The following is a 288,358-nucleotide window of genomic DNA, read 5'->3' as shown; positions in this document are numbered from 1 at the left end:
GAAAAGAGAGTTTTGTACAAACAGAGTCATAATGATGAGTAAAATAAAGGTCCAATATCAATTTAAGATGCACTTAAATCAACATATAAGTTGCTCTGTAGAGGTAAAAATAACTGTATACAATATAATGGTTATAAAAGTCTGCTATCATCAATAAAACAGCAATAATCGGACTGATTGAGAGGTTTTTACGTTCATCCAGTAGACAAGGTTATGCTGTAGAACACTCAAACGATCTAAAAATGTTTTACTGTTTCCATCTTTCAACCTTTTACGGCTGCAGATGCAGTATTTAAAGCTGTGACAGAGAGTATTAAAGCTAATAAACCGCTCTTTCCCTCACTTGCCCTTTACTCTCCCCGTTACAGCATGTGCTGTGTATGTTAACAAAATGTGGTCATGAAACCTGACAGGGCACTCCGGGGGGCACAAACTAGTGCCGTGTCCATCCACTGCACTCTCTCTAACGATACACCACAAGCTGACAAGGTCCCGCTACCTCCTTCTGCGTAATTTAACACAACTTTTCCCAGGCTCCCTAGACGAGGGAAGCCCGGACATACGACAACACATTTAACACCGCTTGTATGTCTCGTTGTGTCAATTCCTCTGCCTGACCCTTCGCAGAAGGTCGAGTAGCCATTATTACAACTTTTAACCAAGGCAAAACTGAACCCCTAAACCACAGAGGGCTCATTTTATATAACTTTAAAACAGCATAAAGCACATAACTAAGTCAATTTGATAACTTTTTCTTCATTGGCTGACCGTGAAAAAGAATGGACCTCAACAGACAACCAAACTAGGAAATAGCAGCAGTCGGAAGTTGTATTTGTGAATAAAAAAAACATTCAGAACCTCTCTAGAATTAGATGGAACTCCATAATACTACCATGATTATAATCCTCTGTTCCTTGTCCTGAATATTTATTGGAATTAATTGATTTTGTTGGTGTTAATGTTGAATATGAGATAATTCTGTTTATGAGAAGTTGATCATATAGCAGTGATAAATGAATGATCATTTTACTTTTATTGTTAAAACTCACTGTCAACCTCATTGGTTCTCTGGTCACACTTTATCTCTCTCTCCTCTCCTCCCCTACCTTTGACAGTTCCCTGTAAAACCGCCCTGATCCCCGGTCTAAGCTCTCAGTCTCTGCCGCTTCCCTGCCTAGACAGCATCTCCAAGCTCTTTCTCCCCATGGCTCTCTCATCTCGTTGCCCTGCTTGACAGCTTCATCTGATCCCCTTGACTTTCCGCCCGAATATCTGCCAGTCTGCTCTACCCACAGGACTCCAAATCCCACAGTTCATCCTCTCAGGGTTACCTGACTTTCACTGTCTCCGTCCCACAGCTTCTCGATGTGTGGTGAGAGTTGTCATTTAACTTCTGACTGGAGCGCAGGTAGGACTTGTCGAGTTAGCCTGGGGTACAAGGAGGAGGGAAATATGTTCATATAAATGCATGTAAGAGGACCACATGGAAACAGAATCACATTACATTTTTTTTATGTTGTTACAGAATCATGGGGGTCCCTCAACCTTTCTTTTTTTTCAATAAGAATAAATAGTAGCGGGTGAAGACGACCAGTTGAGCAAAAGTCATCCCTCTGTTCGCATGAATGTTGATAGTTCAGGGTAATCAGTTACTTTTTAAAGTTATAAACAAAAATGTAAGGGAAGCAACTGGTGCCCTGTGGATGAACTTCCTCCAAAAAGACGCTTAAAGACATCCTCCGTACTGCTCATTTGTAACATCCATCTTGTATTAAAGCCTTGGCGAGAACAACTGTTCCAGAAAAAAATAAACAATAAACAAGTCTATATCTTACGCTCGTTTAAGGGCAGATTTTTAAAGAATAACAGGCAATATAAACTGAAAGTACTGAAGTACTATGATATCTGTAATATACTGTTACATCGCAAAAGCTTCCACTCTATCCGCCGTAGAAGCGCTAGCGACATTACCCGGTCCAGTACTTCCAATCTTGCAAACTATTTTCATATCGGAACTTGCCTGGTAAAGCCCCTTATGCACACAGAGTTTAGCCCCCAAAACATTACTGACGCTGTAGGTACCATTTCGGTTTGCCCCTGTATTTCAAGCTGAGCACTTCCTCCGTGATGACGTTACACGTCTTAATAGCCAATGTGTTTTTTAAAACCCTGTTTTTCATGAGTAAACAAAACTTCAACTAAGCAATTAAACGACACGTTGGAACAAATATAAAACATTTATTATTTATTATTTAAACAAAGACGGATGTGACTTTCACCCCAACGTGTCCGAACTACAAGTGACGATGCCTTTGATTGGCTGAAGCGGGTCCCCTGACACCTTTTAAGTAATAAATACATTTACAGTTATTTGTTGTATAATTAGAACACATCTTTATTTGGTAATCCTTGTAGCCGGCACACATTCTGTTGGGGTGAAAGTGTGTCGTCAGACCAGGAAGTGGCACATGGACGGATGCTTGGAAAATGATCAGATGGACAAATATATATATATTTTTGTTAATATTAATGTTTAATGTGGGGTAGAAAGTGTTCCTTTAATCACTCAGTTCAAGTTCTAATTATTTAAAAAAAAAAAAAAGCTTTCAGGATAACTTTCACGTTCGGCTACATCACATAAGAACTGCCTGGACCTGGATAGTAGGGCGAACAGAAATAGCACTTACAATGGAACTTAAACTTAACTTTAACACATTTTTACATAAGTTTTTCTTTGATACTTTAAGCACCATTTAAACCACCAGCAATGCTTCAACAGTACCAGTCACAGCTAAAACGTATTATTCCCATCCATGAGGATCATCTGCAAAGTGAATTGTTTGTGCTTGAGTTAGGTTACACATCACAAAATGCAAATATATTTTCCACTCATTTATTAAACATTTTAGTATGTTGAAATCCTAAAGTTATTTAGCAAGATCATTTCAATTAAAATTTAAAATAACACAAGCAGTTTGTTTCATGTAAACAGGGATCTTATCGCTTACATCTGACTAATAATGTATTATACAACATGTATTATTTTGTCATTGTTTAGCAGACAAATGATTTGATATAACGTGGGCAGGTCACTTCTCACCAAGTGTTCACATAGACGTACCCCCTCCCTGTGTTTTATACGCAGACACACGCCCTCTGTGTCTCTGATGCACACATGCAATCGCGGCGACACCCCCTCCCTTGAATACAGCCAGACACAGAGGGTCTACACTGCCCCTAAGCCTCTGTTAAAACCACTCCTCACCTCCCATGTCACGGGGCCATGTCTGTCATTTTAAATCCACCCATCCTTTCCCGCTCTCGCACCGAGGGGCCAAGAGGTTAATAGGGACCGAAACAATGGTCCGGCGCAGACACAACAAACAATGACGGTGGGAGCAGTTTGCCCATAGGCTGCTCCCGACTCCCACCAGTCGTCCTTTCTCCCCCATCCCTCGCTTTTCCCTCCCCTTGTCTCTTACACCGACAGTCCCTGTCAGTCTCCTGGACGGTCGTTTATACCCATTTGCTCAGTTAATTACCATTTCATCGGCCGCCATTTATATCATATATCGCCTTGTTATGAGACTCGTAAAGTGACTGTGTGAAGGTAATTACTTCAGTTAACAGTCAGGTGCAGCAGTGAGGCAGGTTTTAGCGCCACGGTGGAGTGTAATTGTTTTTCTCTGCTGGTGTGAGGAGCGAGACTGTTGTGTGTATATATTGTTGCATAAAACAAAGAGGGAAGATCAGCGATCATGACGCAACACATGATCAACATCACTGTTTCTTTTCATTAACATATGATGAATTTGAAAACAATTCCACCAAAATTCATTTTCATATTTGATTTAACCCTTGTGTTATCTCGGGGTCAAGGTGACCCAAAGGTGTCCACTGCATATGTATTTCTGGAAGCCAGGGAGGTGGTTCACCTTGACCATGAGACAACACAAGGGATACAACAAACACATTTTTTTTTAGAGCCTGTTGGTCACCTTGACCCTGAGACAAGGGTAAAAAAAAAGGTGAACCTAAGTGACATTTTTGTCCAGACCTCCATCAAAACAGTCCGCCAAAATTCATTTTCATATTTGATTTAACCCTTGTGTTATCTCGGGGTCAAGGTGACCCAAAGGTGTCCACTGCATATGTATTTCTGGAAGCCAAGGAGGTGGTTTGACTTTGACCCACAGACAACACAAGGGATACCACAAAGGCATTTGTTTTGGAGCCTTCGGGTCACCTTGACCCAGAGACAACACAAGCGATACCACAATCGCGGTTGTTTTGGAGCCTTTGGGTCACCTTGACCCTGAGCTAACACAAGGGTTAAAAAAGGTGAACCTAAGTGACTTTTTTTTTTTTTTTAAACTAGAAAAGAGATAAAAGTCCAGACCTCCATCAAGACAGCCAGGTTGAGAAAACAACTTCCAATCTTCCAATTCACCTGTCGTCCTTTCTCCCCATCCCTCCCTTTCCCAGAGACAACACAAGGGATACCACAAACGCATTTGTTTTGGAGCCTTCGGGTCACCTTGATCCACAGACAACACATGGGATACCAAAAAGGCATTTGTTTTGGAGCCTTCGGGTAACCTTGGCCCTTAGATAACACAAGGGTTAAAAAAGGTGAACCTAAATGTCATTTTTTATTATTATTTTAAACTAGAAAACAGATAGAAGTCCAGACCATGAATTTGATTGTGTTAACCACAATTATTTGAAAGACCTGCCCCTTGCAGATCCCCAACCAATAAACTACCATGAAAACATTCTTGTATCAAGAATACTGATCGCAACACTCAAAAAAAAAAGTCAAAGTAAAAATTGTCATTCACTTTTTTGTTACATGCTGTTTGCAATCCAGCAAACACAGGCCAAAATATGACCACCTTGGCTGAGGTTATTAATCAAAAATAAAATCCTTTCGACATTTCTGAATACGTATTAGGACAAGACAGACGGAGACCAGACAGTGTGGGAACAGCTGACATCGGAGGAAGGGGAGAGGTGAGAGCCAGAAGATGGACAAGAATACAATGAAGTGGCTTAGCAGGCCGAGGTTTCCCAAATCCTTCCGTGTGCTCATATGGCGAGCGACCGCGTATGAAAAAAGTAAAACCTTTTGCCTTCTGTTTACTCAGCAACCTAACACGGCAGGGGTGGGAAGAAAAAAAAAAGGGGTGATAGTGTCAGTGGCAGCTACGGTACAATAAGGTCATGTTGTTGAATTTATTCAATATTTTTTACCCCCTCGCTTTTTCTATCAGGAGCACCCCACAGTTGTCTTTGACACGATTTTACTGCTCAGACTGACAGACACTCATGAAGAACCCCCAAGAGAGAAATGATCAGGGGGGTGTCCTCACAAAAAATGTCTCCCCCTTTTTCTTAACACTGCTCTCCCACTGCATTTTGTCCGTGTCAGCAACAAAATGGTCAGACAAGTAAAAAAAAAAAAAAGGTGGGGATGAAAAAAAAAAGGGGAGGGAAGGGTATCGATTAGCCTTCAGAGCTCCACGTGGGCCACTTTCATCGATTAGGAACGAGAGAGCAGCAAAACACCGGCCATGTACCCACTCCCGTCTCCCTCCCTCCCTCCCTCCCTCCCTCCCCCCTGTGTCTCCGGGGTCCTTTGTCCGAGAAGAGAGCGATATAATGGCCCTTTGAGAAGGCGTGAAGGGGGGAGACGGGAGACGGGGAGGATAGGCAGGGGACAAGATGGAAGCGGGAGAAGAAGAAGGAGGTAGAGATGAGGACAAGGGGGTTGATGGTTGTGGTGTCTTGAGCGGGACAGAAAAAAGTCTAGGCCGGGGCCCTTGCAGCGTGGGGGGAAGTGTACAGAAAGGACGGTGGGAGGGTGAAAGAGGTAAAGAAAGACACCAAAGCGCGAAGAGAAAGTCTCAATGACAAAAGGTCGGGGCAGCTGGGCTTAGGGCGACAGGGACCAAAGGGAGCAGCGGGATAATCTGCTAAAGCCCAGAAAGGAGAGATTCAGCATGCGCGCCACCCTCGTAGGGCCTAAGAGCAAATTTGCACATAAATAAGGAGCCAACTTTGCTTTGAACGGGAGGTCGAGAGAGAACGCATCAGAAAGAAGGAGAGAGAGATGTTGAAACACAGCAAAGTAGCGGAGTCTCAGCTGCACTGCTGTCCGGGAGCGACCGGACGTAGACAAAGTTCAGAACATTTCAAGCATCACAAGGGAGAGCTTTTATCGTGTTTGAAAGAGTAAGCAGAGATATTTATCAGTTATTCCAACCCATCAGTCTGAGCGAAGTTTTTTTTTCCGGGGCCCACGGCTTCCCCTTATTTCAAAGCCTTCTCTCTATCTTCAGTGCTGTGTTGTGGCTTTCTTGTATTTATGAGTGGCGTCGTGAATAGCCAGAGCCTGGAACAAGAATGATTGAGAGTGTATTCTGTTAAAAAAAAGGAAAACATTATAGCGAAACATTAGCATTTAGCTTTATGACTTGAATAAGTCATGTGACCTTTAGCCAAGAATAGTCAAACCAGAGTTGTGTTGTTTTTTCTCAGTGGAAATAATGACACAACATTGTCATCAACCAAACGTACATTTTGTTTTGCAACGCGGACCCGTTTAATGTTGGCATTATATTCACGGAGGGACCTTGAGAGAAAAACAGTAAAAATAAATTAGCATAAGAGCGTGACACGTACATTTCAGCGTAACGCTGAATCAGCAGATCCCTAAGCTGTTTCTTCTGCAACAAGATGTTTGCGTTTTATTAATTTGTATTAGTTTACGGGCTAATCTTTTTATTAGCATTGAGTGAGAAAAGCGAGCTGTTAAGAGTCACAGGTTAATGTTATTCCGAGGAAAAAAAACCTTCCAGATAGTAATAATCAATCCAACAGAATTCTTATATATTATATAGTTTAAATGAGACATGACACAACCTCAATGCACAGCCCAAACAGACATATTTCGGCAACTTCTTTCACGCTCACAGTGTCTGGGAATATTCATTGGGAGTAGATGAAGAAATTGACATCTGGACATCACATTGAAATGGACCAAATGTATATATTTTGGGAAAAAATGGAGATTTAAGACCACACTTAAAATATAAACTTTCAACACTGGAATACTGTGGCCACCTGTCTACAGGTGCCAGGTTAAGCCAGATTTAAGAATTAGGGCTCAGGTGAGCTGCATTATGATTGGCTGATGAAACACCTTTTAATTGTGGCCAATAGTGAAACTAATGTATAAGACAAAAGGCATATTTCTAACCTTTTTTTCATGCTTTTAGTCTTTTTTTTTTGGCTGGGAATGTATGCAACTCTTTTTTGTATGTGTTCACGTTTTTAAACCGCTTATTGTCCTTCAGCATTGGATTAGATTTTTACTTTATTAGTCCCACCAGGGGATATTTTAGTTACAGCAGCATCAGGGGAAAACAAGAATACAATAAGCAAAGCAACACACTTGCAAACGTAATGCATTCAACAAAGTAAGACTGGCAAATCTGCATTGAACAAGCAAATGAAGGACCATATTCATACGGATATTAACATTTCATCCATGAGACGTCCGGGATCAAACCTGTCTCAAGGGTTTGTGGGAAAAATGGCGATTTCGTTGGAAAATCCCCATCCAATCATTTTAAACGGACCCTTGCAATGAATGGACAATGTTTTTACATTACTGTACATTTCCGTTTGTTTGTTGAAACATTGAATTAATTGGCAGATATTGATACATAAAGAAGGTTTTAGTTAAATGTTTCAGGGAAGAAAAAACATCACCTACCAATCCTTAATGTTGCTGTGTTGTCTCTGGCTCAAGGTGACCCTGAGGTGCAAAACTAGGCGTCCACCACTGCATATGTATTTCCGGAAGCCAGGGAGGACATTCATATTGACACAGAGAAGACACAAGGGATACCTCAAACACATTTTGGCACCACTTGGTCACCTTGACCCAAAGATAACACAAGTTTAATTTGTGCAAAATCTATAAGATAGCCATAAAAGAACTGTACAATAATCTTTTGTGGAATTATGAAACAGGATTTAAGAAGATGTAATCAACATGACTAGGTCCATGTCATATATTAATCCAATAGATTCATATAAAAAATATAAAAACAGTCACATTACATGACCAAAATAAGAATTTAATGGTATTTCTCTCTCAATACTGGACTGATTATAATTATTAAGAATAATGACAGGGTTTTTCTGTGTTGTTGAGGAACATATTCAGGAAAAAAGAAAAATAGCCACAGCGGGTACTTATTGATCAACCTTGGAAGTTATGACATGGTGTCTTTTCCCCTTTCATTAGCTGTTCAATGTGTATCGACTACAGATGTGTGCAGGTATGCTGGGTCTTAAGGACGGGTCTTGAGATGAGACAGGAGAGCACTCGCAGAGGGCAGCATACAGGCCCTTGACATGCATGACATGCACCCTTATTGAACGCATACAGATGGACGGACAAAGGCTCGACTTAGACAATGAATTCACACACCCATGCGCCCTTACAATATTTTATGTAAGCAGTGACATGGATACACTCGACTCCAGTAAAGAGACCTAGATGGGTATATATATGGGACTAAAGGGCCACGCGGAAGCGAGGAGATCACAATGGAGGAACATAAAGTCACGCTGAGAAAATACCGGGAAGGAAATAAAGATTGTCGTATGGAGGCTAAGGGCTAGTGTGTGGGGGTGGACCGAGCAGCACCATGGGACGCTGGGGGATTTATGAAAGTGGCGTGCGGCCTCGACACTTCGTGCATCACCTCTAATCGTCCATGTGTGCCGCCAGTGGACATTGACAGGCATGCGTCGCCTACCGGGCTCTATACAGATCACAGACGTCCTACAAGGCACAGATGAAGGGAGGGCTTTGGGTCTTCTTAATCCCGGCTCATCCATGTTCCATGTTCCGCAGCTCCCAACTCTGCTTAGCAGAATTTCACACCAGAGTCTTTAGGCAAAACCTAAAACCAGCATGCCACGCTAAAGGGATAAGGCCAGAGTGGCAATAGGATGAGGAACCTTTTCTTTACTCGGCAACAGCAATGTCAGCTTTCACCGTATTTGGTCCCTTTGTTATCTTTTTTTTTATCTGATATGTGGCTGTTGTGAGGGTGTTTTTACTCTGCCAAGGTTTTTCGCATACTAACTGAAAAGGTTATTACATATTTCATTTTTGATGAAGGGAAAAGGAACATAAAATGTTTTTCTTGGTCTGAAATCCACCGGGATTTAACAAGGTTTTTTAAATTACTATTTATTATTTGCAGTGTATTTATATCTGTTTATGATGAGTGTGTAGAACATATCTCTGGTGTCCTGGTGCAGAGGACAGGTTGTTAATAGCTTTCCTTTAGTTTTTTAATATTTTGGTTTATTCTGTATGAGGTAGGTTAAAGTGTACTGAAAATGTGTTTTCATTTGTATCTGAAGAAGGAGAATAATAAAAAAAAAATGATATCATTATGTGTTGATTTCCACATGCAATTAATATTGTCTTAGTTTTAAATGAAACCCCTTTTTCGACTGATTCTTTCAATGGTAAAGGCAGGGAAATGTACTGGAAAACAGCCCCACCTAGAATCGTTTTCATCACTGCTATGTACTGGCAATACAGGTTTCTGATTCAGATTAACAGCTACTGCTTGTGATTCCGGCTACACTGTTTATTTTCAAACTCCTTTTGTCTTTTAAATTGGTTTACAATTTATCTGTGACTAATATACAGAATCTTACACGTCTTACCCTTTACTACATACACAATTTTGTATTTGCATACATTATTCACAAACAATATTTAGAAAACTGTCAAAAAATAAACAATAGAGTGAAAAACAGTTCTTATTATGTCTCCCCATGACTACATTTGGTATTTGCTAGAGAATAAAATTAAATCAACAACTTTTTTATTCTTTTTTTAAGGAAAACGCATGATATTATAAAACAGAGGAAAATAAAGATGAATGTATGGACACATGAGCATGTTGAATATTAGTTTAAATAAAAAATAATCATGCAATGAAATATCTCAAATAAATCAACTTTCATTTAGCTATTTTTTAGGGGGGATGCAGCATAGCTAACGTCACTAGTGGCGCAGTGTTCTGCACGTCTTATTGCAGAGGATTTCGAGTGATGGGACCATTCATTTTTTGGCAAGTTGATAATATCATGTAATTGCATGATCTTTTTTCATGTGTAAAATATGAAGTATGTGCAGTCGTAGTGTTTTCTTAGTTTTATTTCATGCTACAGTCTTGTCCAAGTCGCACACACAGCAGCATGCAAACACACAAGAGCATGATCGTGCTGAATAGAATCAAAGATATCAAATGGAAGATTAAATAGAAGCGGGTGGGTAGTTATCTACCACCTCCAGCAATCGATTTCCGCTAAATAGAAACGCCCACAGAAAAGAAACCACGATTTCAACGCTGCCATTCGATGCCAGCTGATGCCATCCTTCTCCCAAGGACACTCACACATCGCTGCGGGTGCAAAAGGGAGCAAATCCACTTTGGATTTGAGTCTTCCTGAAGAATAGTCAAGGCAAGGAAACAAAACTAAGCATGTTAGTTTCACCTCCATAAAATTCGCACGTGTGTTGGCAGGAGAATGAAAGATGAGTGGCCCTTTGGAAAACCTAGACAATCGCAGCAGAGCATTACTCTTGTGTGCCGCACGAATAACGCCTCCCCAGGAATCACCAGTGATGGGAAGCAAATGTGATGGCTGCCGTTGGATTTGTTTTGTGATCTACCAGAGAATGCCAGTATTTACTGCACGTTATCTCAAAACCCAAACACATTAGGGTTGAATCTTCCCGCTCATTCATCCTGGGCTTTTTTCATCATTCTGCATGTCTTAAGGGCATTTCATCCTCTTCAGATTGGTTTTTGATTCAACGCACGCAGACGTAAATCTGCATGATGAAATAATTCTTTAGTGGAAATTGATGTTGAAATGCACCATTAGTTAAAAATCCTGGACAATGTTAGATTTTGAACATGCGGCAGCATGTGTAGCAAGTGTTCAGAAAGTTGACAATTATTATAATTAAAAAAATATATATATTTAAATTAAGAGTAAAATACATTATAGCCAAAACAAATATTTATACATTATGACAAGATGTACTCCTTCAATATTATTCAATGCACATTTTAAGAGAAATACATACTTTAGATTAAATAACTTTTTTATTTATTAGCTTTAAAAAACACTTTTATTAAAACTTATTTATGGTCTGGTTAAGCTTCATGAAGCAGTGTCATTATTTTCAGAGTCCACTAGATGGCGGCCTATGGACTATTTTCCTTTGTTTTTAACAACTGTTCTAATGAAACATCACATCATTTGATGAACTGATGGCGCCACCCACTGACCTCTAAACAACATGACACTGCTTCATGAAGCTTCATCGGCCCATCACTAATGTAACCTTACTGCCAAAGTTCTGCGAGATTATATATATATTAACCATGCGAGGAAATAGAATACATTTTTTATGTAACTATATCTTAATTCTCTATATTATTTTCACATACATTTTCAAACCTTTCTTTAACTCTGCATCTGCTCATACATCTGTACTTAAAGTGATGGTTCACCAAAAATAAAACATTAACCCTTTACTACTCACCCTCATGTTAAGTAAAGTTTGGTATAATTCTAAGAGAGTTTTAGGCAAAATGTATGTCGATATGACGCTGTTAAAGGACATGCCAAAAATCACACCTGGACATGAGAAGAAAATAAATAAGTCTCTAGCAGAAGCTAAAGAGCTAACATGCTAGACATACAGGAAACGAGGGGAAATACCACAAAACACTTCCTATAACTCCAGAAAGATATAGATTACTATGAAAACGTTCCCATTGCTTATTCAACATGAGGGTGAGTAGAAAAGGAGTGACATTTGAATTTTGGGTGAACTATCCCTTTAATAATTTTGCTTTCTATTTGCTTCTAAACATTTTGATTGTCAGATTTATAAGCATGTCTTCAGGACGGACCATCTCTTCTGCAGCACCTAGCTGAGAAGAAAAGTCCAGGTTTTATAACCACACCATCTACAGCAGGACCTAACAGCGTGCATGACCAAGGGTATGCGAGCACTGGCCTTCCATATGCATCACTCCGCCGCATCACAAATCTCATGCAGCATTACCATGAGCCCGGCAGAGCGGGGTAAGCAACACCACACTGCTGATGTTTGGTCACGTAGCATCACAGTAGATGGGATTTTTTCAAATGTATTTGTGTGTCATTCTTGTATATGTCTGCGCACGGACGGAATGAGAGCCTTTTTTAGGGGGTTTGTAATTTGCCAGATCGTGTGAACCGCCGACGTCTGAGTCTGAAGGAAGGGCTGCACCTGCCCATGTGCACGCATCCTTTTGTGTGTTGAATATCATTATGTGCATGTGTGTTTGTAGCCGACCGCGGTGCACGTGGGAGGCGATATGTTTACTGCCTCCTCAGCGGCGAGACTACAAGACAGCCTTCGACGTCCGGGTGGTTCGAAACATAGAAGGAGAAATAGCGGCAGACTTGTGGAGCAGGTTAGTTGTATGCTAATTGAGGGGGCTTACACCCAAAGTCTATTGACAGTTAACATGCCCTTCAGGGTGTTCTTTGTGGTTCAGCACTTCTGTCAAGACAGAGGCAGTCATTTCGCTTCACCTTTATTTTTATGCTTGACTACTCAGAACATTATTGAGCACCACAGAGCCCAGTAATAGATGAGGTGGGGGGTACGGAACAGGGGTAGATGACCCCGCCAGGTGTCTGGGTTCTCTGCAAGTCATCCAATTAGTCGCCGTCCTTCTAAAGTTAGAAATCCTTTTTTCTATTTTTTTCAACCTCATTTATCCAGTTACCAGGAGCAAGCATTAGTTACACTTTGTCTTTTCATTTAACCTTTTGACGACAAAAACGACTGGTGATGGTCTGATGAAGCTTAATGAAGCAGTGTCATTATTCAGAGTCCACTAGATGGCGGCCACTGTACTATTTTACTTTGAACTATTATAATGAAAAATCACATCATTTTTAAACAGATGGCCTCTAAACAACATGACACTGCTTCTTGATGCTTCATCAGCTTATCACTAGGATATATGTAGAATATTAAATATCAGTATTATCTTTTCCACTGTAGCCCAAGTATCAATTTTATCTGCACCACTGGGTAACAAGTAAGACTTACTTCATATAAAATTATTAAGTAAAGGTTTCCTTAATGATTAACAATAAGATAATGATTTTCATTCTAAGCTTCAGTATGTACAGATAGAAAAGTATTGCGTGTGGGTAAATTCAAGCAACAAAAAATACAATTATTTTAAAATGTATTGTACTTTGCATTAAAGTTAAAAAAGGAGAATAGAAAAACTTAATTTTAACACACTCGATGGAGTGTTTAGCTTAACAAATAGTATACATTGTATGCCAATAGTGAGCTAATAATAATACAAAAAATGAAAATAAAGAAGAATTATGACTTTCCAGAATTGGAGAAGATGTCAATGTTATTTATAAAATGAGTGAACATGAATAAACAGTTTTTCAAGTGCTCATGGACTCGACCAGACACAAATGACATCTGCTGGAATATCAAGTTATTTGACGAAAAGTTTCCAAGCCTAAATTTTGAGCTGGGTCACTCTGATCTAGAATCAGAAGGACATGTTTTTGCCAAAGAGCCTGTTATTCAAGGTCTCTGAGAAATGGGGCCAGGTGTCTTTTTTCGGTATTCTGGTTCTCCAAGAGGCCAGTCACCTGTTTCCATGTGATTTAAAATATCCCTTAATTTCCAGGAAATCATTTAACACCTTCTAGAGACATCTGAGGATTCTGAGGAGCTGATGTTTCTTCGCCTAATAAACGCTTTAATAATTCATCCTGTTGATGCTGTTGTCTAGCTGGGCTGATGAAGCTTCATGAAACAGTGTCATGTTGTTTAGAGGTCAGTAGGTGGCGTCATCAGTTTAAAAATGATATGATGTTTCATTAGAACAGTTGTTCAAAACAAAGGAAAATAGTGCAGAGATCGCCATCTAGTGAGCTCTGAAAATAATGACCTCTTTGGCCAATCCTTCTTTAACACAAAAGTCCATCGATGCAGCCATAAACTCATATTTTCCTAAAGTTTGTACTCCGGCTAAGAATTTGAAAATAAATGTTTTTGGGAAACTATATAATATAAAACTGGTAATTTCATAAAAATAATACATAATAACATAACTAACTAAGAAGACTTAGCAATGTGATCTATAGTATATATGCTAGTCAGTGGATACGATGTAGCCTCAATTGCCCCCATATTAACCAACTGAATGTCAAACTTGCAGCATATTAGAAAAGAGTTTTGCATGTAACTGTCTGCAGTGTTCAATAAAAGATGCAAAGATCATTGACATTCATGAACATACTTGCCAACTGTTTTGATAAGTGAAGTGCGGGTGTCATTGTCTTTTCATGTCTAATTGGTCGGGCGTCTCAAGACAGGCCCGGACAAGGTTTCCCTCAAATGGATCGGAGAGTTCAAATACCAGCCCAGTCTTCCATCACACGACCAAGGTCACCTGTCACTTAGCACCCTTCGACCACTACGCATTTTTGATTTGGTTGACACATTAACAGACAACTGTGACATTTACTTGTGAATGCAAAAACGACTATGCCCTTTAAACCCTGCAACCCTGAAATTCTGCCGGAGTCACGACATGGCATGTTTTGAAAGTGTAATAGCTAATTAGGAAGTGCTTAAAAATGCATTGAAATCAATTAGTGTTTAACATAAGGTGAAGTAAACGACATGCCTCTCTGGCTCTTTTGATGCACTTAGACCTTGATACTCTGAAACTCATTATACATGCGCTGAACTGCTGCCTGCAGTTTTTAAAACAAATTGACTTGATAGTATTTGAAGAAATGATGTCTATTCAAATAAACAAACTTTAGGACAAAATGATATAAAATGTAATTTATAAAAAATGTCTATCTAATACAAACTTGTTTTTTATTCAATGGGTGAACCAACAAAGCCAACAAGTTTTAGTAGGAGCAGAAGTAGTATTTACTGATGGGCTTTATGAAACAGTGTCATCTGTTTTAAAGCTCAGTTAAACTTTGCAATACTTTGCTCATTGATTTAATGGGAACCATAGAAGTCGTAGCAATGTGAATGACTGGTGATGGTCTGATAAAGCTTCATGAAGCAGTGCCATTATTTTCAGAGTCCACTAGATGGCGGTCCCTGCACTATTTTCCTTTGTTTTGAACATCTGTTGTGATGAAACATCACTTTTAAACTGTTGGCGCCACCTACTGACCTCTGAACAACATGACACTGCTTCATGAAGCTTCATCAGCACATCACTACGCATGAACAATTCACTGGGTGAAAATCCAAGGTGGGTCAAAACAGGAAGGGAAATGGCAAAAAAAACAAAAAACGAATATAACACAAACTTTACCAAATACTGTGATCGTTAGGTGGTATTTATCATACACTTCAAAAAAATGGAGAAATTTATAGAAAATTCGATTACTAAATAACTTTAAGACTCTGCACAAAACACACACAAATCAACAAGACATTTAGTAATAAAAGTGTATAAATTAACTTAGTCAATTATAGTGGACAAGTATCATAGCCCACCAAGTGGGAAGTATTTACGGATGACGTGGTGAAATAACAGCACTGGGAAAAAAAACTGTTCTTGAGTTGTGTAGTGTTTTTTTTTAATGTTCTATAACCAATTTTTCTGAAGGCAGTTGTTTAGAGCGGTACTTTTTTATGAAAAGAATGAAGTCAAAGCAATATATTAAACAACCACCATGTTCCTCACCAGTTAACCTCTAAAATCCTCTGGTTTTGTTGTGAAACCAATCCCCCAAAATAATTAGCAGGCCTTGATTCAAGATGGCTAACATTTGTTGCTGGAATCCCCAAAGACTGGGTCACCTGATCTGGGAGGAAATATGTCTAATTTCTTGTAAACAAATATTCACTAAGTAGCTACATATCTAAAGAACTGTTACAGATACACAGCAGTTATGACTGTTATAAAGAAAGATGCAAATTAAACTTACCTATGGATCGCTACTTTAATCACTGAGTCTCTACAGTCTATTTGGCGTCCGTCTCTGTGCCCGGGTTAAGTTGGCGAATCAATGACACGGAGGTCAGGATGTGTGCGAGTGACCCTAAAAGGGAGTGACCACACAGCAAACATACTCTTCAATGGCCCATGAGCACGTGAATAAACCTGCGAGTGGTGCAATAAACATGATTTAGCTGCAAGTCTACCTTCCCACCACCAGTCTTTGGTTTGCGTGCCTTTTGATTAATCATGGGCCGAGAGGGATTTATTCTATAGGGGATATTTGCCTCAGCGATTTAATAATGGTGAAGAGAGAACACTATTAATCAGGCAGGGTCTGCACAAACCTCATTTCTGTAAAAATAAAAAAATAAAAAAGGAAAATTAATGAGTATGAATATGCATATTTGTTTCTGAAACTCCACGTATATCTGTGTTTTATACACATTGTGCTTTTTATTTGTTACCCATAATTCATTATTGATTACAGTGGTGGGCTCGCTTTTGTTGGGAATACACTTCAAAATAAGAGAAAGACAAATTCAAGAATCAGTGATTCAACACCAAATTTCCACGGCTTACTGTCGACATTAGACTTTTATTCTCATTAATAGTCACAAAAGAATAAAATATTATGCAACTTATTAAACAACATTATATGACAAATGTGTACAATTTATAATTTCAATTAATTCATAATATAATAATATATTAGACTGAATTATTTTATGTCTTTGACAAACTGTGCGACATCTTAAGAATGGATCAAACTATACAAATATATTTGTCCCTCTCTTTGTTACAGACATCTTTGTTGTGCTTCCCAAGTCTGCGCAGGTATCGGACCCTTCCCTCCCACTTTCATAATCATGTACGAGCCGCTGAGCACTATAGAAAAATAATGATGCGCTGTCCTGTTGGCTCATTTATCAGCATGTTTTACAACAGGCGGCGGGTGGAAGTAATTAAACTCTGCCATCATTACAATGAGCCAGACCCCCCTCTTAATAGACAAGCAATGAGACACTAGAGGCCTCTGTTGTAATTGTTGCTCCCAACTATCTCTATCTGTTTAATTGTGTGTGTGTGTGTTTGTGTGTGTCCACTTGAATGTGTGATTTAACCTCCTTGTTTTACGCTTTAATTGGAGAACAATGAAACGTAAGATACAAACAATACAAAACAAATAACATTTATTTTATATCCATTAGACCAGGTATATATACATATATGTTTATAATTGATTATTATTATATTAACTTATATTTCTATTTGAGCTTTTAGTAAACAAAGACATTTTTATACTGATTTATTTTTGCTTATATAGCACTATAAATAATAAGTAGTATCTTCTATTCGTCCATGGACTTGTATTTAGTGTTTATTTTTCTAGGAAATGTTGTTAATGGGGGGAAAAAATGTGATTATTTTTTTCTTGTTTTAAAGAACAATTTGGATCTGTGAACATTTTGAAGGATTCATGACCAGAGCTTCTGCAATTTTATTGCTTGATCTTTGTTGTGATTGCGATTTCAGATCCACTACTGCCACCTACCGTCTAAGCTCATTTAAAATGAATGTGCGCCACCTACCGAGCTCCTAAAATAGGACACTGCTTCATGAATGAGTCCCTGAGTCTATAAGTGTTGCATCTGGTGAGGAGCATTTGTGCTCCATCTTCTTATCTGCTCACTGATGACAGCATTCAGAGGATGACTGTGATCATCCATGATGGACAGTGATCTCCTCTCAGCAACTGTCACCAGTGAGTCCAGCTTCATGCCAACCACAGAGCCAGTCCTCCTGATCAACCTGTCCAACCTGTTGACTGTTGAATGGATAACATGAATTTAATTCATAAAGAAGCCCATAAGACCAACAACTTTTAAAAGCAGACTTCATGGAATACAAATATTTTTACATTTAAATGCAAGTTTACAAAGTTAGAAATGTTGGTTTGGGAATCTCCACAAGAACACATCTATGTACTAGATGGTTGAGTAGATTGTAATTATAACATTTTACGATTTTCTTCTTTTATTTGTCAGTATCAACAAGATCAAAAGTCTCACAATTTCTCTATAATAGTCTCAGTATTGTCCACAAGATCAACACAATCTGAGAAGCATAGGGAGGATGAGCCAAGAGGACAACGGAGAGAAAGGTTATGACCTCAGTCTATAAAGAAATAACTACATTCATAGCATGTCTGGCACTTACAAGATTTCCGTTGGAATCTAATAAAGGTTCACATTGAGCTTCTCCCGGGATGCAAGGAATCTGGATAATACACAATTTACATTACAGCCACAGCTTTTATTTAATAAACTGTCCCTAAACATAAAACCCTCTCTAAAGAAATGTAACAAACAATTATTAATAGAAGATGTGCTCAAAGTCAGCCCTAAATTCAATGACAGGGATCATTTTTGTTGGTCCGACTCAGATAAACCAAGCCCATTCCTCATCTTAAATCAATGATTGGTTCCTCTTTCAAGGATATATCGGCTATTAGGGAACCTGATTGGAGATTTGCGTGAGATCACTTGCTGGTTCAATATACATCGCAGTTTCTTTACCATACCTGTACCATTTAGTATCACTTACAGCTCTAATGGCACAATTACCCTTCAGCACCAGCAATAATGGTTCTCTAAGAGAACCTTTTGACGTAGGAATGCTATTATGACCCCCATACAAACCTCTTCAAAGCCCTACGTAGCTTCAAGTCCAATGTCTGCTCTCCAAAGCCCCTTGCTTCTCTGATATTGATTCGGCCAACATCCCCAAATGCTCCCCCACCCTCTCCATAGCGCCGATCCACTCGTTACTTATCTAACTCTTTGCCTTTCGCTTGCTGTCTGCTCCCACCTTAATCCCATGATAATCAAATGGGCTCAGACTGGCCTTTCAGGGCTGTACCAATTAGCCAGTAGCGGGTCTGGGGCTTGTGATAGCGGCGTTAGCAGAGGTGGCGGCAAACACAGTAGTATCCAGGGAGGCTGTAAACATCCATTAGTGGTTAACCGTCCCTACTCATTTTTTCCTCCCCAAAGCGCTCTCATTAGCGCAGTGAGCCCTGACAGGTAAACAGCACTAATGGGAATGGCCTATCAATAAACAGCTTGTGTGTTAACAGGAAGTTGGGACCATAGCTACCGACTCAAAGTAAGGTGGGGGGGGGGGGAGAAGAACAGGTATGTTTGCTGATGTAAACAGGGAGAAGGATTGTAGTTCATTAGGGATCAAGATGAAGTGGTTTCGAGGGGGCAGTGTTAAAAAGAAATGGAATTTTGACCTCAGGTTTTTCTCTCTTCATTTAAAGGGATAGTTCACTCAAAATGTTAACTTCGCTCATTTTCTAGTCACCCTCATGTCGACTAAGGGTTGGGATGATTCAGTGTGGACACGCTATGGAAGCGCTTGCGATATTTACCCCGAGTACTTCCTGTCTATATGGCTTTTTATTCTTTAAACTTTTGCTACAAACAGGCTTAAAATTCCCAAAAAATTCCTCCTATTGAGGCTTTAATACAAGACATTGTATGTTTTAATATTTTCAAGATAGAGGATCACCATGTCTGTTATGGTACTTGGATGTTTTTAAGTGGGTCTTTTAGGATGAAGATTAAGAAAGAGACACCTGAGCCTCAGAAGCTACGTATAAATGGACTTACATTTTTGACTGTAACTCTAAAAAGGAACAGATTACTAGGAAAATGATCTGAACCTTTAGTTGACATGAGGGAAATTAGAAAAATAGCAAAGTTTACTGTCAAAGTCTAGTACAGGGGTCTACAAACTTTTTTAAAGGAATTGCTGACGTGAAAACAATCAGAGGCCAAATATAAATCAAAAGATCTAACTAAGAGTTATCTCACTCATGAATTAAAAAAAAAAAAGTAAGTTCCTTTATCATCAACCCCTTCAACAAATCAATTTTAACTAAGAAACAATAACATAGGAAATAACATCGAAACATTTTTTAAATGTCTTTGGTTGAATAATACAGTTTGAAATAATCCTCTCGGGCCAAATAAAATCTTCTCAAGGGCCACAAATGGCCAACGGGGCTGACTTTAGAAATGCCTGGTCAAGTATATATAACGACTCAAATCAGAAAAACGTAAAGACCAAAGAATCCACAAGGTTGGACTGTCCGTCAACCCTTTTTTACTTTATATTTTTTTCTCTCCTCTTGACAATTTTTTTGGTTTGGCATTGAACATCTGAATTATGTGAGCTTTTATTAAAAAAGACAGAGAAAGCTTTGTGGAGGCGCCTTAGTCTTGCCCTTCTGAGACCTTGAGCCTGTGTCACCCTGCTGGTTGTGTGGAACTGTTCTTTTGTTATCATATCAAGCGTGGGGAAGAAAATGTGCAAAAAAGTCTGTTCGAACTTTCACAACGACATTTAAATCAAGTCAGTGAAGCATAAAATGCAGATTATTTTTTAGATTTAATTTATATTGAAAGAGATTCGAGATTTAAGGTTGTTTAACAACAGTGGGAATCATCTAAATATTATTTAAAATCAGTATAGTTTTATTGGAATTCAAAAGAAAAAAGTTAGGTTACGATTTCTGATTGTGTAATTGCCTAATTATTTGTTTTATTAAAAAAGAAAGTTCAGGAAAAGAGAATTTTTTTGGGATCGTTTGACGGTTTTGTTGAATATTATATGAGATAAAATAATCTGATGTTAGGTGTGGTGCATGACATTTTTTAACATAGACCTTAAATAATGGTTAAGGGAATCTTTAAGAATCTAAATCGACCAAAAGAATGCAAACAAAGAAACAAACACATCGTTTAATCCCAAACCCTCCTTTCAAGACGAACAATTCAACACAATATTCCATTTGTTATTATTGACTTAACTAAAATTGATGCTTTTAAAATAGGCAAATCAAAATGAATATAAAACTCTGGATAAGGTGAAAATCACCTGAATACATTGTTGTACTTGGTGACTGTTTTGTTAACAACAAACTCCTAAACACAAGGCATTGACAGAACTTGCCATGTAAAAACAACCCGCTGGGTCCCCGAGACTAGAAACGTGTTTTCTTAGAGATCAGTATCCCCAACAGGAAAAGACACATGGTCCATGTTTAAAAGAAATAAAGCAAGCGAGTGAGGCTAAAAAGAAGAGCTGAGGGAACGATGAGAGGGAGATGTTATTTATGTTTGTGGCAGGTTCATTTTGAGTTCACCTTACCACGAGACGTCCCCGGGCGGTGACAACCATACAGTTGTTGATGTGTGTGTCTGTCAGCGTAGGGTGTGCGAGTTCATGGGACTGTGCGAGCCTATTGAGTTCATCCATTCTTTCTTTTTTTTTTTGTAATGTCTTTGGGTACAAATGGCGAGAAGGAAACTGTGGGCATTTACATGCTTAGACTGATGTTCAATGAGGGAACTTTTTTGAGGTGACAACTGCAGAAGGATTCTTGTGTTTTTTGTGTGTGTGTGTGTGGGTCTGTGTCACCGGCCTATTATTAAGGCTATGAAGCACTAAATCAGCAACACGACTGCAGAGGATAAAGCCAATGATACACGGATTACAGCCACCCTCAGTCATTCCTTCCTGCATTTATCCACTGCAGCACAGATAAAGAGACGGCAAGTGTATGTTTGTGTGTCTTCAGATGTGTGTGACACCGCATACTATGAATAAAGATTGAGGCATGCTTTGATTTTGGGGAGTTAATTATCTTCACTAACTACTTTACCTTATAAAATGGGACTACCATAGACAGATTGATGGACACAGATAAAGCACATCCGTCTCTTGTCAGGAGCCCTGAGGTTGTATGGACTTAAATCCTCCGTCAGTCCGTTCAAATAAACAGATCCCAGTGAGCCCGAGTCTATCCCTTTAAGTCCCTTAAAAGAAAACCTAAAGGCGAAATGAATTTCTATGTATCGCAAGAAGAATTAAGCATCTTTCCAATGACAGGAATGCAATCCAACTACAGACGGATTTACAAAAAAGACACAGTTTGGATTATTGCAACAGAAAAAAAACACTTCCTTTAAACACATCTCACATTTTGGATTGGCCAAGTCCGCGAGGAAACTATTGACTGTTATCCTGCTTTCATAAATGTTAGTTCATTCTGGTGGAAAGAAAATAAATAAATGTTTTTTTTTATAAGATTAAACTTTAGATATGCCATTAAAATAGTATTAAAAATGCGTTTATCTCTGCCAACATTTGAGGCATTGATCCTCCAACATTCAGCTACGATTGAGCAGAAGCTTTTATTCTATACAGAGGAGTTCATTCTGAAGTGAGCAGTGGACACGTTGTAAAGAAGCCACTGAGGTTGACATGATTAGTTTTATCTCAAATTTAAACATTTACTTATACATTTATTTTAAGTATTTACCGTGAGTTATTACCTATACAAAGCAACAAACTAAAAGATATACGTAGTTGTGAAATTAATAATTCCTCTTATTAATAGTTAAATTAATAACTTTAAACCTTAATATTACATTATTTTCATTGTTATGAACCTCTAATGTAAAGACCTCCATGAAAACAAAACAAAAAAAACATTTTGTTCCAGGTTGAAAAGCCATCAGATATATTAATATTGTAAATAAAGAACTTTAGTTTTTACCTTACGTTCCATAAACTAGCAAATGTTGTGCTCAGCCAGAGTAATGATATTTTTTAAATGAAAACTAGCTCTTTGTTATGTTATGAGGTTTGTGAAAATAATAGATAAAACCAGAGCCAACATCTAATGCTGTATCAAGCAAAGGTGCAACAGAGATGTAACGCTGCATTGCAGTTACAAAGTTCTTACATGGGGGGCGCCAGAAACAAATCTGTTCAATCCAATGTATTGCTGGTTATCATAAAAAATACTTGTTATTACACACATACATTATTATTATTTTTTTATCCTGAAGAAAGTGTATCACTCAGAGACTAAGCTCACATCTCAGAGCCCAGAATGTCTGTATCTTAGTTCACCAACCTCATCACCAGTCCTGCATTAGACCTCCACCGGTCTAATTACATGGGCTGACCTCCCACAGGTCACCTGAGTAAAGGCCCCCCACACGGATCAATATTCATTCTTTAAGATCTGTCATCCTCTTTTGACACTATCGACCATGTTCACTCCCCATCCCCATGTTGTTCTTTATTCATCCTCCTCCTCCCAGACACCATATCAGTACTGATTTGGATCAGCTTCTATCAACCATTATCTTAAGTTTCGTTCTTACTCATATCCAATTCAAAATGGTTAACAGAGAAATGCTATTGACTGAGGCCTATTCAATTAGTAAAACTAGAAATGCAGTCAAAGAGCTCAGACCTTTGCCCTGATGCTTGTATTTTTGACCCGATATGAGAAAAACAAATGCCGTACATTAAGTTGATCAATATATACTTTGATGATTTTTTTTTTGAATTTGAAATATACTTAAAATCATTGAGCTCAATGGACCAGTAGGTGGCTGTAGCTTTCTCGAACTTGCTCACACACAAAAACTAAACAACACACTTTCATGTCCATATCCTACATTCATTCCAATTTTGTTTTATTTTTGTCCATTGAAAATGAAATACGCATACTTAAATATAATAGTTGAATTATTAGGGATTCAATTAAATTAAAGGTTTCTGTGCAAATGTATATTTTTTAATAATTCATTAAAAATAGTTAAGATATTTGAATGTCCACCAAACTGCTGGACAGCAAGGACAGTATTGTCTTATGGCTGAAGTACGGTACATTTTTTAACGTAATACATTAAGATAAAACAAAAAAATGGACAAAACATGAACATTTATCAACATATTGCAGTTACACCGTTCTGACAGTGGGGGGAGCCAGAAAAAGCTCTGTTCAATCTCTTCGCTTTGCTGGTTTTAATAACAAGGATAAATATATTATCGTGAATAAATATAAAAATAATAGAACTGTTGAACATGTATTACCGTCCCCTACGCTGTGTCCCCATTCGTTCAGCATCATGCTAACTAGTGATGGTCTGATGTAGGTTCATGAAGCAGTGTCATTATTTTCAGAGTCCACTAGATGGCGGTCTCTGCACTATTTTCCTTTGTTTTGAACAACTGTTCTAATTAAAGGTCACATCATTTTTAAATTGATGGCGCCACCTACTGACCTCTTAACAAGGTGCTTCATGACACTTCATTAGCCCGTCGCTAATGCTAATTCTATTTTGTTTGTTTTTTCTCTACAACTTTGACCTTTATGCCATATTTAGGGACAGTCCATTAGATTGCAGTGACTTCTGAGTCTCAGCAAATGACTTCTACAGCACCTTACAAACAAAATAAAATAAAGTATCTAGTTTTTTATAGTATAAAATATTATACAGAGTACTTATGAAGATAATAATGGTAGTAATCATAGAAAACTATTAACATCGTGCAATTCGTATAAATTGTTATTGGTGGTTTGTGTATGTTTTGCTGTTTGGCCAACATTAAATAGAAAAGATACTTGTGGCTCCGACTCCAGGCTGGACCTCTTCCTCATATGTACCACTGAAACATTACTGTAGGGATAAGAAGTGATGACAAAACAAAGAACTCAGTGAAGGTCTTCATTTAAAAACCTTCATTTGGCAAAATCATTCAATGAATCTTCTGTCTTTACACTCTCCGACTTTTAGTGCCTAACGTTCACCCCTTCATCGTGATGCTTTTTTGAAAGGCCTTTAAAGGTCTTGGCAATTATCCCTCACAGGATGTGCTTAGAGAAGGATGCTGTCCATCCAGGGTCTGCTGATGATGGGGAAACATGATTTAACACAATCAGAGATGCAAAGCGGGGGCAGTGTAAGGGGTGCCGTCGTGACCGGGTGCCAAGGCCGGCCAAGGTGAGGTTCATCTGCATGATTAAGGGAGATGGATTCTACCCTGACCTGTAGGTCATGCCCAAAGGCAGTGCAGCGGCATCTGCGTGTGACAACTTGCTCCTCACCCTGGTTGTGTAAACATCGCCGTTTATTGATGTAAAGAAGTATAACAATGTTTTCTTAGTGAAGTGCTTCAGGTACCGCGACCCCAGATTCCCTAAATTAGATCAAGCTAATGGAGGACTGGTCTCACTGCTCTCTACTGTCCCCCTCTGGAAGTAGCAGGTAGTTGTTATCAACATACTGACATATTTGCAACTATCTTTCATAACATTTTCTTTAGTTCAGTATAAACAATTATCAATCTTCTATTGATACAACAATCTTAAAATGTCAAATTCTTAAAGACTACACTCTCTCTTTGCACTTGATGGATCTACTGACTCCTTTAAGAAACATCTTAAGACGTTTTTATTTGTTCAGACTTTTCCTTGATTTTCTGGAACTCCTGTTGTGTTATCAGTTTTATCTTGATCTTTAAAATATATACTTTTAATTCATTGAATATTGTTTTGATTATTTAAGCGCTTTGTGACCCTGGTCTGGAAAAGCGCTATACAAATAAAAATTACTTACTTACTTACTTACTTACATATGTTGATGAAAGTGTTGTATATATTCTGATACTGTTTAAAAATGACAAAAAACTGTTTAAATGCAGTAAAATATTTATCTCAAATGGTCAGGATTGCTGTCATAGAAAAAAAAATCCTTTAAAAGGATTGCATGACAAAACTCTGGGAAATACACAAACTCTCTACTGCTCGCTGCACCTTTACGAGAACAGTGAGAGAGAAATATTCCACTAAAAAAAGTAAAAACCAACACTAACTTCTGTACACCTCCTTTTCTTCCCGAAACAATCCATTCCCGCAACAATAGCGAGCAGCCAGGCAACTCGCCTAAGTCATTTTTTTTCTCTCATGACCATACGCCACTGTATATTTTTCACACCGTGCTATTTAAATCCGCCAGCTTTATTGCCCCTCAAATAATGAACGGTGAGTAGCGAGCGGCGGCTCTCTGCTGAAAGCATTCATTTAAGGGATAAATTTGCGTCCGCAATCAGGGGAGGTTGACAATGCCATTAGGAGAACGGTTCCGTGTGAAGTATGGTAAATAAAGTAGTCGCTGCTTCGTGGAATATGCCAGGTGAAACTTAAACGCTGAACGATTTGTGGCGCTATTTTTACCCTGAAAGTCAGTTTCCTTAGTGCTTGTTTCTAAAGATGTCCAGTTCCATCACAAAGACACACGTACACACATTGCAACACACAGCCCTATGAATACTAATGGATATGCAACTGGGGTCAGGGAAAGTAGGGAAGAAAGAAAAGGAAAAAGAACGAGCAAAATAGAGGACTGCGGAAGGGGAAGGAGGAATCCCCCTGAGATTCCATCAGCGAAAAGACTCGTGCACACAAACACATAAGACCCCGAATCGCCCTCCCTGCCCTATACTCGACATTAACGAGATGTGGTGATCATTTTGTGCCGGAATCCAGAGTCACCTGCTGAATATAAATCTTGCCCAAAGAGTTAAAAATATATAAAGCACATTTTATTTTCTTCTAAAAAAAAAAGCCCCTTCCATGATTTAAACTAATAAGAGAAGGTTGTGTTATAAAAAACATATATATCTTAAAGTATTCTCCCATTGAAAAACCTCTAGCATCTTATTACTGTAACTGAGTAATTGATTTTGAATCTGTTAAACAATTAAAAAACATCTCTTCAATTTTATGTGTAACTGTTGTTTTCGTGAGGAACATTAGATCCACTCATTTCAGCTTTTATTAGGGACTTCTCCAAATCAAAAAGATTAAACCTGGTACAGACAGAAAATATCATGAATAAATATAACAAATTAAAATGTATTCATCAAAATAAATTGAGTTTGTAGCTGTACATACAAACAAAAAAATAAAAATAATAATTAAGTTTTAATAAAGCCATATCTTAAACTATGTGTACTAAATAAAAGGGACACGCCCAACATTTATTAATTTGTTTTCAAATTGATGAGAGAATTTAATACTTATCTAATGTCTGTTGTATTGGTTATTAATCTCTGAATTATGTTTAATTAAGAACAGGTTTTCACCAAAGTAATGTTTTTTGTAAATTATTGTTTCATTTGAAGGCCAGTCTTTGAATATAGTAGTTATAATGGATAATAACTGGCTACTATGCTGCTAATGCATACACTAATACATAAGTTATTAATAAAATTAGTAATATAAGTTTATTTTTGTAACCCAAAGAAATACCAATAAAACATATGTCCGATCAGACTCAAGAACTTCATGAAAATCTTGAGACAATTCCCCTTAGAAGGACTGGATTTTGGTTATTTGATGTTTTGTCTCAATAGTAGTTCATGTTTCTTTACTCCCTGAATATGTATAACATCTTTTAAAAGTTAAAATATAAAAGTTTTCTTCACCAAGTTAGGAGAGAAGGTGAGACTGGAGGAGTAAAGAAGGTGGGGGTGGGGGGTTGGAGGCAGGAGGTGGAGGGGGCAGCGACTGGACAGCGATGAAAAATCGATGAACAAACAAGTCGGACGGTGCTTGCAAAAAGGAAGCCAAAGGGGGGAAAATTAGGCATTTAAAGAAATTCTGCTTTGGTGGTTGTGGAGGACGACGAGAAAAGGCGGGCAGAGGAAGAGGGGGGCGCGATGATGGGGTGGGGGCGGGCGGTTGCGAGCACAAAAGCGCCTCGGGGTCGAGGATGAGTGTGGCAGAGACGGACGGACCACAATGCCCTGCAGCTCGATAGGGTTGAGTGACCACATCAAGTCGAGAAGCGAGCGGTGAGACATGGGCAAAACCTGATGGCTTTAAGTCAAGAGGATTAGATTCACAGTCGCTCTTTCTCTGTTTCTTTAACCCCTATTTCCCTTGGACACCCCCAGAACACTCCACCCTACCGCCCCACCACTACTCCCTCCCCCCAACACACATCACCCTGTGTTGCTGCCCAAGTGCAGGTTGTCCAATCAGTAAAAAGGAGGACCAAAGTATTACTAATAGTCTGCTTTTAATGTTGCGAGTGGTAAACTGGCGAGCCGGCCCCGTGTAGACGGCAACAAGGTAAACAGGTCAATAGTATTGATCCCGATTCTCACTCTCTCTCACACACACACACACACACACACGCACACAACTCGGAAACATGGAATACATTACAACATTTCTGCATCGCACTGAAGTTGAGGATGGGGAGTTGACACGTGCATAGAGATGGAGAGACACACACCTTTTTTTTTCTTTTTTTTTGTCAATACCGGAATCAATACCAAGAGAACCCTTATCTCCCAATCGAAGAAAGTAAAGTATAAACTATGGTTTGAAGGAATACAGAAGAAAAACACAAGGGCAAGAGCAAGTCATTTGAATAAAGATTCCTATTGTCCTTCTAATGTCAATAAACCTCAGCAGTGCAAAGGAACTTGCATGGTCAGCAACATTATCAGACTAATTAGAATTTTCTTCTTTCTTCTGCTGGTTGATCTGTTTAAAGAAGCCTGGGGGGTCCGCTGTACTTACTGTAATTAAAGCAAAAGGAGTGCATATTGCTTTAGAGAAGCCACACATAAAAGCTTCCGTGGGGATGGAAAAAAAAAAGTGCACAGGCAAGAATCCAAATGTGGGTTTTTACACCGAGAAATACAAGAGGCTATACAATGAGGTTTTTTTTTTTTGTTTTGGTTATTTCTTTGTAACACGTTATATGTTAAAAAGGTTTGCCCAAATGAACCTTCTTTTTTTTTTTTTTGAGCCCGAGGAACACTTCAAGCCCCAAAATTACTGCTGAATTTGCATCCTCCTTTGCCAATAAAGAATTTCAAATATGATTAAGGAAGGAGCTGAGACAAGCACATTGTCAATCGTGGAGAGGAAGATGATTTTAATGTCGCGCTGCTCAATATTTCATTAGACATGTTAAAGAAATGAGTACTTTCAGGATTCTTAGAGGAGCTTACGGAAGCTCTGTCATTGAGACACCTGGCATTGAAAACACTAGAGTATTTATTGGAAGGACAAGACTGAGGATAGTTTCTGCGATCGCCACACAGAAATACAGATGCCGGTTCGCTTCGAGGTCGGAGGGGAGGCAACTTGTGACCTTTCTGTGTGTGGAGTTTGTATGTTCGCCCCGTGTTGCATGGGTTTACACTCTGCACTCTGCACTTGCACTCTGGTTTCCTCCCACAGTCCAAAAACATACAGAGGTTGTTTGGAAACTTGAAATTGTCAATAGGTAAGAGTGTGTGTGTGTCTGTAAATGGTTGTGTGTCTTTGTGTGGTCTGCGACAGACTGGCATCCTGTCCAGGGTGTCCCCCACCTCTCGCACGAAGAAACTGGGATAGGCTCCAGCCACCTGCAACCCCCATGAGGGGTAAAGCAGTACAGAAAATGAATGAATACATATGAAACCAAATTACCTAAAAACAAAGAGAAAAAAGATGAGTGAAGAGAGTAAGTTAAAAGTAGATAATGAAACAAATAAAAAGCACTGAAATTCTGCAAAATTTCCCACTACTTAGTATATGATACATATGGTTTGAACCTCATAAAAATTAGGCATATTTGAATTTTCACGGGGGTCTTCTGCCCCTACTTTCCCTTGAAACTAAAACCTTCACTGAGAAGTCAGTATGCTAATTTGAAGTCATTGTTAAGTGAGACACAACGTTTCCTATGTCTGATCGTCAACCATGAAACAATATGCCCTTTCTGATCCCAATTTCGATTTGATACGAGCGACCCTCATGTATTTGTCTCTAACATCAGTCCTTAAAGACATCCTTCATATCAAGCATGTATCTGTTCTAGAACGCAGAATATTAATCTTGTTTTCCATCCCTCCTTATAAAAGGGGTTGGCATCATACTTAACACAATTATTTCTGTCATATTTTTAAAGTGCATTTTTTTTCCTCACTGTACATTTAGCAAAACATTGATTGGGGAGTTTTTTTTACATAACAACTGAGTCTTTCGTTTTGAAAGTGTGAAGTGGTGAGTGTATTTGTCATTTTTTGGTGATGGTGACCATTAATAATGTATACAACCTACAGAAAACAAAACACAGCTTTAGTTTGGATTAGATTGGAAGTTCAATTTCATGATAGATTAGAATGAAGCACAAAAGCAGATTCCAGAACGCATTTGCACAGCATATATTATAGACAAGGAAGATCTTACTTCAGTCCTTTCCCCCAAAAAAAGATCTGGAAAACAACCAACCTCAACCTATTAATCTGTTACCTGTCGCATTATCAACAATTGCCGATAATTTCATTGAAATCTGTTTACCATTTTTAATTAATTGGCAAACAGACCGACAGGTAAATGTTAAATAATGACACTCTTAGATTGTATTTTTTTTATTTGATGTGTCACATTGTCTTTATACTTTGTGTAATTTCAGGGTCAAGGTGACCTAAAGTCCTGAAATGTTACCTCGAACCAGAAGCAACACAAAGGACAAAACAATTATATTTGTTTCCAGCCTTTGGGTCACCTTGACCCTGAGATAACACAACTCAAACATCTAACCTGGATCTGATTTAGGTCATATGAGGTTGTTAAAATTGGATAACACACAGTTATTCCACATGCTTTCTGATTTGATCAGTAAGTTAACACATAAAACCACTTGTGTGTGTCCATTTAAAGACAATTGAATAAGACAGTATATATAAGTGATCTAAGTTTTTCTATAATCCCTATACATGTTGACCTTACATCCTAAATAGTTATCCCTGTCAACTGTTATTACAAGGGCAGTAGATTTATTGTTCATTTTTATAACGTTTTGAATTCCAATGCTTGGGTTTTTCCTGTTTTTTTTTTATTATAGCAGTATTTTGTCCCTTGTGAAATTCTCCCTGATAAGGATGGTTTCGCTAACAGGTAGAAAATTATAGGTTGTCACGGCTTTGACGGAGCTGCTGTTGAAACAAGAACTACAGGAAACAACATTTGTTGAAGATTGACACAAGCATTTGTGATACGTGAATAATGACTGATATAACGTTGTAATTATGAGATAGAAAGACAACCACGTGGAAACAAACTCTGCCCACTGACAGCTCACAGTCAAGTTGACTTGATGATAATGCATATTGGCAAAGCATTAGTACATATAACCTTTTATAGACATATTGTAGATTATAAATGTAGTTGAAATTGAATTTTAAAATGTTGTTTGTACCAAAAAATGAGAATAAAAATCTGCTTACAGAATGTCATCTACTCAAAATAAATCCAATCTTTACTATGTATATATATTGACTCATATTTGTTCATAAAGGCAACATTTAGGTGAAAATGTTGTCTTTATTTACAAAAGCAATGGCTGTTCTGTGTGCAGTTATATATCCGTTGCATGGTGAAACTTCCTCTAAAGTTGCATGTGACAAAAAGTCATCCTGGCAGATCAAGACTGGTCATTCGTGCCACCGAATCACAGCAGAAATGCCCAGTTGTTGTACGCTTCCTCTCCTCGCCTCCACCCTTCTATCATACAAACCTTCCATCTTGCCGTGACGCTACAGTCTGGAACAAGCAGCCGTACGTATAATCCAGAAAAATAATTGGAACTGCAACCAAAGGCCTGGTCCTCCTTCCGTTCAACTGGGTCGTCTCAGTAGTAGTCAGTTCCCATTAGGGAGACTGGTCGGTCCCTCTGCAAGCTTTAACAATGTCACTCACTGATCCCGAATATTCTTGATTTCTTTGTCAAATAAGGATAATTTAAGAATAAGCAGTTGTTATTAAACTATAATTTTTTATTCTTCTTCTATTGACTAGTTTTGCTTTGGACAAAATAAATTATCCTAATTGTGAAGCCCATAAATATACTGTGTAAACAACATAGTATGTTTAGATTCATATCTTCCCTGAAAGGTAACTGCCAAGAAAATAGGGTATTTGAGGAAGATCTGCTGCCTGGGAGAAGCTGTTGGGAAACATGTGAAAAACACAATCCTAGAAGGTACTATAATTAGTGATGTGTAGATGAAGCTTCATAAAGCAGTGTCATTGTTTTCAGTTCACTAGATGGCGGTCTTGGCAGTATTTTCCTTTGTTTTTAACTGATCTTATGAAACATCACATCATTTTTAAAGTGATGGCGCCACCTACTGACCTCTAAACAACACGACACTGCTTCATGAAGCTTCATTAGCATATCACCAACTGTAATGTAAGGCTCCCCTACCTTTTTTTGCATTGCGGACCGGATTTATGTCAGGAGTTTATTCACTGTCCAACATTTGAAAATAGAACAGTAAAAAATAAATCATATTAAGCTCTTTTTTTCAATAGTTAGTAGTCAACTAGTCTACATGATCTCCTACATGACTAGTCTTTATATTTTGACTGAAATTATTGTCTTCAAGAGTCACAATCCAAGCTTACTTCAGAAAAAGACAAAAAACATTTTCAAACCAAAACACCTTTAAGACAGTCATTTTGTTTAGAGGTCAGTAGGTGGCGCCATCAGTTTAAGAAATCATGTAATTTTGTGTAAAAACAAAGGAAGCAAGTTTTACAACAAAAAATAACTATTTTTCCCACCAGACTACCAACAAAGTGTATCTTCTCTTTACAAGTATCACTAAGAACAGGCTGTGAGAGGAAACAGGTTTTCGCCATAAAAAGGGTCAGCAGATGGACAAGCGGTGTGTGGTGCAGGTGTTCTGCACCGCATCAATACTATGTCACTGTCATGTCACAAGACCATCTGAGCGTCTCATGTGGTCGAGCTTGGCGAGCGGGAAGGAAGAGGAAACAAGATGCGGGGCCTGTGGGAGTTGATCTTGGTGCTGTTGGAGATATGTAGTGGCATGTGTGTGTTGTGTATTTTTGTGTGCTTTAACACTGAGGAGCCATGACAGGGACAGTGGTTCTCCTGTCATTTGAGGTGCCTCGCCTATGCTGACGGGTCAGGATGTTTAATGTCTACAAAAAAAAAGGGTGTGTGTCTAGGGTTCTTATATTTGTCCCAAAATACAGGCCAAACACCTCAGTATCATTTTTTATTATTATTATTTTCAAAGTCATCTAGTCCTTTACATCAACTTCAGTAAGTTTTTCAATGGTGCACATCAAATCATACACTTTTCTCTTCATATATGTATGTTTGTATGCACATACATTCCTTACAACTATAACTAAACATTTTCAATTGTAGTCAACTAAGTAATGAACCCAAATCTAACAATTTCCAATTGTAATCAAATCAAAAGATGTTTTGAGATTGAAAAGGAGCGGAGAGAGAAACAGTTCTTAATGTGTATTTATGGATTTAGCACTAAAACTAGCGTGATGCTAACGAAAGAAGTTTCTGTCATTATAGTGTAGTATTTTACTATTCATGTTTGGAATAGGTCGGATTAAATTATCATTGATGTAAATTGGAATGCAAAGGAAATGCATTTTATTTGATGCATTGAAAATAAATGCCAAAATGTTTCATAAATCACTTTTTATTTATTTTATTTGGAGAAATGAAATTGAAGTATGATTGATAAAACTTTACGGATCTCTAAATGTGTTCATTATTTATCAGGGTTTAGGAATAAAAATATACAAATATAAATTTTACCGGTATAATACTTAAAACTAAACTGATAAACACAAGGTAAAGCATTTTATATACAGCATTGAGCTTATATGGAGGAATGCCTACTCAAAAAGGTGATGGTATTTTTACAATAAAAAGCCAAAACTGGCATTACTGCATGTTTTCAAATGCTTTACTATTCAGAATCAAAGTACCCCTTAAAATTGCAATCTATCATTATTTTTTTTAGCTTGTATGCCCTTTACTTCTTTCATTAAAGACATTTCAAGCTTTACAACCAACTCTGTATTGGTTGCAATAATACTTCCTATTGTAAATACAGAGGGACACTGTTATAAAAAATTAGACCCAATATGAAAAAGTCATTTTAGGCGAGATACCCATGTGTGACTGACTGCACATGACTTTATCTCCTCATAAAGCCTTTAGGCATTGTGACCTCTATGACCCTCTATTTATACATTTTAACACACAACCACTCAACGATGTCCTATAGGACTCCGTAGATGGTCATCTAGAGTGTCAAAATGGACCCTACACAGTTGACTCTCGCATAAGTGAGGGCAGTTACTAAACCTCTGACCCATTTTAGAATACATTACACACCTTACTCCCACGCGCCTATCTCCACAACACCCCTTTACCATTTTGCCCTTGAGCCACTCTCTACCCAAGCTTTCCCCATCTCGGGTCCAGCTAGCCACAACTGCCTCCCACAATGCAGGAGGTGACATTGAGCCCCCCCAAGTCTCGAAAGATTTGGCGTATACATCCGGGTGCCAGTGCACAAATAAATAATGCAATGGCCGGCTAATGCAGTGGGTCCTGACGCAGTGGCTGACGTTGCCTGCAGCTACCTTTGGGCTGGAAAATAATTACCATGCAAAAGAGGGAGGGAAAGGCCCCCATACACAGCGTAATGGGCTAAAATGGGCCGATACAATGCAGCTGCCCTCCACGCTTCGGTGCTTCTTACTCTCGTTCGCTCCTTCTTTTTCTCCATGTCTGTCATTTCTTAACTCTCTTTTCTCAGCTGTAGCCACTGACTAGTCAACCAGCGGTACCCCCTCCTCTGGGAAGCACCAAACTGAGAGGCTGTTAGCAGCACAAGCTATGTATATATTCATGGATCCTGGATTTATTGACACTCCATTTTATTTCATTCTCCGCAGGAGACGGATTGGTTTAAATGACGTTGGTCAATACTCGAACAATGACATCATTTGTTGCCAAATGACATACGATAATGTCTAATCCTCATTGCAACGCTTAATATTTAAAAAAAATACCGATGCAAGACAAAAGAATTCCGGCAACTTACGACTTGTGCCGAGTGCATTAGAACGAGACCTTGACAATGACAGTGGATACCGTTTACAGTGAAGCAAACAGATGGGTCGGTTTGTTGACTAATCCACTGCAGCAGAGACGTGCTGATCATAAATAGAGGCTGATCAATGTACTTCTGTTTGCACGAGTCTAACAGTGTTTACCGAGACACATTTAAACATCGCCCTCCTGCTCCCATCCATCAGCTCCGGTAAAGCAACAAGAGCAACCGTGTCATTTATCTTGTTCAACCCTTAACAGACATTTGCTATCAAGTATTTAAAACTAGCCGCACAATCACATGTTCACTTATTTGTGTCAGTTACTAGGTTTAGAAGCAAGGTATAGTCGGACTATTGCAATGGCTACGTTAAAGTGATAGTCCTCTGAATTTTCAATTTCAATTTCAACCTCATGTTGACTCAGGGTTGGGATTCTTTTCAGAGAAATTTGTCTCTTTTTTGAAGTGACAGGCGAAAATGTGACGGTTGCAACCCTTTCTCACTTGTCTTAGTCCTCCTCGTCTAAAATATAACCAACAAAAAAACATTCAAATACCTCCATACTCAGTAGTATTATTTTGTATTGAAGTCCCAACATGTGAAATGGTTCATAAAAAAAGTGAAACAAGTCATTATTTTAAGTTTAGTATGTTCCCAAGATGGATGTCACAGACAAGCACTATGGAGGTATTTGGATGGTTTTTTTTGTTGTTGTTTTTATGGATGATTTTAAACGTGAGTTTTTTGGTTTATTTCATGTCTGCAAGACTCATTATTGCATTTGCTTTTTTGGATTTAGAACAGATCATTCAGGGAGAAAGGCTGTTTCTCCCTCTTTTCTTCTTAACATTATTTTAAAATTGTGTGAAGGTGGTCAGAGCTAAAATATACACAGCTACGGATCGACATATATATATAGAAGAGAAGAGAAGAGGTTTGTGTCATAAACAGACAAAGTCCAGATGACACATGATTTCTGTACTGTTTAAAGAAGTTATTAGATTTTCTTTCAGTCCGTCACAGAAGCAAACAAAGGTGCAGATCACTCTGTCTGATCCCAATTCAGCTAATAGCTAAATGCTGGCCTAAACAAGCTGTAGTTGACGGTGTTATCCAGGTATTTTACTTTAGTCGTAGGTGAATTTTCAAAGCTGTTAAAGGTTCTCAACACAATAAACTTTCCTAAGTTAGTCATCCAGAGAGGTAGGCCATTCAAATCACAAAAACAATGCAGTAAATTGTATTAGAAACACAATGCAATCAGTTTAAGTTTAAATTTAAAGGCTCCTTCAAACTGAAGCTTCTATTTTCAATAAACAATGCAAGTGCAGAACTGGGGCTCTGTTAGTCATTTGCTACCTTTTTTTAATTTAAAGATTTAAATAAGCAGCATTATTGTAACAATAAGAATAAGTGGTACAATCTATATCCATTATAGTTCTGATACTTCCCTGGTGCTAGAAATTCAGGATTTAATGGGGAAAAAATAGACAAGAAGAAATACATTCTATATCAGAACAGGGAAAAGTCTACAAGCCAAATAATGCCCTTTGACTGTATTTATGTTCCTCTTGTGATTGAACACTATAAATGTTTTGACAATTTATTTCAATTTAAATTGATATTTATTTTTGCCCTTCCTTTGAATGTTTTTGTTTTGTGAGTAATTATTTAAGGAAATCAAAAATCAAGTCAATTTATATCATATGTGCATGTTCTTTTATTGTTTTCATGATTTGGATTTAAATAAGATATATATAAATGTAAACAATATACAAATAAGGAACATGTTTTGCTTTTCTTACAGTATGTCATGGCTTTATTACACGCCCTCCTCACACCATTTTAATATACCTTAGAGGCTATAAAATGTGGATAATTTTGAAACTTCATTGCCCACTCAAGTTCTCGAAACCTAAGTTAGGTCTGCTACCATGAGAGTAATCGAGTCCAAAAGGTTGTTTGTCCTTCTGAGATTGAATATGTTGCATCTTTACTCTGATCTCTAAGAGTCTTGGGTTACCTCAGGCATTGCTGTAACGGCAGGGAAAACATATGGGAACCATTGGTGAAACCCCTGTGAGTCTGTAAAGGCTAAATGGATAAGATTAGCGATGATTTATTGACCGCACTCATTCAAATGGTGCTAATTGTTTGGTCAATCTAGCGGCTAACGTAATAACCCACTGCACCTAAATTGTGTTTAATGAACTGGGCTCAAGGCTTCATCGGGACTCTAAAAAGAAAACTGTTGAGTGTCTCTCCTTTATCTTTGTCCCTCCTGACTTTTCTTTAAGCCTCAGACTTAATATTCAGCAGCCTTGGGCTTCAGCTATCTCTCTCCCCCATTTTCAATTAATTCTGTTAGAGGTGTGACACATAATATTCTCAGATACACTTTCTTATATTGACTCAAATTGAAAGTGCGCACATAATACAAGCGTTGTCAAATAGACATTAATAGTTTAAATGATGGACTCTTTCATATTTAGAGGAGCAAACTTGAAATCATGGAGTACTAATACTCAGCTAGAATGAAGCCACTTGAGTCACAATATTTGAGTCTTTACAAGCCCAAAAAGATTTAATAATAGTTTAACTTCATATGTCGTTACTAGTACACTTGACGTGCACATATTGCATTTCTCTTGCAACATTTTCTCTTAACTGGCAGGGTATTTTCACCAAATGGCATGTGACAATAAATGAGTAATGCTAGTTGAACAAGGGAACCAAATACGCTCAAGTTTTCTTTCTTTTTTTTTCACTGACAATTGAACCAAGGGAACCTTTGGGATTCACCCGCTTGTCTGTCTCAGGGCTTAAGAGCTACTCTCTCATGACGTCTTACCATTTTAAACCTTATTTGGTTTGCAAAAGTGAAACTAAGCTCTTTCTTTGCCTCACTTTTTCACCAAGTTCAGTTTTTTTTTTGGATGGCATAGCTTGAGACCAAGATAAGCTGGCACGTGGATAACTTTTTCTTTTTTCTTTTTTTTTTAGGAGAGTGGACAGCAGATTTGAAGGGGAGGCGAGGGGTCACTGAGGGAGGAGAGGAAGGAACGCGGGGAGAGGATATACAGAGGGTGATGGGGGCGGAGGTGTGGAGGCGAGCGGCAGTGGCGAGTAGGTGGAGGGGGGATGAGGTTGGGACTGCGATATACTCCAGAGACTTGACAGAGCTTCAAAGGGAAGTTTTTTTCCCCCTCCTTTGACTGACAGGCCCCTAGAGTGATGGGGACCTAAAGGCAGGCGACCAGGCTCGATCCCAAGATGCCCGGCGGTCTCCATGGCGCTCACCCCAACCCGCCATATTCATCAGAAAGTGGGCCCGAAATGATGGGGGGGTCACAATGTGAGAAATGGCTGCCGTAGAACATTGGCTGGCTTATTTTTTTCATGATATGCTGCCCTTGAACCGATGATGTGAAGGACCTTTGAGTACGACAGAGAAACAGGAACTCAAGAGTGAACGCATTAATAGTTAAACGGCGTTATTGTGAAAAGGAATAGGTGATGAAAAAGAACATTTACTTGAAAGTTCTGTAGAGCTTGATTCATTGCTATCTTAACTCTCACCAACACTGTGATGTTAGACGTGACAGCGTTTGAGTTTTTGTTTAAGCTAAACATGATATGTTGAATTTTTCTAGATAATGTCTTTGTGAGAAGTTGCATCAGATGTGAAAATAAATGATCAACATACTGAATATTCCATACAAGCTAACAATGCAATTCCCTTCAACACTGCAAAACTCAGAAATTCCCTGAGTATAATTATTCAAATTTCTACTCAAAATCTAATATAAGAGTCACCCACCATGAGAGTAACATTTTGGTGAGATAAAGCAGTGGTCCTCAACCAACGGGTCAGAAAAATAAACAAAAATATATTTTTTTGTTGATTCTGTGTTAGCGCTATATAAATAAATATTACTTACTTACTTACTTACTTACTATTTTGGAAAAAATGAAGAAAGACAGTCTTGACATGTTAAGACACTTGGTCAGGTTTACTAAAAAATAAGTAAGTTGTGAAAAAAATTGAGGGTGAGATGTATTTTTATTCTCTTACTGTGGCTTTTTGCAGGTCTTGCCATTTTATTTTTGATGTTTTGATCTGTAGGTCAGTCCACAATAATAATGCAGTCGTTTAACCAGTCCGTGTTGGGCACCCCTGAGATGAAGGGAACTATTTCACATTTCTTAGATATCTTGAATTTTCACTTGATTGGCAGGTTCATTTTTAAGCATAAACTTGTTTTATTATTTCTTCCAGTTAACACCTTAGGAAACGCGTCAAAGTCAAGGCCTAATGTCCAAGTCTGTATATTATTTAATACATTACCTCCAATGCATTTTAACAGTGATGTGCTGATGAAGCTTCATGAAGCAGTGTTTTGTTGTTTAGAGGTCAGTAGGTGGCGCCATCACTTTAAAAATGATGTGATGTTTTATTATAAAAGTTGTTGAAAACCAAGTAAAATAGTGCAGAGACCGCCATCTAGTGGATTCTGAAAATAATGACACTGCTTCATGAAGCTTCATTACCCATCACTACAGCTTAACAATGTCATCAACGAATACAAGTGAGTTCTTTAACTAGTCGTTTTCATGCAACTGAGTTCACAAAAGTTGATCTTAAACTTGAATTAAATATACATTACATCCAGTTTGAAGGGAATAGGATGAAATTCTTATTTACAATAAAATAGAAAGAAAAACATTGTCTCAGGTGTTCTAAGAATGCAGATTCTCAAGTTAGCAACAGAGAACTTAGACCTCGACTACTTTATTATTCTCTTCATCTTCTTAATTTATGTTCAAGAAATATAAAAATGTTTCAGGCCACTGCTATGATCAACTTACTGTTTAGATGTAGACTTCTGTGTGGTGTATGATAATGTTGTTTTTTTAAAACACACGTTTTAGGTTATCTATTATTAGTCACGTGTTGCACCTGGTTAAGATTCCGGTTTTCTGTCCTCGTAAATCATTTAGATCTGTGTAGACGTATGAACTGAACCGGACACTCTCCACCACATATGATCGACCCCTGCCCCACCAACTACCCCACTCTAGAGAAAATGGCAAGCATACATCAGGCCAACTTCTTCTGCAGGGAACTCATTGCAAGCCATTGCACATTTGACCCCCAGAGTCCATTTCCCTGCCTGGAATTCCATCTTCCCCGCGAGATGATGCTGGCGGTGTTGTGCCGTCATTGCCTGCAACGTGGACCCGTCGGACCGCCTCACGGCCACGGGGCCCTCTCCTTTGAATAACTGCAGGTTGAGACATAATCATCTTCAGCGGGAAGATTCACTCTGACCTCATCACCTCCCTCTTCTCATTCACAACCCCGGCGAGAGATGAAGGAAGAGACAAAGAGAGAGGAAGAGAAGGAAGGAAAAGAGAGAGCAAATTACAGAGTTGAACCCGGAGGCCAGAAGAGACAGAGGGAGTGATTGAGGGTGAGGATAGTTAGTTCTCGCCTTTGATATTTAACTCTGGTCGCCGGTGGAAGACTCGCAGAGCTGTGATGAGAGCGAGGGAGAGAAGAAGTCTCGCTGGGTTGCTGTACTACAAACCCAAGGCTGCACAATCACTCTGGGATGCTAATGGGCTGCCATTTGGCTCCTAAATCAACCGAGGGCACGGGACTGAAGTGAGCCGAGACTTTGGTAGTTCATTGTAGGGAGATAGTGGACATTAAAAGATGACATCTGTACAACTTTATGATAAAGAGGCATTTGCCGACACATTCTCACATCCCTAATGTGCACAAAAAAAAAAAAAAATCGTGAGCACTCATATTCATTGGAAAAGCATACGGAGCCTGAGAACAGCTGTAACTTATGAAGGTAGGGACCCCTCTTTTAAATCTTCCTCTGGTCCACTAACCCAGTTTAAAAAGACGCTGCCAGACCTCTGTTTGTCTGGGATACTAGACAGCCATGTTTGTTAAGCTTGTAATGAATATAGATTAAAGCTGAGTGTCTGTGTGTGTGTAGGTGTGTGTATGTGCGTGTGTCCATGGTGGGACATTAAAATATATTGACTGATTAAATCTGTACAAAGTTATAGAAATTCCTGACTTTATCTTCTTCATATTTTCATTACATTTTAATTCAAATGGAGGAATATGAGGGGAAGAGGGAACATTATTTATTTTCTGATGTATATCTTAATAAAGGGTGATCATTATTATTATTACGTAAAAACAACATATACTTAAAATATTGAGCTTTATCAATGTATTTTTTTTTCTTCATATTATAATTTACTTTTTATTAATAATTTAGTTATAATTGATAGTTTGAATATCAATAAAAAATGTTAATAGCTTGATTACTTTACATAATAAAACAAAACAAATGAATTAAAAAGGCGTTCATAGACCTATGTTTTCCAAGGAGCCAATTTCACATAACTTTATTTGAAAATAGCAACCATATGTTTTTTGTAGGCTCAAGGAATTGAACCCGGACTACAGCAAAGGGCTAAGTCTTAAGCACTCCATGTTCCACGCTGAACGAGCTACAGTTGTAGCAGTTTTGTTAAAACGTTTTCGAAAAATACGAACTGAGATCACTTTCAAGAAACTCATCTGAGCACCACGACTGCAGGAGGACACAAATAATGCCCGACATGGACATCATTGAACATCACTGTCGTTATGCTGTGGGGGTCACATTGACTTCATCACGTTACTTAGAACATTATCCCTGTTCCGGGGACCGTCATCAGTCTGCAAGGCATTTGATACCTGCTGCACGGAATGAAAATGTTTTTGTATCATTTATTTTATTTATTACTGTCTGAAAGTTTTTTGTTTTGAAGTAAAATATGTATTTTGGTTACACTTTAGAATGGAGAACATATACTAACATTGATGAGCTGCTAAATCGAATGTGTATTAACAGCAAATTGGCCACTTATTAACCATTATAAAGTACTAACTCACACCTTGTTCATTGTGACGATAGTACTCTAAACAACAACTTAATTACTTAATATTAAAAGGAAATAAATAATTAATTAATGATGTATTTTGGTACAAATTATTTTCACTCTATGTACTCCTTATCTGGTGGAAGTACCATGAAAAAAAGAAATTGTCTATTAATAACACTTTCTCTTGAAGGTAAAAAGCAAAAATATACTAGTATAATGGTTATATATTTATAATGGTTAATAAGTAACTCTCTTTTCTATGAATACATGTATAAATAAGTAACTTATGAATACTTAATATTTGTTTCCCATTCAAAAGTGTTAGCAAAAGAAGCCGTGTAAACTAGTGAAAACGAGTGAAACACCAATTCTATATGATCTATTTTAATGTATTTCTTGAAGATAATTCCATCATTAAACCTGGCCATGGTGGGAAAAAAATGTTTAAAGCGATCAGATAAAGAGTTCATCTTACGTGTGGACTATTTTATAACAACACAACTCTTTATGAAGCAATCTTGGTAATTATTTTGGTGTTACACAGGTGTAAAACATCATCAAAACTTTAGATACAGACCTAAAACTGTCATCGTTTTTTGCTTATTTGGATGCAGATGATAACTGTTTGAATTGCAAATTGCAAGACTGAATAATTTTCTGCAAAATGTCTAAAAAAAAAAGAAAGTTCGTATCAAACCTATTTGGATTTCAAGTGACTCCATTGTCTTAATTGTTAAAGAGGCTCAGGTTAATTTTAGCCAAAACAATGCGGCGTGTGTGATCGCGCATGTGGTTTCACAACACAACACGGTCACGGTCAGATGCTGATGAGGGACAATTTTTTAACGTAATTGATTTTTATCCTCTCGTTAATTCCCCCTGCCTTCCGTCCCCTTCTCCCTTTTCTCCGGCTCTGGTTTCATCAGCGGTGCTGTCAATGGGCTTCCTCGCCACGCTCGATCTTATTGTCACAGAAACGCCTCAATCAAATCCTAATCAGTCACTCATACCACCCATCAGCATCCAGATCACACACACACGCACCGAGGGTGAGGCGCACGCATGATAGATGAGTAATGTAAATACGAAGCATATACACACAAACCATGGGCTTAATCTGCAGACCCAGTGATCACAAATTAAACAATTCTTGATTAATTATTCAAATCAATTTTGTTGCGATAGAATAAAATGAACCGACAATTATAAAAAGTGTCTTTAACAGACTTTAAAAGCTCAGTAAAAATAAATAACTCCCATTGAGTATTGTTTATTTATGTAAATTTTAGTAAGGTTTACAAAGCATATTTTTTTTCCACTAATCCTTTCTTATGGGTTGATGATCCCATAATGAAAAAACATTTTATTTAACAGGTCAATTATTGCGTTTAATTCTAAATGAGCATATAGACCAGGGGGATTACATTTACTAAGGGGTCACATTATATACTGTTACTGTTGTTAGGGGCCGCCAATCTCCAAAGAACCAACATATGTTTAAAAAACGTAAAAAATATCAATATATATATATATATATATATTTTTAAATACAAGAAAAAAGCATTTAAAAAGCATCAAATTAACCTTACTATGCCAAATACTAATACATATTTTTACAAACACGTCTTAACCCTTGTGTTTTCTCAGGGTCAATGTTACCCGAAGGCCTGAATACAAATGTGTTTGTGGTATCCCTTGTGTTGTCTCTGGGTCAAGGTAAACGATCTCCACCACTGCATATGTACTCATGGATACCATTGACCTTAACCCAGAGACAACACAAGGGATACCTAAAACACATTTGTTTTCGGGCCTTCGGGTCAACTTGACCCTTGGAAAAAAAACAAGGGTTAAAAAAACTTTTTTATGTATATTTTAAGATGTATATTCACCAAAAGGAAAAAGGGGAACTAAAATTTTTTATTAAAAATACAAATAAAAACTGTCATATAACAGTTTCTACATGTACAATGATCAGTTCTACTCGTATGGAAAAAAATATATAGCTATATTCGTCTAAATCTCTTAATTTCATGATTTCTATAGATAGTTACACTTGTTGATTTTGGATACGACTTTCGGAATCTTTTCAATCAATACAATATAAATACATGTTTATATATTGATTAATTTCCAACCGGAATACGATTTGAAAGAGGCTTTGATAGAATCAGAGAACTGAATAAGCGTACGTTGTAAGAACAAGAGCCCACCCTCTCCCTCGCTCCTCTATCCCCTCCCTCACCGTAGACACGTATCCGGTAAGTTCTCCGGCGGCGGCTCCACCCATGTCCACTCACAGTCCCAGCCGGAGAACACCGGCCCTGTTTTGTCATCATTAAACCTCCCCGGCTCAACCTGCTTTTCCCCGGAATATATGTCACCTGCAGGGGGGTTTTGCCATGTCCGGCACCGGAGGGGTTAACTCCTGTTTTTTGTTCCGTGCACGTGTGTCTGTGCAGCTCACGTCCACGCCGGCCCTGTTTGCTCGCTTGTGTTTGTGTGACCACGCAGGACCGTGGTCGGCTCGATACGTGCACGAGCGCGAGTGTGTGTGTGTGTGTGTGTATGTAAAGGAGAAATTTGCCTGTCCTTGCCTAAGTGAATGGCTAGGATTAAGCTGACAGCCCACCTTAGTGATGGCGAAATAATTGGTTGTTCAGCTCTGTCCTTGTCAGAGCGCTGACAGTTCTGCAGATGTCCTGTGCGGTTCTCCAAAGGTTAGGCTCAGCTGGGGCCGCCATTCATTAATCATTCGGCTCTGACAGTGCACCGAGCAGCCTGCAGCTGCCACCCCGTCCCCCTCAATTTCTGTCACCACCACCAATACCCCACACTCCACCCCCTCCACCCCCCCATCACCCAGGCCTCCCTCCACTCACAATTGTGTGTGTACTTGTTTGTGTTATCCGTGGAACACACAAATAAGTATGCTTAAACACAAATGTCCGTGAAAAAGTCAAGGCTTGTATACAAGCGGCAACATTGGACGATACATGAGACGTGCCAACCGGACGAGTGGCGGCGCGGAAAAAAATAAGGTGGTCAAAAATTAATGAGGTTTGGTAAGCTATAAACATTATGCTTAAATATCAATGGTAATGAGTATTTTCTAGTTTTTAAACAAACCTAAAATAAATTTGACAATTTATCCTACACGAGCAGAAATATTGACATGATACGTAAAGATGACATGGAACTAGGTTTTCATTTTGCATCTATGCAAGTAGCATTAGCAAGCTAGCATTAGCAAGCAGTGTGCAAGAGATGCTGAGACAAAGACAAATGACCCCCAAAAATGAGACAAGACCACAACCAGAGACCGCCAACAACGATACGAGACCACAACAATAGACTTCTGAATTCTAGATAAGACCACAACCATAGACCAATGACATCGAGACAAGACCACAACCACAGACCGCCAACATAGAGGCGAGACCACAACAATAGACCGCTGACATCAAGACAAAACCACAACCATAGATGGATGACATCGAGACGAGACCAGTACCATAGACCGCCAACACCAAGACAAGACCACAACAATAGACCTCTGACACTGAAACGAGACCACAATAACAGATTGCTGACATCAAGACAAGACTACAACCATAGATCACCTACACAGAGACGAGTCCACAACCATAGACCGCCAACATCGAAATGAGACTATAACAATAGACCGCTGACATCAAGACAAGACCACAACAATAGACCATAGACACTAGAAAAAAAAACACAACCAAAGACTGCCTACAACGCAACAAGACCAAAAGCGTAGACCTCTGACAAAAAGACCATACCACTACCATAGACCACCAACTCAGAGAGAAGACCAAATCCATTAAAAAGTAATCATCTCAACGACAAGCTTAATGACTATCACTTTAAAAACTTACTACTCGCCTTTCTTTAACTCCCATCAGCACTTGTAACCATTCAGAATATATAAAAAAACAACATAACAGTTATGTTTAGTGTCTTAATAAACACCTAGGTAATTATACAGGATGTAAAACATTCATTATGGCAAGATAAATAATATTTTTTAGAAGTTGTTGTCTTGTTGTTATTAATGAATAACTATAACTAAGTTTTTATTTAAAATACTTTTGACTTTATGACTATTAAGTACTTCAGTAATCAGGGTCAACCTCTATGAGCCATTGTTTATTACTAGTACTGTTTCTCCATTTTAACCAAAATGCATTATACAAGAGGATGTAGCATCTTTGTGCTTCATAAAATATAAATAAGGAATATATGTTTTTGTTTTTGTTTTTTTTAAATGGCAAGGCTTTCTATTTCAACAGTGGCAGCTGAAAATTGCTATTATGATATGTGCGAGGTCAGACACACGCTCGAAAATTACCTCTCATGTGCGCTAACAGTTCTGACCATGTCAGCAACATTGCTCTGACCCCTCTCCCTTGTTCGCCATCTAACGACCCTCTCAACCTAGTTTGTCCCTCATTCCAGACCATTCTCCTCAGCCTCCACAACTCTCTCAGGAGTGGGGTTTCCATCACGGCAGCATGTAGGGGTGGAGTGTCTGGCGAGGCGAGGGGGGGAAGGGGGGGTGGACTGTAAGGAGGTACAGAAAGGAGGTGATCTGGTGGAGGTGTCCATTGGGCACTAAGTGGTGTGAAATAAATCTCCCATTATGGTCTACCTGTTCCTCACCATTGATTAACAGTTAGTGGGAGACATTGAGGAGTGGCCGAAGCAGTTCTGCCCACACATCAACACACACATGGACACACACATTGTCGCAAAACACAGGCTAAATAGTTGTAGCTACCAGCAAAAATTGCAAAACGAAATCTATGTATGAAATAGTCCAGAAAACAAATAAGTGTTTATATGTTGAGGTTAATTTACCCTTAATCGTTGCTGAAATACTGAAATATTATGTTGAGTATTAGATTTTCTTTTTCTAAAGTAAAGTGGCATTAGGTAAGTTTTTTTGTGTCCAAATAAATGAGTAGCTAAGGCAGAATTTCCAATCTATGAAATTTTTTTAAAAATACAAATGGGGTTTCTAATAGAGTTTTTAAATATAGTTCTAATCATCTGACTGTAAAGTGTGTGTACATTTTGCACTTTTTAAAAGTGTGTGCTACAAGCAATATCCAAGAAAAATAATTGTTGTCCATCAATAGTATATGATTTTTGTAATAACATAAAGTTATTTTGTTTTTAATCAATTTGCATTTTATCTACTATCAGCAAGAAAACCGGGTTAAATATCACAAACACTTTTGGTCGTTCAGCCAGAATGTGTTACCGGTAAGTTCCCCCTGATTTAATTCTTAGGCTAATTTTTAGCACATTAGTACATGTGAGTGAAAAAAACCAATTGAAACATGAAACAGAGAAGGCTCTACTTGTCTAACAAGGGGTGAAAATAAGATTGAGTTATTAAGCCAATCTGTAAAATTCCTCATTTCTTGTTCAATACAAGATGGATGTTAGGATGTTATATTATGTTGGAGGTATATATTGTTTTTAAGTGTGTCTTGTTGGAAGAAGATGAGTGCAAATTTAACTTTGTGTAAATTATCCCTTTAAGTATTCAGGCTTAAATGTTATTCACAATCAACCCAGAGATTCATACAAACGAGACAATATTAATATTTATATATTATGACCATGCCAAAGGGCAATATTAAGGCAGCGCTATGAACCGACATAGTTGACGTAGCGGCTTTAAAAAATGAATGTCTACAACCTACATTCTTTCAGGATCCACTGAGGTACAATGACCAAAAGGCAAGGACATGTAAAACTGGAAGACATATCACCACTCGCCATAATGGGCATGCAAAAATGACAGATTCTCCACAAATTCAAAGGGAAATATAGTGGGGAGTATCTCTGATTTGCCCCTCGGAGATTACCTATGTATCGTAAGTGTATGTAGATCATCCGCACCACCACGCCTCCCTCTCCCTCTCCCCCCTGTGACCAGAGTCTTAGAGCAGCAGTGCAAAAGGGGAGGCACATACAGTAGATGACGAGCTTCAGTCACATGGTAAAGCCCACGGAGGATCTCATCAGCCTCTATGTAGATGTGTATGCTGAGTGAGTGATTGCCCATGGCTGGAAATTGGTGTAGAGGGGCTTCACGGGGGAATTGGAGGGCCGAGGTTTTCTCTCTCAATCCCTCCCTCACCTCACTCTGTCACGCCGGCTCGCAGTGAGGTGAGAACACATATATAGAGACACACCGATATTCACACTTATTGGAAAACACCCATGCACCCCCAAGACGTGCATGCACGAGCACTCACGACTGCCTCAAACACAAATATGCCTATATGCACATGTGCACTGAGCCAGGATGATTAAGGTCCTAGGGAGACGAGATTTTGGAGCTGTAGCATACGCCACCCGCCTGTTTTCCCAGCTGAATACAAGCCACAAGCTCTGTATTCTCCAACGGCGAAGAAAAACCCGCCGTCACAAATGCAAGATCAGGGGTAATTTCATTGTAATATGCCATATGAAATATGCTCTTTGTAGCAGGAATGGGATTCCCTTTGCTTCAACTTTAGGAGTGATATATTCCATCCTGTTGGAGTGCTATTCTTATTGCAATGTATTTTTTTTTGTAAGTTTCGGGTGAATGTTTTACCTCTAAAAACTTTATGTGGCCGTCGTCCGACGGATCAATCCCGCTACAATACTGATCAATGATTCTGATCGGGTGTGATTATAGGCATCGCGGAGATATCAATGCAATGATGGATGATTGATGATACTTCCAGAGTGATCGATCAGCGGGATATTGCTGATAAGACTCCCTTAGCGCTGCTCTGTGATTTGCATTTACCACAGCGGTCTCGCTGTCTGAATACTGTTTACCCATTTTTTTAATCGTGAGAGAGGATAGACAGGGAGAGGAAAAAAAAATACTCTGCAGTTTCTAATGCAAACCCTGTGGATACATTACAGACAGCTTTTCCTCTTCAGATTTGTCTTTTCACAAATCCATGACGAACGCATTTTTTGATTTGTGAAACTCAGCTACCTCTGGAGCCACATATTGTGACCACTGGCCCATCAAGTCGCCCCCTCGGCGGATTAGGGCAGGGAGGGTGATTTGTTACCCTTTTGGGAAGCTGCCTTGGACGTTCATTTCCCCCTGCTGCATATTCTGCCCCTCAGCCGCCATCCCCCCACGCCACGCCGCCACGCCGTTCCCCATTTTGATGAATAGCCGGCTGCATAAAGGCGAGCAGCCGATCTCACCACCAAGGTTACCGTAACCTGGGCCCTGCATCTGGGGGCTACCTGCCTCCAATTAGCACAACCCGAGACAGAGAGAGAGAGAGAGAGAGAGAGAGGAAGGCGGTGTAGAGTCGTAATAGAATAGTCCAAGGATTCCTTTTTAATACTACCTAAATCTTCATAGTAATTCCTGCACTCCAGCCCCTGCATGGGACTTTGATTACTCCTCCTCCACTGCCAATATCATCCTCCCGGTTCCAACCCAACTTTCCTGGAGCAGGTTATCGTCTCCCAGCCGAAGCCAGGGTGTCAATGATCACCTGGCCCTTTACACACTGATTACCAGATGAGACGCATTATGGATTGCTCCGAGAGACAGAAGAGACTTCGCCCGATGAATCTTGCTCAGGCAAAGGGGAATATGGATGAGTTTTTCCATCTGTTGATTGAACGGAGAGCAGATTGGTTTATCGGCACATTCTGAAGAGTGTCTGTCAGCACTTTGAGGAACATGAAGGAGTGAATGAGGCAATTACTCCAAATGAAGTGTATATGCGGAGAAATGTCATTCATAATGGAACTACTTAGGTTAAGAATGTATGGGAATATGTTATTATAGCAAAATCAAGAAGTGATTAAACTTTAAATACACTGCTAATAAGGGTGGTAGATTACATCGTTTCATGAATGAAAATTAAATATATCTCTAGACCTGGGTGAAGTTTGACCCTTGCTTTTAAGTATTTGGCCCTCGCAGGGTCCATCTTAAAATAAGTACAAATATTTTTGAAAACAAAAAAAGGTCCTTTTATGTTGATTTATAACATGTTTTTACCTCTATGTTAGCTATAGCATCAAAAGCCCTTTGACAATGACAAAGATTGTTAAAATCTGATGATTTCATTATTAATTTCTCGAAAAGTCAACTTTTACATTGAGGATATTTAGGAGGATAGTAGTCTACGTCCTCTAGAAGAGATCGGAGGCGTCCATTGATCGTAACTTACTTGTGATAATTATTGATTTAGAGAATCGTAAACATGTCATGTTTTACGACGCATCATAGTAAAAAACATTATGTGTTAGTGATGACACATTTAATTTGTTTTCATTTTCATTTTCTGGGATAATACTCCTCATCTTCTAGAAGATTTTTATGGCGGTAAATGATTGTAACTCATGAAAAGTATTGATTTATTATATCTTAACCTTAACATTTTAGATGGTTTGAAACATATTTACTGTGTGACAATGTAAATTTGTTGCACCAAATAATACATACAGTAAATAAAATAAATGATAAATTAATTAATAAACAAAAGATTAATTAATTAATAACAAATGACAACAAAATAATTCAGTATTAAATGGGTGATGATAACCGTGACAAATTTTAAGTGTGGCTTGTGAATGGGTCAAATTGCGTAACTGTCAACTCTGGTTTCCTCCCACAGAGCAAAAACATACGGAGGTATTATTAGAGCAGCATGTCCTTAGGTGTTTGTGTCAACACTGATGGCGTTTTGTCTCTGTGGGTGCCCTGCGATGGCCTGGCACCAAGTCCAGGGTGTCAAATGTTTCTGGCCCTGAAGCAGCTGGGATAGGCTCCAGACCCTCCGTGACCCTTTTTTTCCATGTATTTCTCTCCGCAAAAAGGGGGAATAAGCTGTAGAAAATTAATGAAAACGGTTGTTTCCATTGCAAAATAAAACAGTTATACCAATATGTTATTTTTGACTAACTATTTAGACTTTCTAAAGCCATTTAAATTAATTATTTGTAGAAATTATTTTCTATTTTTGTTTCTATTTGTTTAATCAAATGTAGATGATTCATTATTATTATTTTTTAAACATTTTCTTTATTTGTTATCCCTCATTTATATTCAGTTATATTAAAAAAAAACATACTTTTAATGTGCTCCATTTACTACTTTGATCAAAATACAATTAATTATATTTCTAAAAAATATATATAACACCATTATCATCTGCAGTATTTAATATCTAATTACTAATATTTTTTCTATTTTTTGTTACTGTCATATATATAAAATAGATAATTATCAAGAAATCATCTTTGGTACACATTCTTAGAACCAAACCTCACCACACTATAGTACTGTATTTGTTGTAGCCCATCCTTGTCCTACTAGGGAAACTTGAAAAATAGTTATTAAAATAGGATAATAACTATAATAATAAGGTTTTCTTATCATCACACTTAATGTGTACCCACATACATAATACATACTAATGAATTGATATGATAAGAAAATACTAGAAAAAAGTGGTGTCTCTAACAATTAATTGTATAAGTATAAGTATTTTTTTTCATCTTCATAAAGTTTTTATACTCATCTTGCCACTTTTTTTCAAATTAAAACATTTTAAAAGTGGAAAGAAGGTGATGGAATGAAAAAAATTCTTTAACTGGTTATTTTCTCATGCCCTCATCACCGTCCATCCTCTACAAAGAAATAACCTCTCACACCTTTCTTACAACACGCTTTCATGTACAGATACTCTGCAGAGTTAACAAGTGGCCGGCAAATAAAAACCCAATGAAAATATAATCCATATCTAGAGCGAGAGGGCGAACCTCACACTATCTCAGACTCTTGGTTTTGTGCGCTTTTATATTTGCGCACAAAGCCTGAGAGCAGCACATTTCTTTTCTCCTTTGAGGAGACGTTGGGTTTTTTCGAACCACTAGAGAACATGGTCTCTGTCAGTGATTAGAGAGAGAGGAACAAAAGGTACTTCACCTCTTAGATTAGGACCACACAAAGGCAAGGGTATTGGTATTGTAGGAGGAATACCTTTGGAAAGGATAACTGGAGCCAAAATGTTCTTACTGGAGAGTGGACTGGAGTGACTGGTCTGGAGATTAATGGCTCTCCAACTAACTACTATTTGTCCACAGATTGCCGACGATTTACCCGTTATAGTCGGCGGTGTTTCAGCGACTCTGTCCAGTAACTCGCATACACCACTACACCTTTGTTACTCTAGACTTGTGTCGCAGATTCCCTCAGCCCAAAGGGGTCAAGGCCTCTCTGAGAGTGGAGGTGAAGGCAACCTGACCCGCCTCTACCTATTCTTTTCCCTCACCCCAGCCCAAGCCAATTGCTCAGACCTGTCCCATTCTCTCTCTGCGGTGTTTACAAATGTGTGCTCCGTGGTGCCCGATTTCTTTATTGTACTCACATCTTTTTGCTTTCTCAGTCAACAGGCCTTTGGCTGCCCACCATTGGTTGCTAATTGCCGCTGACATTGTTTGGCCTCTTGCTGCTTCGTTTAGGACAAACCCCTCATTCATGTGTTGCGGACGGCTCGTTAGGGCCGACCCCCACCTCCTACATCTCTCTATTTCGCTCCCTTTTTCCCTGACCTCCTTAATTAACTGGTAAGGCGCTGCTGGGAAATTTGCACACAAAAGCTTCGGTGTCTAGCCTGTTAGCCTGCCGCTACCCAAACACCCCTTTTTTTCCGCCGCCTCCTCCTCCTCTTCTTCCCCATCCTTTTGCCTGCTACTGTCTTCCTCCGGCTTCCAAAGAGGTCATTGTACAGTTGTAGGAAAAAAAACAAAGATTCCGTGCACGCATGGTATTCACCCACATTCAAACCATCTTTCAATGCTTGGAACTCTTGCCTGCCTTTTTCCCACCGACTTATCCTTCGCCTCAACATCAGCACCACAACTCAAATGGTTTATTTCAGCGTACACTCCCATACAGTTTATTTTGTGTATTTATTTCTATTACCGAAGCGGAATTTTGGTCAATGCTCACTTTCTCAGACGAGCGACCAGCTGGTTGTTTTGAACAAGGACCCTCGAAAGGGGCCTGCACAAGAATTCCTGGGGCAAAATGTGCTAACATGTGAAGACTCTCCATTATTTGAGCCCCGTTTTAAGCTCGCACAAAGACCCCTTCTTACCTTCTCACCTGTCTCACTCCATGTGTAATCTTCGTGATTTTCCCAACTCACACAACCATCTAACAAAATATGCTTAACCCATTCTTTAACCTGCTTGTTTGCTTAGAAGGTTCTCTGGAACACTTGCCTCTAACTTGTGCCTACTTTTTTGGGAGGGTTGTGGGGGGGTCCTTGACAGGAAATTGACCCCAGGTTGCTAAGGTGAAAGCTTCACCATCCTTGCGGCATTCTGGCAATAGTGTCTAGCATCTCAAAATATGTTGATTTCTATGATCCATATCAGTCAATAGAGTACATGTCAGTTATTTTATTTCAGTACTTGTCTGCTGTTGTCTGCTTTGTTTTGCTAGTTCCAAACAGAGAACCAGTGGAATATGTGACACGATTGAACGATAGATTCTTCAAAACCATCCTGGACCCAGATGTAACTCTTGATCAACACTAATGCTTAGTTATTTTGTCACTGTGCCGATACAATAAAAAAAAATCCATATTAATACTTTACACACAACCATACAAATCTTGGACAACCAATGAATATCAAACAGGTATGAAGAAAATCAGAAGTGGCCAAACTTTCAAGAGGACTAGAAGAGGTGATGGTAATAATGTCTCTAATGGAAACTCAACTGATTCTATGCAATCACCATAAATTGCCAAAAACCGCTTAAAAGAGAAACCAGTTCTTGTTCAACCTAGTTTATCTCCAATATCTTCTTCCAGACTTTCTCCTCAGCTACATCACCAGCTCTTTTATGGGAACCACAAGGTTGTCCCCAGGCCAGTATTTCCTGGGTCTCCTCCATGGTCTCCTACTAGTGGGACATGCCAGGAACACATCACGAGGGAGACCTAAAGGCATCTCACTGATGCACAAACCGCGACTCTTCCCAACACAGACAAGCAACGGCTTTACTCCAAGCCTCTCCCGGATGGCCATGGTTTTCACCACTTTTACCCGGAATCTTGTTGTTATCTGACTTTTTTTTTAAATATCCCAAACTTTAGAAACTGACTACTAAAATTCTCTTGTTGAAGGAATGTTGGGAGGTCAAGGTGAAGTGGTGACCATCCTCAAAAGCAGGATTTACTTCAAAAACACAAGAGACATTTTGCCCCCACATAGTCTAACCATCTTATTACCATGTGTGCTGCAGTTCTGATCAAAGTGGACAAAAGTGGACAAACACATGCACAACTTTTCCTCCATCACCTGCCCGGTGATGGAATCCTCCGCGGCAGGGTTGACACTAAAGAAGGGAAAAGGAGAAACTAACTTCTGTTCGCCTGGGGAATACTCTGTAGCCCATCTGTTGAAATTGCTCCACATATTGTGACCTAGATAGAGATAAAAAAAAAAAAAAAGGAAACTTCACTCTTGTAGGTTGCGCTGCCTTCATCTGTGCTTGACACTTGTCTATTCATTTTACTGGTCTAGTTGTCTAGAAATAGAAGGGCTTTGCATAATTTTCACCTCTACACCGCTACGTTTCATAAATTGTGGACTTAACAATGAGTATGTGTGGGAACTAAATCAAAAAGAAACAAAAACATGTGTTGGAAGTCCAATTTTTAACAAGCCCAAAAAAAAGTTCCTTCATTTTCTATGCAATAGTAAAATAACCATTTCATTGTCCTGCTTCTTTTTCCAAGTTTTTTAATCTTTTATTTTACTTTTTTGTTTCCAAGGACTTCTGCCAACCAAAGGTTTTTCAGGGTTTTGTAAAAGAAAGGAATATGTAGGCGCAGAGAAAATGACATATCTTTTGCCTGAATGATAGTAATATTGACTGAAAAATTGTCTTTCCGAAGAAAAGAATTGACCCTGAACAAGTACCAGGACAAGGGCTTTTCTTTGTTGTATGATGTAAGAATGCAAGGTCAAGCGGGACCATAATGGTCACACTCACACACACCTGCACACACACACACGCACAAACGCTGTCAATGTACGGAGAAGACTGATGAGAGGCGGCTATTGTGTTCGTCTTCAGAAAATATTATGTTTGGGCATGAAAAACATTAATTTGCCTTCTTTGAGGGGAAGTGCACTTCTCAGCCATCTTTAGCCCACTCGAGCGGGAACTCAAGTGGAGGAACACCCTCTCCCCTTCAACTCTACTGGCCACCACCCACCGACCTATTGTCCTGCTCCCCCCAATAAGAGCCTTCAATGCTTGTGAACCTTTACCTGGCCTGTTTCAATTCATATGATTCATGCAACAGGTGCTGTGCATTTGTTGGATGTACAGCAATTACAATTATCGCACACAGACTTTATTCTGGCCAGAAAATCTAGTTCAAGTTGTTTGTTCCAAAAAAAAAAAGCTTATCTGCAAATATGAGATCATGTAAAATGACCAAAATGTGCAGTATGATGATGATCTAAACTAGAAACGCACTCACCGATCAAAGAAATCCAAAAAACTTTCCCATTTCCACCCATATATTTTTATTTTTCACTAAATACTGCTGTCCCACATTAAGTTGATAGGATTATAAACGTCCATTACACAAAATTCACTGTGGAACTCTTAGTGACATATGAATATATATATATATTTTATTTTCTTTGAATGGAAATCCCAGACACCGCCAGAAACCAATATCTATTTCTCACATAGAGTTTGGAATGACACAAAACACTTCCTAGAGTTGTAGAGAATAGACTTTCGAGCAGAAATACAACAGCAGATGAGAGGAGAAGAAGTTTAGTTTTATTGCAGTTGAATTGTATTTCTATAGATTCTTTTGATTTTTTGAGTGTGAACAAAGACGCCCGTCAACGAGATGCTTCACGATAAGTAGGACCGGCTTTCTGAGTAGAGAGATCCCCGAACATACTCTCGGCACCGACAAACAGGTACGAGCAGACCTCGTGAACTTCTTGGAGCTAATTAAAAGAATTATAGCGACAAAGGCCTTCCCCCTTGTGTTGAAACACAGATCACCACCAGGGGCCATGTCAAGAAGTCACCTCAAAGCAGGAGGTACAAAAGATGCCGCAATAATCTGGGGTGCCCGACCCTGCCTTCTCTTTGTCAGTCTCCGCGTACCAACATTAAATTTTAAGTGTGAATGTGATTATCTCGTGGCATTCATTTTTAATGGGCTTTGCCTCCGTTTGTTTTAGCATGCGGCAAGGCCTGGCAAGTGGCTGACTCAGACCCTTTCCTGCTGATGGTGCATATATTTCGCATATAAACACGCACTGCTTCTCATTGAGGGCTCCTGTCTTGATTCTACTCCAGCTACATGCTTTATAATTCCAATCGGTGAAGGCGAGGAGGAGGGAGTGCCCCGGGAGGTTGACTCTGATCAGTAATTAACACAACAAACAAGTGGACATTTGTATGTCGGATCGTTCAGGCCGTTCTGAGTGAAGGCATTTTTTTTTCCATTCATTTGTTTACTAAATAAACTTGTATAGACCAAATTTAAGTTAAACTTAAGAAGCGTCCTACATATTCTACTAAGTGTGTAAAGCATTTTTAAAATTTCACCACAGCAATTAAGATCTTAACAAAAATCATGATACAGAAATTCATTACTTGGGAAAAGAATTTAACTAAGCCAAAAAATACAATGAAGGAAAATGAAATGAAATCCTCCCACAGTCAAAAAATATACAGAGGTTGATTGAAAACTTGTCCATAGGTATGAGAGTGTGTGTGTGAATGGTTGTCTGTCTTTGTGTGCCCTTCGACAGACTGGCGTCCTGTCCAGGGTGTCCCCTGCCTCTCGCCCAATGAAACTGGGATAGGCTCCAGTCTCTCCGCGACCCGCATAAGGGATAAAGCGGTAGAAAATTAATGAATGAATGAATTAATTAAATGAAATGAGGGGTCTCATCGAAGCATTTCTCCGACCTTGTGATTGCCACACAAATACCAACAGAGGAACCCGTGCTGGCCCCTCAGTCACGCTTTGCCCTGAACTGCTTTGTGCAATAATTTAAATTGGAAAATTGGAATCATTAAAAATATTTTATTAACTAGTGATGATCTGATGAAGCTTCATGAAGCAGTTATGTTGTTTAGAGGTCAGTAGGTGGCGCCATCACTTTAAAATTGGTGTGATGAGTCATTAGAACAGTTGTTTCAAATGAAGGAAAATAGTGCAGAGGCCGCCATCTAGTGGACTCTGAAAATAATGACACTGCTTCATGAAGCTTCATCAGACCATCAGTAGTATTAACGGTTTAACTGAAGATAAAATATCTTGCGGTTTGCAATACATATAGTGTTAATCTAATTCAATAGATTGAATAGGACACTTAAAAATGATTTTATTGTAATTCTTTGATGACTCAAAACAAGACATTTATTTATAAAAGAAAATAAATCAATGTAACATAAATATATACCATGCAGGTCTGTTTTAATGTCGGTTACACTCCATTTCACAATCATTGCAGAATTATACAGCTGAAAACGAAATGCTCCTTTTTTCAACATTGTTAACATATACTGTTATGTGCTATAATTCCTTAATTTTTAACTATATTTAAAAAATATATATATATATTTAATTGTAAGTGTATAAAAAATACCTGAGCTCTACTTTTCTGGACAGTAGGGGCCTTGGTGACTGGATGACGGGGCCACAAGCCAAGAGTGTGTAAGATATTCTGTGAACATATTTACATTAAAAAGAGTATCCTTGTCCAGGATAAAGGATCAGTGTCTGTAATAATCACCTCGACTTCATAAAACAATCTAGTATTGATAGTGCCAGGAGGAGAAGAAAAAAGTAAAGGTTGACAGGAATCATAGTGGAAGTGATATCACCTTGAAATTAAACAGGAATATACCCAGTCCAGAATGGAAATCAATAAGACATTATTAAGCGAGAGGCCAGCGAGAGAGAGAGACAGGTGAGTCCTAAATGCATATATCTTCATAATAATAATAATATTGAGATATATTATAAATAAAGGGAAACGGAGAGTAAATACCAAGCCGGCTTTTATTAGCTGCCAGTCTGGCTGCCAATATGAGCCGTGACTCCGCTGTCCAAAACGGTAACAGTCCAACGCCGGATCAAATTAGAAAGACTGACAGGCAATAAGAAATTGGTGAAGTTAAACGTTATTCCCGCAGCAGCGCACCCGGAGCCCTTTAAATATTGGAGCTGGGGTGTCATGGGGGTAAAGTAGGGGGGTGTCGGGCTGGCGTGAAGAAGCTGCCGCTGAGGGAACTCCTGATAAAGTTTTATTAAAGCTCTGCCTATTTTAGTCACCCCATCCCCCCCACAACCCCCTGCTCATTCTTTGGTCCCAGATTCTGATAAGCATTGACAATGACTTTGGCATCCCAAGGACATACAAACAGCTCAGTGTCACTCTGTTTCCCAGTGTCTGATGTGTCCACGAATGATGGAGTTACTCACCTACATGGATTTCCAATTAATTCAATATAATCATTCATATACCGTATATATATATATATATATATATATATATATATATATATATATATATATATATATATATATATATATATATATATATATATATATATATTTTCTCATAGTAGTGATAGTCTGGTGAAGCTTCATCAGGCAGTGTCTTTTGATGGCGGTCTCCGCCCTATTTTCCTTTGTTTGAAACATCACATCGTTCTTCAAAGTGATGGCGCCACCTACTGACCTCCAAATAACATGACACTGCTTCATGAAGCTTCATCAGCCCATCAATAATCTGTAGTTTGAAATCTTTGACACAAGCAACAGTGCACTGACTTATCAAAGCCATAATTTTTGAGGTTATTTACAGATATTTAATACAACAAAAGGAAGACAAACAAAAACAAAAACAAAAATAACGTGAACTCGTCTAGCTCTTTTGATTGATCTGATTTACCAGGGACTCAACCCAAAATGTTTTTCTTATACTTCTACATTTGATTAAAATACTGCCCTTTTCATCTGCCATTTTGACTCGCCATTGAAATACAACACGCTCCCAGCGACTTTACCCAATTTTGATCTGCGACTAAAACATCAAGGAGTAGTACTGTCCTCAGGAACGACCGTTCAGTCAAGTGGATATTCTTGTCAAAGTAGCTTTTGGTGTGATCATCAGTTGGAAGTAACTTAAGTCATACCTGTGTCTGTCAGGCTTAAAAGACTCATGTAAAAAAAAGCGATTACGTATTGACAAGTCATTGAGGCAACATCAATGAGCCAATCAGAAGTCAGGATACTGAGCATTCTGTTGAATCTCAGGAAATGCATTGTTGCAAGCAGCAGAATATTAACCAATGAAATCACAAAACACTTGGTAAATAGGTCCTTTGTACCTTAAAAGGGAAGTAAGCAGTTGAATAAATAGTTTTTCCGAATAGTCTATAAAGATTTTTCGGACCATGCATAGGAAAAATAATAATACACATAATTCTGATAATGGTTAATAACTTTTTTAGTAACTTTTAGTATATTTTAATTGTATTAAATAATTCCAGGGTCAACATAATTATTTTATCGCAGGTTTTTCTCAACAGGCCAGAATATTTCCTAACAAATAAGATAATTGGCAAGTTTTATTGCTGTTTGTTTAATCTAGGAAGGCGCGATCGCCTCAATTCAAACCTGACTTGTTGCACAGGCCCACACATGGAGCTCAGCTCGACCTTTCTTTTCACGGCATCAACACAAAATCCACTCTGCACCACGATGCAGTTTGACATCGTCTCCCTTGCTCTGCACAGTTTCCTTTCAAATGAATAGCGGAGAAAACTCCAGTCTCTTGCCAAGCACATAACCCCCCCCTCCTTCCTTCTCCTCCACCACCATGACGACTATACTTCCCAGCAGGTCCATCCTTCTTGCTCTTTCTGCATTTCTGACTGGCTCTTTGAACCAAGCATGGGGCCCGAGCCTTACTCCTTCCCAAGTTTTGTCTGTGTTTGTCAGTCCCATTGATAGATCCTCGATCTTTTTTTTCTTTTTTTATTGTACAGCTCCTTTGTAGCCTCTGGAAACTCTCTTTCCTCTTTGTCTCGTCCCCGTCGGAAAAAGACAGGAAGTGCACGCAGATGTTGAAACCAAGCTCAGTATTTTTTGGCTTGTGTTCTCAGCACACACACACACACAACAACAACAACTTCCCATGCTCACACTGTCTGCACAAACCCCCATAGGTGGAGCAGTTGCTGCATCACTCACCGAACACATTGACTTAGTGAACCTCACAGTAGATGCTGTCCATCATAATAGCAACAAGCTTGTGTTGTCGTCTGTTTCTCTTGCTTTGCCGTCGACCACCTGCACGCGAGCAGGAAAGTTAACAAGCCGCTCTAAATAAGATATGACTCTAATGGACAGGAGAATGTTTTAACATTTCAAATGCATGTTTTAAAAAGGTAGTTTATTTCATGAAAATGAAGTATAACAATTTCATATGATTGTCAGGAAATAATATCTGTTGTAATTTTAAGTTTCTTTAACAGCAAGAATTCTGACCCGCTCTAGTAGAAGAACTCACATTTCTCCGAAACTTAAATCTCTTCACTGGCTTCCAGTTTCTTTCAGGATCAATTTTAAAATTCTGGTTCTTACTTTCAGATCTATTCATGGTCAGGCTCCTCCTTACATCAGTGATCTGATCCAGACTTACACCCCAGCTCGGGCTCTGAGGTCTGTGGATCAGAATCTACTGATGGTTCCTGAACACGCATCCGGACCAGAGGAGAGAAATCCTTCCAGGCTGTTGCTCCTAAGCTTTGGAACGATCTTCCTCTCTCTTTACGCTTGATGGATCTACTGACTCCTTCAAGAAACATCTTAAGACATTTTTATTTGTGTAGGCTTTTCCTGGATTTTCTAGGATTTTCTGTGTTTGTCTTATGTCTCTTGGCCTCTTATAGTATATAAAAATAAGGGTCAAATATATCTCAATATATGGAAAACCACTTTACCTTAAAGTTTAATAACAAAAGCGCAGGTAAATAGAAAACCACAGAAGGTGTGTTTTCTATTTCAGAAAAAAACTTCAATAACTTGTAACTGATCACTTCTTATTTTGATTCACGTTTCTATAATCGTATCAGTCTTTTGATGATTTGGTGATGTTTTTTCTTCAGTTGTGTCCATCGATGGTCTGATGAAGCTTCATGAAGCAGTGTCATTATTTTAAGAGCCCACTAGATGGCGGTCTCTGCACTATTTCCCTTTGTTTTGAATGCATGTTCTAAAAAACATCACTCAATTTTAACTGATGGCGCCACCTACTGACCACTAAACAACATGACACTGCTTCATGAAGCTTCATCAGACCATCACTAGTTCTGTCTACACCTTTGAAATGTTTATTTATATTTAATTTTTCTTTTTTGATGGAGCATTTTTATACAATCAGTAAAGTAAAGCAATGAGAAAAACTCATTCTCCATCTTTAATTGAAGCTTTTGACACCATGACGAGGTTTCCTGCTGCCTCATAGACAATCATTTGGTTTATTTTTGGAAGTACCTGCCGGGTTTGGCACCATTTTGCGAAGAGAGTGGACCATTGCCCAACATTGGTGAGGGCCCGGAGCAGACCCGTGACGGGTGTCTGGCTCCATGTCTTTGTGCCCTTTGACCAGGAAAGAGCACGGAGGAGGGAGGTTGGCAAACAGCAACGTTGGCACACTCAAAGTTGTATCTCGCCAGTGTTCCTTTCAAACAGGTTATTTTGGCACCGCCGTCGTTCTGCCACTGCTGTCTTCACAAGTGGCATAACTCAAGTAAATTGAAATTGAGAATTTTGGACTTTTTTGTAGCCCAGAGATTATAGTATATACTGGTCAGGAGTGGGTTTTTTTCCTCACCATAGAAAAATCTGGATTGATTCAGATTAATAGCAGAAAAAAAAAAGATTGATAGAAGTTGACGTCTATTGCTCATCATGCATTTCCATCAATCAAAACACCTGAGCTTTCCCATCATGCACTTCTCCCCCGTTCAAAAGCTGTAGCTGTCAAGTGTGAAAAATAAATAAAGGCGATGGACAGCGAGATGGGGTGGTGACGGTGGGTTGCATGATTGTGTGTGAGGAAAGCGAGGGAGAGAAAAAGGGTGTATACAACACTGTGTGTACAGAAATGTTACGTGTGTGTGTATGTGTGTGTTTGTGTGTGTGTATAACGGGAAGGAGATGGATCACTAGCTCCTGTATCTTCTCCACGGCCATGCCGAGCAACATATCAGCAGCAGCCTCCATTTACATTAGGGAGATTTAAGCTGTCTCAGGCAATGGTGACAAGTCAAGGTGTTTCACTTTAATTACACCGGGCAAGGTCACCCCCTGGCTGGCTTATCCTCACACAGGGTAGAAGGAGGAGGAGGTACTACTCTGGAGAGGAGGTGCTGCTTGGGTGTGAGCTCACCATGTATTTACATTCTCATTTTCACCCCCCCTACCTTTCCACCCTCTCGTGCCGCGATGACACATCATGCAAAAAAAAAATGCACGTGCCGTACACACACCCCGAAGAAAAGAAAAAAGGTAAAATATCCAATAATGAACTTGAGGGCATCCATAGAGAGTAAACAAACCATTTTTTTAAGAGCTCACTACGTGTTCCCCCCTATCAGCCCGTTTGTTCCGAATAATCCCTAGTGACAAAATAAACGCCAGTGTATATGAGGTTATAGCCTTAATGGGCCACACGCCATTGAGGTGACATAGTGTATTACACACCCTTAATATGACACCTATTGCCTGTGAGTGCGCTTTTAGGCCGATCTCTGCCTTTTTTCTCCGTACCTCTCTACAGCAAGTTGTCTGTCCCGGGGCCACGGTGTTACACAGTGGAACTGACAGATTGTAAGTTCACACAGCGCCTCAATAGTGTGAGCGTATCCGGTCCTCTGAGGCCCTCACTGCAAAGAAAGAAGAAAAAAAGAAATTTCCTGTCTTTTATTTGTTTTTTTTTAAACACCTGTTTGTGACATTTAAAAGACATGCAGACATGCAGACAACATCTCTGCACTGGATCTACATGCATTTAGAATAAATCATAGCCTAGAACTATAAGTTCATTTAACAAGCGGAATCATAGAGCTATTTTCAATTTTAAAGGCTGTACATTTTAAAGAAACAAGTGAATGCTTTTGTCTTTTTTTCAAGATAAATTAGACGTGTGGCAATTATTGAACATCTCTACATTTATGACTGTAAAAAAAAGATATTGAATGAACAAATCATTTCAAATAGACACAAACAAAGCTGGGTTTTTCAAACGAATAAGCTCCTTCAAATTATTTTGGCAAATGTAGCAGGTTTTACAATATTTCTGAACTTTTATTAAAACATCTTTTTGCCATTGATGAGTGTGCTGTTCATTTTATCAAGTTTCACTCAAAACAATTCCTATGCCTTCAATTTGTGATTTAGAGCTGGACTGTCACTAAAATATATGAAACATTACTGAATAAACTAGCCTTCATCAGTAAAATAAATCACTTTGCAACACAGTTTCTAACTCAATGAACATTATACAACTCAAAATCTCTTCTATACATTATCGCTCAATAATTGATGTATGTTTTCTCTTTGTATGGAAGGTCCATAATGACAGTTTTAAATACACATTAAGGCCAGATTATTTTGTTAAACATAAGGATGTTAACCAATCAGAATCTGTTGTCTCTATTCCACTTCATCAGACCTTCATAAATCGGAGTGATAAAGGGTGAGATTTAAATGACACTGAAGTTTTTGCTAGCAACTTTTTCAAAAAACTACAATTGATTGTTAAAGCAACTCCTGAATTTGATTCAAAAGAAATGTCAAAGACATTGAGTATCTTATTTTGATATCTAAAGTTTTGTAGATCTTCCATTGTAGAACGTTTAAAATGGCAACAATAAATACTGAAAAAATACATAATAATAATAATACATTAAATATATAAAAATCAGACAACTTCAAGAACAACAGGGGGATGTTCAATTCATGAAGATCCTTTGCCAAAACACAGTCCCAGCTCTTTTATTGGTTCTATTCAGAAGTGTGATTTCATTTTCTAAAAACAAGAATGGGGACTCGTGAAATGTCACTGTTGAATGTGGAACCGCAAACATATATATATATATATATATATATACTGTATATATACTATATTTAATAGACACAATGGGAAAATGCTGTGATGTCTGATATCATCGTTTTATTTTTTCTCTACAAAAAAGTCCAGACACGTGGATGCGTTTTCTGCGAATTTCCTAGATAGAGATTTGAACTGGAACATATTTTTCTTATATTTAATTATTTTATTTTTAAGTGAAGGACTGTTGGAGAAAATGAGCCAAAATAAACTGTTTGAAAAAAGAAGAGGCGAGGGGTGCAGGGGAGGAATTGCCTTCAGGGGAAGTTATTGAAGAAGGTGCAAGCTGGCTGGCTTGGCAGCAGTTCAAAAGGGGTGGGTTCTATTTCCTCTATGCACCCAAATGGCAGTTGCTGGCACCACCACTAAACACACAATGCCTTGTGGCAAAAACTGTGTCTTTCATTGACAGATGAGTGGGGAGAAGCAGGGAGGTTAGGGAAGAACCGGAAAATGGTTGCGCCCCCTCTACGTTTTTTAAGGGGTGAAGAAAAAGACTTAACCTGAAAGAGGTGTTAACCCCCTAACTGGCGGGATCATTGAAGGCAGACACACACATGCACAGACAAAAACAATCCTCATGGGAGCAAAAATAATCAGAGGTGAAAAATGTAACATTGAGTATTATATAATTTACACTTTCATTTCTATAGTGGAGGGATGTGTGAAGACAGATGGATAAAAGCACTACAAGAGAACACAGTTTACACTTCGATTCTCACCTGTGAAGAAGTACATGTGAGTTCAGCAATTAAAAGAAAATATCAACAAGAAAAAAACAGCCTATGCAGTTCATTAAGTGTCCACTTGAGGCTGCCTGCAGCAAGCCTGAGACCCAGCGAAACAAAAAAACATTTTAACAACATAGAAAAAAAGATATTTCCAGCCAGGTTTAAAATGTGCTTCAATCTTAAGGGGCAACAGATGTTTTTATTTAAGTGTATCTTGAATATATATTGTAACTCTATAGTACTCATCTGTATGTGTCTGTTTGTACAAAACTCTCTTTTCATTGAATGTTCACATTAGAAAATAAAATTAAGCCCCGTCCACTGAAAACACTGTTTTTCTGGAAATAAAATCGTGTTGACAATAACCACGCCCACTCTGCTGTGATTAGTCAAACATTGATCCACTTCCAAGGGATTCTTTGTATAATCAAAGCAGAGCGTGATTACAGGAGGAGGAGTTGCAGCATTATAATTAAAAAAAAACGTTATTTAAATTTGCCAGGAGTCTGGTTTAGCAGAGAGACTGCATATTCAAAATGGCCGGATCAGCCACAAAACTGTCAGTAATAGCAAGCGGATGTAACAGATACTACATTCATTTATATCAGTGTATGGCTGCAAGATTATTCCATTGTTTCATAACTCAGATAACACTTGAATTCATGTGTTTTGAATTAAATTATATCTGGACTAGATGGTTTGAAATATGTTCACACCAGACTTGTGTAGGCTCAGGTTCGACACAGCAACGAGCCAGTATTTATGTCAGCATCTATGCATACATGTATAATCAGAAGGCCATAACCCTGACCCCGCAGGTCTGGATGAAGGCCAGAGATGTGCATCCGAGCAGTGCTAACTCAAATAAAGCGTCATTAATGAGCCGTGACATCAAACACAGCAACAACCCAGATCAAAGAGACGAGACGGAATACAGCGTGAAAACATGGGGAAAAACATGAATAATGACGTAAACAAAAAATAACATTTGAAAAAAAAAAAACATGCTCATCAGTGAAGAGAGTAACATAAAACAATAACTATAACATCGGCTTACCATGAAGACACTATCTTGTTTGGTGATTACATTAAAACTATGATTGAATGTAAACCACACCTTTGTGAAAACTTACTAAAAGATATTGAAATTAATACACTTCTAAATGTTTAAATCTTCACAGTATTAAAACGGGGGCCTGAAACATGTAGCCATTTTCGGCCTGTGAGATGATATTCTCTGGCCCTCCATTTGATGTCTTATTGGGCAATGGACTCCATCATTGTAGAGTGTGAGATAGTTAAATAATAAAGTTCTTAACATTTAATTCATTTTTTCATATTAAAGCTTTAATTATATAGTTCAGTTAGAAGGAGAAAACAATCCAGAAATCACTGTAATTCCACACAAAAAATCAACAAAACATCAAATGACAAAATATGAAATAAATTATTACTATTTAGTTTGAGACCCCAAAACGAAACAAATAATATTGCGTATATTCAGTAGACTATTTTTCAACTTAAATCTGGTATTATAATATTAAAATGATTAGTCATTTAAACCTAAAAGTTGAAATTGTATCTTTTATGTATTGAAAGAAAACTACACTTGTCAATGCAGTTCATCCAGTTACACCACAGGTCTCAGCAACGGTTCTTTTTCGAGAAACCCTCATCGTTGGGGCGACCGTCTCGTACTGAGTGTACATGTGGGTGCGTGTGTTTGGAACAGACACAGTTGTCAAGCTGTGGTGAAGTCAGTCACGCTGCTACTGAGCTCAGAACAATGACCTGAATGTAATGACAGATGACACGTAGGTTGTGTATATGTCGCTGAGTGCTGAACCCAAACTCCATCTGTTACTGCTGCACTACTATAACATTTAATTTACCATTCATTGCCATCATGATTTCAATTTTATGAAAACATGTTTTATTTAGGAAGCATTGACAAATCACTGTAATGAAGGGTAACTATTAATATGTAGTAATCATTGGATGAATTAAAAATATATTTTTCAGAAAAATATACTTCATAGGTGAAATTGAGGGAATTTAATCGGATGTAAAAAATATAGATAATAATAATATTATCTGGACCATCAACAGGCAATTTTATTTTCTTTTTTAATTATGACTTTCACATTTTTCCTTCTTTTTTTATTCAATTAAAGCTGCTTTTAATACGCAGCTCTCTGATAATTACATAATGGCGAGTGGAATGTCATAGAGTGGTGTAATGTACCTAAGTTGTTCGGCAAAAATTGTGATGCTTTCATAATTTGAGCCCACTCTAGTACATCCTGGCAGAGAAAGCAACCGTGAAACTATTCGCAGAGAAGTCGCAGTAGAAATAATAACCAGCCTTGGCACTAATGCAAGGCTCTTTGTAAAACGAACGGGGCGCACGAAACATGTTGTTAATTGAGTCCCCCCTCCCTAAAAAAAAAGAAAAAAAAAAGACATTTAAAACTCATCATTTGATTTTACAGTCCTTTTTGAAGCACATTGTGTCTGGAAAAAGAGTAGGTGAAACACTCACGCTGTTTAGCATCCATTTGGAGGTTAATGGTCAAGTTTTCGGCTTTTTAAATGTGGTAAAAACTTCACTGAAAGGATTTACTCTAATTAATTGCAAAGTGTGTTTCCCCCCCCCTCACTTCAGTACTTGCGAGCCATTTAAAACATAGCTACAGAAAATACAGTGTTTGTGTTCCTAGTATCCTGTGAAAGATTCAGGGTTTTATTTTCAACACTATTTAACAGATGTTTGATGCAAACATTCCTGCACATTAGGAATTCTTGCATTGATTAAAAGTGTAAATAGAAAAAAAAGAGTGGGAAGAGAGTGTAGAAAGCATGTCTGCACCTACAAGCCATAACATAAACAACCATGTCTGGACCACACTGGCTCTGATTTGTGAGTCCACCCCGACTATATACATTAACTTCCACTACAATGACCTGAAGCTCTGTCCAAACACCTTAATGACTCATGGTTAGAAAAAAAAAAAAGAAAACTTCAGCCATCTGGATCGGGCGGCCTCCACACAAACATTAATAACCTTGCTTCTGGGTTCTCTTGAATCAATGTCAGCGGATAAAAACATCTCCTCCATCTTTAAAACCACACCCTGAGGGATGAGGAAAGCACCTGCACAACCTCTTATCTATCAAAAGATAATGGCCGAAGTCAAATCAGTCTTTCTGCGAGAGCACTCAGCTGTTGCACAGCAGCAGCACCAAGCCAGTCTTACAAATTAGCCAAAGTGCCAGATCTTCTAGATAAACTATTGTCCTCAAAGAGTAATAAATAATATTGTCCTCACGCGGTAATACATCTTGTTTGCAGGAAAGCCAGTCTGGGTCTCTGCCTCGAGAAAAAGTCCAAGAAAAATAATTAGCAGGTGCTAAAGGTAAAGCTTCGTCCACAACATTTGGATTATGTTGCCGCTTAAACCTGAAGAAAGGTACACAAATACAGTTACTTTAAATGTGGATTATATATAATTTCTCAAGATGTGTAAAAGACAAACTTGGCAACAAAAACATTATGTATAATTCATAAATGTATTGCTTATTTATTGCAAAAGTTTTTTGTTTCATTCTCTACCAAATAAACTTTTTTTTTACTTGTCTTTAGGGTCATTTGCCGACTGCCATGCATTTATTTTATAGTTAAATACATCTATTTTTTGATGTGTATAGAAATATTACTAATAATACAAGTAATTACTGTTTTAATCTTCAAATATAAGTAATAAGTGCAGCAGATAATATTGTATGAATATTGTAAAATTTAAGTTTTACAAGTGACATGTTGATGAAGTTTCATGAAGCAGTATTTTATTTTCAGAGGCCACTAGATGGCAGTCTCTGACTGATGGCGCCACCGTTTGAGCACTGATCAAATATGACAGCTTTATGAAGCTTCATAGGCAATAGTTCTTACCAACAAAAATTGAATTAAAGTTTCTCCAAATATTGGAAATGGTACAAGTAAAGGAAGAATACATTGTGGTGGTATTCAGCAGTACCATCTGGATCCAGGAATCTGTTAAAGTATTTGTCACTGACTTGACTTAAATACATAATCCATAACTATAATCATGTTTTTGATCATTCAGATTTCATGGCTAAAGTTTTAAAATGTTGTGAAAATATGTTTTTATTTAATTAATGGAAAATTGGAATGTATTTAAATGTCTGAGAGCAGTTTTTTTTTTAGTAGCCATTTCTGGTCAGAGCTGAGACAAACTGGACACACACCGGAGTGATCAGAGTTTTGACAGATGAGTCTGATGGCCCTGAGAATGGCACAGGATCCGTCCAGCTGGTATTTAGACCCCGACGCCAACTGCCCATCTAGGTTGGCAGCTTGCTCTTACATGCCAGTCGAGACCTGCGAGGGCTCAGCTCACGACCAGTACAGCGCCAGAGGGCATCAGCTGCCAAACCCTCAGTCGACGTTCAGATGGAGCGAGTGAGGCGTGAAATCCAATAAGAAGGAAATTAATTTGAGGTTAAATTCAGAGTAACAAACATGGTCATCAAGCTAAAAAGGTCATTAAAAATGAGAATCTTGATTTTATTTTTTTGCCCTTGATTTCTGAGTCATCAGTAAGTTTATTTTCAGCTTCGAAAACCAACCGAAGATTCATCACAGCCACGTATTCAGAGCTGCATGAAGGACAAGCGGATCAAGAATACGGACTGCGGAAAAAAAAAGAAGATAAATAGAGACATAGGAGGGAAGAAAAGGAGACTCAGAGAGTTGTCAGTTACGGCAATAAACTTTGACAAGCAAACTCTGTGGATAATGTTTGTGTCACTGAGCGTTGTAATCACGCTGTTCTCAGTCAAAAGCAATCGTCTCGCAGCAGAGCGCCGAGATGTTTACAGCAAATAGCTACAAGAAATACAAGACACGAGTTACAAGGTGCGTTTACCTCATCACCTATTTAAAATTGTTGGCGCTGACGGAAGAGAAATGAAGGATGACGACATGAAATTGAAGAGAAAGCTGCGTCAACAGTTGAACTGTATTTTTATTTATGTTTAAGATTTGATTTAATGTTTAATGTTGAACAAATATACTGAAGCAAATTTCTATTCCTCTCTCTTTGCGCTTGATGGATCTACTGACTCCTTTTAGAAACATCTTAAGACGTTTTTATTTGTTCAGGCTTTTCCTTGATTTTCTGGAACTCCTGTTGTGTTTTATCTTGCCCTTTAAAACTTTATTGAATATTGTTTTGATTGTTTAAGCGCTTTGTGACCCTGGTCTGGAAAAGCGCTATACAAATAAAAATGACTTACTTACTTACTTATAATAGCAATAAAATTAATTATAATTCTGATTCTAAAGACGAGAAGAAAAAGGTGATAAGATAAAAATGATGTTACTTTATTAGGCAAATAAACAGTTTTCTTATTGAGTTTTTACAAAACAAATAATAAAAATAACTGTCATAATTAAATGTCTTCCTCATTAAGGAATTCACTTCAGTTTTAGGAAGATTCCTATGTCATTTTAATCCCCAATTTTCCCATTAAACACCCTCATAACTGAGGTCAAGAGTCCTGGTAATATGGAATAATACACAATTGCACATCATATTTCAGGCGTCTAATTGGGTCACTTTTGATATCACTGCACCAGCAGGTGCCAGTGTATTGACGGAGTGAAGTGTCCGGGTGCCAAGAGCCTGCGAGGCCTCGCTGGCGAAGAATCAAAGCAGGCGAGAACGCTGCCCGCAGACAATCTGGCAAAGCCCTCGCACACGGAGTACATCCAAAAACACGGCCCCATAGCGCCCGTCTGTACCACCGGGTGTAATTGGTACATGGGCATTTGAGAGTGTTTTCAAAGGGGTAACATAATCCACATGTGTACTATGAAATTGGCTATTTTGTACCGAGCCGTCCCCCTTCCTTCTTTCGCCAACCTTCCTTCGGCTCGCAAACCGTTTTAGCAAATCCAGATCCATCTCATTGCTCACTCAGTCCTTCCGTCATCCGTCAACTCTTTCTCTCCTAAAAATCGCCCCCAGGTTGACCATGACGTCTTTGGCTGTGAAGGCGGACAAGGATGCCTAATCTTTACTCTGCGCTCCGCTTGACAAGATTTCACTTGTTTGTCGGAGGATGCTGCACATGTTCGTCCTGTAAAAAAGAGGCGCGCAAAGCCTCGAACCAATTGAATGTCTTCGTCACGTGCTCTAAAGCTGTAAAGTTTTAGGGTGTGGGATGAGGATTCATGCTAACGGTGCGACGAGCCAAGGGGAAACACTTCCCTCTTTTCTTGGACCCAGGAATGTTTACTTAGACTTGAAGGTTTCTCGGGTTCTTTACATTCCTTCACTAAAGAACACCGTCGCTGACGCTTTGTGCGGTGAAGTATGCCTCGCAGTCAGCTGGCACCGACTGGCACACGGAGGAAACTGACTCCAGCTGCTTTCTGACCGAGGGGAACTTGTTTAATTAACCACGCTCTGGTTCAAATGAAAGGGTTGCTTTTGGCCTCCAGCTGTTGACCAGTCTGCGCCATTCCCGGGGCCTCCCGACGGGACTGGCATATCACCCATGGTCCGGTCCGATACACGTTTTGCCCAAACAAAGATGGACGCTGCCTGTCATGCCAGGATGTATCACGCCTGAGCCTTTCATGAATTAAACATGAGATCTGGAGGAGTTCTTTTAAAAAAGGAAAAAGACCCAGAGGATGTTTCTCTGCTCAGATTCACCCACGCTTTTTTTTCCTTTCTTTTTTCTCTACTATGACTCGGACTCACTCAAACGTAGGGAAAAAAAAGCGTGGAATGGAGAAAAGGTATAAACAGGTGCAGAGGTGAATTAGAAAACAGTACCCTCAAAGACTTTTTCAAGTGTGTGTCTGTCTGTGTGGGTAGTCAATGATGGCCGGGAAGAGCTCTTCAAAAAGCCTTCAGATGCCCATCTGGAACTTAACGTGTGCTACGAGGGACATATGTTGGAAATGAACATGGATTTAAGAAGTTACTCACCTGCTGTCCCAGGATTTGTTGATGAAAAAAACTTTACCTTCAAATTTAGCTGGTAATGTTTTTAATACAACAACTGAAAACATGTTATTTCTGTAATGCAGACTTTCAAGGGAAAAGAGAAAGTTATTTGTTTGTTCCTTTTTGAAACAAAATTGTTTTTGTTTTTTTAATTAAAAACAGAAAAATAAGTTCTGTTGCCACAACATGGATAGACAAAAGCAAACACTGTTTTAAACCCTCTTACACTACCAAAACCAAGTTGTGTGCATGTATTTGTACACAACTTGTATTTGTATTTTTCTTTATTGGCAGTAAAGCATCCCTTGAATGAATATATTCTGCTTTTTCCCACGTTTAGCACAGAAATAAACAACTTTAGGAATTAATCAAACAAACACTCTGATATGTAGAACAAGGTTAGACATGTTCATGTGGTTACGAGGGGTATATTAGAAAACGTGTACTTCCTTTTGTTGACGTTATATTGTACACTTTAAATGTTTTACTGGATAAAATTGCCACATTGACACAATATGCTATTTAATATAAATAGTCTTAAGCAATAAATGATTCATTTTTTTCAAATGTGAAAAAGGATACAGATATATTCTAGTTATTTTGTGTTATTTTATTTATTTTATTCTCTACTACCACCACAAACGAAAAAAAATCGACATTTTGTGTTTACAACAGTGGCAATAAAAGTGTCTGGTTTCTGAAATTTTCAAGATTTTGAAAAAGCTTCAATGGTGAGATACGTGCACTGACTGTTGTCTTATCAACCATAACAATTAAAGTCTGCCACCACTTATATTTTAACGTGCTAACGTTTATCATTAGATAAACAAAAATGTGTCTATATACGCACCTATTTATTTTAGTACTTCACATTTACAGGTAGATATATTTAAAAATGGTGGTCAACCATGACTAAGCAAAGTAAGTGACGATTAGTAACTCTATTTTTAATGGATTAAGCGATATTGGGTGGCAAAATAAAAAAGGCTGTACTGTGCCACTGTTTTAATTACATGAGCCATGGCCAGACTGCATTCTTCTTCCTCCACTCCTCACTGTAGCCTATAACTATCATGCCCTATCTGCCTGCCTTGTCATTTTTTTTCCCCGGGAAGGTCCGATGGCAGAGTCCACGGGAGCCCCATTTGCCATGACATATGGTGAACAAGGCAGGCTCTGCAAGCGAGTGGCCCTGTCTGGAGCTGTGACTTAGTGTCGTCCCTCAGTGCCTCTGGCAGCACAGGGACAGAGGGATGAAGGGGATGGAGAAAAGTGCAAGAGGAGATGCAAAGACAAAGAAAGAAAAAGGTGGGAGTCGCAGCAGAGGAGGGAGTTTTTTCCTCTTTGTGAACTGAGATTCATACACTGAGATTCATAGGTGTTGAACTGGACCACAAAAACTGTTCATTGGCTAATCTGACATGTGAAACCTTTTGATTCTCCTTGTTTAATGTGAACTTGTACAATAAAACAAAATGAACTCAGCATGCAGTGTTGTTTTTTTCAGGATAAGTTATAGTTCTCCCCACAAAATCAAATTTCCCTCACTTTCTACTCACCCTCATGACTAAAGGTTGGGATTATTTTCGGAGTAATCCATTCATTTTTAAAGTTATAGGCAAAAATCCATTTAAATGTAGCAACTGGAGCTCAGTCGTCTTCTTCTTTATCTTCGTCCAAAAAGACACTTAACTTCATGGAGTTTATCTTAAACTTCCATCATGTATTGAAGCCTCGATATGAGGAATTGGTTCCGGACAACTGGGCTTCAGTCGCTACATTAAAATGAACATACATTTTTGTCTATAACTCTAAAAACGAACGGGTTACTCTGAAAATAATCCCAACCCTTAGTTGACATGAGGGTGAGTAGAAAATGAGTGAAGTTTGAATTTTGCATGAACTATCACTTTAAGTACAAGCTCAAAATTGTCTTCAAATATTTGTAAATACAATCTGTTAAACTAAATAATTATCTCATGCATACCCCTGTTGTTTTCTGCTATTAACACTATTTTTCTTTAAATTGTTATTTGCAAATTTATGTTCATATTTTGTGTAATTGCACAGACATTTGTAAAAAACAAGAACATCACACATAAATCCCTGTGTTGAAGCCAAGAGTTCAAGACGTCCAAAACTAGCCCCGGAATTGAACTTCAAACCCTCTCTCTAATGGACACTTACCCCCACACTCTGCCATCCCTCCCTGAGCAACGGTTGACGCCTAATGAGGCGGGGAAGGCAGCAGATCGGTGGAATTACTCCGCGTCACCTCCACTCATTACCATCAATGTATCCTCATCTAGCGAATGCACTCACATCAATTAGCCTTCTCCGAGCCTAACACGGAGTCAAGCCGAAGAAAGGGATGTAATATAACGCAATAATGAGAGTAGCGCTAAAGGTGTAAAGACGAGAGATAAAAAATAAAAAGGATGGAAACATCCTCGTGAGGCCTTTTATAGATAAATGAAATAATTAGAGCCGACTCCCCAGTGGCACCTACTGTTTTACTTTATTTCAGGGGGAAATAATTAGAGAATTCCTTTCGTTTGAAAACCTTTAGTATTTTAGTCGTCTTTAATCTTTAATCAGTGAGGAGCGCTACCCTTTGGGCAAGGAGGTGCTTTATCTGACGACGCGATGTTGTAACGAAAGGGGCTTAGAACCGCCGCCATGAAGGCGCCGTGTATCACGTAATGTAAAGGCGACTGTATTAGACGCAATTAAGTCTTTGACAAAGAGGAGAGAGTGTGTTGTGAAGGTAGGTTTTAATTGAACAGAAGTTCTGAACCGAGTCCAATTTGTGGTCCAGTACTAACTTAATTACGTGAACATGAATAGCTATCAATATTACAAGACACCACCAGAAAGAAAATAACATTCATTTATCCCACTAGAGAGAAAGTTAATTCTACAAAAGTAGTTTATTTTTGTTTCCAGTCCACGTCATGATCCCCTGAATGTTAAAAGTAGTATGTGAAATAAGTTAAGTTTAGTCTTAGTTTAGGGAGAACATAGATAATTATTATTATTTGTCTGAAAAGTCACGACAAACAATATTAATAACAAGCCAAATGATATGAATTAAATTGTAAAAAATTAAATGTTTATCTGCTGTCCAGGATGTTTCTACATGATTTGTATTATTTGATTCTAAATCATTAAAATGATGTTTTAAGTTTAAATAGAAAGTTCAATTTATTTCAAAACTATTTATTTGATATTATACCATATGCTGCTGTTTTGATTTTCATCTGGCCAATTATCAATGTTTAACCCTTGTGTTAGGGTCAAGGTGACCCAAATGACCGAAAACAAATGTGTTTGTGGTATTCCTTGTGTTGTCTCTGGGTCAAGATGAATGACTTCTGTTACTTACAGATATACATATGCAGTGGTGAAGGCTGTTCACCTTAAACAAAAGGTAACAATAGGAACAACACAAACAAATTTGCTTCTGGGCCATCGGGTCACCTTGACCCTGAGATAACACAAGGGATAACCCTCACACAATTTTTACAGTTGTAATTTAAGATGCCATTTTACACAAAAAAATGTTTAAGCTAAGTTGGCCACAACTGTGCTAGCTGCTGTTTTAAGGGCTGAAATCCTTAACTCTGTAACACATAATATATAGTTGTGCATCATGTATTAAACACAAAACGTGTTTTTGAATCTGCTCTATTGAAAATGACAGGGTTATTAAAATAGATCACGTTCAAACAGATGTGTTAAAAAAATGTTTGTAGTTCATACCATATGTGTCTTCTATAGTGACTAGTCCAAGATCATTTTGTTTAAAAATGCAAAGTGAACATTGCAGAAGATAGAAACCATAGCATAAGATGTTGCCTAAGGTGAAATCATGGCTTCCTATATAGACACCAGAGTGGTTCTGACGAGGTCACAAAACAGCCAGAACAGCGCAGACTAGTGAAGGAAAGGGAGTAATCTTCAGAGTGTAGTGCGCTCCAGTTGTGGTCCAGAACATCCGAGGCGAGCGGTTCGGCTCATCCGTGATCCACGCTTGCAGGCATTTGCATTAATTGAGCCTGTAATTGAATAGTTGTCTTCATTAGTTCCACCTCCACGCTTGTGTGTCTCTGTAACCAATTACTGGGGAAATGTTTATGCTATGGTCTTTTTACAGGGAATCTATCGGGGCAACTTCTAAAAGCATTCACTCCGAGCTCTGTCTTTATGTCACTGATGGGGAATAAAAACGAAACGTCACTCTAGAGCTGACCGGTGACACAATGTGGGTTCCCGTAGCAACCGTGGCTTTTCAAGATGCCAAAGAGATACAAAACATCCACAAGCAGACGGCGCGTTCAAAAGGAAACAATCAAGGAAATCCATTAATATTCTCGTGGAGGCGCTCGCCGCTGCACACAAAGGATTTACCTGGAAGGAAGGCTGTTATGGTGAATGCACTCAACTTGAATCATCAAATATAGAGATTAATTGTTAAAGTTGTATTGATCTGTTCTATTTTGCCGACGCGGCGAAATATAAAAAAGTGATCCGCTGGTGATTTCGCTTTCGGCTGGGGATGAGGAAGGGGAGGCACAAATAAACAGCGTGGATGAAGCCGGGCAGGACGTGAGCACCGAGATGTGCTTGAGGTCGTGCAGCTTGGTGGGGAAGATAAAGGGAAATTAAAGGAGAGGTCCTTGACCTCCTCCGATAGCTCTAAATGCCTTGCAATTTTCCACGGGAGAGGAAAATCCACCTACACAAATGAAGGGCTGAGCCTGACCTCTTCCCAGAGCAGGAAGTTTAAAAGAGGTTGACAAAAAATAAAAAAAGACTCAAAGAGAGGCAAAATGGTAATTTTGACTTGCCAATAGACAACTCCATCCCCTTTAAGGTGTATTTTAATAAAGCGTTAAGCAATTTGCATCTCGGCGTGCCCGGCCAATTATTGTGGCATGCGTCAGATTGAGGCAACATCTATGGAGACTCTGACAGTGTCAAACTGGCAAATAAAATGATGTGTAAAAAAAATGGGAGGCATCGGTGAAAGCAGGCCAGGCTGGAACACAAAGACTTTAAGGACAGTTGTTCCCTCATTAGAGCATCATTTGGAAGTAATTATCTTAAGTGCTCCGAAACAATCTGGAAAGGTGAAACAAACTGTGAAGTGCTCCTCGAAAAAAAAACTGACAGCAGTGGAAAAGAAGACAAAAAAACAAAAAAACAAAAGTGGTGATGGGACATTGTTTGAAAAAAAAAAACACTCAGTACTAGCAGGCTAAATCAAACAAAATCCACACTATAAAACAATTATAGAAAGAGGGAAACAAAGTTGACAAAAACCACAGTTACAACTTTTAATCTTGATTTTCTGCTCGTACACGGAGAAACGTTTGGGACGGAGACGAGTTGGACGAAGAATGCTAATAATGGAGATACCAGGGAAGACGAAGTCGAGAAAGACAAACAATGCGGATCACAAATGACGTAAAGCACAACATAAAAATGATTGACGTGACGAGGACCCGTGATCGAGACAGATTATGGTGAAGGCTGACTTCTGATGATGAATGCTGAAAGACAAGAGATGAATTATTCCGTCCGAAGAATGCTAAAAGTGTTGGCAACAATGAATAGGCATATTATCCTGGAAAAGAGGGAAAAAAACATGTCACATTTAGGGACCGTTTGGACTTGGCAAACTCTGTATAGTTGTTTGTAGACTTCAGCCCTTCATATATTATTTGTTAACGAGATAATAAAACACAGAATCGAGACCTCAAAACTAGTGATGAGCTGAAGAAGCTTCATGAAGCAGTGTCATGTTGTTTAGAGGTCAGTAGATGGCGCCATCACTTTAAAAATTATGTAGAGTTTCTAAGAAACACAGTCAAGTTCACTCTCCTTTGGACCTCTTGGATAAGCATGACCTGGATGAATGAGAACCTTCACGGACCGAAATTTAAAATGATGTGATGTTTCATTAGAACAGTTGTTCAAAACAAGGTAAATAGTGCAGAGACCGCCATCTAGTGGACTCTGAAAACAATGACACTGCTTCATGAAGCTTTATGAGACCACCACTACTCAAAACTTGTCGGTACATACTGTACATTTTCTCAGTTTCTTTGGAAATTTATCTTCAGGTCTATATATTCTCCATACTGTATAAACTAAAAAGACCAATAAGGCAGAATAAGGCAAAGTAGATCTGGTAAAAAAAAATGGTAATTGTTTGAAACAAACCAAAACAACTGCTAATGTAAGTATATCAATGTAATAAACACCTAACGACATGTTACAAATTACCTATTTCCTGATAACTAATAACTTCACACATAGAAAGGGGCTGCCACGGAAAAAAAAACAACCGCCGATAGCATCAAAAATTGATCCTATATGAATATTCAACAAGGCAGAAACTGAGTTCCTCATTTTCACCTTCTTGCTATTTCCACCATTGTAGCTTTTTTTCTTTAGCTGCATAATTAATGTGTGAACTCCACAGTATGCATCTCTTCATGTTGCAAAATAATGAATTGTGAGCAATTATAAAAAGAAGGTTTTTTTTCTGCATGTAAGATAAGACTAGGTATAAAAAAAACCTTACAATCCAGAAGTTTGTTTTTTTCTACTTAGTCCAATAGTTCCAATTTGAAATTATACATAATTTTGTTTGAATACTAAAATTATGCTTTTGGTTCATATTGTCTCATCCTCCATGTAACCTATACTGATTATCAATGTTATCTTTTATAAGTAAAAAAGGTATTTTACAATAAAAAAATGTCATTGTGAATCTTTCTATCCGATTATGTTAATTGGACAATGAGAGAGTAAACAAAAAATATGTTCATTAACATACAAGGGCAAAGAATAAAAAAGGACCCAAATTAAAAAAAAATCGATCCCTGAAATGAAGTGACCATATTTCACCATGTTTATCAAACCTTCTACTTATGTAACAGCACATGATATAATTATAACTGTTTCTGGTGACTATTTGTTGAAGATAAACTGAAGAATAAAATTTTAAAAAAGGGTTAATTAAAATTATGATGCATGATATTTAGAGATGGGTGCAAATACTGCTAGTACTGATGGGCTTCATGAAGCAGTGTTATGTTGTTTAGAGGTCAGTAGGTGGCACCATCACTTTAAAAATGAAGCGCTGTTCCATTTGAAGCTTCTTCTCTCTATTTTGGTTTGGGTTATCCTTCCTGTTGTAATGTTGTTGTTTTTTTCAAAAATAAAGAAATGTAACATGTATGATATGTTAAAATATAATATACCCAGTTATTTCCTTCATTTTCAATCAGTGTTGGAAACTGCCTGTCAAAGTTTTAACTCAAAATTATATTAACAAAACATAAGAGTGTTTTACTATGAAAATAAGTTATTTCCTTATTTAGAAGTATAGAAAAGAGTTTTTATAGTTGTCGCCAAGATGCCTTAAGATTGAACTAATGTCTTTCCACATTTTTGGTAGTGATGGTCTGATGAAGCTTCATGAAGCAGTGTCATGTTGTTTAGAAGTCAGTAGGTGGTGCCATCAGTTTAAAAATGATGTGATGTTTCATTAAAAAAAGGTTCAAAATAGTGCAGAGACCGCCATCTAGTGGACTCTGAAAATAATGACACTGCTTCATGAAGCTTCATCAGACCATCACTATTTTTTCGTACGTTTAACCAGGTAGGAATGACCTGCATCTGTGAATGTTTCTTGCTGTGAATCGCTGGAAAAGCGGTATCAAAATGTGTGAATAACAAGAACCGTCCGTAAACACAATGGAATGTAAATCATAAATCAGTAGTGCCGATAAAAAAAAAAAAAAAGAATTCCTCGACATAAACATCACCTCCACAACATATTTGCCGAGGCTCTGCACGTTTGTGGCGGCGTAGGCCCTGGAAGACACACACACACACACTATGTCCACCCACCAACATTTTCTCTTCTACTTGTTTACAGGGACAGCTCACGCAAACACCCCGGCACACAAGTTAAAAAATATCCACATTTACGCATATTTGTTCCCCTCGACATCAATCGTTGATGCTGTAATTTCTCAGACCTCTCAGGAGTTTCGCCCCACTCATTGATATGCTTTTAAAATGCGTGTGTGTCTCTGCCTCTGAGTGCATGCACATGAAACAGAGTGTAAGAAGAAAAAAAAAAAAGAAACAACTGGTAGTGGCAAGTTATTTTTATTCCTTCTGAATTATATTGCCAATGATTTCCTCGCTTGGAATCTGCTGTCAACATTTGATATATTCAGAGGTTTTTTTCAGAGATTAATCTGGACAAATTAATGTGTTTTGTAAGAGATCCCATATAAGTAAAAATAAATATATATATATATATATATATATATGTGTGTGTGTGTGTGTGTGTGAAAAGAGGACAGTGCTGGGAGCATGAGGGAGTTAGTATGCTGAGGGGAAGCCGGTGGGCTGGCAGGTAAGTAGGAGACGGAGCGGAGTAATCACGCTGCCCAAAGCCCAGTGGCACAGACATCACACAGGCACAAACACACACATTCGCACCAGCAATCGTTCATTTTCCTAATGATCCGTGGAGCTGCAGGAGACAGGGAGGCAGGTTGACTCATGGACCTCGGCTTTAACCCTCGGTGAGAGCAGAATCAGTGATATTGTCATAGTTCTACTTTCTCTGTCATATACTTTTTTTTATTATTTAAATGACAAGCCACAGTTGGGTGATACTGGCTTCACTCAGAAGAATCATTTATTTGTTCTGTTGATTACATTACGCAACAGATGTGTCTTCAATATCTGGAAGAACACCCTCAACAAGTAAAAAGTGCATGATCGAATGTCATTAGAAGGCATCCACTTGGACACACTACTTGCACAATAAAGAAAAGCTTTTCTAAAGTAAGTAATTTATATGTAAAGAGCGTTTTTTTTTGGACCAGGGTCACAAAGCAACGATCAAATAAATAAATAAATACTCAAAAAATTCATACTAAAGAGGTCAAAATAACACCGGGAAAAACACAGGTGTCCCAGAAAATCAGGGAAAAGCCTAAGTAAGTAAGTCATTTATATTTATAGAGAGCTTTTCCAGACCAGGGTCACAAAGCGCTTAAACAATCAAAACAATACTCAATCAAATATATACTTAAAAGGTCAAGATAACACCGAGAAAAACACAGGAGTTCCAGAAAATCAAGGAAAAGCCTGAACGAATAAAAATGTCTTAAGGTGTTTTATTTTTTAAAAAAAATCCATCTAATTTAATAATGCATGAATGTTTATTTTTCTACATTTTCAAGCACTTGTGATGGGCTGATGAAGCTTCATGAAGCAGTGTCATGTTGTTTAAAGGTCAGTAGGTGGCGCCATCACTTTAAAAATGATGCGATGTTTCATTAAACAAAGGAAAAAAGTGCCATCTAGTGGGCTTTGAAAATAATGACACTGCTTCATGGAGATTCATCAGACCATCACACAACCAAAAATAACAAGCATTGACATCCGATATTTAAAATACTATTTATTAAAAATGTTTGTAAAAGTATTATTTAAAATACGTGAAACAAATAAAATACAGAATTCTCACCTCTAGGCTGTTATGTGCAAAAGCGCAAAATTCCAGGTTGATAAAAAATTGTAAGTTTGACATTCATAAAAAGATCAGTTTAAAAGTTTCTTTTAAAACGAGGCACTCGTCATCCCGCTGTTAGTTCCCACTACATATCTCTAAAAGGAGAATGTTAAAAAAGTGATTTCACCCACGCAGGCAGGCAAATATCAGGATGGCCACAGAGGCGTGGTGGCCCTGGGTGACCATTAGGATGCAGCGAGTGGCGTCTCCATGCAGACACCATCAACGCGTGGAAAGGTCACCCTTCCTCCCTACTCGGGTAAATACACAGACGTATACAAATGCGCTAACGTGTGGAAATGGTTCACCTTAAGAAGGCATTAGGCTTCTTTTCTCCATTGAACTTTACATCTGTGTCGTCCATTAACTTTTTCTTCGACATTTCAACCCCGTTCACATCTGACAAAAATAAAGCAGCCCAAGTAGAGGTCGCATTTTATGATTATTTCTCCAGTGGAGACACTTTTAGTTTATGGGATTATTGTTGTATTTTTATGTATAGTCTATCAAATATTTTTGTCTATAGAAAGAAACATCCAAACCGATTTTTTTTTTAATTAGACTAGTGATGTGAGTCTGTGCTTTTCTGTTCACAAAACAAGACATAAACAAACCCAGAGCACCTGACCTGTCTAGCAAGCCCCACAAGCCTGTACGCTGTCAAGTCGCATCCAGCCAGAAGAATAACGCAAACTGTCAGTGCCCTGCGTCCAGACGCCGGACACCTGAGCTAGGGCCCGCCCGGTGTTCTTGCTTCAAGCTGAGCCTGAGAAGAAATCAACAGGGGCATGAGGATGAGGTCATACTACACTGGTGAACTCTCCAGAGATGAGAATGAGGGATGGATGCATTTTATTTCATTTCATTCATTTCAAGGTAATTCAGCAATTTAAAGTGGCCATTAAACACTTTAAATAAATATAGTTTGATCAATATGCTCAAAGACTTTCTCTCAAAGATGCCGTAAGTCTCTCATCATGACGATGTTTTGAACTTATTACTTTATAAAGTTCTCCTTCGTCTGAAATCGCGTCGAACGAGAGGTTATGAAAGCAGTCTATTATGACGCAATAATAGGCCTTATTTCTCGTCCAGCAACTGTGATCACGGCCTGCTTTGTTTATACAATGAGTCCATGGCAGATAGACACTTCCGGGATTGATGACGTGCTGTGACAAACTTTGATGCTTGAAAAATCACAGCAGAGTGGGTGTGGTTAAGGGTGAACAAGATTTAATCTCCAGAAAAATGATGTATTAGCGGCCAGAGCTTAAGCTCATTTAAGCTAATGTGAATATTTAAATGAAAAGAGAGTTTTGTACAAACAGACACATACTGATGAGTAAAATAGAGGAAGATCTATTTTATTCAACACTTTGATTTTGACATTTTTTTGTTTAACCTATGACTTGGACTGTTTCAAATATAATGATGCTTATTGTTTTAGAAAAAATACAATTCTCTTCACGTCCCTTTTATAAATTTCCATCAAGATGGCTTTTGGTGTCAAGAAAAAATTCAACATGACTATGCAATGTGATTGTTACAGATTATTAGTAGATAACTATCTCATCAGTCTTACATATATATTGTTCTTTCGTAAGACAACAATGAACAAACTACATAAAGTTATAAAATTGTAAACGTAAGTATGATATTTACATAAAAACTACTTCTATTTTGTTGATGAAAATCTTTTTCAATTCACCTACTTCACTGCCCCTCCCATATTTCGTCTTCTCATTGCACATTACATCTTTACCCAGCATTCTTTATAGTCTCGCGGGATAGCCCTTGTTCCTCTGGAGCCGAGTCCCAGCGGTAAACAAAGCTAATGCTGCGCTAGCAGGTCTGCGGTCGGCTTCACGTGCATTACTGAGCCTTGTTCTCGTCGTAGACTCTCCCAAAGGGAATTCCCACTAGGAACAATGGGCAGCTTACCAGGGTAAACAACAGCCGTCTCTGTGCCAGCCATACAAAGGCACCGACGGAGAATACGGAGAAGTATAATTGCAGTACAATACTACCCGGTAGCAGGAAAACATTGACTACAACACAACACAAAGTCAGATCCATCACTCTCAATGCTTCAGACGCCTTTAATCAATGCCAACACAATCGGCCTTGCAATACTCAATTGTGGTTTCTTCTGTCTCTTTGGTTTCAATCAATGCTTTATTCCGTAGGAATAATTTAGAAGAAAACAAAGGAGAAGAAAAAAGGTTGCATTACAGGAAAGAGCATTACATTAAACCAGAGTTGAAACCCACAAAAATTGCCAGTCTAATGCCACAGTTGTGAAGTATTTGTGGGGGGATTTGATATAAAAGGATAGGTTGGTCCTCAAATTCATATCCACTTACTGCCAGGGGCCTGTGTACCTCTTCAAGTAATGGCTGTTTACAAGATAAAAGAAGAGGAAAAATAGCCACTTTTCCCTGCTCTCACACGAAATCCTCTTATGAAATTAGGCTTATAAAAAGGCCTTGTGACATCAGGAAAACCTTGCCGGTGAGCGTTATTAATGGCATCCCTGCGACACGTCATTTTTCTACATCACCAGCATACTCCTAAGAACAAGAGCATTAGCACACCAGGCTCGGGCGTTTTGTCAGAGCAACAGTGACGCAGCCCGGCAGCCTTGTCAGGTTACATGATGCTGCCGAGACCAAGTAGTCACAAAACTACACTTTGCTGTCCCAGGGTTAATTCTTGTTGGTTGCTTCCAAAGCTGGCAGTATGTGGGGGGAAGAAAAATGAAGCCAAGCTAAAAAACAAATAGCGGCATCAGGAGAGACGTGTGGCCTTCGCTTAAACAGAGTGATAAATCAGATGAGTGACAAGGAGAAAGCACGAGTGTGAGGATGGAAGACGCCATGAGTGGGGTACCAAGAGAACGCTGCCAGGATTCACTTTCCAAACAGAACCATACAGACCTGGATAATAAGTCCTTGGTAATAGATTTTAACTTTCTGCGTCTTTGCGTTGATTCTTGAAATAGAAAAACATGACACGTAGTTTCATCAGCTTTGTGATCTCCGTTTTCCATGTTCTAACCAATGTTTATTCATTTTCCAACACTTACCAAACAGCCATTCATGCAAACACCGCTAAACTACCTACAATTCCAAGTTCTCAGTTTACACAAGTGTTTTTTTAGACAGTTGGAGGAAACAAGAGTGCCTGGAGTAAACCCACACAAGCACAGGGAGAACATATTCACACAGAAAGCTGCAGGTTGCTAAACACTGGAAGCAAACCTGCAACCTTTTTTTGCTGTCAGACAGTTGTACAGACGCCTATTTGTGCCTGCAATTAAATATTCTGGATTCAATATCGACAAAAAAGGCGATATCAAAACTCTGCAGCGAGAATTTTAACCAGCTGTAGTAGAAGAACTTACATTTCTCTGATCCTTTAAAATGCTAGTTTCTTTCAAGATAAATTTCAAAATTATTCATGGTCAGGCTCCACTTTACTTCAGTGATCTGATCCAGCCTTACACCCCAGCTCGGGCTCTGAGGTCTGTGGATCAGAATCTACTTATGGTTCCACGCACACGGTTCAGGACCAGAGGGGAGAAATCCTTCCAGGCTGTTGCTCCTAAGCTTTGGAACGATCTTCCTCTCTCTCTGTGCTTGATGGATCTACTGACTCCTTCAAGAAACATCTCAAGACATTTTTATTTGTGCTGGCTTTTCCAGGATTTTCTGGGACTCCTCTGTTTGTCTTATTTGTCTTGGCCTTTTAAAGCACATCACGCTATCTCCGCTACACTACAGTGAGGAACTTTAGAAAAAGCAGTCAGTTTGGCAACTGAGATCTAGAGCTCAGATATGAGTCCAGTGTCTTTACTCAGTCGGACAGTTTATTAGAGCTCAGTTTTTCTTTGCAGTGAGCCATCCCGCAGGCTATCAAGTTTTATCATGGCGGAGAATATTTAAAGTAAAACAGAGTCCCTTATATACCCTCTATGTTGTATTTAGAATTGCGTTTCTGGCACCCCCTTGTGTCGGAATAATGGCGTTTTTACTTAAATTCTAACTTTTCTCCGTGTATATGTTTACAAAAAGGAAGAAAGGGCATTTTTTGGGTCTGTATCTAGTTTTATCTTTCTAGTAACTAAAAGAAAAAGGTTTTCTGTCCTTCATATACAACTGCTGTCTCTGTATTCAAAAATTGGGATTATTCCAGCCATTATAATTTACGATAATAATGAGGAAATAACGCTGGTGTCAGTATTGGACATGAAAAGGTATTATGGAGTCCTTGTTGTAGCCTATCCCTATTTGGAAGCAGGGGTTTTACCGCTGACGTTTAAATATGTTTTAGCATCAATAGACAAGAAGTGTGCACCATACATGAAGCCTTAGTTCTTTGCAAACCATCTAAATACCTCGTTCACGAGGACGAAGACTCTTGGGAATGTCGTATGCACAGCTTTGCATTTTCCAGACCCACGTTGTGTCACTCATTCCGTCTCGACATGTGAGGGATTACCACAGTGTGGGCAAGTGCTGAGGTTTGCGAAAGAGAAAATTATAAGAAAAGAGGGACCAGGCGGAGTGTTATTTTTTTAAGCGGAGCTGGAATAAACGTGAAGCCTTGCATTAGAGTTCCTCCAGGTGCAGTGATATCACAGATCTATCTGAAGGTAAAGCCTGGAAATATCAACGGCAGGAATGCTGCGTAAAACCTAATAGAACAGTTTCCACACCACAAAGGGAAGGCGAGAATGAGATTTGGGAGTTTTGTCCACTACACAAAAGCGAGCAATTGCCTTTCTGGTTTTCCAGAGTTTAGGCGCAAAGTATGTGCAAATGATTTCATTCACCTGACACCAAAGAACAGCAGTCGCCACTTCCAGGGAAAATTAAATTAAGCGCTTGGAAAATGTTTGAGAAACTTGGAGGATATGGAATGGATTTGCGGCTCTAAATCTGATGGAGCTTGTTACTAATGCCGTATAAATCCTTTGCCTTTCATTATAGTATTATATGAAATGCATTGGAATGGAGCAGTGAATCCTATTTGACATTCCGTTACCGGAGCAGTTGTGCGAAGCTTCACACTTAAGCCCTTTAAAGCTAATACATAAATGTAATATTACATACAGCCGCGGTGCTCAACATCCTTTTTTTTTTTTTCTTTTTTTTTTATATCCATCACGCAATCATCAGACACGAGCAGATTCTCCTAAATGCTTTAATTACTTTGACAAATTCAAGACTGTAATGATGTTTTGGCTCCATGATGGCAACAATGCTGCTAATCGGCTCAGATGTTGTTTTGACAATGAAAGTGAATCATAAGATGCTTGTTATTTATTTTTTTCTACAGTCGGAGACATTCAGCTGTAAAGTAGAGTCAGTCTCCTGGCAAATTCTGCAAACAAGCAATGAATAGTTCTCAACTATCATGCAGGTATTTTACAATAATGCTATATGTCATTATTGTAGGTGTATTGTAGAAGTGTGTGTGTGTCTGTAGTGCTTGCTCGAGGGAAAAGGGACTGGCACAAAGAAACCATGAAAACTCAACTATGTTGGGTTGAGTTTTTAAGCCATATTTAATACATACTGAGTAATGGATTCCAGATAATATTACCAGAATTTCAGCCCATTTTGTTTATTGTAAAGGGGCTGAACACCATCTCACCCTGCAAGTTCAAGTTGGGAAACACTGGGTATTTCAGCGACTCAAGATTGATTTTTACTTTTTTCTCTGAATGTATTTGTTTGTATTAGTTTATCGATGAACTTGATGAGATTGTATTTCTCATTTGGAAATGGAGCAAAGTTACACCCTAGAGGCCCTAGAAGGAAGGACTGACTTATAACCATCTAGAATTTAAGACCATCATAAAATCTCGCGTAAATAGTTTTTAATGCTTTTTTTGCTACAATTGACATTGTAGTTTGGTCTCTTTTACTGACTAATAGTTGTTGTTTTTCCAGGAACTTTTCAGGCTGTGATTTGAAAAAAATGTGTCTATCTTCTTCGACTTTCCTAGACAAGATACCTCCTAGTTTTGTTTTACAAGTCGCACAAAAAGGAGGCCCTGGAAAAGTCCCAGAATATACAAGACATACAGTATCTAGCTATTACAAAAAAACAAACATATATCTATTCATTAATATATTGAGAATTCTACATATGTTACGTGAATGTTGACGAACCCCCAGGAGTCACAAACACAATTAACCATGTACATGTCACCTGACCTTAAACTGATAATTTACACTGAATTAATCATTTGGCTCATTTGGTTTCGATGCGATCAAACTATTTTATTAGTTTAATCCATTTTCCAAACACCGAATCATCTGTTTTAATTGACAGCTGGCGAATTAAATTGAATCCTTCACTCGGCTGATGGATCTTATGAGCAAGAAAATGGCCCTTTAGTTCATTTTCAAAATATTTGCGGCCTCATGTGAAAATGGACTTTGGCAAATGTGGTTGTGTTATTAAAGGTTGGGCATTAATGTAAAAAAAAAAAAGTCAGTTGTCATCTGATTGGCTGCCCCTGAATATCAATCCAGTGACAAAATGGAAGTTTCGGCTGACGTTGATATGTTGTGTGACCCTGCCTTTTTTATCATCTGGAAGATCGTGATCAATGTATAGAACTACCCGGCTTTATATTTCTCAGACACATATTTTAGCTACAGTTAAAAGTTACATTTGCTCTCTTGTCCTTTTTTTATCGTTTCATTTTAATTTTCAATCATATTTTTTTCATAGAGTTACCAAATTGAAGCGCAATAACTTTTTGAAGACGCAATATAAAAGTTTTGTTCTGTCATACATTCTCTCGATTTGTCACCGGGCGGCGAAGCAAGTTCGGGCCTTCTCCGGTCAGACTGTCCTGCAGGTGGCAGGTGCTAAATGAGGTCCATTTTATCTCCAGTCATTAGATGTTGGGCGGACAGTGCAGATGCATTGTGCCCTATGGCGTGGCTGCCACGGCACGTATCGGCTCCATTGTGCAGCGATTATGTAGGACGAGCACGCCGCCTGTTAATCCGCCTGTGGGAGGGTGCAAGCCTGTGAATTATTGCACTTTGGGAAAGAAAAAAAAAAAAAAGAACAGAGAGGGAGATGAGGAGCACAAGAAAAAGAGGAGGAGGAGGAGTGAGGCAGAGAACGAGAGAGAGAGAGAGAGAGAGAGAAGCCCCCTTGGCTGTGATTATGAAATGGTCTGTCACAGATTAAGGCTACAGGGATGCAGGCAGAGATGAGCCAGAGCCTCCCACAGACAAACTGGCTAGTCAGGCTGCTTCATTGAGCTTACCTGAGGTTATACACGCCTCGCATCCACCGATGGATGTGCGGAGCGTGCACACGCGCACACACCCACTAGCGGAGGCGAAAAAATAAAAATAAATAAATAAAAAAAAGATAGAGGAGGAGAAGTCAAGAAAAAAATAAGAGGGAGGGAGAGATTGAGAACGAGAGGCGAAAGCGTGAAAACAAACATGCTCCAAATAGGCTTGCAATTGAGAGAGAAGGGAAGAAAGAGAGGGAAAGGGAATTGTGCCCAAGGAAAAACACAAGCAAATAAAATAGGAGAAAAGAAAGAGGGAGCTTGAGAAGGTTGGCAGCTACAAAATACAGTGACTAAAATAAGACCTGTGTGGCTATTGTCTGTTTCCAGGAGGGCTTTGGTGATAAAAAAAAAAAAAAAAAAAAACCCACGCTATTTGTCTCCTGGCCTCCTCGAGAGCACCTGGAGATGTTTTTCCAACAGCAGATCGACTACATCGGCACGGAACTCACTTTACTGTACACAGAGAAGGACTCCCACAGGTTTGTACAATTAAATGTACTGCTTTCACACTTTTCGTCGAGCACTGTCACAGACCAGCAGGTCCGGAGTGGAAGAGGTTACTGGAAGAACACACAAGTCTTCCTTGATTGATTGACAAGTACAGGCTGCACAGTTCTGTCCAATCACACGCTCGACTGTCAGGTTTATTCATTGCTCGGCTTCAGGTGGGAAGAAAAGGCTGTTTGACTGGCAGGCTGGACTTCTTTCTGGACGGACAGAGACAATCTGTTTAATTAGGTTTGTGTTTTTTTTTTCATGTTTTTTATCTATAAGGCTGCTAGGATTTTAGTCATTATTTTGTTAATTGCTAGTTGTAGAAACAGCAAAACGAACCAGTTAAAAGAAGTAATAAAATATCTTTAAATAATTATTTTTGAAAAGAAAATTTTCAATTTGTTTGTTTTTAAATTAGTATTATTGTTGTTTGATCATTTCATAGAAGAATTTTCGGCAAAGTTAATACAAGAAAACCAACAACTTCAGTCGTTCCCCTTTAAGCGGGATACTTTTTATACAAACTAAATTTTTGACATGGATCGGATCATTTCATATTTTGTATGGTTTAGGAAACAAGATGTAGAGGAAATCCAAGCTGTCATTTTCTTAAAAGTTAAGACGCTGGTTAACTTCTGCTATTGATGACCAGATGATTATTGTCTTATTGTTAAGAGCTCAGTAGAAAGAATTATATGTATTTCAATACAAATACAATAGAATAAACAGAAGAGAAGTCTTCATGAAGCTCCATCAATGTTTTGTTTTTTTCAACTGCTGCTTGTGTTTCCCGCTTTGAACAGAACTCGCGGAAGGATTAAGGAGAAACCTGGGATCCTGAAAACATATTATCAAATTACTTAGATAAACTTTAATGTAACCATTGACAAAAACACATTTTAGGGTTGCCGGGCCAGGAACGCAGCTATACTAACATCACACATGGTAAAGTGGTTATAAGACATTATTAGAATTGAACATACTTCATAAATAAAAGTCTTCCAAACACTGAATAATAAACCACTAAATAAAGAACAATTTATTGTCACACACTTATAGATGGGAAAGTGATGAGCTAAAGTATCATATTTACCTGCCTCACAAAATATTATTCTCTCACTGATTGTATTTCTTATCACTGCTGTTCTTCTTTCTCACATGTTTACAATTTAAACGTGTGACTTTAAACCAGATCTGATTCCTATTATTTGTTTAAGTAAGTAAAATTATTTACTCAGATCCCTGACCTGACACTTTTTTACCTTGTTTTTATTCTTTATGTGTCTATTTCCGAAAGTTACACACAAAGGGATAAAAGAAAGTCCCTCCCTTTACTCGTATTCTATATTTTATGGGCAGCTTAAAGCTTTATGGTTCCTTCTACCTGTCTGTGTAAAACGTCTCCAGATAAGAGCCTTCTGTCAGATGTCAGCTCTCCTCCATGGCTGTGCTCAGACGACTGTAAATCTACTGATCGGACCCGAAGCGCGAGCAGATATTGTGTGTTATCTTCATGTTACCTTGAAAGGTAAATAGCCACATAAATAAAATATTGCATGCCACTCTAAGAAAATGAAATTAATTTGCACATTTATTCCCCGCTCCATGAATATAAATAGCCACTGACTTGATTTGTACAACGTCTTAAGGACAAAGGGGAGCTCTTTAGGCACTTTATCAATCACGTTTCCCCCGCTGCGACGATAAAGATAAAGGCGATCCTAAAACGGTTGGACAACATGAATGTCTAGAGTTACGCCCGACGTGCTGTTGATGAGCGGATGCGAGCTAATCGTCCTCGTGCTCGCCACTTATGAACATAATCACCACATTCTTCAACCCAGTGATTAACTGTTACTACATCACCTTGTTGGGTTACGACAAATTTCTCCTTCCTGTCGCTGATGACATTTCACGCCATTCCATGCTCGCGTAAGGATGACTCACGCTTGGCAGAGACCGAAAAAAACACATGTTTGAAGTCTTGTGTTTACTGTGAGTTGCCACATGGTGATTTGCCCCCTTTTTTGTGGAATCCGTTTCAAAATGTTGCCTATTATGGACTTTTTATTTATTAGAGAAGTTGACTTTTGGATCTGTTTTCCGCTTCTGGGTCCTTGGAATCGGAGCGACAAGCAAAATAATGTGGCGTGAGTGAAGTGAATAACGGAACATTACTTAAGGAATTTAAGTGAAAGTCAATGATTCTGGAGTCGATGCCAAACTTTATTGGCACATTGGCTCGGGTGTATATTTCACAGACAACCTAATTGGGAGGCTGTCAACCCGGTTAAGTGTTGCACATTTTAAGAGCATTTGCTTAATAAGCCGTGACCTAACGCAACAAGGTGCCTATTCCCAGTCATCCATGACAAAAGTCTCATTTAAACAAGACCAAAAATAAGCACATGACTCCTTTAAGAAACATCTTAAGACGTTTTTATTTGTTCAGGCTTTTCCTTGATTTTCTAGAACTCCCGTTGTGTTATCAGTTTTATCTTGAGCTATAAAGTATATACTTTATTGAATATTGTTTTGATTGTTTAAGCGCTTTGTGACCCTGGTCTGGAAAACGCTATACAAATAAAAATTACTTACCTACTTACTTACATAGGAAGCTGAGTTCTGATCCCAGTGACCAAGGTGTCAAAAACACTCACGAAGTTTGGCTGAAAAAAACCCACCCAGAAATGAAGAATGTTTCCAGCCAGGCCCTGCGCCGCCAAGAAACGCACTTCTTGTCTCTGATTTGCTCCCAGTGCACATCTATTCACGTGTGTGTTCACACCAAAAAAGAGTTTCCTGTAACTACACATGCACACACAAACACGTGTATACAGTACACACAACCCCGCGCCGCTTCTGCATGATTGATTCTGCGGCGCATCAGATCGCTCACTGTGACAAATAGCTAGCTGACAGCGGAACACAAAAAAAGCCCACACCCTAACACCTAACCTGTGAGGGGGGACTGGAGGCGACGACGGAGGGGGGAGGAAGGGGGGAGTGATCAGCAGCAGGTCTCTACAGCTGTCTCCATCATACTTTCCCTCCTCTCGCTCTCCTCCTAGCCACTGTCCACTTGACTTTTTCCTCTATCACTTCCTCCTCATCTGACCGTTCCTCGCCTCGACGCTCGTTCATCCCGTCCCTTACTTTTGTATCCTCTTCAGTATCTCTGTAAGGTATTCTGTCCCCCCTTCCTCCATCTCTCCCCCCTTTTTCCTTCTCAGGGAGTGATAGATTCCCTCTTAGTTCATTTATCGTGGAAGCGGAGGAGACGGTGGTGTGATGTGATCCATCTCGCCGGCGATGGAGGGAGCGCTGCGTCCCTGATCACAGGGCCTATCAATCTCACTCATAGGGGCCGGATCAGCGCCGCTGTCAGACGCCAGACGCATGGCCCGTTTGGCTTCCCGGGACTTTTCTACTGTACCTGGTGCACTTGCTCTCGGTGTGAGTCGACTGTACCTTTGAGGAATTATAGCGGAGCTGGTTTTTTTTAATGTCATTCATGTCGTAAGAAAACAGAAAAATGGTCATTTTAAATGGACTGAAACGTTTTTTTTTGTACTTTGACTAAACGTTAGAGTTGGTTGAATCCGCTGACTTCTTCCTGTTTTTCCCATCAGGGTTTGCGACAGCAAGTCAGCTTCCTCCAGTTTCAACTGCCTTGATCATTTTCCCGATACTATCTTCTTCACTCCTACAGCCATGAACTTCACTAAGATAATATTCTTATCACTTGCAATTCAAAACTGAGTTCTTACACTCTTTGGCTTCAAACTCTCTGTCTTGAACCTCAATACCCAGAGGTTTTTGATCTAAAAGTAAAATAAATCTTAAAATGTTGTTTTTTTAAAGTCCATGGTGAAAAAAACAGAACATTAATATTAAAAGAAACTAATTATTTATCTAATTTTCTATACATTTTCAAGTTTCAGTATTATTTGTAATGTAAATATGGGAAAAAGAATATGAAGATTTCATTTTTGATTCAATCGTCTAAAAGTGAAATACACATAAAATAAGTCAAATGAGAAGGGCAGAACATTTTTGACCAAATTATGGGCAAGCTCTTCTTAAAACACTTCTTTGAAACGATTTAGATGAGATAGATTTTCGATAGTTAAGATTTCAGATTATTTTACTTTGATTTCAGAAAGAAAAATGTCTTAGGATGTGTTAAACTAATGGAAAAAAAAATGTTTTGAAGGTAGATGTAGTTTTATAGAAGTATATTAGATGCACTTTATATAAGTATTACGTATTAATTACCAAAGAATGGATAATTATAATAACAATTCTATTATCATTGTTATTCTTACGTGATTTGTATTTGTCATCAGAAATTGCATTTTTTTTGTTAGTTATGTACAGTATATTTAAACTAGTTTTATGTGTATTTCGAAATCTGAAAAAAAATCCTAACATCGTCATGGTTTCGGTGTGGATCCGATTTTGGCACCTGAAGAAATAGAAATCCTGAGGGATAACATTATTTACCAGTTTAGATCAATTTCAGCTGTTCTTATTGTTCTGTTTGTTGTCAATGGAAGCGCGTCTGCTCCTGTGAAGTCACGTCAGATCACATTTCCCAACACACTTACAATATGTTCTCTGAAAACACATCAAACTCCTCTTGACATACAAGTACACAAATTCCCCCCTCGTCAGTGACATAAAACGCCCTTAACGCACACTCCCTTTTTACGCACTCTGACACCCCTCAAAAACACTTCCCCAATGACGTGAAACACTCTCGTGCACTCATCCACAGACACTTCATAAGCTGACATGCATCACCCTGACACGCACACACACACACGTGCACGCATCCACACACACACATCAAAAGCAGCCGGCTGTAAAGTGCTGTCCCTATCCACCCCAGACAGCATCGACCAATCAAATTAGGCCTGATCAAAACATGCCATTCAAAGCCAGGGCCGGGATGAGGTGGGTTGGGGGGGCGGCAGGGTTTTTAGTTTTGAAGGAGGGGTGCTGGGCATTCAAGGGAGCGCCGCCGACGCACTGACCTTGGGTGCAATTAGCATGACCGGGGAGAGAGAGACAGAGACGGATATCGGGGGAGAACGTGCGAGAGGGGGGCCTGACCGGAATAAAAGAAGACCGTAATGCAAACGAACCCCCCATCTCACTAGATCTGCAAATAGGGGAGTCCTCCGAGGGCTAACTCAGCACACGGCCTTGCTCCGCCAACCTCCTTCCACCTTACAAACTCCCCCGCCACCTCCTCCGGGCTCCCCGAACGGGAGCGCCGTACGCTCACCCTCAGATGGTCCTCATCTCTGAAGTCGTCATCAGTCTCTCGCTTGTTATACCTGTGTGTCATGTTTGATTTTTGTAGGTCACTACAAGGCTTTCGGACTGTGTTGAGTTAAACGAATATTTACGTAGGTTGGCTTTTTTTTCGACTGTTTCCTTTAGTTCATATCAAATGCAGTAAGAATGTACCTGAAAAAGATAAACTCATTCATCATTGATCATTACACATCGAGTCAGTATAACACTTTGTCGGCCCAAGACTAGGCAAAACCTAGAGAAACAAACACCAATGACCGGCAAGGCAGGTACAGGGCCGAGACCACAAAAAAAAAAAACATCAACTTGTATTACAATTTCCCTAAAGTAGTCAATTCAACAAAATCATTGGGTAGGACTGAAACTTTTAACTACTAATGCTAGACCCATGTACACGATAAACTGACAAAAAAACTACAACTAAAAGTAGGCCTTAGAGTGACCAGGTATGGTCAATTTTATGTTAGTGTAAATCGGTCGCTCGCTAGTAAGCTTTATTAAGATTTTATGCTTCTCAAACGTTTACTCTGCTGTACTTTCAAGGAAATGTTGTTTATTGTTCGCAATGGTGGGTTTGGTAAGAGAATAGACTAAGAATGTGTGCTTTATCCTTGCTTTGCTCAGGGTCAAGGTGATCCAAAGGCCTGAAAAACAAATGTGCTCATGATATCCCTTGTGTTGTCACTGAGTCAAGGTAAACAACCTCTGCCACTGAATATGTATTTCTAGGAGCCAACCAGTTTACTTTGATCCAATGATCACACAAGGGATACCACATGCACATTTGTTTTCAGGTCTTAGGGTTACCTTGACCCACAGTTAACACAAGGGTTAACTTACAGGTGTAAAGTGTGGCTTTGCTATCATTTTTTTTCTAAGGTTTTGATTAATTTTAATCTTTTGAAATCTATCAAATCTGGGATCAAGTTTCAAAAAGGTAGGTGAGTGAAGATACTGGTTTCGTGTGGATCTATTTGACTTTAACTTTTGCTGGATCAGGAATTTCACTTGAGCTACGATATGTTCTGCTGTTAGAAAAGCATCATAATTCATTACACGCTCAGCTCTGTTTTTGAGTTTAAACTAGTGATGAGCTGATGAAGCTTCATGAAGCAGTGTCATGTTGTTTAGAGGTCAGTAGGTGGCACCATCAGTTTAAAAAGGATTTGATGTTTAATTAGAACAGTTGTTCAAAACAAAATGAAATAGTGCAGAGACCGCCATCTAGTGGACTCTGAAAATAATGACACTGCTTCATGAAGCTTAAACAGACCATTACAATTTTCCAAGCCTAGTCCAATATATATTTTTGGTCTAACGCCCATGTTACCCATTTAGAGCTTAAAATCACTATTAAAGGACAAATATATTTAAGCTGTAATTTTGAGTGTAAATGAATTCGAAAAGGGGCCGATGTCTTACCAATAGCTCTACATGAATACATACACCCTCAACATCATTGAAAACAATGCCCCTAAATCTTCCCATCCCCCCAGTTGGTTTACCTGGGAATCTAATTTAAATTGACTGCCAGGAGGTGGAGGTTTGAGGTTAGCGCTATACAGTGAAGAGGCGGCTAGGTTCGTCGAAGCAAGGTGCACTGGTTCAAATTGTTTTCTATAAGTCACCTCAAGGGGGATTTGTGTTTATCCCCCGCTATTGATTTGTGGTCTGGGTTTCTTGGGTAAGAGATGCAATGAGGGAAAGGAGACGGCGGAAGAACAGGACTCTTTCTTGGAACCCCTAGAAAAAAAAAAAGCAATGTCAATGCTGGTGGAAAATGAATAAATGAAATGTATGGCAGTGTGTCCTCTCTTTCTGTCTGGAATATGATAGAATTTGGGGAACATTTGGTGAACATACATTTGAGAGACTATTTTAGTATGACCGATGCAACATTTGAAAAATAACCTGCCTGAAGGTATCAGAATTGTTTGCATTGTACGTCTCAGACACAGTTTCTTGCCATTGGCCTGGGTTATATTATCTTCCATTCTTTCAATCGGCTCAATCTCTCTTTTGCTGCCACAATAGGATATTCCAGATGAGTAGGATTTCCAATCTGTTGCATTGTTCCACCGAGCTCTTGTTATAGTGGCTCTTTTGTTCATGGCTCATAATGCCGCTGTGATGCTCGCCCCGCGACTTCCCTGTTTCACTTTCACTTAGTAGCTTAATTACCGCTGAGCGTCTTCAATGCGGTCGACGTGAGACAAATGGAAAACAAATACAATCAACACACTGTCTTATTAACCAGGTTGTCTGATCCCCCCACCAGCGTACTGTTCTATGATACTACGCGCTCAGTGTGTGTTCTGCATGCCGCGGCGTGATGATGGAGAGCCAGAGAAGTGGATGTAAATACAGGTTTGCATACATACACAAAACACCGGCTTGTAATCATTACCCACTAAGGATTATAGGATGCAATCTTTAAAAAAATAAACATGGAGAGAGTCTAGCTGTTCAACTTACCCTTGAGCCAGGCACTAAAAGGCCGCTGAAGTTTTTGGCATCAGCAGATGCCTGCAAATTAAATATAAATTACTTTTGTTTTTAAAATATAAACATCTTGAAAGTAAATCTTCATGAAACGGTGTCCAATTTTTTTGGAAATCGATAGCTGGCACCCTTAGAAAAACCAAATGATTCAATTTCAATGGAATTCCTGTTCAAGGCATTGGTGTAGTTTATAGGTCAGTAGGTGGCGCCGTTAGTTAAAAAAAGATGTAATGTTTTATCAGAACAGTTGTTTAAAACAAAGTAAATTAATGCAGGGACCGCCACCTAGTGGGCTCAGAAAATAATGACACTGCTTCATGAAGCTTCATCAGACCATCACTAGCATCTAGTGGTCAGTGCTTTGTGAAGCTTCGTCAACCAATAGCTAGTTGCTAGTCTGAACCTTGCATTGCTTGGAATATATCATACTTACAGAAAGTACATAATCTCTACGTTTATGGACAGAAGGTGATGTTAACAATGCATTCTCACAGAATGAAGGTTGAAGGTTTGATTCCGGCTATAGGTGTCCTGAGAGTAAACCTTGCTGTGCAACGTTCTCCCAGCAGAAGAAAATGAAAAAGTAATAATTGTGGGAGAAAACCGAAGACCCACACAAGCATTGAGAGGTTACATAAAATTAACAATAAACTTTTTTTTAAACCCTACAAAGAAATTAAACACACAACAGGAAATGCATTATTATTATATAAAATTGACCTTTTAAAAAAGGTTATTAGCTGCTCCAAGTGAAAAAAAAAACCTTGAAAAGTTATAAAAATATTTTAATGAAACGTTTTGGTGGTGGGTTCCCAGTTACCACCTGGATCCAGGAATGTTTTGAAGGATTTGTCAGGACAGGATTTAAAAAGATTTACATGAAGCTATGGTGCCCAGAAATTGCTGTTACTTAACATTTTATAGATGCCAACCCTATAATGTTCCATCCCCACATTTCAAGCAATCTTCTCAACTTTCTGCAACTTGCCAAAAAGTAGTTTGATTTAAAATGTAGAACCATAATATACCGGGTCAAGTGAAGACATGGGTGGAGCTGCTTGGCTTGGGTCTGCGCTCTCAGCACTCTTTAGGTTTAGACTAAGAGAGGTTGTACAAGTTACCCAATGTTGTTTTTAATTATTATATTTATTGTTTGCTCAACTGGATATGCCCAGCAAGTAGGTGGTAAGTACTTATATACACACAAAGTTGTGTTGATTAAAAGTGCAGAACCACCTTACGTAACTCTCTCATTAAAGCTCAGAAAAGTGCACACCTTAAAGCACGTGCCTTAAGTAACGAACACATCGACGTACCTATCATCGATCTGCATGTCGAGTCAATTAAAATTAACTTTTGAAACGTGCACCTCGGTAGCGTCCCATCACAGATTGAGCTGAAATATTGATCACGCAGCAGCACCCGTAGAAAAAATAAAAAATAAATAAGTCAAATCCCGGCTGGCGAGAAGATACATCTGTGAGCCACTTATGGATGTGTTTTGGTACATGCATGATCAGCCATGGGTGCTCCGGAGTTGATCGAAACATGTGTATTTGTTTGTCGAGTTTAGGGGGTTCAAACTCAGCTTGACAGTCATCTTAAGGGGGCCCGTGTGCTTTAACCATATACAACATCAGTCCAAATTAGTGCCTCAGAAAGCCTGTGGCCTTGAGTGCTGCCGTCCTACCCCCCAGCTACATTATTGAGCAATGCTAATGATCCAGACTCAACTCATTTACTCTTTCTTCAACACCATTTCACCGCCTCTCAAATCAGATTTAAGTTTATCATTTAACATTTTCAACCCCTCCTTCTTTCGGGAAAAAAATGAGGCAGGAGGAAAAACACGCCGACCCGGTGGGAGCACGACTCCTCACTCCGACTCTCTTGCTGACTTTCTCTCTCTCTTTTTCACTCTCTCTCTCTCTCTCAAGGTTTTTGGTAAGCAGCTCCGCTCCTCTAGGTTTTAATAAGCAGCTGAGCGGAGGGATTCTGTGTGTGGTATTTGTGTTTGTATGTGTGCAAGTTTGAACGGTGAGGCTGTAACGAGACATACGACCCCCCAACCGCCGCCACCGCCGCCTCCCCCAAGTCTTTCACCCCAACCATCGCGGCGGCACTGTTTACTCTAGCAAATCCTGAACGAGGCCGCGGCGCTCCGACGAGAGCGTGGCTCCTGTTAATTGGTCATTAAAAGTAGTGGTTTGTGGGCCTCGCTAAATCTTTAAACAGGCCATGAAATAATAAAAGGGGAGGTTTTGTCACCGCTGTTGGCTCCCCTGAGATGGCACCGGGGGAAGAGAAGGAGGAAAAAAAAAAAAAAGAACGAGGAGCAGGGCCCGGCGTTTGATCATTATCTGCAGAATTAGCATGACTGATAATAATTGCTCTATTCATTTCAGGCCTTGTAAATACGTCTTGAATACGATGTTGCACACAGACACATGAAAGGAGGTTGTTACTGGTGGGGAAGAAGAGGTGGGCTTGAGGGGAGAATTGTACCAGTAATCGTGATTACTGGGAATAAAAATTGTTGACAGGTTTTTATTTTTTTTAATGTTGTTGTAACTCACGCTGATCCCTCAGAACATGTTGGATTCACATTAATGATGAATTTACTCTACAAGGTAAGAGATTGTTTCTCTTTTAAGACTAAGTTTAGACAAATCCTATGTATGCTGTAGATTGATGTTAGTGGAAACTTTCTATTTATGTCTTAGTTTTAGTTACTATTACTACTTGTAACACTTTGTTTGATATTTTCAAGTCCGTCTTCAGAAAAGAAATCAATACAAATCAAAGTCTTTAAAATTAAACTTTCTGATTTTTAAACTAAGTTAAATCAGGCCAGTAAACTGTTGCCAATATTTTTATTTTAAACTTCATCGGAGCTTCAAGCAAATGGGAGTGTTCTGAAATAAAATATAAAATGAAATAGAGTAATCCAAATGATCATCTTGTGACCTTTTAAAGGGTCAAATGTTTGTCCTGATGACTTAAGATGATGAAGAAGAACATGATTTTCAATGAAAACCTTAAATAAAATACGCAGTAAAACTGATACAACAGGTGTCACATGATGCACACGTACCACAATCTGTAGTGAACCCCCGTAAGCCCCTGTGCGAGTAATGATTCTGTTATACTTGCATGGCTTCTCATATATTGATTCGGACCAGGAGGAGACCCCTCCCAAAGGGGGCCTCATTCTTCGACTCCCCAACCCGGGTCTTCCATTGTGTGTGTGTGCAAAAATACCACTGGTGTGTGTGTGTGTGTGTCAACAGAAGCTCTGCGTGTTGGAGACATGTTGAAGATGAGAAAAGAAAACGGGGTGTTTAGGAGCAGCTCCTGCTTAGCAACAGGAAATCTTCAAGCATATTAAATATATGTGCGCCAACTTATTGTTGGGGTATCAGTTGAAGCCTTCAATAATGGTGCAGCGGACTGTGACGTGACAGGCATGACCCAGACTACCCGTGGGGTGGAGGTGTGTGCCTGAATCCACACACACACACACGAAACGCACACAAACAGAGCCTGACCAATGACCTATTGGACCCTTCCTTTTTTTTACTTTGCCTTCTCCCCCGTTTGTCCCATGTAGGTTCGGTCCCGCCCCCTCCTCTGCACCCCTTCTTTTGTCTCAGCGGAGAATGGAGGGGTGAACACAGCCAGTGAAGGATGCTGATGCAGACAAACGCCTGCTGTAGAGTCCCTACATAACAGACTGCATTAATGGCATACAACTTCAGAGAGAGAGAGACAAGAAATAAATAAAAATACTTATTTAAGTTTAACAATTATGCCAGAATAATTTGCTTTCTTCTCTAATTTGTGTTTCACTTTACTATTTATTTTGGTTATTCCAATATATTCACCTTGATTGTACCGTTTTGTTTTTTTTAACACTCGTCCTTAACCTTCCTTTTTCTTGTCTAAGACTGGAAACGTCTCTCGCTCAAAGCTTACAATTAGTCCAACTGCTGTAGTCCTAAAGCACAGACAAGACGAAACTGAAGATACATTTGACCTGTGAAGCAATATTTCTTTCAGCAGGGGCCCCTGTAGCTCCACGATGCATCTCTCTAGGTTTTGGCTGCCATCTTCAGGTGGTTATGGGTATGACGCTGTAAGCCCTTGAGCCACACATGATGATTGTTTCTTCATGAAAATTAGACATCCCCACCTCTAATCTCCTCTAATTTTATTGAAGCATTTTGTGGAAGCCATAACCTTATGCAACACATATTCATTAATAGAGAAATGTGTTTACATTAATGCAAATCGTCTTAGGTTTTGTAAAGGAAACACACATTTACATGCATCTTAATCGCATAAGCAGGAATCACTCATGTATTGGAAATGAGAGTCATTAAGACAGCAAAATAATCCTGCTGTGACTAAGATATAATGGCAGTATTCCCAGGTACCACGCACACCGATTCAGTCGAGTTTACTCCCTGGACCAGAGGAGGAAATGTTTTTTTTTTTTGTTTTTTTTAATGTACAAATCCATCTACCACATTAAGGTACAGTGAAGATATGCGTGTTCCAAATCATTCCTTCTCCCCTCAGGGAGTTGTGGTATTAAATAAGACCTACCTTTGGAGCATTAGTGGAATTCAATATGTGCAATGTAATTATTCTGCTCAATAAGCCACTGGAGGAAGATATTCCATTTACGTGCACTAAAGCAAGTACTTTCAGGTGGCTTTTTTTTATGCTTTTTTTTTTTATGTTCACACAATATGTTGCTGGTTTAAGGCAAATACAAAAAAAGCACTTTAATAAACAAGTTTGTCGATTAAGGTGTAACAACTTTTTTTTAGCTGCTGGATGAAAAAGTAATTACACTATTGCTTTTTTCTTTTACAGAAAGCTTGGACAAAGAGTTGTAAGAGTAAATGTATCTCTTGAAAAAAACTTTGTTTTTTCTTTCATCCAATTTTTTTTTATATATACCGTATTTTTTTTATTATATATCATAATGTGATGAATGTAGTCTCGCAAACTTTTTTCCTGCTATTTACTTATCAGAAACTGCTTTTACCAGGTCAGTGTCAGTACAAAATAAAACGATAAAAAAAGAAAACACAAAAACAGATCCAAGCACCGAGGCAGCCATTGTGTGGCGCCTAAAATAAATTCTGAAACCAAAATGGTTCAATATTAATGATAAACAAGTACAAATTAACGAGAAGAAATAAAACAAAAAGTATCAAACACATTATGAGAAAAATAAAATGTATATTTTTTAGCTTAAAACATACTTACTTTTAGTACTTTTAGTATACTTTTATACAATTATAATTGAACTACTATTTCTGAGACTCATATCAATTCACAATGGCGTTAGTGAGATGTTAATACAATATTAAAAAGTCAGAGGCGTACAAGTACTGCGGCTCTGAGTCTCCTCCGCAGTACCACTGATCCCAAACAACTTTCAAAAGAAACAAGGAGAGAGAGGGGTGGGGGTGTTGTACGCGTTTCATGCTGTCCCAGTTGCCTAAAGTGTTTCTCTCAATAATGCATTAGAGCGCTTGTTTATTATTTACTGTTTACACAGAGCAACTCATGCCGCTTTTGTGGAGTGACACTCGCCCGGCGACGTGTCTGCGCATGTGCAGACGAGTCGCGGCGCAGAGCAGACGCTCGACCGAACGGGGTCGTGTGAGCCGGTTTTTTTTTATCGTATATTCATGTGGATGCTCAGCGGAACAACACTGAGGGATCGGTGTCAGTTATGCCCGACAGTGGTACTAAATGGCCCCGGTGCTTAAACAGAAACAAACTTTGACCCAAAATTATTTCTATTTACTTAGTGGGAGTTATCTTCTGTCAGTATTATTTTGGGGATAAATTGTTTGTGTAACTAATAACCTATATTAAGTGGATGGGGTCGGAAAAAATAATAACTGTAGAAACTAAAATGTCTACATATAACTCTTTTAAAAGGTTAGTTTACCCAAAATTTAAACTTCATACAATTTCCGACTCACCCTCATGGCGACCAAGAGTTTGGATTATTTGTTATTGGAGTAATCTGGTCTTTTTTGTAGTTGTATTCAAATATGTGTGTCCATTTTAATGAACTTGAAAACATACCTCCATAGTGCTCGTAATTGGAGCCTCGACATTAGGAATTGTTCCCTAAAAACTTTGATAAGTCTATATTTTAGGTTAGTTTGTAATGGAAACTCCTATTCTCTCAGCTCCAGCTACAAGTTTATCCTCATTGAAACATATTTCAAGTGTCAGTGATTTTTGCTGATGGCCTGAGATCATCTGCTGAAAACAAGCTTAAAATATAGAATTGTTTATTTTTACAGAACAATTCCTCATTGATAAAAGATGGACATTACATATTGCTACATTAAAACTGACTTTTTATCTTTAACTCAAGAACAGATTACTCCGAAAATAATAGAACCCTTAGTCGACATGAGGGTGAATAGAGAATGAGTCGGAAAGAGTAGAAAATGAGTCAAATTTGGATGTTTTGGGTGAAATATTTAAGTATATATTTATATATATTTAATTTAAGTTCTTTAAGTTTTTTTGAGTGCATTTCTTGTCCCTTATAGAAATTGAAAGGAATAAAGTTCCTTTAAAATGAGTTTTATCACGATATCATTAACACATCAAAATAAAATAAAATGTATATTAAAATGACATGATGCAGTCAAGTTATCTCATCATATTTGAGTCGTTTTCTTGCATCCCTTCTTTATTTCCGGCACGACAGCCTTTCACAACGATCACAGAGATGTAACTACCCATCCCTGCGTTTTCAGAACCCCCCTCCCCCCACCCTAGTAAACCTAAGTACTCATCTTTGATTTCATGTTGTTTCCCAACTAATACCATATACAGAACATCCTTCGAGCTCCGGGTCCATGATTAACCTGCCCGTGACCCCTGTCCCCCGATCAAAGCTTCCCTTCGCTGCTCGTCTTTTGAAGAATGTGGTTCGAAAGCGTTTTATGATTGTTGTGTAAATGCTGTCATCAGAGAATTATCTTGCATAATGCGAGGAAAAAGTCACCGTCGAGGACGTTTGGCCGTCTGGTTAACATGTAATCTACGTCTTTCAACATCTGACAGTCGCGGAGGAGAAAGCCTCGCAGACCCAAGGCCAGGTAGAAAGGTCAGGAATAAAAAATCTTTGGAATCTGCTCTGATACAGACGTCTAACACTTGAAACACAAGATGCAGGGATTTTCTTTTGATTAGATAACTTAAGATGATTAAATAAAAAACGTCTCTCTCTGGTCACAGCAAACCATATTTACTCTCTCTCGTGTAGACTCTTTTAATCCCTTGACGCCTTCTTAAAAAAGGAATCTAGGTAGACACTCATGCACACACACATACAACAGATACTGTACCCTAAAAAAAAAAAAAAACAACACACGAAGGATTTTCAAAGTCATAAAGCGAGGGGACTTCAAATGCAGCTATTTGTTTGGGGCCTGTTGTCGTGGGAATAGACTGCACGACTGTGCAGCTTCATTAGAATTCCTTTCAAGTTGTGGAGTGCGGCCTCCCTGTGTTCCTCTCCCCATATTCCCTGACCCTGACGCATCTCCATAGAGCCGAGGTAGGGCGGGGCAAGAGTGGGGGGGGGGGGGGACAAAGGTTGGAAGTAAAGCATGTTGCCCCGCAAAGTAAACAGACTTTGGGATATGGGGGTATGGGGAAACCACAAAAGGGAGTGAGATTGTGATGTCACACTGAACGTCTAGAGCTCTCCTCCCCAACAGTGTCACCTCGCTGCATCACCCTCTCAGGGATGCAAGGGGGTTGTGGGGGGGGGGTTCGCCTCAGCTCGACGCGTGGTCACATGAGAGGGAGCGATGTTGTGTTCTTGCCACTGGAGAGGGTGGCGGGGAAAAATTGTTTGTGTAACGCACCTGGATCTCGCTGGCGCACCAGTCATTACGCCGTAGCAGAAAAAGCAAAGCGATGTTGCCTCGAAAGTCATAAAAATTAAATGAACTTTAAGTGAAGAGCGCCGACTGGATGAGCAGGATTGCGTGTTGTGTGTGTTGCTAAAAGGAATTTCACATAGAGAAATGTATCTATTTTGTTTTAGGTATTTCAATATAATTTGAGCTTAACACGCCATAAATATCTACCAGACCTTGGCTCCTGCAAAGGTTTGAATAAATACGCCTTCTATCTCTCATGTCACTTAAAAAATCCACAACAAGTATTACGGGAGACACATTTTATTTCATTTTAATTATTATTTATAAAATGTTGTTTTCTTGATATATTTCCATGGCATTTTGTTCTTTTTATTTGCACTTTGTTCTTGTTCTTGCTTCTATAAAACTTGCTCTGCCTTCTATTCTATTGTTTGCTGTGTACTGGAAATCTAATTTCCTGAAGGAGATCTCCAGAGGGATTAAAAAAGTCAATCAATCTATTTAAAAACTAATTTGAAACTCCAACTCTCCTGACTTACTCACATGTTTCAAATAATAATAATAATAAAAATAATGAAGTCTTCCTCTCCAGGATGTTTGGAAGTTATTGTAAAGTTCTCTAGCGTCTGAAATCTCAGCGAACAAGAGGTTACGAGAGTGAAGTCCATTATGACGTAATAATGGCTTCACTCCTCCAGCCATCTGTAATCACGTCCCTCTTTTTTTATACAACAAGTCCCTTGGACGGCAGACCTCCAGGATTGAAGACATGCAGTGACAAACATCGATGCTTGACCAATCACAGCAGTGTGGGTGTTGTTATGATAAACAAGATTAAATCTCCAGAAAATCGAAATAGTGTTTTCAGTGGGCGGAGCTTAAGCACATTTTCTATTGTAAATATTTCAAGAGAGTTTTCTACAAACAGACACATACTGATGAATACAATATAGGTCCAAGAACACCTTAAGAGACACCTAAACTACAAATTAGCTGCCCTTTAAACGTTTTTTTTTCCATGAAAAGCCTTTGGTAAAACAGCCATAAAAAATGCAATATGTAATTAAAATAGTTTAATCAACAGTTTTGATCCTTTATAAAAAAGATTTGACCAGATGAAAAAAAAAAAAAATGTTGTCATGAAATATACATGACACAAAAGAGAAAGTATTTTTCTTGATGTAATCCAAGATTTTTCATGGAAAGTTGATCAAATTTCAGATTTGTCATCATTCTTAACTTCTACAAGTCATTTAAAACATTGTAACATAGAGAAATAAGTTTAATAATGATATTTTGTAGTCTTGGAATATAGACAGCGAGCAACACCATCTCTTTGAATCAACATTTTATTTGAATACATATCATGAGTACAGGTTTTTTTCTCTTTACTTAATCATTGTCCAGTCCAAACTAAAGCAAGCGTTTTTTTTTAAGGTCACTTTGGCAAGCTGGTGTCCTGAACGAGACCCCAGCGGGTGCCAGACTGCAGGGAATGCTGCCCGTCACAGCCCGCTAGTCTCCTGACGGGCCCCAAGGCCTGCCAGACTGACATCACCCAGGCCAGGCGGGAGGCGGAGAGTGTGCAGGGGGTGAGATGGGGGTGGAGGTCGGCCAATGCATTTCTCTATTTCATACATTGTAACTGCTGTGGACGATGGAGTACTGGCGTTGGCCCACCACCATGCCCATCTGAGGTTACTCCAGGTCAATCATGGGCGAGAGAGAGGGAGCATTTACTCGGCTGATAATAGACAAGCAAGATGCTCCTCTTGTAGTTGAACCAGAAAGAGACCCGCGGGGAGAGAAAAAAAAGTTTAATATCTGTCAGATAAATGAAAGAATGAGATGGATGAAGGTAGTAAGGAAAGTGAAAAACTAGATGTCCCAGCATGTGTCTGAGGATGGGCTGGATGAAAGAGGAGGGCAACACTCACAAGAGCTCTCAGGCGTATCCAGAGCATGAGCCGAGTACTCCAACCAAGATCACGTACACATAAATACACGCTCACACTCCCATGCATGCACACCTACATTCACCACCCGCCTTCTGACACACAGCCTGAATATTAAACTGCAGACTTTCAAGCTCCAGCACAGTTCTCGTGTGAGTCTGTTGCAGCCAGTGTGAGTGAGGGAGGAACTGTGGAGAAAGTCTACTTAAGTTGTTTTTCTTACACCTTTGACCAAAAACGGTTTAGGATTATTAATCTGTTTAAATTCCTGAAATCATTATATAATCGTTTATATATAAAATAATGTATTTTTTTTGGTATCTTATTTCAAGTTTTAACGTGAGATATTTTTATTTCAAACTTTTACAATAATTCACTAGACTGAATATTTCACACAGAATCAAAATTACCTTTAAGAACAAAACGTTTTAATGAATCATAAATATCATTGGTTCATTGGACTAGTAAAAGGTGAGGTCCTTTGGTCTGTATTCATGTGGCCCTCATGTGGTTAGTGTGAAACAACAACAAAAAAACTCACATGTGCAAGATATTTCTTTTGTTTTCTCATTGTATTTGTGTGTCTTTTTATTTTCTAAAATATGAAGTTCAATTGGTCTTAATTGAATTTGGATTTTCGACATTTCAGTGTATATTCATTGCTTTTTGTTACTTAAAATAAAATAAAAAAGTGCTCATGTCATACCTAAATACTTAAACCATAGTTTTGTTTTTTATATATATAATAATATATAATAAAAATATATCCTAGTGTTCAAACTCTCATGAACTTTTTTGACAGCACTTCCGCCAATTGAAACTAGTTATTTAAGGTAAGGTAAGGTAAGGTAAATCTTTATTGAAAAATTGTTTTTTTCAATAGCCAGCAATTTTTCATAAACAATAAAAAATAATACATAAAAAATAAAATAAGAAAAGAACATAAGAGGAAGAACAAGATGACACAATCTAAGTCTAAAGATAAAGAACATAGGTCAAAGAAAAACAACAAAGACAAAGGATACAAAGACTAACATGGAACAGAACATCCAGATACTCTCACTCCATTTAGTTGTGTTTCATTATGTTATTATTGTTGTTGTGATGTTTTGTTGTAAAATTAGCTTTTTCTCGAGACTTTTATGCCGGTATCTGCTCCGAAGACGCGTTGAAAGTGTCCATCAATCCACACTTAATTTTCAAAGTGAGTGCGCCAATTCAGTGCTCATTGCGCACTACATTTTCGCCCACTGCTCATTTTGACACACTCAAACTATCAAGTGTAAGTGCAGAAGTGAGCGATTTGGGACACAGCCAAGGATCTGTAGCCTTGAAATTATAAAAGTAGTGATGGTCTGTAAAAGCTTCATGAAGCAGTGTCATTATTTTCAGAGTCCACTAGATGGCAGTCTATTTTTCTTTGTTTTGCACACCTGTTCTAATGAAACATCACATCATTTCTAAACTGATGGCACCAACTACTGACCTCTAAACACCTTGACACTGTTTCATGAAGTTTTGTCGGTATTAAAATGACTAGGGATGTGTCGATGAAGCTTCGTGAAGCAGTGTCATGTTGTTTAGAGCTCAGTAGGTGATTTGGAAAAATGATTTGAGGTTTCAATTGATTATCTGTTCAAAGCAAAATTGTATACAGGATTGAAATCTAGGGGACACTGTTTCATGAAGCTTCGTCAACCATGTCTTTCATTTTTCCAGGTCATCAATCTATATTCAAATTCAGGTTGATAATAATAGTCCAGGTCGAAATATAAAAACATGATACATGTCAACCTGGTTGAGTCGACTGTTCTAGCTGAAGTCAAAATCCAATCTACAACGAACTTAAAAGCTTTGGTTGCCTACACTAGAGTTGTTAGGTGTTAAAGTGCTACATTAGACCGAGAGGTTGAAAGCCTGTGAACGTAAAAGTCAGAACCTTGACTTTTCAGGTAAGTTCTAGCGAGCCTTCAGTGTCGTGCAAATGAATACACGTGGAAACAACTGGCAGTCGATGAAGGGAGCGGATGGAATCCACGTCGTACACCGGGGCATATACACCACAACTTTGCAATTAAATAGTAAATGGATCAATGTTTGGATATGTTTGTGTGTGTTTGGGGGGGGGGGGGGCCTCGGGGGTCCGTCCTAATGAGCTATCTGTGTGTATTTCTAACTAGTGCTCGGTGCAAGCGCCCACGGCACTGTCATCCTGGGCCGCGGCTGACCTTGCTCGGCTTCCCGGCTGAGTGTCGTTTGCTATATTTATGGCACAACCACCACCTTGTTGTGTGTTGCTGTGTGTGTGTGTTTGTGCGTGCAGTGTGAGCATTCCAGGAAGGTGGGAGTGCAGGGGGGGGCTCGCTCAGGAAGCAAATACTGTGTATATCAGCATAATGAATCAAGTGGCAGAGAGGAGAGAAAGAGTAAGGGATGGAGAAAGCCATTTTGCCTCTACTGTTTTCCCTCCTCCTGGCAACCAACCCCTGTGGTGCTCATTCCCTTCTATTTCACTTTTGACTCACTCTCCTTTTCACCTGTTTTTTTTTTTCAACTCTTTGAATTCTTTTGATCACAGCGTTGCTTACTACCTTGCCCACGATTCATATTTCAGGCTTGAGAATGGCAGCCATTAAGAACACTTATGCTGATGGATGTGTTGGTGGTGGAAAAAGATGGGAGCTCTCTCCGGGTTGGGGATAAGATGTAGTATATCAGGGTCTTGTTCACGAGTGAGGGAAGAATGGAGCTCTGCACCAATCTGTGTTGGTAAAAAGAGAGTTGAGCAGAAAGGTAAAGCTCTCGGTATACTAATCTACTGTATTTTTGTGTCCTCGCTAATGGTCATGAACGGTGGGTAGTGACGCAAAGAACAAGATGGCGACGACAAATGAGGATCATCTGTAGGGTTGCTTGGCTCTTCCTTCCCGACCCCAGATATAAAGATTCTATTAAACCTGTGCCTTACTCTCTGTGTTCTTAAAACATTTCGACATTTGACAAAATGTATTTAAAAGCATTATGAATATTGACTGAAGCTTTGAGAATAGAAACACCATTGTTTTAATGTTATATTAAATATAAATATTTACTTTTTTTTAACCAGAAACATGATTATGTGTATATATATTTATGCCCATCAAGCAGCACTTTCAGGTTTAAGATTTCTAATCTTGAAGTGACTTCAGAGCAGATGACTCAAACCATTGCAGGAGTCAAGGTTTCAAGCAAGCACAAAATTGGCTTTGATGAATCAGTTTTTTTTTTGAGTCAGTGTTAGCTTTACTGTCACTTTTTTCTAACATTAAGTTTGTTACCTGTCGACACAGAAAGAAAAAATATAACAATTGTTATTATTACATTATTTATTTATTATAAGTTAAATTGTGACTTAAACTTTCTGTTTTCATTTTTCAATATAAATGCATGCTTAAACACAAACATGCTCACACATTGGCACAAAGTCTCTAAAGTCTATTAGACACACACATCAATAAAGTTCTACCTTACCTTACGTTGTAATCAAACATACAATGATTCAAATACACAAACATCTTATTGTAACCAGTCCAGAGCTCTTGCTGATTCAGCGTTATAGTTTTTTCATGCACTTTATTGTAGTTTTTGTGTAGGTCATGCTATTGTATTTTGACTTTTTTATATCTGAACATCTGTCTGTGAATATAATCCTGACATTTAACAGGTCCAAGGTACAAAAAAGGTTCCTCTAATCTATACCATAATCAGTGACACAGTGTAAAGTTGATGACATCGTGTAAGCTGAAACACTTTCACACCGTTTTGGTTTTTTTTGACTGAGCGATTCAGTAGAATCATGAACGGCAGGCGATAAATAGTGCGTCCGCGTAGGCTCAACCAGACCCCTGCTAGTTTTTATCGCAGGGGAGTTGGGCCAGTGCACACACACACACACACACACACACACACACACACACACACACACATGCACTCAGACATGGCCTCAATATGCAAAGCTCGCCTGTGTTGGGTTAAAGGAGAAGGCATGCTGCTGTGAATACTCATCTGAGCCTGGCGAGAGGGAGCAGTGTGTATCCCCCCATAACCTCGGGGTGAGGGGCAGTGGAGGGTGCGCCATTTGTGTGGGACATATTTGCCTACACACACACACACACTCCAGAACCACACATGTACTGTATCACCCATGCATACACACATGCAGGAGATAAGCAAAGGAGCATGATGGGGAGGGGGCGCCGTGACCAAAAGTAAAGTTTTAATTCGGTCCTCAGGGACAATGCTTACTCATCCAACTCCCCCAAGGACCAACTTCCTCTGAAATCTATTCAAATCACATCTCTCCTCCGCCTTTTATTGCGTTTCTCATATCCCCCCATCACAAAGTGACAAATCACCACACACTCCACAGAACCAACATCAGTTTTTCTCCGTTTTTGGGGGGGGGGGGGGGTTCGGATACAGTTTTGGCAGGAATAACTCTTCAAGTAATTAGGGATATTCAACTTCTATTCCCAAACGTCTTCTTCATATGACAAACGTTACCTGCCAACAATTTGTAAGGATGAGAGGAGAAGAAAACAGCCAGCCTAAACTCTTGTTTTCTTCTCTTTTTTTTAAGTTCCTGGAAATGGAATATTTAACATTCTGTTTCATCTTGGGGATGAAAAGTATACCATGATGTAATGGATTACAAAGTGGGAGGTTTTGACTTCACAGCAAGAAGTCCAACCTGTTTGAATCCAGTTTTAAGGTAAACCCTAAAAAGAAGTTGGTTGAAGGTTTGTGATTCTGAGTTGTCGGTTATTTGGAATAAAGAAAACTTTTTTATAAGAATCGGGCAAAAATGTAAACATTGTATATTATCCGTGTACGGTAACTGAACAAGTGTTTTTGAAAAACTTAAGTGTAAAAATACACTGTAAAGTGCAGCTGCAACCCTTGAAGACCTGCTGTCAGTCTGCCATTCACACATGAACACATGGGAGACATTTATTCATAGATTCGTCTATTGATCTACTGATCAATACATTCATCGTGAAGAACCAGCAGCACTCTATGTCTGGCTTTAATTGGATCAGGCCAATGTCAGTTCGGAAGCGAACCAATGCGAACCACACTGATTAGGAGCACTTATTGGTTTCATTGGACCAGCCCACTCAGCTATTTTACGGACTCATGGACTCATGGACTCATGGACTCATGGAGTGCCATTACCAGTCCTGCCCTGTTACCAATTGGTGAGTAAAGGAGGAATAACTAAATCATCAAAGTAATGGTATTGCGTATGTGCTTACCATCCAACTTTAATCACCGTCTTGGAACAAGATTTCCTGGCTAGAAGCTTGGTATCAAACATCTTATAACTGGAAGTAGAATCCAAAGTTTGACAACATCTTAAGACCTTTTTATTTGTGCAGGCTTTTTCTGAACTTTCTTAGGGCTGCTGTGTTTGTATCTATGTTGTCTTGACCTTTGTATGTATTTTAACTGTGTGTTGTTTTGATTGTTTAAGCTCTTTGTAAACCTGGTCTGAGAAAGGCACTTTACAAATAATAAAAACTTACTTTCTTACTTACAAAGTAAAGTCATAATTAAAGTATACAGTACACCTTTTGGGTTCATTCAAAGATATTGCAATTTTTCTGACTGACTGATCTTAATTTCTTGTATTTCAAGTAATGATGGCCACTCATTTCTCTTTACTTGGCAGATTGGTTCTGTCAATAAAATAAATAATAATGTTGTCCAATGGACCCACTTTATTAATGAGGAAAAAATCATAAGTAACCCAGAAAAAATACACATGTGAAGTGAACACAATATAGTACACAATTCTGCATGTGTTCATTCATAGTTTTGATACGTTCAGTGAGAATCCATTATGTAAATAATCATGAAAACTAATAAAGAGGCATTGAATGAGAAGTTGTGTCCAAACATTTGGCCTGTACTGTATCTGTCTTAAAATATGCAAACAGGTCTTGTGCTTTTGCTCAAACAATGTGCGATGTCTTGATATACCTAGAAAATTGAATATAGCAGGAAGAAAAACAACAACAAGGAAGAAGCAAGACATTATTTGTTGTAAACAGAAACACTTTTTTCGCTTGAAAAATGGCGATTTTTCTCTTGTACACCCTGACCCTCCAGTTGAAATAACTGTACGTCTATGGTTAAGTAATGTGAGCAGGATCAAGTGGAGGGAAATTACTTACCTCCCCACAGTTTGTGGGCTCTTAAATCCATCAGTATAACTGTAAAAGAGAAGCTAACATGCCTCCCTGGTGAAGTGTTCCACCGTACACAGATGGATGGAAGCCCTGGGGCAAACCCTGAACACACCGGAGATATTGTGACTTTTGGTTAGCCTGGGAACGCCTGGAAATTCCCCCATAAAAGAGGCAGACAAGTTTCTACAGTGAGAAAGGTGAGTGCTGCTGACCCTGTGAGATTAAATCGTACACAAGAACATAATAAATGTAAAGGGGTCTAAAAGAAAAATAACAGAATAAAATCTTTCTTGATAGACAGATATATAATACTCTTTGATGCAAACTGAGCGGCCGTTTCGATTTGTCAAAGCCGTAGACAGTTGGTATAGACAACATTTTTGTCGAAGACACAATTAACAAAGAACCATTTAGCTCCAATATTACACAAAACATCGTTGATCGAGGTTAATATCAATCATCTGTTACAGTTAGTCTGTGAGTACACAACCATACACTCACGCAACATACACTATTTATGTTTTAGAAACATGTACAATCTTCAACTGTAGTCAAACAAGATGTGTTTAATGATTAAAAAAGGAGCAATATTTCTGCCCTTTTTTTTAATTTCAAATTGACTTGACTTTGTTTTTTTAATGTATTATTTGTTTTTATTGTCATGTTATTTTATTGATTCTCTTTTAGCTGCTAATTTTCCTTGATTTAATTGCTCCCAATTAAAATGCATTATTATTTCATATTATATTTTCAGTTTCGAAGAGACCAAGACGTTCCAATAGAAATAGAATTTTCATTGATTTTATCAAAAAACCTGCAACCCTAACGATACCCATCCCTGGTGAAAATTCTGATAAACATTGCAATGGAACGATAAGTAACTTTCAATAAAAAGGTGAAATAGTGAGAATAATAATAATAATCTGTTACCAGAGCAATATTTTATTATGACTACTACTATTTGTTTTAAATTAGGTGATATCTTGATTTTTTTTTAGCATAAATGGTCATTTTAACACAAATATTTGTATCAAATAAACCCCTAAAAGAGAAGTCCCCTGCGTTTTTTATCTCCATCCAACGCTATTTTCCTCGCACACATTACTCCTCGAACACGTGTGCACGAGCGACTCAAGTCCACCACTCCGCCTGGTGTTCTTCCATCCTCTCTCAATAAAGCAGGTGATGAGAACGTCAAGGTCTAATTAAGTTTATTCAGACATATGAAGCTGGTAGGGCAGACAGAATTGTTATTATTTCCCCGCCAGCTCCACGCCGACAAGTGTGAACGCTCACACACTGCATGGCGGCGCTCGCGACGTCGCCCGCCGCCGTCCCCCCGAACCACGGCGCTGAAAAACGCCCGCCGTCGGATGAGAAAGAGACTGTCAGAACGAGAGAATCACTGCAAGAGTGAAAGAAGAGAAAGGGAGAGAAGCGGCACTTGATATATTCGTAATGTTCCTTAATATTTTCATTTTGATGTAATTTGTGGCCCCGGTTTTTTAAATATCCGCTCTGTAATAATGTTTAATTTCAAGGGTCAGTCTGCCAAGGAGTATATTAAAGCTGATAAAACTCATTTTCCACAGGCCCAATATCGCGCCCAGATCAGGTTAGGAGGCCAGCCTCTCTGAATATTTCATCTTTTATCATGCCGATAATGTGAAGATGACAGAGGCGCATTATTACAATGAGAGAATTGCTCATTTTTTCCAACCGGGGAGGGCTGCCTCGCTGTTGGGCGGTCTGCTCTGGATTGGTACTCCAAAAAAGCTGAGAGCTCCATAGAGTGTTTGTCGCAATAAAACCAATTCTTGCCTGGAAGAAGAGGTGAGGAGGCAGAATAAGAAATTAGAGGAGAGGAAAGAGAGAGAGAGAGAGAGAGAGGGGGGAAAGTTTCCCCGAACCACCTCACTTATTTGATTGCGATGAATAATAAACGGGTGGGCTCACGCACAGGGGGTGAGAAAAGTAATGTGTGTGTGAGCCGGTGGTGGTGGTGGGGGGGGTGAGGTGATAATCAGAGATTTGAGGAGAGGTCTGTATTCTGAATTAACCTCTTTAATTGAGACATTAGGTTAGAACAAAGCTTTGGCTACAGGGCAAGACGGGGGGGGGGGGGCAGGACGCCAACCCGTCAGCAGCCCTTTGGAATGGAACTTGCACCGCACACAAATGACTAACCGGACCGCCTCTGGCGCCAGCGCCGCTTAATAAATGGACCCAATCAAGGCCGTTCAGGGGGACCACCTGTGTCCCGCACAGGTCAGAACCATTAGACCCGCATTAGAGAGCTTTGATAGACGCAAGCGTTACTGCAGCCTCACCAGTAATGGAGATAATACCAGTACCATAATGACATATTTATGGGCTGGCCTGAAATAGTCTGGAGTTTTTTTGGGGGGGGCCCCGCTCAGAACAGAAGCGAGGAGAGTCATCAAACTGTCGGGTCCACAGGCAGGTGGCTTTCAACTCTTGAAAAAATACTCAACTCTACAGGCTTATTAACGTGTCACTTACGTGGGTGTTGGACAAGTTTGAAGACGTCCTCTCTGCTGTTCACGTCATTTCTGCTTTAAGAAACGTTTTTAAAAGAGTTTTTAAATGTAGTGCAATAGAAAATCTGGTTCAAACAACACAAGAAGATATATAGGACAAGAGAAGCAATATTTGAATAGGAGAAAATATTAGAGGTGTAAGAATATTACAATGGCCTGGAAGTGCAACAGGTAAAAACATTTAAATGCAGATAAAAATTGTTTAGTTTATCCCTCAAAAAAGTCTGGGGCCTCCTATGACTCTCCACAAAAGTAAGATTTCACCAGTGCTTACGTTTCTGAGTCTGTCTTGGCCTGAATAACGGCCAAAATAAAAGTAGCAACAAGAAAACTTAAAGACATTTGGCCAATCAGCGATAAACTCTGTCCCCGCAGTCTAGACTTGTTTCTGAAAAACTTCCATCGTCTCCACTAGCATTTGCTTTTTTTCTCTGCAGGTAAATCTTGTTGTTTGCAAAATATTCACTTATATTTTATTTATATTTTAGAAAATACATAAACACCATTTTATTTCATCTTGTTTATAACCCATAAAGTAAAATAATAAAATAAAATTTGGCCGATTCATTTACATCAAGTCTCTGTGTTATTAATGAATAATAATAATTCATATGAATAATTATTACTTCAGAGAAGTTCAAAAGATTCCCCTTAATCAATTTGGTCTTTTTTTCAGACATGTATTTATGTGAGAGGAGAAATTAGGCTATATTCGACTTTACCACGACTATTGCATTTCTTTCTTACCGGAAAAACATCTGCTATGGACAAACAGTACATGTTGTGTTGAAGAATCGATGGCGACTAAATCAATGCCTTGAAATTAGCATCTAATTCCAGGTATTTCCTAACTTCAGAAAGTAATAAGGAAATGCATAAGTGACCAGACTGTATCCCCCCCCCCCACAGATCAAAAACTAAATCTGTCACAGCAGTGGAAGTGTGGCTGTACGGTGGCTGGTTGAGCTGTGGTGGGGGTAAGTGAGAGTGGGTGATGGTGGGTACCAGACTACAGCACCTCAGGGGACTTTGGCGAGGAAGAGCCATGCACCATGTCTCCTGCTACCAACCGTTGTTCCCTCATTTGATTGTGAGCCCATGAATAATTCATGGCGGATGGGACCGAAGGAGGGGGGACCTCAACCTTAAAGGGGCCCTGCCACAGTGGGAGTCATTACCGATGAACAACCACACTGATGAGCCACATTGAGGCAGAGCAAGACACAGAGAGAGGGTGTGAGTTGAGGAGAAAAACAAACATGCTATAAAAAAAAAAAAAGGATGCCCATGAAAGCAGGGCTTCACAAACATTTCAAGTGTGCCGCTTATCAAGTGTTTTTCCCTCATGTTTTCATCATTCTGTCAATGTTTTGTTGTTGTTTTCATCTGTTTATTTATAATCCAACTCGACAGTACTCCACGTCTTTTACTGCCTTCATGTTTGTCGTCAAGTACATTTGGCGTGAGAGAATGCTTTAACGTATTTGTGGTGAGTATGTATGCGTGCACTCTTACCTAGTAAATTTCATTTAAATGACATTAATATAGATTGATAAGTCGGAAATAATACTTTGTTAGTGTAGTTTTTTTGTGATTATTAGAAGGAAACAACTGTGACAACTAAAAGAGCTGAAATATTAATTTAAATAGAAGTTAAGTTAGTTGGAAAGATAAAAAAGAAATAATAAATAATGTTTTTCTGAGACAAACATCTAACCAGACAGATCAGATTGGCTACAATCTGAAAGGCATTTTAGACTTTCTTAGAATCTCAAAACTATTCTGGAGACCAAAGATAGATCATTCCATAAATTTGACTAAAAAACGATTAATAATAATAACATAATAATAATAATAAAAATAATATTAATTTCCTTTCGGCTGCTCCCTTCAGCAGTCGCCACAGCGAATCAACCTCCTCCATCTTAACCCTGTTCTCTGTATCCCCCTCTCTCACACTAAACAACTTCATGTCCTGTTTCACTGCATCCATAAATCGATACAAAAATGAAAAAGATAATAATAATAATAATAATAATAATAATAATAATACGTATTTTTAGTATGCACAAAGAAAAAATTATGAGAACAAGCAAGAAAGGAGTTAGACAAGCACATTAAACATGAAGGCATGAGTAGATATCATAGACTGTATATATAAGCCTGATATTTTTCGGTTACTGAACCACAGTTTTGAAGCTCATCTGTGGTCGCCGCCATCTTGTTATTGCAGTCTACGTCTGCTACATGCTTACGTGTGAGTCAAGCACAACACTTGTTACGGAAATTTAATAAAAACTGATAAAAAACAGCGAGCCTCAAGAAAACCTCTGCATTGGCTTCACTTTTGAATACCGCATGTTGTGCCAGGTGTTGTACCTGCGCTCAACAAATACCAGAAAGAAACGTTTGAAGTGTAAAGGGAGCATCATGGTTACGTCTCGCTGTTTCAGAAATAGGACAAGAAAGTCCCAGACAATGTTTGGAAGGACCTCTGAAGACACACGGTTGCCAGCAATAATCCTACATTCATATATACTAGATTTTCTATAGGCAGGCGTTAGCACTTTCAACAGTTCTCCCTGGTATGACTGAGACACTCCCTCGCTCCCTCGTTTATTGACCATCTGGATTGTGATTTATTGTATTATTTGAATATTCCTGATCAGGTTTTGAATTTTTTTGTTTGTTTTAATTGTATAGTTTACTTCTTTGTTTTCTTTCCTTTAAGAGGCTGATCCATATGGATTCCACACCGTTTTGGACTATTTGTGCTTTAGACATCGGACTGAGAGACATACACCATTTCTTCAATCTGGTACATTTTTCAGTAGTGTATTTTGTATAGACATTTGTGTGTGTGAACCAATTAAAGTCCGTTCCTGGGTCTCCTTTGTTAAACCTTTTATGACAAAGTTAATCTGAGCATAAAGATCTTCAGAAGAATTTAATTAATGTTGTTTTCATGTGACTGAGTTTGTCACCTCTGGCTAAAGAAAGCAAATTAAATATTAGAGATTATTTGACATATGAAGCATTATTGTTTCCCAAATACGTCAGTAAACTTTGAACATGTTAGATTTAAATGGAAACAATTTAATCAGATTAATTTGAAGAAAACAAATTTGTTAATAAAAAAAATATATATTATTTAATTCACTTTTTGACATTTTGCAAGAGGATTCAAGTCGAAAATCATATTCTTTATTGTCTATATCTACAATGTAAATGCCAATAAATCAATATTTAAATAATTAATTTAAGACAAGTGAAAACTTTGTCTCTAAACCTGCAGATATTTTTGCCGTATTAACACACCACAAGGACTGCACCAAAGGGTGTCTACACTGAAAGAGATCAGGAAGGTATAAGTAAAAGCAGCAAGTAAAAGAGTCAATCATTGTTGTATTCGCAAATAAAAAGACAAACTTCCGTTTGAGCCGCCACAATATTAGTAGTAGTGGACTTCCCAGCGATGCTCTCTGAAAATGTAGTCTAAGTCTAAGTTTAACCAGATTCTATTATTTAATTACGTGCAGCTCGATAGACAATAAAACAGCCTAACTTCTTTATTCGTAGCACAACCAATGACATTGCTCTCACCTCTGGGCAGTGGTACAAATCATTACCAATACTTGCAAATCTATAGAAACACAATTTGTGTCTGCATATGCAAGTAGGTTTTTGGGTGAGAAAGTGGGTGGCGACAGGAAATGAGGCGAACCATTCAGCACGGCGGCTGCTGTTAGCAAGTGTCTTCGCAGGTGGGTATATTATGCTTTGTGTGCACTTGAGAGCAATTCCTACGGCGGCAGCTCAGGCGCCGTAGTAGGACTCTGTGTTATCACTCATTCCGATTCCGTATTACAGCATGACGGATGGGCCCCCGCGGGCCGGCGAGCGACACCACGCGCTTATTACCGCAGCCCTTAAGTGGAAGTTGATTTAGCTTAAATAGGTTGTTTCATAAGGAGAAGACACCGGCACTGTCACCAACGCTCTGCTCTTCGCTCCAGCAAACCGCCAGTCTAATTGAATAATGCTTCCTCTACGTAGCTATTAGTGAGCTTAGGGTACACAGCGTGCCCTGATAATTGCACGTACAATCTGACTAATTTATATTTCGCCGTGCCATGCAGGCATTAACGCGCTCAAAGCTCAACCCCAGAACTAGTATTCGTGGCGTAAGATAAAACCTGTGTTGGTAACAATTCTGGCGAATCAATGAAGTGGAAACGTTTGTCTGGTTTATTAGGCAGACGAAACAAATTGGTCCGTGTTTAAGTCATAAATAAAGGATTTGATACAGCATTTTGTAATTTAAGATTCCTTAAACCTCAATCCAATCTAATCCCTGATTTGTACACGCGATAAGGTGCGAATAGGCCTGCAGTGCAAAGGATTAGTGTTTCATTAGCATTTCACATGGAGATACTTTGACTTGCATGTTTTTTGATAATACAAGTTCCACAGTGTTTTAGCATGAAGCGGCTTTCTAACGGGCTCAGTCGGAGAATTTTCGATTAGCGAGAGCTCGAACCTCTCCCCCCCTCTCTGTCGGCGTTGAGAGATTATTGCTGATGTAACTGTGCAATGGCATGTGAATTGTGCGCGGCTGTGAAGTGGAACCTGTGCCAAGACTGTAAGTGAACAAGGCATCATGGACTCTTGCCAGGAACATCATACTCCCGGGAACGCCGAAGTTTGCCGTCAATCATGAGCCATCAGTCGGAAACAGAGCCATTTCTCTCTCGCAGCCCATTGCACTCTGAACACTGTTTACACACAGAAGCAACTCCACCTGCGAGAGAACGGTTAACTAAATTGATGGAAAGCGAGATGGGGTTCATATGAGGGGGGATTAACCAGGTGAAGAATGTTTTCAAAAGCAAGGGAACCTTGACATCACTTACCTTTGTGATACAGAAGACAATGATCTTAAGATCCTAGATCTAAAGAGGTGTTTGTGTTTGTTTGTCAGGTTCTTTGTATGAAATTAAAACAGGTATGAAAGAAACATGAAAAAGGACAGAGTGATTGAGAATATGAAGGAGATACAACGATACTCTGGTTTTGTGTAGAAGGTTTTTATTATTTATTGGCAAATTCTATTGTCATCCCCCTTTTATGAAAACCCCAAATTTTTTTTTTGAATAAGCATAATGTTTATATTCAGACACACCTTTTGGCCTCTTTCTGCAATTTTTCTTAATTATAAGTTTGTCCGATAGGGCTGTATCAACCAGATTTGTGCACAGCATAACCATTAATAAGGCAAATAATCCACTAAGCAACCCCAGAAAAAGACAAAAATGTGAAGTAAAAAACATTTCAGGTGACTATATTTTGAAGGTAAGAAAGTAAATCATTTGTATTTATATAACGCTTTTCCAGACCAGAGTCACAAAGCGCTTAAACAATCAAAACAATACTCAATAAAATATATACTTAAAAGGTCAAGATAATACTGAGAACAACACAGGAGTTCCAGAAAATCAAGAAAAAGCCTGAACAAATAAAAATGTCTTAAGATGTTTCTTGAAGGAACACCAAAAGTCTGAATAGTCATCAGAGAAAAACGTAGCTAGTTTGAAATATTACACACACACACATTATAATTTCATTTTATTCATCATTCCTGCGTTCATCAAGGTGTTTTATGTTGAAATCACCTTTACCTTTACGATCACCAGTTCGTGCCAGGGAAGTGAATTTATTAGGATTAAGGACAATTAATTGTCGTCCATACTATGGTAATTGTGACATCTCTATATGCTTACTCCGATGCAGGCCACATTAAATTGATCCAGGGGTTTGGGTTAGTCCTTAAATTCAATGACGTTAATCCAATTTCTACCACCACCAATCAGATTGAGGGAAAATCCGGATGAGGCTACAATGAAAAAATGAACTGATTTAGTTTTTTAAAGAAATCCTGAAGAACTTGGACTTTGGACACATATATTAGGCAGCCTTGTTAAAGTTTTCCTCAACAAAATAAAGATTATTTTTTATCTTATGAAACACTTTTCTCAATACTAGCAGAATACAGGTCATATTAGCAGAAGCATATTACAATAACAATAACAATTTAACTACAATATATGATCAAATAAGTCGTCTATAGTCCTTTAAATAGTGCTGTCCTGCATTAACAAAACATCTTGCTTTGTATACATACAGAAACTGTACATACACGCGTCCGCCCTGAGGCTTCATCAAAGTGCCACAACGTTCACTTGGCGGTGCTCACTCACTCTGCCCTCTGGTTGGCGATGATTGATGACAGTCATGGCGAGGCAGATCATTGGGGTGGCCCCTTCTACACAGAACGTAAATCAAATCAACACCGCTAATGATTCTCAGATGCTTGTCTGGCAGCTACAGCGAGAGAGCTATCAGTTCTTTTCACGGCGGGAGAAAAACAAGAAATACCAGTACGACAACTGGACTCGTTTCGGCCACCAGAGCTGAGTCAACTTGGGGATAATTCTCGTTTCGCCCCCTGATCCAATCTTTCAAATGTTGAACGCATCTTCGTGGCACAAACGCTGTCGCTGGCTGCGATGTGATTGATAATCCCGGTCCGTAAAGCGGCTGCAGCCATGGCGCCCCGGGGGGTGACCAATTACGACGTCTCTTTTAAGCCTCAGTCGATTTCAACCATCTTGATCTGTCTATAATTTACGACGCAATTACAAGATAATTAGTGCCAACTTCAGCCTGCCTTTCTCCACATGCCAGGACCTGAACGGAAGGATTGGAGGATATTTTCCACCTTTTGACACTCTTTGATACACTTACTATCCAGGGAATTCAAATATTGTATATGGATATGACTCAGATTAAATGATCAGTTCAGTTTTAGAACTTTTCATTAGCAGATAATCTTGATGCACATGAGCTACTGTTCTACTTCGAGCTTCTCACAGAGGACGAAGCTCTTCAACCCGAAGGGAAACTGAAGTAACTCTGCAGACAACCCAGTCAAATATGTGAGTCTATTGCTCGTGTACAGCCATGTTTTCTCCTTACTGGTCATAAGACCTAGCATGTCAATAATTGGGAAAAGGTGTTTTCATCATGTTCTTGAGACATGTTCCTAAATTGAAACTTTTTTGCGGTGTTTTTTTCTTAATCCATGTACTCCTACTAAAAGTCTTTTTCTTGCACTAAATCTATTAAGCGTATTTTAAAACTGCTATACTAAGGTCAACTTGAGAACATGATCTGATCAGTGATCACTGTCAGTTACTTTGTTCAATCTCATTCCTACATAATCCAGACTCAAGACACAATGGATCAGGTCCACTCAGTTGGAAGTGGAGACGATGTTGAATGCAATATTTAACAAGAACAAGAATAAATGATTCTTAGAATTAGTTTATATCTGGTGACACAGACTCTCTTTATAACACTTGTTCTGTGGAAAAAAGGCAGGTCCGTCACTGGTTCCAACCCCGGAGCCTCATGTACTATAAGAGCGAACATACATAGTTAGACCAGCAACATCCATATGTATAAAGAACTAAAAGATTATGAAACCATCTGAATTTCCTACCAGGTTTGAAGGTGATTTGCAGTTTAATTTTTGTTAAACTTCCCCTCAAGATGTTTCAAACAAGCCCCTGATCATCTCTGTTAATAGAGTATTTGCGTAAATACCCATATGTAAAATAAAAACATATACACCGGAGCTCGTCTAACCTCTTTTACAACAGTGTGATCCATGTCGGAAATGTTTAAAATGATTATAAACTGGAAATACAGTCTAAATTGATGTTTTACTTGGATTTTTTTCTTCTGATCACGAAGAGGAAAATCAATGGGATTAATTTATGAGAAAGTTCCTTTTTTCCCAGAACAAGCTTTATAAAGAGAGTCTGTCTCACCAGATTGAGCAAATTCTAAAACATGACATCACTTGGAAAAGGTTCGAGAGCAGGTTTTGAAACCGTTAAACAGACTTTGTGGGCGGGGCTTCAACAAACGCTCTTATGGAGAAGGATCTGACCGTCAGAGTGAAACATCCTTCCTGCTTAAACCATTTGACTTCAGAATCTACTGATTGATCGACGTTAAAACAAAGTTGACAATTTGTCATGAAACTACCTAAACTGGCGCGGCAGTGCTTCGATGTTGTCACCTGATCGTTTATGCGTGATTGGCTGAGAGTATGATCAAGTAGCTCGGTACTCACTTGGTTTTGTCTGGTGGTGCTGTTAGACCTGTATTTATGTTGAATTCAAAAGGCTTCGAAATGTTTTATTTTGAATTTAAAAGTCTCCATGTATAAAAAATGGAATAATAGAATTGAAATATAACAAATTCAACCTTTCAATATTTGAAATATTAAATTCAACTATTCAATATTTTGATGGCACTGATATACTTCCATAGATTTAGCCCCAAAAAACGAGATTTATAGAAATAAAGATTCATAAAAACATTCTAAAAGACTCTTAAAGAATAATTTACGTAACAGCACATACAGTAGGGGGGTGAGTTTTTTTTTTAACCATTTTAATTGGATTCAGGTTTATCAGTGTTTGCGCAATATAATGTGTGGTTTACTGGACTGACAAGTGAGTATTACTTTACCTAGATATGTGCTCCTCATCCAATCACTATCACCTGCCCAAACCGGCTAAATCGGAAGACTACATTTCCAAGAGGCCTCATTCCACAACTGCTAACATAGTTTAATAACAGATAGTGCTATGGTTTTACCGTGTCTTTTTTTTTTGGTGTTTGTTTAATTTACATAAACCTAATAAACCTTAAAAAAAATAAAATTAAAACTTGATTCTCAATACATACATCATGCATTTTTATACTTGGTGATCTACCTCCATGTGTTTTTAGCTTTAAGAAGTGCGTGCAAAAGTTGAATTGAAAACAAAAAGAAAACAAACAGAGGAACAAGCTAGATAATGAGGCGAAAGTCATGAAATACAAACATATCTTGACGTTCAATGCCTTTTTTTTTCTCCTGTATTTAGTTCAAGACCATCCATAATGAGGCATTTGCAAAAGGGAAAATGATGGAAACAGTTTGATGTTTGAACATTTAAGTTAAAGTTGAACTTTTTAACAGACTGACTGCATTATCATGACCAAACTTCAACCTACTTCAAAACCGTCATAAAGTAACTACTTAAAGAATTATAAATAATCTTACGCTCATTTACTAAAACCAATCTTGAAAATACTCAAATTATTTTATTTTTTTAAATCAAAATCCCTAAATATGTCGCACTCAAGTGTTGGTATGTGTCAACCTTAAACGATCAAGGAATTATTGGCTATTAAAGGTGAAGTTCGTGTTTGTTCAAGAAGTGCTCTTTTCATCAGCCTTTGTGACCGATGTGATCACGGCTAACGCCGACTCCCAATTTATTCTCAACCAACTGCTGCTGCAGTTCATTTAAGATGCATTACTTCTGAAGCGCCACAGGATTTCACCCCTGACTCTGCGTGTGGAGAACAAATAGGTTGAAATAATTGCTTATCAGTGACATGGAGGAAGAGTTCGGATACATCACAAGACAATGTCATTTACGCTGATTGTCTTCTGCTGATGTGATGGCGAAAAGCTGTAGGTTGGTACCGTCTATGTGGAAGATGGCGTTTTTAAAAACAATGTGAGCAATTGTTCATGCAAAATTTTCACATCAATGACAGGGACAAAACATATCGCATTTTAAAAAGTTTGCTGCCAACCAACTGAACTTCAGGATCAGAGAAAATTGTTTTTACCGACATTAAAGGACAACTAATGTGTCGATTTAAATGTCTCTAAAAATAATCTTGGACCTCTATTGTACTCATCAGTATGTGTTTGTTGTACAAAACCCTATTTTAATTGAAATATTGACATTAGAAAATGTGCTTAAGCCCCGCCCCATGGGTTTTTCTCTGGCTAAATTTCTGGTTTAACATCCAACTCTGCTGTGATTGGTCAATCATCAATGCTTGTCACGCAACAGCATCAACCCCGGAAGTCTCCGCCTCCAACGTCCATTGCTGATGCAGGAGGTGCAAAGCCCATTATGACATCATAATGGGCTCCGTTATAGTAACTTCTCGTTCTGTAAGATGTCAGAAGGGGGGAACCTTTAAAAGTTATAACCTCAAATCATGGTAATTTAGACTTTAGACTTTAGACTTTCTTTTATTGTCATTGCACAGAAAACACAGCAGTGAAACTGGCAATGAAATGTCGTTGCTTGGCAACCGTTAAAAAACACAGCAGAGAGATAATAATAATAATAATAATAATAATAATCTCTATTTATATAGAGATGTATATATAAAAAGTATAAATATAAATATTAATAAGTTATAAATAGTGCAATATAGTATAAACAGAATAAATAAATAACTGTTATTTATTTATTTTATTATAAATATTGCATATAATAATTAATTATATTAATATGTAATATATATATATATATGTATTAATATATATATTAATACATATATTATATGACGTATATGTAATATTATATGTAATGATGGGGGACTTACTGCATCTTGGAGACTTCAACATTTGAAACATGGGAGTAAGACAGCAGAGTTGGGTTTTCACATTAGTCGCCCTTTAAAAACTGACATTTCATACAAAGCAAAAAAAAAAGTCAACTTCTTGCAAGTAAAGACATGGAAGATTGTTATAGAGCACTGCTCACTTTCTCTGAGCACTAACTCTATATCATTATTAACTAAGCCACGACAAAAAAAATTAAGAAATCAATTATATTTATATATAACATATATTCATTTAATTAGTTTCTTCCATATTCAACTCTCAATGTTACAGATAAATGTGCATAAAAAGGAGGGAAGAGAAATGAATTACAATACGTTTATGAGTTAAGTAAATAAAAAGAAAATGGCGGTGGCGAGTGTCTTAGAAAATCGTATTCTTTTTCTGGTCACTGCAACAGCAAATGTTCTCGGGAGAAAGCAGATTGGGACTGTCCTCGCCAGCTTGCCTATTGCCTATAAGATTGGCGGGGAGGTGGAGGGGTTTGAGGAGGTGGGCGGGGGGGGGCAGGTGGGGGGGGGTCTCATCAAAGCCAGTTCACCCATGCATGAAAGTCAATCCACTGCTTGTGTGTGTTTTATTTATTCATTAGTGACACACAGCTTGAAAAGGAAGCAGAAAAAAAAGACAAGAAAGTTCCATTCAAATAAGCATGGCCTCCCTGGAGCGGCACGTTGGGAGAAAGGCTGTGTGTGTGTGTGTGTGTGTGTGTGTGTGTGTGTGTGTGTGTGTGTGTGTGTGTGTGTGTGTGTGTGTGTGTCTGTGTGTGTGTGTGTGTGTGTGTGTGTGTGTGTGTGTGTGTGTGTGTGTGTGTGTGTGTGTGTGTGTGTGTGTGTGTGTGTGTGTGTGTGTGTGTGTGTGTGTGTGTGTGTGTAACTGGGCGCAAAAGGAAAAAGGAGATGAGGGTGCAGAAGAGTGGGATGACTTCTTTTAATTTGGGGAAAACCCTCGAGGGAAATCGGGTTTGTGAACACACAATTATGACAGTCATCAGCGAAGCGCACACATGAAAAAGTGGGGCGTAAAGACGAGGCCGGGAAATTGAAATTGAAGTATTATGATCTCGACTCTCACCCTGGCGTCCCTTTTCGCTCCGACATCGGAAAAGTAAATGCCAAAAGAAATCTTCGACAAACACGGATGACACATGAAACAGATATTGCTCATGAGCCTTGTGGGGGGGGGTGGAGGGTTAGAAACCCATCATCACTGGCCAATTATCATCTTATTATGGGTGTTAAGCTGCTTCATATCAGGGTCAGCGCCCTTCATTTCAGAGAAAATAATTGTTAACCTCTGTAGCAATGATATATTGAAACTATTTAATGCACCCTAGGGGGATCTCATTTGGTCACAGACACTAACACAAATTCACACACTTGACCGCTTACGTTTCAGCTCGATAATTAACTTGTAACTACATATTGAGAACGTCACTCTTGATAACCGGAATCTTTAAGATAACCACCTTATAATAAAAAGACTTTTGAAATCCACCTTTTTATTTATTTATTTTGGTTCAAACAAACACAAAAAACTCAAAAGCGCTATATAAATAAATATTACTTACTTACTTACTTACTTACTTATTTTCGAAGTCATTATGTTGCAAAGATGCATTTAAAAAATAAACTCCCACCTCCAGAATTGATAAAAGCAATATGTGAAAAATACACTGCTGCCGAAAACATCCCGCTAACTTTTCCAAGTGATCAAAACTTGTTGCAGGAGCGACGGATCTAATTAAGATTTGACGGCAACTTCTTAACCGCATTTCCGGTGGTTTTGAATGAAAATTGGAATTCCGCAGGGATATAAGCGACGCCGCAATTCGCTCAGCCGTTGACAGACAGAGAGGGGGGGGACCCGACCAAGTGCATTTTCCAATAACTTTTCCTTTGACTCAGGTAAAACCAAATCCATTTAGTGCCGTCAGTCTCATATGAATGACTCTCCTAAGTTGGCCCGTGGTATCCGATTTAAAAAAAAGGCACTATTTGCAAATAACTTTCAATTTCTCTCCGGTTTAAATTGTGTTTTTCAGAAATTTCTCTTTGTGTTATATTGCATCTGGCTACAGGGCCTTTTATTGCCGGGCTCCCACGTGGGGCTTTATTGAAGAAGGCCAGACCCCAGGGTCCTGTGTCGCCTCTGGCTTATATTGAAGCAGACAATGAATTCGCCATCTCCCCAAGTAGCTCTCACTCAGCAGATCCTCTAAGCGAGTTACGTGTCCAGAAAGGTGGCTTAGATAGAATGAAACACTCACTTGTCACTTTTATTAACCCTCTTATACTCCCTTTCCCCTGTTACATCACCCGCTGAACCCCACCAGCCTGCACTCGCTCTCAACCCCTTTCTTCCCACACAACAAATCTCCATCTTTCTTTTTCTTCTCTCCCCTACATTAACCCGCAATTCTCCCTATCGCACCCCCTGAAGCCAAAATCATCTGCATTTTGCATAATGCTCCATTTATACTGATAGCAGGGACATGAGGGCAGTAGGAATGGATGGAGTGGAATGGGGACCAGATGAATCTTGGGCCCCATCGTCTCCAGTCATCCGTCACTCTCTCCTTTCGAGGGAAGCTGTGACCCCTAGTGTATCACCCCAGTGGTATTAATATCCACAGTTGCTCCCCCTGTCCCATGGACATGCTTTCTACCAACATGTTTCCTTGTGTGATGTTTTTTTCGTCACATGTATGACTGTTGTTTTTCATGACACAGTGTCATTTTGTTTAGAGGTCAGTAGGTGGCGCCATCACTTGATGATTAATGATTAGAACAGTTGTTTAAAACAAAGGGAAAATAGTGCAGAGACCGCCATCTAGTGGGCTCTGAAAATAATGACACTGCTTCATGAAGCTTCATCAAAACATCACCTACCTTTTAATGTTGATAGTGATGCCATTTCGCTTTTTAAAGCTTTTTACCCTCTTTCAATTTGAGTTTAACCAGATGTATTTTTTGTGGATGTCTAGTGCCAAGGAAATAAAAATGTGTTTTCATTGCACAGTAAAAATTCATTTCAAATTAAACCCTCTCATCGTTAATTTATAAATAAATGAAAGTCATGGTGATATGAGCCACTTTCGCAATATATATTCTATTTTACTTCAGACCATTTTATTGCAAAATAAGCAGGAAATAGAACATTTTTCACCTCCTACTTTAGAGAATAGTTTCCTTCTTATCTCTTGCTGCGATGAATTAATCCGTGGGGAATATAGTTCAGTATGATAGATTCAAGTGTTTTTTTTGTTGTTTTTTTATCTTATAAAATACTATATTAGTATATTTGCATTTTTAACACACTGGGTTTTCAGATGCAATGTGTGTTAAACACATGATATATGGTAGAATCCTTTCGACTATCTGATGTTTATTTAACTTGTGTAATGACTTACATCTTCATTACGGTGCATGTTGATATGAAACCATCCAATTTGTGTAAATATGGATTACAGTTTTTTTTCTTACAGAAATGTAATTTGAAGATCATTATTTTTGTTGTTGTGTTTTACATCAACATCTATGCTAGTTGTTTTTTTGTAGATGTTTAAATTTATCTGCTTTTAAACTATTCTATTTCAAATTCACAGCCATTTTTATGTTATGTATACGTAATTTATCAGGTCTCTGGAAAGGTCTAAATTAATTAAAATAGATCAATCTTCACATAAAGTTATGAAATAGTCGATATATTTCTAAAATATAAAAATAGAAGCATATAAAAATGTGACACAAAATAAAAAAAATAAATAATAATAATTCAATATAAATCAGATTTATATCAAAGACTTGAAAGCCCGACTACTAGTGATGGGTTGATGAAGCTTCATGAAGCAGTGTCATGTTGTTTAGAGGTCAGTAGGTGGCGCCATCAGTTTGAATACTTGATGTTTCAATAGAAAAGTTTTTCAAAACAAAGGAAAATAGTGCAGAGACCGCCATCTAGTGGACTCTGAAAATAACGACACTGCTTCATGAAGCTTCATCAAACCATCGCTACCGACTACTCCACAGTTTCTCGGTTATAGATCACCCAAAGTGTTTGTTTCCTTTCTATACATGCACTGTTGTTGGCCATCTGAGTTTGTGAAATGTGTCGTGAAGTTTTGTTGTCACATAAAAACAACATACGAGTGGATCAAACCTGAAAACAAACTTGTATAATAACTTTTATTGAATTAATTGTTTAACCTTTTGTTTGGAATTGTGTTTGCATCGCACACACACTTGCAAAAGAAGGATAAACTTGATGTCTCTTTTTCCATGCTTTATGTAAAATAGAATCCATTGTCTTGCCTTAAATATTCCAATTCTACAGTGGCAGAGACGCAACCTCATGAATTCAAATGGTGGGCGCCTGGCTATGGCAATTTTCATGCCTTTCCTGCTGCTACCAATTTATATTTTCCATATGGGTCCTTAAACGACAAATGGAAGTCAGTACTTGCCCTTCTGCCCCTCCCTGCTTCTCCCCTGGAAACCACACTGGTCAAAAGTCAAAGAAATTTCTGATTCTTCAACAATTGCGGACCAAGGGCACCGAAAATACAAGCCAAACAGCTCCCATAATGCATCAGCGTTGGCAAACTTATACCGCTTTCCTCAGAGATGTGCTAGTATTCTAAATGGTAATTATTGCACACACTTGCTGGCGTGCATGCACGCCGCCGGACTGTACCGATGAAATGCAAAAGACCAAAGAGGACGAAGGGAGGAGTTTATTTAAAGACAATAGATGAGGCACGAAGAGATGGAAGAGCTGCAAACCAAAGGAAAAAAGTGGCGGATATGTAAATGCAAAGTCAGGGAGTTCAAGAGGAGCGAGGATTCATAATGTGGCGAGCTGACCTGTACGCCGCGAGGCGGAGTGTCCAGGGGCCGGCGGGGGGACGGTGGCCAGATCTCAGTGGTTATCATTACGGCGAGGAGAGGTCTTCCCGATCCTTTCCCCCTCCTGTCCGTCTCAGACTTTATTTCTCTCTCAGGACGGCGAGGTGGGGGCCAAGGGACCGGCGGAAGGTAAAGGGTAATGCGGGGCAGGCGAGAGGTCGCAGGCTGTCGTTAGCGATATAGCTTGACCTGCTAACCCGTGCGTTTGACACTGCAGGGTTTTTATCTTGTGTTTTCTGTTTCCTGTTTCAGGGCCTGCATGTGACGTGAGAATTTTAATATGTCAAAGCCATTCTTAATGAAACTTTAACAGGCCAGAAAAATCATTCACCATCGGGAAATTCATTTTTCTATGGGTTAAAATATATGTATTAAGAAGGAGGGGCACAATAATGGAATTTTTTTTTATTTTATTTTACAAAACAAGGGATAATAATAGATGAAAAGGACAATCATTGTTAAAACAAGTTAAATGGCAACTAATGTGTTGATTTAAGTGTTTCTTAAATTTATCTTGAACCTCTGTTGTACTCATCAGTATGTGTCAGTTTGTACAAAACTTTTTTTAAATAGAAATACTTACATTAAACCCCGCCCATTGAAACGCTTCCTTTTTCTCGAGCTAAAATCTTGTTTACCATAACAACAGCCACTCTGCTGTGATTGATTGTGATGAAGGTTTGTCACAGCGTGTCATCAATACTGGAAGTCTCCACCTCCATGGTACTCGTTGTGTAAACAAAGCAGGGAGTTCTTCTCTGCAGCAGGAAGATTGAAGCCATTATTACGTCATAACGGGCTCTGCTCTTGTAACCTCTTGTTCGCCGATATTTCAGACGGGGGAGAACTTTATAAAGTACTAAGTTAAAACTGCAGATACTTCATCTTGGAGAGGAACATTTTAACATTTGAAGTAAGTGAAAAGACTTGGAGTTTCACATTAGTTGACCTATAAGATTGAGTAAAAGGTAACACTGGATGTGCAGAATATTTACCAGCAACATCCCTGCACCATAATACCTTATTTTTCCATCCCTCAAGCAATAACATTTCACTATGACTTACTTATTTTGGAGCAGTGCGTATGTGCGTATTTCAAAAAAACTCAACAATTTGGCATCAAAAGTGATGGACAGAGTTGTTTAAAACGTCTTTTATTTGTAATGCTTTACTCAGAATCAAAGTAGATTCATGTTCATGTTGACATTATACCCTAAAAAGATTTTTTGAGATAAGATAAATACACACTTTAAGTAAACACTTATACAGGGACTTCAAAAGACAGTAAAACTGATGGAGATTTTTGTTTAAGGAGGACAAACTACAGAGGTATTTAAGATGGATCCAGCCTCTAAGAATTAAAGACAATATCGCAGTCAGAATTGTACTTCCTGTTATAGTATGGTATATATACATTTAGTTTGGACCACAATCTTGTCTGTTAAAAGATTATGACTTCCTGTTTGACACCACTTTTTTAAAATAAGATAACTTTTTAATAAAATTTGAAATAAAAGTATCTAGATATCGTAAATACTTTATTCAGCCGGTATAAGGTGGTGCTGACTTGAATGATGATGGTTCCTGATTTTTATTAAAGTGAATTAGTTTTACCTGAAAAACTTTGTCAGGAGTAGTGGTCGTAAATCACTTAAATATTGTCAATTATGGCCTTTATGTCATAGTTTATTTTTTATTCTGGGGACTCATTTCTATCAGTGGTGAAATGGGGAAAAGATTGAATAAGGATGAGTAAATACACCCAAAAAAAAAAAAAGGATTCCAAGTGGGAGAAGAGACGCTTGAAGGACCCTTCCATCTTTGATCTGAACGATCAAGCGTGCACTCTTGTCTAGAACACATGCCACTTTCCACAGATTACAACGCATCCCAGTCGACAAAAGCCTCGCGGCACAAAAGGTGTTCATTCACAAAGACGAGGCGTAGAGAAGATGAGCCCGGGGCATCTTTTACTGTCAAGCTTCATCTTTCCCTTTTTCTTTTTTTTTAAACACACCGCCAGCAACATAATCCTCTTTACCAGTGAAATTACATAAAAGTGAGCAATCATCGGGGCCAACCGTCCTCTTCCATCGTCTCATTTCTCGCATGCGACCTAATTAGTCCGAGGAGAGAAAGACCATCCATCGTGTCCATTCGTGAGGACTCAAATTGCATGTGCTTGTGTGTGTGTGCGCTGGTGTGTCTGAGCTCTGTTGTTCCCCCCCCCCACCTCTCTTCTTTCAGCCATTGTTGTCCTCACTCCATCGCCTTTTTTTTTTTTTCCACCGAGAAAGAAAGCCTTCAAAGGGACGATTGTACGGCGGCGGCGGCTGAAGTGGTTTGTTGGTAAGCGGACAGCATCACAACAAACATGGCTAGGACTAATCAGGGGTGCCGGCTAATGTAAACAATGTCATTTTTTTGCCCTTAATGAGCCAATTTTCGGCGGATACGAGAGGGCTAACAATTGGGGCAGCGTCTTTGATGTGATTCATCTGAAGGTTTGTTTGTGATCGCGTGGCACTTTTTTGTTGGAAGCCCAGCTGCTTTCATCTGCTCCTGAAAAGGGAGAGCCACGACTCGCTCGGGTACAAAGGGAGGGGGGAATAAAAAAATAATAATTTTCTTTACTCCTCCCCTTTTAAATGACAAATACCCCGGCCCGTGTTATTATAAATCAGCTGATCGTTCCCTTTTTTTTTGTTGGTTTTCACCCCTTTTTGACTCCCATTTTTTTGAATGATTGAGCATCGTCCAGGCTTGGGTAAGAAAAGAAAGACGAGCGTCACCGGTTTCTGGGTCTGTATGGTGATCAAATAGCGATCTCATTAAAAGGCTCCCCGGTGTGCCAGGGGTGGACACTGACAGGGTCTTTATTAATATGGCGCTGACAAAAGATGATACGGACCAAAGAGGAAAGCCGGCCTGGCCAGGTGTGCACCAGAGAACTGTACCACGCAAGCCTCAGAATCATGGTCTTGTATGGGCCATCAATCAAACACCAGGAGGTTTTCATGAGGAGATTTATTTTTGGTTTCAATTTAAACAAAAATAAATTCGTTTTTTAATGAAAGATCTCTTGTCCATTAAAAAAAACAGTAAGTTACCCTCAGTAGGTTTACATATAGAATATTGTGTTTTTAATTAAACACCTTTAAAAATCTGATTACAGTTTTAATATAGTAGTAAAACGAATTTCTTGTGACTTGATATGAAAAGTCCTTTACAATAATATAATATATCTTATTTTCACAGAGGTTTTTGTACATTATAGTGTGAAGACCACTCAGTCTCCACTGGCGAGCGTGACTTGAAATTGGGTCACAGACGTTTTTAGTCACTTTCTTTTGAGGGAGATGTGTTTTCCCGTGTTCGTTACTCACAGTTTTTTAACTTTCTTAACTGGTTTACTGAGTATATGTATTAAAAGCAAGAGCAACAGCAGGGTTTCGTTGTATTGCTAACATGATACATTGATCATTTATCTTGTTACGCAGTTTATATATTATTGTAGAAGTTTATCTTTTTATATCAATTAATCTATCTTTTCATATATCATTTTTATTTTATTTTTGGGAAGACGCTCTGCAATGCACGTGTCAGTAATGACACTGTTTGATCTAAGATAAGGACAATAGATTTAGGCTGTAAACCATTATAAAGACAGTTTCAAAACAGTAAAACTAAAGTTTATTCGTCTTGATATGGTAATAGTCACTTTGGTAAATAACATTTCACTATGACTTAAGTTATAGTTTACTATATTTTATTTTGGACCAGTGCGTATGTGCGTATTTCAAAAAAACTCAACAATTTGGCATCAAAAGTGATGGACAGAGTTGTTTAAAACGTCTTTTATTTGTAATGGTTTACTCAGAATCAAAGTAGATTCATGTTCATGTTGACATTATACCCTAAAAAGATTTTTTTAAGATAAGATAAATACACACTTTAAGTAAACACTTATACAGGGACCTCAAAAGACAGTAAAACTGATGGAGATTTTTGTTTAAGGAGGAAAAACTACAGAGGTATTTAAGATGGATCCAGCCTCTAAGAATTAAAGACAATATCGCAGTCAGGCTTGTACTTCCTGTTATAGTATGGTATATATACATTTAGTTTGGACTTGAAATTGGGTCACAGACGTTTTTAGTCACTTTCTTTTGAGGGAGATGTGTTTTCCCGTGTTCGTTACTCACAGTTTTTTAACTTTCTTAACTGGTTTACTGAGTATAGGTATTAAAAGCAAGAGCAACAGCAGGGTTTCGTTGTATTGCTAACATGATACGTTGATCATTTGTCTTGTTACGCAGTTTATATATTATTGTAGAAGTTTATCTTTTTATATCAATTAATCTATCTTTTCATATATAATTTTTATTTTATTTTTGGGAAGACGCTCTGCAACGCATGTGTCAGTAATGACACTGTTTAATCTAAGATAAGGACAAAAGATTTAGGCTGTAAACCATTATAAAGACAGTTTCAAAACAGTAAAACTAAAGTTTATTCGTCTTGATATATTAATAGTCACTTTGGTAAATAACATTTCACTATGACTTAAGTTATAGTTTACTATATTTTATTTTGGACCAGTGCGTATGTGCGTATTTCAAAAAAACTCAACAATTTGGCATCAAAAGTGATGGACAGAGTTGTTTAAAACGTCTTTTATTTGTAATGGTTTACTCAGAATCAAAGTAGATTCATGTTCATGTTGACATTATACCCTAAAAAGATTTTTTAAGATAAGATAAATACACACTTTAAGTAAACACTCAACAGGGACCTCAAAAGACAGTAAAACTGATGGGGATTTTTGTTTAAGGAGGACAAACTACAGAGGTATTTAAGATGGATCCAGCCTCTAAGAATTAAAGACAATATCGCAGTCAGGCTTGTACTTCCTGTTATAGTATGGTATATATACATTTAGTTTGGACTTGAAATTGGGTCACAGACGTTTTTAGTCACTTTCTTTTGAGGGAGATGTGTTTTCCCGTGTTCGTTACTCACAGTTTTTTAACTTTCTTAACTGGTTTACTGAGTATATGTATTAAAAGCAAGAGCAACAGCAGGGTTTCGTTGTATTGCTAACATGATACGTTGATCATTTATCTTGTTACGCAGTTTATATATTATTGTAGAAGTTTATCTTTTTATATCAATTAATCTATCTTTTCATATATAATTTTATTTTATTTTTGGGAAGACGCTCTGCAACGCACGTGTCAGTAATGACACTGTTTAATCTCAGATAAGGACAATAGATTTAGGCTGTAAACCATTATAAAGACAGTTTCAAAACAGTAAAACTAAAGTTTATTCGTCTTGATATGGTAACAGTCACTTTGGTAAATATGAAATTAGTTGCTTTATTAATTGCTCTTTGGATGCATTATTAAAAACCCTGTTTTAATGTGTTGTTACCTTATATTAAACTCTTGTGTTATCTCTGATTCACTGTGACCTGGTGGTCGAAAAACAAATCTGTTTGTGGTATCCCTTGTGTTGTCTCTGGGTCAAGATGAACGATCTCCACCACTGCATATGTATTTTTTGGAAGCCAGGGAGTTCGTTCATCTCGACCCAGAGACAACACAAGGGATACCACAAACACATTTATTTTTTGGAACTCAGACACAAAACCAGGATTAAGAAGGTTAATGAATATTATAATATTAATATTGCAATTATTATAGTTATTTGAAGAGGGTTACAGCTACTTATAATGGGAATTAAGGATAAATTACTTATTAGGCCAACAGTTCTGTGAGGCTGTGATTAAAAATGGGAGATTCAGGAAAGAGAAGCACTATCTGGACGAATTAAATATCGATCAAAATTGAAGTCAACTTCTTTTTAAGTTTACCAAATAAATAAATAAACAAAAACAGGGCTGAGGGGTTTTATTGACGTAATGAAGGTAGTCAAAGGTAGTGACCAAAGGCAACACGTCACCCCACGTCCAGGCCGATTCAAATCAATCACTGAAGCTGATGTGAACTCAACTCCAGGCTACCCAGTCAGCCCCGGCCCCGGTTACATGCTGCATACAGAGACAGACACTCACCTCTGCCGGCCTCTCTGGCCATGAGTCAGGGCTCCTCTGGGGGCCAAACAAACAGGCGCACACACATATACACGCCGCACCTGCTGGGCCCTGCAGTTACCAGCTGTCAACTCCACGCGTTCTGAAGCCGTCTGTTGACTTTGTGTCGTGTTATCAGACTAATGCGTTTGAAGCTAAATAAAGTGGAGAACAGAAAAGCAGAGATAATTTTAGACAAGGAGAGCTTTAAATATGTACATTCAAAAATAATCCCTATGCAGTTGAAAATGTATCTTGGAAAAATATAGCCACTGTCAATGAATTACTAGATTTTTACATTAGAAAATGGAAAATAAAATAATATATTTGCACTACAAAAAGATTACAAAACTTAACTTCAAATCGGAAGATGGTAATAATGAAGTGAGTATCTAGAACACCTGCTTTTGAAATTTGTTTTAATATTCATGTTCTATAAGCATTTCCTTAAACCTGGTGTTAAAAGTAATTTTCTGAAACCAAAAAATAGTCTGCACAATCAAAATGTAACGTAACATTTTATTGAACACATGTTAAATGGTTCCAAAGTAGGTGGTCTGAAAACACTTAATTTCTAATCTTAATATATTACTTTACTTTCCCTTATTTAATATAAAAATCAAGTGATTAACTAATAATATTTATATATATACGTATACAAACAGCTATTTTTGTACAGGATTATTCTTATTATTCTATTAACAATATTTATATGTATTATTTTGTATTTCAGAAAATATGTGTTTTAATATTAATGTTCTATAAGAATTTTCTTAACCCTTGTCTTATCTAAGGATCAAGGTGACCCTTGTTTTCGGGCCTTCGGGTCACCTTGACCCTGGGGTAACATAGGGGTTTAAGTGACAATTGTGCGCTCCACAACTTCAAACATTTGAAAATGAAAATCTGTCAATGGTAATTTGTGTCGAAGAAACCTAAACTCCATCCCTGTCTCTCTTTCAGACTCAAAGATAGGAAGCGAGAGTTGAGCTTTATTTTTTTTTAAAGCCTGTTTTAAAAAAAAAATAAAAAAAATCAATAATGTGTTATGATGTGAAACTGATTCCCCACCGGATTTGGCTGCGCTCTGTTGCGAGCCCATTCTCTGCGAGGCCCTGAGGTAAATAGTGTACTTTGTATCACGGCGCGGCAGTAAGCCTTGGAGACCCGGCGCCGCGATTAAGTCGTACTGAAGCACATTAAGCCCCGGACATGTCAGGGTAGACGAAAATGGGCCTGGCATGGTTCGGGGAAGGATGAAAAGAAGAGGCTAACCAGAGGGAAAGAGTGTTTAAAAAAAGTCTCAATATAAGAATAATAATTAAAAGTATTTAGTAAAAGTCACAAATGACAGAAAAAACATTGTTTATGAAAAATGTCCCAATGTCTGGTACATTTTGTTACTAAAATGACATTACTTATTATTGTAGTTTACATTTTAACATATTTTTGCAATTACCCCTTTGTGTTATCTCAGGGTCAAGGTGACCCGAAGGCTCAAAAACAAATGTGTTTGTATGTTGTGGGTGGAGGTCAAGGTGAAGGGAGGTCGTTCACCTTGACCCAGAGACGACACAAGGGATACCACAAAACACATTTATTTTCAGGCCTGAGATAACACAAGGGTTAAACTGTGTCAGTATAGCAGGACACCATCTCTGCTGAGGCTCGCTGCAAGTAGAGCACAGACCACGTGTAAAGTTGGGCTCAGAGCATAAGTATCAGCGGGTTTTGAAACTTCAGCGATTCTCGCAACAAAAACTAAAATTTCAGGCAAAAACTCTCCTGTCGTGCTGACATTCTTCCTTGAAGCACTATGGGAAAACGGTATACAGTTTTTGTTGATATATTTTTAAAATGTGTTTTGTTTTCCTGATTTTTGTCATGCAAAAGTATACAAAAAGAAAATTACAATTTATACTTTAATAGTTATTAATCGAAATTCATCTGATTAATCTGATTGAAAACTGGTATCATTTGAAAGTTCTTATTCATATGGAAACAGCTTCATCTCATTTCTATAATCAAATGAAAAAAATGGTTTGAGTCTCGTTCTGTTAAGTTTTCTGTAACTATAATTAAACGCCTACTCTGTAGCAAACATGGATTTTTATTATCATTTGACTTAGGTTACAGTATTTAAGGGTTTCGTAAGCGAGAGACTATATCGTGCTCAAATATTACTAATAAATGATGCACCTGATTCTGACTCTTATTGTTATATATAATGATGATATAATGATTCGCACTAAAGGCTGAAGGCTGTTAAACGACTGAGGCTAAGACTCAGTCCTGGTGCCTCAGCTGACAGGAAGACAGAGAGACAGTCCAGATAACTAACACTAGTGAAGCTGCCAGACAAATCTTCTGCCGATTGTTGTGTACCAGCTATTCCAGTAGCTCCCCCCACAGAAACCCTTCTTCAGATTCCCTCCTCTTTATTTCATCTCTCTCTTCCCGTGATGGTGTGATGGACCCAAGGAAGTGTGGACGATAACAGACGAGATGACAGCTTTTGTCTGACCGCCGCTCCCATCCCCTGGTAAACGCCCCGGTTTTCTCGCCCCCTTTTTTTTTTACCCGCTCCCTTCCTTCCTTCCGTCTCTCTTCCATCCGCCACTCTTTCACTCTCCCCCCTTTTCCTTTTCCCTCTCCTTCTGCCCACCCCTCTGCCTACCGTGCCTCTCTAGGAGGCAGATGTCAATCATGTGCGTCTTCCCACAATCCCTCCGGAGCTCATTGTGCCCGCGGTCGCCGGCGGAGGCAAGGCGTTGTTAAGGCGGCGGGCGAGCCGCAGATGGAGGGAGCGCTGTCAATCATTGTCACTAATTATTAATTTCTGTCACTCATGGCCCCCATGGCAGCCACATCGTGGGGGCCCTCTCGTCCCCCTTCCTCCCGTCTCAAGCCTCCCCTCTTGTTGGGCATGGTTTGTCCCTCCCATGATCCGTCCCTTCCCTTGTCCCTCGTTAAGTCTCTCCTTCGCCTTTGCCTCTTTTATTCAGGTTGTCTCCGTCCCTCTCTCTCTCTTTTGCTCTCTCCCCCTCTCACCACTAGGAGGGCAAGTGTTTGGTATGCAACCCCGACTCCGAAAAAGTTGAACCTTTCATTATGTGGTGCACGTGTCTGCGAGCTGCACCCCCCTCTCTTGCTCCCATCACCAGGTCAGTCCCCTTGACTCCCTTGCTCCCCTTTTAATTGTATTCGGCCCCATACCCCGCCCCGTCTCCCCGGCCTCTTGCTTTTCTCGCCCTTCTTTATTCCGGCTCCCGCCATCATTCCACGAGAATTCCTAAACAGATTTTTTTTTTTTTTTTTTTAAAGCCCTCTCGCTCTTTTCGCCGAGGTTTTTTTTTTCGCCGATTGTTAATTTGCCGGCTCACGTGTGATGTCACTGTGATGTCAGCTAATGAGGGAGGCCCTGACCCTGACGTGTACAGTCAAAAACCTGCCCGGGTCCACTCCACTCCGGCTTCTGATCCGCTCCACCTCATTACCAGAGGTACCAGATCGGGAGGCGTTTTCTAAGGAACGCCAGCCAGGAAGCAGGAAGGAAGTGGTCATTAGGATGCGTTTTTACAAAAACACAACATAAATATTCACAATATTCCGAGAAATGACAACACATGTGTCAGTTAAAAAATGTAACCTATTGGCCTGCACAACTGTGATGTTTATGTCAAATAAAAGTGTTTATATATTCCAACCTCCCAGCTGGTCCCTCAACACTGAGTCTGGTTCTGCTCAAGGTTTCTGCCATGTAAAAGGAAGTTGCAAAGTTGCTCTTTCTCCAATATAGTTTTACTTAAACTTTATTTTGAGTATGTGCTGATGAAGCTTCATGAAGCAGTCATGTTGTTTAGAGGTCAGTAGGTGGCGCCATCACATTCAAAATGGTGTTTCATCAGAACAGTTGTTCGAAACAATGGAAAATAGTGCCATCTAGTGGACTCTTAAAATAATGACACTGCTTCATGAAGCTTCATCAGACCATCACTAGCTTGGAGATGACTTTGTTATGATTCGACACTGTTAATACATTTGAAGGGATTTGATTTGTTAACTTTTACCTTGATTATCAGAATGACAATCTTACCTCTTACATTTTCAACGACAAACATTTTTCAAATAAAAGATTATGTCGAAACCCAATTAAATATCGGATGACTAGTGATGGTCTGATGAAGCTTCATGAAGCAGTGTCATGTTGTTTAGAGGTCAGTAGGTGGCGCCATCACTTAAAAAAATTATGTGATTTGGTCAAAACAAAATAAAAATAGTGCAGAGGCCGCCATCTAGTGGACTAATAAAATATGCATTTATTTGTGTTTTGGCTCTTTTCATCGTACGAATAAGAATCATTTTTATAAAAACATCTTACCGATACAATAAATGTGTTTTTATTAACAAGCTGTTCAAGCCGCTCTAAATACTACAGTCCATATTTAATTGTAGTTCTCAAATCCCCCTTTTATGGCAGTATTTTCGTGGTTCAGACATATTAATAAACTGACAATGCAACTCTGAGTATGTGAGCATTTATCAAAACTTTTAATTAACATAGTATTTAAAATAAAAATTAAATATACAAAAAGTGATGATTTTCTGTTCAATAAAATACTTTTTTACTAACACAAATACTCTCTTTTCTTCAAGACCACTCTTTGTAACGGACCATTGCAGCTCTCATGAGGGGCAGCATAAGAGGCCCGGCCGGACACCAATGATCCTTCACCTCCTTCCACCCCCTTCTCTCGCTCCATCCCTCCACCCACACACCTTCGCTCCCACTATGAGACCCCAACCCCTAATTCCTGCTCAGCCATTCTCGCCCCTCTTCTACCCCAAACCTTCTGTCGCTTGCACACCATCCTCCAGCTTCCTCCCTCCCGGTTCCTGTCTGCCTTCTTTCCTCCCGTCTTCTCTCCTTCCTGTCGCCCTGTTTTCCTCAGAGCACCTGTCACTCTTTTCTTTTCCGCGATCCCCTCTGCCCTCCCCCGTTCCTCTCATCTCTGTTGTTTCTTTTCTCTCTCATCTCCTCTCACCTGTCACTGTCTGTTCTTCCCTATTTGATTGTCTCTTTACTACCTTTATCTATCCATCCTTTTCTGTATTGCGAGCCAGCATGCACTTTCTCCATCCCTCCGTGAGCGCGTGTCAGCATTCAGCACCTCAGTGGAGACAGGGTTTATTGGGGTAATGCATTTATCACTGCTGCACGCCAGGGCCTCACCTCCTTCTTTGAGCCAGTGAGTAATGAAAATGGGATCACTTCTGACAACACTCTGCAGAGAGACACACACAACTGCACTTGTGCACACACAACAAAAAACTAAAAATGCAGATCCGTACTCGCCGGGAACCCGCTCGAATTAAGATGTATTCGCTGACATGTAAACATAAAGAACACGAACACAGAGCACAATAAAGGCAAGCAAAGCTCATCTCCTCATTTGTATCTGATTTGAATTTGTGTTGATTCTTTGAGGGTCGCAGTGTGAACCGCTAGGGCTGGTAGCGTTACACAATTATGCGTGCGCACTTTCAGCTTCGGTAGAAATTACAACTGTCCAGAGCTTTTTCATTTAAAGTTGAGAATATGTAGTACAATTCTGCAGCAAAACCATTTTTTAGTGATGGTGGGATGAAACTTCATGAAGCAGTGTCATGTTGTTCAGAGGTCAGTAGGTGGCGCCATCACTTTAAAAAGGATGTTTCATTACAACAAGTATTCAAAACAAAGGAAGAGAGACTGCCATCTAGTGGACTCTGAAAATAGTGACACTGCTTCATGAAGCTTCATCAGACCATCACTAGCGTGGAGATGACTTTGTTATGATTCGACACTGTAAATACATTTGAAGGGATTTGATTTGTTAACTTTTACCTTGATTACCAGATTGATAATCTTACCTCTTACATTTTCTACGACAAACATTTTTCAAATAAAAGATTATGTCAAAACCCAATTAAATATCGGATGAAGCTTCATGAAGCTTCATCAGACCATCATTACCATTTTCAGTTAAATATTATGAATTAACAAAGGAATGGAAAAAGTTCATACATCTGCCAAGTTTTGTATTTTCATGGCAAAAAAGAAAAAATACAAAACACCAGCTAATGGTATTGAAATGAGAGAACGCAAAATGAATCCAAGAAGTATTTTTGTTGTTTCGTTCCTTAGCAAGACATGTATTTATGTTTCTTAAGAATTATATTATGGCTGCATATTGTCAAGACCATTTTGATCAGATATAATTTATAAAATAATGAGACAGTTAATACCTCTGCCAAGAAGCTACACAAGGAAGGAAAACTTCTATAAGTTTTATTTTCTCATTAAAAAAAAGGAAAAGTAAGATAAACAAAGTTAAACACCGGCCAATGGTTGTGTAAGTAATGAAATCAAAATGTGTCTAAAAAGGCTTTTGGTTTTATTCCAACATTTGGAAAAATACATTTACAGTTTTTCCTTTGAAATAAATGAATTCATTGTGGCCACATATAGTCAATCGTAACGTGTTTTCTGTCCCTATAATTTTGGGGCTAAATTTTCTGTGAGGGGCTTTGCCAACTGAGATCCGATCTGAAAGAGACTGCTTTGAATCACTGTCATGACTGTTTATTTTTTTTTAAATACATGTTGAAGGTTTGTTAGACAAAACGATATAAGGCACTGGAATCTGCATTGCTATTCACTAACTTCACATGGAAGGAAATTGTTACTGTCAATTGACAGAACCAGTAGCATGATATATTATAGTGGTAGTAGTAGTAGGAGGAGGAGTAGTAGGAAGAGGAGGAGAAGTAGTGTTAATATTATTGTAATTCGATTTGATTCTAAATTTAAAAAAAAAACAGTCAGAAGATTATTCTACCGAACGTATATTCAGAAAACAAATCATTAAAAAAAACTACATATTCCACACAGGTTCTTAACCCCTGATCCCCCTGTGGGGGTGTACGAAGTATTGACATTCTTAAAAAAAAAAAAAAAAAAAAGTAAACCCACTCAAAACTCATCTTGAAAAAGTTAAAAGTCTAACGCCCCAAAAGTATTAAAAAATGATAATAATGACACAAAAATACTATTCTAGAGACCAGACCAGATGCATTTGAGTTACAAGAAAACCTTATTTAAATAAGGATTCTTTCATTTTAATTCCACCTGGACGGAAATACTATCTATGGCACATCAGCTCTGGAGAGACACATTCCTATGTAGAGTTATTATGGTTCTTCAGAGATCATCATGAGAAACATGACATCATCAAATAAATAAAACGTTTAAAAGTGAAAAATTAATTCATACATTTTCAGGAAAAAAGGGAACAGATATTTTTCTGTATTAATGTTAACAGCGTGAAAACTAGTGTTGATGTAGTGTGTATTAGAGTCAAAAACTGCTTTTAAAAAATGTACACCATCGTCCCTGTAACTCTACTGTAATCTTTATCTATTTGTGGTTGAGCGTTGATCGTTCGGCCTAACCAGCATCGTTGGCCATAACGTCTTCTTCATCATTTTTTTGGACAAGGTTTTTACACGAGCCCACCTCCATTTATCCTGAAGAACAACACGCCACGCTTGGGGTGTGAACCCAAGATTAGTTCGGAGGCGACACTTCCACCAGCGCGGCCGTTAAGAGCAGGTGAGGATCAAGTGTTAATGGCCAGAGGTGCCTGTCTAATCCCATTTGATCCCACAGTGTCGGGCTGGTGGGGGGAAGGTCTTCGCCAGTTTCAATCACGACCATCACAACAGGTATTTCCACCTCGGCTAAGATTGGCCTTGACAGACCTAAACATCGCCGCAGCGATCCGCTCCTGCAACTTTCTTCCGACTCGAGGGGACAAGCTTCGAATCAGAGGCGACAAAAAAAGTTTAATTAGAGAAGCTAGTTTTTTTTAGGCAGCAACACAGGGGTCAAAGGTCGCCGACTTATCTGGCGAAATCACTGGAATCCTTTGCGTGGTGTTTTGTTACTCTTGTAAGCCTTCAAGGTGCATCACGGAGACTGGCCTCCATGTGTGACTTCAGGTGTGTGTGTGTGGGGGGGGGGGGAGGAGGGGGGTGTGTGTGTGTATGTGCGTGTGTGTTGCATCCACGCTGCTGAGGATGCCATTAATGCTTTGCTGCTGATCGTCCTCTACATTTAAATAACAATAGTGCAGCCACAGAAAGCATCGGTGGGAATCCAACCTGCAAAACACCCAGGAGCCGCATGCTGCGTTCCCAATGTGTGTGTGTGTGTGTGTGTGTGTGTGTGTGTGTGTGTGTGTGTGTGTGTGTGTGTGTGTGTGTGTGTGTGTGTGTGTGTGTGTGTGTGTGTGTGTGTGTGTGTGTGTGTGTGTGTGTGTGGCTAGATGTTGGTGCAGATGTGTAATTTCAGGTTATTTTGCAATAAACATGCCCTCACAGGCACACACACACACTGGAGAATACTCAAGTACACACAGGCACATACCAGCACACAAGTACACGCACACACACACACAAACTGCCAACACAAGTACACAGGCATACACAAGTACACACAGGCACACCCAAGTACACACTGGCAAATGCCGGCACACAAGTACACACACACACACACACACACACACTCACACACAAGCACACACACAAACTGCCAACACAAGTACACAGGCATACACAAGTACACACAGGCACACCCAAGTACACACTGGCAAATGCCGGCACACAAGTACACACACACACACACACACTCACACACAAGCACACACACAAACTGCCAACACAAGTACACAGGCATACACAAGTACACACTGGCACATACCGGCACACAAGTACACACACACACACACACACTCACACACAAGCACACACACAAACTGCCAACACAAGTACACAGGCATACACAAGTACACATGCACACCCAAGTACACACTGGCAAATGCCGGCACACAAGTACACACACACACACACACAGTCACACACAAGCACACACACAAACTGCCAACACAAGTACACAGGCATACACAAGTACACACTGGCACATACCGGCACACAAGTACACACACACACACACAAACACTCACACACACGCACACACACGCACACACACAAACTGCCAACACAAGTACACAGGCATACACAAGTACACACAGGCACACCCAGGTACACACTGGCACATACCGGCACACAAGTACACACACACTGCCATCACAAGTACACAGTAATACATCAGTACACACAGGCACACACAAGTACAAACAGGCCCATACCGGCAGACAAGTATGCACAGACACACACGGGCACCCACAAGTATACACAGCACACACACATACACACGGGCAAACAGAGAAAAACACAGGCACATGAAAGTACACACAGACAAACACACCCCCACACAGGCACACATTAATACACACAAGTACACAGAGGCACATACCGGCAAACACAAGTACACACAGACACACACTGCCAACACACCTACACAGACACACCCAAGTACACACAGGCACACACAAGTACACACTGGCACACATAAGTATACAGATACACACAAGAACACACAGTCACACACAAATACACACAGGCACACAAAAGTACACACAGGCACACACAAATACACACCAGCACACACAAGTACACACAGGCACAGACAAGTACACACAGGCACACACAAGTACACACTGGCACACAAAAGTACACAGACACACACAAGAACACACAGGCACACACAAATACACACAGGCACACAAAAGTACACACAGGCACAGACAAGTACACACCGGCACACACAAGTACACACAGGCACACACAAATACACACACGGAAACTCTGGCAAACACAAGTACACACAGACACACACAGGCACACACAAGTACACACGGGCACACACAAGTACACACAGGCAGACACAAGTACACACAGGCACACACAAGTACACAGGCACACACACAAGTACACACAGGCACACACAAATACACACAGGCACACACAAGTACACACAGGCACACACGCACACACAGTCACACACAAGTACACACGGGCACACACAAGTACACACAGGCACACACGCACACACAGGCACACACAAGTACACGGGCACACACAAGAACACACAGGCACACACAAGTACACACAGGCACACACAAGTACACACTGGCACACAGAGGAATGCAAAGGCAGATAAAAGTACACACAGGCAAACATAAGTACACACAGACACACACAAGGATACACTGGCACACAGAGGAATGCAAAGGCAAATAAAAGTACACACAGGCAAACATAAGTACACACAGACAGAGAGTTTGTTACGGCCTTGTGTACATCGTGGCATCAACGTTCAGCGTCTCCTTCTCAGTTTGAAGAATCCAATTAACTATATCTGTGATTCATTGTCAGTTACAACTGAAAGAGAAGAAGCAGAAAAGAATTGAAGGTCAGTGTGACAGCTACAGTAATCAAATACTTTACATATACATGACTTTGTGTGTGTTGGTGTTCTGTGCGTCTGTTTGTGCGTGTGTGCCAGTGTGCGTATGTTTGTGTGTGTGTGCGTGAAGAAGTTATATGGAATCCATAAAATCCCTCTTAAAAGTAGACATCGGCAAAAGTTTTTGGCTTCAGAAAACCAAAAAAAAATCATTGACGACTGTTTAGATAAAAAAAACTTGCGACTTTTGAATCGTACTGTCCAAACAAAAGAAAGAAAAAGTCAAGGCTTCATGTGTGTTCGCGACAACATTGCTCATGTTTGTTGTTGTTTACTGTTGATAAACAGGTATTTATCTAGCCGAGGAAAACAAAGACGCAGTCAGAATGGTTTCAATATATAGCTTACTTAATTCAATTACTACGTCTTTAATTGACACTTTTTATCTTACATATGAATCGTTTATTTGTCATTTAATGTTCCTGTTACCCTTTACTATTTTAATTCAGTGCATATTTGAGTAAAAAATGAATTAAAAACAATAATAAAAACATGTCAAAACCTTACATATTAAGGCTTTAATATAAATTTAAAAAAGACGTATATTAAAATAATTCAGTTGATAATGCGGAAACATTTATAAAAATTCAATACATACATCAGCCTTGAATCTCTGCGACATGTAAGATATTCATGAACATCTCCCCACTTACTCTACACTGCTTTTAAAAATGTGAAGGAAACTTTGATGTATCCATTTATTATTCCCCCACAGTATAGAAACCTACCTCTCCTTGCCAGCATGTTTCTGTTCTCGCAACCACCACCCACAAGCCCACTCACCAAAACAGGATGCAGTCACCCCTCTGTCACACTTCTTCTACGGAAATGTTGTCCGTCACAGAACGCCCACCGTCTTGTGAGTTAACTCCAATATATTCAAACACGTTCTTCTGAGGACACAACAGTCACCAAACTTTTTTTTTTAAGTTTATTTTTATTAAATTTTCCCTTTCATTTATTCAATTAATATACAATTACAATGTGCTGTTAAACACAAATAAATATAGGAAATAGCTCTAGAACAAGTAGTGATGGTTTGATGAAGCTTCATGAAGGAGTATCATTATTTTCTAGAGTCCACTAGATGGCTGTCCCTGCACTATTTTCCTTTGTTTTGAAAAACTGTTCTAATGAAACATCTTATATTTTTAAGTGATAGCGCCACCTACTGACCTCTAAACAACATGACACTGTTTCATGAAGCTTCATCAGAGCATCACTACTGTCTAATCTATTTCTATTAAAGCTAGTGACGTGCGGTGAGGTTCATGGTTGGTGAGGCACTGACTCCTTTAGTGTCCGACTTACAAGTATATGAACCCAAAAGAGAAGCTTATTCAATTGGCTACTGGTTATTTTATATCTCAACAGCATTCTTGACACACATATGGAGGTTAAAAAATATATGATTTAATGAATAATTTCTCAACAAGTAAGTAAGTAAGTAATTTGTATTTATATAGTGTTTTTCCAGACCAGGGTCACAAAGCGCTTAAACAAACAAAACAAAATTCAATAAAGTATATACTTTAAAGATCAAGATAATACTGAGAACAACACAAGAGTTCCAGAAAATCAGGAAAAAGCCTGAACAAATAAAAACGTCTTAAGATGTTTCTTAAAGGAGTCAGTAGACTCCATCAAGCGCAAAGAGAGAGGAAGATCGTTCCAAAGATTAGGAGCAACAGCCTGGAAGGATTTCTCTCCTCTGGTCCTGAACCGTGTGCGTGGAACCATCAGTAGATTCTGATCCACAGACCTCAGAGTCGAGCTGGGGTGTAAGGCTGGATCAGATCAGTGATGTAAGGAGGAGCCTGACCATGAATAGATCTGAAAGTAAGAACCAGAATTTTAAAGTTGATCCTGAAAGAAACTGGAAGCCAGTGAAGAGTTTTAAGGATCGGAGAAATGTGAGTTCTTCTACTAGAGCGGGTCAGAATTCTCGCTGCAGAGTTCTGAATCAACTGCAGGCGAGACAGATCCTTCTTGTTAAGACATGAAAACAAACTGTTACAATAGTCCAGATGAGAAGAAACAAACGCATGGATTACAAGCTCCAGATCATGTTCCGACAACATTTTCCTAGTTTCTAACATTAGTGTGTGCCTCCAACTTTTCACAGCGGTTGTATTTCCGATCAGCAAAACTAAATAAGATTCTTACAAACATAAACGTTAAAGACAGCAGCCAGACTGTGGAAAATCAAGGCAAATAAACGTAACTGTGAGCATTATATTGGCAACATTTAGAGATTACAGCAACAGGTGCGCATCAATTGCATGTATCAACACAGTTTGTGATGGATTGCGCATTGACAGGTGAGGCACTGTCTCTCCTGCCTCCCCTGACCGCACATTCGTGATTAAAGCTTACGTTATTTTTAACCTGAAGGCACCACCTACTCAGCGTTAAAAAAAAAATGTCGTTTCATGAAGCTTCATCAGCAAACGCTACCAGAAAGATTCACTTATCAATGGACATCAGCAGCTATATTTATACTTCTTGTCTTTATGTTTTTTGTTGTTTGTTTTTTATTAAGCGAGGCATGTAAACACTTCAAGGTACTTCAAGGTGTAGAGTAGAGTTCGGCAAAGGTTCGACACACATGGTGGCATTTAGGCAAATGTTGCGAATGTTGTGATTGACTGTCAGAAGATGAAAAAATCTGTTTATTTCGATTTTTTATATGAATATTTTTGGAACAAGGACAGAATAAAATGGATATAAGCTGGGTATACCAAAAGAAGTGTATATATGAATTATCTTGTTTCCATTTATTTGGAGGTTCAAGGTCAAAAACGACAACAAATAAGTTAATAGATAAGAACATCTTATACGTGTAGTTTTACTCTCACCTTATGAGTAGTGATGGTCTGATGAAACTTCATGAAGCAGTGTCATCATTTTCAGAGTCCACTAGATGGCGATCTCTGCACTCTTTTCCTTTGTTTTGAACAACTGTTCTAATGAAACATCGCGTTATTTTTCAAGTGATGGCGCCACCTACTGACCTCTGAACAACATGACACTGTTTCATGAAGCTTCATCAGACCATCACTACTTACATCGAGACACACTTAGCCATTCTTTTATGTGGCCGTACAACGTTTGATATTCAAGTGTGTTTTTTGTTCTTACTCTGACATAGTAACAAGGCATCATTGGAAGGATGAATTAGGGAAAAGGTAAAATTGCCTGGAGTACCGAAAAGAGACAGAAAAGTTCAACTGGTGTCCTGAGACCGAACGCTCACGTGTCGTGGTGTCATTAGAACAGAGGGCAGCAGCAGCTGGAATCTGTGTCGAACAGTTCTGCACTTCACACTGCAACCCCGTCAGGAGGGACCAGCGCCGGTACCACTCTGCTGGAGTCTGACTCGCACACACACCGGCCTCAGTGTGGGTGACTACAGAACCGCGGTCCTCATTACTCAGCCACTCTAATGTGCTCGGCTTTTTCCCTGCTCCCCCACATCGGCGCTGGTGTTCTCACTGCTGGCTCACTGAGTAGGAGAGGACCGGCCTCGACCCGGGTTCTGAATGCATTACCACACATCATATTTTCAATCTAGACCTCAGCACTGATTCCTCGGCTAGTCAGCATTAACACTGTGTATGCACACAAGTGTGTAGGAGAGCGAGGTGCAATGCCAGCACTGCTGGACTAATGACTTGCTAGAAACTCTCAAGGAAGACAAGTTTTATGGCCAGAGAATATGGTTAATTTTATCTATCATTCCAAGATCAATTTAAGAGACACTCGATCTACACATTCGTTGCCCTTTAAAGCAACAATGCGTAAAGTTATTTTTCTTTATTTAGAACGGTCATTTGGTAGAACTACCTTAAATCTGAGGGATGTTTTTCTCTAGTGTCATGTGACCACTAAACTGCTTTCCATTGGTGATGGTCTGATGAAGCTTCATGAAGCAGTGTCGTTATTTTCAGAACCCACTAGATGGTGGTCTCTGCACTATTTTACTTTGACTGATGGCGCCACCTACTGACCTCTCAACAACATGACACTGCTTCATAAAGCTTTGTCAAGGTATCAATACTTTCCATCAGTGGGACAAAGACAATATTGAGATATAGTATATTATTATATATGTATTTTTATTTTTCGCCTGATGCTGTAAACTAAAATCTTTGTGGGATTTATTTCTTGATTTTCTGAATCTCGTATTGACTTTTTAATGCTACAAGGAAAATAAAACAAGAGAAAACTGAGAAGAGAAACTCACATAAGATCCTCTATTTTGTTGTGATGGTCTGATGAAGCTTCATGATGTTGTTCTAGTGAAACATCACATCATTTTTGAAGCGATGGCGCCACCTACTGACCTCTAAACAACATGACACTGCTTCATGAAGCTTCACCTGCATATTACTAACCAGAAGAACAGTAGTAAATTGGCAACTCCAGCTTTGACACCAGGGGGAGCTAAAAAGATTGTTTTCAAATCTTACAGGGTTTTTAAATCTGAATAATTTTCATCCCTAATTATTTCAGTTCAAAACGTTAAAAATCAAACAAAATGACAGATCAAAACTGTTCGGACACTTAATTAAAAGTTTTAATGTACAGCAGAATCTCATTTACGTTTTTTGATGGTAGCCTCGACCCCGAGCGTCTTCTGTCCCTCTTGGTCTGCGGCCAAATTAAATGAAAGCATCCATCACATATTTCTGCAGGATTCCCAGCGAGTCAATAACATTAAAAGACACACAGAAATCACCTCCTGCATCTTTAAACAGCTTCTAATATTTCAACCCAAAGTCCCTCGCATCATTGTAGGACACTTAGAGTTTATTAGCCCCTCCATTAATGTTGTCCCTTTTTATGTTTCCTCTTTACTGCCCGGCCGTGTCCTTTGGCTATCTGGGTTTTTATTTTTCATGATTTAATGTTGCTAAAGAGATCAGCAGCAGCCCCGAGAATACTGAAGTAGCTGCCATTAAAACAATAAATAGGCCCTCCGCTGCCGATCAGCAAAAGAGCAGTAATGGCTGTCAAGAACGGCCTTGGAGGAATTCGAGTCGTCTCCAGAAGTGTGAAGCAAGTCCGTGGAAGTAAAGTAAAACCTGAAAGGATATTTCAGGTGGTTCTTTGTCGACGAAAAGCTGAAAGGTTTCTTTGATAATTGTGGATTTTAAGGGTATTTAGCGCGAAGTGGGATTCAAGATGTTGAACTAGTTCAACCCAAATCTACACCGAGATGAGAAACTCTTGACTTTGAAAAGTGTTTGCTCACCTAGTGTAAGACTTTAGTGTTGTCTAGATTCAACAAAAATATACTTATTCACAAATGATGTATCTTTTAATGTTGTGAGTTCAATTTCCAAGAACATTGTTAAGTTAAATGGCAGTCATTTATTCTCAAGCTCATTTTCTAACTTGTTTTTTGGATATTTAAAACTGGGATACTGATAAAAAAATGTTTTAATTACTTTTCCATTAGAATTGTGGGTTTCCAATAACAAAAAGTGGGAATAATTAGAACTTCAAATATGCCTAAATAAGTAAAGGTGTCATTTAATAAAGCTCATTTTTAAAATCAAGCTTTAAAACAACTTTTTCTATAATTTTTTTTATTTCATTTTAATATTTGAATTAGTTTGCATTGCAAATACAGACATTGTAAGTTGACAGACATGAGATAAACTAATAAATCGATGGATATATTGAATAACGAACCTAATCTATTTGAAAATACATGTTGGAACCAAATCAATCTTGAAAAATAAAATATGTTCCATTAACACATTTGTTTTTAAGAATAAATGTTGGATTAAAAAAAGATAATTTAAGAAAGATATTAGCTTTGATTTTTAAATATACTTTATATTATTCAAATGTAGCTGGATTGCTATGTGAAGCTTTTTGTTGTTTGAAAAATAATTTAAATTTATAAAGAAGAAAAAATGTATATAAATGTATGTTTCGTTTGTGATGAATCGTCTATTGTGAAAATATTTTCATGTCAAAAGTTGTTGTTCAAACAATAACGAGAGAAGACGCCTGATTGGCGTCATCAGTGTCAGCGTCTCAGCGTGACTTCTGTGTGTGTGTTTTCCGTCTTGTTTTCTCCACTATCACTCTATTTCCCCCCCCCATCTTGTTCCTGTCCTCCTCTAAGCTCCGAACACTGTGATCCGTGTATTCACTCAATCTGGCAAATGACTGGAGGGTCTCCCACTGTCGGCACGCGCCGCCACAGTCAATATCACTGTCCCGTGTCACCGCGCTACACTGGCTAAAGCTCACATTTCTTATCCCTCACTAGAAAATAAAATTCTGCTTAACAGCCCTTCTCTGCTTTTCCTCGCCAATCCTGTTAAACATATCGCCACATCCTCCCTCGCACCCACCCCCGGACACGTTTTTGGTTCTCCAAATGACCAGAACATCCTTGGATGAAGCGAAGGCTGCATAATTTAAAGACCTAGAGTGAAATTCGGGACCAAGTGTGGATTTTTTGGGGGTTTTTTGGGCGACGTCCTTGTATTTGAGGCGAGTGATGGGTGACTGATCTAGCTGTCTCGCTGTAACAAGACGCGGTCATGTTGGCTGCACACAGACACACACGAATCTCATACGAGGATATACATACATGAGTGTGGGCACGAGGTGCAGCCGAGCCCGGAGAAGTTACAGAGTCTCCTCCCTTAATCCACTTCTTCTCTATCATGTTTCATTAACCTCACAGGAAGTCCACATCTGTCAGCGTCACGGCCCGTGCTTCACCCGCCGCTGTTTTTTTCTGCATGAGGCCGAGATAATGGCATCCGTCGCTGTGCCTTTTTGTCAAGCGGGTCCGCGGCCTCTGCCTGCTGCTGGTCCCCATTAGCCGGTCGCTGGCCTTCCCTCAGCACCTGTCCCTTCCTTTAACTCAGCTCTGTTGTCACCGCACACCTCGCGTCCTTCGCCAGCATATCCCAAAGCATCGCCGCAGGTTAAAAAAAAAGGTGACTCGGGGGATTCTTTGATACGAACGAGATGAAGAAATCAAAAGATGTAGTTGAAGTACAGTAGGAAAGGCAGCGACAGGTGAGTCGTTCATACTCGTCTTCTGTTTCAGCGTCGATTGATAATAAATGTATTGTTTAATGACCTAAGAATTTAATAACACACGACTGAGTGAGTTCATGAATCAGTTTGAAGAGTATTATAGTGCTGTAGACCACTGATTCAGGTTCTAGGTTCTCGTCTTGGTCTCACTTTCTCACCAGGATTTGGGCTGCATTCGTGGTCTCAGAGCAAGACTGTGATTACGTCGTCCAAGAGAATCAACCGACCGCACAGAACATCTTCAAAACAGTCTCCAAAGTGATGCTAGTTACGAGTTATTGTGTATACCACGCGTTACCAACCTTTTGGCAAATGAGCACCGAGTAGTACAGTACAGTGTTACCAGGACCAGTTTGATACAAACTTCCTACGTCACCACAGACAACACAGTTATTTAAATATAAAAATAGTGAACAGAATAGTAATAAAGAGGCTCGTATGTCACTAATAATTACTCGGCAAAATTATTTACACAAGAATAGTAGTTACTTTTGCTATTTTTTGTTTGTTTTTGTTTATCAGCTACAACATCTGAATTTGAAAATCAGGAGCCACAACTTTATATTTTTACGTCATATTTTACAAGTATTAGATAGATTTCTATTTGACCGTTGTTATTTTTAGAACAGGCCTCATGGTCACCAACCGTGGTCTTTGGGGGTCGGTGAAGTGCCCTTGAGCACAGCCTTGGTGACACTTGGTGTTTACTATGTGTATACTTCTTTTTTCTTTCCAGCCTCTGACTTAATCTGGAAAAGTACTGGTCTTACTCGAGTCTGTCTTGGTCTTATCTTGGTCTTTACTTCAAGTCTAGTTTTTTGACTGAGGTTTAGTCGAAACACAGACACAAATTTTCCACGTGTATAGGGAGCGTTTTGAACTTCAATATCACCCGAACAGCAGTTCAGAATCTGGGCAGGATTACCTTTTCCTTGGTTTCCACTACTCTTAGAAATACATACAATCTTTATAGTGCATTAAAAATCAGTTAAAGCCAAACTAGTCATTAAAGGATTGTTCAATGTAAAGTAAAATGTTACACAGTGCTGCTATAAATAGCTATAAAATACTTTAGTTTGAAAAAAGATGTTGCCAAAAAGAAAAGATGATTTTGAGTTGTGGTTTTCAAATTAATGGATTCTGGGACCTGCAGATTGAAAGGACAGTTTTTAAAAGAGAATGGACAGAACCTAACTCAGGCCACTCCTCGAACCAAAAAAGTTGTGTAACCAGAAGTCATCATAACTATGAAAATAAGTTGTTGTTTTTTTTTCATCTGAAGACACCAAATGAAAAAAATCAGTCTGATATATTATTAGAATTAGCCATATTTATATAAAAGCCACTGTATTTAAGGGTGTATAAGTTGATCTGTTCTTACACCACGTGTGTTAATATTCCCGTTGTCTCGTGTGAATAATCTCACACTAGTCTAACAATACAACAAATGAAGTCTGTATTACTCCTGTATCTGTGACGTGTAAAGTCATTTTAGCTTCATCTCTCACAAGCTAATAAAGTGTACAGATGAGAGATAACAAGGTTCCTGACTGGGCTTTATTAAGACTGTAATGGCATTATGATGATGGCAGTACGTGACATCACTGCTAAAGAACACACAACCTGAGACAAGCGCCTTTGATAAATAGCGTTTTAACAGATATTACTTTTGTCCATTATTTAACTTGTTTCGACTGCTTGGTTTTTGTTTTTTTTGGGAGGGGGGGTTTGGAAGGTGATGAGTGACTTAAAGCGGCAAACAGCGTCATCTAGAGGCTTTACACATTAACTTAGACTCGTCAGAATTATCTAACCCTTGACAAAAACTACCATTTCATTTCTTTATCTATTTATCTTTACATCTATTTTATACCAATGTGTTGTGTAGACAAGTTTAAAACACTGAATTCAGATATAAGTATAGTCAGCAAGTTTTATACAACTTAATCTCTTGAATGTATTTCAACATGTTATAATGACTGTTTTCAACATTTGTGTACATTATGTTTGACATCTTTTAAGAAACATCTTAAGACATTTTTATTTGTTCAGGCTTTTTCCTTGATTTTCTGAGACTCCTGTGTTTGTCTCAGTATTATCTTGGCCTTAAAAGTATATATTTTATTGAGTATTGTTTTGATTGTTAAAGCGCTTTGTGACCCTGGTCTGGAAAAGCGCTATATAAATACAAATTACTTACTTACTTACTTACAAATGTACACACAAATGTATAGGCAAACGCCGCAAATGTAAACTTCTCCTCTGATGGTATTTATATTTTTATTAACACACCACAGTAAAGTTTTCCATCCTTCTAAACTATTTTTTTTTAATTTTTTTAACTTATTTTCTCCCGCTTCATGAAACAGTGTCATGTTGTTTAGAGGTCAGTAGGTGACGCCATCACTTTAAAATTGATGTGATGTTTCATTAGAACAGTTGTTCAACACAAAGATAAAATATTATTAAAATTGTGTGGAGCACTTTGATTCCACTATTGGCCTCTGGTTTCTGCATGTGTGCTGTGCATCGACTTAGCAAAGTTAGCTACTGCTAGCAAGGATTAGCTACCATGGACTGATTGAAGATTGTAAGGCTCCGAAAATCGCTTTAATTATGTTTTTTTGGACCGTTTTAAGTTGCTGTACATAACTTTTTGCCTGAGATTAATGGTGCTTTGCGACTTAACTTTTTTCAACTGGATAACGGTATTTCCCGCCTGGCATCAGCTCTGACAGAGGTTCGACGTTCATTTCAGCAGTATCGTTGCGTGCTGCCCTCAAAGGCTTTCTGCTTGGGTAATGCTAAGATTGCTTCAGCACCTAAGGATCTAGATGCCTCTCCCTCTGAGTTGGCATATGGTCAACCACTCCTTGTTCCATTCATGTCCTAAAGGTTTTCTATGCCCGGGTCACCGGTCGCCCTTTCAACCCCCGTACGTTGGCCCATTTCGAGTGCTCAAGATGGGTTTGAAAAGCATGGAATATGTGGAAACCAGGGCTACCCATCATGTGTCCTGGTGTTGGTCCCTGTTCTGGTGAATGGAATTTTTAAAAACAATTATTTTGACTGGAATCTTAGAGTTTCCCTGTAGGTATAATACACAAAAGTGGCCACCTACCTTAGTGGAGGTCCTGACTGGCATCTTTGGTGCCGTCATAAGAGACGTTTGCCATTAATAATTGAGCAACAAGTCAAGCATCATCACCTTTGAACAGGTTTATGAACCAGAGGCCATGCAAAAACATCTTGGTGACCCTACAAGCATTGTCAGCTGTAGGGTCATCCTTGTGTGACAATAAAGCCTCCTCTAGATCTTCCACTGGACCCATGTCTGCCCGCCATCGGCCCTGTGAGAGTTCCCTCTCCGCTTTAATTCTCCATCGTTCAGGGTGTCATGCTTTATATTCCCTGGCATGGCTCGGCTACATGTGGCTGCATAATTTATCTGAAATTAGCGCCTGTTTGAGTAAGCATCAAAGCCAGGCGGGCCTGGTAGGAGCAGAGCTTAAGGAACGGCAGGAGGACCATCAGCAGGATTAATGCAGGAGGCTTTTATAAGAAATTACTGGCTTAATGAAGTGGATAAAAAAAAAAAAAAGCTGTCAGTGTTTTATTGCGTCTAAATTGTGTGGAAGTGGTGTTTAGTCGCCTCGCTTTTTCCACACTTAATGGGTTATGACGGCAAAACTGTGAGGCTGATTTGACTTAAGCGCTTAATACATGTGAGTGAGGTACAGATCAGTATAATGACATAACATTTTGACTGGTTTACAGCCGGGCCAAAACTACATCCTATTTTTGTTTTGTTTTTGAGTTTTTGTTAGATCAAACACAAACTCAAAAACACAAACGAAACCACAACTGTTTTATACTTAAGATTCAAATCAGAAAATGTAATGGAAAAAAAACAGTAACGCCTCCATGATTGACATTAACGTCAATAGTTATCCTGCACTGAGACCTAGTGGGTAAATTAGGTACTGCAATATGTATCTGAAGTAACTCAGTTTTGTTCTCGGTTTTTTTTAACGAAATTTTCAAAATGCATATTAAGATAGTTTTTATTAAATTACACTTGTTAACAAAATAATACAAAGTAGGATTCATTAAAACAAATTACAATGTGACTCGGTGATCTTGGAAAAGATAAATCGTAAGGCAATTTGTTTTAGAAATATTTTTTAAAAAGTATAATTTTGAAGTAATTAACTCACTTTGTTACGACTTGTGCATAATCCTTCAACACCTGCACCCAATTTGAATCAAATCCTTGCTATTGTTTATATTGAGCCAAGCTTGCAAACTTGTTCCCACAAAGCCTGAAAAGTAACAACTATTTATATTTAACAAACCAGTTAATGACTAACTAAGCTAGCAAGTATGCCATTCAATTTAGCATGTCCATTAAATTACAACTTAAATAGTGTCTAGCTATCATTTGAATAGTATCGATGAAGCTAATTAATGGTTAATATATAGCAACACTTTTTTGGGAGCTCGTGAATTTTACCCTCTTGTAGAATCCCCCAAAACCAATGACGCTTCATGAAACAGTTTCAAATAAATGCAGGTGTTTAAAAGAATAGATCATTCAAAGGAAAAGATAATAAAATAAATAAAATAATAAAAAAAGAGGGTGACATCTAATGGTGGATGAAAATAACGTGGCTGCCTTAAGCTTCAATAACCTATCACTAGAAGTTGTACCACACACGTTAAATCAATCCTCCAGGTCCAGTTGTGCATGTGTTTATTAGTATTGAAGCAGAGGAAACATGAACAAACACGGTTCAGCGAACCTGCCAATCTTGCATGTGGGACATGTTGCGTGTCCGGGCGACAGCAGAACACCATGTAAACAAACTAGAATGCTGTGACTCTGTTGTTCTCTGCATCCATCCGACACGCAAACGACAATCATACTTGGAATGAGTACATGTTGATCTTGAGGAGTCGAAATAGAGAGAAAAATAAACGTGTAATTTATGTGGTTACTACATCTAAATCAGACCAGAAAAAAATCAAATGCAAATCAATAAGAGATAATTACGTATTTAACAGTTTCTGATTGAGTATTTTTGGCAGTGCATTTCCAGCCAGACCTTCCATGAAGTTTGGTGAAGCACGAACTGACTGCAGAGTTTAATTAGCTAGGCATGTTTAGTCATAACGGAGACACACCCACGCATACATTCATGAATATCTACAAACATCTTTCTCCTCTCATATACACACATACACACACACACTCCCTTTTTGTGTATCCCTTCACAGGTGATTTCAGCGGGTTTTGGGCAGCATCCGGGTGAGGTGAGTTAGAGAAAGCTTACGCTTTATCTACAATAAGGCCATCGTTGAACATTTGTGGGTTCCAGTCAGAGGTGTGGGTGGGGGTTTTTTTTCAACACGACCTGAATCTTAAAAACGGAGTCCACAGTGAGGAGAGAACAAATGTTTGCGCTCGTTGGTCATATTCAAGGGACCAGCAGCAGGTCGCCGATTAAAACGTTGCAGGAAAATCGAATGTTTCCTCATCAGAAAAGCAGTTCCATTTTTTTGGATTTCCTCACATCCAGCAGGGCTCCTCGACGTCACCCCCGTCCCTCGTGAGTCCTTGTCCATCCCACACCGTCTTTGTTTTGTGGACGCGAGGGATGGTGCTCTTCCGTTTTCAGAAGTCTCTGCTACTCGCGATCCTCCCTGCGTTTTCTTCTCTGTTGCATCAGTGTTTAGACGGTGTTGCGGGGCGTCCCGTTGAGGGCGACGGCCTTGGCGCACGGCGACCCCACGACCTCACTTCCTGTCGTGCGCTGCGTGGAAACGCCCACCTCGAACACTTCATGTATGGCCTTTCGGAAACAGTGGAAGTTGTAGTCTATTAAACCTAAGAGGGGAAAAAGAACGACAGATGTTTTCTTGTAGCTCAAAATAACTTTTCTCCGGGAAGCTTGATATTAACGCATCCATTTGGAGACGGCAGCGTAAAAAACTTGCAAATGGACAATGGTTCTCTTAATTTATGTGTACCATTTAAGTATAACAATCCCAGTTTAACATGGACATTTTTGCTAGTTAAATCTGATTGGTGTGACTTTTATTTAGTTGCACTTCAAAGTCCAAAGATTAAGGTATTTTGTAAGCAACCACATGACCCTTGACCCACTGCAAGTTCCAGAGTGAAGCAAATATTTTTCCGATTTGTTAGGATGTTTTTATCTCCACTTTAGAAGATTTTTTTTCCATCATCTCGATTCTTCTTCCTCATCACAACTAGAACTCGTTTACCTTTTATTCACAGACATTTACCTTTGCGCTCAAAGCTTTCTTCCCTCAGGATGCAAACCAGAGCCAGGAACTTGGTGACTTCCTTCAGGTAGAGCACAGTTGTGTTGTTGAGTTTGATGATGGCCATGGACTCTTTGTCGTAAGCGCTGCCGCTGCCGTCTTCGGTGAGACTTAGAAGACGAGAAGTCAAACTACCGTGAAGGGAAAACACCGAGACGGAGAGAGACGTCAACAATCTTACCCATAAATACAAGACACGTCGATGACCACGTCAATCATGTCGCAGCACAGTTCGTACGACTGCATGTCTACAGGCGAGCTGTCTGTGGCGATGTAGATCTTGCTGACCACGTCGAACAGAAAGGCTTTCTCTATTCCTGAATTCTGTTGGCGACACAGAGAAAAGATTTATTGAGAAGTGATCGGGGGTCAAGCGGATGGCTCGATAACTCGGCAAAGAAACTTGAAGGAAACCAATGAAACTTTAACTGAACGATTTAAGGAGACTTTGTACCACACAATAAACAGTTATACATCAATAAAAAGAAGCTCTTTGTCAATCACACTCTTTTGCGTTTCCTGGTCTGGAGACGCACATGATTCCCCCCGTCAGAATGTTTCCGGGCTCCATGTGACTACGGTAAGTTAAGAATACTTCACTTGTAACTGTACAATGCAATATAAACATCAATGGGTTAGTTCAGCCAAAATTCACTTTCACTCGTTTTCTACTCGCCCTCAAAGCGAATAAGGGTTGGGATTATTTTGAGAATAATCTGTTTCTTTTTTAAAGTTGTAGACAAAACTGTATGTTCATTTTGATGTATCGACTGGAGCCCAGTGTCAAAAAGACACGTGAAAAACATCCATATACCTCCATACTGCTCGTCTGTAACGTCTGTCTTGCATTAAAGCCTCGACATTAGGAATTGTTCTGAAAAAAGCTAAACAAGTATATATTTTTTTTTAGAATCCCTTATTAGTCCCGCGAGGGGAAATTCGGTAGTGCTTTTGACAGCCATTCACACATACTGATGGGAGTAGGCTGCACACCTGCGCCAAGTCTACCATCAGGAGCAATCAGGTATATATTTTAAGCTCGTTTGTAGCAGATGTTCAAAGAGCAACTAATGTGAAAATACAACTCTGCTCTCTTACTCACATGTTGTAAATCTTGAAGTCTTCCTCTCCAAGAGGCAGTAAGTCCTTCATCATGATGATGCTCCGTTATATAGTCATTACTTTATAAAGTTCTTCCCTGCGTGAACGAGAGATTACGAGAACGGAGCCTATTGTGACGTAATAATGGTCTTCCTTCCTCCTGCAGCAGCCAAGTACGTCCTGCTTCTGTCTGTATACGCGTCTCTTGGAGGCGGAGACTTCCTGGTTTGATGACGCTACGCTCACGAGCCTTGACCTTTGACCAATCACAGCAAAGTGGGCATGGTTATGGGAAATGAGACTTGAGCTTGAAGTGTTTTCAGTGGGCGGGGCTTAAGCGCATTTTCTAATGTAAACATCTTTATTAAAACAGAGTTTTGTGAAAACAGACATATACTGTCGAGTACAATAGCGGTCCAAGATCCATTTAAGACACTTGAATCAACACATTAGGTGCCCTTTAAACAGTAACAAACAGGAAGTACCCAGGGTAACTATCGAACACTTGTGCTGTGTCTCAAATCGCATACTTGTGTACTCAAAAGTTAGTATTTTTAGTGGGTAAGTGCGTCTCAATTCTTAGTATGCGAAATTTTGTGCACCATGCACACTAAATTGGCGTACTAAAACGCCCACAAAACCGAGTATGGATCGATGGACACTATCTACCCTAAACGGCTGCCGTCTTAGTGACGTTGTAAACGGAGTCATATATATGCATCTCATATTTTTTCTTTATTTCTTCTTCCAAATTTGCAAAACGTGCTGCAAGCAGGTGTCGGCGATAGCGTTCCAACAGCTGGTTGCAACCATCGTTAAATAGTAGTAGAAGAAGAAGCTGTCGCGTCATTTCCTATTAGTGCGTAGCAGCAGTGTTTGATTTGAGACATACCATCTGTTGAGAATTTGCGTACTAGTTAGTATGTACACTACCCTGATGCATACTAACTTCTAGTATACCAAGAGAAGTATGCGAATTGAGACACAGCATTGCAGTATACCGTCTACACTACTGAGTACTTCCTGTTTGTGTAGCATGTTACCTTTTAAACTTCTGCTCCGAAAGATCTTAAAATAATTCACTGCTTCATGCGGTTTGAATTTTGGCTGACTATCATTCTAAGGTGAGCAACAGGGATTACCAGATTAGATCATTAAATTAAAAAAAAATGCTGAACGTTTTAATCACTCAAAGTTTTCTTAGGACACGATTCAGCCAATCAGCAGCGTCATTACGTGCAACCCTGACCCGTTCTGTTGAGGCGAAAGTCATGTGCATTTTTCTGTTAATATAAATGTTTTATGTGTGGTACAAAGTGCCCTCCAAATGCTTAGTTGAAGTTTGTCTAGGCTGCTCCTAGTCCCGCTGTAAAAAAAAGGCTTCACTTTTCACTTCAATTTTATACAGCTTGACTGGATTTAATTTGATGTTATGGCTGTAAAAGGTTTAATGCAGTAGCTGGTTTTAACCAGCCTGGAAATGCATTAAAAAACATTTGTTGACAGGAAATAGTTTACTTACAGAAATGAAGATATTGAGGAGGTTTTCCAGTGTGGGGAGTTGAGGGATGAGTTTCTGCACCACTTTGCTGAAGGCCTCAAAGATTGAGTGGTCGTAAATACTTGTCAAGTAGAAGCTGAATGAGAGACAAAAATAAAAGGAAGTGAAGTTACATCATGTGAGTTTTTACTTTCTCAAACTGCAATACAGACGGAAATTTAGTTCACACGTGGGCTTCTCGTCTTCCTGTCGATTTACGACTTCGAACACTTGGTAGGAAAAGGTGTCGAAACTCTAAATGCTAAATCTAAATGGAAATGACTTTGGCAGAGGTTCAATTACACAGAGAGTTATGGTGAAGACAAGGCCAGTGAGCACAAAAGGCTGAGGTAGGCCCTATATAAAGTTCATGTTGAGTCAACAAGAATCCAACCACATACCGAGCACATACAACATTTCATGTCAAGGTCTGATATATAGATTGTACAGAAAAAAAAAAAAAATCATTCACAGCATCTGAATAAATCAAACCAAAACATGGATGAATAATCCAGACATTGCATCAATAAACAGAAACCAATTTCCATGAAGATCATGTTAATAATGATGCATTATAAGCAAGGAAAACACTATGAGGGTCATGCCATGTTTTGCAACTTAAAACAAAGTCAATAAAGTTTAACAAGTTGTGGACATTAAGAAGTAACTGAATACACTGATATTTGTAGCAACAAAATACAGGGTTGACACTTAACTTTAAGCTCTTAAAATTATCTTTTAATGTAGTGTTAGAAAACATTATTGCATAATAATTTACAAATTCCACCAATTGTAATAGTTAATATGACATTATAATTAATTAATAAGGATTCATGGAAGGTGAACACAACTTTAATATTTTTAATCACACATTATATCGTAGAAACCATTACTACAGACATATTCAATAATTCTTCAAACACTTTACAATTTTAAAAGGACACATATAGGTATGTTCAAGTTGTATAAAGCTGAAAATATCAAAAAATGTGAATTTGTCCTTCATCACTTGGCGATCTGAGGAACTTCACTTCACAACTGGCTCGGTTGCTTTATTAGCAGGCTTAGGAGAAATGCCACGGAGGTATGACGACTACGTGCTGATCCCAGCACATGACTTCTCAAATGTTCGAAAAAAAAATGTAGTCGGTTCAGTCTCACTCTGTGTCAACTTGTAGGACAACTAATCACCTTTAATATATTTGACACCATAGACAACCCCAGATTAACTTTAAATATTTTTCAGCTTGTGTTCAAGACGCAACACATTAAGCGCGTTCTATCGTTTATGTTTTTTTCTTTAACATGTCTGGAAAAGGTTAAAGGGAAGTGGAAAGTAGTAAGTTCGTTAAACCAAGCAGGAAGTACTTTTGCCCCATGGACTTATTTAAAAGAACGTCTATTTAAATGTCCTGCTTATGTGAACTAGTGGCAAAATGAGCAAATGAATCAATAATAAAGAATTGTTTTTACTCGTTTATAATACTAAAATTAGTGATGGTCTGATGAAGCTTCATGAAATAGGGTCATGTTGTTTAGAGGTCAGTAGGTGGCGCCATCCATTTAAAAACCGCCATCTAGTGGACTCTGAAAATAATGACACTGCTTCATGAAGCTTCACCAGACCATCACTACTAATTACATAACATATAATTTTTAATAGAATATTTTAAGAATTCATGAGCCTCTAGCGGGACTTTGTTTACAGTTGCATACGGCTAGAATTTCAATAAACAAAATCTAGATTTGAAGCAAACCTGAATGCAACACACTTTCCAGAACAGTGACCCTGGTCTAGAAAGGCGCTTTACAAATAACGTTTACTTTCTTACTCTTGTTTCTCACATTGAATGATTTGTAGGGATTTGTCTCATGGTTTCATCGTGATTCTTTGGGTCATGAGTTGATTTAAAATGACGTACAAGTTAAAAAAAGAAGGTAAACTTTAAAACAATTCAGTTTGCATGAGCCGACTATAGATTATTTTCAATACCAGTGTCTAACCAGTACTTTTGAAATAGAGCCGCTTGGTAATAATTGACCTAAACTAAATTAAACTAAATTTGTCCAAACAATCTAAAAACAAAAAGGTTTTTTTCTAATATATTAAGTAAATAGTAAACACAGTAAGTGTGTTATAACAGTAATACTCTTTGTCTGACTCTCCTTCTGATAGTATTGGTTTGGGCAGAATTTATTCAATTTAAGTTAGCATTGGGGCTAGATTGTGTGTGCATGAGGAACTTTGCCGGGTGAGTGAGAGTGTTTGTTCAAAATCCCTCTCATGACTACATGTTGAATCGTTATCTTTTTTAGACAAATACTTGACATACACTCAAGGTTGTCAGTGTGGTTTTTGGGTGAGCGCTTGTACATGTACCTGAGATGGAGCTTCTCCAAACTTGCATCGGCCAGGTCGTCGTTGGCCCTCTGGTGAATGTCTCTCTGGGTCTCGATTTTATGATCATCCGAGAGGCCGTCGACTTTGTGGATGAACACCTCGAAGTTGATCTCAGGGTTGACCCGGTAAGCCCGCGACACAGTGAGGTGAAGTCTCCCGAGGGCCTCCACGTAATCATCCTTAAACAAAAACTTGAGATTAAAACTGGAGCAAATAAGAGAATAAACTAATTTCATACTATTTAAAGATGATTTTGAGATAAAAAAAAGACCAGATAAAGTAAACTTATTTCAGTTTAAGACCATTAAAGTCATACTTTAGCTGTTTTTCTATTGCTTATGTTGTGCGTTATCTTATTTTAATCTGTACTAACACCACAAAAAAATCCTATGTTATGTTTACAACAATAACAATAAAATGTTTGATTCCGAAACTAATTAATTTTTCAAGTCAAAGGAGGAGAAGGAATCGTTCAAGAGGAAGACTGGCAAACTTCAGTTGATGTTTTTGTTAATCACCTGAGCGTCAATGACAAATATCAAAGCTCCAGTTGCTCGGAAGATCATCTCGTAGTCAAAGGTGGGGTCGAAGAAGTCCACCTGACCTGGGAAGTCCCAGATTTGGAAGTTGACGAAGGAGGTGCTGGATATGTCGTCCTTGTATATCTTGTTGGTGCTCTCCAAGAACAAGGTCTCATTGGGAGACATTTTATGGAAAACTACCTGAAATTAGAAGCAAACAAAAGGTTTTGGATGAGAACATGACTTTAATTCTCGAGAGCTGAAAAGTGACGTTGAAAGGTAAACTGAGAAACAACATGGTAGTTGCTCCACGAGTATGCGATTCCTCGAAGATCATCGTCCTGTGAACCAGCAGAAAAGCCGACTCACATGATTCCCACCACAAGAAAATGCTAACAGAGTCCAAATGAACCTGCAAGCTATGACGATTATTTGGAAAGTATAACGGTTCTGCTATGAACTGCTTATTGCTCGTATGCAGCAAAGGGGTTATTGTTCACACAATGGATACACTTTATTAACAGTAAAGGAACATAATATTCAAAGTAAGATTTGTCTTTAAAATGTTTTAATAAATTCAAGTGGTAAGAAGTTATAAACTAACCTCAGCCACAGTTGTTGTAAAGTTTAATGGCACTAATAAAAGAAAAAAAACGAATAAAGAGCAACTAATGTGTTGATTTAAGTGCGTCTTAAATAGATCTTGGACCTCTATTGTACACATCAGTATGTGTCCGTTCGTACAAAATTGAAATAGTCACATTGGACAATGAGCTTAAGCCACATCTACTGAAAATGCTTAGTTTTTCTAAAGATGAACTCTTGGGTTTACCATAACCACACCCACTCTCCTGTGATTGGTCAAGCATCAAGTGGTTTGTCATACAGTTTAACCATCCCAGAAGTCTCCACCTCCAAGGGACTTGTTGTGTAAACAAAGCGGGGCTTGCTTGATTGGAGGAGTGAGGCCATTAATACGTCATAATGGACTCCGGTCTCGTAACCTCTTGTTCGCCGAGATTTCAGACGGGGGAGAACTTTATAAAGTAATAACTTCAAAACATCGCCACGATGAGGGACTTACTGAACACTTTGATTAAATGACTCAGTTAAGGTAGGAGTCCAAATTCAAATATTTTACAACCCAGGTTGTTAGAACATTATTAACGTTTACAAGTCCTGTCTTACAGTAGTATTTCTCACTGTCGTTTTTGTTTTTTTAATCCGTCTGTATGGTGTCCTTGTGTGTTTTTGTGGAAAGCACCTTATAAATAAAATGATTTATTAGTATTATTGATGTGAAATGTATTTCCATATGACGGTTGAAGGAGGTGGACATGACATTCTAGATATTGATAATATTAATATCTTGATACTGAGTCATCCCTTCAAAAGGTCCACCTAAAAAAAAAAAAATGACTTGTCGTGCCAGACTTGGCCTTGGGGTTTGGTCGTTTCTTGGAATCGTAGGGTGTATTGGAAACTTCCTGTTAGTAATTCTGGTATTATTTTAAACATACTAGCGTACGAGTGTGTCACAGTATATATATATATGAGATAGTAGCAGGATGGGAAGGTGGGTTTGTTGTCATGTGAGTAACACACACAGACCAGTAACTTCTGGGTATATTTGGCACGTTAGTTAGCAGAAGCACCGCAGTCACATGCGACACATATCTGGAGGATGCAGCCAGTCTTCACGTCCTGTTAATACTTCACTCCTCTGCAAACAAAACAAAAAACAGCAGCTGGTTCACCGCGGACGTGAGTGAAGCCACCACCAGTTAGCTACTACTGTCCCTCGCAGCTAGGTTGTTAGCCTCTCCGGCTAACGCTGCTCGTACCTTCTGAATGGAGGATTTGCCACTTCTTCTCAAGCCCATGAGGAGGATCCGCGGCTTGCTGTCGGAGGCGGTGGGGCTGTCCTCGAGTTCGGCCTCTTCCTCTCCATAGCCGAAGTCTTTGGGGAAGGAGTCCGCGACCCCGTAGCTGTCAGCCAGCTGTTCCACCTCGTACTGAATCGACATTTTGACCCAAACGGCTGTCGATTTTTTATATTTTTACCCCCCTCCCAGTCCCCCCCTCACTTACTTAACACTTCACCGAGTCTAGCGACGCCAGTTCTTCCCACCGGCGGTGAAAATAAGGTTAGAAAACGTCCGGCGTACTTTTATAACGAGCCCGTGATCCGCCAACATTTCCTCGGGATTTCCTCACCCGTGAAAAACGTTCCCTCTGTTAGTCCCGCCTCCCGCGCGTCACCATTGGCCCGCGTCGATGACGTCCTCGGACGTGATTGGACGTTGAGCTTGTCAGGAAACCGGAGCCCAGTCACTGTCACATGACTGGTACTCGGGACTTGTTTTGCGAGCTTACGTTTGTTTAACAGTCCAAAAACAACTTATAAATCTAACAATAGCTGCTCCAAAACCTGGCGATTATTTGTTTTGTTTTGTTATTTATTAGTTCTGACAACACTCTTGAACATTTATGAAGCAACGTTAGCGACCCCTTTAAATGTACCGGTAGATGGCGATCGACACTTAAATTGATTCGTTCACGGAAAGATAAAAAAAAGAATAGGAAGGTCTTTTTATCAAATACCTTAACTAAGCTTTTTTTAAATTAATTAAGATATACTCTATTTAAGAGCGGCTTTACCAATAAATACATAGTAAAACATTTTTTAAAACAAAATTAAGTCAAGTGTGACGTTGATTAAATCAAATTTTGTTTCTCACACTTTTACTCATTTTCATTTAAAAATAAATGAATATGGGCATTCATGTTTGACTCTATTTAAGTAAAGCTTTAACATAACATAAATAGTAAAAATGAAAAAAAGATGTGACGTTGATTTAATCTATTTTGTTTCTCACACTTTTACTCATTTTCATTTAAAAATAGATAAAGATGGGCATTCATGTTTGACTCTATTTAAGTAAAGCTTTAACACTACATAAATAGTAAAAAAAAAAAAAAAAAGATGTGACGTTGATTTAATCAATTGTTGTTTCCCATGCTTCTTCCTTCCTGGAAATGATTCAATCCTTTTATCTAGACTTACAGTAGATCACAGAGAGAGTTTAGTTCATTAGATCACATAAAAACCTGTTGTTTAACTCAATCATTTTTAACTACATCTTCCAACTGCTCACTTAGGACTTAGGACGTATATATATATATATATATATATACGTTTTTTGGAGCTGTCAAGAATTGTAGTATTTCACAAGATGGGCCTCCATAATTGTTGGTCTTAATTGATATTACGTTAACACAGTGTATTTATGTCAAAAGAGTGACGTTATTACTCAAAATTTATTGGATTTATAAAAAAACAAAAAATGAAGCACAAATTCACAATGTTTACAACATTCCAACTGTATCGATTATACATTATTTGAATGTCTGTAGGTGATCTTGGTTCAACAGTTAAAAAAGAAACATGTCAAAAACACAAACAACAAATAGTTCTTATCACACCTTGAGGTATTGTTGTGCCACAAATATCACCAAAAAAACTGTTTGTTTTTAGACAAAATCTCTTCTTCTATTCTGGCGGAGTTCCATCTTTTTGTGACTCCTCGTATTCCTGGAGCTGAAAATTGATCATAAAAAAAAAAGAAATGAGTCTTACATATGTTTATCAAAACGTCAACATGTAAAGAAGACATTTTCACCCTTGTTTTAAGCCTGTTGTTCTCGGCCTCCAAACACTCACACCTCTGCTGAAGCTCAACCACCTCCTGCTGCAGCTCTTCGTCACTCAAGGCCACTCCCAGGTGAGTCTTCAGAAATCTGCGTGAGTTAAAGACGTTGACAGCTTCGAACAGAACTACACTTATATTTCGGTCGACAGAAAAGTTACAGTATCGATTATCGTGAGGATAATTTAAACGGTAAAGTGAAAAAGGATACTCAAGGGGGTCGGCTGGCTTTTCCGGTTGCTCATACATGGTCACCAAGGCTGGAATCAGCAGAGAAAATATGATGTGAATGATGACTTGGAAAGCAGGAATGTTAAAGCATTAAATCATCTAAGATTTAAGTCTTTGTTGTCATTTTACAGCATTTAGGAATGCATGCTAAAATTAATAAATAAATAAATATATAGATGATTACATATTATATGATTTATATCTCAATTAAAATTAATCTAAAACAAAATAACATCCTCGCAACATTATTTTATATATTACTTCTCTTTTTTGCCCCCTTTTTCTTTTAACAGACGTAAAGTTCTAGAATATATTATATGCATTAAAGTTAGAAATGCATTTAACAAAGTCAATGTTTTTTATATAGCCTCTAAAAAAGGAATTAAAAATCATTAAAAACCATCAGGGAATCCGTCAGTAGTTTTAATCATTTAACATTTACTTTGAATACAATACTTTGAATTACTTTTGAATAATTTACCCAAATAATATTAATCAAATTGTATTTATATAATTGTATACCTTTTTTGGCATTTGAAATAACATACTTAAGAGTCCCATTTAAATTACTTAATGGCACAGTAGGTGGCAGTAGCATTCTAGAAGCAACACATGCAAACTAAAGCATGTGCTAAAGGGTGATTCTACAGTTAGTATTCCAAAAAAATGCCATAAACAACAATTTAGGACATTTTCATTGAAAGCTATGTTGCTGACCGGAAGACGATAAACACATTATCTCCTTGGCAGAGGTAATAATTGAGAGTGGTTAGTCTCCACCATAAAAAAAACATACCATTGGTTAGGCCATCAACAACTCCACCTTTCTCCAGATACTTCCGAAAATGTTCTCTTTTGGAGTCAGAAGCCTGAAAATTGTGAAAGGTTTACTGAAACCACACTTTTCTCTTTTAAAGAACTAAAGGGGGTTTATGACAGCTGATTCAACAACAAAAAGAGTGTTTCTTGGTTTAAAACAGGTCAATTTAAGATATGTGGTTAATATCAGTTTATTTATTTATACAAGAATTATGTGTTGATTATTGTAAGGAACCTTAATTTGAGTGATGTGATCTTTCAGAAAAAGCTGATGTGACAAATCCTTTTTTATTTAATTGGAGATTTTAAACTCTTGTGTGCTGAAGAGCCACATTTCGGTAGTTATTATGACTTCTGGTCAAATATAATTGGTCAAGGATCAATAACAGTGCCAAGATCAGACTTTGGACTTTGTTATGTTTACAGAATATAACACTTTAATCCATAAAATGTGAGTTTTCTTCGTCCCAAAGTTGCACATTTGGAAGTAAGTAAACACCTACTCTATGATGTGCCATGCTGTTGTCAATGTTTTAAGGTTAATCCTGAATAAATCTGGTTATTTTATGGTTGGTACTGGGGCTGTCTTTGCTGATTTGAATTAAAACATTTGTTGATTCCAAATCTACTTTATTTATATGCTTCTACGTTGCATGGCTATGAAGGCGTTTTCAAAGCAGTATTTACTCACAATAGCATGTGACTGCAGTGAGACAAGAATCCACGCAGGATTACTGAAGCTTTTTAAACACTTCGATGTTGAAATCCATTTGTCGTGATGCGTTCGTCTTTTTTGACTCACGGGTTAAAAGGCGGGCACTTCAATAGTGTGTTTGAAAGGCCTTTATTACCTTTAACAATCAAAGAATATAAATATTAACAAGAGTTGATCAAGTTTTCCTTCAGAAATTATTTTTGCGCTTATGAGCAGAGATAGTGACTTGAAAAAGGGGTAAGTGTAAACTAAAACTGCTAGACTCCCCTTTTGCCTTAAAGAATAGTTTAATTTAGTTAATTTCGCTTGTTAAGAGTGAAAAAAATACAATTGTTTGCCCTTGTAACTCTGACTTGTAATACAATATACTGTTTTATCTCCTTGCAGCACACACACACGTTCTATATTCCTTTTATTTCACCTTTTTTGTAAGATTCTATTGTGCAATTCTTAATGTGCTTATTCATTTTTAAATTACCTTTATTAATTTATTAATTTATATAAAGCACCCTTTGACTTCTGTATGTCCGTATAAACATTAAATAAACATTATTAATATAGTAGCTTTAAAACTGTTAGATGGCAAATCCGCCATTTTCTTTTTTGCAAAACACAACGTTTGTGATTATAAATTATTACTGTAGGTGGTTTAAGGGATAGGAAAAACACTAGATTATATTTAAGTGAGTGTGGAATGATTTTATAAAGTGTATTAAAAAGTTATAACGCGCTCCTTTTCATTTTTCAACCTAGGTCTCTTCCAGTCCGTTTGGGGGCGGTAATGAGTCTTCTCACTGGTTCACCAACTAATGAAGAAGCCATTTAGAAGACGCGAAAGAAGCCTTCGGCAGGAAAACTAACTAGTTTCACTTTTCAGTAAAAATTGACAAGCGTTGACATTAACATGGCGCATTACAGAGTAAGTTGTTTTTACTGCTTTTTGACGTTTCAACATCGGGAATGTAACGACTGACTGCTAAAATAACGATGTATTTTTTTCCCCGAATTATATAGTAATAAACCATATAAGTCACGCTATTCTAATATCATACAGTTTACATATTGCATTAGTTTGATAGAAAAAAGGTGTATTTTAAACGGTGAATGTGAAATGTTTGTTGTTGTTGTCACAGTTGCCATAGAGTCTGTGCGTCGCTTCTTGCTTCAGACTTAACTTCATTAAGTTAAGTTTTTATAAAAACGAAAAATCGCATTTGTATATTTTTGCCATTAAAAATGAGCTTTGACGCTTCTTTTTTTTAACCGCCATTACATTCTGACATTGAGCAGGTGGAGTTAATTTTAACTGATTGGCGATCGTCGTTTGTTTTCGAGCGTCAAAATAACTCACTGACTCATAATGATGACGCACTACTGCGGTGATATATGTAATAGAATTACTAAACTCTTGTGTTTGGATAGATTTGTACACATTTATACATTTGAATGAGAAAATGTACTTCCCATTAAACTGTTCACATCCTGCAGGCATCTGACTCCAGAAGAGAACAGTTCCGGAAGTACCTTGAAAAAGGTGGTGTTGTTGATGGACTCACTAATGGTACGTAACATTTTCACTGTAGATTTTACTTCATTTTGATAAGCCGCTTGCACTACACACTATAAATTAATTCAAAAATAGTTTTCCAGAAGTTCTTTACTAATATTATTAAATGTAAAACGTTTATTATATTATAGGCGTGTGAAAATGGCAATATGCCGATATATCGTAAAAACAAATTTCACGATTATGTACAACTGTATTGATTTTCATTGGTTTTTTTCATGAATATATTTTCATCAGTTCTTTAATGGTTTTTGTTTCAATACAGTAAATAAATATATTTATTTATTTATTTACAAGTATCAATATTCACTGGTTTTGTTCATTTTTGTATTGCAATCCAACCTCCGCCCACTAGATGGCAGCAGTCATTACGTCCTCAGACGCTAAAGCAACAATAAAATCCCACAAGTGATGACTGAGGATGAGAGGATACAGTGGAATCCATGTTTGGACATATTTTGTCTCAAAACAAATTAGAGCAGTTACGACTTCGTCAACAGTCATGTGGTCTGTAAATTCTGAAACACTTGAACCAAGTACTTGGACAATACTACAAATATATCCTTATTACTACAGTATCACAATATATCGTATAGTTGCCCCTGATGCCCAGATTCTTGCCAATACACACCCATAATGTATATATTCCGATATAATTTACTTATGTCCTGTTTTCAGTTTTGGTGACCATGTATGAGCAACCTGAAAAGCCTGCTGACCCTCTGGAGTATCCTTCTCGTCACTCTTAACACATGTAGTAACCTGCTTAGATTAGTTGTTGTCATCGGAGCTTCCTTAACCTGCACAGTTTCCTGAAGACTCACCTCGGAGTGGCCCTGAGTGACGAAGAGATGCAGCAGGAGGTTTTTGACCTTCGTCAGAGGTGTTCGTGTTTGGAGGCTGAAAACAACAGGCTTAAAACAAGGGTAAATATCATGCAAGTTATCAGACTAATGTGATCAAACTGAAATTTGGTCGCTTTTTTTTTTTCATTTTTCAGCTTCAGGAATATGAAGCGGCAAAAAAAGACGGGACCCCTACAGAATAATCTTTTTTTTCTTATTGATTTCAAATAAATTGATATTTTGTTATTTTAGGTAACCATATATATAGGTTTTTTTTCCATGACTTGATTGTCTTCTTTTTTCTTTGTTACCAAAATCACTGATGAAAATTAAAATTGGTTTTGCACTTTAACTGGTTATTGCATTATTTGACATAGTAAATGGGAACACGTTCTATATTTCATAATTTTAATACAAGTGTCATTTCATTTCATATACTGAGTGATCATATTTCATGTGATGATGTTTACAGTTGCAGGTCTAGACATTCTAAATACTTTGAGTCAGAATAACGGGGATTTTTATTCAAACTATCGCATAGAAAACCTGTAAATGTGCAAGATTTTTATTTTACAGCCACAGTTTCTACTCACCTGAGCATCAATTGATTTGTTCAGTGCAAAGTTATTGCCTACATTAGAAAATAAACCCTGTGTCGAACCATGTTAACATCTGAAAGAAATGTAGATAAAACACAGGTACAGCTCTTTTTTTTGTATATCATCACAAGTTCCTCAAAAGATAAAGTTACTATTTAGTCCTATGTGAAACATGTCACGGTTCTGGTTCTGGAACCAGTGCCTCCTGCGGTACCATTTTAAGCGGAACTCAAGTTGTCGAGGTATAAAGTGTTACCCGAGCAGAAGTAAACAACATCTCGGCAAAAGGAAAAGTTGTACCCATACAGTGGAAGCGTCTTTATTTATTTTTTTCATTGAATAATATTGACTGCTTGCTCGTGGTGAGATTCAAAAGACTATTACGTTGACATTTGAAACTTCTCACTTGACTTCCTGATTATTTTGTCAACACAAATTGTGACACGCCCACATATGAAGCAATGTGTCACAAACTTTTTTACTTTGTGGGTTCTATCTGTGAATAACTGGAATTTATTTTCTATGGAAAAAGTGTCGAATGATGGGAATTCCATCTGTACATAAAAATAACTGTAGACATTTCATATTTGCTTATTAATCTCTGAATTATTAAATTTATTATCTTCCATTATTCCCAAATGGATCGGGTTTGTAGACAATCCCAGGTACTTCAGGCAAGACAGGACCAGGTTACAAGTCAATGGTACGTCTATATTTTAATAAAACTGCAAAAAATTCTTTCAAAACAAAATAAATGTCCGACTGTGATACATTACATTTCAAAAGTTAGATAAAATGACAGAAATGCTTTTGGATACATCACCAACTGAGATGATCGGTCTCAAAGTGTCACAGAAACTTGAACAGTTGTTTGCGTAATATAAAAAAAAAGCCTCTAAGGAAGTGAGTTCAGATTTGCAGATCAGAGGCTCGTCTGCTGCTCGTCACACTCGCCACCGAAGAGGACGGCGGCCTCGGCGGATGCTCCGACTCCGAGCTACAGTTCTCCAGGGATTCCGAAGTGGGCGGGTGAGTCTCTCTGACCTCTGATTTCGACCTGGTCCGGGTCGTGACCGGTCCACAGGCTTCATCCACACCTCCGTATGAATCCGTGTCGGAGCTTCTACCTTCAGGCACCGTGGAGCAGTGGAAGGATCCGTGAGCTCTCCAGGCTTTTTTAGCCGAGCTTATCGGCAACGTGGGGAACGAGGAACAGACGGAGCTCCTCGCTGGATATCCCGGGGACTCCGGGCTGCTGTCCTCTTTAGTCCTGGGAGAAACTCTAGTCAGGTCCTGGAGGTCTTGACCATTGATCATGTAGTCGCAGCAAAGAGAACACGCCTCGGTCTTGGCCAAGTCGCAAACGAAGGGGATCGGACTCGCGGCTCTGGGCTGCTTCTCGTGAGGGCCTCCTTGAGGAGGAATCTCTGAAGGACGGATCAGGTTTGGATAAATGTTTGCGGTCTGCGTCTTGTCGGACCAGATGTTGCAATCGCCAGGCATGGACACCGCCGTCGCCTTTCGATTCACACACACTACAGATTCCTTCTTTGACTTGTTCGCGAAATAATCGTCAAGTTCGTCTCTGTCGTCCCTCAAGTGAGGGTAGAAGTCCAAGATGCCCTTTTTAATCCTTTTATAACCCAGGTGTATGATTTCCAGGATGTTGAAGAAGAGTGAGATCCCCGCGATGCACTGCATGAACACCATGAAGACGCTCTTCTCCGTGGGTCTGGACACGTAGCAGTCCACGGAGTTGGGGCAGGGATCTCGCTCGCATCTGAACAGCGGGTAGAGATGGAAGCCGTAGAGGAGGTACTGGCCGATCATGAAAAGCACCTCCACGACGGAACGCGTGACCACGTGAGCCACGTACGTGCGGAGCAGCGACCCCCTCAGGGGGGCTTTGTTCAGCTTCCCCTGATCCAGCTGCTTCATCTCCCGCTCGATCCTTCGTTTGGCCTCCGCCAAATCCTCCACCACCAACTCCAGCTCCTTACGAAGGAGCGCCTTCTTCTTCTGCCGAGCCTTCTCCAACGCCCGGAGGTGGTAGAGCGCGTGGCCCATGTAGACCAGCGACGGCGAGGAGACGAAGATCACCTGGAGGACCCAGTAGCGGATGAGGGAGATGGGGAACGCCAGGTCGTAGCAGACGTTCCTGCAGCCGGGCTGCTCCGTGTTGCAGACGAAGTCGGCCTGTTCGTCGTTCCACACGTCCTCGGCCGCCACGCCGAGGACCAGCATGCGGAAGATGAACAGGATGGTGAGCCAGATCTTGCCCATCATGGTGGAATGGATATGCACCTCCTCCAAGATCCCCCCAAGAAAGTTCCAGTCACCCATCTTCACTCTGCCATTATGACTGTTGGAAAAACAAAGATCTCAAAACCAACTTATATATTGGAAAATGTTTTCACGTTTGAAAGAAATCTGAGGGGAAAAAACTAAATTGAATAAATAAACTGCTTTAAATGACATTTTTAAATACAAATAGAGGTTAGCAGAAACCTAGTGGCATTTCAATAAAAATCACATGATTATAAAATAAAGTTTTAATTGCTCAAGGATAAATCCTCGACCAGAGCCGCGCAGCATCACCTACCTTGCTGCAGCATGGACAGACTGCCGATGGTGACTTAAATCTCCTCGGGTCATGCAGCAAGGACGAGGTCGCCAAAAGAGGTTAAAATAGAGCTGGCGTACTTAACAAAGCGATTCTGGGACATCACCCAAACTTCTACTGGCCCGCCTCTCGTTTGTTGCTGCCAGAAACAAAGTGGGAACAAGTGAGTGGTCAAGCTTCGCAATCGCCGACCCAACAACTCTGACCACACAAAGTCGATACGGATGTATTTAGAACATGGGCCCCCGCAGAGTGTTGGCTCTGTAGCCCGGGGCCACTTGGCCGACGACCTCAATGTTGGGATGTCAAGCTCTTAATTAGATTTTTCTTCAAAAAACTAGTGTCAACTACACAGATGTGTCAAAATGTATTAAAAACAATCAAAAGTGTTCAATTAATAATTTAATGAACATTTGACAATTATGAACTAAGTGTGCCCCTTGTGTAATTTGTCTTATAAAAAAAAATAACATGTATAATTTATTTCTGCAGCTCTACAAACCACCATTTCAAAGACACTGTTTCTTTAAGTGGGATAATGAATTACTTTTGAAAGCGACTCGCAGTCAAGTTCCCTACATATTAGATTAATTTCCTCATTTTAGTAGTAAGGGCCATCAAAGCAAAAGAAAAAAGGGACGAAAATCTGAATTGATCTTAATATGATGGGAAAACAAATCACATGACAGTGTAATAATCCTGTAACATCATAAAAAAAACTAAATTGTAATGTTATTTATTTCACATTCGTCCTTTTTCTTTACTGGAAATATCCCAGTGTGTCACAGTGATTAGAATAGACTAAGGGAGTATTAGAAGATGAAGAGTTTTGAGTTTCCATTTAAAAGACCACACGGGGATCTACAATTGTAAAGACAGCCTGAGAAAATGTTAGTTAAAAATCAGAATAAACCAAGACGTTCTCACAGGACACGGACAACATACATTCCATGTCATGGTCAAACAGGTTATTCTCTTAAAGTGTCCAGAATCCATCCCATAACCATGACATTCCAGAGGTTCAGGGAATTCAGTTCCAGAGATGAAGCTCCAGAGTAGACGGAACAGGCAGCCGTTCAGTCGATGTCGCAGTTTGACACCATTTGGGTTGAGCAAAAACTAATCAAGAGTGGGAAAGTTTATGTTTATTAGGAAACTTAACCACATTTTTTTTAAACAGCATCATATGTATCAACAATAAGCATCTGCAAAAGTCCCCAACGCTTCCCGAATGGATTTTCTTTCTTGAATATTAACTCCTATTTGTTTCTTTACATTGTTGTTATTGTGTAGCGGAAATTCCAATGCTCCAGTTAAACTAATCTAATCCCCCCCTCATTGATCGTTGCTCCATTATCCATACTGCCCGCATCCAACCAGTGTTTCACCACCTTTGTAAACGGATCGATGAGTAATTATCCGCTGCCTCACAGAGACGATCTGGTGATGAACGACACTAGACTTTGCTACATCGCTGCATTACAAGGGTCAGGAGGTTGATGAGATGTTTGTACTGACACTGGAAGTGTGGTATGATTTATTCATCCATGCTTCTGAGGCGTGTTTCGAAGGTGGAAATTGAAAGAGCTGCAGTTTAAACTTTGCTATTCCAACACTATGACTGATTTACAATAAGATTTTTTATCATTCTTTTCACCATAATCACTTTTTTTGATTTTTTTTTTTATACAATTAAACGAACAGGGTTAAGGAAGAAGGCTGTGGAGTGAAAAGGGAGAAGTTCAGAAGATTTGTTTTTAATATGTCGTGTCCGAAGTGGCCCCGGAGCTGCCGAAAAGAAAGGCCCTAATGCAGCAGACAAGTTGACACTGATTGAATATTGATGCTCTTTGCTGTGTTTATGTGCTGCAAGCTAAATAACTTTTTCCACAATGGCAGACAGAGTCAATAATGCTGACGTTGAGTTTTTTATTTGATTTAAAAAAGGGGGACCCTGTCAATCACCTTACATTGAGCAGAGTCATGGATTTAGTCGATATAAAGTATCGAAGATGACATAAAACCAATCCCAAATATGGGATGTTCTGAAAGATAAAGCCAGAGAGGAAGGAGTGCAAACAGGATGAAAGTGTCAGGTGAGCCTTTTTAAATAAACATGCCTAAGAAAACCAGTGAGAAATTTGATGCGTGAGTAACGATCAACAGTCAATGGGAGAGCAAATGTTTCAGCACCACAAGTTGTTCAGAAGTATTTATTTAAGACAAAACCAACCCACGTAAAAAAAGATATGCACAAAAAATGAAATGTATCAGTTTCTTTGGAAACATTTAATTTGTACTTTATAAAACCATCTGTACAATAAAAACAGGTACCATTCACCTGCAACAATGATAGCCTCTATTTTCCCTGAACAATAAAAAGGTTATGTTTTAGTAACCTGAGTGAGATATAAGGCGTTTTAGTGAAAAGAACAAAACATTAAAAAGAAAAGGTTTCAAGTTTCTATGGTGCCGGTGATAGGAAGACGTTGTAAAGCACGGCGAAGATCACGAAGATGAAATACCCGGCGATGCACATCCAGAAAAGAGGGTTTTTCAGCAGCTTCTGGTTATAGGCGCTGAAGAAACAGTAGCCGATGGTCATCCCGGCGACAATTCCTCCGAAATGAGCTACAAATGAAACCTGGAAAGAAGAAAGACACACAAAAAAAGACACATTTTACAATGTGTCTCTGCCGTTAAGTTCACAAGTTCCGGGTGACAGTAGATAAAAGATTAGTTTGACAACAGTAACCAAGAAAAATAATTTAGATGTTTGACAAGAAAAACTATTCAAAACAAAACTTCAAATAACTGATAATACTTCCTTTGATTTAATGTGTACAATGGATTGTTAAAATCTCATGACCTCTTGGCTCAGCTCTTTATGATAAGGTGGTTGTCTGCCTTTTTTTCCCCCCTCACTCAAGACCAAGACCCTTATGCTGGTCAGCGGGGACCTGCACAAAAAGGTCTCTTTTTTTTGTTCAACTGGGAACAATGGTCGCCTCAGGAAGAGCTCCTCAAACTAGGTGAATAATATATGAAAGTGGGAAATAATAATTGAGTTGTGATGATGCTGATCCACTTACAGCTTGCAAAATCAGCTTAAAAAAAAACTTAAGAAAGAACCTGCTGGACCAGTTCTAGCAAAACCAATCAGCAAGGAGACAAGAAGGAAATCAAGTATTCTTAGGACATCTTTAGAAAACCAGCCTTAAGCCCTATGAGAGGAATTTATCTGCAGGATCCATCAAGTCCTAGCAAGAGCTATTCACTATGTTGCCAGTTATGTCAATACAAATTTAAAAAAACTAGAGGAGGGGGAGATTTCTCGTAGATGTTGAAAGGAAGATGTATCCTTACGTTCATGCCGGACCCGTCGTTTGCAAATCTTCGGTAGAAGGCGAAACCAAAATCTACACCCACTGAAAGATTCAAGATTCTCACGTCAGACCTGGTTTCAATGGCATGAACCGAGACGAGAGGAAATAAAAAAAAACTTACCGATAACGAGGATGGTGAGAATGCGGAATATGCCGAGAAGAGGAATCATCTCTCGGAAATTCTGCAAGATTCAAACAATATGAGAGATAATAATAATATAACATCGATGAGAGAAGGAACTAGTGGAACGACCACCATGACATTATGTTGGTTTGTTTTATTTCTGTCACAAGCTTCTCATTGAAAAGTCCTGAACCATGTAGAAAACTCTCTAGCTTTTATTTTAGATGCATTTCTTACAGCGCTTCATTTAATTAAAAAAGTCCACACTTTTTTAAAGCTTACAGAATAACAAAAAAACAACCCAGAAGGAGCCATTTTTGTAAACATGTAGGTGTATGCAAAATGTTACATAGTGCTGCTTTACATTGCAGATTTAAAAAGTGATGCTTTAGTGTTTTTGGATGCTAATATTTTACTGATTACATTAAAAAGTAAATTTAAAATCCTCTTTAATCCTCATCTAATGTAAATATAAGAATAATCTAAATATATATAAAGCATGTGACAATCAATGTATACATTGATGCAAGTGTATACTTGCTTTAAATAAATAAAAATGTGCAACACCAACTTAAAGGTACTCCAGGTGTATTTAAGCCTGAACATTTACCACAACTGCGTTCATCAGGTATCCTCCGATCAGAGCGTAGACGCCGCCTGAAGCCCCAACCAAGGCACTTAGAGGGTCAAAGATGGAGCTGGCCAGAGACCCTGAGGACAAAAGACATACCCAGAACATCATTGATTATTTGACCCTGCGGGACATTGCAAGTTCCTCACCAGCCAAGACCCCTGCCATGTAAACCATCCCCACTTCAAATCCTTTATGCACCAACTCCAGCGGAATCCCGAGGAGTAGCTGCATGAAGAGGTTCCCCAAAATGTGCTCTACACTGTTGAGTGATAGAAGGTTTGGTCTTTATATTCACAGTGAGACATTTCAACAAACATTAAATGGTTTTGGTAAAAAAAAAACTTTAGGTAGACACAGGTGAAAACATATTAACCCAGTTACACTTTGGCAGACCAGGGTTTAGTCATTTTGAACAACAGATGCTGAACCCTTTCCTAAGAGTTCCACTTGATTTTATGATGATTAGTCGAATGTGAAAAGTAAGTAATTTCCACTTGTATAGCACTTTTCCAGACCAGGGTCACAAAGCGCTTTAACAATCAAAACAATACTCAATAAAGTATATACTTTAAAGGTCAAGTGGCTGTTACTAGTGATGGTCTGACGAAGCGGTGTCATTATTTTCAGAGTCCACTAGATGGCGGTCTCTGCACTATCTTTCTGCGTTTGTAACAACCGTTCTAATCAAAGGTCAAGTCTTTTTTTAACTGATGGCGCCACCTACTGACCTCTAAACAACATGACACTGCTTCATGAAGCTTCAGCTGCACATCACTAGCCATTACTACAACCAGTTTAACACAAAATACAACTTTTTTTCACAAAAGTACAGAAAAAATGTGATCAGTATTTTACATTACCTGGTTGAATAATTCCCTTCATATTGGAAACCACAAGGCCAAGTGCCGGACATTTGATATTCCTCGCCTATACAATTTGTGTCTTTAAGTTTTTCCCTCACTCGTGAACAAGATACTCAATATTCAAGCCGCATTTCCATTATTAGCTAGATTTTGCAATATGCTATTAAAATGTATTTAAATCCCAGCTTTGTAGGAATACAAAAGTGTTTCCGGCTGCTATAATATCAGGCTAGTGTTACTTCAATGTTATCGTGTCCGTTCCTGGTTTCATCTTCCTGCTCATATGGAAACACTGAGTCTGACCCACTGCTAGAAGCCAGTTTGGTCGTCCTGTGACACAACAACCAAAAATCCTACAGACAGAATTACATAGTTAATCATTAATATATCAGCTACAGAGTTCTACTACACGAGTCCTGACTAGGTTCAATCGTGTTTTTCTTTTGCTTAATTCCTGTGTTTTCTTATGTCATTATTTTACTTGGTACTGACTCGGCAATAATAATACGTTGTGTTTACAACACTGGCAATAAAACACAAATAGGAAAAAGAAATTTCAATGTCAAAATCTTTCTTATTGTTGCTTTAAATATATGAACTGAAACGTCCTCATCAGTAGTGATGTGTAGATGAAGCTTCATGAAGCAGTGTCATTACTTTCAGAGTCCACTAGATGGCGGTCTCTGCACTATTTTCCTTTGTTTTGAACAACTGTTCTAATGAAACATCTATAAGTATTTAACTAGTAGAAGCTATATATATATATATACAGTATATATATATATATATAGTTGTAAAATTGAGCAGATATTTCAGTTTGTTATCTACATTAAATGTAGGTCATAGAGATATAGATTTTAGAACTCACAAGCAATCCCATGTGAACTTTCTTATAAACAGTCATGGGTTGTTTTTCTTGCAGTCGTGGTTCTTAATAACCACGAGTGTGATTCGGCTCATACCACGAAACATTTACTCAGCGCATGTTCAGCCCCTTAAGTTGTTTACTGCAGAGAACCGGGACTTCCTGTGACCACGGCTGTGACGAACAGACTGGTAACGCATCAGGCGACTTTTCCCACACTCACCCCGCGTGGACGAACATGTAGGAGACGAAGCGCCACGCTTCCTCTCGCTCCTCCGGCTTGTACGTGAGGCGGCTCCTCCAGATGCCCTCGTCCAGAGTCACCCACTGCTTCTGCGGCTTCCACACCGCGTAGTAGATGAAAACCGCCAGCTTAACACACAATCACAACAATATGGGTTTACATTTTTATTATCAAGTGTGTGGTCCTTTGTGGAAAGTATGAGGGCTTTACTTCACGGTGCAAAAAAATGCTGACCCATGTAAAAGCAACCACTGGAAGTTCCCAAAATTCCCTGCAGTAAAAGATTAACAAGTAAGTAAGTAAGTAAGTAATTTTTATTTGTATATCGCTTTTCCAGACCAGGGTCACAAAGCGCTTAAACAATCAAAACAATATTCAATAAAGTATATATTTTAAAGATCAAGATAAAACTGATAACAAGAGTCAAACCAGACATAATTCTAGCTTCAACCTTGTTATGTTTCCAATTTCTTTTAAAACATACAATTGTTTTTGCTCAGGATGACCACCATGAACTGCTCTGTGTCTGGACGAAGCATTTTTTTTGGCGTTATTTGTCCAAAAAACAGTCGACTACTTCCTTATTATTAGTTCTATGACAGCATGAATAGGTTCTTTTCTTCGTCTCATTTCACAGAAAATGAAAGGTCTATAGCTCAAATATTATAAAAGTTACAGCCTTTTTAACAGTAGCAAGTCCTCCAACATTTATGGACTTCTTTTAGATCATGGAAACATCAGCCAGTTTATCCTAAATAAGGGCTTCACCAGTGGTTGGTTCAGGAACAAAAAAAACATATATACATGAAAAACATATTTAAATATACTGTATATAAAAACAAAGAATGTTTAAGGAATAAAAAGTAAGAAGGTTTTGCCACGTGTGATCTGCTGTTATGCACCTTAAATAAATAGTTTTAAAAACACAGAGATGAGAGATAAAAAGAGTCAAAAACCCTCACCTCTGCGATGCTGACCAGGATGATGAAGATGGGAGGCGGACAACAGTTGGCTCGTTCCAGGTACGAGCTGCGCATTTGTTCCGGCAGCATCCACTTGCTGATGGTCCTCTGGAACTTCAGGCAGCAGCCCACCTTCTCGTCTCCGTCCGGCTGGTCTCCTGACCGGCGCTTGGTCCCATCCCTGTCCCCTTGGAAGGGTTCCTGCTGCTCCAGGTCGATGTCTCCCATCACTGCTGATCCAGAACATCCCAATTAGACAACATTAAAAAATATATATATATCCTGGGTCTGCCCTGGGATCTCCTCCCAATTAGACCATATTTAAAAATATATATCCTGGGTCTGCCCTGGGATCTCCTCCCAATTAGACAACATTTAAAAAATATATCCTGGGTCTGCCCTGGGATCTCCTCCCAATTAGACAACATTTAAAAAATATATCCTGGGTCTGCCCTGGGATCTCCTCCCAATTAGACAACATTTAAAAAATATATCCTGGGTCTGCCCTGGGATCTCCTCCCAATTAGACAACATTTAAAAAATATATCCTGGGTCTGCCCTGGGATCTCCTCCCAATTAGACATGTTCGTTTTCATGTTTATGACCATAGACGTGGATGTCGTAAATGCTGATAGTTTCATTCATTTGTGACGCTTTGTTTCATCTTCAAGGTGGAGGGAGTGGTATTATTATGACCCGAATAATAACTGTTAGCAGAAGAACTCGTAGTTAACCAGCTGTTGTTGGTCACTGTAGCTGTAGTAGTAGCATCTAAAGTGAATTAATAAGTCAAAATAAACCCTTTATAAAAAGAAAAACATTGCGATAATAATATATAAGCGTGACTCACCGAAACCTTTAAAAGTTTTTTTCCTAACCGTCGAAATTCAGCTCAGCGATTGATCCAGATAGTTGGAGGGTTAAAGATTAAAACAATAAAAGCTGGTTTACGACAACATTCCTTTTTGCCGAGAGCGTGATCGACTCCTTTTCTCCTGCGATCTCGAGAGAAAACGCAGACAAAGATCGCCTCAGATAATTATAGCTTTCATCCTGCTCCTCACTTCCTTCCTGCAAACACACGCACAAACAACTGGACGCTGTTTTTAAATCCTGTTCACTCGCCGTTTGCTCGAGCGTGACGATAGCTAGCCAAGAAAACAAGTTGCTAACCTACCTGCGCTCCGGTGCCACACCTGAAGCTGTGACGTCACCGAAACTGATGCGTCCCTAAACATTCAGATAATACCATCCGTTAAATGTATATTATCATTTCACACAAGTTCTCAAAAGAAAAAAAAAGTGTAATTCCAGAGAATGGTGAAGTAAGAAATAATTTTTAAATTAAATAATGGCACATGATGGAAATATACCGGTCAGCACCACTAGATGGCAGCAGAGATCTTACTTTTAAAAATAGTAATACGATGTAGATATAATTCAATGGAGGTGATTTCAAGACGCATTCATATAAAACTCAGTTAAATTGATAAATTGAATACAATCCCCGCACAGTTAATGTCACATCTCATCCTAGCTTTATGAATAGTTTTGTACGTCTCGTGTTTCACCGTCAGGATGGCCGAGCGGTCTAAGGCGCTGCGTTCAGGTCGCAGTCTACTCTGTAGGCGTGGGTTCGAATCCCACTTCTGACATAACCTTTTAGGTTGTTTTTGCATTAGACTAAGTTCCCTTTTTTTAAAACGGTGTCCTAGCAGATGATTATACATATAACTGCTTCGTGTAAATCATTTTTATTTATTTTGATTGTCCACAAAAACGTTACAGTACATCGCTAAAGGGCAACTAATCTGTTGATGTCAGTGTGTCTTAAATAGATCTTGGACCTCTATTGTATCATCAGTATGTTTCTGTTTTTACAAAACTCTTTTTTCATTGAAATATTCGTTTAATTAAAAAAATGTGGCTAAGCCTGCTCACTAAAAATGTAATTTTCCTGGAGATCAAATCTCCTTTACAATAACCACATCCACCCTGCTGTGTCAAGCATCAAGGTTTGTCACCACGTGTCATGAATCACAGAAGACTCACCTCCAAGCGACTGGTTGTATAAACAAAGCGGGGTGTGATTATTTACATGATAATGTAACATCTTGTTTGCCGAGATTTCAGACGGGGGAGAACTTCATAGAGTAAAAACCTCAAAACATCATGAGGACTTACTGCACCTTGGAGAGGAAGACGTGATTTGAAACATAAGTCAGGAGAGTTGGGTTTTCACATTTGTTGCCCTTAAAGAAGTGAAAAAAAAACTACAGTGGCTTGCAAAAGTATTCATTCCCCTTGAACTTTTCCACATTTTGTCACATAACACGCCACAAACTTAATATAAAATATATATTAGAATTTAATGTGAAAGACCAACACAAAGTGTCACACAATTGTGAAGTACAAATAAAATTATACATCATTTTAAATTGTTTTCACAAATAAAAACCTGAAAAGTTTGTGCAAAAGTATTCAGCCTCCCTCAGTCAATACTTTGTGAAACCGCCTTTTGTTGAAATTCAAGCAGCAAGTCTTTTGGTGTATGTCTCTACCATCTTTGCACATCTAGAGACCAAGATTTTCGCCCATTCTTCTTTGCAAAACAGCTCAAACTCATCAGATGAGATGGAGAGCGTTTGTTAACGTTTTTAGATCTTGCCACAGATTTGCATCTGGACTTTGACTGGGTCATTCTAAAACATGGATATGTTATGTTTTAAACCATTCCAATGTAGCTCTGGCTTTATGTTTAGGGTCGTTGTCCTGCTGGAAGGTGAACCTCCGCCCCAGTCTCAAGTCTCTTGCAGACTCCAACAGGTTTTTCTTCCAAGATTGCCCTGTATTTGGTTCCATCCATCGACTCTGACCAAGTGTCCCTGCTGAAGAGAAGCCCCCCCCCCCCCAGAGCATCATGCTACCACCACCATGCTTAACAGTGGGGATGGTTTCTGGCAAACAGGACTTCTTATGGTTTTCTTTTAACAATGGCTTTCTTCTTGCCACTCCTATTATCCTTATCCCGTGGACAGATTCCACCACCTGAGCTGTGGATCTCTGCAGTTGGTCCAGAGTCACCATGGGCCTCTTGGCTGCATCTCTTGTCAGTGCTCTCCTTGTTCGGCCTGGGAGTTCAGGTTGGTAGGTTTGCAGTTGTGCCATATACTCTTTATATAGCTATACTCCATTTTCAGATAATGGATTGAACAGTTGCTCCTTGAGATGTTCAAAGCTTGGGAAATCTTTTTATTGCCTAACCCTGCTTTAAACTTCTCCACTGACCTGTCTGGTGAGTTCCTTGGACTTCACAGTCCGGTTTGCTCACCAATATTCTCTTAACAAACCTCTTGAGGCCATCACAGAACATCTGTATTTGTACTGAGAATTGATCACACACCGGTGGATCTATTTAATCATTAGGTCAACATTCAATCATTCAGCAGTGAACAGGAAACTTCTGAAGGCAATTCGTTAGACTCAAGAGAAAAGGGGGCAGAATAATTTTGCCCACTGCACTTTTTTTTTTTAAATGTATAATTTTATTTGTACTTCATGATTGTGTGACACTTTGCTAATAAGATACATCTACATTTGTGGCAAGTATTGTGATAAAATGTGGAAAAGATCAAGAGGTATGAATACTTTTGTAAGCCACTGTAAAGATGGGGAAATATTTAATCCTGGAAAAAAGAAAAGCTTGGAGGAAAGACCTTGTTTAAGCATGGGCTCAGATATAGCGTATCCTCATGATGGTATGCTGAGTCTGTGCACCATCATGGAGAACTAAAGCAGAAACTAATAGAACAAAAACAGAACCAGTAGCACTGATGGATGGCGAGCGTGGGATCGTCAATCATGGATGAACAGCTACAAAGACATGCATTAAATCAACTTGAGACCGTTTAATCACAGAACTTTATTTTTCTTCAAAAGGGAGAAAAATCCACATTCTCAGGTGAACATTGTGATGAAGAATGAACATCAGACGCACTTGGAGCACAGCTGCTGAAAGGTTCTACAGAATCATCACACAGGATTATACGTTTCTTTTTTTTTCTACAGCTCCGCACAGACCTGCTTCAGACAAGAGAGCGTCTGCCCAGAAGACTTTTATTTTATTTTAAAAAATAGTAGGGCGGGCTGAGGAAGATTACTGATTATAATTGCGGTATTTTTAAACTTTTGGCCAGCAGAAAACTATATTAGAATTAAAATGGTTACATTTCAGATACAAATTTAACAAACCATGGCACCCAGAATATTGTTGAGAAGTGGAGGATTTGAGGGGTAAAATGAAAAAAAAATAAAATAAAATTCAAGTGGAAGTAGAGGGGGATCCATCTTGTGAGGGGAAAGCTGGAATCTCAGTGATGAGCTCAGGACACATCTGGAGAGAACACGACATTTTAGAAGATAGGATTTTAAGATGGCGACTCGTGCGTTTTTACTTACAACTTGCGGGTCGAGCTCCATATCTTCGCATAATCTGGTCTTGTGTGAATTTCACAAATGATTCATATTGTTCTGGAAAGACAAAAAGTAGTTATTGTCAAAGTTTCTTTTAATTTACAAGGGAAAAAAACAGTTCAAGCTTGAGTGGCATCAATTTTTTATAAACAAAGAGTCACATTTCTACTTTTTTTTTTTACCTGCAAGTTTTGTGTTAAGAATCTGTTCGTACTCCTCCCGGATCTTCTCCTCGTGGTCTTTGAGCAAGCGCTCGCACAGGTAGCTCACCTGCTTCAGCGTAAACGAGGGCTGGTCCTTCCTGGAAGCGCCTGAGAGAAGACAACCCATCATCAAGGCGAGTCAGGAAATGATTTACTACATAAGTGGCCATTTAATTAATTAAAAATCGGCAATAGTCGTTTCTCTCCAGAACAATTTTACCCTTCATTTTAAATAACTATTCATTATAATTTCTATAATACATTTTCAAATGACCTGATTAAAAAGGGAAAAACCTGACTAAGGAGCCTTAAAACTTCAGCGTAGTTTCCGTCATAAATACCCTTTAAATGACCGTTTTCACAAAATATTGTGCCTCCATTTTTTTACCTGGAGGGGAGACAGGACCGGAGAGGGAGGAGCTGGGACTGGGAACATCGCTGGAGCTGCAGGCCTCCGTCTGGTTGAAGGCTCCTTCCAACTGTCGCCTCCTCTGGATCCGACTGTACTCCTGGCGGATGTTTTGAAAGATTTGCTCTGTAGGGGGCGACAAATAGTCAAAGATGACCCACCATTTATTTTGCTTAATCGAAAAACACTTGTTCTACCACCGCTCAACATGTTCAAGTGGGTTTAAACAAACAAAAATATAAATGTTTATTCACATCAGCCTGTATGTGGCGTACAATAAAAGCTAGGAATGTAACTAAACAAGCACAATTCCTGTCTTGTAAAATGTCGCTATAAAGAAAAAAACCTGTTCAAGCATCTTTTAATTTTGTACCAACCCGCATGTTCAAGCATGTTATTCTATTCTGGGGATTCTGTCTTTCGTTTGCTTTTACATCTTTAGTTACATTGTCAGTTTCAGTTTTGTTGTCAGTTTTTTTTTGTTTTTACGTTTAAAGAATGATTAATACATTTTTATTTCAGGTTACAACGAATTGACAATGATTGTCTTTTATGCTCGTTCTAGTTGACGCCACCAAACAGATCTTTTCTTTTACTTTTACTTCTCTGCATCTTTCCATTTCAACGGTGCAAGTGTCATGTTTTATCGGTTTCCTGGATACACAAACAAATCAAAAATTTATCATTCATAGTTTGGCAGGTTAAGACAGGCTATAGTTTGGGTCAAAGTTCGGTGACAACAGTTCAGTCAATGTCTTATCAGAAGTTTTGGTTCCTCTTTATCCTTCAAATGGTAGATGACAAAACAGTTAAAACTAGGTCAGGAAAAAAAAAATAATCTGTGGTTATAAAATTATCATAACAAAAAGCTGTACTTATGAACCCATGCTGCGGTTACAAAGTTATGGTTACAAAGTTATGGAACACGCAATGGCCTCAGACAGACCAGATAAAGGGATGTTGACAAATTGCTTTATCTTAACAATCCTAACAGGAGGTGAAGCTGCACCTCTATCTGGAGAGCCTTGCCTTGTTTATCTTGGGTAGAAGGGAGGTGGGGAGGGTTCAAAAGAAGCCTTGTTGGAGCCTCTAGAAGTCATTTCTCAAACTTTCACGAACTACTTCCGAGATCAAGTAGCTGCTGACGTAATGATATTGTTGGAGCTTTAACATCATAATGACTCAGTTTATGTGATCGTCATAATTCGAAAAATAATATCCAATAAGATCAGCCATATTTCCTGCTCTGGTATTATGTTAACAGGGGTTCGCTTCTAATTGGGAAAGTGTGATCTGTGGGATGCGTTATGATGCGTTCCTCTGCTACAACTTTAAAAAAGGAATTCAATAAAATTCCTTGTTGAAATTATGTTGCAATAAATGAATAAAAATGCATTTTCTTCTTTTAATTTTATGCATTTTAATGGTTCCATTTTTTTTATATACATGGTTTGCTTTTCTCAATCAAATGATTGAATTCCTTTTGAAAGTGTGTGTATATATATATATATATATATATATATATATATATATTTTAACAGGATTACAAGTGAGCTACATGAAACCAAATTGACATTTAGAGTAGTTTTTTAAGCAAGTTACAACACAAACACTTTCATTGACAAGAAAAACAAACACTGGCATGTCACCCCTTTCCCTGGCAGCCAAAGATAGATAAACAGAGGGTGGTTTACGGCAACAATGACCCTGACACAACAAGGCTAACCGATCAATCACAATATTCCTGTAGCCACCGGAACACAGCAAAGAAAGCCTGAGCTAAAAAGGCTTTAAGCCAGGAGTGAGTGAATGGGGGGTGAAAGGATTGGGACATTCAGGATCAAAACACGTCAGAATCAGATCAAGTGTATTTAGTAACTTGGTACGCAGGACTCTAAGGTTGTCCAGGTGTCACACACTTTCGATTTTTGTTTCACACATCAATGTGAAAATTAAGTTGCTTCTCATATTCCCCATTAGGGAGGAAAAATGAAAAACAGCCGTTATTGTTTGGCCACCTGACCCAATTGTCATAGGTAACAAAAAATAGAAAGCCCCCTGCGTGACCACAAAGGGAGACATTTTACCAAAAGAAACGAATTCCTTCCCATGCTGACCATGACTTTAAAAAGTACATAATGAAACCAGAATTTTATACTACCCAAGACTTAAGAGGAATTGTAGTTTTCTACAGTTGTCTTTTGGATTTTCATTTGTATTTTTAAATCCCAGATGTTGTCCAAGATGGTCTGGTGATGATTTGAGGATTTTACAATCGAACAAACCATCCAATTTCTAGAGAAGAAAAAAATAAGATATGCAACCTCCCATCTGTGGCCCGTATGGCCGTATAGAAACAACCACTTTAACTTCACGTAAACACCTTATACTCGCTTATAAACAGTCTCCAGGCAGAGGAGAAGTATGTGGATCATGGTGATACACATTAAACAATCACCTGGGACACCTTTGGGCTATCAGGCTCGGCAGTCCCCGTCAACAAAAAACCGCACTGTTCACCCTCAGCTAACCAGATGAGCTGGAAAGCATGTGTGGGTAGAGACAGTTGGGAGGGGATGACAGCTGACCTTTCACTAAATGCAAAAAATGCTTTCACTCGGCAAACAGAAGCAGAAAGACTAGCTTGTAGCCTTAGTCTCCATGAGGGCCCACTTTCTGGGTAAAAGCATTATAACTTCATATCTCCACCTGGAGTCCGCAGAAGAAGAAAGAAAAAAAAATCTCTTCATCCTGGCAGCTGCTGGGCTATAATTCAGCCAGCAAAAGAGGCCAAGTCTGCAAGAAACGTAACACATGATAGACCAGCTGAATTCTCAACACTGACGTCTTTTTACTTTCCCCAAAAAAAAGTCCTTTGATATTAAGTCACCCTTGGTTGGTGTCATTTCAAATAGATTGGCAATAGCATGCTTCATCCTTCTAGGCCCCTGCGAGCACAACCGTGGTTTGGGTTAAAGAACACAAGAATAGACACGCCTGAGCTTCTAGATCACCATCTGTACAAATACATATATATTTGTGTATTAGACAAGTTTGCGATTCCAATGTGGGACTGATAGATTTTTTTTTTTTTTAAACATCACCCATGCTGATGATATGATCAATAAATTGCAATTTTTAACGTGTCACAATTGTGGATCTGGTCCAGACACACTCGAAAAAAAGATAGGACGGGTGGGATGAACAATGCCATGCAGGCCCAAGGAAGAAGGGACGAAACGGTGGGCGATGAATGGCAAACCCCACCCCCTCCACCACCACCCCAGTCCAAGACCATTGTGCCACTGAAACAACACCCAGACATCTACTAATAATGGATGCTGCAGTCATCCGGGGGTGATATATTCAACAGGCTCCACACACAGCCTTAAAAGTCGATTTAAAAATGCATTTAAAAAACACTGTCGTTTTTTCAAAGGAGCTAACATTGTGGAATAACTTAGCTTTTCCGGGATACAACAATAAAGCCACTGGAAGCAAAGTTAGCTTAAAAAAAACCAAACTTGTGTCCGATAAAAGTTTTGAAAACACACCGAGGAATATATTCAACGACCACCGACAGGGACTGCGTTTTTTTGAAGCTCAAATGTCGGCAATAACGCGTCAACTTTAACGACGACATGCACCTTTAGCTGGAGCCACGGCTAGGCTAACGATTAGCCTCCAACCCCCCATTCTAGGAGCAGCTAGCAAAAGGCTAACAACCCACTCCACCCAACCCCCATCCCCCATAATAACCCAGCCCGAAAAAAAGAGACGCAGGATAAAAAAATGAAGATTTAAAAATCACCTGGAGTGAGTCTATGTTCCCCCGCCATGGCCTGGGGAGACATCTGGTGCGTGGGGCTGTCGACGTTCGGACGCAGGTTGCATCTCTGCGGGGACGGAGTGCTGGGAGCCCCCGGTAGAGGGTTGCACCTTCTCCGCTTGGGAGACTGAGGACTTAGGAGGGCCTCGAACTCCATCGGCCGCTTTAACGTCGCTCCACAGGCCATGTTCGCTAGATTGGAGAAAAAGTCGGGAGTCGCAAAAGTGAAGAAACGTCCCACAAAACGACGAGTGTTTGACGGAAGCTGGTGCCGGTTGTCCCTGTGGTTTGGTCGCGGCCTTTTTTTTCTTCTCGCTCACAACAACGGCTTGACTCTGAGTGCTTGAGCCGAGAGCGGAGCTGCCTGCTGGGGTTTTTTAATACGTCACGGAATGTACCAAGTGCGGAGGTGCCTTGGCGAGCGAACGAGCGCTCATTTTATCTAATCCTAAACCTTTGATGCAAGTTTAAAGGTATCGAATACCTCATTTCTAAGTGAATTGAACTTTGACGATATTTGTTGGCTGTGGTACGTTTCATGGCACTACAGAGTCGGACGTTTCTTCTATGATGCAACCCTTTTGTGACGCGATGGCTCGTTCCAATTCAAGTCAAATTTAAATGTCCGCTCCTGTGCGAGGGTTGTGGTTTGATTTCCTACTTACAGAATCAATTGTATTATTCAAGTGACGATTTCGTCGAAACATCCGCTAAATACTTTTCAAATGAATACTGTTCAATTGGTATTGCCAGTGGCGTGAACTACTGTGACAGGTTAAATGAAATGTCCAAAATCCTCCTTAGGTACTTTGAATTAGCTTGTCAATATTAGGAACTTCCATTGTTTCCTCCATTTCAACATAAAAACGGTCATTGATTTGAATAAGTTATCTGAGCGAAAGAATAAAGTGTCATGACATTCTATGCTATGTTAATCTATCTATCTATCTATATGTATTACCTTGTATTGGTTGCCTCTTTTTGTGTTTGTTTTTGGAAAACAAAAATTGTAATGCTGTTATAATGTCCAAATATAGGACATAAATATAGATAATAGAGATGCACAGGTTTGCTTGTTTACTATTGTATACGGTTTGATTATGTCAAATTGTTTACATTAAGGGTAACTGTCAGATGGACTACAAAGGAAAGTTTCTCTTTTGTAACCATTTGTATTTGCACTGATCTGATGATGGTATTCTCTAGAAAACTTGTTTATTATGTCGTTCTTTGATGCTGGTGAACGGTTTAGTTGATGTGGGTTGTTTTGCAGGCAAGCAATGTCTAATAAATTCCACATCACCGAGAGGATGAAACGGCCTTTATTGACAGTTGGCCTAATGTCAACAGACCAGGTTGACAGTGTGGAAAACTGATAAGAGTGTTGTTGCCGGGGAACAGCTTTGAATCTAATTGTCAATGTGAATTTTTTTAATATAACCTTTGGTCAAACAACAAATAAATGTATCCACTGAACTCATTTATTTAATAGATATTACATTGGCTTTAATAGAGCAATCAACTTTACTGATGTATTCACATTTTTTTTACTATAGTTAATTAATACTTAAGTGTGGGTTCTTCAACTTTCTTAAACAGAAAATAAAAGGTGTTATTAAACATTATATATAGCAGAGGATGATGACTTATTGCAGTCCTCCATGTAACTAAGTGTCTTTTGACTAAATCCAATGATTACCCTTTGTTCTCGCTCCCCAGATAATATACAGAGAAATGATGAGGTCTGCATTCAAACAATAAATCAGATTTGCTGTTGGATAATGTCAGCAGTTTTATGCACAGCACTCACTAGACAATCTGATTTTGGTTGATAACAGTAGATAGATAGATAAACTGTAATAATCCCTTTTGGAGATCTTCGGGAAATTGTTTTGTTTAAAATGTAAGTAAATGATTTATACTTGAAAAAAAAAGTGTAGCCTATGACGCGAAGGGTAAGATTGTTCAAAAAGACAACATGAGATCGAATTCTGAGATTGAACAGTAAACAAATAAATATTGCTTTCTTTATTTGTGTCATGTTCACATCAAATATGGTTCCACATCAAAGTTGATCAACACACCCAGAGACCCCACGCAGTTTTAACATCCATCTCTAAAGCTTTGCACACACTTTGCAAAGACTTTTGTGATCAAAGCGACTTTCATCTCACGAGTCTCTGTTACTCAAGCAGATGATATCTTTCTTTTTTTTTGATGACTTCTATTTTCTAACGATTCAGCATTCTCTGGTTTTGCTTATTTTACTTCCCCAACCTTTAAATGATCCTCGTCCTTTATCAAATGAAACACAAAAATAGGAAGTTAGCAAAGCTAATCCTAGAGATCGACAATGACCAGTGAGCGCATGACTAAATGTAGATATTCAAACAATAGCTGGTAATGTAATAGGCAGAGTAAAGGAAGTCAAAACTCAGATGGGGCAAACAAACTTATGTACAGTACAATCCATAACAAATCACAGTGTTTCTTGATTTTTTTAATTGTGCAACTGGAACGGTTTTCAGAGCTTCAACTGTAGGTGTACATTATATGAACCTGGTGGGTATAGCTCAGACAAAACTAACTAAAGAGAAATAAAAACATGTTTTACCCTTGATGATTCAAAACAAAATTTGTTTTGTAGTACTAAGGGCAGGACGTATTAAGAGAACATAGAGTAGACGATGGTTATATACATTTTCTTTATCTACTTTTTGGTTACACCTACTGACCAGATACCAGAAAAACATACTAAAATAAATGCATCTAAAAAAAACATTAAATGCATTTAAAAACATCGTCCATGATAAAGTGCTTTAACCCCATATAAAACACCTAGAATCAGGAAATACATAAATAAAATCCCATAACATAAATCCCTACCATTATGATACTTTTAATTGTGACCCGCATATTATTTTATTTTATATAAATGGAGATTATTACCTTCAATATATGAGTTAAACACAGTGTTTTTGGTGGTAAATTCCACATCTAAATAGCTTCAGTTGGCATTGTTATCCACAATCTAAGACAGAAGGTTTTCTTTAACGTGATAGGCTCCAGCATGGGTTTTACTGATGTCATAATACATAACCATTACAGGGTGGCTCTTAAACTAGTTTGCACATTTTTTATAAGAAAAAAAAGAAGTTAATGGTTTAAAATGACTAAATTGATTTTTTTTTTGTTCTCTATTAATTCTATAGGTGATTTTTAAGAAATATATTGGTCCATGTTCTTGATAAAAATGACTATAAATGTCTAAAATGATAATTAAAAAAATGTTGTTTGTGAAATTCACAACTTTAATAAACACTTAAAGAAAGATTTTTAGAGCTTGTGAAATGGACTGGACAAAAAAGGGATCGAAGCATGATTAGCAAATAATTGGAATATTTCCACACAGCTGGTCTTCTCCTGAGAACCAAGTGAGTCACTTACTTGGTGTCAAAATGAAAACGACAGTAGTTGTAACGAAGATGTTGTTCTTAAGGCTCTGAGTTATGAGTTAGAGATGGGAACATGATTGATGAACAGCCCACTATCTATTCTGACGTTGCTCACCACGTTTTATCTGCTTCGGGAACAAAAACTCTAGATACTACAACTTCTAAAAATAATAACAAAGATAGAATGTATCCAAAAAAAAAAGAAGTGATCCTTTTAAAAATTCTGACATCATCAGAAGTAAGAAAGTCGTTTGGAATACAAATAAAATGTCTTCAGGAACCCGCCCAAGGTTTTTACAGATTCTGTTAAAAAATGTACACACAGCTAGAATATCAAAGGGTCCATTAGGAACTCCTCATGTATTTTCCACTTAAACCGACATTGTACCGTTTTAATTTTGCTCTTTGATGGCCATTTCTGTGACGGAGGTAAACTGCGTGGCCCTCGGCGTCTCGTCCTCGGCTAAAGTTGTAACGTTGTCGTCGCCGGAGGGCAGTCTCGGCTCTGAATCTCTTTCAGTTCTTTTGCAAACGAAGAATCGGCCCAGATTTTGCAGCAGCTGCAGCAAGGCCACCCGGAGCTCCCGGCAGCGCAGGGCGTACAGCAGCGGGTTGACCGCGGAGTTCAGGAGACACAGTGTGCTGCAAAAGGCGAAAGCTCTCTGCTGGGTGTGAGTAAGAATCACGGACACGTCGGCCATCATGAAGGCGAGCGCCGGAAGCCAGCAGCCGACCAGGATAAGCAGGATTAAACCGAAGGTACGTGCCAAGCGGATATCCATCCTCATGCGGGCGTGTCCCGTCCCGGCCGATCCGTGGAAGCTGGTCATGGAGGATTCATGGCGATGGGCCTTCCAAAGAATTAGCACATAGGCACCCAGGATGAGCGCCAGGAGTACCAAGGTGAAGCTAGTCCAGCAGGCCAGATAAACCTGGTTGATGAAGGGAAAGAGGCGTGAGCAAGGTGGCGCTAGACGTGTTGGACATCTCCAACCCATTAACGGTAGAAAGGAGATGAAGATAGTGGAGCTCCAGAGCACCAGCAGACTCCAAAAGGCCCTGCGGCGGGTCAGCAGGACCTTGTAGCTGGAGGCCTGGTGGATACAGAGGTAGCGGTCGAGAGCGGTCAGAAGCAAGCTGCCCACGGAGGTGGTGAAGGCCATGGTGACGCCGCCCAGCTTGAAGAGGTACGCCGCGGGGCCGTCGCTGCGACGGAAGAGGTGGAAGTCGAGGAAGCTGGTGGTGAAGAAGCAACTCGCGAAAACGTCCGCCAACGCCAGGCTTCCGATGAACAGGTAGGAGGGCCGTTTTCGTAGACTGTAGGTGGTGGCGATCACCACCAGAACCAGGGCGTTCTCCAACAGGGTCAGGGGGCCGGCCATGAAACAGATGGTGCTGATGGCGGTCTTCTCCGCTTCGGTCAGAACCATGTAGCATTCAAGGTTCTGACAAGACTTGAATTCCTCTAAAAGAAGAGATAGACAAAGGTTTGTGTTAAAAATCAGTGTATTCTTCTTCTTCTACAAAAGTTGGACTATTATTTAACCAAAAGCTTTTCATCTTTTCTGGGAGGATATCGAGACTAATCTTTAAGAGTATCTATGGTATGTCGAGGATCTTCCTTGACATCTCTGTAATAGACTGACGTTGTAAACCCTTGTGTTAGCTCAGGGTCAAGGTGACCCGAAAACAAATGTGTTCGAGATATCCCTTGTGTTGTCTCAGGGTCAAGGTAATCGACCTCTTCCACTGCAAATGTATTTATGGAAGCCAGGGAGGTGGTTCACCTCGACCCAGAGACAACACAAGGGATACCACAAACACAATTATTTTCTCTCCTTGTGAGATAACACAAGGGTTAATAAAGAGCTGTGCGAAAACACCAAGCTTGTGATATACTGTACCTATCTATTAATGTTTGTAATTACATTTACGGTTAAGAACCTCGGAGAGGGACTTGGAAAAACAAAATCAGGGATACACACTAAATGTTGTTTCATTCGGTAGTGACTGAAGGAAGAGCAGCTGCTCCTTTCACAGCGAGAGAAGCCAGTGCCTCCTGGACGGCTCCAAGAAGAATGTATTTTTTATATATTTATATATTCATCATATGACATGACATTTTTCTGGAATATTTGTTTCTTAATGAACAAAGTCTACATTTATTATAAACCAAAGAAGTGCTCAGACGAGTGCAGACCTCTGCCAAGCTGCTCTGTCCCGCACATGTATTACATTGTAACCATATTATTGCCTTTTTTTTTTTTTAATCTTTATTTTTGGATTGGGATATTGATCATAAGAATTAGCTGCATTTGAAAATAGTGGTTTGGAGCTAGTTTATGCACACACAAAAATCCACATGGTAACAATCGCAATCAATTTCAATTCTTATATATTTCATGAAACATGATCCACTTTGCCTAAAAAAAGTCATTAAAATCATCCGCTTCTAAATTATTGTTTACCTAATGAAACAGAACATAAATTCAATAAAGGTTTTTTTTATTTTAAATCAAAATATGCCAGATGCACTTTATTTAATTCATAGAAATCGGCCTCTTTTGTCCTTGATCTCAACTGACAACGAGTAAAGATAAGAAAAAATTCAACGAAACTGATCTCTATGTTAAAGTAACTTCAACGATACAGAGAAATGTCTACCTGGTGATGACGATCTGGTTTGATTGGATTTGATCCACTCCTCCATCTTATCTGCTGTCAAATTAATCATTTGTCTGAATCAGAAACACACACACTATAAACACATTTAGAACGAAACACGCGGAGCAACATTTAAAAAGATTTATCGATATCATGTCTCGCCAACCATAACATATTTACTGCATCAATACAAAGCAACGATAGGCTGGTGTCAAACAGTCATGAACCTCAGATAACAAGTGATTAATGTTGCAATAAAAATACACCCGTATATACACAGGGGAGTCAATATGCTACTATTTGATTTGAATGGAGAGAGGGGGTGGGTTTATTGTCAAAAGCGAGGGAACAATATCTTGGAAATCTACCCGCGAGTAGATGAAAGATTGCAGGCAAAGGATCCATCAATCTCTTCTAGTTAGCTCATTCCAATTGTATTCAATATCAATTAAATGGATGACAAATCTATATATGATTTATGATTTTAAATTCAGTCAAGAGACTGAGATAAGTTAATAGATTAATTAATCGACTACCATGTTTTAACTCTTGCATTGAAATTCCTGAGAGAATTCATTTTAATTTATCGTAGAGAAATAAAGCCGTTTGTTGTTTTGAACGGATGAAGTTCTAGTCATCGACCTTTTATTTGAGACTTGATCGCTAGGGATGTAAGTTAACACATCAAAAAGTATATACATATATAAACAAGTATATGTATCACCAGATCTCATTTAAATTGTAAGCGGACAGTGATTAATTAATCATTTAACATCCCTAGTATATCTATATAATCATGATTAATATTTCCACTTGATACTAACAAATAAGCCAATGGGATCTTACCTTTTTTTTCCAAATCAGGAAATCAGGAAGGAAAGTCTCTGAGGATGGAAAAGAAAAAAAGATTTGGTTAGGTCGAAAATGTAATTAACTTTTTCCTCATCTGAGTCAATATTGGACTTGGACCTTAAGAGGAACATTAACATTTGTGAGTGAAGACAGATTGTCCTTTAGAGGTCAGGGCAAACAGATAACCATCATTATTGCTGGAGGAAGGAAGATGAAACTTTAAGTATCCTCCTGTTATATCACAAGCCATTACATTCAGAAACACTATTTACTCTGGCGATGCCCAGTTCCACCACCATATGTTCAAGTTCAACCTTTTCCTCTTATGTTTAGATTGATAGAGACAAGTCAGTTTTCAGTTTTAATCATAAATATCATTTTGAAATAGATAAGAGATTGATAGACACGGAAGAAGTTAAATGTTGACTGTATAATATTGATTTGTTTTTTTATTTAATTTACTTTTTGGTACACTTCTGTGAAATAAAATACGAGGAAAATCAAAATATATATTGTGGCTTGATATTAAATAAATCAGCTGACTTTGAAAAAATAAATCTTTCAATGGGCGTCAAAATACAGGACAGGTTGAGGGCTTCTTGTAAAAAATGTGGAAAACAGCTCTCTTGTGCTCTGATTTCCTCCCACAGTTCATTAAAAAACATACATTGAATGATCTATAGGTGTGAGTGAGAACTGGTTGTTGCCCACGCCTCTCATCATATGCCCCCCCGCAGAGGAAGGTATAGGCGTTAGAAAAGGTATGAAATAATGGAATTAAAGGGGATTTGAATCTAAAACTGTAAGGTCGATCCAAGGTTATAGGTCACTGCAACCTCGTAATTGCTGCTCCTGTATGCAATCAATAGATGACCGTGTGAGAGGATTATTCAAAGTCACTGATGCTCTGACGATTGGCGACGGTGAAATAGACGATAAGAATAGGATGCAATTTTTAGGTTGTGTGAAAAAAGAAAAAAAAAGCTTGAGCGAAGTACTTCTTAAATCATGACATTGTGTGTGCGACCGACACCACATCAAGCTTCCTTTCGAAAGCGTGTGAACAACTGCTGTAGTCATTTGTTAAAGAATAATGGGTTTATTTGTACAAAACAAAAAGACTGATTTCCTTTTTTCGCTTGCATCATGACGACCATCATTGCTGAAATATAATGTGGCAACAGTCCCTTGAGTCACAACAGTATTTCAAAAATGACATTCTTGGCAGAAAAGAAAACCCATCTAAAGTCATGAATTCAGATGTCAACACTTGTAAACTTGTAAAAAAACATCTTAATTTATGTCCATCCAATACACATCAATTATAATAAAGGTTTTTTATGAGGGTTTTATTTCATGATTCTAGGTACTCACCTAATGCTCTCTCCTCTCTGTCGTCTTTCGTAGATGAGACTGAAATAGAACATCCCACAGAGCGACCACGCAGACCTGCAAACCCGGTGAGTGACATAGAGGGGCGAAGGAAGGAGGGAGGAAGTGACAATCGAAAGAGAGAGAGAGAGAGAGAGAGAGAGCGTGAGCGCGAGAAGAGAGAGGGTTGACAGGCAACAAATGTTTAGAAGCGTGGCTATGTCAACAGAGATTCAATAATAAAGCATCCTGTTCTTTACTAGATTTTTAAAAAACTAAAACGTTTCATGTGTCCTTCCAGCTGCACAGTCCAGCAGAGTCTCTGGGGAATAAAGCACTCAAGATGGATGTTGTTACCTCTAACTGGAAAAGTGTTAAAAGGAATTGAAGCGAAGTGTTTAAAGGAATAAAAAAAGGTTATCGAGTGACTTTTAATTGAAGCAAAGATTTAGCATGTCTACAAAATGTTTACATAAATATTTATATATATATATATATTTATGCAAAATTGAAATTACATATAAATGTTTCTTTATTTCCCCCCAATACCTTTTAACTGCAACCCTGGTGGGTCAAACGTTTTAACCTTTAGGTCTTCACCAGGGTTTCACAAACTATATCTGGTATATTTTGGTTCATCATTCCATGCATGTCTCCTCCATAGTGCCCATTGTAATGCTGGGAAATTCAGCCATGTTTCATCCACAAGGCTCTTATTAGTAGAATGAGGTGTTTGACCCCAATAATCCTTTCCTTCATATGGTTCTTTCGTCTTGTCGTTTTGGCAGAAAAGGAGCCCAAAAGCATAATGTTCCAACCTGGGTACGGTGTTCTTTATATGCAACTCAGCCTCCTTTTCTTCTGCAAACACACGTGGAGTAAGGTAAGGTAAGGTAAAACTTTATTGATTGAAAATAGTTTTTTCCAATAGCCACAGAAAATACAGCAATTTTTCATAAAAAAATAAATCAAAATAAAATAAGAACAAGAACAAAAAGAAAAAACAAGATGATACAATCTAAGTCTAAAGATAAAGAACATAGATGACAGAAAAATAACAAAGACAAAGGATACAAAGACTAACATAGAACAGAACATCCAGATACTTTCGCTCCACTCCTGCCCCCGAACTCAGTACAATTTAATAGCCCGAGGAATTAATGAGTCCTTGAGTCTATTAGTTTTGCACCTGGGAAGGAGCATTTCTGCTCCATCTTCTTCTCTGCTCACTGATGACAGTGTTCAGAGGATGACTGTCATCATCCATGATGGACAGTGGTTTGTTCAATGAACTCCTCTCAGCAACTGTCACCAGTGAGTCCAGCTTCATTCCAACCACAGAACCAGCCTTTCTGATCAGCCTGTCCAACCTGTTTACACTCCTCTTGGACACATTCCCACCCCAACACACCACAGCATAGAATTTATACACAGAATAGAGTTTATACCAAATAATTAATGTGGTCACAGATTTTCTTCACCGATCATTTACAGCGCCACTATACTTATACATACTGTATATACAGTATACTGTATAAGTATGTACAGTATACTGTATATACAGTATACTGTATATACAGTACATCCATCCATCAGTGTGGTTTACCCTCAGAAGCAATGCTTATCATTGTGCAGCAGGGGGCGCCGCTTAGCCATTATCGATCACAGTGTTGCCGGGTAGGATATGTTTAACGTTTAAATGAAAATAAAATACAATAAATTCGCACAGTAATGGTTCTGTAATTACATTGGCAGACCGTCAATTGTATCTTTAGTACGTTGCATTCTTAGATTTATGTAAAGTTAAATTGTAAATTCGTGTAAAATCGTCCACAAATCAGAAGTTGGTGACGAAACAAAAATGTGTTTTTCGCCCACTGGCCCTTTAAGTTGTTTTTAACTTTTAACAATATACAGTATATGAATTACATCACATTAATCCTAAAAAAAACAATTACATTGACTCTTACATGTTTAAATAAAAGTAACTTGAAGTATTACCACAAAAATAAGAATGTTGTTTTCTTGAATACATTTTATTAGATGCTTAAAGTTAAGTTAAATATACAGACTTAATCATCAATTTTTACAATTTGTATAACATATCATCCTAATTATTTCAACTTTACCACAAAAAAAACAAACATTTTTTGTTCTTACATAACTGGAAATTAATCTGTCTCTGATATGTTAATATTATCCACCAAACATGTAGTTGAATTAATTAATAATCATATTTTATTCATATCTTAATTCTTCATTTTACTAACATAAAACTATTTAAACATTGATAAATACAAAAAAAACAAAACATGTTAACCTATTAAAAATGTCCTCAAACAAAGACACAGAACAATAAGAATAGGAACGCGATGATTCAAACAACAGCAGTTTATTTTTACTTTGTTCAAATAATAATTAAAAAGTAAACAAAGAGTGCCTTGATTTTAGTTCGGTCTCACACATTGAATCTTTCAGTTGTAAATCAGCCTTGCCTCACCTGCGTCACAGTGACCTTTGACATTTATGAGATTTTAAACACAGGATAGTCTCTCACGTCATTGATGATCCTTTTTCTTCAGAATTGTGAATCTGTACTTTTTACTCCAGAGTTTCACTTCTTTAAAAAAAAGTACAGGATCTGTTTCCGTCTGACGTCAACACATAAAAATGTGAACGGAAGTGTAAAAAAGTTATATAAGTTCAGTTAAAACTTTTCTACATCTGTGATCAAATATAGGTATCGACGCCCCGCCCCTGTCCTCTGTGATCTACAGATGTCTGCTCGACCTACTTTCCATACATAGTGAACTCTTGAATAACCACCCCTTCTCGAGGTGTGTCCTTCCATGGCCTCAGTCACACAGCTGACGTAGAGGCTGTTGCACAACATTCATGCCCTGATACTGAGGGCAACTGTGGCTTGAGATAAGTGCGACTCCAATGTGTTTTTCTTTATCAAACAAGATAACGTGACCAAATGTCATTAGTCAGACAAAATGTGTTGTATAACAATAATACAATAATTAGTAACATATTGAAAAAGATAGATATATACTTAATTGATACCCCAGAGGAGATATTCATAAAAAATAACTTAATTTCATTAAATATCACGAAGATGTTAAGGCGTTGATTTCAAAAGGTGAATTAACATTTAATACAAAACCTATTCAAGTATAATACAAGTTAATTTATATAATCTGATTATCCAGTATGTTCTTAAAGTATCAGTTTAGTCACCATAAATTATATGAAGTTAGATAGATAGAACTTTATTGAATTGTTTTTCCAAATAGCAAAACACAGCAATACAGACAATAATTCATAAAAATAAGAACAAGAACAAAGTTTCATAAAACAAAAAGTAAAATTAGTAGTCAAGATTTAAATATTTAACATGGTAAAGGTAAAATTAGGTAAAGGAGTCCTTTTGTTCAATTATCTTGTGGTCTTCATCTTTGAATTAAATCAATTAAAAAGTTCAGTAGTTTATATGAAGTTTTATAAATGAATATATTAAGTTCAAGAACATAAAAAATGTGCCTCAGTTGTATTATACTAGTTATAATTTAACTAGAGATTATTATATCGTTATCAATAAAAAATAGATAGATAGATAGATAGATAGATAGATAGATAGATAGATAGATAGATAGATAGATAGATAGATAGATAGATAGATAGATAGATAGATAGATAGATAGATAGATAGATAGATAGATAGATAGATAGATAGATAGATAGATAGATAGATAATTCATAAAAATAAGAACAAGAACAAAGTTTCTAAAAAAAAAAGAAGTTACAAGACGACACAATAGATAGATTAAATAAAGTAAATACTAAAACAAAACCGTTTGATATCAGTATGAAGTGATCCGGTCAGTTTCCAAAGACAATGATTTTTAAACAAACGACATGACAAATGACGACATTTATGAGAAACACAAACACGCAGCTCGTAAGTTCCGGACGGAAAGAAGTTGTGAACGTGTAACTTTACAGTCCAATAAACACGTACAGCAGCGTCGAATCACGCGCTTTTTGTGTGACAAATACGTCGTTGCTCATAAGAAACATAACATATTTGACATTGTTTACATTTTTTTTAAAGTAGTTCACATTCGATCGCATTACAAGAAGTTACGTTTGTCCGTAATACGTGTTGTTTTCCTGGTGGGGGGATGGGCTTTTACGATCTGTCGAGGCGGAACTAAAAAAAAAAAAATCTGTCTTTTATTCAAACGAAAAAGCTTACATACATCACGACCACACACTGACTGCCTTTTAAATATATCGATTATCGATCGTTTGACTGTTTAAAGGCTTGTACGGAATTACATAACAACAACAAAAAAAAAAAAAAAATTGACGATCGGTTCTGTGCGCTCAGAATAGGATAGCGTTTGGTTGTGCTTTGATTTTTACGTTTTAATGTTTTTGCTGCTTTAAGTTCTAACTCTTGTTTTGGTCAGGAAATGATCAACAAAAGAACCCCGAGAAAAGGCAGAGATTGACGTCACAGGCTCCGGCAACAAGGGGTGTTATGTGTCTGGCGCGTCCTCGCAGCTGATTTGTTCGTCGCAAATCTTCCGGCCACTGGATTGGTCAGCGCCGAGCTCTCGGCGACTACATAGCGGGGATCGAGATTCCATTTTGTGGCAAAAGACGGAAGAGGGTGTCGACTCTTGCATCGCACCGACGAGCTTGGAGGGCGACGGAATTGAAGGAAATATAGCTGAAAAAAAAGCTGTGATTCCTGCAATTTCTTTCCCGAGGATAGCGACCTAAATTCTCTATTTAAGTATATATTCTTTTTCTGTGGAAGGGCTTCTGCAACAACAACGCCAGTCGAAGTCGGTAAGAGAGTCGTCGACGCCATGTTCTTGTTTTTTTCTTTGTTTTGATTTCTTGCCAAAGTCGACTGACCTAGAATTTTTTTTACTTGCATTTCCGTGTTTTAAAAACATGTGTACTTGTATAGAATACTCAAAAAACGCGTAGACATGGATTTTTATTTTAATTTATTTTTCAACGTCGAAAGAGAACAATGAAGCAGCTGCTCCGCTACAGGAAAGAAGTGCGACAACAATACGCACTTAGATTGTGAATTTTTATTTTTATTTAAATGTCACTTCAACACAGGATTTTAGTTTTGGTTTATAAATGTATCGTTTATAAATAATTTTAAACATTCTTTTTTTTATTTTTTTTTTATTTTGAAAAATGTTGTCCTTGTTGTTTCTCGACGCACATTCTTACCCTTTGTACCTTTTATTTTTTTATTTCAGTATATTCGGCTTCGTGGAGCATCGTGTGCCGAGTGTGAATTGATGTTCATCTCGGCCCGGCGAGTAAACAACGCTCAGTGGCACATGAAAACCTCCGATCTTGCTGGACATAAAAGTGCAGTGAGGAGTAGACAGAAGACTACTTCGAGGACCTGGGGCCCGGTTGGAGGTGAAAGACTGAAGAGGGATCTCTGCTCAGCTCACTTTCTGACAACAAAGAGGTAAGTTCTTGCAGAAGACCCTCACGTGTGTGTAACAAAAGTTAATGTTTATTTTTCCATTTTTAAGGTGACACAGAACATAAACAAGTATGGGAGGTGGAGAGAGGTACAACATTCCAGTTCCTCACCCAGAACGCCCACTGACCAAGAAGAACCATCAGCTTGGTCGGGCCAAGCCCAGGGGTCGCGATCAGAACGGATCAGCGGTAGCAGCGTCTGCAGTAGGAGCCGCCGGGGGCCTTCACCATCACGGCCACCGCCGGAGTGACAAAGGCGCAGCTTACCTCAGATCCCCGGAGGCGCGGCAGGCCGCGTCGGTCGAGAAGGGCATGTCGGTCCGCTTCGCCACCAACTACGATCAGAACTGGGAAGGCGCCGTGTGTCATCTCAACACACTCCTGGCCACACAGGGGAGCCCCAAGTTTGCGGGGCCCAAGTTCAGTGAGCCTCCGTCCCCCAGCGTATTGCCCAAACCTCCCAGCCATTGGGTGTCTTTCCCGATGAGCTCCTGCGACAACAGGGAGATGATGGCCTTCCAGCTGAAGAGCCTCCTCAAGGTGCAAGCCTGAGAGGGGGGCCACTGATGAACAAGATCGAGCCAGGATCCTCTTGAGTGACGCCACCCCCCCATCAGGAACGCTGTAGTGTTGTAGTACTTTTCAGATTTTTTTTTTTAAACAGTGAGGTTTGCTTCAAACCTTTTTTAAATTATCACAACATTGCAGCCTTGCTAGTGGAGGAGCGCCCTCTTGGGGTCCACTTCTGTGATGACGATGAACTGGATACCCTTTGTACTCGTTGTTTTGCTCTTTTTAGTCCGGCTGTCAAAGCAGATTAAGTGCGCCTTATCCCAAATTATTATTTTTTTGGTAACTCTGCCCCTTTCAACCATTTAAGTTCATTGCTCTAGACAGACACGTTTTTATTTAAAAGAACAAAACCCAATGCAGTTGTGTTAGGACCACGATGGCTTACATTTTTAAGCCATTTAGTTTGACTTCGTATTTCCATTTTAAAAAATTGTACCTACGTTGGGAAGTTTAGGGCACTCGGCTGGAATTCTGCAGGGAAAAGCATATTACCGGATATAAGCTGTTGTGAGTCAGGTCGTAAGTTTAAACCTCAAACTGAAGTGTGATAAAGAACCATGGCACACAGACCTCAGACGGTCAACTCCCATAACCTTTTTTATTGCGCTGTGCGCAGATGCACTATGGGAACTTGGCTCGTCTGAAGCCTGTAGCACTCTGTCATAGCATTTATTGTAATGTCATCTTTTTTGTTGGAAAAAAAAATGTATGCGATGGTGAGTGTAGTAACCAAAGCAATTATGGGCTGGAGGATGTTTTTTTTTTCAGGATTGCTGCTTCATGTCCTGATGAGCGCCGTTCTAGTGCCTCAGACTCCTGCCTGTTTAGGACACAGTGTTCCAGAGCCGACGTGCGGAAGAGGACAAGACGCTGCATTTTTGGATTGAGTTTTGACTTGATCCACGGCAGGTTGTCTTGTCCTGTCGGCTGCTGCGCTTGTTTAAAGAAAGGCAGGGTTGAGAGTCGCGACCCAAAAGACGGGGCAATCGACAAAAAAAGCTTGTGTGTGTTTACGAGTGGGTCGCTACCGATGACTATCACTGAAATCAAGAGACATTTGTTGCCTCTGCCTGTTCTTGCACTGCAATCAGTTTTGTTTTTTCTCTATAAGTTACAGGTCAGAATGCTATCATTGTGTGCGTGATGAACTATCTCGAGTGGATCCTCCGCAGCACTTTTTCCTTTGCAGAATTGAAGCTGTTTTTATAGCCAGTCTAAAATGACAAAGCGTGTGAGAGCCATGTAAATAATGAAATGTATAGAGTACTTGTAGCATATGTAAATTTTTCAGGCCGACGTTTGAGGCTTGACTGGCAAAAGTATTTTTAGTAATAACACTGAATGTATAAGGCGTGCTATGCTCATGTCTTAACTTCAATGCTGAAGAATATTTTTGTTAAAAAAAAAAATCTGCCTATAGCATTTTTTTCAGGCCCTGCACTGATGTATCCTTCCAGAGATCTTGCACATGGTTTTTTATGGTTTTGTAGTCTGCAGTGCAGCCTGAAAAATGCTTGGAGCAAATTTAACTAAATTTGTATTTGCTAATTGGAAACAAGGAGACTTGTCTGATGTATGGGTTTAATTTATTGCATTGACATTTGTGCCTGTGTTGAAGCCTATGGTTAGATTTGACATCATTTGTTGGACATTCTAAAAGACAAAAGATGTTGAGGGACCAACTTCAATGTGAGGCTGTTCTTCCGCCAGCCAACCATTGAAGTTGGTTCTTAATGGTGTTTTATGTAAATGTTATGTTTTAACTCCACGTGCACAGATGAGTCTCCTTATGTTAAATTTTTAATGAATTGGCTTTGAATTTGTCCCCCCGGTACACTGTCATTGTATTTGAAGAATAATATGCCCTGGTAAATTTGGTATGAATTAGTGACTGAAAAAAAGCGGCACATGTTGCACTTGTGATTTGAAAACAAAACTTGAAGAAAAAAAGAAAATAATAAATCCCTTTCCCTTCCCCCCTACACCTTGTTTGACTCTTTTCTTACACTTGTTATTATTTATATTTTGAAAAACAATCCACATGAACATTTTAATCAGGAAGAGAACACTTTGCACTGTAACCCGTTTATTCATAAAGTAAAACGGATACTTCATGCAGCCATTTTACATTTGGCTATTTAAGAATTAAATGATTTGACACATACAACTACATGCTTTTTTGGTATTTCGCAAGCATTTGAACTCCGCATAACCGCTCTCATGATATATTGCTTTTTTAAAAACCAATACAATAAATGTAAATAATTTGATTGCAGTAATCGGTAAGTAAGGTTAACTCAAAGGAACTAGTCCACAGATGTAAACAATAACAATGTAGAGAAGGCGGTGGAGACGTTTGTGAAAATGTCATTGATGTGTTCTCTTTTTTTCCAGAATGAAACTATCTACAAACCCTCGTTAAGTCACACGCAGGATGTTTCATTTATTTGAAATATATAGTACATGACTAAAACAATCACAGATTAAAAAGATTCCATTGACAGATCTCGGCCGGTTGATTTGAGAAGCGAGTTTCAGTTCCAGCACTGCTAGGGATTGTCAACAAATTTGTTATTTGGGGAAAAAATACAACCAAAACCCGTGTTGAATCATTGTACTCAGGTTCATTTTAACATCTCAATTCATTTAAAAAATATTTTTATGTTAACTTTCTAAGAATTATCAGAATTATTTGTTGACCTTGATCCCTAGAAGACGCAGTACTAGAGCGTCTTTTCTCAGATCGACCGGCCGAGATCTGTCAGCTCTCCCCGGGCTTATAGAGAACGAAAACTCGGGCTAGAGCCAGAGAAAATGTGTAGAATATCTAATAGTAGAACTAATTTTGATGCAGTTCCTCATTTGCCTTCAAAACAGTATGACAGATTAAAAAAAAAAATACTATTGACACAGATAGAAAGATACATGCATGACTCACTATGAGTTGATAAATAGTTTAGCTGATCTGATGTGCAAACAACTTGTTGATCAAAGAGACTTACTGGAACTTCTTTCAAAACAGGTGCACCTGTGCATTCAGGTAAATCAGCTTAGTTAATCTTTATTTTTTTAAGAAACTCTTAAACGGCATTTCTTTGATCTGCTAGTCAGCAAAAGATGTTATGAGCAATTCTCGACAATCTGAAAGGCCACGTTAAAAACTTTGAATCAGATCTGAACTTAGTTTTCATAGTAAAGTATTTCAACATAATTTAACTTGTGGACCTTAAAATAACATGACTATTTCAAACAGTCAAAGACTGTTAAAAAAGCTAATATAGTGTTCTATAAGAAAGTACAGAACTTAAAAACAACGTACACCGTAATAGTCAATGCAAGACTTTATTAACATTTACTCAAGGGACAATGTATAAATGCAAACAATGCCAACTGAAAGTACAAAAATATAGACAGGGACACTTTCCAGTAAACCGATCCAAAAATATTCACCTTGAAAGTTCCAAACAAAAGCCATTTTTCACATTTCCAAAATCCATCTACAATAAAATAATGGATCCGACACACAGCTTATGTCCCTTTGTAAAAACGTAAAAGTATTCAGACCCAGAGCGCCGCTAGTTACAAACTTGTTAGGTGGGACAAAAACATTCGTTCGAACGTCAGGGTTAGTGACGTCCAGCCCAAGACCTGGAGCGAGAGCGGGACCTAGACATGGATCTCGAGTAGGAGCGGGATCGAGTCCGGCCGGCGGCTTCTTTGTGGTAGCTGGAAGCTGGCGGGAACTCTTGAGCCGGGCTTTGGGACTTGGACTGGTGCTTTTTCCCTCTGTGCTTGGACCTTGAGGGGGACGGGGAGTGAGACTGCGAGCGGCTGCGAGACCCTTGCTCGTGGTGGGCCCTCTGGTCCCGGGGTGGACCTCTGTAACGACTACAAGTCAATAAAATCCGATTACAAATCGAGTCGCCAGTAAAAACGGCCTCATACGGACAAACGAGCTTACGTCTCATTCTCGTGGCTTCTGCTCCGTCTGTGCCGACTGTATGGGCGGGAGCTGCCGGGAACAGGATGAAACTGGTTAATCAAGACGCCGTGACAGGTGGCGATGCCTACTTGGCAAATGTGCTCATCGTCACGGTGGAATTCTTGACATCCAATTATGAAAAAAAACCAGAACATACTTTAAAGCAATTCAGTTTGTAAAGTCAGGTCCATCTTGGGAATCAGACTATTAATTAATTAACTATAATTATGTTTTTTACTTGCCATAAAAAATAAACTAGCTGCTCGAGCCAACTCAAGCCCTGCAGACAATAGTATGAAATCATTAAGCTCACCTTTTCTGTTAAAGCAAATTATTCAAACATAATGACTAGGGCTGAACGATTATTGGAAAAAAAAATATGATTGTGCTTTTTTATGCGATTATTTTTTCAATGTCCCCTTCTATGCATTTTTAATCCAATACAAAAAATGATTACCTTTACAGTAAAATGTGTTTTTTTCTGGTTAAGATAGTTATTTTTATGAAAGGATATTAAACGGGAGAAGTTAAATTAGTTATTAATTACTTAAATTACCTCCTTCCAAACGTGCTAAAAGTGTAGTCGATATTAAAATCACTAACTTTAACGCAGAGTAAAGAAAAGTCATTCAGTAATTTTTCTTTTTCACTGCACGTTGGCACAGTTTCTCTTGTATTTGAGTGCATCTCCTGTCACACACAATATTAGAATTGACAATTTGAATGGTGTGATTGTATAAGGTAACTTTGAACACACACAAACATGCCGGTGGCACGCACAAAGGCAGAGACGAGAGCAACACGCACAAAGACATGTCGGCAGACACCTGTCTTAATTTAAATGTACTAACCGATGTCAGGATGAAAAGTTGTTAAAAACACTTTATTCCGTTTCTTACTGATGCTCTTCAGCTTCTGTCACTGATCTACTTGTTAAAGATTCTGTCTCCGCTGCGCTCAGCGCCGCTCGCAAGTCATTTTTTAAGGCTCGAAAATTAAATGATTATATTAAATAAAAATCGCAACCTTTGCAACATAGTCGCCATTTTGAAAATCTAAGTGACCTCATTATGAACCAATAACAAATGAAGTAAACAAAAACGTTTAAATCCACCAAGGATTGTGAACATGTAACATTTCAGGCTACCTTTTGTTCATAAAACACACCCTGGCAACGCCCCATTTGTCTTTTGTATTAATTAATGTGCCTGAGGGAAACCGGTCAAACAGGGTTTTTCCCAAAAACACCAACCATCTTGAATGCTGTCATTGTTTAAATGTTATGACCACAACTTCTTTTTTTTTTTTTTAAATGGAAAATGACAGGCGTTACTCAATGACTAATCAATATCACTATTGCAAATCAGTTAAGGGAATAATTTACATCATATAAACGTTTCACAACCCAGCAAAGTAGAGATATCTTCTCCAATTACCCTTCGGACCGACGAGGACGGCGCTCATAAGATTGACTCCTGGACCGTCGGCGATCATAGCTGCGGCTTCTGGAGCGGCGGCGCCGACCGTCTCTGTCGTCGCGCGAAGAACTCCGAGGCGAGTGCTCCTTGGTTTTCATCTGGTTTGGAGCTGCAAAAAAACAGTAGAGGCGTCGATGAGACAATGTGAAAAATAAAACGCATCCAACGCTCAACTTACTTTTACGATCTCCCTGTGCGAACTGAATCTCAATCTGACGACCACAGACCCATTTGTGGTCCAGGTTGTGGAGTGCATCCTCTGCATCCCGGACATCTTCAAATGTGCTGAGTTGTTAAGGACTTTTCATTGGGAAAAATAGGAGTGTGGGGAAGAAAAATATATACATGCACGATATTTACAGAGACAAGGCTGCAATACAAGGGGATAGTTGAGCCAATGATTGACACAACTCATGGACAGATCAGTTGAGTGAGAATTAGGGAATCTGTTCTTAAGAATATATCATTGTCCTCATTTATTACCGATGTAAATACTTAACATTTAAATAAAAAAATCAATTTGGCCCAGTTGTGATTTCCGACTTTAAAGACAGACAAATACTGATGGTGATCAGATTTTGTAGGATACAAAGTGTTTGGCTTGTTACCTTTATATGCTTGACTTCTTTATTGTCTTGGCAGAAGAACTTGGAAGGTTCCTGCTTGTCTTTGCCCAATAAACACTTTGCTTTTCCTCCCTTTGGTAGAAAATGGATGCCTGGGTTCTTTGCTTTTCTCCTCTTTGTATCTTCATGCTTTTGCTCTCTTTATTTTTCCAATTCCCACTACAGCTTGTCGCCTGGATGTCTTTGGCTTGAACCTAATCTACAACCGCCTTTCAACTTTCTTTGGTGAGGGGTCTCCAGAAATGTATCTTTAACATTCTAAGGCAACAACAGAAGAAATCAAGGTTAGGGGTGATTGTATAGCTGGATTCAACAAAGTACTTTACGATTAAAAAAAGTTAAAAGAAAAAAATCCCTCGCTCATGGACAAAAAAACAAACAAAAAACCTACAGAAACCTGGAAATACCAAAGAAAAAGAATAAAGGATATTGAATGTATGCAAATCCTCTTGGTCGTCGTGTATAGAAGTCAAGTGGAATGTAGACATCTACAATTGGTCCGTAACGACCAAACTCGCGCCGTAAATCCTCTGGCCTAAAGTGTCATGAAATAAGCACATTTATTGCCCAGGTTTTGTGAAAACACATTGGCCTGCCAAAACAGCATATTACAGTGTTTCTAGAAATCAAGCTCCACTCACAACACACTTCACTTGTGTTAAGTTTGGGCTGCACAACAAGTGGATCATTTATTCATCACAAACATGCAGTACAAAAGGTTATTTCAGCAGACCCTAGATCTGGGAGGATTGTGCAGGTGTTTATGTGCAGGACATGGTTGATATGAAATGAGTTATTGACAAAAGAGACCCATCACTACATGCAAACCACAGATCTGCACATTTTCTTACCCATTAAAACACTACTAATGCTGAACTGTAAATTAAATAAGTTTTGTAAAGCATGTAAACATTGAGACGGCAACCGAAAAAAGGGAACAGAGATGCCGTTATGTTCAAAGTCAATCGTGATTCAAAAACCACAAAGATAAAAGTACTAAGAGATTGTTGATTGTCGAGTATTATTTTTTAACAAAGCAGCAAGTAAATAACTTGTATTATCATCAATAGAAAATAGTTGTTTAGTACAAACACCTGTTTTGTTCTCTGTCAATTACATGTTTTGAATGCTGGAATCTTTAACTGTTTATTTGAGAAACTGTTCATTCTAACGAAAGAGGCGTTCAATACTTCAGTCACTATTTTTAAATATGGAAACAGAACGAGCATTAGTACATTTGCTGCAAATGCATAGCAACGACTTTCAGAAGAGACAGATGATCCCTGGGTGTCATCATGTTGGAAATATTTTTGGCTTCGCCATCCAGACGGCGCAGCGGCCCAGGTATTTTCAAATACATTTATGGACGGACTCATCCATGGATTAAAAAAAATATGTGTATTCCATATACCCAGGCTCATGTTTTGAGAAAGTCTGCCACACAGAATAAAGATATGACTGAATTCTTCTGTTTGGACACATGGAAGGAATATAGTTAATTCCTCTTAATCTTGTCTTTGATCCATGTACTTTAACTTTAGACTTAGATTGTGTAAGCTTGCACATTTTATAGAAACGTCGTTCTTGTTTTGTATTGCTGTGTGCTGGCTGGAAAAACAAGTCCCCGAAGGAGACCTCCTGAGGGATCAATAAAGTTTTATCTATATCTATCTAGAATATTGAACCCTTTAAGGAACTTACTGCATCTTGGAGAGGAAGACATCAACATTTACAACATGCGAGTAAGTCAGGAGAGTTGGGTTTTTCCACATTAGTTGCCCTTTAAGTGTTACATTTAATTCAAAATAGTTGTTTACATGGTTACACATTGAAAATGGACAACGTTGCTGTTTATTTTAAAGTATTCTTGCAAGATCAGATGCCATTTTAACCGATTAAATTTACTACATAAGTATTTGATTCGCCATTACGAATACAAAACAGACATAAAACAACAGATTTACAGTAATGCACGCCCTAACGATATTTAAACCAGATTTTACTTTTTCATAAAGTAGATCATTATTCGTAGGAGTGAGTGGTTGGATTGTTTCTAATACTTTAAAGAACTAAATGGGCATTGATGGGAATAAAAACATGTCCGCAATACACTCTTTTTTCATATGAAACACGAGATTAACACTCCTACAATAACCTCCAAAATAAAGTAAAAACGAAAACCAATAAATACGGGTTCAAAGTTAAACAAGGTTGGGTCACAAGTATAGTGAACTTTAGTGTTATTTAATGTTGGCTAAACTAAATAATTATTCGCTAACGTATGCACAGAAGATAACTCCCTCCATTGACGCCGCCATTTTGAGAAGCTACATGTTAGCATGCTATCTGCGGCGCCATGCATGCGTACACGCCGAGCGCACTCCAGACCCACAGCCTACCTGGATTCATCCGCAATGTTTCTCACGAATAGGGATGTGTTCGGGGGGCGCAGGTAGCGTGCCATTGTAACACGGCGGTGCTGGTACCGAGAGAGAGCGGGATCCAAGAAGAGATTTACTGGCTGTAGCTTTCCCTCCTCCGGGCAGAAAGGCGCGCTGCAGCTGACGACGTGGTCGACACGATCTGCTCACTGAGCATGCGCATGAATCGATGACGTCAGTGTCTTTATGAAACAGATTTGTATGGAGGTCCGATGGGATCACGTGACAAGCACTATTATTGCATTATAGTAATATATTTATTTTCTGGACGTAATAGAAACATTATTTGGGATTTATACCTACTACAATATATATTAAGTATTTTATAAATGAATGAATTCAATATATATAAATTCTTCTTTTTATAATAATATAAAAATAATATATATAAACGCTCAATTACTATAAGGATCAAATTTGAAGGTGGATTGATTATTATTTTTAAATATTTACGGCTCTGACTAAATGTGACATCCAATAACACAATTGAATATGATATAAAATAATTAAAATAATATTAAAGACTGTGTGAACACTGTCAAGCCTTCCTGCAATGCAAATTATAAGGGTAATAAAAAAGTTATCTGTCAACTGAAGCAACCCTGTCCTCTTTATGCTTAAAACAGCTAATATGGGTATTATACTTTAGGATAAATCCTCAAAAACAAAAATGTATCACTGTAATTTTACATTAAAGTACAAAGTTGTCTCTGATGACTGCACACAGTCGCTTTTTGCAGTTTATTATGTATAACAATATTAGGAAACACACACATACACACAATAAAATAATAGTTTGAATGGCCACTGGATGACAGTTATTACTTTACGGACCGCCTCTGGAATACTCAAACGGAGAGCGCCACCTACCGAGCTTTTAATATAACCACACTATATGAAGAAACCTGATCAACCCCTTAATACTTAATAGTGGTGTCTTATCCAAGGTTCTGTTATTATTTAATAATAATAATTGTGGTTTATAATTAAGGATATATTTCACAAGTTTAAACCAAACTATGCACATCCCCCTAATATATTGCATTATCTATTGAGCCTTAACATACTGTGGACTTGAAAATGACGACAACAACACATTTCATGAAGCACTTTTATTTTAAATATACATGTTTCTTATTTTACATTTTCTTGCTCCTTCTGACGAGAGTGGTAGAGCCCTTGGACAGAGTCTAATACAAACAAGGAGAAGTATGGAGTTTAGAAAAGAAAAAGCAGTTGCATAAATGAAGATGTATGTTACAGAAGAATTACCTCAATCATCTCTCCTCCTTGGATCTCCTGGACGTGGCGGAACTTTCCGGTGTCACAAACCAGTTTTCCACCCTCCAGATTGACTATGCACTGCAATAGATAGAATTTAAGTTTTAACACAACTAAAATTAGATTTTTCTTTACATTTATGTGTAAATTTCTATGACAATTAATAGCTTTAATAAAGTTTAGCCAGTTGTGCAAACATGAAATTCCTCATCATTGACATTGATTTTAAATGCAATCCAAATATTTAGCAATATTGGTGTTAGCCCAATGTAATTATTGATTCTCTGTGCCGTTTATTCACTTATGGGGGTAGCAGGGGGCTGGAGCCTATCCCAGCTTATTCAGGCAAGAGACGGGGGACACCCTGGACAGGACACCAGTCTTTCACAGGGCACACAAAGACACACACTCGTACCTACGTGCAAGTTCCCAATCAACCTATGTATGTTTTTGGACTGTGTATTTATTCAATTTGTTAATAAAGTTGAAGTTGTAAACCTTGAGCTTCTTGCCGTCCATGGTTGTTATTTCAGCCTCCTTGCCGATGGTAAAGGAGTTGGTCACGGTCTTTCCGGGGGTCTTCGAGGTGACGACAAAGTCGTTTCCGCTCTGCTTGATCTCAGTAATGGGCTTGATGTCCTTGGCCATCTTGATGACTTCTGGTGGCAGTTCTGTCAGGCGAGCAAAGATTATAAAAACACTTGACACCACAAAGAATCCTTTGTTGTGTTTATAACACTTGCATGTAACGCTTCTGATTCTAATAACTCCTGTCGATGCTCACCCATGGCTTTAAGGAATTCCTCAATGTTCTCCTGAGCATAAACCTGCCATGTTCCATTGAAGGCCATTTTTTCTGGAGGTTCTCCTTTACCCTGCGTCTGGAGGCTGTGGCAACTCTGTGAAGCTCAACACAAAGTGGAGTTTGCCTCTGCAGAGTCTGCTCTTCTTATACTGTGGACTTGCTAACAAACTAACATGAAGTAATCTCTGCTGTTTGAACAACCTGGAGTTCACTTACTCCTGTCTGGAGTAACATGGGTTTCAGCCAAATAGGGGTTCATATCACATGTTCAATAGCTTTACTGATAAGGGAAATAGATCTCTGTATAATTTTGGACATAAATACCTTTAGACTGATTAGAGAAAAGTACTCTTGAATGTGCCAGATTTGGCCAAGAAAAAAAACAGAAAAATAGTTGTCATGGGAGAGTCCAACATTTGTGGATTGATGTCTATTTATGAAATTATTCTTTTGATCATATAATCCAAAGTCCAGTCAAACCTGCGTTTCTTATCAGCTAATAAAGATTGATGAATAAAAATATGAATCATTTCAATGTTTGAGTTGTTCTTTTCTTTTTTTTAACTGTTGATCTAAGACAAAGATTGCTGTTATACTCTAGTAGGTAGTGTTTAGTATAAGTTCATGTAGAGAATAAAGAGAGTGAAGGGAAGTTTAGTACTTTTTCCATTTGTTTATTTTAGTTAGTTAGCTAGTCGTTTGCATCAGTCTGGGGCAGACATTTGAAATCTCAACTAGTGGCTATCTTTAAACAGACACTGACTTTTTTATTTAATTTATTTTAGTTCAGCTTATAAAAAACAGCAGGTTGTAAAAGATAATGCTACATGCAAAATATAGACCAATAGTGTCAAGCTCACTTGAAATATGATTCTGATTGTGATACTTTCTCATCACTTTTACTTTAATTTTAAGTCTCTGTATAATTGTTGAACCATTGTTCAAGCTTCATTAGCACATCACTAACATGCGGTATAGATTGCTTAAATGTCACATTTCTGAAAAATAAAATTCTAATAAAGTAACTTTCATAGAAAACTCACTAGACTTTTACCAAGTAAAGGTTATTTGTAAAGCGCCTTTCTAGACCAAAGCTTAGGAGCAACAGCCTGGAAGGATTCTACTAAATATGTCCGTAAGCTGAAATCCAGAAAATGACGGAGCACAAAAAAATTCAGATGTATGAATCTGTGCACACCAATAATTTAGGCACTTTTTCTTCGTACATCCCAATCAACCTAGAATAAATCGCAGACTTGTTCGTCCCTTTCCACGCCCTCATTTACATATTTTAATAATATTTAAATAAAGCAGAGTCCGTGATTTTTCTCTCCGCAATCAGAGCAACGTTACCGTTAATGTTACTCTAATGTGAACATCTCAACATGGCGGAACCAGCTCATTCGGGCATACGCGACCTACAGACCGTACGGGAATTTTGAACGTTGATACATATGGACTTTGAAAGGTTGCTGAGCACAAAAAAAAGGGTTGTCTTTAAAACCCCTTAGTACATCAGGCCCCAGAATTTTAAAATGAATCCTGAAAGAAACTGGCAGCCAGGAAAGAGTTTTAAGGATCGGAGAAATGTGAGTTCTTCTACTAGAGAAGCTCAGAATTCTCGCTGCAGAGTTCTGAATGAACTGCAGGCGAGACAGATCCTTCTTTTTCAAACACCGAAATAAACTGTTACAATAGTCTAAACGAGAAGACACAAACACATGGATTACACGATCCAGATCGTGTTGTGACATCATTTTCCTAAATTCAGAGAATTTTCTCAGGTAAAGGAAACAGTTTCTGGTCAATTTCTGCAGTGTTGAACAAGAGACATGTCTTTATCAAATACAACACCCAGGTTTCTCAGGCTCAGTTTGACGGACTGACGTTAGTCACCCAAGTACTGACTCAACCCTGGAACCTTATCATCTGGAGAAACAACCAGAGTTTTAGTTTTGTCCACATTTTGCTGCAAAGTGTTTTCACTCAGCCATTGTTTGATAAAACACTGTAAGTAAGTAAGTAAGTAATTTATATTTATAGAGCGCTTTTCCACAACAGGATCACAAAGCGCTTAAAGAATCAAAACAATACTGTCTTCAAAAGTTAGTATGAGTGCAATCGTGTCTTCAAACCATCAAAATATGTCCTTCTTCACCAAACACTTTCATCAAATCACTCTTTTAACATCAGTTTTACTTTCATCTGAAGCCTCTGCATGCTTGTTGACATCTTTGTTCCCTAGGTTAGCTTAAACATGGGTTGGCGGGTCAGATTAATATCTATTCAGATATTTCAAGCCGTATAATGTGCGGCTTGGTTGTGCATTAACCGCAATAATTGCAAAGATGTGACTCCGGAGTTCAAAAAAACAGCGAGGAGGCGAAAAGTTAAAATTAAATGATGAAATAATCACAGGTTACATTTTTGGTATTTCTCTTCAAAGTGAATCGTCTCTGAAACCGTTCGCTGTGAGCTGTTGACCCTCCAAAGGTGGGCCCTGCAGAGGGTCAATGACACTGTGGACTATTTACAGACCAAACGCAAACCACAGCAAGATGAATCCCTTCATTCATAAACGGATTTGCTCATATATTTAATGCAGAAAGAAAAAGATTATAAAAAAAAAACATGAAATCATCATGAAGTATATTATGTTGACTCACAACCTTGACAAGTTCTGCACTCTTGAGGGGTGTGTCAGTTACTATTTAGAAGGTGAGGCGAGCGAGGTCATTGACAGTGAAGAGCTAAAACGGTACGTCAAAGGGCAAATGTTCCTGCACTTTGTCTGTCTGCACACCAGGTACTACACAACAGCTCAAATTTTGGTTGCCACTAGCATCAGGAACAACCTCAGACACGTGGTCATAATGATATGGCCAGTCAGCGAATTCCCTTGTTTAGCTTCTGCAAGGAGATATATTGGTGATAGATTCAGTTTTTCCACTTCATTCGGTTTGTAATTGGGACGGTGGCTATATATGCATATATACAAAACTTACCGTAACATTTCGGGTCTGATATTATTTATGTTTCATTGATATATTTTAATATATATTCATGATCTCTTCCTCAATCAAACACTCACCAAGCAAAATCTTTTCTTTAACACATTTTTTTCTGTTATTGGAATTGTCTGAACAATCTTTGGCATTTAATTTATGATCCTTATCTTAAACACTGACATCTTTATATAACACGATATCTAAATGAACAATAATCTTCTTTGATTCTGAGCAAACCATTTGAAAGGCCTTATAAAATTATATAAGCTACCATAAGTAGCACCGCATTTTTTTCACACAGATAAAAACAGCAAAAATAAAGTGGTATGACCTGCAAAAATCAAACGTTTAATGTGTTAAAATAAATGTGTTTGACTTATTTTTACTACTTGACTTTCTTTAGCAAATAATAGTAGTAAATACAGTACTATATTGACATGACATGAGCCACATTCTAATTTGAATTTGGAGAGAATACTGTCTTTTTTCCCCAAAATAAAACACCTTTAAAACAGCAAAAATCAATACAACAGGAATAAAATAGTTTATTTAATTTTGTTCTGTGTGGCCCGGTATCAAATGCCTTGTTGACTGGTACGGACCCAGGGGTTCGGGACCACTGTAGAAGATCCTTAAACTGTCATCAAAGTTCTTCGGTAAACTAAAGTTAATTTGGCTAAATAAACAGATAAAGACATATTTCTTCAAAGAAACAAATAACAATAGAAATCCTTAATATTAATAGGCTACAGCAAAATTAGCTAGCACGTGTATATCAATAGTTGTCATTGCTTTAAATCCAATGCTTTCAAAGCCATGCATCACTTAAAGGATAATCCTTAAGAAACAACTATAGTCTCTTCAACTCATCTCTAGCGCATGAGCAGGAGGCATCTCTCCGTGTTTGTACACGCTGACCGTCACATCCTCCCTCTCCGAACCATGTTTGTTTTGCACAATAATGCTGTAGTGGCCGGAATTTTCCGTGTGGACGTTGTTGATGGTGATGGTGCTGCACGTGGGCTCCTTCGTGATGACGAACTGCTCCTCGTCCAGGATCTCTTTGTCATTTCGGAGCCACGTGATGTCGGGGTCGGGCTGGCCTTCGATGAAGCACGTCAGACAAAGAGACTGGATGAAAGAGGAGGGAAAATGTAATGTTGTGGCGAGGACAGTGACTCACAGAATTTCTTTTATTGTGGGACTTGGCCCTATACAATTGTTGGTACTCCCATGATTGTCCAAAGGGTTGTCTTTTCAAAATAATTCGAAGTAAATATTAGTTTTGAGGTTGATGAACCGAGTTATCTCTTTTTATTAAGTTTGAAACCATACAGTATATCAAGAGAAACTAGATTCTATTTCATACAAGACAAACATGTTAGTGTGAGCGGGATCATAAACAAAATACCTACCAGAAATATTGGTAAAAAAACAAAACGGAATGATTTTACCTTTCCTTCCATGATGGCCACCACATCGGGGAGACCCTTCGTCACTTTGGCACGACCTAAACCAAAAAAACAAATAATAAAAAAGCGAGGGTTAACGTCCACTTAGCTTCCTTACGGAGTATTTTTGTAATGAGAAAGTCACTTACGTTTATTCTTTATAGCCTCTTCTCTGTGTGAAAACACAAACAAACAATTTTTAAGATGACAAATAAGTAACACATAATTTCTGCCTTTTTAAAACAAATTAAAATCAGTCAATTAAAAAAAAGCTTTGATCATGTGATTACTTGTGATAAATCTGACATTTTACATACCTAAAATAAATAAGTATGTCACACATCATTTACAGTTTTTTAACCATAATATTCTTCTTTTTTTTTATTTGCATGACACTATAATTTGAATTAAAAGAGGTTTTAAATGTTGATTTTTAGGAGGAAGGTGAAGAGTGTTGGCTGGAGAAGGTTGTCTACTTGATTTAAAAATATATCTGCATTGCTATAATAAATTCCCTGGACTTATTTTGTCTGTTTTCTGTTAATTCCACGGCAAAATCAAACGACAGAAACAGATGACTTACTTCAACCTCTGATACTCAAGCATGGCGTCATCGAAAACTGTGAATGGATGAAAGTTTTACTCTTTTGTACACATTTAACCTCTAAAACCCTTTGTCGTGGCACCTACTTTGTCCTGATAAGTCGAGAGAACGCTTGTGTGTCTCTTTGCCGTCAAACATTTCCAGAGTGTATTTGCCTTTGTCTTTCTCTGTGGGGTCTAAGATTTCAATCCAAACACTCTGGGTGCTGTTTCCTGCTTTCATCCTGGAATCCAGTTTGATTTTCTTCTCCCTGTGGAGAAATTATTTGAAGAAAAACGTTAACCACTTTAAGTTCGCTTCCATCAGCCGACAACCATTCTTACATTGATACAGACAATAATAAAATATATGTATAAAACTCCAGTAACAGTTCTAATGAGCTCCTGCAGTTCTCAAAATCGCCACCAGATAGAGCCATTACTTTTTCTAAAAAACATTTCTCTATTGAGCTATTTCTAGTTTTCAATAACCACCTTATTAACAATTAAACAGTCGACGCAAACTTACTGGGCCAAGTATATATTCAGCTCTTTTTATTACCTGTTCATTGATTTAAATGAGCAGTGGTGATACTTTAAATCAGGCTCTTGATTCTATTTAAACTCTCCATATTGAGATCTTCTCTCGGCGCTTGTTTTACAAAGTTTCAGTATAATGTGAAACCCGAGTACTTTTTATGGGTCTGAGTAAAACCCGTTTTGTCATAAAGCTTTTATCTTCCATATAAAACTCGGCTGCCATGCGGATTATTTGCAAACCTTTCCAACTTCTCTCCAGACCATCTGGCAAGCTGGAAGAGAATCGTGGATTTCTATGGAATCTTTTATGTCACCATCTGTGGAAGTTACACGGTAATAGCACTTTTTCATCTTTTATGTTACAAACCGGGCTTGAAAACTTGAGAAAAGTCGGTGATGCTCGACTCCGAACAATATCTTGACATATCTCAATTATATGTGAACATGAATATGATTGATGGTGAGCCGGCACTGACCTTGACTCGCATGACATGTCAAGAAATGTAAGTCTATATTTTATTTTTTATTTTATTTTATTACTCAGGAGATTTGGGATAAGTTTGATAACTAAACTTTCTTTCGACAGAAAATAGTTATTATAAAAGAGCAAAGATATAAGACTATTTTCTTCTTCTTTTCTTATTGTTATTAAGATTGTATTTAGTATGGAAGGACAGAAATAATAATTAAAAAAAGGCTTCAAATCCTTAACCTTTCATTTTGGAAGCTGTTTTATCGCGAAAATTCCTGATAACCATTAATCGATCATCTACTTATCCATCCATCCATCCATCTATTTATTTATTCCTCAATCCATCCATCATCCATCCATCCATCCATCCATCCATCCATCCATCCATCCATCCATCCATCCATTTATTTATTCCTCAATCCATCCATCATCCATCCATCCATCCATCCATTTATTTATTCCTCAATCCATCCATCCATCCATCCATCCATCCATCCATCCATCCATCCATCCATCCATCCATCCATCCATCCATCCATCCATCCATCCATCCATCCATCCATCCATCCATCCATCCATCCATCCATCCATCCATCCATCCATCCATCCATCCATCCATCCATCCATCCATCCATCCATCCATCCATCCATCCGTCCGTCCCTCCATCTATCTATCCACTATCCATCCATCCATCCATCCACTTATCAGTCCATCCATTTATCCATCCATCCTTTTTCACATTGTGTAAAGCAGGTTTTTATTTTGCATGTACCTTCCCTTCTTTATTTTGTGAGCTACAATGCAACGTACAGCTCCGGCATGTCTAATACAATGCATTTAAGCACATATTTTTAACCGAAAATTACCCCACCTTTACAATGAGTCAAAGAGAAAAACAAAACAACAAATATTAAATAAACATACATACAAACACAAACATGTGTTTTCATCTCTAACGGTCCAAGCTCTTAGAAGAAAAGAAAAGCTTCATAAAGCAGTGTCATTATTTTCAGAGGCGTTAGATGTCTCTGTCTCTTGTGTAATCGATCTCTTTCAACATCTATTGAAACCTCACATCATTTCTAAACCATAATCCATATCCTGAGTTGACATCTAAGTGGCTGAAAGCCTGTTTTAACGTATTATTTTTCTTGAATCTTAATAAGGAGAATGGACGTTCAGACAACCCCTCTGCACTTACTTGAAGGACCAGCTGGTTTCCAGGTTGATAATATAGTATTTGAGAGAGCAGGAGAGTTTGAGACCTTCAGCTGTGCTCTGAACCGTCAACGGACCGGCTGATAGCGCTGCGAAGGAGAAGTCAACACTTGTTTATTATTCTGTGGCAATTTAAAAAAGGCTGTTTCTTATCTTGTGGGCTGTGAAACATTATTTAGAAACAATGCACGCAAGCGTTAATTAACATCCCTTGAAGCCATTATGTCATTATCGCAGCAGACCACACCTGGTATCTGAACTGGCCCCGTTTACAATGCTTCCCCCCGATAATGTCCGCTCGACTGTGACATACTCACCGCATTGTTTGCTCAGCTGCTGCAGAAGCTTGTCCAACTCTGTAAATAGAGAAAAACGGTTGAACGTGCTTTCAGAAGACGAGTGAATGTTTACTCAGGTGATTATGTAGAACCTTCAATACACACAAAGAGAGATTTATCGTTGGAATGAGTTAAAAGTATTTGTGCATGATGTGGTCTTTGCTCACCGTTGCCCTGTAGTTTTAAGGTGCTGATATCTTCTCCCCGCTTGTCCGACACAACGGCTTTGAACACGCCGGCGTCCTTTTTAGTGATCTAACACAAGCAAATGTACAGTTGAGAAATTAAATGAGCGCCATGTTACTTTTTATTCACATTGTTTATTTGAATTATTTCATTTTTTAACAGTTTTTTCACACGATATACTGTATATATATATATATATTTAATTTAAACAGTTAAACAGATGAAGATTCATGAAGTAGTGTCATGTTGTTTAGAGGACAGTAGGGGGCGCCATCACTTTAAAAATGATGTGATGTTACAAACAAAGTGAAATAGTGCAGAGACCGCCATCTGGTGGACTCTGAAAATAATGACACTGCTTCATGAAGATTCATCAGACAATCACTATGAAAAATGTATGTTCAATGTAATGAAGCGACCGGTGCTTACATGTCTTCCTCTTCATCTTCGTCCAAAGTGATGCAATTAAAAACACCCAAATACCTCCATACTGCTTGTCTATAATTTCTCTCTTGTATCTAATCTTCGACTAGAATAAATTGTTCAGATTTTACTTTTTAAATAACTAAAGTTTAGGCTTGTCTGTAGCAGAAGCACCCAGTTTCTAAGCTCCTGCCTCATTGAAACACACTGTTGATTTACACTGTTGGATCTTCTGCTAAAACAAAATCTAAACTAGAGACTTTTTTTTTTTTTTGGAAAAAAAAGTTCTGGTATTTGTATTGACAACTGACATTTTTGTATCGTGACACCCCTGATTCCAACCCTTAGCGAGTAGAAAATTTGTGGAATTTGAATTTAAGGTGACTTTAACAGTGATCTGCCTGGTCACAATTAGAAAACAAAACTAATGTTGTTTCTGTCTCCCCCTAGTGTCAGATAAGGGAAACACAGGGAAGGCTTTTCTGTCATCTTGTGGTTTTATTCTCCATATAATATAAAATAAGGGTCTCTCCACAACAATATTTCCTCATTAATTACCTTCAACGGGAAATAATAGCTAATTATAAAGTTATTTACGTGACAAAATTGTATATATGTTTAAGGGGGTTGATAAACAAGTTTGGGAACTACTGGACTAAACAACACAATAATGTGCTCATGGATTTCAGTACCTTGGAGATGGTGAGCGAGCTGATCCCAGACTGTTGATCATACAATATTTGAGTCACCTCCTTTGACTCTTTGAACCACTTGAGAGATGTGTCCTTGTTCATATTTGTCACCTTGGCAACAAGAGACAGCGTCAAATAAAAGCATCAACACATGTAAATCATGGATGTGACTCACCCTGCACTTCAATATCACTTCACAGTCTTCGTTAACACTCCAGGACAAGAACTCATCGAAGTAGGGTCCTAGGATGAAAGCACAAGTTCTTCTGACAATTTAGGGAATGAACTACATTATCTTTTTTTTCGATGGGAAAAGATATCCTTGCCATCAAAAACATATTATTAAAAACAACCTTTGATAGCTTCTGTCAGTCTGAACAGTCAGTGATGATTATTGATATTATCTATTTAATTCAAAATAATTTAAATTGTACGCTCTATTCACACATAGAGTTTAAAGTTTACTACATTCTTAGTACATATTCTTTACCTGTTCTTTTTTTAATTAAAAAAAAATCTTATTCTAAAACAACTGCCACTTCCCCAATTTTTTATTTGAATCACGTTTTATTAATTCAATTAATACATTCTTAGTTTTAATAATGTGCATTGATAATTCTGTTGTATCTTTAATTAAAATTAAATTCAGATTATAATCCCCTTAACAGAAAACATTTATTTTATATTGAATTGTTTTATCTAATTCATACAACATTAACAAAGGTACTGATTACATTTATTTACTTTTTCTTTTTTGTTAATTGCCTTTTTAATACAATAACAAAGATCAATTTTCACCAAGTAAACATTTTTTTTCCAAATAAGCCATTATTTCCAGAGTCTAACTCCAGGTGTCCTTTCATCAAGATTTAAAAAACATGGCAACAATCTTTTCCCTAAATTGCAACACAGGTGGCGCCGCAGGAATAAGCATCGCTCATTTCCATTACAATGAGATTTAGATTTGAGGAGCACAGCTGTTGCTCGACGCGGAAGCAGATGTCGTGATTGACTTAAAGTAAATCTTCCAAGTCAGTGGATCACTCACCAGACTTCCTCTTGTGGTCCCGTCGCTTCGCCTGAGCCAGGGCCAGCGTGTCCCGGAAGTCTGCGGGGAAATCACCAACATCATATGAAATATATACTGTATATATATATATATATTTTCACATGTAAGTAAGTAAGTAAGTAATTTTTATTTATATAGCGCTTTTCCAGACCAGGGTCACAAAGCGCTTAAACAATCAAAACAATATTCAATAAAGTATATACTTTAAAGGTCAAGATAAAACTGAGAACACAAAAGGAGTTCCAGAAAATCAAGGAAAAGCCTGAACAAATAAAAATGTTTAAAGATGTTTTTTGAAGGAGTCAGTAGACTCCATCAAGCGCAAAGAGAGAGGAAGATCGTTCCAAAGCTTAGGAGCAACAGCCTGGTCTCTCCTCTGGTCCTGAACCATGTGCGAGGAACCATCAGCAGATTCTGATCCACAGACCTCAGAGCCCGAGCTGAGGTGTAAGGCTGGATCAGATCACTGATGTAAGGAGGATGAATAGATCTGAATTTTAAAGTTGATCCTGAAAGAAACTGGAAGCCAGTGAAGGATTCTGAAATGTGAGTTCTTCTACTAGAGCGGGTCAGAATTCTCGCTGCTGAGTTTTGTATTAACTGCAGGCGAGACAGATCCTTCTTGTTTAGACATGAAAATAAACTGTTGCAGTAGTCCAGGCGAGGTTTGTCGATAAATGTAATTTGTATTTAAATATATATATTTGGTTTGGAATTGATACGGTTCCGTTTTCACGAGGTGCTTTGCGAGCGTCTCACTCTTGTCCACGAACACGAGGGTGGCCTGGTTCTTGGCACGGCCGTCCTTCAGCTGGGCCGTGTAGGAGCCTTCGTCTTCCGAGGAGAGCGGGTCGATGACGATCTCCACCAGACCTTTGGCCTTGTCAAAGTTGATCGTGCGACGCTGGGGGAAAAAGCAAACATTTCATTTCCTCGTGGGAATCAGCTCCTGTGCAGACAGATGAACCCTCATGATGGGTCGACAGAGGATCGACGGAGGGCGAGAGTTAAGTAGAGCTGGCAACTTGGTGGGAGTGAATTTGGAACCAGAGAGACGTGGACGAGATGAACAAACCTCAGGTGTTATTTTTAATAATAACACGTCATTAAACTTCATTAGAAAAAAACGCGCTGGTGAATATATAGATCAGGTACTCAACGCTTTTGTTACTGAACAAATTATACAACAGAATGTGAAAAGTAATTGTATATCATTCAATTCGAAGGTGCGTCCAATGACCTGGAAGTGGACTTTGATTTGATTTTAAAGGCCCTGCAGTCTTTCACATTAATTCAAATTTCCCTCATTTTAAACTCGGTGCCAGTTTGTGCCAACTAAGGGATGGGATTATTTTCAGAGTAATCTCTTACTTTTTGGAGCTATAGTCAAAAAATGTAGGGATGTGCTGAGGAAGCTTCATGAAGTAGTGTCATGTTGTTTAGACAGTAGGTGGCGCCATCACTTAAAAACTGATGTGATGTTCAAAACAAAGTGAAATAGTGCAGAGACCGACATCTAGTGGACTCTGAAAATAATGACGCTGCATCATGAAGCTTCATGAAGTAGTGTCATGTTGTTTAGAGGTCAGTAGGTGGCGCCATCACTTTAAAATGATGTGATGTTCAAAACCAAATGAAGTAGTGCAGAGACCGCCATCTAGTGGACTTTGAAAATGATGACACTTGTTCATGAAGCTTCATCAGACCATCACTACGAAAAATGTATGTTCAATGTAATGAAGCGACCGGTGCTTACATGTCTTCATCTTCATCTTCGTCCAAAAGAACGCAATTAAAAAATACCTCCATACTGCTTGTCTAAAATGTCTCTCATGTATATAAGCTTCGACTAGAAGGAATTGTTCAGATTTTACTTTTTAAATAACTAAAGGCAGCTTAAAATGAATTGGCATACGCACACGATAAGAAAAGACGGAGGGTGTTCGAACTGAATTATCTGTCAGTTTATTTCAGTCTTGATTGTCACAAGATACTTAAAAGTAAAGTAAAGTTCCCTGATCTCACCGGAGTGCTGGAGACCTCCTTGTCGTTGAAGACGATACGAAGCTCCGCAGATTCACTGAGACTCTCCGTCTGCAGCCACAGACGGACCTTCCCTTCGTCGGTCACCTCCACCTGCCAGCCCGACTTCAGTTCTATCACTGACGGGGAGTTTTACGTTCAGATGTCATTGAACGTTACATTTAAAAGATGAATAAATGTTACAATTACTGTCAAGTATATGATGTATTTTGACAGTCGCTCATTGTTGCTTGTACTTACGTGGGTTTCGGACTTGCCAGCTCAGTTCTTTCAGTCTTTCAAGGTCTGCAAAAGTAACATGTCTTGATCAGGAGAATTTAAAATGCATATGTACAGCTCCTGTTCTTTCATCCCTAACAGTCGCCTCCACTAACTCCACCCTTCCTGCACTCTCTTCTTAACCTCAAACACATCCATACACATCCATTTCTTAAATCCTCAGCGCTGCGTCACATTTGTGCCGCGGGCGAGCGGTGCTTACCGTCCGCTGTGAAGTCATAACTGGACGACAGTTCAGGGTTGTCGCTCATCTCCACTGTGTACAAGCCCAGATCCTCCTCAGAGGGGTCGTTGAAGGTCAACGTGGACCTGATGGATTTTAAAACAAAAGTCAAAAGACAAATCTCATATTTTAAAACAATATTAAATCAATATTTATCCACAATCGAAGACTGCCAAAAATCTGTACCACAAAATATCCCAACCATTCAATATAGACATTTTTGAGAAATTATTAATTAAATCTTTTTTTTTTTTTAAACCATCTTAGTCATATGATGTTGTACGGGCATGGGCATGGACATTGGTCTAATAAAATCATTTAAATGGTCAAATCTTTACCCCAGACCACGCGTGTGTGTGTGAAGAACGCTGTTGAGATATGAAATAACCAGTAGCCAATTAAATAAGCTTCTGTTTTAGGTTCATGTACTTTTAAATCAGACACTAACTGAGTCGGTGCCTCACCAACCATGAAACTCACCGCACGTCAATGGTTGTCAATGGCTTTTATGGTAGGCTTCTATCATAACATTAGGCTTTTTTATCTAGCCACTTTACTGCCGTGTTACAAGTGTCGCTAATTAACCCTTGTGTTATCTCAGGGTCAAGGTGACCTGGAGGCCCGAAAACAAATGTGTGTTTGGTATCCCTTGTCACCCTTGATTGTTTGGGTCAAGGTGATCAACCTCCACCACTGCATATGTATTTCTGGAAGTTCACATTTTACGCAGAGACATCACAAGGATTAAAGACTAGAAAAATGTTTCTGCGTAACGTGGAATTGAGGTTTACAGACGAGTTCGACCTTTTCATATACAAATGATTTTTCATTTTTAAATGTCATTTCCGTGGCTCACAATCGGGTAAGCTCTGTAGTCCAGAAATGGCAGCTTTCATTATTTGTTTGCTGCCCCAGAATAATGCTTCCCAGACTGGAATTGGGCTAATAATAGTCCTAAAAAGATTGTATTTATTTATATAAATATACCAAAGTGTGGGGTTTCAATAATGCTCTGATATTTTGATCCCTGCCCCAAATGTCCCTTCTGCACAAACCAGAAAAGACACTCTGCGTGTGAAGAGGATAGAGGCTCTGTGGGACAGACACACCCGGGTGAAAAGTTTAATCCATCCAAAAGCGACAATGTCCAAAAAAAAAAGGTGAGAAGGGGCGAACAGCTTATGTGACAAGCTGGCAGGATAATGTGGGCCATCTGAGGGTCAAATACATAAAAATGTCTGAGTACAATTATTAAAGACAGGGGAAAGGTCTGGCAGGGTTTAATCATTTACAATGGATTATACTTTATCTGTTCAACACCCACATAATTACGATTCGTTTTTAGACATTTTTTTTCAGAACAAAGTTCAATTTTAGACGGAGGCATTATTCTGTTTATAGACGAGCACATTGAGTTTTTTTCTCTGTTACTTTAGTACCTTGAATAGCCTTACCTTTGCTCATAGATTGTATATCCTTTAATTGACTTTCCATATTTATTTGAGAGAGAATAAACATCCACCTGTTGTTGTTGGTCTCCTCTTTGGCTCTGCTGGGGTCAATAGGTTCTTTGTAGTCTATGTTCCATAGACACTTGCTCTCCTCGTCCATACCCTCGCTCTCGTAGGCCAGGTAGATGAAGCCATCATTGTCCACGCCGATCTCAATGTCTTTGGAATCTGGAGATTTATAAGCAAGTCAATGAAACGCCTATAAAAAATGCTTTGTAATTAATGTCATTAAATTAAACCTGGGCTCTTGAAATTATAAAAATGTGTAAATGTTTTTAATAAGTTAAAAACTCTTATTAAATAAATGTTATAATCCACGATTCCATGTTACTGTAAATGTAAAAGCACTTTAAAGTATTTTTTTAAAAAGAACACAATATCTCAATGCCTGAAAAAAAACCTACATACTTTCGAATGAGCACCAAACTTTAATAATCAATATGCTATATTTTCAATCAAATTTTCACTTATCTCATCATTATAATGATACACTATTTATTTATATGTTAAAACAATTAGATTCATTTATAAAATGGATTTGTGCTCATCCTTAAGTCCTGCTATCGCCCTCATCGCACTTTAACATGTTATTACATTACACTGTTTCTTTAAGCAATATCACAAACAGCAGATGACATCACTAAAACTCTTGCAGGAGCCAAGGTCTCAAGCTCAAGTTCATACAAAAGGTTGAACATGTTTTTTAAAAAAGGCTTGTCTATGATTATTTTGAAAAAAGGTCAAGGAACTGGTTTCGTAGAATGAACTGTCACTAAAGAATGATTCAAGAAACACTTGCTTAAAATCATGAAAGAGTTATTTGAGATAACATTAAATTAATTTGAGAAAATGAATCCGCTTGTAGTAAGTAAGTAAGTAATATATATTTATATAGCGCTTTTCGAGACCAGGGTCACAAAGCGCTTTAACAATCAAAACAATACTCAAAACAGTACATACTTCAAAGATCAAGACAACACCGAGAACAACACAGGAGTTCGAGAAATTCAAGGAAAAGCCTGCACAAATAGAAACGTCTTAAGATGTTTCTTAAAGGAGTCAGTAGACTCCATCAAGCGCAAAGAGAGAGGAAGATTGTTCCAAAGCTTAGGAGCAACAGCCTGAAAAGATTTCTCTCCTCTGGTCCTGAGCCGTGACAGTATTAGTGCAATAAATGTACTAATATGTCTCTTAAATATATAGGAGTTGTACATTTCATAACGTCATTATATTAAAAAATAATGTTTTCAAATGAATGTATACTCGTATAGTAATTTAATGTTGTTTTTCAACACAATGCCTAACCTGGTCTGGTCCCGGCTGTGACAGACTCGGTGGGAAGTGAGGGAGAACCCACCCCTGCCTCGTTTACAGCAGATACACGGAATCTGTACGTTTGACCTTCCTGGAGTCCTGACACCTTCACGCCGACAGAAAAACTCGTATTGAATTCAAATGGTACGTGTTGTGTTTTTGCTGCAACACACTCTCGTACAACCTTCCTCACCTTGAAAAGAGCTCCGGTGACTGGGTCCTCATTCAGAGCGGACCAGTGGTCTGAATCATCACCGGTGCTCACTTCCAGAATGTAACCTTGAACTGGGCCACGTCCCTCGTACAGCGGGGCCTCCCACAACAGGGCCAGGGAGTCTTTTGTCACTTCCCTCACTTGCAGGTCAAACGGACACCCTGACAAAAGCAAAATGAAATATTAACAAAGGTGCAAAAGGCCTGGACAAAATGGGATCCTCTGACTTTTGATAAAAACTGCACAATAGGAGCACAATCCACAACTGGAAAGTTTTCATCAGAGCACCAACTAATGACTTTAGAAGATAAAATTAGCCTCAGAGTCCGAAGAAACGCCAAGGACACTCTTTAATCTACGACCTCCACCTACTGTGTTAGTTAATTTTCTTAATGATTTTCAGCCACTTTTGAATTATTAATGGAAAGGAAAAGTCAATTTTCCAGGATTAACGAGCAGGGCTTTAAAATATGGCATTTGTGAGAGAACCTTTTTCCATTCCCGATATTAATGTCGCGGCAGAGTTGCTCAGGGTTACGTCAGAAGCAGTAAAGGAATATCTGAGGCTCAAAGAGGTAAGTTAATACTTTTGAAAGCATGTTTTGATGTAACATATTCCCAAACACTATTAATGTGAAGTGTCATGAAGCAGTGTCATTTTTTTTTTTTTACAGCTCAGTAGGTGGTGCCCTAAGTTAAAAAAAAAACAGAATAGCTGTTCAAAGCAATAGATCATACTGGTGAGAGTGACATCTAGTGGACTCTGAAAATAATGACATTGCTTCATAGATTCATGAAGCAGTGTCATTATTTTCAGAGTCCACTAGATGGCAGCATTTTCCTTTGTTTTAAACAACCGTTCAAATGTAACATAAAATCATTTCTAAAGCAGTGGCGCCACCTACTGACCTCTAAACAACATAACACTGCTTCATGAAGCTTCAACAACACATCACTACTTTTACCTCAATTTTAGGCATTATTTCTATTTTTCCCATCGAACATTTCACATCCTCTGAAGCTCACCTGGCTCAGGCATCGTCCACTTCTCACACAGGAAGGCTTCGCTGGGATCAGACGGCTTCCCAACGCCGACCACGTTAGAAGCAAACACGCGGAATTTGTAGACACAACCGCTGGTCAGATTTGAAATCTATTGGTATGAAAAAAAACATTTTGAAAAAGCTATTGCAGATGATTGCATGGTTGCTGTTAGGGCTGGACTACCGACAGCGGATGATTTACCAAGACTGTATATACAATCATGAAGAAAAGACCCATTTTTGACACAGAAAAATGTATGAGATGAGAAATTGTTCAACAGTAGTTGAGCCATGAAAAAAATTGTAGTTTTCTTCCCACAAAAAAATCTATATTTTATAAAGTAATAATAAATAATGAAAATAAGCTCCATTATTGGGCAAAAAGTGTAATAAATGAAGGAGGATCAAGTTTCAAACAGTAAAATTAGTGAACTTAAACCCAAAAAATGAAATACGAAGGTTATTTATTTTCTATAAATGGCAAAATGATTAATACTTACCTAGAGTTTCAAACAAGAAATGAAACAATAGAGTAGAAAACAAAAATACCAACCACTTACTAACCAGAATGTAGAGATGTGTTGATGAATCTTCATGAAGTAATGTCCTTTTTTTCAGCCCACTAGATGGCACTCTACCCTATATAATGACTTGCTTTTAACAGCGTCTATTGATAATTCTAAATCTGAGGGCCACCTACTGACCTCCGAAAACATGACACTGCTCCATGAAGCTTCATCAATCCACCACTACTGTGATACATTTTTTATTAAATCATTTCACATTATTGCAATATATAGTAAGTAAGAAAGTAAAGGTTATTTGGCGCTAATGCAGAGTTTTAAGGATCGGGGAAATGTGAGTTCTTCTACTAGAGCTGGTCAGACTTCTCGTTTCTCGAGTTTTTTATTAACTGCAGGCAAGACAGCTCCTTCTTGTTTATCCACATATTTATATAGAAGTTTTATATCTGAATATATGCACTTTTGTCGTCAGTCTATAAAAACGACTGTCGGCTCCTTTTACTCTCACAGCCATCGACCGTCCACACACTCGGGGTAAAGTTCTCCCGCGGTACAGAAACGCCATTATTTTCCCGACCAAAGCTACAGTAGTTCTGCTGCCACAGCATTTCCATACGTTAGCTTTGGAAAAGAAAAAGGGATTCAGCAGTATTGATCGGCGAATCGATCGTCCCATTCACAGCCACTTAAGACTTAAAAGTGCTTAACACCTTTGTGAGCACTGGAGAAGTTCTGCTCGTGGGCTTCATCTAATTGACATGACCAGAGGGAGCTCATTTCAGCATAACAGCCGACTGGGATCCAAGACAACCGTTCTCTCGTAACTATTCCCTTCATTAGCCGTGGATCCTGCCGCATTAAGAATCACAGTTCCACATCCCATTCACCATGTCAGGATAATAGCTGCTGCAGTCTGAGGTATAATTTGGTCCACAAGATGGCAAACAGGCTGCACTTAACCACCTGTCATAAACTCATGCCATGATTTCAGCTACTTTTTTCTTCAATCTCTGAATGTCTGGTACAACTGAAGCTACATTTGTTTGTACACATATGAAAATAAGAAGAAAAATAGCTCATATAAATTTAATTTAAGAGATGATATTCAGATATTTTCCATATTTCCTTGATAATAACAATTACATTTTTAACAGCAATCTCTTAATCTCAAAACAGCGATTTTCCATGTTCTTTTTCTGTCCGTTAGTCCATGACGCACATGACTCAGGACCAGAGGAGAGAAATCCTTCCAGGCTGTTGCTCCTAAGCTTTGGAACGATCTTCTCTCTCTTTGCACTTGATGGAGTCTACTGACTCCTTTAAGAAACATCTTAAGACGTTTCTATTTGTTCAGGCTTTTCCTTGATTTTCTGGAACTCCTGTGTTGTTCTCAGTATTTTCTTGATCTTTAAAGTGTATATACTTTTTTGAGTATTGTTTTGATTGTTTAAGCGCTTTGTGACCCTGGTCTGGAAAAGCGCTATATAAATAAATATTACTTACTTACTTACTTACTAACTTTCCCATAATTCAAGATAGGTTAAGATTTTTAATAATTATTTATATATTCTATTATCGCTGAATCTGATCTGATCGCTGAAGAATGACAAGAAAATAAAAACTTGAAAAAACAACCCAAACATAAAGAAAATTTGATTGGTTGTTTCTTAAACATCTCGGTCTTGTCTGTCTTTTTGTCTTTTTTTATTGAAAAGTTAAGTAAAACCTAATGAAATTAATGGTTGCCCCCTAAAAACGTTTCAGTTAATTCACATTTGTAATTTAAATATTCGCAACTATAGCTTAACAAAAAACAACATTATGAAGCGCATGTGGACCTTTAAAAGACATACAATACATGTTGCCTTTTCCGATAAAATCCCATCAAAGTATTGCTATTGATAGGTTGACAAGGCTTCACGAAGTGGTGCTGTTATTTTAAGAGACCACCAGTTGTCACTCTCTTCTGTATAATCTATTGCTTTGAGCAGCTTTTCTATTGTAACCTCACTTATTTGTGTGAGGTTGTGCTCTGAGGTTTAAATTTATCAGCAAACATTGTAAACTGCTTTCAATATATATTGAAATAAACCAGTGGTTCTCAACTGGTCTTGCTTTTGGATCCATCACCACCACTTAGTGGCAACTTTGAGACCTAAATCAAGCATCATTATTCCTAATGCTCATTTGATAGGAAGACTGTGAAGCAGCAAAATATATCTATAAAAGTTGCACTTGGCTGACCTCTCACAGTGCTACAGGGGTCCTTCAGAGCGCCATTTGGGCTCGAATAGCTGCCAAGAACTGCTCTGTGTCTGAGCTAAGCCTGATTATTCATTTTTTGCTTTATTGCCAAATAAGGAATAAAACAGTCATGTGCTAACAATACCTTATTATTAGAATGAATAGGTCTATTTTATTTGTATTATTCTTAGGAAGGGTACTACACTAGAGTCTCTCTGTAGCTCAGACCAAAAATTTGGAGGACTAGGACTTAATATTAAGTCCTAGTCCTCCAAATTTTTGGTCTTCTCTAACTTCTTAGCAGCTTCCACCTTTTTCTGGAATCTGTTGGACTCGCAAAAATCAAAAAAAGCACCTACAAGCATGTCAAATATACAAATAATTGATTACACAGCCTTTAAATTTTTCATTTGAATTATTTTTTGCGATTTTGTATCTTCATCTCCAAGATGCAGTAAGTCTCTCATCATGACGACGTTTTGAAGTTACTTTATAAAGTTCTCCCCCTTCTGAAAGTCTCAGCGAATGAGAGGTTACGAGAGCAAAGCCCGTTATGACATAATAAGCTCAAATTACGCCCCGCTTTGTTTATACAATGAGTTCCTCGGAAGAGGAGACTTCTGTGATTCATGAAGTTACATGATTCACATTGTTGTTGGACTAATCAAAGCAGAGTGGGAGTGGTTATGGTAAACAAGATTTCATCTCCAGAAAAATGCTACATTATCCGTGGGTGGGGCTTAAGCAAATTTACTAATGAAAAGAGAGTTTTGTATAAACATACTGATGAGTACAATAGAGGTCAAGATCAATTTGATTTGCATGAAGGAGAAGCTGAGGAGGACGTGGGTTGTGACGTCTGCAGGATGCTTAAGCAAACACTCTTTACTCTGTACGACGTGGGATCAAGGACTTTGCCCTTTGGCAGGCAATAAATGTAGCGTCCTTGAGGGCAACAATCTCACCAGAGCAACCCCAAGAGGTAAATGAGGTGAAGAATCTTGACGCTAATAAAAAAAAAGCAAAGGATGTGCAGGAGTGGCGACCGGATGATTTTGACAGCTGAAATCTTATAAGAAACAGGATAAAGATGAGTCCTCATGGACACTTGCTTGTTGCCTAGTTACATGGAGACGATCAGCACAACACGCATCACTCAGAGAAACCAAAGAAACTCACGTCAGATCAAATTAATCCATGAGGAATAACTGGATGCTTTACTGACCTTTGCCTTCCTCTCTTTGACAGGTTTAACATTGACTTCTCTCCAGACGTCTGTGTTCTCCTCTTTCTCATCCAGGTAATATCCTCGTATGGCAGCTCCCCCATTAGAGGCCGGAGCTCTCCAACCCACCACCATTTCACTCCCCGTGCAGAGAAGCAGGGCAATGGCAGAAGGAGAAGAAGGAACGCCTAAATGGTAGAAGAAAAATAAATGATCTAACAGTTTTAAATGATAAAATAATAAATGTTTTGGTTTGTGGTCCATGTTTTTTTTCATCTCTCAATCCAACTTTTTAACATCTTTCTCCAGTCTGAAATAAAGATGTATAATAAAATATAATCTACTGACAAACATTGTCATTGTACTTTCATCTTTCAAATTAAAGGGTTTTTTCACTCTGACAAGCAGTATGGAGGTGTATGGGTGGTTTTAAGCATCTTTTCGGAGGAAGTTTGTCCACTGAGCAACAGACACTTATTAAAATGGATGAACATTTTTGTCTCTCTCAAAATTCTCAAAAGAAACAGATTACTCCTAAATAATTTCTACCTTTAGTCGACATGGGGATGAGTAGAACATGTGTGCAGTTTGAATTTAACTATAACTGTATACATGTGGAAAATATTCTTATTTAATTGCAAATCAATTTGCACTCAAAATATCAAAATGTCCATTTGTCTCTTAGACTTGAAAAAGAACGTATAGTAGTTGTTCCTAACTGAGGGAACAATAAAAGAATAAACATCAATGAAATGTTGAATCACTGTGAGGATCCTAACATACTAGGTAACTTGATGTGAACATTGTTTTTCAGGTTGTGTGAGGATAAAAGAAAAATGTTTGATGAATAAAAGATTCATACAAAAAATCTTTGCTTATGTTAACATGAAAGTTTCACCCAATATTCTTGTTCTACATGTCATTATGCATTGAAGCAGGCGGAAGTAGCCTTTCAGAAAGTCAGACTGATGATCAGTAGTTAACACATGACAGAAAAATCGAAAATTATTAGTAAGAATTACATGAAGTGAATTGAGAAGAAAAACTCGTAACAATGTGGGAAAGTCAGACGTTACTTACGAAGAGCTGCTTTAACCAGGATCGGTTGAGTCTCCTCAGAGTACACGCTGTTTCCATTTCGACTCACCGACTTTATCCTGAAGACGTACTCCTTCCTGTTCTTCAGGCCATGAACTATAAATCTAAAGACAAGTTTCACGCAATGAGCTTGGATGTCTTTTACAAACGCTGAGCAACATTCACGGTACACTGAAATCGTACTCGTTGCCGTCGACAGGTTTGTTGTTGACAGTGTTCCAGTCTTGTTTGCCGACTTCACAGGAGTAGATGTAATATCCCAGGACTTCGTCCTTCTCTTTTGGTTCCTGCCACTTCAGCAGGACTGATGTGTCCGTGTCTCTGAAGGTCATGATGGAGTGAGGCGGAGGTGGAGGAGCTGCAGAGAACAGATTGTTAAAAAAAAAAAGAAAAAAAGATTTAATCCCCCTCCAGCACTTTTTCTGCTGTACGTGACATGTTTTGTAGCAGCAAGAGCTTTTTTCTACTGCAATGTAAAGCATAAGATATTTGAAATATATAACTAAACTAAAGTTGCTTTCAATTAATAATCCAAGTAAGTAAGTAAGTAAGCACCCTCAACTTACGATGTTTCAACAGAAGAAATGTTTAAAACAATAGATAATACCGGAGAGAGCAACATCTAATGGCAATTATAAGGCCCATAAACCTACTCTCTTCTCTCCTCCTCATTTCAAGTCTTTCTTTCCTTCTTTATTAACGCTGGGTATTTGCTTCAAATTGTAAGTTGACATTTTATTTTGATATTTATCATGTAAAACATCTGTCTGTGCAAATGTTATCAGTTCAGAGGAAGCTCTTCTCTGATCTGACCTGATCACAGCCGCATGGATAAGTGGAAAATAACATCTTCTCACCTTGAGGTTTTCCTAGAGAGACGGCCCCGCTGGGCTCGGAGGGGTCGCTGACACCATACTTGTTAACGGAGCGAACCCTGAACAGGTACTGCTTGCTCTTGAGCAGGTCAAACACGGGAAGCCTGGGAGACTTCAACACCATGTCGAGAGTGGCCAGTTCCCAACTGTTCGTCCCCGCGAGACACTGGTCCAAACACAGCAGAAAAACAACACATTTTTTAAAAGAACAAGATGTTGGTGTTTTCATTTACAAGCATTTATGTTCTACACACTTAGGAAAATGTTAACACATGAAGACATCTAACACGTCATTAAGAGTTGACTGTCAATTCTTACACTCCTGACTTCTGCATGTCCATCAAAGACTGAAAAGTTAGTGTTACATAATGATAAATCTCTGGATGGAAGGAAGGAAAAAGGGAAGAAGGAAGGTATGAAGAAGGAAAAGGGAATTGTTTTTGAAAGAAATAGTGAAGCTTGCTAGAAAGGAAGGAGGAAGAAAGGCTAAAAAGGAAGGAAGAAAAGAAGGAGTAAAGGTAGAAAAAAAGGAGGGAAGAAGAAAAGAATGAATGATGTAAGGAAGGAAGGAAGGAAGGAAGGAAGGAAGGAAGGAAGGAAGGAAGGAAGGAAGGAAGGAAGGAAGGAAGGAAGGAAGAAAAGATGGATAGATAGACACATTTGTTGGATGGATGGATGGATGGATGGATGGATGGATGGATGTATGGATGGATGGATGGATGGATGGATGGATGGATGGATGGATGGATGGATGGATGGATCAATGGTTGGGTGGATTGACAAATGGACAGATAGATGGATGGAGGAATAAATAAATGATGGATGGATGGATGCATATATGATGGATGGATGGATGGATGGATGGATGGATGGATGAATAGATGTTGGATAAATGTAAGGAGGAATAGTTAAATGGATGTATGGATGATGGATGGATGGATGGATGAATAGATGATGGATGGATGTATGGAGCAATAGATAAATGGATGGATTGATGGATAAATAGATGATGGATGGGTGGATAAATAGATGATGGATGGATGGATAAATAGATGATGGATGGATGGATGCATAGATGATATAAAAGGCAGACTCGAGTCATAACACTTCATCAGTCAAGGTACAGTGAATACAGATAAGTAAGAAGAGAGGGAAAGATCTAAATATGCGTAGCAAGGGAAGACTTCAGTCATTTTAGATGCAGATTTGGCAGTTTTATTACTCCAGAAGCTCATCAAAGTCCAATAAAAACATATTTTCTTCTGCAGTTGTCCTTTGTGGTCCTTTTATTAACTAAAAAATGGCGTCTGGTGTTCAATTCTCCTATCAGATTTTAAATATCACTTCCTCTCTTTTGTGCCTTTTTCCATGCTTATTGTCTTCTTATTCATCTCTTTAGTGAGATAATTATTAATATTTGCTTTTTTTCCCAGACCTGTCGTCACAACCCATGTATCTTATCATGTCATTCATCTTTTCCCATAATGCATCAGCTGTCTATTCCTCCAGTGTATTATTATCCACATGAACCTCCTCGTGGTTTGGAATGAAACTATCTGATGACTGCAAGTGAGATCACTGTCACTCGTCTTCTCAATACCTGTCACCATTAGCCATCCTCCCTCCATCTGCCATAATGAAAAAATAGATTCTTATCAGACGCTTAAGAGTGTGCGAGCGATGCTTCTCTCTGTTCAGATCAATGCTCATTATCTCTGACTTCGGTTTAATATACACCGAAGCTTTACAGCTGTCAAACAACGCAGTGTGAAGCGAAGTGTGTGTGTTAGCCAATGATACACATTTCAACTCAAATTGAGGAAGCAGATTAAATGAAAGGAAGATCAAATATAGACAATATAAAATGGGTGTCTTCCTCTATGACTGGCTTAAATGTAATCCTTTCCAATTTTGAAATTGAATCTACCTTCGACATAACTCACTGCACAACAGTTATTCCACTTCAAATGTTGTTGTGTTCAGAATTCCCTTGAAACCTGTTAACGCTTTAGTCTTTAGATCTGTTTCTTTACACACTGATGCATTTTATAACCAGTATTCTGTTATAACAGGTAGGTTTGGATGAACAAATAAATGAAGTGATGGATGGATGGATGGATGGATAAATGGAGGGATGGATGCTTAGATGGATGGATGGATGCTTGGATGGATGGATGGATAGATAGAGGGATGAATGGATGGATGGATGGATGGATGGATGCTTTGATGGATGGATGGATAGATGGATAGATGGAGGGATGAATGGATGGATGAATGGATGGATGCTTAGATTGATGGATGATATATGAAGGGATGAATGGATGGATGCTTAGATAGACGGAGGGATGAATGGATGGACGGATGGATGGATGCTTAGATGGATGGATGGATGGATAGATGGAGGGATGAATGGATTGATGCTTAGATGGATGGATTATATATGAAGGGATGAATGGATGGATGCCTAGATGGATAGATGGATGGATGGAGGGATGCATGGATTGATGCTTAGATGGATGGATGATATATGGAGGGATGAATGGATGGATGCTTAGATAGATGGATGGATGCTTAGATGGATGGATAGGTAGATAGATGGAGGGATGAATGGATAGAGGCTTAGATAGATGGATGCTTAGATGGATGGATGGATGGATGGATGGATGGATGGATGGATGGATGGATGGATGGATGGATGGATGGATGGATGGATGGATGGATGGATGGATGGATGGATGGATGGATGGATGGATGCATGGATGGATGGATGCTTAGATAGATGGAGGGATGAAAGGATGAATGGATGCTTTGATGGATGGATGGATGGATGGATGGATGCTTAGATGGATGGATGGAAGAAAACTAAACAATTATACATAAAATGTATTATTATTATTTTTATAATTATTACTATTAATATATGTAGGTACTATTTAGGAAGGAAGAAAGAACAAAAAGTATAATAGAAACAAATACGAAAACCTAGTTCCCCTTTAATTTAAACCAATTGTTGCTTTTAATTATATACTATGACAGTTATCCATTTGATGAATCTTCCATTTCTTAAAGTAGCTTGGTAGGCGGACAGACCGGGATCATATTTAATCGTGATTATCCACCACAATTCTTTAAAAGAGAAAAGAAAAAATAACAGAATGTGTAGAAATACAGACAGCCAGACACATTTAAATGAAACCCCAGAAGAGGAATTTAGAAACATGGTCATTTATATTTTGAAGATAACATCGGGTTTTAAGAAGTAAAAGTCAATGTAGACGAGCAAAAAGCTGCAGTTGATTCAGTGTCCACTTTAAAGACCAGAAATTAGAAGACGAAAAAATAGATATAAACGAAAATGTATAAAGATCCAGGCTTAAAGAGGGTGACATCACAGATATACAGTATGTTGCAATTACTGTATATCTTATTCCATCTATGGAAGAACTTTTTGGGAGGATTAAAGAATAAAGAATAAAGGAATGACATCCCATCTTTCTATTATTGGGTTGCCAATAGCGATTGATTGAAACTAGCTGGGTTTACGTTAACATTGTGCTAATAGAAAAATAAGAATATTTGTTTAGTACAAAACAAAAACAACAGGTGCTGAATAACGGCGCCATTGTTTGCGTAAAGCAAAAGGAGAATTCAATGATCAAAAGTGTGTGTTGTAATGAGTTGACTCCATTAAACTTGAGGAATGGAACCGATCTGGTGCCAAAGCAGTTGGACCAGTTCAGATAAACCGTGGGTAGGAAGAGGAACTGACCCGCTCCACGTGGTAGGCGAGCGGTTCCCTGCCTCTGGGATCGGGCTCCGTCCAACTCAGCACCACGTAAGTGTCCGTAACCTCGGCGGCGTGAACGTTTGTGGGAGGGAAGGGTATTTTGACGTGACCTGAAGATAAAATAGAACAAACAAAGTTTATTTTCCTGTTTAAACTTAAGTTTTGCTTTGATGAGATCAGGGTGCGTGCGGTCAGGGGAGGCAGGTGAGGCACTGCCTCAATGGAGCAATCCACCAAAAACTGTGTCGATACATGCAATTGACGCCTCCTGTTGCCGTATCTCTGAATGTCTCCTATATAATGCTCACAGATAGATTTATTTGCCTTGGTTTTCCACAGTCTGGCTGCTGTCTTTAACCATTAAAGTTTAATGTTTGTAAGGGTCTTATTGAGTTTCGCTGATCGGAAATACAACAGAAGAGCAAAGGCAAACACTAACAAGCTTCCACAGACTACGAGAGACTTTTAAAACTAAAGTAAATAAGGTGGACTTTTACAACAAAGTAACAGAGGTTTGTGTGGTGAAGGAAAGGCGTATGGAATTTATCTACAGATCAAATTCAGAACAAAAACCTCTACATTTTGGGCTTAATTAAAATATAATTTGTTTTTCTCACGATTATATTGACCCATTTAATACTCAATATTGATCTTTTCACCATAATGCATATTGTTTTAGACTTTCTTTTATTGTCATTGCACAGAAAACACAGCAGTGAAACTGGCAACGAAATTTCGTTGCTTGGCAACCATTAAAAAACACAGCAGAGAGATGTATAAATAAAAAGTATAAATATAAATATTAATAAGTTAAAAATAGTGCAATATAGTATAAACAGAATAAATAAATAAAATGATAAATATTGCATATAGTAATTCATGTATATAAAGTAAAAATACAATTAAGTTTACAATAGTGCTAATATGTTATAAATAAATACATAATATTTTAAATAGTGCATAGCTCAAGTCATATTTTCTTTCCAGTTTGCGTAAATTTAGCCAATCACGGAAGGCTTGACGCAACATTATCAGAAGCAGGTCTATCTGTCATTACAGCACCACTTGTCGAAGATTCTTCACTCTTGAGCCAAACTTAAATCTGGAGAGTTTATCGCTAAACTTTCCAGCAAATTCCTATAGAAATTATGAATTAAATAATATATTTTTTAACCTTCATATGTGTGTCAAGAATGCTGACGAGATATGAAGTAACCCGTAGCCAATTGAATAAGCTTCTCTTTTGGGTTTATATAAATATAAAACTCACACTAATGAAGTCGGTGCCTCACCGCACATCACTGGATTAGATCTAACTGATTAAATGATATATCTCCTTGAGAAATGTTTTCATCCATCAAACATTATGCAGATGACCCAGCTCTATTATGTGCATTTACCGAGGGACCACCAGGGAGCTCGCGTCTCTCCTTTGTAAATACTTAATGCCCCAGTCAGACAATCAGTGGAGCGTATTGTTAAATACATAAAGTAGAGAAGCCGGGGGCGCCCCGGCAACCGAGCTGTCATCATGTATGCAGATGGCACCGTGATTAAAAAACCCTCCTCCGTGCAAAGCGCAGCCACCGAAGCACACATTTCTCACCTTCCATTTCATCTTTGGAGACGACCACCGGTCGCCCAGAGACCATGACCACTGCGAAAGGAAGAGATTTGTAAAGAGAGGAAGAGTTATCGGACAGGGGGGCGAGTTATGTGGTGCGTGATAGTGTCGGGGATAACGACCCGGCAGGAGCGCAGATTGTTTAACGGCGACTCATAAACGGGTCGTAGAGTGACCGGCGTGGACAGAGATGGTCTGAGGCAATTCAACCCTCCGTCAGTTCCTCATCTGTGGTAAATGATGCGCAGCATTTGGCCAGGACCCATCTGTGATCCCTGAAAACTCACTTCAGCTATCGCAGAAAATTCTTCCTTCTTTCTACTTTCATACCTCTGGAGTACTTCTTAAATAAGTAGTGATGGTCTGATGAGGCTTCATGAAGCAGTGTCATTATTTTCAGAGTCCACTAGATGGCGGCACTATTTTCCTTTGTTTTGAACCATTCTAATGAAACATCATCTTTAAACTGATGGCGCCACCTACTGACCTCCAAACAACATGACACTGCTTCATGAAGCTTCATCAGCTCATCACTCCTTCACTTTTATTTTTTTTCATCATTCCCAACCAACCCACACAAGTATCAGCTCCTCAATAGCAAATTATTTTTTCATGTCTTGAAGCTACCAGGAAGATACAAATAAGTAAGTAAGTAATATTTATTTATATAGCGCTTTTCGAGACCAGGGTCACAAAGCGCTTAAACAATCAAAACAATACTACTACAAGATAATACTGAGAACAACACAGGAGTTCGAGAAATTCAAGGAAAAGCCTGAACGAATAGAAACGTCTTAAGATGTTTCTTGAAGGAGTCAGTAGACTCCATCAAGCGCAAAGAGAGAGGAAGATCGTTCCAAAGCTTAGGAGCAACAGCCTGAAAAGATTTCTCTCCTCTGGTCCTGAGCCGTGTGCGAGGAACCATAAGTAGATTCTGATCCACAGACCTTAGAGCCCAAGCTGGGGTGTAAGGCTGGATCAGATCACTGATGTAAGGAGGAGCCTGACCATGAATAGATCTGAAAGTAAGAACCAGAATTTTAAAGTTGATCCTGAAAGAAACTGGAAGCCAGTGAAGAGGTTTCTAACACTCTCTAAGTAAGTAAATGTGGTGACAGAGGTTCCCCGACCTTGTACTGTAAATTTTCTGACGGAGAAAGAAACCATTCAGTTCAATTCATTTGTATCGGTACTTGAACATGATTTTACGAAAAAGGAAGGCTCCTTTATAAGAGGTTTAAAAGAGCAGGAAAGTCAACGCTGCTTTTGATGAAAGGACAGCATCCAATATTGGTTCAGGTTCTAGCTATTCAAGAAATGTTTCCACGGTTCATCCTCTTTCTTTGGTCTGTCCATGTTCGTTTGGAAGAAGCAGAATGATAAGTTGTTTTTCACAAGCATTCTAAACACAATTTTAATGTGTACCTGACCTCTTGTACTCATGCTATTGACCCATAGACCTTCTTGTAAAAAACCCTCTACTCTAAAAGTACGACTGCCTCACCCATGGTCCTCGACTCTTCCTGGGGATCCGCAGTGACGATGGCGTCGGTAGCGGTGGACGGACGGCCGGCGCCGGCTTGATTGACAGCGCGGACCCTGAACTGGTAGGTACCTCCTTCCTTCAGACCGAGTACCGGGTAGTGACAGACTTTCTGAATCTGCTCATTGCAGCGCACCCACTTGCCGTCGGCGAGATCTCGTCTGAGGCGGGAAAAAAAGTGGAACAAAATGAAAGTTGAATATTCGAGCACACTCAAATTTACTTTCAATGGATTCGCTCAATGGACCTTTATTGTGAAGATTGAAGATGATATGTCATTGGAAAGCAGAGCATCAAATTCAAGGTTGTTATATTGTCCATGCAACGAACACAGGATGAATGTTTTCTAAATCTTCCATTGTTGCCGGATTTACAAAAGGAAAATACGCAGGGATGGTGAATGCGATCCAGGATTGTCTTGGAGAACACATGTGTAGTGCACACAAAGAGCATTCTAGCCCAGATTGATTTGTGTCGCTGAGAAGAGAGGCTCCTGTTCTCCTGCGGGAGCCATTGACTCTGGTGTGAACATAATGTTCAAGGCTGATAATTACCATGTAAACCATCCATCTCCTGCAAACTCTGCCAAATGGATATTAACACTGCTGGCATCTGATGTTGTCCCGTCATCAGCCAGGATTTGATTTTCTCACCTGCAGCACTTACTGAGGCTTCTTCATTTATGCTCGTGTCTACTGATAAAACCCATGCACATGACTACAAGTCTTTTCAAACATCGTGGAATTTTATCTTATTACTGAAGGCATTAAAACTATGAATGAATACATTTATGGAATTATGGACTCAACAAAGAAAAATGGAAAAAACTATAAGATGGACTTAGAGAAAGATGGTGTCTTATAGTCTTGTTTGTCTAAACTAGGCACCTTTTTTTTTCTAATAACTGCTTTGGAGTAGTCTGAGGTTGAAGCGCAGACAGCAGTCTATATTAGACAACTCTTATGATTCGTATTATGGCAAGAACCAATCGATTAAGAGAAACTAGTGACCATCATTACTTTAAGGTCAGGCAGATCGTAAAATTGCCCAAACTTTGAATTAACTTTTGGCCTGTACTGTATCATTGAACTTAGTGCTTTACGTAAAAAAAAACACAGTTTAGTATGATAGTACGGTTTGGTATACACGGATAGTCGTTTGGTTAAGAAAGCTTATATTTCTGGAAGTTGCGAGTTTCAGACCACTCTAGACTTTTTTTTTTCCAGTGGTGACATGATTCGAAATAAGCTTTGTTTTCACTCACCTCTCCACATAATATCCTTGAACATGTGACTTCCCATCGGCACTGGGAGGCTGCCAGGTAAGGAAGACGTAATCCTTATGGATGTCAGATACCCGGACATTGAGAGGAGAAGCTGGACCTCCGATGACTACAGCTGGAGCATCTTTAGAAATGTGGACGCAGAAGACAAGAATCTGTCAGAGATAGTTGCTCTATTGCCCTGGTGTGTTTCTGACAACTTAATGGTTCTTACTTAAATAGCACTTTCTCTGCTTGTTATTCACTCAAAGCACTTTGCACGAAGTCACCCATTCACACACAAGCACACACTGGTGGCAGTAGGCTGCGACGCAGATCACCATCAGGAGCAATCAGGTTTCAAAGTTCTTTTACATAGGAATTATTTATTATTTCTATAAAAATGTTCATACAGGTCAAAATAAATCACTGTTCCTTATTTCGTCATGTATGGTTGCTGTCATGATTTTATTTTGGAACTTGTTTTTTATGTCGTTTCTGTTTCCTGAATTCCCCAGGCGCCAGATTATAATTGTCACTCCCTAGAATGTACGTTTTATGTTTCCTCATAATTAAACATGTTATTATTTACCCATTTTTGTCTATTGTTGTACCATTTCACTGTCACATATGAAGGACTTAATTTCACGTGTCTCCCTTAAGTCATAATTGCTATCAATGGTTGTTTACTTAGCTTAAGATAAGGATATTGGCTTAACTCAGTCTAGGATTATATTATTCCGAACAGAAACAAGAGTTGATTAATGTTTTTCACCTCCTACTCTGTGACATATCTTAACTAAATCCTGAGTAAACTGTATAACAATCCAGAGTCTCTTTCCATTTGATCTGCTGGCCAACATTAAATTAATATTTTTAGAAAAACCTTTAGAGTTTTTTGTGTTACCTCTGACATAGACGTATGCGCTCGATGCCTCAGTTCCGTCCCAGGTCTTGAGCCTGATGGTGTAAACACCTTCATCTTCCTTGTAGACGTTGGTCAAAGTGATGCTAGCTGTGTCGTCTGTTGTCTCAATGTTCACTGTGCTCGACTGATGCAACTGGACTCCTTGGGGAAAAAAAACACAGATAAAGTCTTAATGTTTTACTGAGACATGCGATCGATGGTGGTAAATTTTCGGTTTAAATTTATCTACCTATTTGAAAGTTTTATTTTGGTAAAATATATATTTTTTTGTTGGTGTTCTTGTTCTTGAGCATGAAAACAATGGTCAGTCACATCCTGAAGTGTGTGATTGTATTGTATACTTGTTTTAACCTAAAACATTTAGTTTGCTGTTTACTTTCGAATAATTGAGACAAAAGAAAAGAGCAATATTCAGCCCTGCTGGAGAAACTTATAGTGAGATACAAAAGAGTAAAATAAATCACTTAGAGGTCATTTGAAATTATTTAGCACTATATATAAAGTCATGCAGTTTATCAATAACATTATAAACAATAACTCAAACAACAAATCTGAAATCATCCCTCACAACCGGAACATGGTCGATGATGGTCATGTTTGTAAAAATTCTGCCGACTTCTGGTTGTGTTCCCCTCCTCACCATCTCTGAACCAGCTGATCTCTTGCTGGTAAGGCAGCAGGGGCGACGTGAAGGTGCACTGCAGGGTGAGGCTGTTCCCTTCAGTCACCCACATGGCCTCAAGTCTTGTGGCAAACCCAGCTTCATCTTTTGGCGCTGAAGAGGAAGTTAATAGAAAAAGGGCCACAAGCATTAAAACAAAGTTTGTTTTCTTGGAGAAGGACAACCATGAAATAAATCAAATTTACTGAAATATCACGTGTCTAGTGGCGACTGGCCGATAGAGGGCGCTGGGGCGCCGCCCTCCCACCGATTTCGCAGAGTTTTTTTTTTATTTCTTTATATTTTATATTATTGCATTAAAGAGATGAGCAATAGTTTAGAAATTGGAAAGTCAAGAAAAATTACTTTCGCAAAAACCTTGTACAGTGGAAATATTGTCAGAATCAATTGTGAAAAGTCTAAGAAAAGAGAAAATGTCAGTGACAAAAGCACAATGCTGCCGGAAGAGCTAATTAAATGTATGAGTTTCCCATTATTTCATTCATGTTGAAATTATGACAAAGGCAAGTTTGGAAGTTGAATCAGAGATTTTTCAGTTATCAAATGTATTTCTTATATCAACCTTTGTCATATAGGTTAATCTTTACCTTTATTAAAGCAAACCTGTGTGTCTGAATCACATGGGCAAGGGTATCTCAGCGAGTGCAATATAAAAATAAATAAATGGTGAGCAGTGGTGGAGGATACAAAAAAAGAAAACCTATAAGTTGAAAATGCATCAATCTTGAGATAGAATATCGTTCCCCAATAAACAAAAAAAAACAACCCCGGAACACACTTACCAACACAAAGACAATACTTAACCAGGACAAGTATAAGATCAACTTTTTTAAAACCAACTAAGACCCCCCTTGGAAGGCAAGATTCCAAATTGCTTATGAGCAGAGTTATATAAGCTCAAAGACCACAAACACACCTGCTGTTGACCATATTTTCCCCCGACTGTTTGTTACACAATGAATAATCGAGCAAATTATAAATCCCACGTGAGTTTAACATTGAGCGAACTCAGATCAGGATAAAAGCTTCAAGCAAAGGCAAAGGATTAAAACTTGGCGTATCAACGTCACAACATAAATGGTTGATCATATAAATCCAGCTTCATTTCCAGGAAAAACCTTAGCAGAGCATCAGGTCTAACAGCTCTTCTCTTCTGGAAAAATTAGTGCAGGCTTGTGTCAGAGTCTTCAAAGCCCCTCCAGCAGCCCTCATGGTTTGCAGCAACATCAAAGTGTAGCAGGGAAAATGAGGGAGGACACTTTTGATTACGCCCCGGCAGGAAACTTACCGGAGGTCTGCAGCTTTCCTGAACCTGCGATTGCTCCTTGATATGCTGGATTGCAGAGCGGCAAGGCGTGAACGATGGAAAGAGAGGAAAAAAAAGAAAAAAAGAAGAAAAACAAAGATATTGTGAGGCCTATAATAAAGCGAGTGAACAAAAGGAAAATATAATCTTGCAAAGACACATTGCACGTCATCTCTCGAAAAAAAAATGGTTGAATAACATGTAAATATCTGCAAATATTCTTGAATAATTTACAGGTAATATTGTTGGAACAATACTGTATATGTCTGAGGAGGAGTCATAAAGAAAACACCCAATTGACACCTTTGTTATCGGGCGCTGAACCTTCCATAACTCAAAATGCCACTGTTATTATCTACCGTCTCCAAAAGGCGATTCAGCCAAGTGCATTGTCTTCTGGCACTCTAAATCTAACTCTGGAGAAAAGTTCACGCTTCTCTTATTGGGATTGATGTCAGGTCCGGGAGGGAGGAAGATAGTTAATCATACGATTTCAATGCCAAGTACTACTGGAGTACGAAGGACAAGCTCTGTGCAGTAAAGATCTCTCTGTAAGAACGTTTTAATTTATTTATTTTTATGCATGTGCTAGAGGATAATGTTTTACAGGTGGTAAAGCTTCATTAAACTTGTTTTTTAAGTTTTCTAAACCATCTCATTTACATTTTGTTATAACATTGAATTTCTTAGCTTTCAACACGTAATGCTAATAATTATAAATATTTTATTTTCTTCTTTGACAAATAATAAACAAATAAAATATAAGTATATATATATAAAATGTAAGTATGACCATAACGTCAACATTTTTAGAAACGCATTTGGAAATGGTTAGCACGATTCCTTATAGTACGCAGAAGATATAGTTCCATTATTCCCTTGTGTTGTCTCTGGGTCAAGGTTCACCTTGGTACCATAAAAACACAATTGTTTTCAGGCCTTTGGGTCACTTTGACCCAGGGCCCGCCCAGCTTTAAGCCAAATTTAAAAATGAAAACATTACAATATATTGAATATGCGAAGTAAGAGATGGATTCTAAGTTACAGTTTAAATCATATTTTTTTGCCTTTGAAAACCTTTAATTTGCATTGATATGAATTGTATGGTCTCATGTATTAATTATCAGTTGTTTGAATGGATTAAAATGAGCATTAGGAATTCATATAAATCACTATATGGCTGGACTCTATTAATATGATGCAGATTTTATAGGTAAAGTACCATCTACCATTCAGACAAAATGTCTCCCAAATGACACAGTGATTCGCTCCTGAAGTAGGCTTGATCAGATGTCAAAATTGTCAATTTTTCCAATGCCAAAAACTGGTGTGGAAGTGAACTTGAGTGTTCAAAAGAGTCAAAGCTGACGCCTGTCTAACCAATAACATAAAACAACTTTAAACTTTAAATCATCGAAAAAAATCACAATTTGACATGACATGGACAGAACAATTTTAATGGCAGAAACAGCTGTGAAGTGTCGAGCTGACGGGAAAAAAAAAAACGACTCACAGTTCACCACCAGTGTTGCGTAAGAGGTAGCTTCACCCAGAGGACTCTTGAGCACCACTTTGTATTCGCCAGCATCAACAGGAGAGCATCTAGGCACAGTTTCATTTAGCTGTTTAGGTAGTCAAAGGCTGTTGGTTTTATACATCCACATGAGGATAAAAAAGAAAAGAAAAGAAAAAGTACCTGATTGTACTACTATTTAAAATAATGGTACTTTTGTACATATTACAATATATTTATATACCGAACTACCTGAAGAACTTATTGCTTATAAGCTTTGAAATAAATCATGTATAACCCCAATGTTCAATTATTTATAAATGTCATTTTAAGAAACTTGATATATTTTCTAGAGTTATCAGCTAGTGATAGGATGATGAAGCTTCATGAAGTAGTGTCATATTTTTAGAGCTCTGTAGGTGGCGCCATCAGTTTAGAAATGATATCAGGTTTCAATATAAAAAATAAAACAAACGGAAGTAGCACAAGCAAAATGTGACAATAAGGTGAAAACTTGATCTTAAAGATGTTTTAAATGTCATAAAATTGATTTTGTTCATGATACCTTATATTTTTACAACGATATTTATAAGACAAGATAAGTCATAATTCACTTACCTTCTTATCTCCAAAGTAACAACGCCATACTTTTGCTGCAGACCATAATTCCACGGTTTCCACGATGATTTTATGGCCACACCATCCTTAAACCTTTGATAAAAAAAAAGTGTTAGTCTTTTCAGTATGAAAGTGCAACGATTTCCACTCGGGTGTTCTCCACTGATGCGTCCACGTCCATCGTGAAAAAATAAAACCTGAACTTGAAGGAACAAAAACCAGCAGGAGAAGCCCTTTGATCTCTGATGCTGTCTTTTCCAAGGCATTGTGGAGGGCAGTTTTGGGGTCCAGTAGGTCTCATATGGAATTGGGGAAACTCTCCAGCGAAAGTTTATGAATACTGAGTGCCTGATCTCTTTTCCTCACACAGTCTCACAGCAGCAGAGGTCGACAGTTGGTTGACAGGTTGCTGTACTTTACAGAACTTTCTTGAATATTCATACCCATGATGATACCTGCGGAATCACAAGTTCTATCTTCAAGGTTTACAGGCACAAACATCTAAAACTCACCGGAACTACCTCATATTTCAGTAAGAAGTGAAAGGCCAGGTCAAAATCTAATAGAATAGATAAATAGAATTCTATTAAGAATTTCTTTGATGAATAAACGATTGTTTAATGCTTGTGTTTTCTCACCTGAAGACAAATGTATTTGAGGTATCCCTGGTGTTAATATGCATATGTATTTATGGAAGCCAGGGAGGTTGTTCACTAGTGATGGTTTGATGAAGCTTCATGAAGCAGTGTCATTATTTTCAGCGGTCGCACTATTACCTTTTTTTTTTAACAACTGTTCTAATGAAACATCACATCATTTTTAAACTGATAGCGCCACCTACTGACCTCTGAACAACATGACACTGCTTCATGAAGCTTCATCAGACCATCACCATTGTTCACCTTGACTCAGAGACAACACAAAGGGATACATCAAACACATTTGTTTTCAGGCCTCGGGGTCAACTTGACCCTGAGATTACACAAGGGTTAATAGCATTGTTTATTCATTTTAATAGAAGTTACACATTATTTAAGCATGCATTGCAGCTCTAATGGAAGTCTATGAAAGTACTTCATTATAATAATCATCTCATGAAGAAATTTAAATTACAAAGTTGTTGAAGCTCAACAACATCAACTAAATCCAGACGTCTCGACCTTCCTCTTTCTCTATATCAACTTGGGAAGATTAACTGTAATATTCCTTCTGATTGTTTCAGTTATCAGTTCTTATTTTTGTTTTGTTTACCATGTGACCGTTGGAGGAGGACACCCCTCAACCGTGCAGGTCAACACCACCTTCATACCCTCCCAGACGGTGTGGGCTCTCAGCGGAATAACGAAATCTGGAGCTTTCCTGCTCAAGAGTTCGAGGAACTGCTTGTATTCAAACGCCTTTTTTTCCGCCTGAAGTAAAAAAAAACGAAAACTAGTAATCAAAAGAAAAATCAATTATACAAATGATCTTAACTTTGTCATGAACAAACATTGTAAAATTCGATGACATTAGTGTGAAAATATGACGATACAACTTTAAACCAAGAGTCTGGTGTAGAGAGAAACACTGTTGTTTTATTCATGAGCCAATTGTTCATTTTACCTTCGTGCGAAGCGTTTTACTGTCAAAGTGCGTCAGCAGCAGATGCTGGTTCCTCATCACGTCCATCTCCAGCTTCTCTGCTTCGTTACCAAACAGCGTCCACTTGCATCTTTGATGATACTGTTCTGCAGCTACAGTTTCCTTCAGCGCTTCCCTTCGTAGAAACAGATCAAGAGGAGCATCAGTGTTGACTCCAAAGAATATCACAGTGTCCTAATGTGTTCATGGTTCAGGTTTATTGAAGTCTAGATATAAAAAATACATAATGGTCAATGGCCAGAAGGCTCTTAAGAAGGGTTCGGCTAAAACGAAGAGCTAAGATACTGTTGTTTTTGTGTAGTTGCTAGAAAGCCCATACATTTTAAAATGTTTTAATTGTTATATTGGAGTGGAAAGTGTCTTTTCTTATTTAGTTATACAAGTCCTGCGTCCTTGAATGCATCATTTACTGCAGGTAATTCTTTTTTCTTCCCATATTGTCAACTTAACAGGCAACTAATGTGAAAACCAAACTTTCAAGACTCACTTTCAAATGTTGAATTCTCCAAGATGCAGTAAGTCCCTCATCATGACCATGTTTTAAACGTAATACTTTATAAAGTTTTCCTCGGCGAAAGAGAGGTTATGAGAGCAGAGTCCATTATGACGTAATAATGGCTTCACTCCTCCTCCAGCCAGCTGTAATCACTTCCTGCTTTGTTTATACAACGAGTCCCTTGGAGGCGGAGACCAGGATTGATAATTTGCGGTGACAAACCTTGACAGTGACCAATTAATGGTTGTGGTAAACAAGATTTCATCTCCAGAAAAAAACTACCATTTTCAGTGGTCGGTAAATATTTAAATGAAAACTATTTTGTACAAACAGAAACATGCTGATGAGTACTAGTACTAGTACTAGTAATAGAGACACTTGAATCAACACTTTAGTTTCCCTTTGAAAAAGCTTTAGAAAAACCAATACAGCGTAATGAGTAGGTATTCTTGCGTGGTCATAATTGTCACCATTAATATTATTGATTTGAAAATAGAGTCACTGTGTCATGAAGCTTCATCATTCACAAGTCAACTTTTGAAAAAAAAAGAAAATATATATTTTGGACCCCATTCCGGTACCTTCTATTGGTATCTTCTATTGTTTGATCGATGGCGACCAAACTTAATTCGTTTTCATGCCCACTCTTCTCCGTTGGAACTTTTTGATTTGTGTCAAAGTGGCACCAGAATGAGTTCATGTTGCATATTGAAGAGGTGGAGAGTGAAAGATTTGTGGATGATTGGAGGGCTTCATTTACGGTGACGTGGGAGGGGGCAGCTAACAAGGAGCCAAGTTGGCAGTGACACGCGGCTGCAGCTGAGGCTCATTACTGTCAAATGTGTTTTTGTCTTTGTAGAGGAGGTAATTTCACCCTCACTGGCTTCCTTTCTCATCACTTTTCTCTTGGCAACTTCATCCTCCAGTGTTGCTCATCCCTCCCTCCATTGCACATCGACTGCACATCTTTTTTAGTGGTGCCAGCAGCTCGCCGGGCAAAAAGTCATGCGAAGACTTGAAACGCACTAAATCATCTTCAACATGCGTTCGGGAGAAGTTTCCGATCCAGCATTCTGAGGCAGATGGTGGGATAATGTCAGTCGCACGTGGAAGACAAATGCGATTCAAAAGCTCAAACGGGCCTGGAGAGATGCTTCTGGACAAGGTGACTTTTCCCCGAGAGAAAGTTGAGGCAATTTAATTGACAGGCGGTGACTCTCCACTTTCTTTCCATTGTCACTGACTTCCTCTGACCTCATGGGATTATTTTTAGATGTAGGCCTCCTCCCTGACAGCTGAGCAGTAATCCATCCAGGGCGGGTTAATATCATAGCACTTAAAAGGAAGAGACGGTTGTACATATTTAGAAAATACTAATTTCAAACATGATTCATCCTTTTATTTGAACGAGGCGTGACTGATATTGAATGCATCAATCTTTATTAGGATAATACGTTGAACATTTTTTCGTTCTATTTTAAGACTAACAAAAAAACATGTGGTGTCTCATTTGAACCATTAAAACAAAAACGTTGCACCTGCCTTGTTTGGAATATTAAAGCAGCACTATGCAACATTTTTACCATGTTTTTAAAAATATATATATTTATTTTGAAAAACCTGAACATCCTCATGACCAACAAGCGGTAGTGGAGACGACAATTGCATTCGTTTTTTCATATAGTACTTTTTGAAGCTGGTGAAAACCTGTTTTTTTTTCATCTTGTAAACAAATGCTAATTATGACTATGCGTAACAGAGACACTGGCTTCATGATTTCGAAAGACCGCGTCATAGAGCTTGTTGTGTTTCCACCTTACTTTTAATTAAGTTGAAACACGAACTGCTAGTCAATAAAACATTCTTCGGAAAGGTTTAATGATTAAAAGTCATGATGTTTTTGACTACTACTACTCTGGTTTTAGAAAAAAAAGATTACACCAAAATTAAATGTTGAGATGTTGAAATAACATTAATAGTCATGCATTTGCATCAAGTTTTTACATATTTGCGAATACTGTTAATTTGTTGATTTTTACATTTAGGAAGGACTAAATGAGGAAAGATATTGGTGCAGAACAGATGTTTCTACACACGTTATATTTATATTCCTCTAGATGTAGGATTTTTTTTTCAAATCTCCTCAAGGTTGAACATCTTGCAGTGTTTTTTTCTTACTATAAAGATACATGTGGCTGTAAATCAGAAGCTATTTCCCCCAAACTTAAGAAGGTTGTTGTTAAGATATTGTTCCTTCAAGTCAACCCATAATTTATGAGCCTATGACACAAGGATGAAATCTCATTGGGTAGATGAAGGTCTTGTTTGGCATCACTTGCTTTTATTTTGTCCGTCTGGTGACTTTTAGAATAGAATAGAATAGAAAAGCTTTATTCATCCCCAGAGGGGAAACACACTTTCACAACAGCGCAGTTGGAAAAAAAAAAAAAAAAAATCACAGATTCACTGACTGATGGTGAACCAGTACAATCTGAACGTATCATAAACTTGAGGAATAATTCCAGCAATAGCTCGGGATGAAAAGTAGGAGTGATGGTCTGATGAAGCTTCATGAAGCAGTGTCATTATTTTCAGAGTCCACTAGATGGCGGTCTCTGCACTATCTTCCTTTGTTTTGAACAACTGTTCTAATGAAACGTCACATCATTTTAAAAAGTATTGGGAACAGAACAGTAATAGAAAATAAATCCTTGTGTCTCACCATGTCCTCATCACATCCGCCGGGATGATTGGAATAACGTCTGAATATGTGACGTCTTCATCACTGCGGATGAAAAAAAGAGAATATGAGATAAAAGAAGAGAAAATCATCAAATGAGGGTTAGGAAATAAAAAAAATATATATATATTAGCCTGGATATGTGACACAGATTATGATCGAAGTCAAGATCATCGGGTTTGCTAATATAACGTGTAAGTAAAATCTTCTCTGGTTGCAAACAGTGAACGAGTGAGTAAATATGCAAAGTAATGTTTGCCCAAAGACTCCAGGGATTCCGTTTAAAACTGCCAGTGCTTAACTGAGAGCAGAGAACTGCTTAAATGGATCTTTCTTGTGTTTCCTCTCCCTGTTGTGTAGAAGTCTCGTCAAACAATGCGACAAGAAATAGAAAAAAAAGGCAGAACCTGTTTGGAATTTGTCAATAGTGTCGCAGCCACAATACCAACTGCCAGTCTTTGCCTGGATCATGTTGTGTATTTTTTTAGATGTGTACAGCTTCAGCCTCCAAATGATAAAAATTTAAACTTTAACCAAAGTTGAAATGCTCAGAAAAGACGCCAAGAAAAAAAAGGTTACATGACAGGTGGGGCAGGTTTTGACAGGAACATCCGACAAGGGTGTGAACTGGACGCTTCGTCGCCCGGCGTTATGGTCGTGTCATTAGTGCGAGATCGAATAGATACCTGACGCCTGCATCCGCACGGGAAAGTAAAAGTCAAGAAGAAATATAATAAGACAAACTAAACAAACCAGGATAAACTCTGATTTCCATCAGGGCTGAAGTGGAGAGTAAACATTACAAAGTTAAGTAAACAATTGCGTACAAAAATGTTCAGTGAACCCAAATACACTATAAAAGAGACAAGACAAGGTCCCTCAAGGTCGATCAGCTTGAGGGTCGTCCTGTAACTGGAGAACATTCCGTCTTGCTTCTCCACACCTCATGATAAATGGAGCACTTGAGCAAGAGAATCTGCGGCTGACGACAGGACGTTAAGATCCTCGACACAACAACAACAACCTTTTCATATTTGCCCAGGTGTGTATCAGCAGCTGCAGGCGCAACTTTGAAGCGGCAAATCTACCAACAAATGATGAAAACTGACTTCTGCTTTGCTTTGTTGGGTAATTTCGCAATTCCACAACGCTGACAGAACAACTTCTGCTTTTGCTGCTTTATTTTTCAACTCCTTTATTTAGCTTCCCTGTTGGTGCAGAGAGAAGAGGGGGTTGTTTAATAATGTAGTGCAGAGCCTACGGCAGAGAGCGACATCTTAGCCCACAAATGTGTGCACGCACAAACAAAGCAGCGCAACCGTGCACACCTGAAAAAAAGGCAAACAAACTTCGTGATAAGAGAGAAGAGCTCAATTGTGATGGAGGAAGCCGACTATCTGTGTGTTTACGAGCATCTCGTTCCTCTTAAAATGTATTTGTGAGTAAACAGGAGGAAGTTATTAACCGTACGAAACCTTCATTTATCAAAGTCAGGGTGTATTTTCTCTTTTTCAGGGGAGGTTTGAGTATACAAATAGTCTAAATCTGTGTTTACACACATATTCATGTATTTAAATGAGGGTATAATCAGGAAACTAATGTGAAAACCTAACTTTCCTGACCTACAGCCAGCTGTAATCACGCCTGGATTTGTTTATACAATGATCCCCTTGGAGGTGGAGACTTCCTGGATTGATGACACACGGTGACAAACCTCAATGCTTGTCCAATCACAGCATGAGTGGCTATGGTAAACAACTTGAATATCCAGAAAAACGAGAGGTTACAAGAGAGAAGCCCATTATGACATATTAAACTGTAATAACGCCCGCTTTGATTATACAACGAGTCTACCTTGATTCAATACACTGCGTGACAAACATTGATGCTTACCAATTTTTTTTTAACAAAGTATCATCATTTGAAATTGCATGGCTCTGCTAAGATGCTACTTTTCACACACCTTTGTGACAACAGAGAATAGATTCAAACAATAAAATAGCTTCCATGATTGAAGAAGTTTGTTTTTTGGCTCATGGAAGACACTAGATTTCCTGACCAGGATTCAAACCCTTGCATACCTCGCATGAGCCTAGCTTCATAGCACTATGGCTCCATGTTGCAATGCAAATTTTCCAAGGTCACCTTTTTTACATTTTTCTTTCTTCTAATTTGTGACCAATTATGTAAACCCTTCGGTATAGACAATAGATGCAGAATAACTATTCCAAAATATGTTTTTCTCAAAGGAAAAAACAAATTAAATCATACAATGACAAATTAGTTTGTTAGAAACATATCAATTTCATAACTTTATGACATCAAGGGAGCAGCATAAATAGAATCATGTCAACCTGGCTGGTAAGTGTTCCATTAGGGAAGGTCCCATTGGGAGGAGGCTCCTGGGCAGACCCAGGACATACTGGAGTGATTATATCCCGCTAGAATACACTCCCCTCTGCTGTCCAATTTTGGATAAGCCTGAGACGATGGATGGTCTAGTAGAAGTCGTATATCATGCATTTGATGCTCACCATCACACACAAGTCACACAGGAAACAGATTGATCCTCGCCACTAGGGTTCACAAGTAAACCTCATTTATACTCTGGAGGAATGTTGTTTGGAAGAGAAAATAATAGTTTGATAGAGTCTGTGGGTGTTGGTTGACCTTTTATAAACAACCTTAGTTTATATGGAATTTAATTGGACGAACTCTGCGAAGCACGGCAGTTTTCTGTTACCGTGCTGTGCTTTCCAACTGCCATACCTTTATTACTTGTTTTGTTTTTTTTATCCATCGAGTGATGAATGACTCGTAGGTGTTTGCTGCACAAAGTCAGCGATGATAACAAGCCTTGATAATGGACCACTTCAAGCCAGCTATGGGGAACATGCTGAGAATGTTGCTGTCTCCGTTTATTTTTGTCTTATTTTCCTTGGTGTAATATTTCATGTTTAAGGCCTGGCTGTCTAAAATAAACAGTGAGCAGCTGTATGATGCTGGCTGATGTCCTTCTGTGTCAATGTTTTACTGTAAATACCTGGAATACCAGGCATTGCTGGAGGCTTTGATGTTTTTAAGGTTTAGAATGAGACTCAAGAACTGATATTTGCTATTTGCTATTCTGCCAAAAAATAAACGAAAAAAAAAAAAAAAAAATTGAATTAAGCTCAAAACCCAGAACTATTTCTTCCTAGTATCGAAGCTCCAAAACCAATAATAAAATTGGGGTAGCTTGGCATTTACTTATTAACTAAAAATTTTGAGGTTTAATCAAGAGTACAATATATATTTTTAACCTATTACATGAGATTTAACATCGTGGTGTTGGAAAAGATATCGATCTGGCGATATACGGGTAATTCCAAGCTTCTGTATGGATATTCGCCATTTTCATTTTTGGCTGGCAAATGCTATTTAATGTGTTACTATAGTTTGTTTGTGGAGGATGCTTCAATAATGTGTGTGTAAAATGAAACAATTCCATTTATTTCACAATTAACATGCAAATATTACGTGATTTCTTTTTCATTTTCTGTTGCAACTTCCGGCAGCTGGATAGCAGCACTCATTAGGTCCTCTGCAGCTAAATGTACATTACAAGATAAATGACTGAGGACGAGAGGATACACTCTTACGACTCCATGTTGCGACTTTGTCAAGAGTCATGTCGGAAGTCAAATATTTAGGCAATACTAAACATATATCCTTGTTCCTACAGTATCACAATATGTTGCAATATATGTTTCCGGTGTATTATGATAGATTCTTGCCAATACACACCCCTAGTATCTACTGCAGCACGGAACTTAAAAGGCAACTATAAAATTCCAACTTTCCTAACTTAAGTCTTAACGCCAAGATGCAGTAGGTTCGACGTTTTTAAGTTATTACTTTATCTCGGCAAACGAAAGGATGCAAGAGCAGAGTCGATTATGGCGTAATAATTATTTTCATGCTTTGTTTATACAACGAGTCCCTTAGAGGTGGAGACTTGTAGGATTGATGACATGCGGTGACAAACCTTTGCACTTTAACCAATCACAGCAGAGTGGGTGTGGTTTTGGTAAACAAGATTTCGGGTCCAGAAAAGTGTTTACAGTGGGCGGGGCTTAAGCACATTTCCTAATGTAAATATTTCAATGAAAACAGAGTTTTGTACAAACAGACACATACTGATGAATACAATATCTATTTAAGACACACTTAAACCAACACATGACACATTGACATTTCAAAAATGAGTGGTGGGCTATGAATCATATAGTATGATGTTCCTGAGCGTCCAGAGTTTATGTAACATTTATGTTGAATTATTTAGTGAGTTATTCAGTTTGTTTTGATATTTTAATGGCAAACAAGTGCGGTCACACATCATGTGCACAAATCCAGACCTGAAATATGCTAGAATTTTTTTTTTACCTGGAGGTGAACGTCTTCTTCTTCTTATGGGAGGAAAGCTGCATGCTGTGAGAAAGCCGTGACGACGACTCCTTCTGCTCCCGCTGCGTTACACTCCTGGTTTCCATAGCGATGTAAAAAGAAAATCGGTTTCTGAGGGCGAAGGGAAGATTACAGGTGAGGAGACAATGTTCTTGTGAGCTTTTCCACGACACACTAACATTTTTTGACGCCTGATACTGTATTGTTCATTTTCGCTGGATCTCGATCCTAATGACCACTTTAATCTGATGAAGCCTCGGCCTTGAGAGGAGTCGTAGCCGTCGTCCTTCTTTGTATTCCGCCGAGACCTTCTAGTCACGTTCCTGCTCACGAGGTGGCGAGGTATAATGACAATTTTGTATGGAGCTTGTGCCAAAGTGCAATTTGTCTGTCTTCCCTCTGCAGAGATCATTGAGACGTACTGAGGTTTGTAGAATCAAAGCCATGCTGGCCTATTCAACAGAGGATGAAAGTGCTGTTGATGACTCAGGAAATTAAAACCTGATTTTTAAGCCGCACTATGTAACATTCTAATAGATTTTATCTGTGATTGTTTAATTTTTTAACCGTCATAGCTTGCTCTCTCTAAACATGCTAAGCAAATTTGAGAGACTACTGATGGGTCAATGAAGCTTCATGAAGCAGTTATTTTCAGTGTCCACTAGGTGTCACTAGGGATATATAAACTGGTCCGACAGTGTGACAGAAACAAACATGTTCAAGCCAATGTAATGTAGCTTTGATATTTTAAAACGTTTTCTCCTATTTTCGTTGTCATCTCATCATTTTCTGGGCTTCGTATCTGATCCCCAAAATACTGCAGGAAACAACCTGTGTCTTATCATCCTACAGCGTCTGTGACCTACAGTAATACATAATACATACATACTACTAATAATACTTATTGTTATTTTTATTTATGAAGGCACCTTTAAGAACACGCAAGGACACCGTACAGACAGATAAAAAAAAAAGAAGGGTGAAAATTGTTTTCAAAGTTAAAAGTTAAAAGGATGTAAATAGATCTATATCAATCAAAAACTTTCCCTTTTAGCTCAGCTCTTATTTTACTATAATTAAATAATAAATGTCAACTGAACTTGGGGAATGATATGAACTCAAACTTAGTCATGAAATTGGCTGAAAATTATGTTTTTTGCCTTCAATTTACAGCAGTTCAAGACAATAGATAATACAGGAGATAGTGCCACCTAGTGGGCACTATTAATAAGGACAATGTTTCATGAAGCTTCATTGACACATCACTAACATGTGACGATCGAAACGAACCAAAAAAAAAACCTCTCTGCTTATTGCACATTCTTAATTTAATTTCCTAACTAAAAGAAAAGTACAGTAAAAACACAAAATGTTCCAAATCCCCTATTAAACACTCTTTGTCATCTCATATGTCAAAACGATGGTCGTAAACCTCGTGAAGACATAATTAAAGAGTACAATTTGTGTTAAATTAGATTGTCAGTGTGACACGATGCTTACAATGGATGAATCACAGCCTCGTCTGCTGCTGTGCAACAAATTATTCATCAGGTGAGGTCTGCCACGTCGCTGCCCATCATCAATCACCACTCAGCTCTCGGGGAAATAAGTTCGCCGTGCACCCGGCAAACACAATCAGGCTTGTTGCCGAGCTACCTCCTGATGCCGGCAACATCAATGACGCCTTCTTTCACGGCCGCAGCTAAGGCTTTGACAGCTCTATTTATCTCTGACCCAACTCGGGGAAAAAAAGTCTCTGCCGTGCCATGATGTTTTCCACTGTCAATATATGCAATACGCATATAGCTTTACATAAAAGCCAGAGGGATACCTGAATGTTTTAATAACCACAGTTGATGCTAACACGCACAACAACAGCTGCTATTCTAAGTAGAGATGGAAGAGGTACACGACTTTACTGACTAGAAAGAGTGAGGACAATGGGTCAGATGGGGGAGATAATGGAGATAAACCTTGGTACATAATGTATAGTATAATATGGCCGGACTGAAGAGATTCACGAGAGAGACAAAGGCCCGTTAAACCAGCTGTTCTCCACTGAACCAGCCAAAGTACACTCTTCTTAGTGGCAGTAAAACTAAAGCTCAACCACCGAGGCTGGAGGCTAAACAATAATTCACATCACAAAAATGCACAGTGGCTAATATAGTTATAACAAGACCACACCAATCTACTCAGCAAGATGCCATAACAGTAGCAGACAAACCAAGACAAAGTCCTAGGTATGGGGAGAGTCAATTCTTAAAGCTTGTTTTTTGGGGAAACAGGATTTGAAGTCACAGAGGAAAATGCCTTTTTTTCAAATCTTGTAAAGAGACAAGCTCAGTCAGACACATGACACTGTTGGAAAAGAACTGGAACAAGGGCTCGAATTGAGACTCAAAAAAGAATAAACATGTGTTTTTAGCATCTGAGCTACACGCTTGTATTGTGGTTTGGTACTCTTTTAGGATTTTCTGGTGGCACTAGTATGCCAACATTTTTAGGTTGAAGGGCTTTGTGTTTAAAAATATTGACTTTAAAGAGCTACAAATAAAAGAAATCTTAAATTTTGAAATTCTATGTGTACATTTTTTTTAAATAAACTTCAAATTCAATTATTTAACCTTTGGGTTATTTCTGGGTTAAGATGACCCATTGACCCAGAGGCAACACAAGGGATACCTCAAACACATTTGTTTTGAAGCCTTTGGGTCACCTTGACCCTGAGGTAACACAAGGGTAAAAACTTTTTTTTTAAAGAATTTCAACCTTTTTTACATTCAAATTCAAAGACAATATATTTAGCCTTTCAATATAGAAAAAACAAACATTTAAATGCTTAAAAAACCACAACATTTCAATAAATAGAATCTGAACCTTCAACATTTAAAGTGTTAAATTCAACCATTCCTTCATTCAGATCTACTTCCACACACTGACCTGACCTCACTTTGCAATTTGAATAAAATTATATTATATTTAAAAAGCATTTGGAACACAAATAAAATCGTCTGGGCTTTTGCGTCGTTAATAGTTTTGGCAATTCATAGCTAAAGATATTTTTATTTTTTTAAGGCAAAGAATGCAAATAGAAAAAAATGTCAATTAGACCTTCTAAATAGGAGGAAATAAACAAATATAAATAAACGTTTTGTGTAAAAACTAACCTTAATAACACTGACTGTCAGTTCATACATGCTGCTACATTTTTGTTTTATGTTATTTATTTTTATTATAACTGCCATTCATTCTACATGTGTTCATTTGTACAAAGTATTTTGATAAAAGGGACGAAAAAAGGTTTTAGTTTGATGGCAGAAAATGAAGAATGAGAAAATATAGATTAAATAAAGATGTATAACGTCAGGTTGAAATGTGATTGGAGTTAGTTGTATTAGTTGTAATCTTAAAAGGAGGTTATTTCTCTTAACTTATATGATTGTCAAAGTTTACTTTTAAACAAGTCTCACTCACATCGATTTCCCCCGTCTTTCAGTCGCGACACCTCAAAGATCCACTTCAGTCAGTCTCCGTCTGCGTCCAGCAAATGAGGCATCAGAGGTGACCCCAGAGCCAGTGGACGACAGAACGCTGCCTCACTCTTAAGTTGGTAAATATAGACCGGTGACATGTAGCCATCCGCACATGCACTCGCTTTTACTCAACAAGGGGGATTAAGACACAGATTTCAATCAAGCAGATCGACTTACAGACAAGCATGAGCGCCGTTCCTCCCTGGACGGTCTGGAGATCCGACAGCAGCTGAAGGGAACAGCTGGAATAACACTGAGAGGAAGTCTGAACAAAATAAAAGAAGACAGCTCTATTACGGCCTCTGACATTAATATTTCCACATGTCACAAATATCTTGTGATTAAATGATTGAGAAATATGAGATGACAGGTGGAGAAGACCAAACACAGACTCCCCTCTGTGGTCGAAATGAAGGAATATCTTATAAATGTTTAAATGTTTATATTTGTGCTTTATTTATTTACAACATACCCTATTCCATGTTTTGTATGAGGATCTTTAATCTTAAAATGTGTTTCAATCCCAAATTTCTGCTTTACAAAAAAAGGACAATTTATAGTTAAAGTAAGGACTTCAATAAATGTTGTCTTCTTTTTCCTTTTTTTAAAAATTGTATGTGTTTTTATTTTTCAATTTAATAATCGATGTTAAATAGACATTTACATTACACACATACTCACAATACTCTGTATTTTTAAAATGTATATTTGTGCCTTTTAAAATATTGTTGTTGTTCTTACATTTAAAATATATATTTGACCAATTTTATTTACTTATTGTTTCTATTTCAATTCATCCTCATCAGTTGTTTTTTTTATAAAAAATTGGCAAAATTATAATGAGTAAATTACATGTTAAATTCTTAAAAGTGAGTTAATGACAACAGGTTTATAAAAAAGGGTTGAGACTCTATAAGCCCTTAAATGAAAGCTTTTTTTTAAAACTCAACTTGTATAGTTGCGCCACATTAAGGTTAATTCTAAATTAAGCTCTGAAGAAGCTTCTTATAACCACAATGGTAAATGTTTAATTCACAATAAGTGTTGATTTAAAAGGTTCTCTTCATCCGTTTTTTGAAAAGACTTTGGGTTTTTTCTTGCCGTAGCAACCAGACTTGCAGGGGTCGACGCAGGACATTTGCAATTCTAATATTCTTGAACTATGAATAGTTTGGTTCACATCATTTCTTGTTCCCTCTTCACGTCCAATTGCTTGTTCGTCTTTGATGAGTTCTGAGAACTTGCTCAATGGTATGACTCATTAAACAGGACTCTCAATTTGAAAGTTCATTACACCGGAGTGAGTATGGCCTGCAATTACACAAAACTAGTTTTTATTTCACTTTGAATGGTTGCGGCAAGTTTGCACTGAAGTTCAATCTTTTATTAAATTGATTAAAAGTTAGAATTAGAGTTTGCTTTAGTGTACTGAATAATCACTGTCGATAAGTTCATAAATATAGATTAAAAATCACTTTTTTTTTTAACTTGTTTTAAACAAAATACATTTAAATATACATTAATATGAGACCTTTATGTGTGGAACAGTATAACATAAAAAAAAAAAATCAAAAATCAAACTTATCCACAGTTGAGTCGCAGGGGCAGCAGCCAAATCAAAGAGGTCCATGCTTACCACTGTCTTTTTAATTTCTTTCTGCTTTTTTTTGTACAAAATATTTGAATTATCCAAATATTATAGTGTGTCCAAAAGCTTATATAGAAGGACAATGTTTATTTTCTCCCTCAATAATCTTGGTTCTGATAGGCCAACATGCCGTGAATCTACGTTGAAGTCATGATTTTTCCCACTTGAGCACCAGATGACCAGTGTCTGCTGCTGAAAACTCTGTGACACCACAAATCCCTCGAATGCCATTCACGCCTCTGCAGTGACTTTGCATGTCAATCATTCGCTTGACACATCTGGCCTTACCATCCCTTAAGGGAGAGTCCAGAAACTCTGCTGGTAAAATCTTGTTCAGTCACTCCCCAAAGTGTGTGACTCTAGATCAGAGTGTATTAGAGGAGTTGATTCTAATGCCAGCTGCTTCACATTTAACTACTCATCTATTAGGGGCGTGTATTGACAATAACCTGGTGATACGATACATATCTAGATACAAGGGTATTGTAATACATTGCGATATATATTTGTAGTAATGTTGTATGTTCAAGTATGTTCAAGCCTTTAACTCCACCAGAATTTTAAACCAAAATCAAACTTTGACCACATAAGAGCCCAAAAGTGATCCTAGGCATCTAAAAGGATACATAAACAGTCAATAGCGACAGCATGTCTAAATAAATGCCTCATAAAGTTCATAATCTCCGCTTCATTTTGTTCATAAGCTCCGCCTCATAAGGTTCATAAGCTCCTCCTGGTGGGGTTCATAAGCTCCGCCTCATAAGGTTCATAAGCTCCTCCTGGTGGGGTTTATAAGCTCCGCCTCATAAGGTTCATAAGCTCCTCCTGGTGGGGTTCATAAGCTCCGCCTCATAAGGTTCATAAGCTCCGCCTTATTTGGTTAGTAAGATCTGCCTCATTTGGTTCATAAGCTCCGCCTCATTTGGTTAATAAGCTCCGCCTCATTTGGTTCATAAGCTCCCCCTCATTTGGTTAATAAGCTCCGCCTCATTTGGTTAATAAGCTCCGCCTCATTTGGTTCATAAGCTCCGCCTCATTTGGTTAATAAGCTCCGCCTTATGTGGTTAATAAGCTTCTCCTCATAAGGATTCATAAGCGCCCCATCATAAGGTCCATAAGCTCCGCCTTATAAGGTTCATACGCTCCACCTCATAATGATTCATAAGCTCCGCCTTATTTGGTTAGTAAGATCTGCCTCATTTGGTTCATAAGCTCCGCCTCATTTGGTTAATAAGCTCCGCCTCATTTGGTTCATAAGCTCCCCCTCATTTGGTTAATAAGCTCCGCCTCATTTGGTTAATAAGCTCCGCCTCATTTGGTTCATAAGCTCCGCCTCATTTGGTTAATAAGCTCCGCCTTATGTGGTTAATAAGCTTCTCCTCATAAGGATTCATAAGCGCCCCATCATAAGGTCCATAAGCTCCGCCTTATAAGGTTCATACGCTCCACCTCATAATGATTCATAAGCTCTGCCTCATTAAGTCTATAAGCTCCACCTTATAAGATTCATAAACTCCACCGCAGCACAAAAAATACTCATTCATACACTTTCATGCAATTCTTTCATCAAAATTCACCCAACTGCATTTACTTTTTGAAGTTTCCAGATCAGACGTTAGGACTAAATAATAATAACTTGGGGGACCAGATTCGGCCCTTGGGCCTTGAGTTGGATACAAAAAGCAAACCTTTAGTTCAAGTGGTTTAAATAATCAAGGGTCACCAACATAGGCAACAGGAAGCTTTAGAGGCCACAAGCCTGCATACACGGTCTTAAAATACGTTTTTAACTAACTTTATAGGATTAAAAAATACACTAAAATTGTACATTGACATCAACTCTGTACATGTATTAAGATGTTTTGAGCTGAGAAACAAGAGACCTTGAAGTCTTAAAAAAGGCTTAAAAACAACAACTCATCCAACAATGTGTTCTGAGTAACGCATGGGTTAATTTGGTTTGGTACATTGCTGTAAGTCTACGAGGTATCATCAAGGCCAACGATTTTGTATGAAAGGTCAGAGGTTATTTTAGTGGCGGCACCTGCCTCTGTATATATCAGCAGACAATACAAGCTACTGCTGCCAACGCTTTCCTTGTCGTCAGCAGCGACACTAAGAATATCTCTGACACATCCTCAGGTTCACTCGCACTCTTGTTCACGTTCTAAAGGAAACTGCTCTCTTCTCATTGAAGCACTGATTGCAAAATGGCCCGCAGGGAATTTTACAAAAGCAACCAAAGCCGAAAAGTAGTAAATGTCCGTGTTGGCATGTTCGCTGAGATAAAAATAAACAAATATTTGGAGGACGGTCAAAACAATTTATCGTGTTTTTATGAATCATTTACGCTTATCCAGTATTCATGCTCTGTGCTTTGACTGTCATAGATTATGAATGAGTCGACAGTCAATTCAAGTGAGAGGCTTGATGTACGATATTCACTCATTTTGACTGTGACGGCTGTTGCTTTTGTTTGGAAACATTCACTTACGAAGGACTATGTTGAGACAGGAGGAGTTCAGGCAGCGAACAGAGCTTTTCTTTGGGGGGTCACAGTGGATTGAATTCATAAAGATGATCATAAGGATGGTTCTCACTTTTTCCTCTCGCACGTGTTAAACATAATATTATTTTATCTTCTGGGAAGAAGCTGCGGAGCATCCAGGGCAAGACACATTTATTACCTGCATTAATATTTACACTTTATTGTTTATGTTTTATAGAATTCTCAGAATTGAATCCTAGTAAATGAAAGAAAATCCATGAAATTTGTTCTAATTCGTACAAATTTTAATTTAACATAATTTTATTTCCCCCTCTTTTAAACCTAGATTGTCATAATTTAATTTTTGTTTTCTTTGTCAAATAGTAAAGCCAATGTTTCTGTCAATGTCCATCCCGGTTTTTAACATTTATTGAAGATCCCTAAATGGGAAATATTTCCATTTTTTCAAAGTAATCTATTTTACCATTTATAAATAACAAAATCTACCTGATATATATTTAATTGTAGAATTTGTTAATTCCTAGTATATACTTATACAATATTCTGGAAATAAATGTAAAGTCAAAAAGGAAAAATGACTTAAATAAGAATAAAATGTACATGAATAGCTCTGCATTGTATTTATGCATTTTTGTTTTGTCATCCTGCTTCCGGTATTACTATATCAAAACTAACAAATCAACATTGACGTTTACATTGATTTTCACTGTCATTTTGTCAATAAAATTGAGCCAAACCAAAACAAACATTTACAAAAATGTTTAAATACATAATCTTTATTTACTTAATGTATTAGCTTATCAGTGAAAATTGCATTATTATCTATTATAATCTTAAACAGGTGATGTAAATCGTCGTGGAGTTTTTTGTGTGTGTTCAGGCCCACTTGAAGCTCACTCAGTGAGGGGTGAAACGCTGACTCAACACACAGTTAAATTCGTGCTGCCTAAAATCAATTAGTTTAATCTCTACCATGTCATTTGTATTCAGATTCACCTCGTCCTACAATGAAGAGGCTACTTTCATTTTCAGGATGTTAGTTTTGATCGACACAACACTGCATTTCTTGTCATTACACTCACAACAATACAACTTACTGACAGGAATTTCACTTCGATATGGCAAAAAGAAGTTAATAAGTAACTATAGGCGTGAGTGTGAGTGAAGTTCCCTGTGAGTGTCTGGTGACATGCCAGGGTGTGGCCCCATCAGCTGAGATAGGCAGGTCAAAGCCCTTCACTGGTTTCGCTTCCGGGAACTGCATTTGATTCATTGTTTCATGTGACGCCTGCCAAACAGTGGTGAGAGGAGAGACCAACATTTTCATTCTTTGCTTTTGGAAGTCAGACATTTTGTGTCATTATTATTTTTGTTTTATTTTTGACAGGTTCATTGTTGTTATCTTATTTTATTTAATATATAGTAAATAAGTAAGTAAGTTAGGAAGTAAGTAAGTAAAGGTCATTTGTAAAGTGCATTTCTAGACCAGGGTCACAAAGCGCTTTAACAATTACAAACAATATACAGCTAACATACATACTTTAAAAGGTCAAGACAACATAAGACAAACCAATGAGTCCCAGGAAATCAGGGAAAAGCCTGAACAAATAAAAATGTCTGAAGATGTTTCTTGAAGAAGTCGGTAGATCATCAAACACAGAGGAAGATCGTTCCAAAGCTTAGGAGCAACAGCCTGGAAGGATTTCTCTCCTCTGGTCCGGAGGCGTGTTCAGGAACCATCAGAAGATTCTGATCCACAGACCTCAGAGCCCGAGGTGGTGTGTAAGGCTGGATCAGATCACTGATGTAAGGAGGAGCCTGACCATGAATAGATCTGAAAGTAAGAACCAGAATTCTAAAGTTGATCCTGAAAGAAACTGGAAGCCAGTGAAGAGTTTTAAGGATCGGGGAAATGTGAGTTCTTCTACTAGAGCAGGTCAGGATTCGCGCTGCAGAGTTTTGTATTAACCGCAGGCAAGACAGCTCCTTCTTGTTTAGACATGAAAATAAACTGTTACAATTGTCCAAATAAAAATAAAAGCATTATATTAAATAATCATGTTTAAATTAAATCTTTATGGAGTTAATGAGGTCCATTGATTGGCATGTATACGTATATACATATAGTGACAAAGACTTACTATTTTATATACAATTAGATGTTTTATTCAACTGAGGGTGCTTATTTCATGGTGAAAATATCATTTTAATTAAAGTTTTACTTTATTATACTGTAGGCTTAACTTGTAGTCTATGTCTACTTTATGTAACAGTTGAACAAATTAAGTCAAATAAATGAATACAAGTATTTACAGAACATTTTACAAGTTGGTTATTTGGCCAATTTTGAGGTTTCCTTCCCGAAATCCACAGTGAAATCCAACCCCCAGCTGGCATCAGGATATTCCTGTTCTTTAGATCAAAGTACTGCAGATCTTACCGAAAGGCTTTAAACACAAACTGAAGGTTTGATTCCGATAAAAACTAGGATTGCCTTACATGATTCTATAACATTTCATATTCCTTCTTTCCCTTTTGAACAATACATTTTAAAAATATGATAGAAATTAATAAACAATATATGAATCTAAGTAATAATGTGGATCAGCACAAAAATGAATCAGTTGCTTGTCCAATTATCCCCATATCATGAGATTTGCTAAGAGTCCAACATGATTTTCTGAAAGTATATATTTATTTATAGTTGTCACTTTAATTGATGTACACAAGGGGGGTTCGACTTGTTGTTAAAACGGTAAATTATTAACAGTCATTACCACGTGACTCATATTTATGCAAACAAGTGCCGTCCAAAGTTCACCTGCTTGATGATTCTACGCATGTTGCTTTAGTTACAAATGAGTGTTTGCCGTCAACAAGAGAAATGAGTTACGGACTGGATCAGAGATAGGCCAGTTATCTTCTCACGAGGCCATGTGTCAATGTCGGAGTCTTGTTGGCTATTATAATCAACATTACAAAGAAAATGTATTAATAATGATTTAAAAAAGATGAATCTTGACAACACAGCCTTCATCGTGACAGAAAGCAAATAGTGGAAACACATTTTACACATAAAAAACCCCCTAAAGCTTACTTTAACTTTTAATCTTCTAATGAATTAAATCATCAAATAATTCTATCTAATCATTTCAGTAGATTACAAAAATGTAACCACCCCCTAACAGATGATACGGAAACAATGTGATAATTTAATTTCCTTTACTGATTTGTACTGTAAACTGAAGAAAATTCCATTTATGTCATATAAGATAGTGCTAGCTGTAACATGACACTGTGTACTTTAGTTTATTTCCACTTGAGGAATACAAAATCTGTAATCATGCCATAATAAAAAAACTTAGAATTCATTATTTATAACTAATGATATATTTATGAAACTAAAACATTTATTGTTTTGAAACAAATGTAAATATATATATATATAAAGTAAAGTCTTTCTTGTCTGTTATGGGATGGCAAAGATGAATATGTGTGCTCTATAAGTGTCATAATAAAAATACAATTTATAGAAATTTCTTATTCGAGATGGGAAAATATTAATGCCAGTTTTGTAGAGTTTCAAACTGGTATAATTTCTGTAATGAATCCGTGACAAAAGAAAACAAACATTAATTAAAAATACAAAAAACAATATTGAGTACAAAAAAATATGGAATATAAAACCAAAGAAGCCTGGGTATAATTCTGTATTTTTAATTTTTAAAGAAAACATTTTTTAAGGTAGAAACCAAACACAAAACAATGCTACAAAATTGAATGGCACGATTTCATGTACGATACATTATTTTAATTTCTGGCCTGACAATGAAATGAAGAAGCAAGATTGACTGAAATAAAACAACTTAAAAAGACACGCGTGTAAACTGAGATGGTTCACATTATCTTTTCAAATGATACTGCTAAATACATGAACATATCAATAGACCTGTTCATATAAATACAACTACACTGGTTTTAATTAATAGATCACATATTAAACAGCATTAAATACTTTGTAGAGAAGTGTAAAAAAAACATATTTTACCATAAATACTGAATGACTTCGTTGACAACGTAGCTTGTGTGTTGTAAAGTACAATAATGACGAAGAGCTTATGTTTAAATCAAAATCAAATTCCCCAAAACTCAAAGAAAATTTCCTTCATATTTTGTCAACGTCCATAGAAACAACGTCAGTAAATCAGTCAAGTATGTGGACGTCTGAAATCTTGATAAAATGCGGAAGAAACTCTACATTTCCTCGGTCAAACCTCAAAATGTGTTCTTCTTCGTCCTCTTGCAGTGTCGATCTAAATTTAGCGTTCGTCATCCAGTTTTTACGACGTCCTTGTGCTTGGATGTTTGAGTGTGCTTGGTAGGAACCGGGAGCGAAATTTGGACAATAGTTGGACGTGCACTCATCCTGTGTTGGTGCGACATCGAAACTGTCGCACCCAGAGTCTTGGCTGCTCAACCGCTGCAAATGTTCCGCAGTTTCCTCAGTCTTAGTCTCAAAGAGGTCCGATAGATGCACTACTGTGTTGGGTTGCGTCTCATCGTGGCTGCTCTGGGACTGGAAATCGAGAAAAGGCAACACAAGTTGTCCATTTTCGTCTCGTACCGTGCGGAGCAGCAACCCACCGACGGACTCCTCCTCATCGACACAGGGTAGAGGTGTAGTCTGCTTGAGATTTGTTAAAGTCAATGTCTTGCGGTCGGCGTACACTGGCTGTGGTCCAGTTTTAATCAGCAATGAAGTCTCTTCTCCTGGTGCTCTAGAAGCCAGTGATGCGTACACCACAGAAGACTGGCAACTGCTGTCCGGCTCCTCTTGAGCTGTGTCGCTTGTGTCAACAGTGAAGCCCGAGCTGTCCGTCCACGGTTTTTCTGCGACATCCTGCGGAGAATACCCTCCCGATGTACAAGCAAACGGACCAGTCTGAAGCTTGGAAATGATGGGACTTTCGAAGGTAGGATCATAGGCGTTGTGTATGGTGATATTTCTCTGCTTAAAAAAATAGAAGGAAAATCAAAATTAGGTGCAAAGAAACCAGTTTGAAGAATAGAATACAAGGATAAAACCAATAGTATAGCATTTATTTAGAAGTGGGGTACCTTTCTTTAAAAAAAAATATTCTTAAATCCTACATTTAAATGTATTTTAAAGAAAAAGTCTGTATAAGGCTTGATAAGAAAGTACTTCTTCTCATCTGCAGTTAAAATAATATTTCTCTGTTAAGTATTATATTCAATCGATCGAAATAAAAAATCAGCTTGGGAGCCATTCAAATGATCATAAAAAAGACATTTTCAAACTAGTTATTCGCCTGCTTGTAGCATCAAAATCACAAACCTTTATCGCCCATACTGTTGAGAATATTATGAATTTATATATATATATATATATATATATATATATATATATATATATATATATATATATATATATATATGAATTTATATAGAGTTGGATTATAGTCACACATGAACAATCAACACCAGGCTGTTTCTTAATATAAAATAAATATAATAATTGCAGGTATGACAAAACGTAAACTAGTAATATAAAGGTTAACATGCTTTTTACATTTTTATCAAAAACACTGGCAAAACGATTTCAAATGCAGCTGCTATGATACAAAAAGAAGAATTGTTAAGTTAAATTACATCTGTTTATTTAGATGGACTTCCAGCTATGATTGGGCCAATGCCTGAGTCACCTCAAAGCCAGTTTTACAAGGACTCGGCAGGTATTACGCCCGCTTGCTCAATCTTGATGATTATTCTTTTAATCTTTTCATGACTTCATTTTTTTCTTTCAGTGAAAGAGGTGGACTTTCCAGTGTAGCAACATTTTTTTCACTGTCAAATGTCTCACCAATGCCGATGGCATGCTCTCCTTCCCGCCCTTGACGTAGATCCAACAGGACATGCAGGACACTGTCACGACAACAGCCAGGAGAACCAAACCCATGATAAGCCACGTCAGATGTTTCACCTTCACATCTGAGGAGGAGAGTCGGTCAACACATTTGGTATGATCCGTACGAAGAAACCCATGTTTCAGGAAGACCCACTGCAATGGCAGTGAATTCCTAATTACTGGATGCAGAAAGAAAATGAAACCAGGAAGTTGGAGTCTGAATTAAAAGAAAAAGAAATGGAAATTCCCTCCGGGAGTCGTAAAAGGGTTGTAAACATGTCATGAAGCGTTATGGTTTAATCATGCACATATTCTTAATAATGAATATAAATATGAAGATCATTTTAAACCCTTAAAAAAAAAATATTCAGAGAGCGTAGATCTCGGACAATGTTCCACCCACTTTCATATTTTTGCTACCGAATATTAGCAAGAAATAAAAAGCAATCCATTGAGTATTAGTGATGGTCTGGTGAAGCTTCATGAAGCAGTGTCATTATTTTCTGAGTCCACTAGATGGGGGTGAACCATCACATCATTTTTAAACTGATGGCGCCACCTACTGACCTCGAAACAACATGACATTGCTTCATGAAGCTTCATCAACAAATCACTATTGTATATCATTAAAACCTTTTTAACAAGTGCAAAAAAATCAGCTCTTGCTGCATCTCGTTAAAAAAAAAAAATAGATCCAAATGGAGCTCCGATACGCCACTCTACCTGTGCCATCACCAAAATTTCAGGAAGATTTCCATTTTTCCGATTAACCAGTTTTGGGTTATTTTGCCTGCAGATACACCCCATGAATTCTGCACTTAAATGCTCGAGAAATATATCTTCAAAAATGACTTAAGTTTTGTGACCCTCGTCCTTCCTCATATTGTGTGCCTTCTAACAAAGGATTATCAAAATCCATAACAACTGCAGACGATTGATAAAGTTGGATAATGAAAGCCAACTTCTTAACATAATGATTTGGGTTTAATTATGATTTAACGGTCCTTACCGGGCAGGGTCTCACAGAACGTCGCCTTCTCACTTTTAGGACGACCTTTTTCGGCTGAGGGCAGGTAGTAAACATAGCCGCAGTACTCTACGTTGTTCTGACTCAACGTGATGTTGAAACTTCCTGATGTGCTTTTGTGCATCTGGAGGATTGTAGAAAAAAACAGTTGAATTAGCTTTGCAAGTCCAGGCAACAATTTGAAATACATTGCGTCACGGATACTACTTTCATATTGATGTGGTCTATGGTTAAAGCACTCCCAGTACTAAAAACCATGAGTACCTGCAAAAAACTGTGCGATAAATTCATAAAAATAATTAAAAATTCCTGCAATTTTTCAGCATTGTTGGAAAAACAGGATGTGTTTTTAGCAAATACAAAAGAAAGCATGAATTATATCTATTTTTAAGCAGGACAAATCTTTGAAATTGTATTCCAGTTGTTCCAAAAGTTAACACTATTAAAACACGAATTTGTACTGTCTGATTACACACACTTTCAATTCCTTTTTTTGACACTTTGATTGCATTCTTCCTTTTGGATCCCTCTTTTCTGGTTTGACACATCCGCTTCCCCCCAAAAATAATGGAATATTGTATTTCATAAATTAGAGTCTCGAGTTCAAGTCGACAAAGCATCCTTTTGGAAGTTTTAATTAAGTGTCAAGCTAGCAAACAAAAAAGTCCTCCCGCACAAAGACATTGACAGTTTTCAATCACACCCTTTTGTCAGAAAAGAGAATTTCTTTTGATTAATATATTTTCTAATAACGTTTGGATTGATGATTTCACAAATTTTCAACACATTTCCTACCGTCATATAAAGGGCCTAAACTTTTGTCCAAAACAAAATAAATGTAATTATTTTCACACATTTACTATCTTTCATTGAATTTCCTTTTGAATCAATTCATAGATAAGTTAATAAGTTGCATGCAATGAAAAAGCATCAAGAGGGACAAAGCTGACGATTTAATTGTTTTTGTACGATTCAAAATAGTATTTAATTTTAGTACACTCATTCAAATACTACTTCATACCGATTTGTGCTGTTAACTGGGAGGGTGGTGGTGTCAGGACTGTAGACTGTCGGTCAAGAATTTAACTCCTCCTAGACTGGAATTCGACTTTTCTCACTCGTTTTGAAGACCCTCCCAAACTATATAAAAATAAATAAATCAAAAATGTTTTTGATTTCAGATAAATCAAGGTATGCGAGACCGCTTGGCACGTGTTGATGATGTCATCAGGGTACAGAATTAAAGACTCACTGAATCGTTTTTAATCGGACAACATCAAATAGTTCTGACAGCCAGAAGGATGGACTCACCGCCATAGCCCAGTCAGGAGAGGTTATTACCAAGATATATTCCACTTCAATCAGGGTTTTTCTGCTCACGGAGATCAAATCAGCAACTGAGACCCCGTTTGGACCCAAAGGCAGACTAACATTTATTTGCAGGGAGAACGGTGCTGTTTTTGTAGTCAAGGTGGCACTACTAAAATGTGCTGTGGGATAAAATAAAACAATTTTCAGCAACAAATAAAACAACAAAAAAAAAATTAACATGTTCATACTTACTATCCGCAATCGGATTCAGTCTGAATGACTTGCCAATAAAGTGTCCATTGGCGTACACCTGCGCGAGATAGTGAACGTCGTGTCCAGGTGGGGTCTCGCGAGTCAAGTCGCACAACTGCACAGTTATGTTTTCACACTCCTTCTTTATCTGGTACCGCTCTCCATAACTGAAAGCAATAAAGCACAAATAAACTGAACTGTATTACAACTCAAATATAAGACAATTAGCTAAAAAAAAGCTGCTAAATAAAATTTTTACAAAAAACAAAAATTAAACATTTTACATTAAAATCAGGTGTAAAAAACACGCACACGTAAAACAAAATGAATTTTTTGGATAACTATTGGCACTGACTGTCAACAGATTTCTTGATCTAACTTACATTTAAAACGTGAATTTCATTTTAAAGGGCAACTAATGTGAAAACCATGTCTTAAATATTGAAGTTGCAGATACAGTAAGTTCATAATCATGATGATGTTTTGAAGTTAAAACTTTATAAAGTTCAGCCCCATCTGAAATCTCGGCGAACAAAAGGTTACGAGGAGTCCATTATGACATAATAATGGGCTTCACTCCTCCTCCTGCCAGCTGTAATCAGGCCACACTTTGTTTACAAAACGAGTCCCTTGGAGGTGGCTTTGTCAAACCTCGATGCTTGACCAATCACAACGGTAGGTGTGGTTATGGTAAACAAGATTTAATCTCTAGAAAAAGTGTTTTCAGTGGGCGGGGCTTAAGCACATTTGTAATGTAAATATTTAAATTAAATGATGTGTTTTTTGTTCAAACAGACACATACTGATGAGTAGAATAGAGGTCCAAGTTCAGTTTAAGAGACACTCAAATGAACACATTACTTTCCCTTTAAACGTCAAGTAGCTATTCAAGGACACCATCCATAATGGCTGTGACACATTTCTCAGGAATGATGCTGAGAATTGAAGTTGTCTTCTTCTATCCATATTAACAAGCGGAATCGCAGCCCGCAAAAGTGACATGTCTCCAGAGTCATTCTAGGATTCTAGGGATCCTCTCCAACTCCATTGATACTCAGTTCATCTAAATCCAAGACCATGATTTGCAGGAAGAAAAAATGTTTTCCTGTCCAGGCTGGAGAGATTCCTACCCACATAGAGGAGATCAGGAATGTCTAGGATGTCTCCTGATGATAGGTAGAATAGGTTTTTAAGAAGAGAAAAGTTTGAGCCTCCACTAACTAAACTCATTTACCTTTCACACATTTCAAATGTACTAATATGACATTTTGAACAATGTTAGTGCTCGCCGTGTGGTCAACAACAACAAGACTTCTTCAGACTTGAGCCTTTGCTGCCGATATCTCATTAGTAGCAACGATCATTTCTTTCCGTTTTGGCCTTTTGGTGACATTTATTGTGAGATTAACAGACGTAACCTTTTCCTCTGAGATAATGTGTTGACAACAAAAGATTCTACTCAAAGGACACAAGAAAAACAGGACGACTACTCTCTGCAGCATCGTGTGTGCTCGTGTTGACTTAAATGTTAATCTCAAAATGATGAAAAAATAATAAAAAATAATATAAAAGACTACATTCAGATTTTTTAATGTGGATGGTTGAGAGAAAATGAACCGCAAAATCCTCACATTTTGTATTTCACAGTGTAGAGGACCTTCTCTCCAGTTGGAATATCTTTTGGCCTTTTCCAATGTAGAACATTGTTAAAGTTTGTTGAATTGAAGAAAACATCCATGTTGCCAGTCGAGAGACATGCTGTAGGATGAAAGACAATTGGATTAATAATCGTAGCTTTTTAAATCAATTATTGCAGACTTTAGATTACACTGCCAAAGACCCCGATGACAAGACTCGTTCTTCAGAAGGATCTGTAACTATATTATAACACTAGAAACTTTCTCCCTATCCTAAATTCGTGTTATTTTCCAGGACAGACTCTCATATTATGCCTTTTTTTTGTAGATTAAAATGATTTTTTTAAGGAAATTGGTCATCTTCATCCCTTGTAGCTGGAATTTTCAAGTTTTATTTTTTACAATTTATAAGTTCATAATGACTTTTGTTATTTTCCAACTGTACAAATGACAGTGACTTAGATTGAACGTTCAACTCAAATTAACATTTTCTACTCTCCTTAATATCCACTAAGGGTCGGGATTATTTCCAGTAATAATAATAATAATAAAGTTAAAATGCAAACATTTTAATCAAAATCAATTCTCCACTTGTTGAGCTACGCTGCTTAAAAATCATTAAACAAATCAACACATTCAGGAACTTAGTCCTGTTGGCGCTGTTACTGAAACTTTTAATTGTGGGTGAACTATCCCTTTAAAGCTCGAAGAAAAGTAGACCTTGATACCAGCACAAAGAAGATTAGCTTCTTGTACTCATAAATTTGTTTTATTTTTTTAAACAGCATCGGTCAAAAAGTCGAGAATGGATTTCCATGAACATTTCAGCCTTGGTTTGAAAAACTAAGTTGTGTTGAGTTTCATCTTGATAAAGGATGTTTTATACATTTCAAATTTATTCCATTTCCAGGTAATCTAGTGGTTCAAGGTAATCAGTTAAATAAATAATAGTGTTCTCTCTTCAAACTAAATATTGTCGACAGTTGGGTTGTGTGATTCCTGAGTGAACTCAGCTATTTACAAAATAAAGAAAACCTTAAAGTAGAAGCAACAGTAAGTACTTGTGTCTCCATTACTGATCTTAAATAAGATGAATTTGAATTTGTAACGTTTCAATGAGATACTGTTGATGTCCAGGATGTCATGTTTTCCCCTGGAAGTCCCTTGAACATCTTGTTTGTCATCTTTTCCCGTAAGCTTTTCTAAAGTGAACGCATCATCATTCCTTATGTTTCCTCGACTAGAAACATTGTTGCCGGGCGAGTTTCATTAACACAACAAAATAAGTTGGTGGAAAATCTCCAGTCCCTGGTCAACCTTTTACAACAACTGGGACAGATGACTCAGATATAAAAAAAATAATAAAAATGTTCCTTTAATGGCGATCTAATACAAATCCCCATACATATTAAAATAGGATTATCTCAAGATATAACATGATTAAATATTTATAAAATAAATAAAGCCATAAACCAAGTCTTTCATTCGTCACCAATCACCCATTAGCGTATCTGATTTCTTTTATATCCCTCCTGATATCTATAAAAGTATTAATATTCGTCAAACGCTTGGCCTTTCAACATTCTTTTTAATTCAGAGAATGGATCAGTGGTACTTACCATAGCAGAAGAGCAGGAGGATCAGAACATTCATGGACCACATCTTCAGATTGTTTCCACCAAAAAAATAAATAAATAAAGGATTACGACTTAATTCCACAGGAATAGTCCCGGACAAAGGATTTCATTTTTTTCTTCTCAGGACATGTGTTCTGGTTTCGCTCCTCTGCTGTGGCAGATGTGGGCGAGGAGTGGCATGACGTCGATGTGCAGGTGAACTTTGGTTTACAGTACCTGTACATGTTCCTGTTTTGTTGCTTTCCTTGTAACTCCTCCCACTGACTATACTTCAACGCTAAGTTTTCTTCCTAATTCTTCCTACACGCGAGTCTCCCCGCCCTTCATCTCCCTACTTGTATTTCAGGTTTCTGTCATTTACTGGAAATCAACCAAAGACAAAGTGAAAACACGACTTGCAAGCAGGCATTTTTTAAGGGTGAATGACACCGGCATATAAAGCATGTTAATCTGGATTTGAAAAAAAAAAAAGAAGTATATTCAAGCCTATAACATTTTCTGTAACTTGTTGATCATGAAAGTATTTCTGAAATGCTAATAGATGTTTTAATATGTTTGAGTCCATCCTAGGTAGTCGCTTCAGGCAAGCATGTGACCAGAGCCTGCTTTCTAGTTCACCTGGATGATTCAGAGATGATAACACAAGGATTTAAATGGAATATTTTAATTGACACACAAGGTCAAAAGTCCAACTCACTCTTCAAGAGGAAAAAAAAAAACTGTCATAAATTCATTGTGTTTCATTGCAGAGACATAAACGTTTATGAGTATTTAATAGAAGGCAAGTGACAACAAAAGGATAATGAATAAAAATCTATTCAAGCTTTCGTTACTATCTTGCCACATAAATCAGTCTGAGGTCAGATGGCTACATTTAATTTTTCGAGAAACCAAGATTTAGTTTTAATTGTCAAACCTTTTAGAAGCTAATATGTTTTAATAACTTTGGAGTAGCCCTTAGTTAATACACCTACTATTTTACCGTCCAGCAATAAACTTCCGAGAATATGCCATCATGCATTAATTCAGTTGCTGACGTAAGGATCTGTATTAAATATCTTTTTCCTGAAAAGGATATAAAAATCAGATAAAGCCGCCTACTTTCTTAAATCCCAGTCCACTTTCTGTTTCCGTGTTGTGAGACACCATCTTGTTATCTTGCGATTTCCAAAATTAATTCAAAGCAGAGGCCTCTTCGAGAGGCAGCTCATCTTTGAAGTCCTCGGACACAAGCTGAGAAGAAAGGAAACGCTTCTTTAGACTGTGGCACATCAAGAGCATCATCAATGAAACATCCCGTACTGTCGCTGCGGATCACACTTGTCTCACATCTTTTCTAGAGTCACAGAGTGAGCGTGTTTGATGCGACTGAGCACGGTTCGACCTGGAACTGTCTCTGCTCTACGCGTCTACTTTTAAAGAACTATCTGAAAGTCATTTTCTTCAAAACTTTTTTTTGGATTTTCAACTTACGACCTACAGCAACTGGGAGAAAGTTCATACACGTTATATTCCTGCAGGCTAAGAAAAATTAAACCAAAGTCAATATTTTGTTTGTAAAAATGTTAGCAAACATTAATATTAGTTGTCTTTTTATTAGTTAGATAGTTATCTTTACTTTACTTTTTTGTTCTCTATTTTTACGGTATTCATTCATGTTTCCCTGTTTTAAAAAAAATTGGTATTGATTCCCCAAAATCATTATTATTATTTAATGTTTTAATGATAATTATTATTATTTTATTTGATAGTTACAACAGCAAGTTAAGATTATAAAAGCTTAAATGACAATATGAATCCCACATTGCGTTTAGTTCCAGAAAATTATTTTTGGGTGAAAGAGATAACACTGACCACTGCTGGACAGGTGAGGAACCGCAGGAGTGGAAATGAAGAAATAGAATAACGACAGTTCAGAGCACAACATGGAGAGCAATTGTAAGAGTTAGAAGCAATTTACCAATACACCGATTCAATGAATGAAGTCATGTTTAATGTTAAACAGTTTTTTTGGTTTTTAAATAATATATTGCAACAGTAAAACACTTTTGATACATGTGATATAACCACCATCAAGTGATATGAAAAGTATCAGTTTTTTGGTGGGGAAATTGGATTAAATTAAAAAATAATAATAATAATGGGAAGGTAACGTGTATTTGTTTGACACGTTTCATTTTCATAGCCTTGACTTTGGTGACTGGCTGTTCCAAATGCGCTCAATAAATGTGACAATGGTGACAATGTTATAAGAAAAACTAAATAATAGATACTTTTTGAGACGAGATGAAGGTCTGGGCCAATGCTGTTCTTCTTTAAAAGTTGTTATCTCATGGTTTGCATTGACACAACGAGAATAATAAAACATGTTACAAGGAGACAAAAGTAAAGCAAAGAACAGATGTCATGAAATATTCAAAATTTCATCTACTAATAGAATTTTTTAAAGAGCCTTCTTGAATCCTCACGTAAAGTTTTCCAAAGAGTTTTTTTCTTTCAGCAACTGTACGACTTATCCTCAGTTGCCTCACTCTGCCATTCAGCAGCCTGTTTACGGTGCCTCTGTGGTCGCCCAGGTTTTTTTTTCCCTTTTATCCACAAAGGCGCTTACTCATTGTGACAGCGTCGGTTGACAAAAAGGAAAAGCTTGAAACACGAATAACAGGGTGCCTAAAGATTTCATGCCTCGCTGGTGTGCATTCATACGAACAAACACATAAACATTGTACGTTTTGTGATTCAAAGTGAATAGAAGTCCTTGTCGGGGTAAAATATCTCCCACTATTCATAATTCAAGTTGAAAATGCAGCCAGAGTCAAAGTAAAGGAGCTTTGACGTTGAAATAAAAATGGTCTTACTGCTCAGTCTGATTCCAGTGAATTAACGAAGGAGCAATGTCTTCCACGCTTTCGTCTCCAAACCTTGCAGTAGAAGCGTCAACTCTGATCCGCACGGGCGGATGTTTCCCACGGCTCCTTAGCGTTCTAATGAATTTCTAGTCCCAAATTAGTCTTTTATAATCCATCTCTAATTTCCTTCTAATGAGAACAACTATCAGGTGTAAATCATACGAGCTGTGATTGATAATAAAGTTCATCGGAAGCCTTCACGTTTACACGGAGGTGCTTCTGGTCTCTTGACTCTCATCCGAATTGTTTTCCCTCTTCTCTTACCCCCCCTTTGCTTATCTCCTTCCTTTTTTCTTTCTAGTGGGAATCACAGGCGACATGACTCTTTAAATAAATTACCAGGAGTTCAGAGGGAAGAGAAAACGACCTCCAGCCATGATACTGGGAGGATTCAGCTCCGCTGGAGTTCTGAAGATTTTTAGTCCGATTTTTTTTCTCCTTTTGATCTCTGAATTGCTAATAAGTTCAGGAATTTCAATTGGCCTCAGGATGCGATATGTAATATAATTAATCAAGACCTAGCTTTAGGAAGACTTTAACCGGTACTTTAATGTCGCCCGTGCTTCCACGGACCGACCCTTCATTAAATAGCATCTCATCAATACATACATCTCATCTTAATGCTGAATCAGGATATGTTTTTTTTTTACAACATGATAGTTCTATTTAGAGTTTGTGTGTTAGAGGTTGTCGCAGGGGTGAGAGCTAGTGATGTCCTGATGAAGCTTCATGAAGCAGTGTCATGTTGTTTAGAGGTCAGTAGGTGGCGCCATCAGTTTAACAATGATGTGATGTTTCATTAGAACAGTTGTTCAACACAAAGGAAAATAGTGCAGAGACCGCCATCTAGTGGACTCTGAAAACAATGACACTGCTTCATGAAGCTTCATCAGACCATTCCTAGTTAGCGCCTCACAGCAAGAAGGTTGCCGGTTTGCTTCCAGGTCAGGAGGTAGGCAACTTGTGAACTTTTCTGTGTGGCGTTTGTATGTTCTCCCCATGTAGCGTAGGTTTACTTTAATGAGTTTGTGTGTGAATGCTTGTTAGTCTTTATGTGTCCGGCGACAGACTGGTGTCCTGTCCAGGGTTTCCCCCGCCTCACACCCGAAGAAACTGGGATAGGCCCTGAGACCACCATAAAGGAAGAATTTGAATGAATAGATGTGTTTGACTCATATCTACTAGTGTACAGGTTTATTTTCTGAGTATAAAGGACTGAAACATTTGTCTTGATGTTTATAGTTGTGTAATGTTTCTTTGGATAAAAGCACTTATTTTTCAGATAGAACTCTGTTCATACATGGTAATAGTCAATACAAAAGAAATCATTATTAGACCTCGACCCACTGATTCCTTAATTCTAGATTTCTAGAAAACTAGGAATGTGTTCTGGTTATATATTTTGTACCGCCCGGGCAGCTGGAATGGGTAAATTCCATTTTTATTTCACCATCTTGTCTCTCTTATGATTCCACACATTCAGAAGTGCAGCTGTTGGTAACAGACAAACAGACTTTGTGTGTGAATAAAATGTAAATTTGTATCATCTCAGAATTATCTGACTTTTTTTACTCTACTGCAGTGGTTTGTTGAATGTACTTCCAATGACTTTCCTCGAAAATGACATCAATTTGTTTCTGTCCTTATGTATTCACCTCCTGCAATCCCTTCCCTTCGTGACTTCTATCAGACAAATTGCAGACA

The 288,358-nt window shown here is 38.4% G+C and overlaps 12 protein-coding genes and 1 non-coding gene across 23 annotated transcripts; 3 read left to right on the top strand and 10 right to left on the bottom strand.

Annotated features, from left to right (window-relative positions):
* Nucleotides 1-159,768: 159,768 nt before the first annotated feature.
* rragca (Ras-related GTP binding Ca) lies at nucleotides 159,769-169,081 on the bottom strand. The gene is made up of 7 exons (XM_087805900.1): nucleotides 168,788-169,081; nucleotides 166,941-167,144; nucleotides 166,402-166,601; nucleotides 164,004-164,118; nucleotides 161,562-161,704; nucleotides 161,342-161,490; nucleotides 159,769-160,919 (listed from the first exon to the last, which is right to left on the bottom strand). Exons 1-7 carry the CDS (start codon nucleotides 168,968-168,970, stop codon nucleotides 160,765-160,767), a joined length of 1,149 nt encoding a protein of 382 aa, XP_087662026.1. The 5' UTR covers nucleotides 168,971-169,081; the 3' UTR covers nucleotides 159,769-160,764.
* Nucleotides 169,082-170,291: 1,210 nt separating this feature from the next.
* Nucleotides 170,292-172,276, bottom strand: LOC148067564 (c-Myc-binding protein-like). The gene is made up of 5 exons (XM_087805455.1): nucleotides 172,207-172,276; nucleotides 171,681-171,753; nucleotides 170,865-170,913; nucleotides 170,627-170,744; nucleotides 170,292-170,544 (listed from the first exon to the last, which is right to left on the bottom strand). The coding sequence occupies exons 1-5, from the start codon at nucleotides 172,219-172,221 to the stop codon at nucleotides 170,497-170,499; spliced, it is 303 nt and encodes a 100-aa protein (XP_087661581.1). The 5' UTR covers nucleotides 172,222-172,276; the 3' UTR covers nucleotides 170,292-170,496.
* LOC148067563 (c-Myc-binding protein-like) lies at nucleotides 172,175-175,182 on the top strand. Of its 2 annotated transcripts, none has more exons than XM_087805453.1 (6): nucleotides 172,175-172,190; nucleotides 173,172-173,337; nucleotides 173,907-173,979; nucleotides 174,664-174,712; nucleotides 174,794-174,911; nucleotides 174,986-175,182. In XM_087805453.1, the coding sequence occupies exons 2-6, from the start codon at nucleotides 173,323-173,325 to the stop codon at nucleotides 175,031-175,033; spliced, it is 303 nt and encodes a 100-aa protein (XP_087661579.1). In that variant the 5' UTR covers nucleotides 172,175-172,190; nucleotides 173,172-173,322; the 3' UTR covers nucleotides 175,034-175,182. The 2 variants fall into 2 exon arrangements, with proteins under 2 accessions (XP_087661579.1, XP_087661578.1); XM_087805452.1 differs by lacking the exon at nucleotides 172,175-172,190 and adding an exon at nucleotides 172,566-172,655.
* Nucleotides 175,183-176,338: 1,156 nt separating this feature from the next.
* On the bottom strand, nucleotides 176,339-178,114 carry gja9a (gap junction protein alpha 9a). Its single transcript, XM_087805451.1, has 2 exons — nucleotides 178,032-178,114; nucleotides 176,339-177,791 (listed from the first exon to the last, which is right to left on the bottom strand). The coding sequence occupies exons 1-2, from the start codon at nucleotides 178,082-178,084 to the stop codon at nucleotides 176,339-176,341; spliced, it is 1,506 nt and encodes a 501-aa protein (XP_087661577.1). The 5' UTR covers nucleotides 178,085-178,114.
* A 2,208-nt stretch (nucleotides 178,115-180,322) lies between these two features.
* Nucleotides 180,323-186,315, bottom strand: rhbdl2 (rhomboid, veinlet-like 2 (Drosophila)). 2 transcript variants are annotated; one of them, XM_087806268.1, is made up of 8 exons: nucleotides 185,981-186,315; nucleotides 185,131-185,363; nucleotides 184,148-184,296; nucleotides 182,343-182,455; nucleotides 182,173-182,273; nucleotides 181,560-181,620; nucleotides 181,419-181,480; nucleotides 180,323-180,696 (listed from the first exon to the last, which is right to left on the bottom strand). In XM_087806268.1, exons 2-8 carry the CDS (start codon nucleotides 185,356-185,358, stop codon nucleotides 180,517-180,519), a joined length of 894 nt encoding a protein of 297 aa, XP_087662394.1. In that variant the 5' UTR covers nucleotides 185,359-185,363; nucleotides 185,981-186,315; the 3' UTR covers nucleotides 180,323-180,516. The 2 variants fall into 2 exon arrangements, with proteins under 2 accessions (XP_087662394.1, XP_087662393.1); XM_087806267.1 differs by having other exon boundaries at nucleotides 185,131-185,360.
* Nucleotides 186,316-186,702: 387 nt separating this feature from the next.
* On the top strand, nucleotides 186,703-186,785 carry trnal-cag (transfer RNA leucine (anticodon CAG)). Its single transcript has one exon. It is a non-coding gene; the product is annotated as a tRNA-Leu (tRNA).
* A 2,252-nt stretch (nucleotides 186,786-189,037) lies between these two features.
* akirin1 (akirin 1) lies at nucleotides 189,038-194,423 on the bottom strand. The gene is made up of 5 exons (XM_087806331.1): nucleotides 194,027-194,423; nucleotides 190,195-190,341; nucleotides 189,786-189,914; nucleotides 189,589-189,660; nucleotides 189,038-189,523 (listed from the first exon to the last, which is right to left on the bottom strand). The coding sequence occupies exons 1-5, from the start codon at nucleotides 194,229-194,231 to the stop codon at nucleotides 189,513-189,515; spliced, it is 564 nt and encodes a 187-aa protein (XP_087662457.1). The 5' UTR covers nucleotides 194,232-194,423; the 3' UTR covers nucleotides 189,038-189,512.
* Nucleotides 194,424-196,071: 1,648 nt separating this feature from the next.
* On the bottom strand, nucleotides 196,072-205,128 carry cnr2 (cannabinoid receptor 2). Of its 7 annotated transcripts, none has more exons than XM_087806216.1 (6): nucleotides 204,887-205,128; nucleotides 203,205-203,247; nucleotides 202,390-202,464; nucleotides 201,010-201,047; nucleotides 200,164-200,237; nucleotides 196,072-198,964 (listed from the first exon to the last, which is right to left on the bottom strand). In XM_087806216.1, exons 5-6 carry the CDS (start codon nucleotides 200,231-200,233, stop codon nucleotides 197,892-197,894), a joined length of 1,143 nt encoding a protein of 380 aa, XP_087662342.1. In that variant the 5' UTR covers nucleotides 200,234-200,237; nucleotides 201,010-201,047; nucleotides 202,390-202,464; nucleotides 203,205-203,247; nucleotides 204,887-205,128; the 3' UTR covers nucleotides 196,072-197,891. The 7 variants fall into 7 exon arrangements, with proteins under 7 accessions (XP_087662342.1, XP_087662346.1, XP_087662343.1 ...); XM_087806220.1 differs by having other exon boundaries at nucleotides 200,164-200,214; XM_087806217.1 differs by having other exon boundaries at nucleotides 204,944-205,128.
* A 1,911-nt stretch (nucleotides 205,129-207,039) lies between these two features.
* Nucleotides 207,040-210,473, top strand: pnrc2 (proline-rich nuclear receptor coactivator 2). Its single transcript, XM_087805708.1, has 3 exons — nucleotides 207,040-207,249; nucleotides 207,681-207,901; nucleotides 207,969-210,473. The coding sequence occupies exon 3, from the start codon at nucleotides 207,991-207,993 to the stop codon at nucleotides 208,468-208,470; it is 480 nt and encodes a 159-aa protein (XP_087661834.1). The 5' UTR covers nucleotides 207,040-207,249; nucleotides 207,681-207,901; nucleotides 207,969-207,990; the 3' UTR covers nucleotides 208,471-210,473.
* Nucleotides 210,474-211,814: 1,341 nt separating this feature from the next.
* On the bottom strand, nucleotides 211,815-217,152 carry srsf10a (serine and arginine rich splicing factor 10a). Of its 2 annotated transcripts, none has more exons than XM_087806329.1 (6): nucleotides 216,977-217,152; nucleotides 215,008-215,112; nucleotides 214,130-214,233; nucleotides 213,910-214,060; nucleotides 212,453-212,503; nucleotides 211,815-212,379 (listed from the first exon to the last, which is right to left on the bottom strand). In XM_087806329.1, the coding sequence occupies exons 1-6, from the start codon at nucleotides 217,039-217,041 to the stop codon at nucleotides 212,118-212,120; spliced, it is 738 nt and encodes a 245-aa protein (XP_087662455.1). In that variant the 5' UTR covers nucleotides 217,042-217,152; the 3' UTR covers nucleotides 211,815-212,117. The 2 variants fall into 2 exon arrangements, with proteins under 2 accessions (XP_087662455.1, XP_087662456.1); XM_087806330.1 differs by having other exon boundaries at nucleotides 211,815-212,370.
* Nucleotides 217,153-218,115: 963 nt separating this feature from the next.
* fabp10a (fatty acid binding protein 10a, liver basic) lies at nucleotides 218,116-219,222 on the bottom strand. The gene is made up of 4 exons (XM_087806332.1): nucleotides 219,084-219,222; nucleotides 218,798-218,970; nucleotides 218,291-218,380; nucleotides 218,116-218,208 (listed from the first exon to the last, which is right to left on the bottom strand). The coding sequence occupies exons 1-4, from the start codon at nucleotides 219,148-219,150 to the stop codon at nucleotides 218,158-218,160; spliced, it is 381 nt and encodes a 126-aa protein (XP_087662458.1). The 5' UTR covers nucleotides 219,151-219,222; the 3' UTR covers nucleotides 218,116-218,157.
* A 3,465-nt stretch (nucleotides 219,223-222,687) lies between these two features.
* myom3 (myomesin 3) lies at nucleotides 222,688-267,857 on the bottom strand. Its single transcript, XM_087806314.1, has 37 exons — nucleotides 267,740-267,857; nucleotides 264,242-264,373; nucleotides 259,799-259,861; nucleotides 256,542-256,695; nucleotides 256,191-256,348; nucleotides 254,940-255,032; nucleotides 254,322-254,410; nucleotides 252,791-252,835; nucleotides 251,461-251,595; nucleotides 250,800-250,961; nucleotides 249,896-250,037; nucleotides 248,593-248,792; nucleotides 247,071-247,121; nucleotides 245,447-245,574; nucleotides 241,660-241,843; nucleotides 240,986-241,160; nucleotides 240,785-240,906; nucleotides 239,705-239,892; nucleotides 235,695-235,821; nucleotides 234,648-234,829; nucleotides 234,446-234,560; nucleotides 233,152-233,308; nucleotides 231,609-231,715; nucleotides 231,368-231,412; nucleotides 231,110-231,246; nucleotides 229,844-229,988; nucleotides 229,064-229,123; nucleotides 228,191-228,258; nucleotides 228,016-228,126; nucleotides 226,882-226,969; nucleotides 226,694-226,732; nucleotides 226,360-226,465; nucleotides 224,254-224,417; nucleotides 224,147-224,183; nucleotides 223,713-223,735; nucleotides 223,567-223,622; nucleotides 222,688-223,243 (listed from the first exon to the last, which is right to left on the bottom strand). The coding sequence occupies exons 2-37, from the start codon at nucleotides 264,346-264,348 to the stop codon at nucleotides 222,974-222,976; spliced, it is 4,233 nt and encodes a 1,410-aa protein (XP_087662440.1). The 5' UTR covers nucleotides 264,349-264,373; nucleotides 267,740-267,857; the 3' UTR covers nucleotides 222,688-222,973.
* A 7,799-nt stretch (nucleotides 267,858-275,656) lies between these two features.
* Nucleotides 275,657-283,935, bottom strand: ifnlr1 (interferon lambda receptor 1). Of its 2 annotated transcripts, none has more exons than XM_087806069.1 (7): nucleotides 283,728-283,935; nucleotides 282,103-282,229; nucleotides 280,472-280,638; nucleotides 280,220-280,398; nucleotides 278,891-279,032; nucleotides 277,837-277,964; nucleotides 275,657-276,966 (listed from the first exon to the last, which is right to left on the bottom strand). In XM_087806069.1, exons 1-7 carry the CDS (start codon nucleotides 283,768-283,770, stop codon nucleotides 276,160-276,162), a joined length of 1,593 nt encoding a protein of 530 aa, XP_087662195.1. In that variant the 5' UTR covers nucleotides 283,771-283,935; the 3' UTR covers nucleotides 275,657-276,159. The 2 variants fall into 2 exon arrangements, with proteins under 2 accessions (XP_087662195.1, XP_087662197.1); XM_087806071.1 differs by having other exon boundaries at nucleotides 275,657-276,963.
* Between the last annotated feature and the right edge of the window lie 4,423 nt (nucleotides 283,936-288,358).

Source organism: Callionymus lyra, chromosome 13 (genome assembly GCF_982586985.1).
Source record: "Callionymus lyra chromosome 13, fCalLyr1.hap1.1, whole genome shotgun sequence".
Lineage (NCBI taxonomy): Eukaryota > Metazoa > Chordata > Actinopteri > Syngnathiformes > Callionymidae > Callionymus > Callionymus lyra.
This window is presented reverse-complemented; position numbering and strand designations above follow the sequence as displayed.

Coding starts and splice junctions, on each gene's coding strand:
- rragca (XM_087805900.1), bottom strand. CDS start 168,970: ATGTCGATTCAGTACGAGGTGGAACAGCTGGCTGACAGCTACGGGGTC. Junction 161,705..164,003: donor TCCTCAATATCTTCATTTCT/GTAAGTAAACTA, acceptor TGTCGCCAACAG/AATTCAGGAATAGAGAAAGC. Junction 160,920..161,341: donor AGAAAGCTTTGAGCGCAAAG/GTAAATGTCTGT, acceptor TTCCCCTCTTAG/GTTTAATAGACTACAACTTC.
- ifnlr1 (XM_087806069.1), bottom strand. CDS start 283,770: ATGTGGTCCATGAATGTTCTGATCCTCCTGCTCTTCTGCTATG. Junction 277,965..278,890: donor GTTCTGTGAGACCCTGCCCG/GTAAGGACCGTT, acceptor TCTCCTCCTCAG/ATGTGAAGGTGAAACATCTG. Junction 276,967..277,836: donor AGAGCATGCCATCGGCATTG/GTGAGACATTTG, acceptor TATTTTTTTAAG/CAGAGAAATATCACCATACA.
- myom3 (XM_087806314.1), bottom strand. CDS start 264,348: ATGGAAACCAGGAGTGTAACGCAGCGGGAGCAGAAGGAGTCGTCGTCA. Junction 256,349..256,541: donor GTAAAACGCTTCGCACGAAG/GTAAAATGAACA, acceptor TTTTTACTTCAG/GCGGAAAAAAAGGCGTTTGA. Junction 229,989..231,109: donor AGGAGGTCTCCAGCACTCCG/GTGAGATCAGGG, acceptor TTTTTCCCCCAG/CGTCGCACGATCAACTTTGA.
- gja9a (XM_087805451.1), bottom strand. CDS start 178,084: ATGACCCGAGGAGATTTAAGTCACCATCGGCAGTCTGTCCATGCTGCA. Junction 177,792..178,031: donor TCTGTCCATGCTGCAGCAAG/GTAGGTGATGCT, acceptor TTTTTCCAACAG/TCATAATGGCAGAGTGAAGA.
- LOC148067564 (XM_087805455.1), bottom strand. Junction 170,745..170,864: donor AAGCCAGCCGACCCCCTTGA/GTATCCTTTTTC, acceptor TAACTCACGCAG/ATTTCTGAAGACTCACCTGG. Junction 170,545..170,626: donor ACAACAGGCTTAAAACAAGG/GTGAAAATGTCT, acceptor ATCAATTTTCAG/CTCCAGGAATACGAGGAGTC.
- fabp10a (XM_087806332.1), bottom strand. CDS start 219,150: ATGGCCTTCAATGGAACATGGCAGGTTTATGCTCAGGAGAACATTGAG. Junction 218,381..218,797: donor TGGACGGCAAGAAGCTCAAG/GTTTACAACTTC, acceptor TATCTATTGCAG/TGCATAGTCAATCTGGAGGG. Junction 218,209..218,290: donor AAGGAGGAGAGATGATTGAG/GTAATTCTTCTG, acceptor TGTTTGTATTAG/ACTCTGTCCAAGGGCTCTAC.
- pnrc2 (XM_087805708.1), top strand. CDS start 207,991: ATGGGAGGTGGAGAGAGGTACAACATTCCAGTTCCTCACCCAGAACGC.
- cnr2 (XM_087806215.1), bottom strand. CDS start 200,233: ATGATTAATTTGACAGCAGATAAGATGGAGGAGTGGATCAAATCCAAT. Junction 198,965..200,163: donor AACCAGATCGTCATCACCAG/GTAGACATTTCT, acceptor CTCTTCTTTTAG/AGGAATTCAAGTCTTGTCAG.
- akirin1 (XM_087806331.1), bottom strand. CDS start 194,231: ATGGCCTGTGGAGCGACGTTAAAGCGGCCGATGGAGTTCGAGGCCCTC. Junction 190,342..194,026: donor GGAACATAGACTCACTCCAG/GTGATTTTTAAA, acceptor CGCCCCCTACAG/AGCAAATCTTTCAAAACATC. Junction 189,915..190,194: donor CGGTCCTGTCTCCCCTCCAG/GTAAAAAAATGG, acceptor GTCTTCTCTCAG/GCGCTTCCAGGAAGGACCAG.
- LOC148067563 (XM_087805453.1), top strand. Junction 173,980..174,663: donor TGTTGATGGACTCACTAATG/GTACGTAACATT, acceptor TCCTGTTTTCAG/TTTTGGTGACCATGTATGAG. Junction 174,713..174,793: donor AAGCCTGCTGACCCTCTGGA/GTATCCTTCTCG, acceptor TAACCTGCACAG/TTTCCTGAAGACTCACCTCG.
- rhbdl2 (XM_087806268.1), bottom strand. CDS start 185,358: ATGGGAGACATCGACCTGGAGCAGCAGGAACCCTTCCAAGGGGACAGG. Junction 181,621..182,172: donor ACCTGATGAACGCAGTTGTG/GTAAATGTTCAG, acceptor TGAATCTTGCAG/AATTTCCGAGAGATGATTCC. Junction 181,481..181,559: donor TCTCACCATCCTCGTTATCG/GTAAGTTTTTTT, acceptor TGAATCTTTCAG/TGGGTGTAGATTTTGGTTTC.
- srsf10a (XM_087806329.1), bottom strand. CDS start 217,041: ATGGCACGCTACCTGCGCCCCCCGAACACATCCCTATTCGTGAGAAAC. Junction 214,234..215,007: donor AGAGGATTTGCATACATTCA/ATATCCTTTATT, acceptor ACAACTCAGCAC/ATTTGAAGATGTCCGGGATG. Junction 212,380..212,452: donor AGAAGCCACGAGAATGAGAC/GTAAGCTCGTTT, acceptor ATTGACTTGTAG/TCGTTACAGAGGTCCACCCC.